Here is a 281,029-nt window from a genome sequence, read left to right on the forward strand (position 1 = left end):
TCGTGGGGCAGCGTGAAGATGCGATGAGAAGGTCTCCTTGTGCCACTCACCTGGGGTGGGAAAGCGGTGGGACTTGGAGCACGTCGGGGCGGTGTGACGGTGCGGGAGCTCTCCTCTGGGATCCTGGGGAAGGCGCTGGAGCAAATGGCCCGAGCTTCTCTGCTGCTGTCCTGTCCCGTTGTAGGAATGAGAACTTCTTCATGCGGCAGGGTGGGGACAGAGCATCCTTCGGGTGGCACCACACCAGCCCCAGCCATGCCGAGAGCACCACAGCTGGTGCGTGGTGGAGCCCCGTGCGCCCTCCCCAGCCCCATGCCGTGCGCGCGTCTCGCGGTGCTCCTCCACCTCCTCCTCCAGGCGTGACCCCAGGAGCTCTGCTGGACTGGAAAGCAGCTCCTTTGGAAGGGTTTGCTGCAGTTCTCTCCAGACCCACTCAACGAGCTCAATAACAACCAACTCCCTTTCTATTTATAAATGAGAACAGCAGCGAGGAGCGAGGCTCAGGCGGCTGGGGCCACCACAGCCGCTGCGCTCCTGCCCCGTGCCACCGGGCTGTCCTGCTGGGGACCCGGCCGCCCTGCCCTTGTGCATGGGAAAAGGCACTTCCCTGGGTTGTTTCCTTTGGATAAACACACTTTTTTTTTTTTTTTTTTTTTTTTTTTTTTTTTTTTTTTTTGCTTCAGCCACTGGCAAAGCAGTGAGGGTGTGGGCACGCGTTTGGGAGGGTGGGATTTAAGGAAAATGACAGAAGCACCTTTGTCCCCCAGGTGTGTGCCTCTGGCTGCAAATATTGGACCCTCAGGACCACCATGGCCCCTGGCATCGCAGCAGCTGGCAGGGATCAAAGGGGAGGCAGAAGAGCCCTCCTCCTTCCCTCTGCTGGCAGGGGGGGGGGTCTCAGGCTCCATCTGCGCCCCCCCCCCCCCCCCCATCAGGGCTGGCACTGCTGGCGAGGTCTGGGCAGGTACTGAGCAAACAAAACCCCTGGGGGAGGTTTGCCGTGCCGAAGAAGTGAACATCCCTGCTGGTGGTGGCTGCTGAAGCTCTGGGGGCACTGGCCGTGTCCACAGCTTCTCTGGTCCAGCACTTGGAGCTCCCCCTTCCCACCTGCAGAGCCTCGCATCCACCAAAAGGCACTGGTGGGGAGCAGAGCAGCGCAGCGCAGAGCAGAGCAGCGCGGCCCGCACTGCTCGCTCCTAGGAGAGGCAGCGGTGCCACCTTCAGCACTTCAGCTGAGTGATGCAGCGTTACCGACGGGTTGTCCTCAGACGCAGCCCAGTCCTTGCAATCCTTTTCACCTCTCCTCCTGCCCCTGCAGCCTGTGGAGCTGAGCGCTCCCCCCATGCTGATGCTCGCAGCCACAAGGCGAGGGTATCGCCGGCATCCTGGGAGATGCTCCTGGCTGAGAAATTAGGGTAGGAGGTGGTTGTGTGCCACTCCTAAATCTCTTGCAGACTGTGCATGAATCAGTCCTTCATTGCCTTCATTTCTCATTAGTGCTGCCTCCCTAACACAGCTGATCTGTGGCGGGTGTCACACTCCGTTAGGGTCTGGGTGACAAAGCGATCCCAAAGCGAGCAGGCTGGGGTGGTTCCCTGGGGCAGCACACTGCAGCAGGTCACTGGAGCACATCCTGACGGTGAGGACAGGGAGAGCCGTCCCTAGGGGATCCACTCACACTGCGTGCCCAAGCAGATGAGTCCCAAGCACCCACCTGCCACACCTGTGCGAGCGAGCAGTCGCCAGAACTCCACGTGTAGCGGTGCCGCACGCACACGGAGGGACCCTCACATTTCTTGCCAGAAGATGGCAGAACAGCCCTTTTTCCTGCCCCAAGTCCCAGACCTTACCCCAAATCATCTCTTTTGCAGTGTGCACGGCGCACATTTAACCCAGCACCGCTCCCCGGGCTCCATCCCCCTGCTGCCGCTTGAGCACCTCGCCCCTGCCCGTGGCTGCGGGACGGGGGCGGCCGCTGCACCCTGCGGCCGGGGGCTCGGCCACGGGGGCCCGGGGCTCCAGGGGACACGGGGCGGGTTGGGAGCAGGGCCGGGGCGGCGGGGATGGCTCCGAAGGGGCTCGGGACGGCTCCGCAGCCCTGCACCGCCGCCGTGTCCCCAGGAGGTGGCACAGCGCGAATGGAGATGCTGGGAGCAGCCCGGGGCCGCTGCACCCCCGGGTCGCAGCCAAGTGATTCACGGGGGCAGTTCCAGGAAAGGGAAGAAAAGGCCCGCATCTCGTTTCTCGGAACCCCATTGTGCAAAATTCTTCTACATGGAAAAAAAGAAAAAAAAAAAAAAAAAGAACAAAACCTGTTTTATTTTGAGAGCAGTGAAAAACTGAGCGCATTTCGCCCCGCTGCAAGCACGCAGCTGTCCGGACATCCACTGCCGTGGGTCCCAGGAGCCTTTCCCCCGTGAGCAGAGCCTCTGCTGACCCCTGCTCCTGTTCCTCTCATCTGCTGCCCTCGTTCCCTGCTCCCACAGCCCACCTGGCATTGTGCCCCTTTGGCTTTTACCAGCCCGCCGTTAATAAACCACACGGTGCAGGACCAGGGGTGTCGGGGCTGAGCGAGGACAGCGCCTGGCCTCAGAGCCTCCCACCTCTGCGTCTGCTCACTCCCAGGCCGGACCAAACATCTTTCCCCTATGTTGTGCTCATCTTCACTTATGGGAGCACTTTTTAGGCACCTGCAGCGGAGGAGATGCAGCTGGAAATGGCAAGGCGCTGTTTTTGTCTAACCATTGGCACTGTTCCCTTTCTAGGAAAGGCAGAACAGTGGAGGTGCGATCAGGAGATCAGTCATTTGGAGACCAGAAGAAAGATTTGTTTTCAGCCAAACACTGGCTGCTGAGCTTCTGCTGCAAACATTGCATTTCTAGTAAATTATTGACCATGTTTTACTCGGATGGATGATTTTGAAAGGCATTGATATCGTTGGCACACCGTACACTGTGCCACTGTGCCACTTAGCCCAAGCCCAGTTTGTAACCAAAAAAGGGCGATTTCTTCCCAGAAATTCATTCTTTCCTGATTTTCCCTTCTTGTGTTTTCACGTTAAAAATTAATGAAACACTCGGTCAACAGCAGCTTAAAGGGGTCCCAAGAGACCAGGGACCTCCCTCTGTCCCCTCGTTGGGTCCTCTGAGGGCAGGAGCACAAGGACAGGGCAGGCACCGGCTGCTCCCCGGCACCTAGGCTCAGGGGTGCCCTGGCCAGAGGAGCTTTAGCAGCTCCCCTGGGTGCCTTTGCCTTGAATTATTTTGGCCAGGCACCTTTTTAATGCCAGCTAAATGTCTAGCTTTCTCAGCACCCTTGGGGCTGCAGGTAACTTCATGTCCTGCCCTCCAGCCTCAGACTGGAGGGGTCAGAGCAGGACACCCTCATGGATGGCACAAGGGGGTGACATGGAGCCGTTGCCCCTGTCCTTCCCACTCGGGGTCCCCAGCTGTGTGCCCTGTAAGCGCTCCAGCTCATCTTCCAAAATCTTCCAGGAACACCCCAGCACAGCGTGTGGCTGTGCTGTGAGTGCCAGATGTCCGATCGTGGACTCAGAGGATCACAGAGTCATAAAATCAGGGAACATCCCAGGATGGGGGGCGTGGGGGGGCACAAGGATCATTGAGTCCAGCTCCCGGCTCCACACCTACAATTAATTTACTTTTAGGTTCAATTTAGGGAGGAATTTGAGGACCTTCTTCCTTCGGGAGGAAGCTGCAGGCCGCCCTGCTGGGTGCAACCATTCGCTCGTGGGAGCCCATTTCTTGCTTTTCGGTCTCTTATGACCAGCGAATACAAATCCTGGTGTGAGATGCAGAGGGATGAGATGGGTTCCTCAGCTAGGGGTAGCATGGCTGTGCTGCAAAATGCTGCCAAGAGTCTTCCGTCCTACCCTGAGAGGAGAAGAATGCGGTGGTTTCAAGGCCAGTTATTTTTCAGATTAAAGCATTAAAAAAAAAATAAAAAAAAATTCTTGCTTCTTTGTGTTCTTCTTTCTAAATTCCTACTTAGCATCCTGAAAGCCCTTCAGAGGATTTGCATTTAGAACATGAAATGAATTTCTCACAATGAGGCCAAAGAAAAGCGAGGCGCGTGGGTGGAAGGAGCTGTGGTCCCTGCCAGCAGCCAGCGCCAGCAAGTGGATGTCCTCAGCCGCCTCAGGTGAGGTCAAACCCAGCAGAGCTCTGCCTCGAGTCCTCCTCATGTCCCACAGCCCTTGCTTTGAGGTTAAAAAATAGATTTAAATAAATAACCATTTAAATAAATGGATGTTGGGACTGGTAACATAGGGGCAATTTCCAACAGCCCAGTGCAGACCTTGCCTCTCAGCCCATCTGTGGACACAGGACTTACTTAAATAGCTGAAGAAACTTAAAAAGACCCTTTTAACTCTGTCCTTATGGCACCATCCTCCCTTCTTGGGTGAAGAACCGAGAGGAAGGACCTGCTCCTGCGCGCCCCAAGCCCATGGGAAGGCTTTGCCTTTGGTGTCTGTGCCTCCAGCTCCCACTGAAATCCATCTGACCGTCCTCATCCGATCCCAGGCTTGCCCAGGGACACATTGCTTGCAGGTCTAGATGACTTTGGATAGTTTCAAATAGCCAAAATTAATTTGGAAAAGCAGAAGGGCCTGCGGGAGGGACGTATCCAATCCCCGTGACCGCAGACACGCAGGTGCTCAGCTCCTGCCCAGCCCCATTCCCTCCTCACCCATCCACAAACCACTGCCCGATTTCTGTGTCAGGACACGGAGAGGCACACGGACAGACAGACACTTCCATTCTGCCTGGAACACAAGTTCGTGAACTCCTGTTATCATTAAAGCATGATTTAATTAAAACATCATGCCTTACACAATCCTCTCCCTCTCCGCTCTTTTTTAAAAAAACGTTTCCTGCGTTTTCCAGCTGGACAAGCTATCCCTCTGCCTGCTTTGAAGTAAATATTTTGTTGGGCTTGGCTGCTGTCACAGCCACACATAGCCTTCTGCCTGATATTTTATCCATCTGGTGCTGAAGGGCTGCAGGGCAGCTTCAGCCTGAAGCCTCGGAAGGGTGCAGAGATGCTGCGGGGAGTTAAGGAGCACCAAGGCAAGGGAAGGAATGGTCTTCTCGGCTTTCACGTGCACGCTAATTCATGCCTTAAAAATGAAATACTCTCAGCGGTGCTGGTTTGGACATCCTGGCACTCGCTGGGGAGCGCACCCCAGGCCGGCTGAGCCGAGGACCCGCTGCAGCCCGTTCAGGGGGCAGCAATCCAAGCCCCATTTCCTCTTTTGTCTCCGGTGAATGGAAAAAGCGGCTTGGCCTCCGCGCTGCGGGGGCTGCCAGCATCTGCCTTGCCTCATTCCCCCTGCTGCAGGAACATCTGGCCCTGCGCGGGGCGGCCAGCTGCGGGCAGCTGTGCTGCACGGGAGGGGGCTGTGCTCACTGGGACAAAGCCTCCTGGGGGCTTCAGGGGCTTTTTATTTTATTTTATTTTATTTATTTTATTTTATTTTATTTTATTTTATTCATTTCATTTCATTTCATTTCATTTCATTTCAATCTTACTTTGCTTTACTTCATCTATATTTAGTTTTATTTTATCCATATTCTGTTTTCTTTATACTTCATTTTACTTTTACCAGGGATGCTCTGAAAACAGGATGTTCGATGCTCAGGCGAGCCATGAGGTCTGGAGATGTCCTGCAGGACACCAGCCCTTTGCGTAGCATCTCTCAGCCTTACTCTCCTCCGTAGAAGTTTGGCTCATTGATATTTTGAAGCTTTCATTGCTGTTTTTCCTGAAGTTCCTTGAAATTTGAAAATTACCGGCCAGCACCACGTTTCTCACCTAACCCGAAGACGTGGGCTGCTCCTCGATGTCACTCGGGGGTGCTGCGGTGGCAGCGGCAGGGTGAGCTTTGAGGTTTGTCCCCAAGCCCCTCAGCTCAGGGCAGGGGAGGGAGCGAGGCGGGGGTGACCTCTGAAGGGAATGTTCTAGAAGCCTGCTCGCTTCTAGGAAATCGCACTCTTGTCCTTTTTTTTTTTTTTTTTTTTTTTTCCCCGATGAAAATGCTAAGTGCTCATGAACTTTTCGAGCACTTTTGTTCGTTCCCCGCTGCCAGTTGAGCCCGGCTTTGTGCTGGGGACAGACCCCTTTTCTCCAAGCGCTGGCCGCGGCCCAGCTCCCGGAAATCTCGACGTGGTGCTGGCGATGACACCGGCCCCGTCCCCCTTCCCTGGGGGCCCACACGAAGCCCCAGCCCCGACCAGCTCCCCGCGGGGGGCTCTGTGGGTCTCTGCCCTTCTCCTCATTGCGCAGGAGAGGATGGAGCCAGCCCCAGCTGCTTGGCCTTCCCCTGCCACGGGAAGCACCAAAGAGCACCCAGAGCAACCCGCCAGCCCTGTGCTACCAGGCAGGTTGGGGGCAGTTACTTAAAAAAAACCCAACTGTGCAAGTGCTTTTGGAAGGAACAGCCACGGCTGGAGGTGCTCCAAGGAAAGGAAAAGCCCAGTCCAGCCTCAGCAGTGCGATTGCCCCAGGGAGATGTCACGCCTCGGTCCTTCCCTCTGCTTCCCTGGCTCCCCGTGCACCCAGCTTCCCCTCGCCATCCCCAGGGGATGCTCTGGGACAGGACTTGGGGCAGTTCGCTGGGATTTTGTTACTGTTTGCATCATTCAAAGGCCTCCAAACGGACCCTGTCTCCTGGCTGTGATAGAAAAGAGATTTCCTGGTTAAAGGAGTGAGGTCTGCATGTAGGGACAGTGATACGGAGGGGAACAGCAAAGTATGATATAAAATGCTGTGATATGGAGAGGGTCACTGCTTGCAGAGCCCTGAGCTCCCCACAGCCACAGAGATCCCCAGGGCAGTAAACGAAACCCTTCCCCTTTCACTGAGTTTGCATTTTCTGGAGCTGAGTGCAGGAGCAGGTGACCGAAATGCTTGGGGATTTGGCATACCCCATTTCCCAGGGGCGGGGAGTAAAAGTGGAGTGGTTGTGCAAGTGGGTGGGAACAAGGATCCCTCTGAGCGAGCGCCCCGAGCACCAGGCATGGTTTGGGGCTGGGTGTGCAACCTACACAGGTGGCGATTGCGACACAGCCACCAGATTATGTAAAGAAATTTGGATTCATATCTTCTACGAGGTTTTTAGCTCTAGCAAACGAGCTGAGTGCAGGCATAATGTGTGCCCAATTTTTTTTTCAGGAGGAAAGTCCTCTCATTTGTCTTTACACCAGAGGAAATGAATCCTTCCAAAGAGCTGACTCATGGAATTGCTGATATGAAGAGCAGGAAGGGTTTGTTGGATCAGGCACGGGGATGTTGCACGTAAGAATTATATGTGATATATATTCAAACTCTTCTCAGGGCTGCCGTAGAGCACCACATCATTTCCCATGTCACGCCACTGAGACACTTCCCATTGCATGAGAAGAGCACTTTCAAGTTTAGGGGCCTGCACTTTGCTTGCCCACAACAAACCAGATCTGCTGGGTTTCGGAGGACAACTTGGGTGCTCCCAGGGTCGGCACCACTGCTCCTGCAAGGTCTGCCTGGCTCCTGACCTTGGCCATACACCATTGCCCTCCTGGGACATCTGGAAACACCCAGGGAAAGCCACTCCAGCCAAGCCCCTGGCAGTGCTGGGGTGCTGGTGGACCTGCATCGGTTTTGATTTGTGACATATTTATTGGCCATTACAGCAAAAAGCTAAAGCCATTAGCAGGTATGAGGTTAATTTTCAAGTGCAGAGCAGCTCTAGAAGGAAGTTCTATAGAGAACTGGCAGCATCTTTGCTTTCCAGAAAGATTAACAGCAGCTCCCATCCCTTCCCTTTCCAGAAACTCTGCAAATGTACCAGGACTTCCACTTTTCACGGAAAATAGTTCTGTGCTGCTGCCGTAACTCTCAGTGGGTTGCGAGCCTTAAATGCTTTCCTGCCAGAGGCTGTGCCAGAGGAGCACGTCCCCCGTTAACGCTCTGGTTTTCACACGCTGCTCCTGCCCTGCCCTCTGAAGGCTTTGCAGCTGGCAGCTCTTCAGCTTCCCCTCGGCTAGCACAAACTCACAGCGCGGGCTGTAACAAGCTGCTGACAAGAGGCTGCTGCTCCGGGGGCGCGAGGAATGCTCCGACCTCGATTGCAAAGCAGCCAAGGCGAGCGGTGACCCTGGGGGCAGCTGCTCGCAGGCTCAGGACCCCTGCCCAAGTGACGACAGCCCGTCGGGGGGATCCGGCCGCTGGCTGGGTGTGTGATGGTGCCTCGTGAGCAGCAGGGCAGATTTAGCAGATATTTCCCCTTCGCTCTCTTACTGCCCACCCGTTTGCTGATCCGGGACTTTCTGGCTGGAGGTCATTTCCATGAAGCACTCGGTGAAAACCCAGCTCCACTGCCGTGAGCTGACCCCAAGTTCTGGCAGTCCTGAGCCCTGCCCAGGCCCACCAGCAGCTCCTGCAGCACGCAGCTTCTCCATCCCCTGCCCTGCCAAAGCCCCTCAGCCCCACTGCAGCCACCTCCGTCCCCAGGGGGAGGAGGTCGAGTGTGCTTAGCTGCTGCCGGGGGTCCACAGCAGTAATGACATATGAGGGTGTAGCTGCAGTTTCTATAGAGACATTTATTGGAAGGATATAAAAATACAGTGTAAATTTTAATAAGATGTATTTAAACGTGTCTCAGGCACAGTCCCACGTGTTGGTGGGAGACGAGCCCAGGAGATTGGCAGCGTGTCCGGACTCCCTGCTGCACCCAGATCCACCGAGCAAAGCAAAGCCTTGGTCCCCAGAGATGGGCCAGGACCCTTCTCTCTGCAAACCCTTCTGGCCCCTCTGCTCCCTCAGCCTCTGCTCTGAGCTGCTCCCTTCGACAAGAGCTCTCACAGAGGGCAGCGTTTCATCAACCAGCCGTCAGAAATTCAGCCTGGGGCAGGGCTCGGTGCAGGCACCCGCAGAGTCCAGGTGAAACACTGTAAGAAATGCCCTTGGCAGAGCTCCTCCTCCTCCTGGTACACCAATAATGACAGTAAATACGTGCAATATCACACCACTTAGGTTAATACGGAGTAATGTGTAAATGAGCATCGTGGATCTCTAACTGTCCTCCTGCTGCAGCTGTTTCCATTCAAAAGTCCCGTCCAAAGCTAGATCAAAATTATCCTTCTCTTGCTCTCGGGAGAGTTCCAAAAACACCTGAAATAGCCAATATAAAGTTCGGATTACTTCTCAGGCCTTCCCTAACCCTGTGATGCACTTTTGCAGGAGGTGCAGCTCCTGCAGGTTCTTGCCTCCTGCCTCAGCACTGGCCCAGACCTGGCTTTTGTTCTTGCTCACGCCTTTGCAGCACGTCCGTCACCTACCTGAGCCAAAGTGTTCAAAGAGAAGCTGTACTCCTCAAGGCTGAAGTTCTGCTTGGCTGTGGAGAAGTGGAAACAGAGCTGAAAATTACCAGTCGGTGCTCCACCTTTTCAAAAAGCCATCATGCCTTGCTCTTACCTTCCTCTAGCTTGGAGAAAGACTGGGACAGGGGCAGTGCGTCTTCCATTGGGACCTTGTAGACGAGCAAAGAGGGGAACCTGGGAGAAAAAGAAGAGGTGATTCCTGCTCTGTATTGACCATTATCAATACATTTTTTTTTTTTAAACCATGAAAAATGCCTTTTTTCATGTCACACTATGAGCTGGACCAGTGGGTGTTTTGTTGTGGGGATGGCAGCAGGGCTGGACTTGGTGACATTGTTGGACCAGATCCACACAGAGGGACTCTGACCCCTCTGCCTCTCTTCACCTGAAATCCTACATTTGGACACCGCACTGGGCATAGTTTTGGGGAGGAGGCAATCCTGGAGCCTCTGTTCATCCCGTATTTATACTTACCGCTCCTGACGGGCTGCACTCGGGAAAATCCTCAAAATCTCAGCGTGGAGGAGATCCGTGCTCTCTGGGTCCTTGACTTTAATTTCCAGCAGGTAGCCTTTGCCAAACTTGCTCTTCAGGTACTGAACGGAGCCAATGCACCTGCAGGGAAGGGACGAAGCATGATATAAGTGTGAAACCGTTGATGTCCTTCCCAAATTGTCCTGCAGTAGGGAGCACTTTGTAACGCCCATGGTGGTGGGCTCAGAAGGCCGAGGCTGGAGGGGAAGCCCCTGTTGGACCCGGGGGGGCTGAGAAATGTTTCTTGTCCCAGCCGTGCCACTGCCCACCGTAGCTGTCCAGCCACCAGGATGGCCACGCGGTCGCACACTGCCTCCGCCTCCTCCATGTAGTGCGTGGTCAGAACGGCCCCCGTCTCCTTGGTTTTCAGGGCAGCACGGATCGTTTTCCTGAGGACACAGAAAAAAAAACACATAAAAGAAAACCCAACACTCCCTAGAAATGCCAGACATTTTTTCTTAAACCTTTTTGCCCCTCCAAATGCACCTACCCCTAAAACTAACATAAAAGGACATAAAAACTTTAGACTGATGGTACTTTGAAATAATGAGAACATTTTTTATTTTTGACTCAGTTACAATTATGGATTCTCCTAAACCCATTTACAACCGTCCTAAAATCTACAACAAGGTTAAATTCAAAAGCAACAGGGCTTCTCTTTCCTTGCTCATGCTGTAATTGGGGAGAACCAGGAAAAGAGAGATTCTGCTAAAACCACTGGCCCGAGACGAGCAGCACTAACCACAGATGAGGTAAAATGCCCTTTACCTAACCCTACACATCTACTTCTACCCACCAGACGCAGCGCTGCCCCTTGGGGTCCATGCCGGTCGATGGCTCGTCCAGGAGCAGCACCGTGGGGTTGCCCAGCGCACACATGGCGAAGCACAGCTGCAGAAGGGAAAGGGGTTGGGGTCAGGTCTGCTGAAGTCCCCAGCACCCTGTCTGCAAAGAGCTGCGGGCAACATCGCGTTGCTTATGGGCACCGAGCCGCTGGTTTGTAGGAGACACAAACTTAGAAGATGCTGGGCAACTTCAGCCCACCATGGGATGCAATGCGATGCTCTCCCGGGGGCTGGGAGCACACACAGGTCCCACTGCTCACAGAGGGCATTTTGCAGTGCTCAGCATAGGAACAAAAAATGCACCTTTCTGGTTATCCCGGCAGATAATTTTCTGGCTGTTTTTTTTAAATAGTCTTGAAGCTCCAGAGCATTCACTATTCTGTGGGGAAAGGGAACAAAGGAAAAAAAAAAAACAACACATCAAAACCGATGTTTTTGTTATTCCCAATTGAATACTCTAATCAGAGGTTTCCAAAACAATAAGAAAACAGAACTTTCTTCCCCTGGTTCTTGGCTCCTGTTTGTTTTCATAAAACATTTATTGTGTTGTAAAAATGTGAATGAATATTTGAAGCAGAGTGCACTGAATAAGCCACAAGCTCTTTTCTAAGAACAATCATTCGTGTCAACAGCATTATAAATCCACTCCACCTTGCCGGTGTCAGCTCAGCAGGCAGTACTTAAGCACCCTTCTTGTAGTGCCAAACAATAAAACCCGAGATTTTAGAAATGCTTCCCGCAGATAACGTACTTAAAAGGGACGTCAGTGGTAAATCTATCCCCACCAAACACACACAGGCAAATTGGAGATTTTCTCAGCCCGCTCACTTAATCGCAGCATTTAGCACAAAATCGCTTTTGCGGACTCATTTCCCGAGTTCCTTTCAAGGTTTCCCCTGGCTCACAGAGGTCTTAGACCTTCTGGTCCCCTCCCTGTGCCTTAGGATGGGGGTTAAAACCTTGACCAAGACCTGGAACCACCCTTCCCCGTACCGGTTGACAGCAGCAGCCGTATCCTCCTTGCGCACTCCTTTCACGGCCGCATAGACCTGGAGGTGCTGGTGCACGGTGAGGTCCGGCCAGAGCGGGTCCTCCTGCGGGCAGTGCCCCAGGTGGTCCTGCAGGCAGCACGTCGCTCCTTCTCGCCTCCGCAGCAGCACCTGCGCAACCGCGCCGCTCGTTTCACCTCGCCCAGCCTTGCCCAGACCCAGGTGTAGGGCTCGGAGGAAGGCTAGGGGGCTGCAGCGGGACTCAGTGGGGAGAGAAACCCAAGGAGCAACGGGCTGATTTTGCAGCCCTCGGCTACATGGCTCCTAAATATAGTCACGGTGAATTCGGGGAGATGCAAGTGGTTGTTAAAGCTAAAAGTGTTACACAATAATTTTTATTAATACATTATTTAATTTAATGGCACAAAGGAATTGCTTAAAACCTTGATCCCTCATACTGCTTTGAAGAAAATCATTCAATAGCTAGCTGCAAGCTTTGCACTTGCACTTTTTGCGCACATCTATCCCTTCTCTCCAGACTCCAGGTGCCTCCTACCTGCCCAGCAGTCGGTGTCGTCTCTCCAGCAATCATCTTGATAGCTGTGCTTTTACCAGCTCCGTTTGGCCCCAAAAGTCCTAATACTTCCCCTGAAGTCAGGACAAAACATTTCTTAGTAATACTCACCATTTAACAAAAGTATCAGGCACAGTTTCATTAAAGGAAAAGAAAAAAAAAAGCTTAGAAGAGAGTATAGGAATAGCAAAAAATCAAATAAAATTAAACAGCTGTATAAATGTATGCTCTGAGAGTCCATAAATTACATTTCAACTCTATAGCCAATGTGAGTCTGAACACTGCTCCCAGGTCACCCAGAAATTGCAGTGACTGCTGTAGAGGGGTTATGGCCTTTTAAATCAAAGGTAACTAATTGGATGCATCCATGTTGTTTGTTACTGCATCAGACACAGTGCAGGTGTGCCTTAACCATGGAGCAAACAGATTCTGCCTTTATGTTGTGGCTCAGATAACTGAGACTCTGCAGAGGATTATCTCTTTGGGTATGATCAGCATCCAAAACACGGCGAGTAAAACAGTTCCAGTTCTCACCTTTATTAACACAAAAGGAGATATTTTTGGTGGCCATTTTCTTCTTCTTCTTAAAAACTGAACCTGCTTTCTTTGTTTTATATTCCTTGCACAGATTGCTGACAATAATAACTGATTTCTGAAAGCAAGCAGGAGGAAGAAAGATTAGTCTATTATATTGGGGAGCATTAATCCTTCAGTAATATTTTTCCATTTTAAAAAAGCAAAACAACTTATAAAGATCTTTGAATTTGATTTGTAGTTCTCTGAGAATCTGAGGAATGCTCTTAAAAGCTTTTTTCTCTATCCTGATGAGACCCACTCTGTCCCTTTGAGGGATGGATTTTCCCAGTGAGGAGTAATACAGCCAGAACATTGACATGCCCTTATTAATCTTGTTATTTATTTATTTATTTTAATCAGAAGTCCTATTACTGATATCAAATAAAGAGGGAAGGACCACACTCGGTCTTACCTCCTCCTGACTAGGAGCTACCATGGCATTTCTCACTGCTGCTCTTTCAGCTTTAACATCTTCATCCTCCTCTTCTTGCTCCTCAAGATGCTGGTGGCTGCTCTCATTTCTCGGGGAAATTCTACAAACCCAACAGGTTCATCTTAGCATTTTAGTCTTTACCCTTGTTTTCCACCAACACGTTTTGGATGGGCCAAGACTGGTTCAAGGTTTCTTTTTTTTTTTTTTTTTTTTTCCTTCGTTATTTTCTGCAGGGCTTTCTGTGTTGTATGGAGAAGCAGGCTGGTACCTCCTCACAGCACAGGCAGCACCAAGTGGAGACACTAAAAAGCTTGAGGGCTGTTTTATGCTATCATAACATTGTAGGATTTAAGAAGCAATTTTATTTATAAAAAAGTCACCAGTAGTAAAAAAAGAAAATAGAAACAGGGACATGAAAATCCTGACAGTTGATCTAAATGTCTTCAAGGAAAAGCAGTGTGCCAAGAGATTAGATCTCGCATGTGCCTGGGGTGCATGTGTGTTTATACAAACCTAAATACTGGGTCCTTTCTCAGAACTGTTCTTCCATATTTTATCTCCAAATATCGAAGAAGAAAAATGAAACCCACAGAATGGATATAAGGCTGAAAAATAGAGGTTGGCACATTAACAGCCTTGCCTTCCTTTCTACTGCGGCTGAAGCTGAAAAGATGGAGGCAGTGTTATAAAATAGGTGAGGGGAAAGCAGTGTGTGGAAAAGCCCATTACCATCTAACTCGGGGTAATCCTGAAGGCTGTGAACTCTGCTATCATTTATCAATGCACGAAACATCAATGGCAGAAGCATTAAGTGGGCTAGGCTTATTTCATTTTCCCTTACCTGTTTCAAAGGAGCAAAGTTATTTTTGCACAGGTGGGCAATCTGTCATCCAGACCCCCTGAGATCCACCTTTTACATGAAATGAGCTTCCTCTTAGCTGAGAACATAGTTTGGGAGACACACATTCCTAAATAAAATTAATCTTAAATGTTTTCTTACTGCAAAGACAGCTATTAGCACGTCGTTCCTTGGACTAGCAGCAATTAAGTCAGCGTCCTCTACAAAAATCTGCAAGAATAAAATATATATATATATATATATATATATGTAGTGAAGACCTGCAGTTTTTTAATATAAAGCTGGCTAGTGTTGGAAGGCTTAAATACAAACAGAAAATACAACAACAATGTATAAAAGTTTCTGATTTACCCAGAATGTTCACCATACAGATCCTTGAACTTGGGCACTCCGGTGCCGTTCCAGAAAATGACACAGCACTCAGGAGATGCATCAGACTCTTTTTGGGGGGTAATGGTCTATCAGGGGAAAACATCTGGTCTCCTCCTCCTCAGGGGCCCAACAGGGGGGGACAGGACAGAGCAGGACTCTCTTCTGTTTGGACTTCTCTCCTAAGTCACTTATATCACATCAAAAGTCTTGCACGTAGCTGGAGGGTTTTGTTAAATTCTGAGCTGCCTTTCCACGATCACCCCCAGCTGACATGAAGTAAAGTGCCTTGTGGGTTTTCATAATGCTCACACGCTTTCCATGCAAAGTCAGATGTATAACCTCAAATTTTCTTTTATGGTTGTTCAGGCCAAGTTATTTGGCTTTGCATGGAAAGAATTAAGATTGCTTACCTAATCTACAGGCATGGCTCAACTGCACGAGAAGTAGCCCCTAGCAGTAATGAGCAGCTGGATAAATTACATCTGATCTGACATGGTTATCCAAGGATGCAGTCTGATGGTTTGGAAAATCCTACCCACACGAAGAAACTAATGAGTCTTCCCAGGACGCAGCATGCGATCAGCACCAGACTTTGCTTGCCAGAGCAAATGCTTTTGTTGTACAGCATTTGTATAGAGCTGTGAGTCTCTCGCCACCCAGTGCCACTGCCTACCTGCTCGCTGTTGATCATAACGCCCAGCAGTGGGTACAGGGGAATCAAGAGAGACATGAGGTAGAGGGAGACACTCATATCAAGTGTGTAATCCATGACTCGGCTGATAATGAAAGACACGAGGCATACCTAAAAATGAAACAAGAGAGCTACTCAGCTGATACAAAGGGTTACACTCCTCACTGGTCATCACAGATGAACTTTTTCAATTCCCTGTTGAATTTCTCAAAACGGACAAGAAACATAAAGAGAAAAAAGGGTGAGGGTGCAGGAGGCCCTCAGATATCTCTGCCTAAGGGAAGGCAGCTGGCTTGGGCCAGCTGGGGAAAGCCCTCCCCAGACACAGGGCTGCTTTGGGCAGAATAAAACAGTATGGCATCCCGTCCTGTTCCCATCCCAGTCCGTGCCAAATAGCCCACCTGAGCTGCCCAGAATAAGGGAACAGAATGCAAGTTCCCCGTTGGTTTGCTTTTGAACCTTGAGCAAGACCTTTGGGCAGGAGAGCAAGATTTGCAGTGTTTGTAACAAATGGCCCAAACTGTGAAATGAGTCCTTATTTCCAGAAATGTGAGAACAAAGAGCTGGGGGAAAAGGGAGGGACCGGCACTGAGAAGAACATGGTGATGCTAATTTACATAGAATTGCCTGCTATAAAACAAATGTCTTTATCTATGTCTTGGATCTATACTTGGTATTTTGACCTCTAGTTCATCTTTAAGAGCTCAAAACACATTTCTGAAAACCCTACATCACGTTATCTAGACATATGCTTACCACTATCAGGATAAAAGACCAAAAATCACAGTTCCATCCTTTGCGAAAGAGGAAGGAGATTAAATAGATGAAGAGAACAATGGAAACTCCGTAGCCCAAAGCACCCATGACCTGCAGAGAAAAGTGCTTTCATTAGAGAAAATGGAGCGATGTCAACAACCAGAAACCTGTATGCAGCAGCATGGTTCGGTTTACATAGTCATAAATTAAGATCAGGGCATTCAGAAATTACCACAATTTGATTGCAAAGCGTGAAGGGATGTATTAAGACAAGCTATATTGCCTTTCATTTCCAGCTGGGGAAATCCTCGTAGGAGGTGAAATGAGGAGAAGGGCAGTAAGGATTTGGGAATCTGTAGGTGTGCCAGCATCGGCTATACCCATGCATTTTACTCCTGCCTGCTGAAAATGAACTGCTAAAGTCCTGCCATGGTCCCGCATGCTTTTATGGGGATTTCCTGAAAAATGCTGCCTCCCTAGATGTGGTTGCTGTCTCAGCTACCCTTACTTTTTCTCAAAACATTACCCAAATCCCTCACTAGTGAACCAACGACCACCAGGACAGGACGTACCAGCAAGAAGATGTTGCCGATGCCCCCGGAAATCCTGTTGCTCATGGCGAACTGAAGCCCGAACATGGAGAAGAGAAGGAGCCAGCAGAGCGGGACATCCACCAGCGCCTGGCCACACCAGTATGCCGAGGGGAAGAGCCCCGAGACCCGTAGCTGGGCGCGAGCTCCTGTCTGGGAAGGCACACGTTGGCCAGCTGCACCCGCGGAAATAAGCTTATAAAGCTAATAAAAAGCTGTTCCCATTGCAATACTGGGGTTAAATGCCGAATTTATTTACTTATTTATTGTCTTTTAGCATTCTGTGCTGGCTCATAGCCACATAGAGAAAAAAAATCCCCCGAGATGCTCATCATATTCAAATGTCCTTGTGGCAATACAGTTGTGATCCCTCTGCCCAACCCAAATCTGCTCCATTTCCATGAATTTACCTTGTAATCCTGCAAGTAGCCCATCGCAAAGTGAGGAGGAAAACCAGGGAACAGCAACAGCATATAAATGAGGTAGAAAGAAACAAAGTAATCCCAGAATCGTGGATTATCTATCTGAAAAGAGAAGAACAAAACATTTGTAGAGAACATGTGCGGCATAGTGGCTGGATGCCACAATTCATTTTGCTGCATTTCTTGTGGAATACAAGACAATGAGAACAAGGCGGGTCTTTAGCCAAATTTTGGCAGGAGGAAGGTTTTCCCCACAACCACAGCAAAGTGCTTTCACTGGTGAGGAGAGGCGGGTGGTGCAGGTGGGAACAGGGAATAAGGAGGCTCACAAAGAAACCCTCCCAGGCACACTCTCTGCTCAGCAGCCTTTGAGATCCACGAAGGAAAAAATAAACTTCAGTTTTCCCAAAACCAGCAGTTCTGGCTCCACAGCCCCCACTGAGGAAGGTGGCTCTGTGGGTGCAGACAGCCCCATGCACCTCCCTGCTGCAATCTGGTGGCTCGCTGAGACCTGAAGCCTTTTTAAGAACTGTTCTTTGACACCCGGCTATCAGACCCTGACACTTACAGAGAAAAAAGGGTGACTCCAGATCCTAATGTGCGCGGTGGAATTGAGAGCTCTCAGCAGAGCATTGCTGATGATGTTCACAAGCACTGGGAAGCAGTTGACGGCCTCCATGTGGCACAAGATGGTGAACCTGTAGCTCTTCAAAGAGCAAGAAACCAAGATGGAAACTCTTGGCCAAGAGAACCCAGGCCTGAAATAATTAATTCTGCTTATGCCTTGCGTGTAAATTGCTTAATTCTTAAATTGCTAGGAAGAAATGTTAGGGCGAGAGGAAGAATCCTCACCTGGCCTTCACGAGACACTTTTATAGCCCCATTGTGTTTCAGCTCCTCTGTGATATTTTCCTGGCTTGTGATTTCCACTGAGAGATCTTGGCTCTCGAGAGTGTGGATAAAGTCTTCAATGCCTGAGCCTGATGTGAAAGCCAAAAGCAGAGGAATCATAATACTGAGCAACAAAAGAGGCTTTGATGGTTTCCTTTTTGAATCCATGACCACCGAACAAAACCAGACAAAATCTAATGACCAGGGAAGCCAGACAGCACGTCGTGTTTGTGAAGTTAATGGATTACACACTCACTGACTGAATTTTTGCCTTTTTTTTTTTTTTTTTAAATAACATTCACTAAAAGGAATGTCAAAGGTAAAACTCTGGAAGTAGGCTGATTGAGGGTTAGTGTGCCCTTGCTGGAGCGTGGTGCCCAGTAAGGCACACACGCTGAAAAAGCAGAATTTGGGGCAGGAAAAGAACAGGGTCCCTTCCAATCCCATCTGCTGGGATGTCCCTTTTCATGTCGTTGCATCAGGACCTCATCAGCTGCTGAAGTAAAAGTAGGCTTCATTCACAACCCACTAAAATGATGATTTCCGTGCTCTTCTCTCACTAAAACTTTCACCGCCCTTTACACACCCTTCGTCCTACAACCATCGGCCCTTTCCCTTCTTTTCCTTCACGGGAGAGAACAGCCCCGAACAGGACAGGATGACAAGGAGCCTCCCTGCCCCTTCCCCTCACCCGTGCTGTTGTGGACCAACAGGCTGGTGGTCTCCGCCGGAGCCCTCTTCCCCAGGGGCATGAAGTACCGCGCCGAGGAGAGCTCCCAGGCGCTCATGCTCTGCCAGGCAGCAACCAGGGCCAGTTGCAAAACCAGAGGAAGCAGAAAAACCACATAGAGCAGCAAACTACATTAAGAGAGAGGTGAATAAACACTCGGAAAGCGGGTATTTTTCAGACTGTGTGTGTATTGGGAAATATATGCTACCCCAACATCTCCCTTGTCTTTCTCGTGCCCCATCTGGAAATGCCAGTATGCCAGACTGAAGACTGATGGGGCTAAATGAGCTCAGACACTGACAACATGAGAGAAGTTTTAAAAAATATTCAATTAAAAAGGAAGTCTGAAAGCAATATTTTCCTTTCTCTGTCTGTACACATTTATTTTAAAATTTCCTTCCCTACCTGAAATAAAACTGTTCCTAAATTATTATTTTATTCAGAGAGAAAATTGGTTTCCCTTGCATAAATCACTCAGTGTAGGAAAGAAACTGCACAAAAGATACCAAGTATCAAAACTTTAAAGAAAAGAGAGGGAAAGAGAGAGATGGGAGAGGTACGTGTGTGTTTGAGGCAGGTTTTATATTACTGGCACTGGAAAGGAAACTGCTTTCCTCATCTCTAAGTGCAGATTGCCAAGCTCATCCATAGCCAAGACGTGACATCAATTACTCCAGATGCTCATCAAAACACGGGTGTGAAAATCATCCCCCCTGCTGTGACCGCATCCAGCTCCAGCTCTGCGTGAGAGCATCCCTTTGGTACTTACATGGACCGGAGGTTTTTCACTGAACCCTTGAGCTTTAGGAAGTGCACCCAGGCCATGGCAGAGACCTGCTGCCTCCAGAGCGCCGCGCCGCTCACCGTTGCCTTGCCGGTGCCCGAGAGCAGCAGGGAGCCCGGCTCCGTCTCGTCGGGGCACCGCGGTCCTGCTTCTGCCCACTCCTCCCCAGGGACGTGCTCATCTGCGGAGCACACGCAGTTATGTCTGAAACCAGCTTCTACATTGCGATGTGGGAAAAAGTACGAGCCCCCTGGTGATCGGCTGCTGGGGTTGTTGTAAAGCAGCCGGGTTCTTTGGCTGGGGGCTGTGTGTTCGCAGCCGCAGTTGTACCTTCTTGTCCCAATGTGGCTTCTTCTTCCAGCCTCATGAAAACGTCCTCCAGGGTTGTCATGCTAACTCCATAATTGATAATTCCCCGTTCGGAACAGCTGTCGAGGCCACGGAACAGATCTGTGTGACACAGAGACCGTCAGTGCCTTCAGGTTTCTTGCACGAGCACCTCTGGAGGGACCAGACTTTGGTGCAGCTGAAGTCAGCAGGGAAAGGGGTAAAGCGTTAACTGCCAGGATGCAAAGCGTTTGGAGGGAACCCAAAGCTGCCATACACATAACTCATGTTTCAGACTATGCCTCCGGGGCAGCAGCAGGGTCATGGGGCTGCCAGACTGAGCGTGGCACACGTGGGTGAGTGAGCGTCTGCCTGCTGCTGCTGCAGGTACGGAGTGGTACCAGTAACGTGGAGTTTTCTCTTGTCACTATTATTTCTTTTACCATCAAGAAAAAATAACCCACAGTAACACTTGCGGGCCAGGTTAGCCTGTCACAGGTTTCATTACAAGCAGCAGAGGAGCATTCATTGCACTATTTGATCTTAACCATATGGATGCCCAAACTGTAGGGAGAAAAAGAAATGCAACAGTTCTAAAGTCCTCATGTGACCCCTGCTGAAGGTCTCCCTCTTGATTTCTCTTTCCTCACATACATTTCTGATTACTTTTTCCCTATGGACAACTCTCAATTATTTTCATATACATTACCTGGGAATTTATTCACGTTTTCTAACGGCAGTTTATATCTCAGCTCATATTGACCGTGTCCCGAGAATATGACATTGGGGATGTGCTGCTTAACCAGAGATGTCACGCTCTCTGTGTTACAGGACTCACTGACATGGATCCTGTTTGGTTGAAAAAAAAAAAAAAACACAAAAAAACCACAACACAAGACAGATGGTTAATTTTTATAAAAACAGAACAAAAATGACAAAACACTGTATTTGCTAGCATGGATAAAATCAAAATTCCAGCAAACTTCCTTCATTCTCTGGAGCAAAGTACTGCTTCAGTTAATTTAACTGAGTATGAATTGAGCTCATTTTGCTGCTTTGATGGTTTCCTTGTTACAGTCCTTCTGGTGGATTCCTGTACACGCATATTCCCGGACACCATTTGGCTCTAGGGCCGAAGTAGATACCTTAAATGATAGCCGATCCCCCATTTTTTCTTCAAGAACAGGGAAGAGCCGACACACTTCAGCCTCCCATGTGAGATAAAAGCCTTGCGGTCTAAAGAAACAAAATGTCAAAGGAATTTAAAATGTATAGCAGTGTTTTGTGTATATATATATAGATATATGTATGTATATATATATATATATAATTTTTTTTTTTCACCAAGGGCAGATCAATGATGTTCTGCACTTTTCTGGGGACAGATCCCTTTGACCCAGGTTTTCATCGCAGTCAGTTTGGCCTGGGGAAGGCATTCCTGCGCCAGGGATGTTGTTCAGAGAGGCTGAGCCTGTGCTCACCAGCGAGGATGTCGGCCTCATCCATGAACTGGGTGCTGAACAGGATCACCCGCCCGGCTCTGTGCTCCTTCAGCAGGCTCCACACCTGGTGCCGGGAAAGAGGATCCAGCCCAGCCGTCGGCTCGTCCAGCAGCAGCACCTGCACAAGGGATGCAGTCAGGCACTTCGCTGCAGGAACACTTGCCCACTTTGTGGATTTGGTGGTCCCTGAGAGGCCAGGTCCTGGTGGCAGGAGAGCCAGGCCACCTGGTTTGCAGGAGCAACCATTCTGGGAGCTGTGCAGAGCTCAGGCAGCTCTCTGCTCTAAACTAGATCAGCAAAATTAAGATACAAATTTGTCATCTTTCTGGCATAACCACGACCACCTTAAAATGACCAAATGGACCTGAATGCTCCCTACATTACAGAGCCATAGGCAATATACCTGGTAATTTAAAATTAAATTTTAATTAAAAAAAAATGAAGCTGTAGGTAATTTACCTGGGGGCTCCCAAGCATGGCTATCCCAATGGATAACTTCCGTTTTTGCCCACCACTGAGTTTCTCAGCTTGAGTGTCCTGAACGTTACTGATGTCCAGCAGCTCCAAAATGGTTTGCACCTAGAAAAGCACAAGAAAGTCCGCTCCCAGCACCAGCTGTCCTTCTGTCCTTTGGGAGCCACAAAGGAGATCCGGCTGGGGCTGGAGGAGCAGCTCCCAAGGGTGCTTCCCGGCGCCTGGCCCCTGCCTGCCCCCCAGGGACACCCCCTGCCCTCCTCGAGGCAAACAGTTGAGTTGTTTTGGTTGCACCGAGCCCCAAGCCTGCCTGGCAGAAGCTCAACACCAGCTTCAATTTTCAGGAGAAGCAGGCAGCCCTCTGAACTTTGCACTGCCCAGCAAATCTTCGCTGAAACGTGGGGCTTGCCGACAGCCTGCCCCTGCCAGGCAGTGATGTCCTTCAGGGGAACACCCCCTTACCTCTCGTTCTACCTCTTTGGACTTGATGCCCTTGATCTCTGCAAAAGTTCGCAAGTTTTCTTTCACCGTCAGGACTTCGAACTGTACGTTGAATTGTGGGCAAATGCCGATCATCTCTCTGATCTCTTCCCTGTCTCCTATTTCAGAGAGCTTGTAGTCATAGATGGTTGCCGAGCCTGTTTATACAAATAAACACGATGTATGGGAATGAATTGGTCACTACAGCTTCTGAATCAAGCCGCCCCCATCCCACCCTACCGTTTGCAGTCCTACCTTCAGAAGGCAGAGTCAGTCCGCTGAGCACATTTAGCAGCGTTGTCTTTCCAGCCCCGCTGTGACCGAGTAAGGCAGTGATCTGCCCCTCGTAAATGTTTAAAGACAAACCTAGAATGCAAGCAACACCAAGTTTGGGAAAAAAAAAAAGTAATGAAGTTTTACTTGCCTCTACTCTTTGTCAAAGGCAAGACAAGTCCAGGAATTTAAGAACTAAGTAGTAATATTCAGTCAGAAGTGCATTAAGCAAACTGAGGAAATGTTCTGCAAACCTAGAACAGCTTCTTCTGTCTTTAGCTTGTAATTAACAGAAGAGACAGAAATATGACAACTGAAAAAAGCTTTCTTCTTCTCTTTACTTTTTCTGGGAATGCAAAATCAGTCAGGAAAAACTGAATAAAATCGTAATCGGTTGCGTCTATATTTTAGATAATTTTTCAAGCAATACAAATATTGTTTTATTTGTTTGGCCATCTGAAATATTTGCACAACTGTTTTTCTTTACCTGTAACAGGAATTAATATCACAATTTTCGTACCTCTTAGGGCTTCTGTTTTCTTGTCTTTCTTTTTGTATGCTTTTTTAATATTGTTGAGTCTAAAAAGAAGGTAAGGCAGATATTATTTCAGGATTCCCATAAACACACTTCCCTGTTGCCCTTTCTCATTCTTATGGGTCTTAATTTAAAATGACAGCAATGGATTGAGGAGCATGAGGTCGTGGCAAAGTGACATTGAGGTGCAGCAGGGTTGGGCACGCTCCGTCTGCAGATGCGGATGTCGCAACCTGGCATGCACTGACAGCACCAAGCCTTGCAAAGACAAGGTCAGGCCCACTGCCAGGGATGGCTTTTTACAACAGGCTGCCCTCCAGGTTCCCCTTGCTGTTTATAATGGATGTTTAACCAAGTGTATTGTGAAACAAAACAGAACAAAATGAAAACAAACCCAGCAGTTTACCTGAATTTCACCACTAGTGACCAGCCTGAATGACCTATTTAACTATAACATATTTAACCATTTTCACCCTAATTTTTCTACGTGAATCAGGTTTGCAAAACTTTTATGAACATGGAAACTGCCTGGATGAATGGAAACAGAGCCGATGACAGGAGTGGTGGAGTAGTGGGAGCATTGCCCCGAGCTACCAAGTAAAGGGAACAATTAGCAGTGCCTCCTCTCTCGACCTGATGGCCTCCTTCCCCACGAATGCGGTGGGCACTGGCTCCGCTTCATCTCCTGGGGGCTCCTCGGGGCTCCCTGCGCTGTAGGGTCCCTCCCCGGGGCAGCCCCTCCTGCTCCGCATCCAGTACGAGGGTTTCAGGCAGAAAAAAGGCGGGTCTGGGATGCCGTATTTGCCTGAGAAGCACAGAAAATGACCTGTGGTTAACCAAAGGTATATTCAAAGTGTCATCCCACTGCAAGCATTCTGGAGTTTCTGAAAAATACCTGTCTGCCCCCAAATTGGTGCTTTGTCCTGTTAAGAAAAGGTTGGGGATTTTCATGAGTGTGCACAGGAGCTGGGTTAAGCAGGACAAGAAGGGTGGTTTCAGGGCTATTTCTAATGAATTCCATTGTTTTTATAACGAATTAAAATATTGTCCAAAACATAGTAAGACTATTTTCTCATAAACAGTTCAACAGCAGTACAAGTATAAATAGTAATAAAAACAATAACCCTGAATACTTTGTTGTCTTTGATTTGGGAATTACCAGAATATGGTAGAGGTGAAGAATCCCTCAGCAGTGTGAGTCCCTCAGCACCCTTTTTTCACCCCAAATCCTATTTTGTTTGACTTAGACAATGGAGCAGCCCATCAGTTCCTTGAGGAGCTATTACACACAGTCCATATAAATCAAAACTATAAAAGAGGAAAGTATGGTCGTAAGTATAAATCGCTCTTACCCGGCAGAACTTTGTCGAAGTACATGGCTAACAACATGTACAAGACTGAGTCGAAGATCAGCATAATGTAAGTTGAAAATAAAAAGTATGATTCCTCCATAAGGTTAGAAAAAGAGAAACCTATTCCATATTTTTCCAAATGGAAAACCTGAAATAAAGGACAAAATTGAAGAGAGGGGTTTTGGGATTTTTTCCCAAAATTGCAGAGAGGGGATCTGGGATTTTTTCCCAAAATTGCTCTGAGAGGGCCCAGGGCAGCAAGTAGCTGGGATGGTTCATTGGCAGAGATAATGCTCCATACCTTGGCAATGCCAGCATTAAATGCAAATGGACAAAAGAGACCGAGAAACCACTTCAAAGGTTCTGGAAGATTTTCTATCAGCACTGCGAGGCTCAGGCAGCCAAAGAGAAAGGTGATGAGGAACCCCATGGAGCCAGCGAGTTTGGATGTCCGTAAGAGGGAGCAGAGCATGAAAACCATGTGGATCTGTAAGAACAGAGGCTTCCTTCAGGCTCTGAAGGAGGGAAATATCCTTAACCAGTGGCATTCCCACTTGCCAGGCAAAGAGATCTCGGGGTGGGGGGGGGGTTGGGTCTGTAATAAAATATGCTAATATGCTAATGTCCTTTCTCAGTGGGTAGATCTGAGTTTCAGATCAGGCCCTTCTGGGCCACATCCAGCCTGTCAGACTGTGAGTCAAATCCCCGCACTGAGCCAGAGAACCCACTCATTTATTTCACTTAGTGTGACCAAGTAAAATTTGCAGTCCTGGCCACGGTGTGCGTGGCTCTGGAGCAATGTTTGGGCTCATCAAAACCTTAATAAACCGCACAGTGAGGAAATTTGGTTCTCAAACCCAACTTACACATGCGAGGCCATAGAGGAAAAACAGTAGCAGGACGGCGGGGAAGCTGCTGACGTAGAAAGCCTCCTGCACCACGAGGGCTGTCAGCAGGCAGGACAGGACCAGCACGTAAACGGCATACAGCAGGCTCCAGGAGAGCCTGGAGATAGAAGCCTGCCATTACCTTGCTGTTTAATGAGGAACTGTTGTTACAATTTCATGACAGGACCATTTTAAATTAAAACATTAAGAATTTTCTGTGGTGAACCCATTCATATCTTATGCAAAGCAGACAGCATAGCCCACCTTAGGAAATTCCCAGAGGAAAATAATACCCAGCTGCCATACTCAACCCTTCTGGCTTGTCCTTAGAGTACTGGAGAAAACTTAGAAAACCATTTAACTAATTAACATACTGTGCAAGTGCCCAAAGTATATTGATTTTTGGCAAACAGACATTTCAGTTAAAATGGAACTCACCAAAATGCAATGTCTTGCAGCCCCATCGTCTTCATGAGTACTTTGAGCTTTTTCCTTTCCCTTACAACATTCATTGATAAGAAGTACATGAATGAAGAGAAACACATCACAATAGTAATCATGAAATAACTGTACTCTAATGTAATCGAGTAGATGACACTCCGGGACTTCATACGGACACCGGCAATTGACTTCATTTCTTCCCAAACAGAATGATTTGCCACCACCTAAAGGAGTTCAAGGTCAAAATCTTAACATTTAATTTATTTTCTACAGTGAGATGTAACTGTATAATGAACCTCCTTATTCATCAGCCCTAGATTATTTATTTATTTATTTTATTTTGTTTTGTTTTGTTTTATTTTGTTTTATTTTATTTTATTTATTTATTTTTAATGCAGATTTGTAAACAACATCAGGAAGCAATACAATAAATCCCAATAGCAAGGGGCTACTCACTTGCATGGCTGCACCTCAGCTGGCCTCCCTCCCTTCTTTATGGAGAGAAGAATCCTTCCCTCACCCAGTGCCAAGGATCTAGATCCACCAGTGCCTTACACCCCCCAGGGCCCTGGCTCTCCCCCAGGGGACGAGAGCAGCCTGGACAGCTGGGGGTGCACAGCCAGGTGCAAGGGTCGCTACCTTGGTCTATTTTTGAAGGACGATTTGGGAAGGAGGAGAAATGGCAGACATGTCTACTTGGAAACTAAATCATCCAGCAGCTGTTTGTGCCACCCCGCTCTCCTGAAAGAATTGCCTTTTCCTTGACATCTGGGAAATCTCTAGACCAAATCGTGGCGTTACGCTTGGTTCCCAGCCTTCGGGACTGCTTGCAATTTTGAAGATAAACAAAAGTTAGCACAAATCTTTGCAATGAAATCGAAAGCAGTCATCTTCTGCAGGAAACTGCTGATTCCATCCAAGTTTCCACTGTCGCTGTCAATAACACTCCAGCAGCTGAGTATTTTACTATATTTTTTTTTTCCTGGGGAGTTTTCTGACAAACTTGTCCCTTGCTATTGTCCCAGAACACTTTGTCTTTCCTAGAGAGAGATTAAAATACAAGGAGACCTACTGCAGTTCATAAATCTGATTTACCTCTATGATAGCAGCATCGATGCTGGACTGCAGGGACAGGAAGCCTTTGTACCAATACTTGGGGCTGTCACAGTATCGTGCTGAGAAATTATAACAGGTATCTGTGAGGATGGGAGGAAAAGGGCATCACTCATACACAACTGTTGATTTAATAGAAGAGGAAAACTGAAGATTCAGATCCTCTACAGGAATCAATAACTTAAAAAAATGACAGTTTAATAAAAGCATCAAAGAGCATGAAAAAACAGCTGGGTACCTACCTATGTATCCAAGGTTGTCATTTGGAATAGCCACATTCCCAGTAGGAAACCGGAGGTAATAGGAGAAATTGTTTTTAAATACAACCCCTATAATTTCATTATTCAAAATCCAGGCTTCCTCCAGGGCTCTCTCACTGTCCATTGCCTCTAGCTTTATACCTGTGGTTTGTAAAAAGAAATACCGCAATGAGTTTCTGCAGTTGTGGAAATGAGAGCACAGGCTTTGGGGATAGATCCTGCTTTTGTCAGGGTTGCATCTCCCCTTCTCCAGTTTGGCTCACTTTACAAAGTGGCAAAGCTTTTTAGGCAAAGCTTTACAGTGCAGAAACACACCCCAACCTCCCTAGTCACTTAAATGACCAGAATTAGTTTTGAAGAATATTTGTGGAGAAATATTTGTGAGAACAGGGGATTTGGGATGGATTTTCTCCACTGACCAAAGATACTTGAAAACGACTAACACAAAACATAATAGATTAAATAAAGACAAAGCTAAATATTTAAAAGACAGAATTATACCTGTCATTACAGACTTCAAGGCCACTGCATTCATTATTTGCCTTGTGGTTGGGGTGATAGGTGTAAAGGCGATGGTGACGCCAGCAGCATCATAGGCAGGGTCATCTAGCTGCCCGAGGTAGCTGTGTGGCACCTCGGGGTAGGGGATGTGCAGCATGAAGTTGCCCACAATGAACATCAACGGCAGGAAGAGCAGAGACAGCATCCACTCCTAGGTAAGGGGCGAGTGGAGAAGGGAGGTTAATAGCATGGCAGTAATAGGAGCATCTTCTCTGCAGGATTGAAATACAAAAAAGAGGCACTCAGTCAGACCGATTTCTTATACATCAATTAACTAACAAGGACTTTGTCTTATGCATGTCACCTCGCTCAGGGAACCCATCCATGCTCTTCTATGTATCACAAAAGACAGATATTACCAGTTAAAAAGGTGTAACCTCATAAGGCATTCGTTACCAGCAAGGGCTTCTGAAGTGTAATTGAGCTGTTAACATCACAAAAAGAAATTGAGGTATAAGGGAAGGCAGGGATTAGACAATCTTTAGTGGTCACTTTATTATTATTATTTTCCTTTTTTTTTTTTTTTTAATGAAATAAAACTACCTGAAAGCTCTGCATTTTCATCCTCCATTTGATAAGTACATTTTTCCACAAGAGAATTTTGGTTTGCTGGAATACACTCAGGTTTCTCTGAAGTCTCCTCATCTTTGAGCCTACAAAATAAAAAAATAAAAAAATAAAAAAATAAAATTGCTTTCGGATAAAACCAAAGCTGGAACTGCAGCAACTGCTTTGCCTCTGCGTGTGTGCCAGGGCACAGTAACTCTTTCTTGTAACTCTGCATGTGTGCCAGGGCACCCTGCTATGCAGATCCCACCGCCATGGGCCCTCATCACCCTCAGTGTGTTCCCCATGCAGCTTGGAATTAAGACACCCATTGTAACCCAATTTCCATGCATCCATGCTTTAGCAGGGTAAGGCTGAGAGGAGTTAACTGAAGTTGAAATCAGAGTGCATGACATAATTGGCTTGGTTGGCCTTAATATCCAAGAAATGACAACTACACAAAGTAAAATCGCCAAACTCTAGTTGCATGTAATTTTCATGTGCTATAGGCTCAACACCAAGAAGTGTTGAGCAATGCCTGGCCATGGTACAAGCTGAGCTCATACAGAAACTGGAGTCAATTGTAGGCAACTGGGAGCTACGAGAGAACAAATTCTTGGAAGTGCATTCAGAGAGCTGCCATTGTCGGGGCTTTTCACGAGAAACGAGGGAGAAACAAACAGCCACGAGTGTGCATTGGTGGGTTGTGCCGAAAGAGCTGGCAGCATCCTTACGATCTGCGGTCAAAGGAAAACAGGGATTCGTTGCCTGGATAGTGACTAATGCTGGCACGGAGGCAAAAAGCGAGCTGGAGTAATGCTGTGGATGAAGTGTGTCTATGCTAACCATCAGGAAAATAGTCATGAGTAACTTTAATGACTGAAAGGACAAAGTACCAAATGCAAAAGAACTACGCTCACATAAACAAACTGTTTATCTTCTTCAAGTGTTTATATTAACATTTTTCCCCTCCCTTATTACTCTCCATGCCATCCACTTGAATATTCAACATTAGCTGATTTCAGGGACACCAGGGCTGTATTTTCAGTTTCTCCTCCATGCAATAAGTGTGCACCCCATGCAACACCTGGAGCTGCTCTGGCTTTCAACAGGGTCTGGGCCACAGCAGCAGGGTTGCCTTAGGTGTGAACGAACATTAATCCCGAGCTCGTGGCCCCACTGGCAGCCAGAGCATCAGCACAAGTGCCTGAGGAACGGCCAGGCTCTGCCGGAGCGACGTGGTGGGCATCAAGCACTCCACAAACTGCTGCAAAAAGTGGTGTTACCCTGTGGGACACACTGGGAGGAGAGGGACGAGGATGTTGGCTCAGTGACAAGAATCCGCTATTTCGCCATCACGCTCCAAATGTGTTCTTCTCTTACAGATGCCCTCGTCCAGGCACATAAAAATTTGAATTCAGCCTTTGGTAACCACTTCCAGACTTCCCCAAAATTGTGGAGTTGACCTGAACTCGGACAAGCTGACACACGGCTGGATTTAAGCTTCACACCCAGGAAATCCCGTGTGGGACAGAGCTGGCCACCAGGTCCCATTGTGGATGTCCCACGTGTCCCCTCCCATCACTCCCACCTCTGCCTGACCCCACCTGGTCCCAGTGGGAATTTTTAGCAGTGAAAGACAGAAGATTTTTTTTAGATTCCACCTTTAGCTTAATCTGCATGTAGGACGGAAATCTGCTCCTCTGTGTGCTGGACGACCAAAAATACTGAACTCAGCTGAAGTGCGCCATATCCTCCCAGCACCAAGAACTGCCAGAAATACACCTCTGCTTCAAACCAAGCTCCATTTTAGTGTTATGTCATATCAAAGCAAGGCTGAAAAGTCTCTGCCACATTTAAAAGTGACAACAAGCCTAATCACAAGCCTAACTCAGCCTGTTTGAAAGACACCCAGTGACCCACCTATGCATTTGTGTCTCTCCCAGCATTATTTATGCTGTTCCTAATTACTGAATGTTTCCATCTCTCTTAAAGACTGATTTTTGCTTGCTTTCAGAAGAATGCTTAAGCCTTACCTTAGTGGGAAGGTCTGAAAGGAATCCAAAGATGGTTCTTTGCAACGTGCCCGTGGACACGGGGATGCTGAGGCTCCCTGGGAGACGCTGGCCGGTTGCTGCAGTGGTGCTCGGAGTTCCTCTGCTCACGCACTCGTTTCTTCATTTGGTCATTTCTGCCAAAAGGCATTCCTCACATGGACCCACGCTTCTCCTCAGCTTCCCCCCCGCCTTCCTCCTTGGCAGATTTTCAGATTTATTTATGTTATAAAAAGCAAACTGAGCATATTGTTGCGGAGTTGCCGAAGCCGATTCTCTGAAAAAGTTACTCAGGAAATTCTTGAGCCTTGGCCAAGAGAGAAAAAATAAGCCCAACAATAAGCCATACAAAAATCCTTCATCTGGCAAACTCTTACGCTTTTCAGCGCAGCAATGGAGCCTGAAGTCAGCAGCAGTGTTTCGGCACACTGCTGGAGGTGGAGGAGCGAACGCTGCCTGTTGCTTATCTCTGCTGACACCGGTTTTGTTTGCAAACTCAGCACGACGAGCCCTGCTGTGGGAAGAGCAGTGAAGTGCTGCCACCTGGATGGGAACAACCCTTCGGACTACAAAGCCTCTCGCAAACATCAAAATAAACTTCTTTTGACTTACAGCCTGCTTCTAAAGGGCACGTATTTGATTTTGTGCCCGGGCTGGGGATGCGGCTGCAGAGCTTGGGGGCCCTTGGAGGAGCGGGGTGTGAGGGAGAGGCTGGGCGCGAGGAGGGGCTGGAGCTGCTGCCCTCGCTCTGCCCTGCAGAACCCTCTGACATTTAAGTGCCTTTTGGATGCTTTAGAGCCAGATCCAGGCAGATTGAGAGGTGGAGTAAGGCAGGACACAGAGCATCCCAGCGCATCTGCTGGGTGTGCACACCCTTTGAGCCTTCCTTGCAAATGGGGGTGGTGGAATTAAGCAGAGAGTTGATATGCCAGGTCCTGCTCAGTGACTCTCAGCCAGAGTTGCATCCTTGCCCATCTCCTTGATAGAGGCACTGGTGTTGGAGCTCCATACGGAAAGCAGCACGCCGGGATGTGGGGCAGCAGTGCTGGGGACTTTCCCTAGGGGGAGCAGCCCATTGCTGAGCCAGGGCAGCCACCTCCTGGTACCTGCTGCCTGCATCCCTGCCCCCATCCCCTGAATGTGCATCTGAGGCTGCAGAATCCACCAGCATCATCCATACCTGCCTCATCCATACCTGCATCACCGCTCTGCATCCATGCCTGCAGCGTCGCTCTTGTACCCACTCCTGCAGCATCCACCTGGCCCTGGGAGCTTGTGGCGTGGGTGGGGGTCTTGCAGCCAAGAGAGCCAGCACAAAAAGAAGCTCCTGGCTGTCTGAATGGAGGGGCAGTTTCTGTCATGCTTATTTTCTCATTTATTATTTAGAGCCAATTCAGCCTAAGCACCAGGAGCATGCAGAAGCAGCCAGGCCCTGACATCCTTTTCTCATTCTTCTCTCCTAGTCCCCAGTGGTGTGGACCAGAGGTGAGTCGAGGTGGCTGGAACACACTTTTTGGGTCAAAACCCAGCCCCATGCACCTTCTCGGAAAGCACCGCCCTTCTTGGCCGCACAACACCAGCCAGGAGGATGCTGCTTGGGCTTGAGCAAGGCAAAGCTTTGGTGTCCTTGTGCCATGGGTGAATGCAGGTTTAAGAATGGAGGTTTAAGAGCCCTCTCCAAGTTTGCAGATGAATTCCTCCGAGGATGAGCGCCTGCACAGCCCCCGGGGGCTCTCCTGGGACCAGAAACATCCCGGCAGGGTTATCCCTCAGCACATCAGGGAGTCAGTCTGAGCATATGGACAGACTGCAGGCATCAATTGTCAAAGGATAAAGGCTTTATTTATTAAAATATATTTTTTTTTTCTTTTCTTTGCAGAGCACCTGCTAAGCTCTAAGTGACATGATGCAGGTAACCAAGTCCCAGGGCTGTATCCGACCCAACACCCCCGTAGCACTGGCTGAGCAGGCTGACAGCTTTCCTTTGCGGCTGCAAGGGCTCAGGGCTGGAGCAGCCTCCTCTCCGCAGCCCCCTCAGACGCTGCCTCCAGGTCGGGCTCCTCCAGGTCGCTGGTGAGGTCCAGGAATACCTGCAAGGCACCGCAGTGGAAACAGCCCGGTTATGGCTAAGGACTAATGGTAGCAATGTTCCTTGTGGCTTGGTTTTGTTTTTTATACATGGAGTTTCTGATCTTGCCTATATTATATCATTTATCATATCTTATATGAAATATGTTTCCTATATGTTCAGCTTTCTCATATAGAAAGATTTGAATCAACACTGTTAAGGGCTGATTTTTTTTATTTATTTTTTTCCTCTGAAAGATCAGTACCGATTTGTTATTTCTGGAACTTATTTAGAAATCAACAAACTTGATTATTTATTTATTTATTTTTGGATAGCTTTCCAGCCATTTAGTATCATCTCTCAGGAGCATTCCTGACATTTTCATTCTAAATCAACATACCTGTTGCAAAGTGTGCAAAGACAAGCTGTACTCCTCAAGCCTGAAATTCTGTTTAGCTGCAGAGGGATGGAGAAGGCATCTTTAAAAACCAAATCCACATGAGCATTTTGAAAACTATCTTCATACTGAATTGTTTGTTTCCTTATACCTGCTTCTAGCTTGGAGAAAGACTGGGACAGAGGTAGCACATCTTCCATCGGTATCTTGTAGCTGAGCAAAGAAGAAATCCTGAAAAAGAAAAAAAAAAAAAAAAAAAAGAACCCATCACTGGGTAACTCAGCACCAAGTTTTAGGGGCACTTATAGGGTTCCTGTACTCTTGGGTAAATGACTGAGCAGGGTCAGTAGGAGCAACAAAGCATCCCAGCACGTGTCCAGGCTGGTGTGCAGCCTGTCGGGTAGCCACCTTTCTTGCCGAGCTGCGTGGGGGAAGAGGCGCAGAATTTCGGCATGGAGAGCATCGCTTTGCCCCGCGTCCTTCAGTTTGACTTCCAGGTGGTAACTTGTGCCAAACTTCCTTCTCAGTTCCTCAAGGGAACCGATGTACCTGCAGAGGAGGGAAAACAGTGTTTAAACCATCTTAAGCAACAAATCAAGCAACCACTGTATATAAGCAGGATACATACTTCCTCTAATTCATCAGCTAAATATATGTGTATATATATAATATATATATATTTATATTATATATTTATTATTTATTATATTCATTTATATTTATTATTTATATATTATATACATTTATATTTGTTTGTGCTGCCCAAACGGTCTGTCTCTTTACAAAATTATGTTCATTACATACCTGGGACAAACGAAACTAACATTTTCTATCAAATTAAATAATAATAAAAAAATAATAAAACAGATTATAGACTAGAAAGAAGGCTATGCTGGTACCCACCGAAGCTGCCCCGCCACCAGCACGGCCACCCGGTCGCACAGCGCCGCCTCCTCCAGGGAGCGCGTGGTGAGGATGGCTGCCCGTGCTTTGCTTCTCACAGCGGTCTGCATCGCTTTCCTGGGAACAGAGGGATCACATTTACCTCCCAGAACAGCCAGGAAGAACAGCATTATTTAAAAGGTTTCAGTTATCCTGCTTGAAGATGACACATGGCTACCAGTGCTACATGGCGCTTTGTCATGCATCCCTCCAAATTTTGCAGTTTCAGATAAATCTGTTGTTGAAGAATGACAGCAAGCACTAAGGCTGTATGATGGAGAGTAAGAACAACCTATAATTTTTTCTCATGCTCTGAAGAAACAGGGATTTTTGTCTTTTCTACCAAATGCATTGTTCCATCTGGAGCCTACTCAGGTTTTTTTGCTGCGCTACCATTAAGATTAAATCCGATGGTTGGCAAAGGCTTGCTGCCTGCTGAGCAAGGAGTCCAGTAAGTGCTACCCAACCCCCTGTGCATCAGGGGGAAAAAGGGAACATGTGGCTCTCCTCAGCCACTGAGGCACAGCCCTGTGCCTGCCCCCAGTGGTCCCTGAACCACGAGGGTCAGACCCAAGCTGCTCCGTCCCCCATCCCAGTCCTGCTGCAGGGGGGCTGCTCACCACAGACAGCGCTGCCCTTTCACATCCATGCCCACGGACGGCTCGTCCCACAGCATTACGGTCGGGTTCCCCAGGATGCTCACTGCAAAAGACAGCTGGAATGGAAAAGACGTGAGGTCAGGCCGGTGCTTAGTCTGTCTGCACAAATGCACTGAAACTGTGGAGCTGCCTGGGATGTCTTAATCCCTGTAAAGCTCTTAGAAGCTGAAGCTTTTGATTGCAAAAAGCAAGAGGAACTATGAAGTAAACCCTCCTCAGGTGTTCTTGGTTAACATTTTAACATCTCCCCAAAACAGCTTTCCCCAAACACCCAAGCATGCCGATGATCTGAAAGTGGTTTTCCATCCCATTTGCAGGCAGACGCACACCACAGGGCGTGAGGAGGAGATTACCTTGTAAATCCAATTTGTGCTAGCATTTATTAAATACACAATGTTGGGAGAGGGGGAAGTGAAAGATCCTGCCAGGCTGGATTCAAAAGCTACTGACAAAACCAAACCATGCCAGGAAGCCCCTTGCTGTGTGCGCTTCTGGCTTAGAGGGAAGCGACTGCCTTCAAAAAGCCTAAGGATCTTCCACCAGCACATCAAGTTTACAGAAATTTTAAATCAACACTGAATTTTAGCCTTCAATCCAAGATGAAAAACTTTTACAACACCAAGGAGCATATTCTGTTCTCCCTGACAACCATGTCACGAACCCAGCGTGTCCCTGAGCCACGACGAAAGCTTTCTGCTTGCCACGCTCAAGGAAGACAAGGCAGGCTTTGCTCCAGTAAGAAAGCCCAATCTAGCACATACCTTTCTGGCTTCTCCAGCAGGCAACCTCCTAGCTGGGGTGTTTAGATGCTTCTGGAGATCCAGGTCCTTTGCCATGCTGTGGGGGTGGAAAGGGAAAATGCCAAAACTCAAGACTGTGAGTACAGCTAATGGGATAAGCCAGTTACTAATGCAACTGGACCAGCGCAGAAGCAAGTTGAATTGTTTTCTGAAGTTTTTCTAGACAAACTAGGGTGAAAGTCTCCACAGACAAAGGACTGAGAATAGTACAAAGCAGCAGGTCTCAGCAGAAAGAGACCCCATCTCCCCAAGGCAAAGAGGCACTGAAGGTACTGCCTCTCGTTCACGCTAGCCAAATCTGTCAGCAGAAAACCCTTTTCCTGTCTTATATCTCCGGAGAGAGGAAGGACGGTGAACTGGAATCATCTGGCTGTGTACCGGCTGATGAGAACAGCTGCATCCTTTTTCCTCATCCCTCTCACGGCAGCGTGGGCCTCCAGATGCTGGCGCACGGAGAGCTCCGGCCAGAGCGCGTCCTCCTGCGGGCAGTGCCCCAGCCCGCCCTGCCCCGGGGGGGCAGCGGCCTCGCAGCCCTGCAGCAGCACCTGCACGAGACACACACCTCTACAGTCATGGGGTGTTGTTTTGGGGTGAATAACGAGCCCTTTGGAAAGGGGGTAATGTTTTCTCCTGCTCCATGGGGAACCAACGTGGTCCTGATGGAGAAGGAAGCCCAGCATCACTCAAAATCATCTCCAGCTACCACAGCTTCTGCTCATCTGAATCCAGGATGGTGTTTGTGCAAAACCAAATGGTGTTTACTGCCATCACACCGTGGGTGAGAGTACCAGCGTGAGACTCTCATCTCCCAATAATGCTTTTCTATTTCAAACATTCGGTCCCAAATCTGTAATAGCAATGGTATTTCCCCCCCCCACCCCCACCCCAGCACATGTCATTAATCATCGTGCTCATAATTAAGTGATGGATGGTTACTGGCCCAACCCTGTTCACATTCGTTTTCAATTTCCTGGTTTTGCAAGGCTTTTTATAGAGTGTTATTTCTTTTAAAGATGTGAACATTTCTTACAGTGCTTGTGAAATATCAAGGGTTTCAAATCCAGACTCAAGATTTTGTGTAGCTCCAATCCATTAGTCTCTAACACTGATGAAAACTAGAATATGCTTTATGTGTATCGACACTTTCTTCTTTCTTCTGTCCATATGCAGGGTTGTGTGCACATAAATCCCCTGATTTAAGGGCTGTGTTACCAGCTTCGCTTACAACACCCTTCATTTATGAAGGCATCAAGGTTACCCCAGCTGCTCCAAAGGAACCACCTACCTCCCCAGCGGTCACTGCTGTGTCTCCAGAAATCATGTGCATAACGGTGCTCTTTCCAGATCCATTGGGTCCTAACAGACCTAATAGTTCTCCTGGAACAAATATGCAAGAACTGTTAATGGTGATAAATATTCCTAAGACCTTGTCTCCCGTGTGCCAAGCAATGCCTAAAAGTTCAATAGGAGAAAGGGGTATTCATTAACTTATCCCAGCAAAATGAAGCCCTGAGCAGGGGAGCCCAGATGCAGAAGATGCTGCTTGCACTGGGTCTGGTTGCACACAAGGAAGATCTAATAAAAATAATGTCTCCAAACGTGACTTCACACCAGATAGACATTGGTGGGGGGCAAGGGGAAGGAGAGGGGGGCAGCAATGTACTTGAACCTTTTTTAACACTGAAAGAGAGATTTCTGACAGCAACTTTCTTCTTTTTCTTAAACATGGAACAGGCCTTCTTGTCTTCATACTCCTTGCGCAGACTGTTGACAACGATAACCGCCTCCTGCAAAGAGATAGAGTGGGAATAAAAGCTCTCCTCCTCCTGTCCCGTGAGACAGCTCATCTGTTCTTGCCATCAAGCATGGCTCTTTAAAATCTCTAAATTATAAATCCAAGAAACAAGGCAACAAAATAAAAATAAAAATAAAAAATAAAAAAATAAATAAATAAAATAAAATAAAATAGCAAAAGCAAAAGCAGAATGTGAATAAAAGCTTTGTGCCAGTCATTCCTGCACTGATTTCTCTCTGCCACCAAGAATCGATGGTCTGGATGGCAAGGAGCACTCCAGGATGCGGGCAGTCCGTGGAGGTGTGTGAGCTCGGAGCAGGCAGGCACAAAGCTGGGGAGCAGGAGGACCATGAGGGCTGCTCTCAGCTCACCTGGGGCTGCAGGGAGCCCATGGCGCTCCTCACCCTCTCCCTCTCCTCCTGCACTTCGGGGGCCTCCTGCCCTGGCGGGTCCCTGTTCTGCTGGGCGAGGGATCGCTGCCGCCGAATCCTGCGGGAGGGGATGGGGGGGGGGTCCAAAACCACTCGGGGTTAGCGGGTGGCTTTACAGATTTGTTCCCTGGGCAGCGTCGGTGCAGTGCCCAGCACATCTTTGAGTCCACACGATGGTGGTTGCTCAAATATTCATTCATGATGTGTGTCGGGGAGATGACTGTGGTATGCGTGAGAAAATAAAGGCCAACTTCAGCTTGTTTTACATCACTACTATTGACTAGTCCCCTGCTCAACACGCGCCAATGACCTGGTCATATAAATGTACACCAGAGAGCTGTTTCGGCATCTGACTGCTAGCTGAGTCCTGCCTGTTAATGTTTGACAGCTGAATACTTCTACAAATACATTTTATGTTGGTCATACACTGCTGGTGGCAGAGGAGCAGAGAGGTTAGCAGATGACCCCATTCTGGTGGAGCTTCAGGAAAACTCTGTCCTGCGGAGAGCAATACTTGGTGCATTTGGAAAAGAGGCAAAATGTTGGATTTCAACTTGTACCTATTAATTTTGCCAGCTACAGTGAAATGTCCTGAAATTTCAGCAACAGAGCATAATTTAAAAAGCTCAGGTCACATTTACTATTTTCACTAGGACATTGCAGTTTAACTGACCTTCTGTTGCAACACACTGGGTGGGACTGTGCCCGCAGACACACTCAGGGAAACTCCAACAAATTCAATCTGAAACTGCAATGACCCAAAGGAATAAAACAACTCCTCCCTCCTTTCTCAATTTCCTCCTCTCCGGATAAACTGGTTAGAACTGAAAGGGTGGGCTGTGCTCACACTTCGCAAAATACTTTTGAGCTCACTTGTCTTCTCCCACTGCCATCAGGGGTAACTGGGGGTGGGGGGGGGGCAACAGGGATGCCCACTGCTCCAAGGCACCCAGGACGCACCTGAAGATGGGATCGTGTCCTGTAACTGTGTCTCCGTATCTCATCTCCAAATGGCGCAAGAGAAACACAAAGATCAGACAGTGGATGTAAGGCTGAAAAACAATAACGAAATAACGAATTAGGTTTGCATGGAGAAAGGTAACAACGCACTCAATTAATTTTAATTAATTTTACCTATAAATTAATTTTACCACCGACATGTAAGGTGAAATTTTCACCACAAAACCCGTGCTTTATCTATGGGAAGACTTATGCCAGCCCAGAGTAAGTCCATCACATTAGAACAGGCATCTGTTCCAAAATAGTTATCATCAAATTGCTCCTTACTGCAAAGACAGCTATGAAGATGTTATTCCACGAATCAGGAAGATTAATATTGTGAAACAATATGATGTGCTACAAGGAAAAAAAAAAAGAGAATTAAATCAGTCAATTACAAAAACTCCTTAGCACAGTGTGCCACAGCGCAGGACTGGAGCAGGTGTGGGATGTAGGGGTGCATGGCTTTTCTGCTGGTTGGGAGAAAGGAGCTTGGATTTCTATTTATTTTTCTGGCTTCATACTCCCTCAAAGAGCTGCGACTTCCATTGCTACAGCTAATTCAGAGGTGCCTCAAACCAGCTAGTTTAGACTGACCTTTTCCATCATTTTCTCTCTCTTCTCAGCAACCTCCATCCCTCCAGGTCTCCCATTCCACTGCCTTCCCCTCCCATACTACCCTGGCTGCCAAAAGGCAGTCATTGACACAGCTTTTTGTATCTAAACAAACAAAAAAACCCACTCAAGTGAAGAATCAACAAATCCCTTCCTTCCTTCCCCAGCCTGGACCTTTTCTTCTCCCATTGTCTTTTCTCACTCTTTGTCTTTTTGGCAGTTGTTGCTTTGGGAGAGGAAATTTGGAAAGCACCTCATGGACGTGAGGATCCCAGCACACCGTTCTGGTTTACACCACGAGGATCATTATTGAATCAAGTAGGACATGTGCCCTTACCGAGTAGCTCAGCAAGCCCAGCAATGGAAACAAAGGAATCAAAGTGGAGAAGGTGATGTAGTAAACTTCGTGCGAGTCACTGATCATGTAGAGAATGAAGTTCACCTGGAATAAAGTCAAAAAAGTATTTCCAGTATTCAAGTATTTCTAAAAACTAGGCTATTTTGCCACTGATTATTCTGGGGTTATTCCGCTGAATATCAGTATGTTTGAAGTGAAACCTCAAGAGGCAAGGTGTGGAAATCAAACATTTCGGAGTGCAGATTCACTTCACTTACCAGAATGAAGATGAAAGACCAAAGGTAGCGATTGCTCCGACCCTTGCGAAACTTAAAGGCGATTAAATAGATGAGGAGGATGAGAGAAAATCCATAACCGGCTGTGCAAATGATCTAGAGAGAGAGGCTGATGTCACCAACAAGGAGATGGATGTGGATGCATAAAATCCTGCTTACAGCAGCCCATTTTGGTTAAAATACTGAATGCAGCTGGATCCCCGGGTTCCACCGTGCTGGTGGTGGATGCCCTCTGTGAGAGGAGGGAGGGGGATTTGTGGGTGCCCACCCGGCAAGAGCTCACCATGGGCAGGATGGTGCTGGCCTGCAAGGGGCAGGTGTGGTTGAAGAGCAGCACAATGCCGAACATAATGCAGAGCAGGGCCCAGAAGAGCAGGACGTCCACCAGTGCCTGCCCGCACCAGTACGCTGAAGGGAAGAGCCCCGCGAGCCGCAGCTGGGCGCGAGCCTTTACCTGCGATGGCAAAGGGGAGAAAGGAGGGAGCTCGGCAGGGCCCTGGACACCGTTCCTGCTCCTCCTCCTCCTCCTCCATCACCCTCACTCGTCCCTGCCCCAGCTGAGCCTCCCTCTCCCTTCCAGGCACTTTCTATTCTTAGCTCAACTGCTGTTAAAAAGCACATCGCTCTTAATAAGAAATAAAAAAAAAATTCTCCTGCCTCCAAAATCTTTGTTAATTAACACTCAAGTTGTTCTGAGCCCACGCTGGCTCCCAGAGATGCAGGCTAACACATTTTGGTACAACGCTATGTCTGTGTAGCTGTGTTTCTTCCAGTACCCTCCCTAGAAGTCAGCACACGAGCTGCTGTCCAGAGACGTCACATTTGCATTCCCTTCTCCTTGTGCAAGACTGCTTTCAGGACATGCTTTTTACCTTGTAATCCTCCATGCTGCTCACTGCGAAGTGAGGAGGCAAACCAGACGCCAAAATCAGCATGTGGCTGAGACAGATGAAAAAAACATCACGCTTCACTTCTGGGCTTTGTGTCTACGGAAAAAAAAAAATCCAAAATCATCAATGATCAACAGCTGTCCAGGGAAAGCCTAGCTAGCTCAACGCTCATAGCATGTGAGCAAGGGTACTTAACGGTAATTCATTTGTGCTTAAGAACACGAAACAATAAACAAAAGCATTTAGCATCTTAAAATTTGCAAGAAATATTGGGATTACAGTAAATTGTTGAGAATAGGCACTGTCTTTTTGATGCTGATGCTTGTCATATGGATGCAGAAGCAAGGGGGAACCTGCAAATATTGCTGCTGTATGCCTCCCTTATTGCCACATAGCACAAGCTCGAGTGTCTTGTGGCACTTAAACCCTGTTAAAAAAACACTGCGGAAGAAATTCTCATTAAATAGTCCTGGTATTGACTGCTGAGACATGCCCACAGTGACTGGCCAGCAGCTAGACAGGCTTCCACCCGCCCAGCCCTCATCACTCCAGCTTGGCTATTTTGAGTCATTTTCAGCAAAAAAAGGCAAGGACGCTCACGCTAGAGAAGGGGTTGCTCCAGATGCGGATGCGTGCAGTGGAGTTGAAGAGCCTCAGGAAGGTGTTGCTGAGGATGTTCACGAGCACGGGGAAGCAGTTGATGGGCTCTGCGCCACACATGAGCGTGTATCGGTAGCTCTGAAAGCACAAGAGGAAAGGATGTCACCTTCCTGCCCGTGAGAGGTGCGAGGAGGCACGGATAATACTGAGGATTTTAGAGAAAAGTGATGGCAAATGCAGTCAGTTTTACTGAAGAGTGGGAACTCGGAGACCTGACTGTCTGCTAATAGGTATTGCAAGCAAAGTGAATTTAAAAAGCAATGATTTCTGGAGAAAAGAAGGATGACTTGCATTAATACTTTTCTCTAAAGATCACTATAATCCTGAATTCCCATTAACAGGATTACTGACAGTATTTAATGTGTCAAATAAATATTCTCCCTTTTGTTGGTCTGTGTATTTCCCTGTACCCCACTTAGACATATTTGAGACACTCCTGTTGATGTATGGGATGAAAGAAGAAAAAGTATCATTCACCTTGCCTTCCAGGGATATTTTTATAGCTCCATTATGTAGTTGCAGGCTTGTGATATTTTTCTCAAGAGCTATTTCTGGCATTATGCTTTGAAACTTCAAAGCAGCAATGAAATCCTCAATTTCTGATCCTGAAATCAAGTCAAGAACAGAAATTAGAATAATTAGATTTTTAATACAGTCTCTTATAAACAAGCTCCCACTTGCAAAGCAGATGTATGTTTAAAAAATCATTTAAAATCTGAGCCAACTTATATTTCCTTTTTTTTTCCCCTGTATGAACGAAACTTTTTAAAGACAGTAAAAGTTTCTATAGTTAAATGATTTTTATTTTATTTTATTTAAATTGGTTCATTATTTTTTTAAATATAAGCTACTCAGTTATCACCACTAAAACTGGATTTGTTTTTGCTCACAAGAAAACACCTCCCAAAACCACAGATGCATAAAGGAACGTACAGAAAGAGGAAGACAAGGTTGGTCTATCAGCTCTAAGGGGACTCAGAGTGGTGCAGAAAGCGAACCAACATCACATGTCCTTCTTCACCTGTATCATTGAAGATGAGAAGATTTGTCGACTTGCTTTGAATTTTGCCTTCAGTGGGAAGAAAATAGAAGCTGGCGGTCAGTTCTGAGATTCTGGAGCTGTCCCATAATTGAAATCCAATGACAAGCATAAGCATTGGAAGGATAAATACTCCAAACATCAGCAATCTAGATGGAAAAACAGTCCATGAGTGGGTCCAGGGGAACTCCACCTTTAACCAACAGAGTGACTCACGTGGCAAAGGACAAGGAGAAATTTAAAACTGGGGAAAACTTAAGCAATTCAGAGCTCTACCAGAAGCTCTAACTGTCCTTATTACTGCAACATTCAAGCAATTGCCACCTAACTCTTAGCTTCCAAATACTTTTCCCTCAGTCACCCCAGGGAAGAATCAAATCCTTTGGGAAGCCCCAGGCCAGCACGAGGGGTGCAGGCTGGGCCCTGTACTTACAAGGCCCTCAGAAGCTTTCCTTCGTGCTTTAGTTTTAGGAAGCGAATTCTCATCATGGCGCGGACTTGCTGCCTCCAGAGTGCCATGCCGCTCGCGGCGGGGCTCGCTGCTTCGGGACGCACCTCGAGGCTCTGGTCCCTCTCCTCCAGGTCTCCGTCCGCTGCGTGTTCAGCACGAGAAACAACGTTATCCAAAAAGAGCTTTCAAAGGACAAATTGAAAGCGCAAACAATCAGCAAGGGTCTTCTGCTCTGAATAGAGGAATGCTTTTGTCTTAGAAAAGAAACAATGGCAGAGAAAAATGGCCATAATTTACCCAGAACGGATTTATATCGGTGAATTGAAAGTGGTTGGACCTGGACTCATGTGTCTACACATGCAACGTCTTCAGTGGCCTTGGGAACTGCCTTCTGACTAGTTTCTCTCTTCCCACCTCCTGGTCTGGGCAGTATACCCTTCAAATCCTTTACAACATCACTCTTCTATTCTTGTGTTTAAAAGGCTGTGGTAAGTTGAGACTGAATCATCTAGACTTCTCTGGGAAGATAATTATCACTAAAGGAAATCTGAAATTTTATACAACTGCAATTCTTGACCTGTCAAAAACTATGAAAAATCACATTCAACAGAAACTTACATATATTTTTTTTAAACTGAATACACTGTACAGAACCTTAATCATGCCAAACTTGCAAAGTGGAATCAATGTTTTACCTTCATGATCAATGGCTTCCTCACCCTCCAGCTTCAGGAAAACATCAGCCAGCGTTGTCCTGCTGACCTCGTAATTCACAACCCCCTGCAAGAAACTGCTGTCGAGATGGCTGAACAGATCTGCACAACAGAGAGAGCCAGGCTCAGCCCAGCGGCCAAGGCTTCTTTAGCAGAAACTCAGACCAGCATGATTAGCATGATTAACACTTTCTAGCATTCATATCGTCAAGCTCCATAATGTAAAAGGCATTGCAAAACAATTATACTCTTTAGAGGTAGGTAGTACAAAATTCAGAGTTCTAGATTACCACCAGCCTTCGTGGTGGGAGAAACCTCATCCTGAAACCAGACAAGACTCGGTAGTTTTTAGTCTGTGGATTAGTTGGTGGATTTTCTTTTGTTCACCTGCAGAGTTAATATTAGCATGTTCATTAGAGGCTTTCTTTAAGGCTGATGCTCATGCAGCTCTGGGCTCCCTAATCCTACGCAGCACAGACAAGAGAACATAATTATGACCTTCACAGCAATTTTGCATTCTGCTTCTCCCACCACTTCATTTCCCATTACAACCCTCATGCAATGGCAGGCTTTTGTTACCTGGGAAGCTGTCAGTGTTTTCCAGAGGTAGCAAGCAACACAGCTCATCCTTGTTCCGTCCTTTGAACACAGCATCGGGGATGTACTGCCTGACCAGGGAGGATGCAAGCTCAGGGTCGCACGCATCATTTATGCGCATCCTGTTTGTATTAAAAAGCAATTACTATAATATTAAATAAGAAAAACAATGCTTGCTTCATCCCTTTAAAAGACAAAGCCAGCAGTCATTCTTCAAGCCATAGGGAAACCTCCAAAACTAGGCAGTGTTTCAGTGGGAATTTTTTAATAGACGTCTGCAGTGCCCCTGGTTTTACCATGCAAGCAAGAAATAGTTGAGGTTAAGAATAATGATCCTGGCCAGCACTGCGAAACCAAGAACACAGAAATTAAAATCCAGAGAAAAGCAACTTTACATTAATGCCGCTGTACGTCACTCTGGCACCACAGAGTATGTGGAAACTGCAGTTCTTCTTACTCTGGTCCCCTTTTGGCTGCAAGGGAGGTTGCAAAGTCATGTTAGCTACATGCTCCGTGCTTTCAGGATTGGGTCCAAAGAAAAGCAGCTTGCTATCCAAAGCAAGATATTTTTGGCAGCCTCAAAAGTCTCCTAAAATGAATTGTCAAGATTTCTATTACTCTATATAGAAACTCCTTGGAGACACAGCCTCTATGAGAAAATACACACATTGCCTAGAAGCTTTTCATAAAAAGAGTGACGACCAAAAAGAAAAGGATTTACCTTAAGTGATAGCCAATTCCCCATTTTCTCTTCACGTACAGAGATGAGCCAACACACTGTAATCTCCCATTTGAGAGAAAAGCCTTCCGATCTAAGGAGGTATTAATACAAAAGATTTAGGGGGGATTTACAGCAGCGCAGTAGATTGACCTTACTCTGCTCTTTCTGAACTCAACAGATATTTTTATAATGAAGTCAGGAGCAGTAAAGTCAGGCCAGGGCTGAAAGTTTTTTTTTTTTTTTTTTAAATAAAAACAAAACACCCAAACTGTTGCCTTCCACCTAAGCACCAAGGCTAGTCTTTTACTTACGTATTCTTACAGGCTTATAGAAAATTCCCCAGGCAGCCCAAGATAAATAAAGACATAGGAAAGATATTAATTGGAACAACATCCCCAATTGCTGTGTGTGCTGCTCGTGGTAGGCCCTGACTTAATGGAGCTGGGCACAGGCTGGGTCTCTGAAGCACACCTCGCTCTCAGACAAGATGCACCCAGCAAGCCCAGACCCCACAAGGGGCTGGTGGGGACCCCCCCAGTCCCACACCGCAGCCGCTCTCAGGGTGGACGCCTGGGCTCACCGGCGTGCGTGTCGGCCTCGTCCATGGACTGGGTGGTGAAGAGGATGATGCGGCCGGCCTGCCGCTCCTTCAGGAGGCTCCACACGTGGTGCCGGGAGCACGGGTCCAACCCGGCCGTCGGCTCATCCAAGAGCAACACCTGTAAAGGGGAGTGAGATCAGGCTTCTGTGTGTCCATACTGCCATTTCCATTGTCACATAGCTTTGTTTCATGCTTTTTGTGGTCTTGCTCAAAGAATAATATGCATCCTCAATGGCAGCCATTTTTACTGCTTTTTTCTATATCAGTATTATCACCTTTTTCATTTAAAAGGTTCTCATTGACCTAGATTCCTTGATCCTTCTGGCAGCCAAGTGAGTCAGTAGGTCAGCAGGCTCTCTGAGTGCCAAGGGCAAAGTACAAATGTCTGTCTTCCGAACCAAAATGCAAAGCTATGTGCTAAAACAATATCCATTGTGTGTGTGCAAGTATGACTGGTGCTTACCTGGGGATTCCCTAAAATTGCAATTGCAAGAGACAGTTTTCTTTTTTGTCTCCCACTCAGAGCATCAGCGTGCATGTCCTGAAGGCCAATGAGGTCCAACTGCACCAAGACTTTCTGCACCTTGAGAACGTATGAAAACAAAACACACAACACTGGTCATATTTTGATTCATACATGGCTACACACAATACAGAAGAACACGACTTCAGGATTTAAAACTTCCCTGCTTTAAGTGGATTTGCTGTGAGGTAAGTTCTGCAAACCTGAGTTCTGACTCTTATCACATAAGGATAAGAAAATTAAAAAATACTTCTCCCCTAAATCAGTGCTGCTCTCATTTCTGCAGAACAAGATACTGGTGGTAATCTAGAATATAGCTTAACAAACTGTCCAAATGCTGCAGGACAGACGTCAGTGACCAAGAAGCACATACCAACCTCTTGCTCTGCTTCCTTCCACTGAATCCCTTTGATGTGAGCAAAAAGTTTCAAGTTTTCCTTCACTGTTAAGGCTTCAAAATGCAAATTAAATTGTGGGCAAATCCCAACCATTGCCTGAATTCCTTCCATATCCTGTACTTCAGATACCTCGTAGTTGTATATCGTTGCAGAACCTGCACACAGGAATAAATGAAACAAATTTCATACTGCACGGTCCTTCCCGGTTGTAAGGGGAAAGCACACTGTGTTCACACCTTTGCTATTAATTCCAGCATTGAGGGTGTTTCTCACAAAAAGTAATGCTGTTCAGAAATATGTCAAGTCTCTCCCTTAGGAACTAAATTATATTTGCTATTGATTAGCAGCTCATGGAAAACATCAGGCTATCCAGATGGAGACATAACCATCTGCATATGCTTGCACACACGAGGGATGTGCTAGTGCTGAAGCTGATGCTGAAGGAGCACTGACAATGAGCCAGATGGAGTGACTGAGATAAAACTTGGCTTTTTGCTTCTTTACCCCCTTAAGCTTGAAAACCAGACAGCTTCTCCTCTTCTGCATTCAGGTCCTACCTGCTGAAGGCTTGGAAAATCCACTGAGCACGTTTAAGAGAGCCGTTTTTCCAGATCCGCTGTGCCCAAGTAACGCAGTGATCTGGCCTTCATAAATGCTTAAGGACAAACCTAGAAGAGACATATGGCAATATTAGGATGGAAGTTTGTGAGGCCAGCAGACTTGTACACGTAGCTTGTTGCCAAGTCTGACAGAGGAACATTTTATCTTTTGACACAGATCTGGAAATATGTGTTACGTGTTAATATTTAAACTCAAAACATTGATTTTATTTTCTACAGGGTTCATAACCTTTTATTTTGGCATGACTCAAAAGACAGCCCCACAAAAAGAAGAGCCAATAGCCTTTCCAAAATATGAGCGTTCATGAATTATTTTAAAGCAGCATATACAGAGTTTGCTATCCCCTTTCCTCTAAAAAAAAAAAAAGACTCATTTTGGATTTTTTTTTCCCACTCTATATAAACCTTTGGGACCACACTGATATTTTCACTGTCACATCAAGTTCTTGTTAAACAAAGGCATTTAACAAGCCTCTTAGGGCTGTATTATGACGATGCCAACCACCTGCATACGTGTGGCTTGCAAATGAGCAAATGCTTAGAGAGCAGGGCTCAGCCCATGACAACAGACATGGTTCCAGCCAGGGACCCAAAGCCAGTTTTTTTTTGCCCAAATGAATTTACATTTTGTGAGGGAGGGCTGAGAGGTGATTTTTCACAGTGGCTCCTGGCTGTAAAACTCACGGCTTTTAAAGAGGCTTCTGCTATTACAGAAGTAATAATCAATAATTTTCCTGGAGTGAAAAGGCAAAGATGATAACCTTACAGAAATTTGCCAGTAATTTACCCCGGCAGAAATAACTATTGCATAATTCTGCCTCCAGCATTGTTAAAATGCATTAAGTACATCCAGTGCGTTTCAAAACAGCTTGGGTTCATATCTAGTGAAAAATGAAATTAAAGCAATTGCAAAACCTCTCTTACCTCTTAAAGCTTCGGTTTTCTTGTCCTTCCTCTTGTATATTTTTTTTATATTGTTTAGTCTAAAGGAAAGTTAAGCAAGCTGTTACTACTGAATCCCACAATTTTGGCACGCTTCCTCTGCCTCAAAATAAACTTTGAAAACTAGGTGAAAAAAACATTTCTCAGCCTCCTCCCCGGGCCGGTCCTTCTCATCACCGTCGGGGGTAGGGTAATTCCATCGGAAGGGATCACTTGGTATAATTCACTTGGGAAGCTAGGAGACGTTCCCCTTATCTGCACTGCTCAGCCAGCTCAGCCCACCCTTCACCAGGCAACCCGGCTGTGCTCTCCAGCCAAACCCAGCGGGCAGCAGCTGCTTTTTGTGCCTGCAGAGCGTTACCTGATGGCATCCTTCCCCTCGAAGCCTGGTGGCATCGGCTCGGTGTCACAGCCGAGGACAGGCTGGTGGCCACCCTCACCGCCAGCTCGTGGCCCCGCGCCCCGGCTCCCACGCTGCAGCCAGTATGACGGCCTCAGGAAGAAGGCAGGAGGGTACGGCACCCCGTACTTGCCTAAATCGGAAGCAAACAAGGTAAAATAGAAGGCCCAAACTGCTGTGTGGCAGCTCAGCTTTGTCCATCTACAGCCGCAGAACAGAGCCCTTGGGCGGTGTGGAGGGATGGGTGATTTCTGCAATTTCTGCTCACTCATCCCTGTCTACAATGCAGGCAACAGTCACAGCAAAGACCTCAGTGGTCACCTCGGGCCCAAAATGCATACAAAAATTAGAATATCCTTCTAAGCCCAGTGGTTAGGGCTGCTGGAGTAGACATAGATGATCTCAGTGCCTTGCTGAAGGATTTAAGGTTCCTTTTGAAGCCTGCTTTTGAGGCCAAACTGGGTAGCTACATGCAGCCAGCTGCTGGGAAACAGGATCCTTCCCAAACTTTTTTTTCACGAGCAATACAGCAAATCCAGTTTGCAGCCCCTCACACAACGAGGCACAGCCACGGTGCTGAGATGCCATCCGGCAAGCTCAGCAGCTCGCTGTGCGGAGCCTTTTTGGCTGCTCCGTGTAGATGACAGTTTGCTCTGCCCTATCCCACTGCTGCTTTGGCACCTCTTCCCCATGAGGTTACTGGGGTTATAGACGAAAAATAGAAGGAATTTAATTTTTTTCCCTTACGTTTCTACTTACCAGGCAAAACCTTATCAAAATAGATGGCCAGCAGCAAATACAAAACACTGTCAAGGGTCAGTACGATGCATGGGTTAAGGAGAGGGTACAATTCTGGTGTAAATTCCGGTCCATATTTTTCTAATTTTATAATCTAGGGGGGAAAAAAAAAAAAAAGCACAAATCAGATGCAACACTCTCTTTAGCCAGAGATACTGCACGCAAGCTACAGCTATGTCACTGCAGCCTTTTCTTCACAAGAAAACCATGCCCAATTGTGATCGGGTCACTGTCCCAAGCTGGAAACTTATATATATATATATATATATATATATATATATATATATACACAGAGCTGGCAAAGCTCCTCGTGCAGTTCAGGTTCTAACTACATTTGTTAGGAATTAGCATGCACTTTTTAGAGACAAATTTTGGTTGTACTAAATATTTAGGGAGGAGGGGCAATTGTGTCTCTATGGCAAATTACGTATGGCAGCTACTCCTCCAGCTGGCAGAAGCCTGCAGCAGGTTTGCTGTGGGCTGAGCTCCCCTGATGTGCTGGCTTTATCTTGAGCATACCTTTGAGATGCCAGCTATAAAGGTGAAAGGACTGAAGAGGTTAAAAATCCACTCCAAAGATGGGGGCACTTTTTCAAATATTGTCATAAAGCCCAGTAATCCAAAGATGACGTGAAGGACAAATCCCACGAAACTGGCAATATTAGGCTGCTTTAGCAAGGAGCTGAGCATGAAACAGAAGTGAATCTGCAGCAGAGAAAACCAAGAATTAGCAGGATGCATTTCTGCTCGTGATTAAGGAAAAAAAAAGAAAAAAGAAACAGCAAATAAAAATCCAATAAGCAACACTGAGAGACCCAGCTGGGTTCCAGTTGTCACCTAGAGATGCACACAGCGTCTCACAAGGATTATTTCATTTAGCAGTCAGCTTGGATATTCAGGGCAGGTCTATAGGGACGGGCAGACCAGACCAGACCCAGCTCTGCCTCCCTGGGAGGCAGCCCCAGCCCCACACAGCCCCAGCCTTCCCATGCCCACTCGTGTTACCACCGCTTCTTGCTCTGATTTTAAGTCTGGGTCTCCCAAAATCAAAGAACAGGAGTGATATATTAGCCTACAAACTGTAATTAGAAAGCGTGGTAATGGAGAAGTTTTTGTTTCTTTCTCCCAGCCAGGAAGTACTCTGCACTCTGTTTTAGATGCTTCAATTAGGAAATGGAAAAATTCACACATCATTAAAAAAAAAAAAGGAAAAAAGAAAAAGGAAAAAAAAAGGAAAAAAAAAAAGGCAGACTTACAGATGCTATGCCATAAAAGAAATAAAAGGAATACATTTCCAAAAAGCTGCGATCGAGGGTGACTCCTTTAATCGTGATCAGAGTCAGCAGACTGGCCATGATTGAAATATAAATGGTGTACAAGAGGCTCCAGGACAACCTGCAAAGGAAGGCACAGCTACTGTTGCCTCTGCAAATGTCAGCAGCTGCCAAGACACAGCAAGGTGCTCCCTTCTAAATTCGGACGCAAAGTAATTCCCAAGGACGCCTCCACCTGCAGCTGCCCCAGCAGAAAGGAGGCAAGGAGCCCTCTTCACGGGAGGAGGCGCTTTGTGGTCCCCCCACTGCTGAGGAGGGGAGCGAGGAGGTGCCTCACACCCACCCAAGCCTCTGCAGATGCAGCAACACCAGCAAAATGCTGAGCTCTGCAGCCAACATTTCTCATCCCGGTGCTTCCCCAACAACTGGAAATACCCATGCTCAGAAGGCTTCAGAAGTAGAGCCTTCCTGTTTTGGTAGACCCTACACCCCCACATCCCTCATCGTTTTTCTCCAAAATTTCTTCACTTTTTGTTGTTGTTGCTCTCTGCATGTATCAGCCTGTTCCTGGAGGCGTGCAACACCTGGACACCAAGAGCTTTGCTACACCAAGAGTGCTCTTTCACTGCTTTTTTTTTTTTTTTTTTTTTCCTACTTTGGAGAGCTCAGTACAACAAACAACCAAATCCTACACCAGAGCTACGTGCTTGGAATCTGGGCTCCTCCAGCTGACAATAAAAGCAGCAAAGGTTTGGCTTCAACGACATACAGAAGCCCCCTGCCCACTCGGTTGTTCCCCCACCTTCTCCCAACAGGCTTACCAGAAGGCGAGGTCTTGTAAACCCATGGCTTTCATCAACACCTTCAGCTTCTTTTTCTCCCTGATAACTTTCACCGAGAGAAAGTACATATACGGGGAGAAACACAACACGGCGTAAATGATGAACCAAATATAATCCAACTTGTAGACAGGCTTGATCGAGGGGGATCGCAGACGCACGCCGCTAATTGATTTCATCTCTTCCCAGACAGAACGGTTGGTTTTCATCTGAAGGACAGAAGTGAGCCATTAATTTTATTTTCTTTATTTTCTAAACAGCCAAATTTGGAAAAAATAGCCTTTCATAGGCATTAAAGTTACCAGTTTTTCAAGAGCAATGTTAAGTTTAATAGGGGCAAATTAGCCTCAAAATTTAATATTTTTTTGTACTGCTATGTAATAAACACTAAAGTTGCCTTTGAGCTATAAGAGCAAGCGTTGCCTACCAAACAGACGGAACAGAAATATAACAGAAGTAGTGAAGCAATTATAGTATAGCTAAAGGGCAGGAGCTTTACTGCTCTGTAAATACTGTATTTGGAGTTGATTAATTTTTCATGACGGAAGAATTTATCACTGAAAAATACAGTTTGGTCCACACTGAACATTTCACATTTCTTTTTAAAAATGGATCAATCTGATAAAAATAAAACCTGAAAGATAAAAATTCCAGCAATAGTGTTTCCGTTCGTTTTACTTTGAATTTTCCTATAAACCTGAAAATAATAAAAAAAGAACAAAGAAAAGAAAAAAGAAAAAAAAGAGAAGTTTGGCCACAAAATAAGTTCCATGCCTTTTAACTCCACAAATGGACTGTCACCCTCTAAATCAGCATCAGCCCAGTAATTCCATGGGTGGCTTAATTTTCAACATAACTCAGGAAATCTCTTGCACCCAGAAGAAATACACAACTTGCCACAATGATCCATCATTCTTTTCACTTTTGAATGACACTAGGTATTTAAGAAGTTAACAGTCATGGGAGTTTTTTATTTTTATATTTTATTTTATTTTTTTTCTAGTAAAGTTTCTGGATAGCTCTAGAAAGAAAGAATATTTTCTATCACGATCATGCTTACTTCTATGACTGCTGCATCAATGCTGGACTGCACCGATAGGAAGCCCACATACCAGTACGAAGGAACCTTGCAGAAGTTTAATGAAAAATTGCTGCAAGTATCTGTGGGAAAGAAAGAAAATGAAGCATTTTATCTACATATTTTCATATATATGGGTACATATACATATACATACATAATATATATACACACGGATATGTATGTTGAAAATGTATTTGACCCAAGAGTCAGGAAATCAAGATTTAGTACTACTGAGCCTGGAGCAGCCTTTTTTCTCCCAGAATAATGTGACATGGGGAGTTAAAGGCTGTGGCTCCCTGGTTTCCTTCTAAGTGAACAAAACCTCAAAGTCTAATTAAAATCTTTCTAGAAGCATTTAGCACATACAGCCTTGATACCTTCTGAGTGGCATGGCAGCACAGAGATCCATCTATCCATTTTCTAGTGTAAAATCAAGTTCTCTGGTTTCATTTATTTTTCTTACCAATGTGTTCAAAGGCTTCGTTTGGAGACACCACACTGTAACTCTGAAATCTGAGATGGTAGGAGAAGTCATCCTTAAAAACAACACCAATAATGTCATCGTCAAAATTTTCTCTTGTTTCCAGGATTTTCTCGTTTTCCACCTCTTCTATTAATATACCTGAGAACAAACACCACCGCAGCAGAAACTCTGATTAGCGATGAACCAACACGAAGCAGCAGCCACATCATGTGCTCTTCTGAATTGGGATTTGGTACGTCCAAGCCATTTTACCTAGTTACCTGTCATCACGGAGTCTGAAGCCACTTTGCTCATTATCTGCCTGGTGGTGTTTGTTACAGGTGTATACGCCAGGGTCACTCCCGTTGCGTTAAAGGCAGGATCGTCTAATCGCCCAAGGAATTGATAAGGGATTTCTTGCCGCGGGGAGTGGTCTATCATAATTGATGATGTTTGTATTATTAAGAGAAAAACCGCACATGTAATCCATTCCTAGGAGATGGGAAGGAAATAAAGGTGAGTGGCAGCACAGTGGTTTGGAAATTGGGTGCTGTGGGAGAGGCTGGTGCTGCTTCAAGGGCTGATCTGCCTGCATGGTCATCCAGACACGAATGCTTTCTTCCTGAAAACGAGCTATTTCACAGGTGGAGTAATTTTAAAGTATGAGGACTGCTCCGAGTGAAAACCATGTTTTTTTAGTATGGGAGCCAACAGGTGGACATCGTCAGTTGGACATTGTGTTCTTCCGGGCAGCGCAAAGGTGGGATCAACAACACACAGCAACACGCTGGCTTTGTCTCAACCCTTATTATGCTAAAATATTGTAGTGTCACGGGAAGAACCGCAACTGTGGACATTTTCCAGAGAGCCACATTACCAGCTGAGGCTTCTCATGTATCACCTAGTATAAAAACAATGCAGTGCAAAAGCAGTTGGTAGTGGAAATCCTAACTTCCCTTTGGAAGAACAGACACTTGCCTGGAAACTTTCTGTTTTCTTCCTCCACACCAGCAGAATGTTTTTCCACAAAAGAGCCCAGGTTTGCTGGTTCATTTTTGAGGCTCTCTTGAATATTCTCTGCATTTTCCCAGCTAGGATGAAACAGAAAAAAATATCATTTAGGTCATCAAAAGTTAACATATTTACTTGGCTAAACTCCTCTTTAGAGAAATCCAATAACATGTCAAAGGTCCAGAACTTTTCCATATGTTACAGTTCAGACACCAAGGAGAAGTTCAAAGGAAATGGTGCGGGATCACACACATGAACACAGAGCTGGGTCAGCCCCAGCTGCCTCGTGCTCATTTCCAGATTCAGCCTGCGTCTTCCTCAAGAGGTTTTGTAGGAAGAGGCTTTTAACTGGCTGTAGTTTGATTCTTCACCTATGCGAAGTTAACAGAGAAAAGCCAATGTCAAAGGATTGAGTGGCTAATGGAAGAAAGAAGATATACATATATATATTTATTGCTTTCTTTTAATGCGATTTTTCCAAATGTTTAAAACATTCTGGATCTGCTACAACAGCACGAAGGCCAGCTGCTGAGGGCAGCAGTTCTGGCACACGCTGCACATGCAGCTGAGCCTCTGATCATGCATTTCTTGCAGGGAATTTGTGCCATGCCTTAGCCATGCATTGGTAAGCCACCGCTCATCTGCTCTAGATGTCATAACCAGACAGTGAAACACCCGCTGCATACAGATACACACACATACTGCTGCCCACATCGGCTATATGGGAAGGCAGCTGCCACCCAGGAAGCCAGGTCAGAAACACCGCTTAGACACCAGAAATAGCCCAAAAGAGATGCTGCCGCCATCTCTTTTAAGTGGGCTGCTAAGAGGCTGATTTTTTTTTATTTTTTTTTTTTTTTTTTTACCCCACCTCTCTTTTACTCTCTCAAAAATAATTCCTGTTTTTATCCAAATGCTATGTTAAAAATTATAAGTCTGATATAGCTGGAGGAGGGCATCGTTAAGAAAATACCAGTCTGTTTCTTTATCTCCTCCTGAATACTGAGCAGGGAAGTACTGGAGTTGGGGAATACTTATCCCAGCTCTAGCTTCAACCACACAGCCCAGCAGCCAACATCCTGTGCAGGAACAGCGGCAGCTTCGTGCTGACTGCCTGCACGACCTTCCCAGACCGAGAGCTGGGCAGGGAACCTCAAAACATGTTTTTGTATTTTAGTCCTTTAGAAGGGATGAAACCAAAATCAAAGCAACCTCAAAAGCATTGTGCTCTGTTCCCCTCGGACATCGCTTCCTGGTTTCATGGATCGGGCAGCTGGAGTTAATAAATGATTCCACTACTCCGTTCCCCTCATTGTTTGTTTTCGGAAGGACTAAATATTTGTGTACTCCAGGGGCGATGGATCCCTGTTTACCCTCTGACTATTAGCACAAAGATATTTCCCTGCTGTTTGCCCTGCCTGAAGCTTTCTCTCGCGCTTCCACATCGCAGGCTAACGGCAACTGGGAGATGGTTTTGAGGAAGTGCTACTTGCTTTCGGCCAAGCCTGGATTTCACTCGTTGTGAACCGAAAGCAGCAGCTCAGCCGAGCCTGGGACAGTAAGCAGAGGTCCACGTGGGGGCATTCGGATAACAAGGAAAATACAACGGTCTCGTAAAAACTATGCTGAATCTCTACAGATGTAACAAACCGTTACAAAAAGGGAGCAAACGTGAAACTAGAAAAAATAAATATCCAATTAAATTTCTACTGGTTTTAATTTTGTTTTTGCTTCTGGAACAAGAAACAAATTCCCCCTGGAAGCTGAAACATGAAGCTAGAACGTCAGGCAAACGGTGATGTCTACAAATGGTGCATGAACTTCATCAGGAACAACTTCAGTTTAAAGCAGATACCCAAAGACACAAAATGTAAGCAGGAGAGGTGCTTCTGAAGGATCTGAGATTCAAAGCTTCAGATTCAGAAGACAGAAACCAACCACCAGAAATGTTTTAGGGACAGCAATATTGAGAAGCCTTAAACCAGTAAGAGCATCACTTGTAAAACTGGATATCTCTGGAAACTTTTCATTTTTGAGGGCTCAGTAAATGCACCCAAACTTCTTGTTCTCCAGGAACAGGCTTCCTAGGCATGGCAAAAACTTCTGCTGTGATTCTGTGTCTTGCTATGCCAGAGGTAGTCCCAGGAAGGCACGTCCCGTACAAACACCTCATTCCTTCACTTACCATCTCAGGGATTTCCTACTTGGAACATCCTCAGATTTTTTTCCCTCTAATGTAAAACGAACAGAGCATATCGCAACTGACTCCTAAAAGCAAGCTGCTCCTCAGCATTACTGACAGGAAACCCTCGATGCTGGCTGGGGAGGAATAAATGTGCGCTGCATCCCGTGCTTCCACGAGGAGCTGCCGACTCGCCGCGCGCCAAAGCTGAATCCCCACGTGGGGAACGTGCTCCCTCGGTGCCCTCCTGTTTGCGAGTGTCTGCAAACAAAAACCTGCAGCTGGCCCCTGCACAGCCTTGTATTTACTACCTGATAAATACGGGGCAGGTTTGCACGGATTCCGCTCTAACACTGTTCTTCAAAGAAGTTTTTTCCCCAACTTTGAACTCCAGAAAAACAGTGCTAAGCCCGTCCCATATCAAAGTTCAACTCTTTAATTTCCCCAGAGAAATGAACTTTGAGGATTCCCATCTTTCAAAGCCTTCAGTGCCAATGCAGGGCCACAGGAGGGGAGGGAAGAGAGCCAGGGTCGCTGGGAGCACCCGGTGGGTGCTCAACGGGCGGTGCTCAGGGCGTCCGTGGCAAGAATCGAAATCCATGAGCACCCAGAAAAGCCTCTTAAACTTTTTTTGATGTAAAACTCAGTGTTTGTCAGAGAACAGAGCTGGAAAGTAGAGCTTTATGTTTTTAGCATAACACTATTAAAATAATCAGGAAAAAAAAAAACCCTCCATAAAAACACCCTAGGTATAGTTTTTCACTTACAGAACAGAAATAGGAAACCCCTTACCTGGTAATGTGTTTTCCATTAGAAGTGTGTCTCCCGCAGCTCAGAGATGTCTGGGCTCGTCGTCTCTTTGCGGTCCTGGAGAGGGTTCAATGCTGAGAGGCAGCCGGTGGCCATGCCCCTCTCCAGCCTGACGTCAGAGTCCGGTCCTGGCGGTGTCGACGCTCCCAGCGCTGCGGGGAGGAGGCGATGACCCCGGTGAGCGATGCCTGAAGGCAGCTGGCCTGGGCTCGGAGCTATGAACCTTGCATTTTGCACTACGTCGCATTAACAGGATGCATGCATAGCGTGTAAGATATAATAGCATGTTTCCACCAGGCTTTCCACATGTGCACTCATCAGGCAATATCAGGGAGAAAAAAACCTAAATCAGAACATAAACTGAATATCCACTGGCATGAAAGTCATTTTTAAATTTTAAGGAAGATATTTTAAAAAGTTCACTTGATTTTGCTGCATTAACAACAAAATGACACTTTCCACCAAAGCAGCTCCGACGGAAGACTCCTGACCAGTTCAGCATTTGCTCATGCATTTACCTTTCCCTGGGGTTTCCCACGTGCTGCTGCAGGTGCCAGGGAGAGATGCAGAGCTGTGCGGACTGGGATGGGTGAGCTCAAGATCCCAGTCATGTGGCAAAGAAACCTCGACCCTGCCAAGCTCCTCTGCAGGGAAAGCTTCACTGCCTGTTCCCCATCGCGCCCAGAGCCTGAGTCAGCAAGAACTCCTTCCTCTGTCAGGGCAAACCTTCCATCCTAGCACCAATGGGGCTTTTATTTCGTGTTTTCAATCTCCCTTTTGTTTTTAATAATTTTTTTATTTTTTACTTTTTTTTTTTTTTTTAAAGTTTCCACTCCTTTTAATTGCTTTCCCAGCAGCTGCCATGCAGCTGGAATCAAGATGGGGATTTATCTTTATTTTTATTTTTAAAAATAGATTTCCAATGGATTTGCATTCCAAACAGGGAGGTGAGGAAGCCAGATAAGCCAGGAAATCCAAATGAGTTGGAAGGGTGTATAGCCATGCGACCACTCAAGTAGTTAAGAGAAAGTAATTTGACTGTCCTAGAACTTCAGCAGCTCGAGGAGACTGCATCTGCTTTTTTCTGTGTGAAAACACAGAAACAGCCTGGTTGCTGCTTAACGAGAGGCTGTAGCTCTTCTGTGGCTGCCGATTTATTTATTTTCGTAGAATGAGCCCACTTAGGAGAGGAGCATTGCGTTTTCCTGCACCGCTTCCCATCAGACAACAAACTGGGGCTGCGGAAGGCACAGCAGAGATGCACAGCTCATTTTTAGTAAATTCACCAATAAATAAAATAAATAAATAAATAAATGATTATAAGCACATCCCCCATGCTATAGTGCACTTGTACCCAGCACAAAGCAGACCTCCCAGCATGCTTGCAGGTTATGTACAGAGAACGCATTTTAATACAGAGGGGACACCTGCTGTGAGCACGCCTTTGGGTTTCCCATCCCACATGGGTGCTGCTGCTGGCCTCCAGCTCAAGGCAGCCCTTCGGGGTGCCACCGGAGAGGAACAAGAGAGCCCAAAGCACCTCAAAGTGCTGCTCATGAGGTCTCCAAGCACTCACTGCACACGATTCCTGAGGGGGATCTCAGGGCCAGGCTGGCATCAGCCTGCCTGTGTCTACCAGGGCAGGCGAGATGCTGGGGACAGGCGCTGAAAAGAGGATGCTTGAAGCAACTCGTTTAGGGGAAAAAAAAAAAAAAAAAGAGAACTGAAAGCTCCAAGAAACTCTCACTAAGGAGAAAAATCAACATACTGAATTAGGGACTTTCTGAAGATCTTTTAAGGAAACATTACAGGGAAATTAATTCATTTTTCAGCTTTAAAAAGAAGCTTAAAAAACAAAAAAAAAAAAGAAAAAAGTCATGCTGCCCTTAGGACACCATTAAATACAAACTAGTATGAAAACCTGGGAACTTTGACTAAACTGAGATTATATTTCTTCGGGGTTGTTCTCCTCCCTGCCACAAGCACAACCCCCTTTCATTTCATTATGTCCTTAACTGACCTGCAGGACTGGAGGTGGATGACCTTCCCCTTCTTCTCCTCCTCCTCCTCCTCCCCCCAACCCATCACCCTCAGCCTTTCGCTGCTCCTCGCCTGCAGCAAGCACCCATCCAGCCACCCAGTGAGCCTGTCTTGGGCACGGATCCAGCCAGAAAAATGAATTACTTTTATTGGTGGGGTGAATTTTCAAGTGGATGAAGATGATTCATCGCCGCAGATGCGCAGCTCCACATGCCAGCAGCATGCAGCTGCTGCAGGGTCACTTTTAGCAACAGCCCGGATCGGGGCTGAATTGATCTGGCTGTGAAACACGACATCCTCACGCTGTTGAATCCCAAGTGTTGCAACACCACAATTCCCTGAATTCAATTAAAAATATGATCTTAAGGCCTGCATTAAAATAACCCTGAAGGCTCCAGCCGTGCTGAATGCCGCGCACTCACCTGCACGGTGCGCTGCGCTCCGGGAAGGGGCCAGGCTTTTGAGACAGTGCCCCTACTTCTAGGGCAGCAAAACACATGCATAATAGACGAGCATTTAACAATCCAATCCATCTTTATTTTGGTAGTACTTTCTGCTGGAAAATGGAAAACCTCAACTTTACAAATACAGCAGAATGGTAAAATAGGACAAAAAAAAAAGTATTAAACTGCAAATGATTCAAAGTGCCTGACTGTGACATCAGGAGTGTTACAAACATGTTTAGACCCACAACCTGCTGTTTCCTGCTACCAGAACACTGGATGTCAGCTACATTACGGTTCACTCACTGCTCAGGTGTTTTTAAATACGGGTTTTCTTGGTAACATGAACAAAATCAGACACATTAGATTCATTCGTATAAAAATACATCCTTATAATAAGACCACAAAGTAAAGTCATCTTCAAAGTTCTGGATACACTGGCTAATTATTCATCACAACATCCCTCCAAAGCAGCTAAGGATTATTATGCCTGGAAAAGGCAGCATGAAGGAAACTGGTTTGCCCCAATACCCGCAGCAAGCCCAAACCCCATGCTGCATCCTCTTCCAGGCATTGTACCTCCTACAGCACGAACTGGGGCTCTGGTAGTATGGCCAGGATTTGGTACGTCGCTGACAACAGCTGAACAAAAGGACTTAATCTGCAGGAATAAAACCTTAGACTTCTTGGGGGTATTCTAGTTTAATTTTGCATATTTTTTCCCTGTTCTGGCAGTTACAGACATCATCTGACACTTTGGAAGACTTTTTCTATAGTATACTGTAATTCCAGAGATGTCTTGGGGTGGCACCTTATGCTACATTGAAACCCAAAGCCACACCACCAAAAAGATCCCACCCACGTACACAGTTAACTCAACGTGCCAGATCCTCTGTAGGGGTAGCTGCACGACTACAGCGCCACATCACCTGGGTTACACCGGGGTGAGGAACAGGAGAACCAAGCTGAGGAACTCCAGGTGCTAACAAAGTTTTCGTAGGGTCTGTTTGAAATGTTAGACGATAAGCTACGTGAAATAGGATGATGTTACCCAGACAGAAATATCATTGTACAGAATTACCTTACAGCCTATTAAGTGAAAGGGACTAAAATTACAAAAGGGCAGCAATGGGGCTGCATGTGCAGAAGGGATGAATTCAGGTCATGGTCCTGGTGCTACCACAGCTCTTGGGCTCACAGCTTCACCGCAAAACAAAATCTGTACCCTCAGTGGCAGCCTGAGGGTACGGAGGAGGAAGTGAGAGTTGTACATCTCCCCATGCTGGAGTGAGAAACGTTTCCATGATGACAAAGGAAAACAGGTTTGGGCTCTCAACGTGATGAAAAAACAGTATTACACAGACTATGTACAAACGGTTGGGCCCCAGAAGTCGTCATTAACCCTCGGTTTCTGAATTTCCTCAAGAAAAGCAAAAGGTATTTTCTAACTTTAACGTGAAGACACACAATTGATATGACTTATGAAGCCAATGTTTTGATAAAAATGCATCACTAAATTTGCTCATTGCAGAACACAATGAACAGTTAACAATCTTTAATTTCACATATAAAACTAAAAAAGTGATGATAGCTTTGTGTAGAAAATAATATATTTTAAACATACATCTGTTGGATCTTAGGATAAAGAACTATGTATTCTTTTCTTCGTAGTGCTTCTATGCAAAGTAAAGGCACTATTCCTACATGTGAGGTTGTGAATGTGATCTTATTCTTTTGGGTTTATGAAGGCGAATGAAAAACTGCCACGCTGGGACGAAGCACGCTATGCTGAGCACACTACGGCATTACTTACTGCGATCACTACATGGAAGGATTAGGAAATCGTGTTGCGTGTGCTTATGGATTCACCGCCAAGAATGGAAACAGCTAAAGGGACCGTCTCCAGCCCAGCCGGCAGGATACATGCCGTCGCACCCCACAACAGAATTGGACTGTTTCTGACACAGACTAGAAACACATTTCTGCAAATCCCATAACTACACAGCTATGTCTTTGTACTTTCACTGAGCTGGGGGGGGGGAGGGAAGCATCCACTTCTGTGTACCTTGTTTAACCCTACAGTGCATGCATTACACACAGCAGTGCCACCACGCCTGGCAGCACGAGCTAGCCACACTTGCCAGTCTGCAGCAGAAAGGACCACGAGTGCTGACAAGTGCTGGGTCGTAGCTGTAAGTGAGCAGTTCCAGGCTGGCTGGACACCAAGCTAAGCCCGCGGGGTACTTCAGGACCCTGCCTGCAGTGAATACGGTTACACCGGAGCAATTTTTCCCCCTCTCCAAAGCAGGTGCATCTTCTAAGTGTGAGCAGGGACGGATTAGCCACAGGAATAGGACCCTGTGGGGACACGCACGGAGCCTCGCTGGGCAGACAGCGATGCCTGCAGGGGAAGGATGCTCCAGGGGAGCTGGCGTTGCCCAAATGCCCGGCTTGCAGCAAGGGCAGCCCAACCTCAGCACTGGCAGAGCACGGCGAGCAGCGGTACCGCTGGGGCAGGCACCAACTCCAGGAGATGCCCAAGCGTCCTGGCAGCGTCTGCTCACTCCATGCGAACCAGGAACCAAGCAGCAGAGGAGGAATGTCACAACAGGCAAAATAACGGTGGGGATCCTCACTGCTTCCACCACTACTGCAGCGGCATCGCTCAGGCCAGGATGCTCAGCGTTCCCAAATGCCGTTCTCCTTCCCTGCCCCAGCGCTGACGCTTTCCACGCTCACCCCTGGCAGCTTGGCTCCCCCAGCACGACATGGTGCAGGGGATCATCACTTGCACAAAGCACCAGCAGCTTGGCGAGCCGTCGGGATGGCGAGGGGCTCAGAAAATGACCCTGTCCTCCTGCGTCCTCTCCCACCACAGCGTGCTGTTCAGGGTGCCGAAGCTGCTGTCTTCCTCCTCCTGCTCCCTAGCAAGCTCCACAAAGACCTTGAAGGGACATAAAGGAGACGAATGTGCCAGGTTCCCTGGAGGAACTCGCTCAGTCACAACACAATTTATGGTAAAAGCCTTACAAATACAGAACGTATTGCTGCAGATCCGAGTCGGAAGTTTTTAGTGTTTTGGATTTTTTCCTCTTTGCTCCTACCCTCCCACCTCAAAACAATGGGAAGGAAGCTGAACCAAATACGAGCTGAAAGCATTTGTCATCAGCAGTAACTAATCCAGATTAAGCAATAATAACCTTCAGTTTTATCCCCTTTTCATAAAAAAATAGCAATGCCTATCTTTCTAAGAAATCACAGTGATAGTTCCACTAATGTCACAATTATTTTTTTCTTTGTTCTAGCCAGCATAGCTGGCCTGACTTATTTTAAAATGAAAGGGGAAAACGGGAATAAGGGGAACTGAAAGTCCCAATTCATGTTCTGGGGAAGTGCAGTCCCACTTTCCCAATACCAGAGAAGTCACCAGCGGAGTGGCCTCGGGCCCTCGGAGCTGGGCACCGAGCTCCAGCTGTGGGCACAGGGATGCCTGCAGGGATGCACGGCTCAGGGGCAGCAGACACGAAGCGAATCTGCCCCAGACCGCTGTAGAAACACCACCCTGAAAACTTTAATGCCTTAGCCTGGCATGATTTACTTCCATGGAATAATATTTGCTTCAACATACCTGTTCCAGTGTTGCCTGAGAAAAGCTGTACTCCTCGATGTTAAACGTGTGTTTTACTGTTAAAAGAATTCAAGGGAAAGCATATTTAAGAATACTTCACTATCTGAGACAACTGGATTTAAAGCATTTAAGCTGGTACGTGTGCTTACTGTTGACTTCACAAGAAACAGGGATGGCAACAGCAATAGAAAAAAGGAAATTAAGTGGATTTTAAACAGAAATGCAAAAGTGCCTCTGCACATGGAATGAAGGGAAATGCATCAGCTGTGGAGACAGAAAGATTTCCGAACATGATGGGTGGCAAGTGCTTAGTTACCTTCTTCCAGCTTGGAAAAACAATGTGAAAGCGACTGTACATCTTCTCTAGGAATTTTATACGCCAAGATAGAAGCAAAACTGAAACAATCAAACCAAAAAAAAAATAGCTTCAGGTAAAAAGCAAAAATACAAATATCCAAGTGAACAAATTAAATCATTTACTAAAGACTACTCCAGGCATTTTGACGAGTTGTCCACACACAAGAAAAGAGGGATGATCCAGCTCCAGGAGAGCAGAGGGGTTATAACCAGTCTGAGAGCACCCTGGTCGGAATGCTTCAGCTGAAAGTCACCTGGGACTGCTCAGTGCTTTTTATGCCCTTCAGCTGAGAGTCAAGCATTTATATTCTACCTATAAAGTGACACAAAAACTCCTGCCAGGGCTTAAATGATGAAGTTTTGCCTTTCACAGCAGCTCTGACAGAGGTCACACTGCACCCAGCACTCCAGAAGAGGGACCTGCTTTACCCTGCACATGGGCTTGTGAAAAACAAACTCTCCTCCAAATCTCCCCCGTGGGAGGGATGTGTCTTATGCAATGCCTGCAGTGCTCTTTCCGACATCCTCACCAGCAGTCACCAGGAAGTCAAAGCTGCTGGGGGAAAGCCAACCAACCCACCCTCAAACCCAAGGTCCCCACAGTTCAACCAAGTGTTTCCAGCTAAGGGCAGGGATTCAGTGCCTCAGAATTTACCCCGTTTCCAGGATGACAGAAGGAAGCCAGCACGCAACAGTTATGCAGAAATCTGTTTTTGTTCCTGCTGTGCCACTTTTGCACACGATTCAGATGCTTGGCCCTGGTCAGTGGCACGAGCACTTCGGGTTTGCTGACTTGCAAAACTTTTTTTTTTTTTAAGCTGTATGGGAATTTTTTTGTCAATGTTAGCATTATGGCATTCCTTACTCATTACCAATGAGCTGCTGAGAAATCAGAGACTTGTATTAATCTCAACGTTTTCTGTTTATTTGTTAAATATTACCTTTCCTGACGATTTGCGTTTGGGAAGATGTGCAGAATCTGCCTCTGCAGATACTCCAGCTGCTGTACGTCAGGTGTTTCCTTTAATTTCATTTCCAAGAAGTATCCTCTGCCAAATTTACTCTTCAGGTGTTGAACAGTGCCTATACACCTGCCAATTGCAGAGAGAGAAACGGCGGTACACACTTTACTCCACACTCAAAAAGCAGACTAACATCTAACAGCCCCTTTCCATACACTTAATTTTGCTCCAGGTTGAGACAATTGTTGCCTACATTTTTAGAGCAACGCTCCGTGGCCAGCAGGTGCCCCCCAGCCCCCCGCCAGCAGTACCTGAGCTGCCCAGCCACCAGGATGGCCACGCGGTCGCACACAGCATCCGCCTCCTCCATGTAGTGCGTGGTCAGAATAGCCGCTCGCTCCTTGTTTTTAAAGGCTGCTCGAATTGCCCGCCTACAAAACAGGAAAAAATGAATCCCCAGCCAGAACACTACTGAAGCAACAGCAGAAAAAAAAACTGGGCATAAAATGTTAGGAAGATACTGGGAGGGGAATCAATAAATAACGCTTCTGTGAAAGAAAAGCGAATTCAGTCTTCGTTTCCTTTTGTTAACTGAGGTTTTACAACTGTGTAGGTTAAAGACAGCTGAATGTCAGTATTTTGCGGAGAGCTGCACAGGCAGACTGTCCCGACACCAAGTGACCATGCGTTGCACGTTACATTTCTTCTCTCCCGTTAGGTGTGTAGTGACTCCCAGCAGCCCGGGGCTTGTTTGTGGACTAACAGCAGAGCAAGGTGCCCTACCGAGCTCCCTTGGGTTTGGCACAGAACAGTAACCTTGGGTTAGCAGGAAAAGAGCACTGTGATGCTCAAACCCCTTTTATTTTGTGGATCAATACTCTCCTCGCAGCAACAACAGTTTTTTTTTTTTTTTTTTTTTTTTTTTTTTTTTTTTTTAGAAAGATGACTCAAATCTCATACTCCTTGCGTTCCTTTACTTTGAAGATTTCTTTCTCCCAGCTTCCACGTTCTTCACCCTGTCCAGGAGAGGACGCAGTGGGCGTGCATCCTGCCCCCAGCTGGTAGCTCCAGCAGCGATGGGGCTGCTCCCCAGACAGGACCAATTCCCCAGTAGAGAGGAGCCCCCTGCCAGCACGGCACTCACCACATGTGCTGCTTGGCTTTGGGGTCCATGCCAGTGGAGGGCTCGTCCAGCAGCGTCACCTGCGGGCTGCCCAGCATGCTCAGGGCGAAGCAGAGCTGAAAGGAGGGCAAAGGAGCTGGGTAACGACACGATGCCTCCCGCAAGCAGCTGCCACGGCAGCTTTAGGAGCTCGTCCATACCTTGCGTTTCAGCCCGACTCCCAGCTTCTTTGTTGTCTTCTGCAGGTGGTCTTTTAAATCCAGGGCACTTGAGATGCTGTGGAAAGAGAACTGCAGGTGAAAAGCCCAGGTAATGCAGAGTGCGATGGTTCAGCTTTCCTCTCATCATACCAGAAGCAACCAGTCCCATTTAAGGAACTCAATTACAAATATTTGTACAGAAAAAGCAAAGCAATTGGCAGCATCAGAGCTGGGCACTTCTGTCCGTCACAGGCCCCGTGTCCCCCAGTGGAGCCTGCGATGACAACCCAGACATGCCTCCAAGCCCTGGCCTCCCCACCCTCGCAACCCCTGCCAAGGTTGTCACTGGCATTTCACAGTTTTTAAAAAATAATAAAATACAAAAAACAATTGAATTTTGTGTGGTTGAATCTTTATCTCCTAAGCTACAAACTAAAACTTGACAAACTTGCTAAAATGATCTGATCATAAACTTGAATGAAAAAAATACCGTGTTAGAAAAAGTGAGAAAAAAAAAGCAGTTAAAACCTCAAATGTTTCTATAATAAACTACTTACCGTTTTACAACTTCCTTAACATCAGTCTGACTCATTCCTTTGATAGCACCATAAATTTCAAAATGTTCCTGCAGTGTAATATCTGGCCACAGTGGATTAGTTTGAGGACAGTACCCCACAAATTTAACCGAGTCATCGTCGCTGTTCACTCCGGAAGAATAATCTCCCATCAGAACCTGCAGGAGAAGTGTAACAGCTTCAGTCGATAATATTGTCAGTTTTAGAACTGGTTTTGTTAAAGAGCTAGCAAAAGACAGTCAGGAAGGGCAGCAGTAATGACAAATGTTAAACAGGGATTCACTTTCTATTTGGTTTGTAGGAAGGATATACCTGCCCGCTGGTCGGCTCAACCTCTCCAACAAGCATGTTAATTAACGTGCTCTTCCCAGCTCCGTTGGGTCCTAATAATCCCAGTATTTCTCCTAAGGGCAGGACAACACACAAAACACTGCCTGTGAGGTCAGACAAATTAATTCACAAAACCAAGAGTCATTTTTGTAACCAAAGCAGCTCAACAGCAAACGATCCAACTCGAACCTTTCCTCACGCAGAGAGAGACGTGTTTTGTTGCCACTTTCTTTATTCTCCTCCCCAGACGGAACTCCTTCCTCTCGTCGTACTCCTTGTGCAGGCTGCTGACCACGATCGCTGGCATCTAAGAAAGGAGAGAGGTAGGAGCAGCGATGCTCTGGCACGCTCTGCACGGGAACCATGTCCCCAGGACCCGTGGTGGCTGCAGCCCCCAGCAGCTCCAGCAGCCACTGAATTTGGGGTTTGGGACTGCAGCGTTACCTCCTCAGCATTGGGGTTGCTCAGCGCTTCCTTCACCCGCAGCCTCTCCGCCTTCACATCTTCATCCTCGTTCTCGTCGCGTGGGGCATCCGGCAGCTTCCACGTTTTGACTTTTGTGAAGCATTTTCTAAGGGGGAGAAAACAGCACGAGGCCTGCGCTCAGCATTCCGGTGGAGCAAAGCTTCCTGAGAAATCAATCCAGATTTGCTCTCCGAGTTGATACAGAAAGCTTTTGCGCTTGCCAAACCTTGGAGTAATGTGTTTATGCTGCGCATCTGAGAAGCCCCAAAAGAGTTGAAGGAGCTGTCAATGTTTGCAATTATGCCATTTTTAACGCTGAGCTCTTTGTTAGAGCATACATCTCTGATCATGCGGTGGGAAGGGAAGTTTACAGCTGCATAGCAAGCAGCAGCTCTGCTTCGCTGGGGGCAAGTCAGTGCTGCCCCTGCAGTGCTGCTCGCCCTCCCGCTGGTGGGCACTCACAGCTGTGCTCCCAGTCATGCATTATCAGAAGAGACATCAAAATCCCCATATTAACCTTATTTTTATATAGATTGTCCTCAAATTTTTTTTATTCTGAACAAAGATAACTTAAAAGTAAGCTAAAGCTGTATTTCTGCACTTATTGAATTTCAGGTAACTGAAATTAAGAGAACAAATTCTTTAGACACTTGGGAGGAGATATAACACAGCTATTTTATTTTCTGCAGTATCCCCCATAACTGTATGCTACATATTCCAGTTCAACCACCTGCATGATTTTTAAGAACTGCTTCCTTGGACTTACTCATTTTAAAAATTCTGCTTAACAGAGAAACACACCTGAAAAATGGATCCTCTCGAATTGTCCTCCCTCCATTCTTCACCTCAAAACATCGCAGCAGGAAGAGCCACACGACACACTGCAAATAGGGCTAAAACCAAACAGAAATTGTTTGTCAGAGCACCGCTAGCCCTCCGGGGATGGAGATCCTACAGGTGACCCTATAGGCAGCCCCACCGGCGTGACGAGAAGCACCAGTTCTTCACCACCACAGAAATGCTGATGGCTCTGAGAAGATGAAATATATCCTTAAGTCCCTGCTTTAGCCACAAAGTGCTGGCAGTGAAGAGAAAAGTCTGCTTTGATTTAATGGCAATTGCTTGGCTTCTAGGAGAGAGGCAGACTGTCCCCTGCTCTGGAGTTCGTCCTCCATCGGTATGGACTCCCATAATAATCAGGATTAATAACAGCACTGTTAATTACACTAGTGAAGCAGGAGATATTGAGTTGGTAGGCACAACAAGTTTTACTGATGCTGTTCTGCTGCAATAGCCTGCAAAGCAGCAGACCCTACAGATGCTGAGCATGAGATCAATTTTTTACTAATGCAGATGCCCAAAAAGAAGGGGTGTCCCAGCAGGAGTTAGCAGTTTTCTATGGCAAATAACGATGCTTACAGCTATAACTGCCACCAGGAGCCTGTCCCATGGGTCGTGGTATTCTCCGTTCTTCTGTTTGTCTGTCCATGAGACCTAACAATGCAAAAAAAAACCTGTTTAAGGAAATAATTACCTACCAGAGACTGCATATTCTGCATTGCACTTTACCCTGTGAGCTCTGTGCAGATCCCGATCAATGTGCCAAACTAGCCCAGCCCCACAGGCCGAGCAACATGGTTTTCCTTTCAATATTTAATGGCAGTCTTGTTTCTTTCCTCATGTTAAACCTGTAACACTCTGCTTGCAGGAAAAAGGTGACTTTTCGCCAGCAGCTGCCCTTCATGCATTAACTGGCTACTGACAGCACTACGGAGATCCCAGTCACATCTTTAAAGGTGCCCACCCAATTCCAGCCATTTGCAAGCACTCTGGAGAGCATCTCCTTTGTGCCCTTACCTTTATAAAACAGATCAGACAGCCAATAAGGGAATAGATGGGAATGAAGATAGAGAAGACATAATGCAGGGTGGTGGTCACTGTGTAAAAATCCAGAAAAAAGGCCACTTCGGTGACAACCGTACACAGCAAAGCTGCCTATACAAAAGAAAGAAAGAAAAAAAAAAGCATTTTCATTTGAGGCACATTTCTAAAGCTTTTGTCATTTAGCATATGTCAGTAATAAAGAAACATTGGTAAATGTTTGATTTCTTGTGCATTAAGGACACAGTGAAATGACCAGGTTGGAAAAGCCAGCGTGGCTTTGGAGAGAACCAGTCCTCCCAGTTAACCAAAGCTGAGGGAAAGTTACTCACCACTGAGAATATAAATGACCAAAATTCTTTTGTATTTTGGACTTTTTTAAATGTGAAGGAGACCACATAAGTGAACAGCACAACTGATGGGACGTAGCCAATCAGGCAAAAAAGCTGCAAAGACAAGAAAGGATTCTCAGGAAGCGTACAGCATGAACCCAGGCTTGAATTTTTTTTTTGTATGTGTATCAGCTGTGATTATCCTAGGGTGGTACATGACTCTGGATATGTCATTAAACATGACATATCTCATGACATGACTCAGCATATGTCATTAAATACAAAAATAAATGCACAGATAGGAACCCCCTTAAATGAAGCTCCATGATTACTATATTTCCTCTTGCTTTTATTTAAAAGAAAAAAAAAAACACACACAAAAATACAGGCTCCCATAAATAATATCTACCTGAATATTTTATCAAATATATTAGGAATTCCACCATCAACCTTAGCATTTTTGCAACAATTAGAACAAAGGATGGATGCGCCAGTAACAGATCAGCCCTGCAGCACAATGGTCACCACCCCAAACCTGATTAGCACACAACTACCAATTCTGGGAAAGAAACTGGGAAAATCCGATTCTTCTCAATTACAGCCGAGATCTCAGAAAAGCCAGCTCCGACTATAAAAGATATGACGACTTGTAGCCTCCTCAATTTATTCATATGCTGCAATTCATTGCAGAGCTGGTCTGTGTTCAAAGTCACCACAACCTTGTCATTAGCAGAGTGCCGATGCAAGCGGCGCAATTATCAAATGGCAGCAACAGCACAGAGCAAATTGAGCAAAGAATGACACTGCACTTCCTTGGAAGGTTCTGGTAATTTAAAGCTCTTTTTTATTCTGGTTCTCAGTTAAACCCTAAATACACATTTTTTATTTTTTTTTTTTTCCAGGGGAAGAAGCAGTTTTGCCTTTGGTGCATTCAGGCTGGTGACTTTGTACAAGGAACCCTGATCAGGCATTTTCTGTATATATTGTTTTGGAGAACTCTGCTGAACCATTTAATAAAAATAAATGCCTGTGGAAAATAACAGAACCAAACCCTCACACCCCTGTGTGCCCTCAGGTCCCCACCACACTCACCACAGCCATGAACTTGCCGACGTAGAAATAGATGCCATAGTGGAAGGCAAAGAGGCTGCCTATCATCAGGACGAGGATGGAGAAGAACAGCGGGAGGTCAACAACAGCTTGGCCCACCCAGTAAGCGGACGGATAAAGCCCCGCTATCTTCAGCTGTGTGTATGCTTTGATCTGCAATGGGAAAAGAAAATGCCCATGATGGTCATCTGCAGTGGTACACGGGTGGGCTCCCATTTCTTGCTACAACTCACCACTTTTACACAGACGGAGCACATTGCCCACATTTTATCGGAGCACATTGCCCACTTGTTGCTGATCCTACCTGCCAAAGTAGGTAACATTTCCACGGAAAGCAAAAGGGCTTTTCTGAAACCTGCTCTACCCGATGCCACCAACACTGGAGTCACACCTGCTTTGCTCTGGCTGCCCTGTGCCTCGCAAGGCAAAGGATACTACTTAAAACACCTGTGAAGATCTTTCCAAAAAATCCCAAGGTTTTCAAGATCTCCTGTGTCTACGAATCCACGCCCAGAAGTTTACCTTATGGTTTTCTGCATTCTCCATGGCAAAATAGGGTGGCATGCCTGTGACAATGATTCCCAGTAGCACAGCTTCGAAATAGATCTCGAGTTTGAAAACAGTGTCTGGAAGATCCTGAAATACACATCAGATTTCTTCAATACCAGAACACGTAAGGGAAAAAAATGCATTTATATGATTGGAACATAACTGCAAGTGCAAAAGCATGAGTTCTTGAGCCCGCCCTAGCACCAGCTCTGCTGTCTGCCACGAGCTCTCCCCAGCCCTGCTCACCTGGATGAAGGGGTTGCTCCAGATCTGAATGCTCTCGCTTACGTTCAGAGTGCGCAGCAGTAGGTTGCTGACAATATTCATCAAAACTGGCACGGAATGCACCATGGTACTGTTGAATACGATTGTGAAAACATAGTTCTGGAAAGAAAAGTATTTGTTACATTAATTAGTCTGCCTGAAGGGTAACGCCCTGAAAGGGCTCTCCTGTGGGCTTAATTAAACCTGAACAATGGTAAAAAAATCTCTGCACGACAGAGGATGCTTTGCAGGAAGCTCTGTGCTGCCCAGAGTGGTTAGAACACAAAACCTAATTCAATAATACAGTCATGCTCATAGAGAACAAATTATTTGGAATAAATCCTCAAAATGTTTTATGCAACTGTTACACTGTGACAAATGATGCTCCAGCCAATTACAGCCTGAAAAACAATACACAAGGAGCTGCACTCATAAGTTCTTGCTAATGCATTTTAAAAACAGACAAAAATTTACGTTAGCTAAGGACTGCACTGTCACACCACTATTAGCAGTTGCAACAAATAAAAAAGAGAACAAGAGAGAGAGCTGGCATACTGCAAAGCATTTCCTTTGTTGGAAATTAAATACAACCCCGATATTCAAATCACCCTGACACTCCTTCAGTGACCATTGTGAAATGAATACTTCCAGTCCAAGATACTCATTTTTCTTTACACATGAGAGCACCATGGAATTATACTTCTGTCAAATTGCGTAATTCAGCCAGTGCAAGTAAGAAATAGGTTCATATGCCAGGTCTCTTGTGAAGTAAAATATTTCTCTTGGCTTTTTGTGTGTTTGTGAGGAAAGAAGAGGAATGGAAGTTTTATTAACCTACCATAATTATCATTATGAAAGAATGAATTTATTTTGAGCATATTTCCATTCTGTTAATACAAGTCCTCTTTGCAGACCTCTTGCATAAGCAATATTATATGACATTATTTGATTATATAATTCAATACTTTAGACATTTAAAAATTTGATCTCCTTATTGAAAACAACCCAGAGCCTCAATACACAGAGTGGTCCCCAAATGTTCACACAAACAGCAGAGATGAAATTTCAACCCTATCACCTCAAATGAACGATCAGCATCAACCTCATCAGGCTCACCCTGAGCATGCCTTTCAGGACAGAGCAACAAAACCAGCCCCTGGCCAGCTGCTCTGGGATATGACCGAACAGGTCGGTCGGTCTGTCTGTCTCACCTGTCTGGATTCAAGGTCGAACACATTTAAACCTGCACTGTGAGGGGCAGCTGAAACGTAGTCGCTGTCATTGAACATCTCCACCAGTACGTTCATGCTCCCAAGAGAGTGGACAATATCATCAATATCTGAGTCTGGTGAGAGAGAGAAAAAAAGACATCACCAGCTTCCAGTATTTTACATAAAATTATTGATGCGTTTTCAACTCAGCAGTGGTGCAGTTTTCTCCCTGATGTGACCCTACAATAGCAACCACCCTTTCATTACACGTGCCCGCTAAAGAGAGTCCTCTGCTGTTCTGAGCACCGCAGATGTTTTTGTCTCTGCTTCCCCCACCACAGCCTCCCCAGAGCTCAGGAAACACTCGGTTATTTTATACAATTTAGTCGCACAGGCCAAATGCAACAGTTGGAAGCAGAGGTGCCAAGGAGCATCATCAGGTTACCCAGCGTTTCAGCTGCACGGAGCATTAGCTAACAGATAGAAATCGGAGGCACTTTGATGCAGTATCTGGAGGACTGAAGGCGTATTATGTACAAATTCCCGAGAGCTCAAAAAGATGTTTATTTCTACTGCCCAGATCGCTGCTGCTAGCCACTCTTAAAACATCTCCAGTTGAAAAAGAAAGTAATTTTACAAAGCGCTTTGTAGCAGGATTTTAACGTTGATGTATCCAAGTGTCTCTGTGACTAGCTCCTTCACACGGATCGTCTTTGTGTAGGGAGCACAGCACCACTACACACGGGAGGAGAAGGGAGATCTCTGAAGTGAACCCTACAACATGGAAGATTATCACTCTCTACCGTGTCTGGCCACTTAGAAATGCTTGATTTGGATTCACTTCAAGGAAAGTCGCTCCGAACCCAAAAAGTTGCACCCGCCACCTTCCCCCCCATCCTGCACCTTCCTCTCCCTGCCCCAGGGGATGCAGTAGCCAGCAGCCAGCCCTGCAGAGCTCCTTCCCTCTCCTACCTGTGGAGTTCTGCAGCAGCAGCCGACTCCTGTACTTGTGATATTCCTCCCCGGGCTTCAGCAAGTACAAATCCGGGGAGAGTCTGACAGGAGCTATTGAATTTTTGATGTAGTGGTGCGTGAGAAACAACAAAATCTGAACTACAAGGAAAATCAGAAAAAGCAACAACCTGAAAGAAAGAAAAGGTTTGGTTTTATTAAAATTCAGCAAACGCAGGCCCAGTTTATGTGCACGTCAGTTAAAACATCTCCCTCACCCCAAAAATGCAGCTATTCAACAGCAATGAATAGCCTCACACTTGGTTATGTTTAAATGTAACTACAAACAATAATTAAATTTCATCCTGCCACTTCTCTGGCGTCATTCAAACAGGTTTTGAGATTTTTGTATACAGACCAGAAAGCCTCAATACTTACATCACTCTGACACATTTATTTTCTCGCCTGAGACTAAGGAAGTGAACTTTTGCTATGGTGGAAACCTGCTTCTTCCACAGGGCTGCGTGGCTCATCGGGGGCGACCTGGTCTCCGAGAGCATCAGGAGGCTCTGCTCCATGTCGTCGAGTGACTTTGTGTCTGCCTCCTCCTGCACTTGCTGGGAACTAAACACGCTGTAATCTGGAACAGAAGAGAGTAAAAGGGTATGGATTGGACTGCTCTGACAGAGCTATGTGGTTTCAGATCGTAGGCCTGGAGGAAGCTCGGCTGCAGTCCATTCTTGGCCCCTGCTATTGAGAAACCACCTCGTCCCACCCCAGCTCTCAATTTAGCCCCAAGTTCAATGATACTAATGTACCCCAAAGCACACAGATCAGACACTGAAGGCAGATGACACAAATTTCTTCCCTGGGGAGAACAAAACTGATAGCCTACAAGCACTCAGACGGTGCAGCCTTGCTCCAGCTCCACTACATCAGCCCAGGCACATACCTGCATTACTCAGCATAAGCACACTCAGCTGTTAAACCCCCTTACGCCCACTCAAAAATTTTGCAGCATGGATAGTTTACTACTCTGCATTGCAAAAAAGCTGTAAAAAGATAAAGGCAGCTTCAACCCTTCACAGCTGACATCAGAAGATCTGATCAGCTCTGGAGTAACAGTCAGCGGTCCCAGCTTTCCATCTGGCTGAAATTTAAAGGAAGGGAAGAAAGACAAGCTCAGCTTCAGCCTTAGGTGCAGGCTACTAATATTACTGCTCACCTAGAAGGCTGGAAATAAATTTTATATCATGAATTTCTTGAAAGTAAGCTCCATGAGGTAAATGGAGCACATTATAATAAGATAGACATAAGAAGTGCAGCTGTGAAGTGAAGAAGTGAGATGTAAGTACACTGTATGAAAATTAAATTGCTGCAGAGACAGCCAGAAAAAACCTTTTCTCTTGATCCTCCCAGAATTTCTCCCCACCCAGCTCACAGCTTGTGTGTGTTTTTCCTGATAAATATTTCAAAAACCTAGGATAACGTGAGGCCTGTGGAGCCCTGTGCTGCCAGATACAGCGCTCCGTGAGGCGTTTTTAATTCTTACCTCCACAGCAAGCCTCCTAGCAGTGACGTGGCACAGCCACATCTACACTACCTCATACTAAACCAAATATGAGGGAGAACAGGAAACACCATGGGCTGGCCCACCTGCTTGATCGATTTCTGCCTCAACTTCCAGCTTCAGGTAGACATCCTCCAGAGTCGTCATGGAAACACCGTAAGTAATAACGCCCAAATGGGAATGGGTGTCGAGATCAGAAAACAAGCCTGCAGACAGAAGTGAAGCACACTGGTTGCTCTGGGACAGGATCACATCGTCCTCCTGAGAGATCTTCAAGCAAGCCAGATGCACTCTGCTTCCCTAAGGCCTTCAGACCATAGTGTGTAAATGTGGCTACCTCATCTTGAAGACACAGGTTATGGCACAAGAACCAAGGTGGGGACAGGCTCATTTTAGCACAGCACTTTTCATCCTATGTGGTTAGGCAGGGAAAACGTGGTGTGTGGTGCAAGAAATCAGCATCCTCTTGAGCTCAGCACTGCCTCCTGGCTGGCTCCAAGAGCCCCTCTCCTGGGCACAGCACCGCAGGACAGCTCATCCCACCTAGATCTGTGCCCAGGTACAAAGAGATTTTACCAAAAAAAAAAAAAATAATAATTGCACATTTAAAAAAAAAAAAAAAAAAAGTCACCCAGATCTGTAAAGCCAGCTTATATAGGCAGGGGATTGTGGATGACATGTGCAGCTTGGTGACCAGAATTAGGTTCAGAGAGAGAGTGCTTATTAGTGCCTCAGGGTAAAAACCACTACCAGGCTCTTGCCAGTCCTACGAAGCGAAGCACTTGACAAAACGAGTAACTTCAGAGCCAATGCCACACTGAAGGGAAACACAAACTCATAAAATGGGAAGAGCTGCTGGACACCCAACAACGCTCGCCAGGTCTCCCCAGTTGCTCCTGCTTGCGTTGCAGAGGCACATCCTAACCTCAGCTTCTCCTTAAAACAGGTTGGGGGAATTGAATCAATCTTGCATAAAGATGCTTCTTTTTCAAAAGTATGCACAGTGACTGCTAAAGGTAAAGCTAATAAATTATTAACTGGTTAAGTGTAACGGGAAAAGGGCATTTATGAAATATGAGCTGCAATCACATCCATATTGATTCCCCCTTAGCCTTTCCAATAGTGAAAAGGACACACTGTTTCTTCCATTTTCTGCTGGGAAACAAACAAGGAGCGCTGTGTACAATTAAAATCAGATAATTGCTGCCATCTAGTGAAACTAACACATTTGTTCCACACTCTCTTTCTCTCAACAGTGAATTTCAATGCAGGGCCACAATGCTCTTTGTGGCTCACAACAAGGGGGATTATTGTAGGACTTTTCAGCTTCCTGCTGGAGGCCAGCCCTGGTCACTGAAATGTTCTGCAGTAAGAAGATGCTTGTGCCAGACAACGGGACTCTTGGACAACAGGGTCTTTTCACGTTTCTGCCACAGGCATCTCCTCAGCATCTGCACCACAGCCCCTTGAGGAACACAGCAAGGTCCTCACTCGCCTGAGAAACCGGTGAGAGCTAAATCAAAGACCTCGCTGACTGATCTTGAGCCAAACCACAGCCCAACAAGGAGCATGTATAAACGCACAAAGGCAGAAATGACCATTTGACAAGTACTGCAGGCTACAGCCATGCTTGATGGATTTCCCTTCGATGGCCATCCCACCCTGCACCAATACCTGCAAACTTGTCCATGTCCTTGAGTGGCAGGGTGTACACGAGCTGCTGGTCGGTCTCTTGGAGCAGGCTGGCTGTGGGTACGTGCTGTCTGATCAGCGAGGTTGTAGCTTCTGTGTTGCAATAGGCATCGATGTGCATGCTATGAAAAGAAACACACAAGAAACTGGTTTTAAAAAGGCAGCTTTTGTCCTGATGCCCGGATCAGAAATATTAGCCTGCAGAGCACCACGCATTCAGAATATGATAAAAGGGTCCTTCTTGGGGCGGGGGTGCTGTCTTACTGATTTGCACAGAAAACAAAGACAGATGAAGTCACACAAAAAGAATACCTCAAGCGGTAGCCAATTCCCCATTTGGTTTTCAGAAAGAGAGAAGATCCAAGGCATTTTAACATCCCTTGAGAAATCACAGCTTTACGATCTAGAAACAGGAATCAAGAAGGCCCTTTGAGTAAGAGGACTGCCAAGGGGCCCCAGAACCCAGCTAAGCCCTTCACGTAACGGTGCCTCCCTGGCTGCAGGAGCACCACCGTGGCTCGGTAACACAACCGTCGCTCGCGGACAGGGCCGCAGCAGGGCTCACCAGCAAGGATATCTGCCTCGTCCATGAAGTGAGTGCTGAAAACTGTCACGCGATTCGCTTTTCTGTTTTTCAGGAGGTTCCAGACGATGTGCCGCGAACACGGATCCATGCCTGCAGTCGGCTCATCCAGCAGCAAAACCTTCGTGCAAAAGGAGAAGCGTTTGCAAAGCAATATCCGTGTGCAAGGTGCAGCCTCAGAAATCCTATCTAAATGACAGACACAGGTTTTTGGTTTGAAGCCTGCTAGTTATTTGCTCAAAATACACAGGAGACATCATATCGTCCCTTTGTTTTGAATAAACATATCTCCTGTTGTGACAAATGGAAAAATCATTCAGTAAGTTAATGAAATAATCTGTTTTATTCTATTTCAAGTGCAATTACATTTAGCTATGCATTGACTCTGTCTATTAAGGAATGCTCAAATATATGCTTTTAAAATCCCAGTGAACTGTCAGATGTATCCTTTTTTAATACCCATCTAAAAGCAGCCCCAGTTCCTATAGGGCAGAAATAATAGATCTGTAACACAAGAGAGCTCTGTGGCTCTGCTCCCAAGCCAAGGGCTCGCGCTGCTTGCAGGAGAGTCTTGCTCAGATTCACTGTTAGGGGCTAAATATTACCTGCCAGGAACAATATAAAGCTTCTCAGTTCTTTATTTCATAAAGAGATCAAATCCACAGCTACTACCAAGCTAATACTAAGGCATTAACACCTTCAAGCATGGAGGTTGGACTACTGAACCAAAATTACTTGGATTGTTTAAAACTAAAAATAAGGGGGAAAAAAGTAACAGTTGCTCACAGTATCAACTTATGCATCTTACACGCTAAATGCATTAGTTGGTTTTGAGAAGAAACATCATCACTTAGGTGTGTTAGTAACACAAAGCTGGGAGCACTTCTGTCACCCTCACCTTTGGGTTCCCAAGGACAGCAACTCCAACCGAGAGCCGCCTTTTCTGTCCCCCACTTAACTTCTTAGCTTGATTGTCTTTGATAGGCTGCATATCCAGATCCAGCAACACCTTCTGCACCTTTAAATGTGAGAAACAGATTTATTACTTAAATAAAAGGCTATTTTTAAACTAGATTGCAATTTTTAGCATTCAAATTAATGCTAAGATTTATATATTTCGTATGCATTTTAGTTTCCTACAAAAAAACGAACAGTTTATCCTTGTGAAAATGTCTGTCTGTACTCTGCCTCCATCTGCTGTACTGTAAAGTAATATTCCCCTCCAAACCTGCCTTCAGGAAGCATCTGGGCAATGTAGGGTTAGTCCTGTATAGGTTAAAAATGAACACATAAGACTGCATGTATAAGGCTGTCCAAGCGACTTACCTCTTGTATCAAGTCATTCTGAGGTATTCCCTTAATCGCAGCAAACAGGGAGAGATTCTCCTCCACGGTTAGTATGTCAAAGTGGATATCAGACTGGGGGCACACGCCTGCTATTCGCCGCACTTCAAGCATTTCATCAATTTCAGAGACTCGGTGCCCATAGACAGAGACAAACCCTGAAAAAAGCCCAAAACAATCAACTTTTTTTTTTTTTTCTTTTTTTACAGGCAGCCAGAAAGCAGGCTGGCCTGGGTAGTTAAAGAGGGGCATGAATTTCAAGTAGACTCTTTCAGACGTTATCTGGAGAAAAAGTTGGTGCATCTTGAGATAATCAGAAGAGACAATGGTTTTCAAAAGCAGGGTGGCCAAAGCTCCTGGCAGCGGGAAGCCTCACCATCTGTTGGCGGACACAGCCCACAGAGGATGTTCATCAGCGTCGTCTTCCCGGTCCCGCTGTGCCCAAGCAGAGCCGTGATCTGGCCTTCGTAGATGTCAAAGGACAAGTCTAGCCAACGAGGTGGACAGGAGAGAGAGGAGAGGTTGGTGATGAGCTCGTGGCACCCCAAGTGAGTTTGTGCCAGAGAGATGAAATCAAAAACTGACACATGGAGTAAGCCTTGCGCTCTGCTGGGAGGAACGCCCGGCCTCTGCGCTGTGCTGCGGCCTACCAGCAGGGTGGCCGCGGCCATGAGCGGCATGGGGCTTCATGCCACGGGGCAAGGAGAGGGCTGGGGAGATGGGGCAGGCAGGTTGTGCTGCCTGACGACAGGGGAGGAGGAGAAGTGACAGAGACAGTGTCACCAGGCTTTCTTTAGTGAGGGAAGGGCTCCTCTACGGGGGCACCAGTTTATAGATCACTGCCAAAATGGTGAGAAAAGGCGCACACAAGCACATCTGGCATTCACGCTCCAAGTCCCCCCCCCCAGTAAAAGAAACCAAAAAGCCCAAACCGAAACACAAAAAGATCACTCAACAATCCAGCTATTGCTCCTCTGCATCTGATAAGCAGCTTAAAAGCTAAAATGTTCTTACTTCTGAGAGCCTCCACAGTTTCCCCTTTTTTCCTGAATGTTTTCTGAACACAGCTGATTCTGAAAGAAGACATGTCATTTTATAAGCTATTTTAGGATCTTTATATGTCATTTTGAATGTTCAACACGCTGCAACAGTCACAGCAAGACGACTGTGCTAGAGTGGCACAAAACACATCTACGAGCCATAGAGGCAATGCAAGAGACAGGACATCCTGTCACAGAACTTAATCATCTCCACCCTGGTATCAGAAAACTTTTCCTTGTTGCCTTCTTAGGCATTTCCTATGATGACAGACCGAATTATTTCACGTCTGTGTTTCTTTCACACAGTAGAATAATGCACTAGAAGCTTCCCAAGTTAGAGAAGGGCACGGCTACTCCCCAGTAAATTCACAATCTGACAGAAGATTCAATAGACACAATGTGGAAAAGAGGTATTAGTATAACAAGACTCCGAAGACATGATTACTGGCAGTTCTCCACCAAAATTAAGCAAAAGAAAACAGGTATTTCCTCTCTGGGAGGTAAAAGCCTTCCTTCCAGCCCTACTGCATTTCAAAACAAAAAACCAACATCACCAAAACCAAACACCAGTTTACCTGAAGGCACAACGTAAAGGATGGATTTTGGAAGCCTGACCACCTTGTAAATGAGGTCGGGAATGAAATTATAAGTATGAAGAATGGGATGAGGAACAGGGTACAAAAGACAACAAAACCTGTATGTGCAAAGACAATGGGAGAATGATGGGGAGCTGGTGGAGAGACACTATGGAAAGAGTCCAGGAAAGATGAATAAGGCAAAAAAATGACCACAGCATCCTCATGTGAACATTTCCATTAAAACTTCAACCTATGGCAGACACCCAAAGAGACACGGAGAGCACGGACAGCACAACACTCATTCTGGTCACTAAGCTCAAAAGCTCATTTGAGACTAGTGGAGCCATAAAAGAGGAGTGAAAACAGAGTTTCTCAGCTCACGTGAGGCTATGCATTTGGACAGTGATGAAAACAAAAACTAAAGGAAAGATTCTCAAAATAATATCTGAGAAACACTAAAAACACAAGACAGTCCGGGTGCAAGACAACAGGCAACGCAAAATGAAGAGTGAATGATGAGACTAAGCACATCTATTTTGCAGTTTTGTTTTACCCTCTTGCCTATGACTGCTTGGTAAAACCACCATGAAGTTCCCCTCTTGTCTATGGAGAACATAACAGCCTTCGCAGAAACCTAGAATTCAGCTCTCTCTCCTCAAATGTGCATTACCAGAAAATAAACTCTCCCAGCAGAGTAGGCGTTTCAGCATCTGCAATCACTTACGCCTCTCGCGGCCTCAGTGAGACTGAAGGAATGGAAAACCGGCCGTTTTTGAGAGGACTCCAGCTGAAGGAATACAATACACAAACAAACCCTTTCTTTAAGGCCAGTGATTTACCCTTGGAGAGCATCCATGTAGCTGATGGTGGGGCTTCACTGAATATGGAAACTAGCTGTGCTGCGTGTGTGGAGAACTCTCCGCAATGCATACCATATGCTATTTGAATCAGCAGATTAGAGAAACAGAAGTAGTTTTGAAATTACAAATTAAACATTGGAGACTCAGGTGATCTGCTAAACTGCACGTGGGGCAGGAATCATACCTGATGGCTTCCTTTCCCTGAAATTCGGAAGGCACAGGTTCAACCATCTCACTGCAACTTAAATTGCCATTGATGCTGCTCTCATACAGTTCCTTGTAATTTTTTCTGTGCTTTGACCAGAACGAGGGCTTCATAAAGAAAAATGATGATCGGCGTAGTCCAAACTCCCCTAGGTAATACAGGAAAAAAGAAAACTTCTTAACTACAACTGTAAATATTCCTCAGCTTTTGGGATTTGGCTATAAAAGCTATGAGCTATCTTGCTAAAAGTTCAGGAGCCAGCCCACATCCAAATTCTGGAGGGACTACACCAGCCAAGTCCACATTATCTGTATTTAAACCACGGTTTCCATCAGTGCTGCTAGCAGGTCCTGGATTTGTTAAATATTTAAATAGATGTGCAAATCTCTTTTTATCTGAGAAAAATCTCCAGTGCTGAAGGAACGGTAACTTAACTACATGCACTAGAAAGCCATGGAGATCACAGGCAAAGGCAGCAGAAGGGCTTAACCCAGGCGTTTGTCACACAAGGAACAATTTCATTCTACGTTTCATGTTCAATTACTGCTGTCACAAGGAAAGGTTTGGAACAGGCAAAGTAGTCTTTATTATTTTTATCCCATACGAACAAATTGCAAAGACTACGACCCAAGCTAGCCTAGTAAGGAAGCCTTTTAGAAAGATGGAGACAAGGTTTAGCTGCTACACCTAAAGACCATCAATTCTAAACATGCTAATACTTCCTCCTCCCGTCTCGCAGTTTCACAGAATATAAATTATTTCAGCTAAAAGTATCCCGAGTCACAGTTTAAACTTTACTTGCAAAGAACAGCACCATCTCCTTTCTCCACAGCTAGAATCAAACCAAACATTGCATGCCAACACTGCGGGAAGGAGGAAAGGACCCAGGAGTTCAGAAATACCACCCAGCTCCACCAGAGATTTCAACCAAAGGGCTCGGTATTTTGGAAATTCATGACATTAGCACAGTTCAGTTCAATTTCTCTCATGAACATACCTGGAATAACCTGATCAAGGTAGACAGCTACAAGCAGATAAAATATGCTATCCAGCACCAGTAAAATAAGTGAGATAAAGAGTGGGTAAGGACCATGACTTAGATTTGAGAATGTTGCACCATCTTCATAATCTTCCAGATGCATGACCTGCCAACAAACATGCATGGACCGAGATGTTACACACCCATATTGTATCAGCTTGGCAAGGCATGACAAGAAGGGTGCAGAACGTAGCAACAGAAAAAATTGAAAAGTGACCAAGATCACAGCAACAACATAAAGAATAAAGTTGCTTGATGGTGCGCTGTATTTTACTTGATATTAAAATTGCCAGGGGAAGCTACTAAGGCATGCATTTTTCCCCACCATCTGCTTATTAAATAAATAAATAAATAAAACTTTTAAAGAATATCTCTATGACTACCTATCAAAAATGATGCAAGACAAATGACCACTACGAAGCTGCAGTCCAAGCAGAAGGTTCTTTACCTGTGCGACACCAATCAAGAAGCTGCACTGGCACAGGGGGCTGAGAACCCACACGAAAGACTTGGGGAAGTCTTCCAGCAGGACGATATTCAGGCCCACAAATCCAAAAGCCAGCGTGGCCAAGAACTCAACTATACCCACGTGCTTTGACTTTTTAAATAGAGGTGTCAACATAAGTGCAAAGAATACCTAAGAACAGAGTAAGAAAGAAAGAGTAAGTAAGAAAGAGTAAGAAAGAAATAAAAATATGTTAAAAAATATATTAATACAAGGTATAGAAAATTAAATTAGAAAGACCACAGCTTCATTTTGCCTCTGCTAATCAAACAATTTTCCTGGTACAGCCACTACACCATTTACCCAAGTTCCTTCAAAAACAGACAATCATGAGCAACAGATTTCCCAAAGATGCCAGGTGATGGCACAGAAAAGAAACTGAAACCAGAGAAATAGGGAGCCATGCTGCTGAGTGTGTGTGTACATTCCAGTTAGTAACCCCCCCTTTTTTTTTTTTAAAGTGACAGATCATAAGCAACCAATGTAAAAATATTTGTTTATGAACTCAGACATGCAATTTGTTGTATAAATCAATTCTCTATTAATTAGGGCTTTAACATTACACTTGCCCTAAGAAAGCGACGTTTGTTCCAGACTGTTTAGTAGAGAGAACAAGATCAGAGGGGATAAAACCTGTGGATGGGATGGCCGAATTCAGCAGGACCAGGTGTACTTACTGAAGAGATGCCATACAAGAAAAAAAGGAGAAATATCACAAAGGCGCTGCTCTGGGGAAAGAGCGAGGAGGCCGTCGCAATCACCGCCATGAGAATGGACATGACGAAGATCAGACTCGTGTACAGAAGCACCCAGGAAAGCCTATGAGCAAAAGTGGAAAAAAGGAACAGAAAGCAGTGAATGAATTTGCAGCCAGAACTACTCACATGCAAAACCAGCTAAAACTACAATTCTTTCACATTCCGGGCAGCTGCACCACAGGCCAGGCTTGCAACAAAACAAGCGCCCCTAAATGAAAAGGGCTCTTGTAAACGTCCCTGAGACTGTTCTGAGCATCAGGGCACAGACATCAGCACCCGCTGCTTCCAGAAGATGAACAATTGGACGATTCATGATTTTTAGCTTTTTTTTTTTTTTTTTTGAACTTACATGATTAATTTCCTAGTTTAACCAACTGAGCAGTAGGTTTCAATAATTAAAGAATTTCTATTTAAAATTTAACACACTAGTCATTCCAGTAGCTGCGCCAGGTAATAAAATCCTTCCCTTTTTGACAGCGGTGTTGCAAGCCTGTGAGCAACTCTGACCTCAGCAAACAGATGCAGTTTGTACGCAGGTAGTAAAAATAACGCATTTCCTCCCAAACATGTTTCTGATTTTTTTTTCCAGTGGCCTACAGAAGCTGCATTACCAGATCACACCCATTTCACCCGGGGAGTCCCTGAAGCAGAAAGGTAAAACACTTTTCTCAACATCCGCAATGCTCAAGAGCGACACGTGCAGCCTGCTACCGCGGTCGACCAGCACGGCCACAAAGGATCCAACCCGTGGGAAATGAGGTTTGTCACCAAGGAGGCACCGCAGAAAAACAGAACCGAACGTCAGGAAAGGGCTTTGGTACAGAAACACAACAAAAACAACCAGGAGGAAAAAAAAGACAGCTGCAGCTGGCTGTTATGGTGCAGTGGGGCACGATGCTAAACTGCTGTAGGCAACTGCTGGGAAGCAGAAAGCGAACCCCTTTTTATCACTACAATTATCAATGTTTTTGAATTAGTATGTCCTCTTATTTGCAAAAAAACACACAAAGCCAACTGCTTTGTGCTACGTAGGACAATTTTCCTCACAGTAAGAAAGCAAATTAAAACTTGTTGTTTAGACTGCTCTTCGTGGCACGTTAAAATTATAGAGTTAGATTGCCTTAATTATGTGTTGGGGAAATGCTGCTGATAGGCTCTGAAGAAAGACTGCATGTTACCTGTTGATCCTCCAGGAAAGGAGTTATTGAGCCAAAGTGCTGACAACGATAAAAGCAAACTATGTAAAAACACCATGCTGCAACTCCTTTAATGCCTCCAAATCTGGCGCTACTTGGTATGGATAAACGCAGCAGCATTACTCTGGTAGTTATTTACTGAAACATTCCTATTTTTATGATACCACATCTCTATGTTAGACTTTGCAGAGCACCTCACCTTTAAGCTGCTGCAATATTAATTTGATTAAGTGAATACAATTGGTAAACTGAGGGTAGGATAGCACTTTTACTAGAAAGTGTTATTTTTTGTATTTCTTCTTTAAAGAATGGGCTATACCAAATACTCACGTACCAAAAGGCAGTATCATGAAGTCCCAATATTTTTAAGAATTCCTTTAACTTCCTCTCCTTTTCTGCCACTATATGAATTGCCAAATAATATCCAAATGGTGAGAAAGCAATTACTAGGTAAATTAAAATGATGGCGCGAGGAAAGTTGTCGATTTCCACCACTGCTGCCTCTCCCATAACCGTTGCTCTTGTCAGTTCGAGCTGCTCCCAAACAGACTGATTGGTCCTCAACTGCGAGGAAAAGGAAGAGCTGTTTTAATGCTGTGGCTGGTTTCACAGCCCTGCTCCGAGCAGCAGCACAGGTGCCTGCCACCGAGCCCGGCAGTTAATGCCCGCTCTGATGCATTGGGCTCATCTGGACACAAGGACGGAGGTTGGTGTTATTCAGCAGGCCAAGAACATTTCTGTATAAAATATGGCAAAACACGTGAAGCAGTCCGCCAGCTCGTCAGACTCAAGCTGATTTTTGGTACGGCATTGTACAGTTAATATACAACATCGCAAAAAACTCAGAACTGAGGCAGCTCATTGAGCCAAACCCCAGTGGTTTTGTTGCGTTATCTGTTCGGACTGACCTGTATAATTGCCGCATCGATGCAGGCTTGCAGAGCTGTAAATCCTGAGCTCCAGTACGTCACCGATTCACAACCCTTCCGCAGGTTGGAGCAACTGGCTGCAGAGTAAGTAAGGTGTTTTGAAGAGCAAGCAGCTGGACTTGCAGCTGCCCCAGCCCCAACATAAAGATGGTGCAGCTTGAGGCCGCACCTTCTAAGAGGTGGAAACGACTTCCAAAAAATGACACACACAAACTATCAAACCAACAGAGAAAAAGAGGGTCTGATTTTCCAGTTCATCCCCTTACGGAGTATGTATAAGCGAGGCATAGTTTACCTCTTGATTCTGTGTACACAGAAGTCATAGCCACCGTATCGGGAAACCTCAGCTGGTAGGACATGGCATCGTTGAACACGACGCCCACAAAGTTCGAGGGTTTGAAAGCACTGGCCTCTTGCAGCTCCTCTTCGCTTAAATATTCCTCCGTGATGATGCCTGTGAGATGGAAGAGATTATCATGTTGACTTAGGTAACGGTGCAACAGGAAGAAAAACTGTGCAATGCTGTTTATTTGAAAAAAAAAAAAAGCCATGCTAATCATTAATGATTTACTTGGTTTGGGATATATATAGAACTGTATTTTTGTCCTAGTAAAGGAAGAATTTTCCTGAACAGGAACCTGTAAGACTGAAGCTCAGTACTGGGGTGGGCAATATAAAGGGAAATGTGAATTCCCCTTCTGAAGGCCCTTGAGTTTTCCCCCCAATCCTTTTTCCCCACCCCTCATGCTCCAGCAACTTCCCTGCCCCACATCTCCACCACCTGCCCAACATTTTGTCCTTGGGTACCACCGTGTTTCAAGAAGGGCAGATTAACTGGGACAGAGGGCTACGTGCAAGACAAGAGGGTGTTCTGCCACTGACTTCAGCAGAGGACCGCAGCTCTCTGCATGCCAAGAGAAGCTGCAGTTTTTAAGGGAGATGGACTGCGAAGGCAGAAAGCAGACGAGGATACCCGTAATGAAACGCAGGCATCAGGCTGTGCTGCTTCTCAGCGGTACCTTTGAAGTGCGAATAACACCAGGAAGAGATTGAAAGATACCAAACTAAAAATACGTCAGAATGGTTTGGGATATATCAGTTCCGACTAGATGTGTCAGCTGTGCACAGCACTTTAAATATATATATGTATGTACTTTTCAAAAGAAAAGGTGAGAGTGTTAATTGGAATCATCATTAAAAAAAAGTTTTGATAGCAGCTATGGGATAGAAAACTCAACCTAAAATATCTGCAGAACAGCATCAACTCCTGAATTTGCACTGGGATGTCATGGACAGGTGTATCCAGCCCTAGGGTGGTTCAGGGGCCTTTTGCGCTCTGCATTTGGGCCCTCTGAAACCCTTTTTTTGTAGCCATAAAACACTCATTGTCTGCAACAGGAGGATGGGAACCACTTGCAGGAGGCAGTGCCAGAACATTTGCCAACCAAGCAAAAACTGCTTTCACAGTCTGTTCTCTATCTGTGATGGAAAAGCAACACTTTTTATCTTATCATTAGCAGCAAGAGCGAGCTCCCTCTCTAAACATCAGCCACAGAGTGAGATATATTCAGAAAAAACAACTGCTTAGTTCCGAGTACCGTCTTCGAAGTTATCGAAAGCCACCTTCTTCATGATTTCTCGTGCCATTCTGGTGGGCGGCGTGTATCCGATGACAAAATTCACCAGCATGGAGGTGTCCAGAGTACCGAGGTTGGTGTCGGAGATCTCGCCGTACTTCCTGTGCGGATGCATCATGCTCATTAGAATGAGCCAAAACAAGAAGAAGAGTGGGAAAAGGATCTCCTGCACAAAGAAGGAAGAGACGAATTAAAACTTCCAAGAGCAGCTGTAGAAATAAGAATTACGAATAATTTGTCTGAGTTATACAAAGCTTAGACAAGAGACTGTGGGCTTAATTACTTGATTGTAAAGTTCCCTGAACGTTCTCGAAAAGTTCCCTGAATGTCCTCAGTGTAACAGTGATTTCAATGCCAAATCCTTCTCTGGCACTGAAGCAGGATTTTAATCGCATGCATTGGTAACTTGAGAAGCCATTTTATGATACAAAGGGATAATTCTGCATGCTTCGAATATCAGCAAGCTTATGCTCTTTGGAAAGAAACAAAACAACCCACAATCCATTAAACAATTAGTCAAGCATTGTACTGACTCTTGTTCACCTCAAAACTCATTGTACACATCACCTGTGCAATGGCTAAACAGTTATAATAGAAAAATCTTCTGGAGAGGTCTAGTCCTGCTATCCTGGACAGTTCTGACCTCTAGGAGGGGTGCAAATGTTTTTGAAAATGCAGTGAGATTGCATTATTAATACAAGGATATATTCTGCATAATGCCTTATATTCTTGGGAAAATTTTCCAGCCAAAGGATCATGAAATTCTTTATGAAAAGGCTATTTCAAACCAAAACTCAGAGCAGACCACGAAGCTTCAGAAATATTGTAATAAAACTGAGCATTGCCATCAACTCAGGAACCACTTCAGTGCTGAATAACCGCAGACAGGCAGCCAGCAGCCAGCCAGCACTCCGCTCACCTGAACGCTGCTTTTTTTTGTCCTACATTTAACAAGCCAGTTCTTGAACAAGAGAGCTCTGGTTTGCCTCCATACTCCTGCTTCTCTCGGAGCATCTGGTGCCATTTTTCAAGTCTTAAGAAAAAAAAACCAAAACAACAACAAACTAACATGAAGTAACAAGATAATTTAAAAAGCAAAAGCCAGGCAGCTGCATCGTTTAGTATCTCTAAAAATGTCCACTAGTGTGTATGTTAGATGCCTGCTACATCAAGAGATTGATAGTACTCATTTCCAACAAGAGAGCTGGGCACATTGGCTGGGGGAGACCTCGGGATACCATCTGAGCGATCCCCACCCAAAGGCAGGGTCAGCTCTACGCAAGCTCATGGGATCCAAGCCAAACCGGGCTTATTTTCGTTTTATGACATACAAATTAAAAACAAAAGTACTTATCTCAGAACATAATTCTTGTGTCCAAGATGGGAGCTGAGGGCAGCCAGCCAGACCAACGCATCAAAAAACAAGAGACACCTCACCCCAGGCTAACTGTTCATTTTACCACGAGCAACCCCTTTTACTCCTGGAGCGGATCCAGCACTACTTATTCTCCTAATTTACCTTTTCATTAGGCCAGCTGCACGCTGCACTGGTGCTGAACGGGAGCTTTTGGAAAAACTGAAGACAATTGAAGTTGCTCTTCCCGTTCCACCAAGATGTAGCTGGTGAGCAGCTGCCTTTACCCCCAGCAGGCTGCTGTCAGCGGCTCGGGGTCACGGTTCCGTGCACATCCCTCTCCATCTCCTCACCTGCAGGTGGAAATACAATCGTGAGCTGCTCAGCACCGACAGCAGAACGGGTGCAGGGTTCCACCGGGCCTGATGACTGAGCTGCTCCAAGCAGCTGTCACCACCACTTCCAGCTCCATGTGTCCCACCTGCTGCAACGCCTACAAGCCACAGGTGAGCGACTGCATCTTTTCTCAACATTTCACCCAAAACACAGTCTTAAATGTTAAGAATTTATCTGCATTCCAGGCTTTTTCGTTACCGACACTTCTCCAACAAGCAGACTCCTGCGTTTGGTGACTGCACACTGGGAGCAGCTCTGTAGCAGGACATGCTTTCTCTGTTATCTATCAGACAACACATGGTTTAAGCTTCCTCCCTCAGCAGCATATTAATATGGAAAACTATTTTTGGAGTGCTGGCCTCATCTAACTGAAGAAACACGTGAGGTTGCTCAGATGTCAGCACCGCTGCCATCAGCTCAGCTTGAAACACTCCGAGCAAACTGCTCATACGCGGACAGCAGCATCGGAGCACGCGTATTCGATAAGAAAAGAGGGGTAAAGCCAGCTCCTGCCACCAAACCTACTGCGTGCCCCTTCCTCAAGCTCAGTGCAGGTGGACTGCAGCAGTGGGGTTGGGGTCCTGCATAGGGCCGTGGCTGTAGCAGGCACCAGAGGCTCAAGGACCTGCAAGAGAGCCGCCAGCACAGCGCTGAAACCGATGCCTTGGAAGGGAGCCCGCCTACCACCTTGAGTGCTTCCAGTAAAAGCCCAGGGAACCTACTTTAAAAATTAATGTTTCTTTGATTAAAAAAAAAAAAAAAAAAAAAAAAACGCTTAAATACCAACTTATGCTAGTAACTAATTCTTGTGGGAGATTGCATACAGCATCTCTAGATACCCTCAACCAAAAAATGATGCAAAATGGCGGCAGAGGCATGTAGAAATCCAGAAGAGCAGCTGTTGCATATAGGTCATAAAAACCAAAGTGCTTCTTCCCTCTGCTCGCAACACTCTTTGTTAAGTGCCTGGACTTCCACTGTTTGCTCTCAGAAGCAGATTTTAAGAGCACTTACAAGAGGAGAAGCTCCACTGAGGTCCTTACTGAATGCTACGCGGCTGCATTAAAGCAGCGAACCCTTCCCTCGGTCCCACTTCACTATTTTAATGAAATACAGAAAACTGACAGAACTGATTTAATCACATTCAACCACTGAGGCCATTTGCTGCTTCTTTAATTATTTTCTACCCATCAATAAAAAAAAGAGAACCCAAACCAAAAAAAAAAAAAACCACCAACAATAGCAATTCCACATCTTCATTGGAACGCTTCCATCCTTCAATTTACATCGCTTAGGTTAGAGGGAGAGTCATTTTAAAAATGCTAATTCATTTCTTGGTACTACATCTGCCATCTCCAAAGAAGCCGGTGAGGCTACGTAACACGCTACTGAGAGCGCCGAGGAACTAGCACTTGAATGGTGAAGAACCACAGCTGGGTGAAAAAGCCTCCCCAAAAAGTCCAGGCCAGGAAAATGAACACTTAGGCTGAATAGGAAAAGAGAAAGGCTGCCAAGGCATTTATTTGAGTAAGTGCAATAGACAAAATGAAAAGATTCTTAACCTGCAAATGTCCCCATCAATTTAGCCACTTCCCTGTGGCCTTGCGCTGATAGGAGAAGCGGCTGAAACACAACTGCTCGTGGGCATCTCAAGGAAATTACTGCATTCATACTTTAATTCCACACTGCAGATGCTTGTGCTTCTTACAGGGGGAAAAGGACGATCAGCTAATAGGAAGGCTTCCCTCTCTTTCCTGGACATCAACCTCACAATTCTCTTTAAGGGTCAACCTCTATGCTCGACAGCTGCATGTCACATTTGGTTTTTATTTTTTAGATAAAAAAGGGGGAGCCTCAGCCAACTGAGCTGTGGCTCCAGGAAAACAAAGTCTATCAGTGAACAACAATACCTGCAGAAAGGCAAGAGCACAAGATCTTGTTGAAAGAAGACAATAGCTTAACCGATACTTAAGAAAAACTCCAGATGTGCTCTTTACTGGTCTTACATTATTTCAGCTAAATGCTAAATTTATGCTTATTAAAAAAAATAAAGATAAAAAACGGGCTGAATTTCCTTCCTCACCCGAAGCCCAAGGGAAGCAGCTGTTTCTCGGGCTGGCGACCCCAAACGCCCCCCCCCAGCCTACACCGCAGCGCACGGCCCCGCTCGGGGGGCGCTGCCTGCGGGGGTCCGGCCCCCCCCGGCCCCTTCCAGAGCGGGTCCCTCGCGTCACGAACAAATGCAGAACGCGATACACGGTGCACAATGAAATAAGCAATGCATAATGAAGGAATGCATAACGAAATAAGCACGCCACAGCATTTACTAGGCAGCGATGACGCGCACAGGTGCAGCAAAACTCCTCCTCTTCCTTCCTTTTTTTTTTTCCTTTTTTATTTTTTTCCCTTTTTCCCCCTTTTTCCCTTTTTCCTTTTTTCTTCCTTTTTTTTTTTTGTTTTCCTTTTTCTTTTTCCTTTTTTCCCTCCTCCCTCCCCACCCTTGTTATACCCCCTCCCCACCTCGGGGGTCGACACCCCCCCCCCCCGGTGCAGCCACCGCCGCCCCCCACCTCCACCCGCAGCGGGGATGCCCGCTCCCCCCGGCACTCACCGGCTCGGCCCGGCTCGGCTCGGCTCGGCTCGGCTCGGCTCGGCTCGGCCCGGGAACGTCGCGTTTCCAGCGGGGCCGCAGCTCGGGGCCGTTCCGTGCCGTAGCCACCGCCCCGGGGCGGAGCGGGGCGGAGCGGAGCCGCCCGACCGCGCACCCCCGGGGGGTCCCGGGGGAGCCCCTCCTGGAGCCTCCCCGCCGCTTGGAAGGCGGGGAGAGCCAAAAAATGGGGTGCTGGGGGATGCCGGGGTGTCCTCAGCACGCCCCGGGGGTTTAGGGGCGAGAGGGAGCCGCCGTGATTGATCCCGCGCATTCCTACCTGCATGGGGAGAGCTCCGCTGCTTGCTCGCGTTATCAAAAATGGAATTAAAGCGTTGGCAGCGCTGCCCTGGATGCAAACGCCCGAGTTCTGGCTGGGTGTCGTCGCCCGTCGCGGCTCGCTGGCGCGTGATGGCTCCCACCGAGTCCTCCCCTCTGCGGCGAGCGCTCTCGTCATCCTCGGGCCAGGCCTTCGCCTTAGCCCATGCCCGGCCGTGTGCTGCCCAACGGGATGCTCGGAGATCCAAAACGCCGAGGTCTGAACGGTCCCAGCACGGCGAGAGCGATCTGCCTCCCAGTTCCTGGGGACGGCCGAGCTGCAAAGGGAAGGCAGGGGTGTCGCGGAGGGCTGCAGCAGGGATGCTGTGTGCGTCTGCAGCTCCCGGTGCTCCAGCAAGCACCGGCTGCGGGCAGCAACCTCTCCTCCGGGCGAGGACGGCGTTGGGTGGGTGATGTTTGTAGCCAGCGCCTGGAAGCCTCTGCCAGAGATGGGTTTGTGCACCTGAGGAGCTGCACGAGCATCGTGTACGCCTGCACTGAAGTGCAGCAGTGTAATGACAGCTTGGGCTCAACACTTCTACTTGGAAAACTGAGATCAGGAGTCTGCATCCATGTCGGAAGAAGAAAAAAGATCTCAAAGCACCATATTTAAGCAGAAAGCTCGGTTTACAGGTGTGGCTAGCATGGCCATGCAGAAGCCTTTGCATTCATACTTTCACCTGCACCGACTGAAAATAGCCACAACTCATCATGTACCTTCTGCAGATTTTGCTCCCTGTCGCGTTCCCCCTGGACCCCTGGCACCTCTCCCCACCTCCCCTCCGCTCCCCGCTGCCGCCAGCACCAGAGCAGCAGAAATCCCATGGGCTGGGATGGACAGGTTTTGGGGAGCTGCTTTTGGGGGGAGGAAGAAGCTGCTTCCACCAGGTGTCCTCTGAGAGCAGTGTGGCTCTGGGCCGGGCAGCACAGGGGCCAGGCTTTTCGGGATACCTCACACACACAAAATGATCAAATTCCACCTGATCTCTATGCTAGCAATCCCTTAGGGGAAAAAAAAAAAAAAAAAAAAAAAGCAACAACCATCAGAAAGGCTTGTTTTAACTGGAAACATTTTTTCTTCTTGTTTCCACCTTAACAAAGAGCAGTAGATACAAGCAATCTAATTTAAAAAATGCCCTTTCGTTTTGCTTAATGAATATTGAGTAAATACACTGGCATAACTCGAGCTTCAATAAAAAAAAAATAAAAACAAAAGCAAACTTCTTATCGTCGTCCAACTAGCATTAAATAGCAGAGAAGCCCGGCTGGGGCTGAATTCTTCTGGTCACTTTGATGTTTGTTGTGGTCTCTTTTTATGCTTGAAGAGTTTTAACTACTCATATTTATGTTCTAGCTGCAGAGTTTGGAGCTCCTGGGCTCTGCCACGTGGGAAGATAACCCCCCACAATATATTTTGTGTTCAGAGAGGGGACACCTCTCGCACCGGGTGCTGCTGCAGCCAGACAGCCCCAGAGCCCCACGCGGCACCGACCGTGCCAGGGAGTCAAACCGCAGCGGGGACAGAGCCTGCGGAGAGCAGTTACCACCTAATGTAGGGCAATGCTTTTCATCTTCAAAGCACATTAAAACCATTACCGAATTAATTTTTCCTACAGCCCTGTACATTCGAATGCCCCAAACACGATCTCCATTTATAGGTGCAGAAAGGCAGGGGTGATGTAATTTGTTCGAAACCAAAAGGAGCCCGCATCTGAGGCGGGGATGGGCACCGCTCAGTGCAAACAGTGCTCACCAGCAACCTCTCCAGCTTTTACTTCTTGGCAAAAGATCTTTGAAGACAAAAGAAAGCAATTCCATCTGTTTGACTGGGGTGAAGATCTAAGCAGCCAAACCCAGGTAGTGGCACCGTGCAACAAAACCATGCGAATGGCTGGGCGAAGGCTTGGCAGTATAGATTCTGTTTTCTTTTAGGGAAATTAGTTTCTGCTTACTTCAAACGGTGAGGCTCTCCCTCTGCAGCAGACTCTCTCCATCAGTACAAAACAGTCCGTGACAAACAAGAGGTGAGTTCACACCTGGAGACACGAGCGTTAGGGAGCAGAGACATTTACGCATTTGTTTCAGACTTTGGGACGTTTCTTCCTGCTGCTCAGTGCAAACACGCTGCAGTTGAAAGAGTTGTTGCTTCCACTGAGTTACGTGAGTTTGGTGACAACAAATAATTCAGACGTGAGCCTGAGCTGAGCTTCTTGAAAAGGCAGGGAGATGAGCAGGGGCGCACCAAGACCATGCTTGGGGTGCAGTTTGCTGCCATCCTTGGCTTTTGCGCAGCCCCACCGTGTGTCTTTGCACTCCTGGCCTGTCTGTCCTCAGCCTCTGGTATCTGTCCCCAGGGAAGCAGAAGTTTCAGAGGGGACAGGCTGAGCGGGGTGCTGCAGAAAGAAGCCACTACTTGGGGCCGGCACAGCCCCGCCGAGGCTAACGGCAGCGTGATTGCTGGCACTCAGCTCCTTCTGTGCTGGTTCTGCACAGCGTAAGTGGAGTTTGGATTTGGAATGCAGAATTCCAATCTTTAAATGCATCTTGACCACCTGAACTCAGTATTTTGCCTGTGTTTACGCTATCCCCCCTTTGTTTTTTGCACACAAATGCCTGCTGGCTTGTGCTGAAGCAGTGGGAATTTTTTCCCATCCTCGTGGCTCCCGTGTGCGGGGAGCTCTGAGGCTGCCGCAGCGCGTGCCAAACAGCACCGTGCCCCACCAGGCACAGATGACACCTCTTCCGCTTTCTTTTTGAAGGATCTTGTGATTTGCAGAAAGCCGTGCACGGCCACTGGGCCCTCGCTCAGGGAATTCAGTGCACGGGATGTTACGGAAACGGCCGCTCAGTGCTCTGCAGTCCTAATGCACACAATGCGTTTCGGAAAGGAAGCACGAAGTAACCGAATTTCCTTTCTTGGAGTAGGCAGTGCCTCAGCCTGTAATTGAAAAAGAAAAGAAAAGAAAAAAAAAAAAAAAGAGTTAAAATTGCAAAGGGCCATTTGTAAATACTCGGGTCGTGTCCCTGCTCAGCCTGCTGGCGGAAGGGCTGCACGGTGCCTGCTGCACCTGGCCGTGGAGCAGGGCTGGAGGCAGATGCCCACATCAGAGCAGGTTTTATTGCTGGCAATCAACGGGGAGTTGTACCCAGCCCTTCCTGCGCTGCTTTCAGAGAAAAGAACGAGGTCAGCATCTGAGACAAATGGCCCGAGCTGGAAGCTTATTCTCGTTTCAGTGTGGTGGACGTGTCCCTTCTGTCCCCGGTGGCATTTATGTCACGGCTGGAGGGAGCACGCCTGCCCCGAGTGCTCCGCACAGCCAGCAGAGAGTTTGCAAAAAAGAACCTGGAATGCTCAAATGATTTTGTCCAGCGATGCAGAACCGTCAGGTGAGCAGCTGCTCCCTCACTGCTTCTCTTTTTATCAAAGCTTTGCAGAGCCCTTTGAGAGGCAGAGGCCTACCACAGAAACTGCTCAGATTCAAACCCGGATAAACCCGAGCTCTGGTTTGCATTTTCCTTTGGACTCACCACCTGCTCGTGAGCTGACTCGAGTCCTGCTCCTTGCCCACTGCCTGTTAATGTTTAGGCCTATTTTCTCGTGCGCAGAGCTGGCTCGTGCACTGGTTGTGCTTGTGCCTGTCCCCTGCGGCAGGGACTTGGGGACTGGGACCTCGGCTGCCGGGAGGCCTTGCTGTGCCATCACTCTGCTGAGAGTACCTTCACCTTCCAGAAAGCACTAGTACAAAAAAAAAAAAAAAAGGATTTATACTGTAGATCATGGATGGTTTTCTCATGCAATAAGAAGGCACGGATGTACTCAACCAATAAAAGTCTCCTCCTGCATCCAAAGCTGGAAGAACTGCTCTTCTAATTCCTCGAAGGATTGCTGCTACAGACTGTGCCAGCTAGAACCAAATTACGTGCAAAACTCGAGTTCCCCATCGTGTCCCACTTCTGTTTGGAGCCAGCGCGTCCCGTGTGCCCGGTGCTGCTGGGGAGGACAAAGCCTCTGTGCTCCACGCATGGTTTTTGGGGACTGCAGGACAGCGTGCAGAAACTGTGTCTGCCTCCCAGCTCTGCTCACTGCTGTAGCTTCATCCGGATAGAAACAAAGCAAAGCTGTTAAAAAAGCAGGCTGGCTGGAATTCTGGGTGTTTAATTAATCAGACAAGTTGCTGTAAACGGCTAAACTCAGAGCGCATCCTCAGCTATCGGGTAGTTTTGTCTATAAACTGTTGTTCCATCCCCCAGAGCAGAGGCAATGGCTTGTAAGACAGAAAATACACTCCATACTTACTGGAAATGATGTGCTTGCATCAATAAGCCTGCATATAAGCATAAAGATGATGCAAATGCATCATCTAGTGCTAGAGCCCAGATTGTCTGCCTGGGAAGCCCTTCAGCAGTAAATCAGAGCACCTAATTTAGTGGCCTGCCTCGTTCTGTGAGCTATAAGGAGACTAAAATTGAACTGTGCAAACACCGACCTCCGTCAGCACTCCCTGTTACATGTCTGCAGCTGCTGTACCTGCAGACTCTGTACCTGGGTGCTCTGCCACTGCCAAAGCCACCAGCTCTTGGCCACCAAAGCCCTTCCTGATATGCACCAGCAGGGCAAGGTTGTGAAGCACAGGCCAAAACCAGCAGCAGTTCGTCCCCATGAAAAGAAAAGGGTTAAAATGCTGTTGAGAATGGCAGCATTTTGCAGCTCGCTAAATGGCTGTGACTCTTTTTGAGTCAGTTTTGCTTATGACACGCAAGACATGCGAGACAAGGCGAAAAACCCCACAAATTCCAAGGGCTAAGCCAGCAAGCTGGGCACCAGCGAGGCAGGTGACACGCGGGGACGGCCACCACCGGGCCAAAAGTTGCAGCCACATCTGTAGGCAGCGACACAGCCACTGCCACGAGCTCCTGCTGGCTCTGCCTGGGATGGACGGAGCCAGCCGGGGGCAAATGCCAGCCCCGGGGGCTCGTTTGGGGCAGCTCAGGGCACCCTGGTCTTGCAGCAACCTTTCCAATGTTCCCTCCTTGCTCTGGGTGCAGGGAGTGCGGTGCTGGCCTAAACCTTACCAAAAGGGTTGGATATTCATGCCCGGGCAGAATTTAGGAAAGTCTGGATTTGCTTCTTGCTCCTGTCCAACCCGCACTGCCAGGTCTCCAAATGATGCCTGCAAAATCTTACCACCGCTGAGCCTGAAGGTGCTGTGCATGACCCCAAAAGACATTTAAATGCCCCTGGCACGGCTGGCAGTGCCCAACATGCCCACAGGAGCAGCGCCAGCCCTGCAAATCCAGCAAGGCATGGGCTGCAGGCTGCCCTGAGTGCTCCTGAGGTGCCCGAAGGATGCGTTTTGGTCCATTGCTTCACCAAAGTAATCAGAGAAGCTATTTTACATACATATATATGTATATTTTACATAGATATAAATTGTATACATGTAAAATATGCATACAAATGGAGTGCAGAAAGGAGGGAGTCCAAACAGGAAACAAACAAGCAATATTCGCAGCATCCAAACCCCACACCAGCATGCAAAGGAAACACAGCTCCCAGGTGAGTGATTTCCAGTGGTATGAGGCTGCTTAATTTGTCATCAGCCTCACGTTTTTCAAAAATAATGATACAACATCCTACCTGGCTTACGTGGCATGGCTCTTAGCAGTCTGAGATAGAGCACCTTCATCTCTACCCCTCTTCTTTAGCCTAAAAGAGACCAGCACCGCCTTTGTTTTGCCTGGAAAAGCGTGCTAGCCCATGCTCTTATCCAGCTGGGGTTGTAGCTCTAACACTTTATTATTTCTTCAGTTCCTAAGCCGTAAGCAGGTTTTGTATATCGGCCTCCACCACGTTTAAGAGCTGTGAAGCCCTCAGCCTCTGGTCAACGCCCCTCCGGTCAGTGTCCCCCCCGAGCTCCCCACCTGCCCGGGGGCAGCGCGCTGCTGGCTGCGGTGTCCCCCTGCACTTCTACCCATCCGAGGTGGGACAACACGTGGCATGCAAGCGGCTGCAAGGGAAAATGCCGGGGAAAAAAGTGGCAGAGGCAACGCAGAACAAAAGCCACGGTGGAGCTGAACCCTCAGGAACTCTGCTGGGCTTTCACAGCGCTCCCAGCCTGCAATCCCCTTTAAATTGGGGAACAAAAGAACGAGGGCGATCGCCCAGCACCATTCAGGACGAGAAGCAGATGGTCTCTGCTCCCAGAAGCAACCGTGCTTAGGACGGCTCATTGTTTCTCACCTCCTCGCTCGTAAAGCATTTTTCTCCTCCTCAGCATCTGCACCCGCTGTTCCTGTTGGCTTTTCCTCGAGCTCCATCCCCAGCCGTCCCCGCGGAGCCCCCCTCTGCCCGGCTGGTCCCTCTCATCCTGGAGAAACTCCTGGGGCAAATTCACCTGCTGGAGCTGAGCCCAGCCCCATCTGCCTGCCCCACGGCCAGCAGAGCACTCGTCCTGCTCAGCACCGACACTTTTCATGCTCTGGAGGAGAGGTGAGGTGTGCGTGCTGCGCCCCAGCAGCAGGAGGGAACCAGCTGGTGTCCACCCGTCCTCGTGCAATCACCTCCGCTGGGGCTGACCTCAGCTAAAAAATGATGACAAATTCCTCAAGATCCTGCCCAGGGGATAGGATTGCCTTGGACAGGATAGCTCGACGTCTCCCCGCCGTGGTTGCTGCCCGGCCACGCTCCTTCTGCCTGAATCCTTCATGCACAAAGTGTATTGGTTTTGGAAGATCCCGCTTCCCAGGCACCGTGACTGCTGTCCTGCCATGCACAGGGTCACCACCCAAAATACACACCGGTTTTAGGGTAACAGTGGCAGTGCCTCTGCACCCCGGGGTGCTGGGCAGAGCGTGATTTGGAGCCCAAAAGCCCCGGCACAAGGAGCTCAGCGGGGCTGCGGGCACCACGTCGCTTCTCTCCATTCTGCACTGTCCGCGCCTCGGTGGTTACAAAGCACACACAGCACCGGGATCTGCACCTGCTAAACTCAGTGCAGCAACCTGCAGTGAAGGATTGTGGCACAGGGAGGAACACATCCCGAACACCCAGGTGGCTGAGATGGAAACACAGCGATAAAGAAATCCCGGTGATGGTCATGGAGGAGCAAAGCAGGCGGGCTCCAAGAAGCGGCGCTCCTCGAGCCTGCACAGTTTGTGGACGCAGCGCCGGGATTGATTTTTGGCCTGTAGATTATTTACAAGAAATCATTGGTGCAAACACCAAAAGCAAAGCCTCTAACTGTATTTTTACAGGACAAAACCGCCCCATGGCACGGCGTGCCTTCCAAGCGCCCTGATCAAAGCGCGGGCTGGGAAGTGCCGAGCCTAAAACGAATCCGTACCTCAGTGCAAAGCAGCTCTTTACAAATGCACAGATGAGATTTTTCAGTTGCGTCCTGAAACCATGGCATGTTTATCTTTTTTTTTTTTTTCTTTTTCTGCAGCAAATTCATCTCTTAGCAATGAGGGAGCAAGCTGAGGGGAGGAATAAACAAACCATAAACATGCATAAAATTGAAAGGACGACGTAGAGACAGTCGGTGCTGGAGGAAAAGTTACGGCCAGGCTTGGAAATCAGATCTCTTCGTGCAGCCTCGTGGCTCCATCATACAACGAACTTTCTTCCCTGAGAGCTGATCTGTCTCCAGGAGCTTCGATTTCGTGGCTTTTTGTTACCACTGCTTCGATGCATGAGCATCCCAGGGAGGACCCGGACCGACTCCTGCAAGCGCTGGAGGTGCACAGGCACACCGGGCATCGCAGGGAGCACGGAGGGGAGACAGCAGCGGGTGCTGCAGGGGCTCCGTCACCCTGATAAATGCAACTACCCACCTCCTGTACGCGTCCTGCAGCCCAGCTGGCGAGCTGCTCTCCAAAAAGTCACTGCCCAGGTATGCAGGCGGCAGGACACCGCTTATTGCCACAACAGGACGATTAAAGCGATGCTCCTGGGGAAGGTAATGAGGTGTATTGGGAGGCACAGCCTTGCACAAGGCTTCTCCGGCCGCCTCCCCGCAGCTCCCAGGTCTGCAGCCGCTGGAGAACAGATTGCTCCGCTCTGCTTCGGCGTCTGCTCCGACGAACTAATTGCTACGCGGCAAATCGAGGCGTCTTGCTGTAAACAAAACCTGCAGCCAGCAGCTCCCGCGGTGTTTAAAAAATTACTTAACAAGTCCTCAGAAGGCAAAAGGCCTTCTTTCCTTCCCCCAGCTCGGAAGCGCCGCACGCCGGAGGAGGAGAGGGTGTGAACAGAAGGGCTGGGGGCCTGAGCCTGTTGCTGGGGAGGAGCAGGGTGAATCCTGCCTGGAACAGGGGGAAGTCGGGCACAGCCTGCAGGATTTAGAGCTTAAAAAGCTCTACAGAGCTCTACGACCATTCCCATTGCCCAGACCAAGGGAAACCCACCGGAGAAGGGGCAGCGCTGCTTCCCACCTCGGGTGCCCCTCCGGCAGCCTCTGCGCAGGATTTCGCACCTCTGGCACCTGCATTTCGCTGGGTATAAACGAGCATCTTTGCCACCAATTCAGCTGGAAATATTTTTAAAGCACACGTTTCTTATCGCTTAGGTGTTGTTTGTTGTTGTTGTTGTTCCAGTGTTCCCATAATGAAATATTTATTGTAAAGGGCTGCTTTAGGAAGGCCAAGAGCTTTTATTTCCCTAGGGACTCTCCAAGCGGCCCACGTGGCTCAGGGCCCTGCAAAAAACCCGCCGCAGGCTTGGGACACGCTCGCTGCATCTGCTCTGCCCGCAAGGGGAGAAGACAAAAAGGCTACAAATCCTTAATGCTATCTGATGTGCCTAAGAGCAGCCGCGAGGCCGCTGCCGTGCTGCGCACGACGGCGCGGTGCCCCCGGCACCGTACGAACACAAGGACGAGAGGGTTGTCTCCGGTGGTGCCTTAAAATCTAAAAGCAGTGGGGACAAAATGGCATGCATATTTTTTGCTCTTTCCAGCACATTTTCACACCCCCATTTCTCACGTTCTCTGCAGAGAGCAGGACACCACGATAGGCTTCCCCGTCCTGCAGGGGGTCAGCAGCACCTGCCTGACCCCACCACGTGGAGGGGGCAATGGGGCTGCCTACAAGGGCCCTGCTGGTGCCACCTCTTCACCCCCCCATTGCCTGCATCCTGGCCATGCCATCCCACTGCGTTCACCTCCACCCGCAGCCAACCCCCTGATCATTTCCCCAGTCCCACAGCAGCCCCAGAATCCACCCGGGAAGTGCCCACGCTAAGCAGCCACCGCCTTCTCCCCGCACCCGGTAACTTCCACAGCAGAATTGTGCCAGCAGCAACTGCGTCCTGCCGCCAGCACCGGGCTGGGAGCACCGAATAATGGCAGGGCACGCAGGCAGGGTGCAGGCCGGGATCCAGGCAGGGGTGCAGGCAGGGAGGCAAGCAGGGGTGAAGGCAAGTGTGCATGCAGGGATGCATGCAGGGTGCAGGCAGGGGTACAGGCAGGCATGAAGACCAGGAATGCATGCAGGGATGCAATCAGGGATGCACGTGGGGGTGAAGGTAAGTGTGCACGCAGGGATGCATGCAGGGTGCAGACAGGGATGAAAGCAGGGGTGCATGCAAGGGGTGAAGGCAGGGCAGCATGCAAGGGGCAAGCAGGGATGCAAGCAGGAATGCAATCAGGGACGCATGCGGGGAGGAGGCAAGCGTGCACACATGGATACAGGCAGGGATGCACGCAGGGACGCACACAGGGATGAAAGCAGGGATTTAGTCAGGGATGCAGAAAGGTGCAGAGAGATGCAAGCAGGGATGAGAGCAGGGATGCATGCAGAGATGCGTGCATGGATGCAGACAGGTGCAGATAGGGATGCACGCAGGGGTGCAGGCAGGGATGCACACAGGGATGAGAGCAGGGATGCAGGCAGGCGCAGGCAGGGTTGCACGCAAGGGGGGCACGCAGGGATGTATGCAGGGATGCACGCAGGGATGCAGACAGGTGCAGACGGATGCAGGAAGGGATGCAAGCAGGGATGCACGCAGGGGTGCAGGCAGGGGTGCAGGCAAAGGGTGCTTGCAGAGATGCACGCGGGGATGCAGACAGGCGCAGACAGGGATGCAGGGAAGGCTGCATAAAGGCGCATGCAGGTACGCCCGCAGGGCTGCACGCGGGCAAGCACACACAACCCCCTCCCCACTCCCACCGCAATTTGGGTAAAACCCACCCCCAGCACAGCCCTGCCAGCGCAGGCACCACACCGCGCTACCCCCGTGCACCTCCCCCAACCCCCCCCCTTCCCCCCCCCCCCCCAGCAGCACATCCCCCCTCCTCCCCTCCCCTTTCCCCCTCCCCTCCCCGCGCGGCCTCCGCGGGCGCGCGGCAGCGCCGCGCCGCCCCCTGCAGGCGGCGCGGCGCCGCGAGGGAGGGAGGGGGGGGGCACAAGAACTACAACTCCCATCAGGCCGCGCGGCGGCCGCCGGCGGCGCGCGTGCGCAGTGCGGCCCACCCCCCCCCCCCAGCTCCCAAGTTTGGAGCTGCGAGCTGCCAGCCCTGGCCCATCATGTAGGTGCAGCGCAGCCTGCCCTCGCCGTGCAAGCAAGGGGGGGAGGCCGCCCCCCCCGCCCCCAAAGCTGCCCTGCAAAGCGTGCAATTGCACGGCCCCCCCCCGAGCTGCAAGGAGAGCTGCTGCTGCTGCTGCTGCTGCTGCTGCAGCAGCAGGCGGGCGGGAGAAGTCCGTTCCCCCCCCCCCCCCCCCCCCCCCGTTGCACGAAGATTTTTTTTAATTTTTATTTTTATTTATTTATTTTTATTTTATTTTTTTTTTGGCCGCTTGCAGTCCGCATCTTTGTTGCAAAACTAGCTCCAGAGGAGAGGCAAGGCAAAGTCTTTTGTGCTTCCCCTCCCCCCCAGCAAAGCAAAGGGGAAAATGTCTCAGGCGAGAGGTAAGGCTCCTGCTTCCGTTTCGTTGCAAAACGTGCAAGAAGGCGTGCATGCATTTCGCAGTGCATGCATGCATTTTGTCGGGATGCAATTGCATTTTGAAGTTTGAGGCTTTTTCAGTGGCTCTCAGTTGCATTTCCTGTTTAGCGTGTGCCTTTTTGCAGCCACACACGCACTCACACACACAGTTCCTGTAAGGCAGGGCTCGCAGTTCAGCTGTGCATTGACGTTATTTGAATTCTTCTGCGGGGATTGCTGAGCCCTTTTTTTTTTGCCTTTTGCACAGTCAGGACAGATAAAGGGTGTTGAAGAGCAGCTGCGTTTGCTGCTGGATGTGTGCATGCAAAATGGGCACGGTGCATGAGAATTAGAGCTAATTGCAAGTGCAAAATTAAATGAAACTTTTAAAGGAGTCCGTGGACGAGATGAAAGGTGAAACTTGAGTGGAGTTACCAGGAATTAAATATATACCTATGTTTCCATGGGAAAGTATTGTTCTTGTGCCAGGACTGAGATCATTTTCCAGCGATCTCCCCCCCCCCCCTCACCCCCCCCTTAATATTTTGTAACTTTTGGTCGGAGGCAGCAGTGTGCTTTGCAGCACCGGATCGCTGAGAGCGTGCAGGGGGGGCTTTATTTGGCATTTCGGAGCAGGGGCTCGGTGCTTGGGATGCAGCGGGAGGGGCAGGGCTGGGTAGGGGACAGCAGTGATTTTTGCCAGCAGCGTGGGAAAGGCTTGAGCTTGCTTTTTAACTCGGTGGTTATTCCGGACTCGCTCTGCCTTGTGTCCTGCAAGGGCTTGCGTGTCGGGGGGGGGGGGGGGTGGGAGCTGGGGAATTGAATATTGCAAAAAATGCTGTGGGAATGCAACAGTCCCTGCAGGAGCAGGCGGAGATGTTTCAGGAGTTGCTGCTCCGGCCATTCATTGTGAAAATAGCTGCACATATGTCAGCGCCCGGCCACACAGATGCAGCTTTCTGAGCTCCTCTGAACGCGTGGATTTGCTCTTGCAGCTGCCTGCTCTTGCATTTTGCAGCCGTCACGCGGAGTGGGGAGCGGGGGGGCGAGGCAATGCACGCCCCGGGGGGACAGCAGCCCCCAGCCTGGGACTGGGGCTGGCTTTGGGCTTGTTTTGCGTTGTTTTCCTGAGACGTCTGCGAAGTCGGTGGCCATCCACTGCGAGCCTTGCTGGGAGGACATAGGAAGGAGGTGCTTTCGCAGCTCTTGCCACACAGTTTTCCTTTGTAAGAAAAATGTAAAGTTGTTGTATAATTTATTCCTAATTTGGGTTTGCTGCAGTCATCTTTTCCAGCCAAGCAGAGAATTGTAAAAGTTTCCAATAGGAAGAGCCAAGGAAGTTTGATAATGCAAAATTTGAACGAAATGATACCTGGAGCTCGCTGCTGCTCGCAGGAGGGTCCCTGCAGGACCCCCGGGGGCAGGAGCTGCGTGGGGAGCAGCCGCTTGCTGGGGGTCCCTGCAAAGCCTGGGGTGGGAGAGCGTGGCCTTGGGGAGCCAGGGACGGGCAGGGACCCGTGGGTGTCCTCACAGCCCACCCCCGGGGCACCACGCAGCCCCCACGCACGCCGGCGCTGGCCTTGTCCATCCTCAGTACCAGGAAAATGGGAAAACGCGAGTAGCCAACCCACAAAACATGATCCCAATGAATGGCATCATTCTTGAATCCGTTTTCCGTCCATCTCCTGCTCTGCAACGCGAGCGCCGAAGCCGGAATTCCTGGCGCAGATAACTCACCGAGCTCAGCTGTCCGGGCTCAGGTCCTGCTTGGGAAGGGGCTGCAGCTCAGGGGCTCGCACCCGAGGTATCGCTCTCCGGGATGAATTAAATGAGCCACAATCTGCATTTCGGGATCAGCTTTCACGTGTTGCAGGGGAGGTTGCTCGGCAGCTTTCTAAAATACTGCGCAGGGCTCCAGCCAGCTGCCGAGCTGCGGAGCCCTCTCCCTGCTTTGAACTGGTTCCAAAGTTGTTCTGAGAATTTGGCAGAGATTAATTTTTTTAGTGCTGCCTGTCAGGGGGGACGGTAATCGAGAGGGCCGCTCTCTGATAAGACTTCTTCCCTGCAAAGAGCCTCGCCTGGCTGAGCGCAGCCCCGCTCCGCAGCCGCTACCTGCGCCGCGCGGAGATCGGCTTCTGCACGGCCACGGCGCTGCTGGAGGAGACAAAACTCTGCCTGGAGCGTGGAAACTGCACTTCCCTTCGGCCCTGGCCGCAGCAGAAAGCAGAAGATGCTTTCAGCATCGTGCTTGCAATATTCAGCCGTGCCACCTGCGCTCTGATGGACTTCAAGGCTTTGTGGGCAACAAAATATGGATCAGATCTGCAGGACGCAACCGGGTGCAGGCTCCTGCGTTTTGCTGCCGGCTCTTTTCCACTTCCAGTCCTCTTCTCAGTTGCAAAATGGTGTTTTTAGTTGGATGGAATAGCCCATGGAAAACAAGGCTTCCCCGAGCACCGAGGGTCCCTCAGCCCGCTCCGGAGCATGGGGCTGGGCTGTGGCGGTGGCTCGGGGGCTGAATCCTCACCCAAACGTGGAGCATTTGGCTGTCATGACTAACAGGATATTATTCTGGAAGAAAAAAAAAAAATGCGGAAGTCCATATTAATTACAAGCTAAACGCAGTTTGAGGCTATAAATCTGAACTCTCGTGACAGCAGATACGTTCGGGAGCCTTCCAAATTTGTCGTAATGGGGGAATTATTCACCTGCGAAGCCCACATCAGAGGAGCAACCTGCAAATATGCAAACTTCTCCGCTAAAGTAAGAGAAAGGAAGGGGAAACAGTTGCCATTAGAGCAGTAATTCATAAATAGTTCATGGAAATGAGGTACGTGTAACTACTGAGTGTTTCTGCTCATTGATCTCATTCCTAATTCTCACAATTTGTTGCTTCAAACGCAATTTTTTGCGCTCTGGCTGCAAAGGGATCCTGCACTCATGAGAACCACATCCCACGTGATGCTGGCTGAGCGTGTACCCTATGGACTTTGACCAAAGGCCCTGCACCTATGCAGAATTACACATTTCGTGCAAAATGCTCTTTTTTTTTTTTTTTTTTTTTTTCCAGCTAGAAATTGCCATGGAACAAACGCAAATCCAAAATGGTAGCTTTTTAAAAAAAAACAACCACCACCATTGCTGCCATCCCGGGTAGGTGGCAGGTCTTTGCTGGTATAAAATTAACCCATGAGCGCTGCGAGGCTGCTGGAGGTTGTGCAACGTGCCTCGTCAGCACCAGCTCAGCGCCTCGCCATTACCGCGCTGAGCGGCGCTTGGCAAGGGGAGGCTCCGCCGCGGCACGGCCAGGGAGGTGCCAGCTTAGCAAGGCTTGGCCTAGCAGCAAATGCAACCCATTTCAGTGCAAATTGTATGCTTTTTAAATTTTTATTATTTTTTTTAAAAGAGACCCTGCTGAGTCGCTCTCTCACCCTGTTGCACGTCCTGTCTGCTTCGGTGGTGGAGTCTGCCCGTGTTCGGAGCGGGCAGATGCACACAAAGGAGTTTAAAAGTCTCGTGCAATGCAGTGCTGGGGGAATTGAGTAGCATGGGGTGAAAGCAAAGCAGATGGCCGGGGTGGAAAGTACTAGGCTAGAAACGAGGTCTGACACGAGCCAAATTGCTGCACGGTGCAGCTGAGCGAGGGGGAACCGAGGCACCCAGCTGAGCGCCTCCAGTCGCTGTCTTGCTTCCTGCTCCCTGCATTGCACCGGGGAAGGATTTGCTTGCAGTGCTGCTGGAGGTGCTGGCAACCCTCTGCTGCAGGCAGCAGTGCTGGGGTGCCGAAACCAAATGTATTTTGGGGTGCCCTGTCCTGTGTCCTGGCACGGAGGTGGCCCAAGAGCCAGCAACGTGGTCAGGGCAGAAGCTCCCCGGAGCTGAGCACGCTGCTCAGCAGGGGCAGGAAAATATAAGCATTTAAAAGCTCAAGCTATAGAAGTAATTATAGCAATAAAAGTGATAAGTCGCAGAGGAAAAGGAGTAAAGACGTGCTTTCTCCTCCCAGCTGAAAAAAGTTTGGATTTCTCACCACCACACTACGTGGTGTGCTCGTTTGTTTCGTTTAGTCGCCAAAAAAAAAAAAATGGATCTTCCTCTGGGGTGAATTCCCTCCCGTGACACATACGCAAGCTGCTAAGGTGAAGCAAATGATACTCAATTAAAACCACAGGTGTAATTTAGAGGGATGAGACACTTCATTCTTCCAGGAGCATTGGCATTAATGGAACACAATTACCTTGCAAGTCACAAGGCAGACTTGTCAGTTGTGTGCTGTGGTTGCGAATACATAAGATGACTACAGAGTTGTTTTTGTTTGCTTGTTTAGCTGCTTTTTTTTTTTTTTTAACACATGCATTTGGGGTCACTCGTCTATTTTCTCTTGCTGAAAAGAACAGTAACATCATCTGTAGAAGGCTCTTGGAGAGGGATCACATCTAAAGCGAGCTCCCGTTGCTTTTTAAAGGTGGAAAATGAGGAATAGTGTAAACAGCGCAGGAGCACGCCTGCAGACCTCTGTGGGTGCGCTTGGAGGACAGGACCTGTTACCCCAAAGGCTGGGCACAGTGCTCCCAAACCCTTTCCAGGGCTACCTGCTGTCACCCCACGAGCCTGCAGGCCAGCGCTCGTCCTGCTGCTGGCTGTGGGCTGCTCCGTGTCCCTGCTCCCAGCCTGGGGAGCCGCAGGGGACACGGCAGCACCGGCGGGTGCCGTGGGACATGGTGCGACCGTGTGGGGTCACTGGTGGCTGGAGAACCCCCAGCACCGCTCTTTTCATTTTAGCCACAGCCAGAGCTATAAATAATAGAAGTTTAATTACCTGTAGGGTTGCTTAGCTCCCTTCCTTAGGGCCCGACTGGGGCTAGTGTAAGAAATTACCATTATCAGCTGGAGCAATGCTAGCGCTAAAGCAGGTCGAGGACCCGGAGCTGCGCCACGCCAGGTATTATGGTCTGTGGGGGCAGAGCAGTGAAGGCCATTCGCTACGATTTCCAGACCTGCTCATTGTGCAAAAAGGTTGTTTTTTTGTTTGTTTGTTTGTTTTTGTCTTCCAAATCCATGTTATTTTGCATGTTGACAAGTACAAATGGAAAAGCGTCCTTGCACAGTAACCCTGGCTCAGTAAAAAGCCCTTTGGAGGGGGGAAGCGCGACACTCTTGTTTGTAGGGCTTTTTTTTTTTTGCCTCAAAGCCAAAATTAAGGCTATCCTTCCCTTCAAGCAGGAAATCCCAAACACTTGGTTGACGTTTCAGAGAGTTCATCCCATCATTAAAGTCTCTGGGGCGCTAAAGCACTTCTGAGTCATCTTGACTTTGGAGATGTTGCAAACAGATGCTCAACATCCTTCGTCAAAGCTCCAGGCAGCTGCTCGCACATCTCGGTCTGCTGGTGCTGGCAAAGCCTTGGCTCAGCGCCGCTCAGGATCTGCACCCTGTAGCCACACAAAGGCTGAGCACGGCGAGAGCAGCATCCGACCACATCGGGAGAGCAGCTTGGGGTGGGAGCTGCTCGGGCTGCTCTTGCTCCCCATTAATCACCCCAGGAGCGATGGCCATTGCTTATTAGGCTGCTGCAAAAAGCCGAGTGCAGCGAAGCCCAAGGAGCATTGTGCAAGCAGCTGGAGGGAGCAGCCTCTACGGCTGAGGCCGTTTCATATTTGTAAGAAAGATTTCAGAGAAAAAGCATTTTTTTCCCCCCCCGTTCAAGCAGGAAAACTCCACTGAGCAGAGCTGATCCAGTTTCTTGCTGTTGCTGTTTTGTTAGCCTACTTAGCTTGCAATTTTATAATCACGGCTAGATTTTCCTAGCCTGCACCGAGCAGATCAAAAATCATTAGCAGAATTGAAGCCCAAAAAACATCCACTTTTACTGCACTCTGATGAAACCAGTGGAAAAAAACAGTAAAAGTTGCAGATGAGATGCCAAAGATAAGGCAGCAATAGAAAATAAGTACAGGAGTCAACACTTGACTGTGTCTGCAGCGAGAGGCTTTTTATGAAGGCTGAATAAGCAAAGGCTTCGTAGCTGCTTTTGAAGGAGAATCTTTTTCTAAACAAAAATATGTAATTGCACTCAATAAAACAGTGCTCGCTGGTGCCAAATGGCCTCGGAGCATCGTGTGCCGGCTCTGCCACGGACGTCTCAAGCAACATGTTTTTGTGCTTATTTTCCTCCTGCGGTGGGGTCCGAGCCTGACACTTCTCATTCACATGGATGTCACCGGGGCTCGTCTGACACTCGAGCAGCAAGTTGCTTTATGAAAATCACAGCTTCGCTCCGCGTTATCCTTCCTCTTACGGACATTTATTGCTTCTCCAGTAGTTCAAGGTCAGATGGAGAATGACTCAAAAAAAAAAAAAAAAAAAAAAAGTCATTACTTTGGAGCTATCGGAGCAACAAAAAGTCCCCATCCGGCACGGACAGCCCTGCCCAGAGCACCAGCACCGAGCAGAAAGGGTGAGAAGGGTTTGATCAGCATCGATGGCTGCCTCTCCCCAGCCTCGATCCCTCCCAGGCTCCCAGCAGATCCCATCCCGTTTCTTCCCAAGGAGCACGGGAGCCCCACGAGCAGCCCTGCGTGCCCACGCAGGTACCTGCGTGCAGGAGACGAAGCCTTCCCTGCAGAAGGGTGCACGGGATGAGAAGGTCCTGCTGGCAGCGGCTCCGGGCAGGGTCTGTGCAGCACCTAGCGCTGCCCTTGGCACCGGCCCCTTGCTCCCCAGGCACTTTTCCAGTGCCCGCAACTGGAAGCCATTTCGAGGCACGCTTTCCAGCTTTGATTTCAACACAGCCCTTTCTTTCTAGTGCTGCTTTAATTGTCTACAATTAGGGTCTCCGGCGCTGCAGAAACACCGAGAAATGAAGCCAAGTTTGGCTTCGTGAGGACTGGAATTGATTTCTCCTTTCAGGCAGCTGATGCTGTGGCCTCTTGTAAAGGAGGTGCCAGGCTGTGATCGTAGCACTCCTGCACGCTACTGCCCACGGATTGAAGCAGATGCACGACATTTGTTGTGGCTTTATTCAAGGAGCTGAACACCTGTAGGACCTGAGAGCAGCTGTCCCCCTTCTTCCAGCTGGGTGCACCGTGAAGGAAAAAAGCAGGGACTTGATGTGCTGTCATCAGGATGCCAAAAGCCCTTTGGGCAAAACTACGTCTTGGGTCGATTTGTTTGAGCAGGGAGCCCCAGCACTTGGCAGGAATGCCTCTGAAGGAGCACAGGGCTTTGGGTAGCCCTGATGGGTCCCTGGAGGAGCGACGGGGGCACCCAGCTCCTGCACAAGCAGGATCTGAGCTGGATTTCCAAACCCCATGCGGATTTTGGAGCTAGCAGCAGGACAGGGACACCGCAACAGCTCTCATCGTAAGCTGGACTGCCACTAAAATTTTGGGGATGGACACAGACCTGACCTGCGGCCCCTCCTGCAGGTTTGTGCCTCTGCTCAGCGATGTGCTGATGGTTAACGCAGAAGCTGGCTCCCAGGAGGACCTCGGTACTTAACCGTACTAATTAAATGTTTTCAAAAACCACAAGATTGACCTTCACTGCATGCCCACAGATTTTTCTCTTATTTAACAAGCATGGGGTTGACAGAGTGACCTATTAAAGGAGAAGAAAGGCAGTGCTCTAGATACTGTTGTTTTCCAACCCCTTCTGAAGTGTTTTTTTTTGCTTTTTCGGCTCTGGGTTGGAAGCCATAATCCTCTAATAACATACCAGGAGAAACCAGGCTGGAGACGACGAGTGCTTAGCTCAGAGCACAAAGCCTGATAAAGCAGTTAGCACACCTAAACCCGAAGTTTCCTCGCATTACCTGTGCAAGACGCCCCAGCAGCCATTATCTGTATGGGCACTTACGTAACCAGAGAGCTCCTCTGTGTGGCGTGGAGCTGTCCTTTGGGAGATACCCTCTAGAAAAAAAACAATAAAGGCAATTAACAGACTGACTTCCTTACCTTTCCCAAGGACGCCAGTAATTTGCTCAATGCTAATAAAACCTGGAACGTCTCTACGGAAGACTTGAGCTCCTGCCAAGGAATCGGTTTTACAAATTAACTCAACGAGCAGCTTGGGGCCGTGCCCGGCACGGGGGGACATCGCACAGCAGCCCCTGGCACCAGTATCTGAGCTGCAGGAAGAGCCCAAAATAACCCCCTGGCAGCTGGGGAGGACGACACAGATGCTGCGTTCAAAGATTGTTGGTAGTAAATCACTCGCTGAAGATAAGAGCACCTAAATTCACAGCGGGCCCCTTCTCGGCAGCCAGCAGGACCCGTGGGCTCGCAGGATGCAGTAGCACGGGCACCTGGGCAAGCGCTTCCACCTAGCCCGGCTTCAGCTTCATTCATGCCATCAGGCAGCTTCCTTTAGAGCTAACCATGTGATTTTTTTTTTGATTTTTTTTTTCCCCCTCAAAAACATTTGGTACTTCCCCCGCATGAAATCAGAAGCTTTCTGTCAGATAAGAGGCTGGAACAGCTTCCTGCAATTGGCGAGCATTCCTCCTCTCACTCTTCCTGTGCGTCCCTCAGAACAATGCCAGCGCTCCCAGCACCAGCGAGCATTCACTTCGCCTCCCAGCACGGCATTTCGGGCCCATCCTGTGCAAGCATCTCCCCAGGCAGCACCTCCTTTTGCTTTCAAAAGGCCTCGCTGCAGCTGAACGCAGGCAGCGGTCTGGGAGGTTGGATGGGAGACGGGTCTGGAGATTTTTTTTTTTCCCCTTACAATAGAAGCTGATATTTTTTAAATTTATTTTTTTTTCTCATATTCTGATCTTGAAACTCCTTATGCATGTGTTAAACTTGGAGCGGATGAGCCTATTTTTTTGCAGGAGTCAGTGGGACTGGGTGTGCTTGCAGTTGAGCACACGCGTAAGGATTTACAAGGCTGGGGGTGTATTCTGACCTGTTGCCAAGTGGGGTGGACATCAGGGATCTGCCTGGATGATTTACACCACCCTCCTCTCCCTTGGTTCCTTTTTTTCCCTTTCTGCTTGTCTGTTCTTGCAAGTTAGAAAGCGGTAGCAGATTCGAGAGCGTTTATGTATACAAGTGAAACTGCAGCCTGGAACCTCGCACAGGGACTTGTGTAGAGGCTTTGACAGAAGGGCTTATAAAGGGAGGTTTGTACTTACAGCTCCTGATTTAGAAGGCTGGGTGGAGAGATGTAGCCTAACAGGGTTTGATCCACGTGGACGTATGTGGGTAGAGAAAAATCTGCCCGGTTGTGTCAGGGACGCTTGACTGGAAAAAAAAAAAAGGGCAAGAAGTGCCATCTTCTGCCACGGTGCTGCTCCATCAGGAGGTTCGTAATGCTTTCCGAACTGAAATAAAACTGCACGATAAGAGCTGAGGAAAGGCTTTTGTTCTTCGCATACCCCTCGGTTTACTTTATTACGTGAGGTGCGAGCACGTGTGTGCTCTCAGCAGGTGGCTGGAGGACGAGCTACAGGTTCGTGCCCTCTGACTTCTGGCACAAACCCCTCCGAGGCTCCGAGCTCCCCTGGGAGCTGCTCTGCATCCTGCACACCTCCGCCTGCACTGCTCGGAGCTTCCTGAGGCTTCTTGCACACTCAGACACATCGCTGAAGGACAGCAAGGCCGAGACTTCATGGTCATGGTTGCACGGAGCTGCTCCGGTGCTGGGCAGCACCCAAAGGTGCTGCAGGGTTTGCCTGCGGTCGCCCCTCGCGGGTGCCCACGTGTTTGCAGGCAGTCGGAGGAAGCATTGGGTGCCTGGAGGCATTGCCAGCAGAGGGAGCATGAGTGAGGTCCTGCCAGCTGCGCTGTCCAGAGCTGTCGAGCATCACCGTCGATTATTTTGGTACAGAATAAGCAAACAAGCTCGTAAGTGAAAAAAGAAGAGAATAGCAAAAGAGGGCTGCCTAGTGGGGGAGCACAAAGGCAGGTTGTTGACAATCCTGACTGCGTCGACAACTGCGTTTGTCTGAACCCTCACAAAAATCTCCCGCCACTAAAGGTTGCTCGGGGAGGGGAGGCTCTGGGCACGGGGCACAGTGGGTGCCCCCTGTCCCCGCAGGACAGCCCCCGAGCCATGCTGCCACCCAGGCTGTGGGCAGCTCACCTGCTCGGTAATTCAGATTACCGAATTATTAAGCACACCTGAAAAAGACCTCGCAGGACCCGCCGGGAGAGAAACCCAGCTGTGCCAGGGTGTTAAAAAGCCTGAAAACTAAAACTGGAACTGGAGTGAGACCTGAGGCAAAGTGGTGTTCATGGGCTGATGGGGAGCGGACCCGTGCCGGACTTAAGGAAATTGTTTTCTGGGGGACTGTGCAGAGTAATGGGGAAAGTTTTGTTCCTCTGCTGAGTTTTCCAGGGTTAGGAAGAGCAGAGGTGTTTGTGGCTGGGCTGGGGCTGGTGGTTTAATGCATCCTGCTCCCACCCTGGCCGTGAGGACACCCGCTCTTATGCTGTGTGTAAGAGGCTTGCTGCTAAATGATGGGGAGGGGGTCAGAGCCCGGGGCTGCGCGTGGTCACATGTGGTGGGGTTTTGGGGTGAAACCTTAGTAAATTAGGGGAAATGCAGGAGTGCGGCCAAGGGTTTGCAGGCGTGGGTGAGGTCACCCAGCACCCGTATGCGATTGCATGCCACGATGCGTTTTTGGAGAGCACTTTGCTGCACGCAGCGCTCTGCCCTGCTGCTGGCCGCAGCGGGAGGCGTCTGTCCACGTGTCCGTGTGTCCCCGGCGTGCGCTGCAGCCCGTGCCCCCTGCTCTGCCGGCAGGTGCTCCCTGGCAGGGAGAAAAGAGAAGCGAAGGTAGCAGCACTGAAAGCAGCCGCGTCCTCCAGACCCTCCTGCACAAAAGGCCTTTTGTTCCGCGGGTGGATTCCAAGAGCTTTTCTCCAGTTTTGATTCCAGCAAACTCCCACTGGAAGCAGGCAGCCGAGGTTTTGAAAACAAAGCAGCAACTAAACCAAAAGTCCCTCGGCAAAATCCCCGCGAGGGCTGGAGGCTCTTGACAAACAGCCTCCCCGGCCGGCAGTTCCTGTGGATTTCCTAACTGGAGATAAGCAGCAGAGCACACGGGCTCTGCGATGGGAAGGCAGCGAAGCCAGCGGCCCTTGGCAGGGGGAAGATACCGGTGTGATTTACGGCGTATCGGTGACTCGAGGGAGTGACTCCCTCTGCTGCTCGGCTCCCTGGAGCTCCACGCTGTGATTTCTTGTGATAACCGGGTGAGAGGAGAGGCCCCGAGGCTCCCAGGCGGGCTCCTGATGGCCTCTGCTCTCCCTGGGCTCTCCACCCCCACCGCATCCTTCCCAGGGCAATACAAGGATGCAGCGGGGACGCGGGAAGCAAAATCCCCTTGGCCACCACTTGGGCACTAATAAGGTTTCTCCAAGCTGTTAACACTTGTGCAGCACGGGGGGCTTGGTGCCCACCCAGGGCCAAGCTGGTGCTGGGGCAGCCGCAAGTGATTTGTGGGGTTTGAGGCCATTTGGGGTGGGAGCAGGCTGGTGGCAGAGGATTTCTGCTGCGCGTGGGCTGCGTGCGGAGCCGGAGCACTGCATCAGCACCTGCGCAGCCACCAAAGCAAATCAAATCGGTGGGTAAAAAAATAGTTAGGCGAAACAAGGTGAGAAGAGGCTTTGGCCCCTGTGGGATTTCCATGAGACTGCTGGAGATGGGGTGTGTGCAGGCACGCCGTCAAATTTTGCATTTTGGGCTTTTTACGCAGCGATTTTCTGCAGGAGCTTCCCCAGCCCTTGCAGGTTGGCTCAGGCTGGTGCTCACCGGCACCAGGGGGAACGGGCCTGCCGCGTGCGCCCCTGCTGCCTTGTGCCCCTGTGCCACGCGGGCAGCCTCCTCCGCCGGCTGCCAGCCTCCTGGTCCCGGAGGTGACTCAGAGCCCCGAGCACCCGGCGTGTTTTCGCCTCCGTTCGTTATTGCGGCACAGCCGAGCGCCAGGCGGGGAGGCACACGCACACAAACAAGGCTTGTGCAACCTGCCCACGGCCACGGACGGGGTCATCGGGGACGCAACCGGAGCGTGCACATCGCGGTGCCGGGTCCCTGCTGCCCACCACCTCCTCTCCTCTTTCCGTGGTGGGTCAGGAGGCTGCTGGAGGGCATCGTTGGAGCACCTCGTGCTTCCTCCTTGCACCCCCCTGGGCCATCTCTGCTCCGAGGAGAGCTGGGCAGGGGCAAGGCTCGTGCTGGGGGCACCTCTGGGCAGTCAGGGTGGAATTGCCCACCAGGAGATGTGCCCAGCTGTGCTCCCGGCGTGTCTCTCTCCTGCTCGGTGACGTTGCCACCGCCTGCACAGAGGTTGCAAGGAGCCGTGCCCTTTCCCCCAGGCCACCGAAGTTCATGCAGCTGGATGCACACGTGGGATGGGTTCAGCCAAAGTGTTGTAACCGCTTTTTTTTTTTTTTTAATATATATTAAAGCCTCTTGTGCCCTACGCTGAAAGCCGTAGGCAAGCAAAACTCTCCTATCTCCCATCTCCTACTTGCACTAGCACCTAAAGTATGATGAATTTCGGTCTGGTTTGCATCGCATCTGTTTTCTAAAGAAAAGCAGGACGTCAGGGGAGGACTCTGTCTTGCCTCATCATGTCTGCAGGTCCCAGCCCAGCTCTGGCAGCAGCTCAGCAGGAAGGTTGGGGTGGCCCCGCGCTGTGCCCGGCGCTGCCTGCAGCTCCCTCGCTGCGGCTGGTACAGCTGGCAGAGCTGTCTGTTGTCACCACCCGATTTCCTCTGAATTGTCAGCCTCAGCAAAGAGCACGTGGCTGCTCTCTGACGGTCTGCGAGCGTGACAGCAGGTGCTGCAGGTCTCCTTTCCTCCCACGGGGGTATTCTTGCAAGCAGACGCTGCAGCAAGGTGCAAGGAACACGTCGAGGCAGAGACAGGTTGGGAAGGGAAGCCCAAGGTCCCGGCAATGGAGAGTCCAGGATGGTGCTGAAGCCCATAAAACAGCTCAGCGAGGTTGCAGCACCTGTGCTGGGGCAGAAAAGACCATCCTAAAGCATCGCAGCCTCTCCCGTGCGGCCTGGTCCCGATCAAAGTGTCCCTTCCCCGCCGCACTCAGAAGGTCTGAACGCCTCTAAAATGCAGAGGTGCTCTTATCGGAGGGACCAACAGCCTCTCGTAACCAAAATATGCTGGCAGATAAGGAGAAATTGCACCCCTCTGGTTTCTACATCAGCCCAGATAAACGCAGCAGACTGCAGCCCGTTTGCAGGATGCATTAAGAGAAAAATGAGCAGAGCAGGGGAGATCAGCCTGAGTCAGGAAATTACCCTCAAAATTGAATTACCAAAACGCAGAGCTTATTGAATGGCAAGCAAATGGGTTCTGATATTGGCACAGCTGGGCGACATTTCTGTATGTTTCTGCGCTGCAGGACACGCAGATTACCCTGCTGGAGCCCTCATTGCCAGCCTTTCTGCTTCGCCTTCTTCCAGCGCTTTGCTCCCGCCGCTGCTCACCGCAAACCGTCCCCTGCTGGAGGCAGGCTCAGAGGGCTGACCCGGCGGTGAATTCACCTCGCAGCAGAAGCGAAGATCTTTGTCTCCATTGCTCGGCAGAGCTGACGTCCGTCGGCGGCTGCAAATTGGGAACGCAGCTCTTTTGCAGCGGGGACGGGCCCCGAGCCAGAGCTAACCCCGGCGCGAGCAGGGCACGGCCTTGCGCAACCTCCGCCGCCCGGTTCACGCGGTGCACCTCCTTGCAACAGCCCTGCTATTTTGGTTTGGGGCCTCTCCTGCGCTGGGTTCATTGCAGGTTGCGGGGCTGAGTCACGGGAGCGAGCGGAGCCTTGCGACAAGGCGGCCCCGGGGCTGGGCGCAGCGGGACGGGATGGGACGGGACGGGGCGGCTGCTGCGCTCCGGTCCCAGCGGCGCCTTGCAGTGCTAACAGTGTCCTGGCACGGGGTTGGGGGGACGGCTGTGCCCAACCCATGGCATGGTGTGTCCTTCTTGGCTTTGGAAGCCTCAGGAATTAACCCAGGAGGTGACTGCAGCATCCTCTGCTCGCTTCCAGGTTTCCAGGTGTTGCTTTTCCCCATGGGGACGCAGGGTGCAGGGCTCTCTGTCTCTGTATTTTTACTGCTCGGGCTGACTTTGGGAAGAGGGAATTAACCACTTCTAGGCTGCGGTTCTGAGGTTATCTCCTCGCCAAGGGGAATTTGGGTGATGGGCTGGCTGCGGCTGGGTGCCCAGGGTGTCTGTAGGAGCCGGACACCCCGCTCAGTCAGAGCCAGAAAGGAGAGGAAAAGAGCAAGGGAAAAGGGCTCGAGCACTCCCTTCAGCCTGCTGGCATTTCCAGCTTCGCTATTAGACAAGACTAATTGATTGATTGATTTTGTTTTGGAGGAAAGCACAAGAGGAAAAGCAGAGGGCTGGGAGGTCAGAGGAAGCCGGGGCTGTCCCGTGGTATCTCTGCGCTGTGTTTCGGGCATATCCTGGTGCCGGATCTTGCCATATCCATGACAGCTGTAAAAGCGCCCCTGCTTTTCCTGCTTCCTGTCCCAAAATGCAGTTTGTGGGGAAAAAAACACAAAACAAAACAAGAAAGAAAAAGAAGAATGCTTCAGTGGTGGGGCTGGCAGCGGTGATGGTGTGTCCAGTCCTGGATGTGCTGATGGCCACCAAAGGAGCTGGAAGCTCCACGGCACCAAATGCAAGGAAGAGGATGGAGCTGGGACCTGGGATCTGGGACCTGGGATCTGGGATCCGTGAGCCAGGAGCTGCTGCAGCCCCATGAGCTCGGCCCCTTCCCCCAGCAGCCCCGTGCCGAGTTGTTAAGGAAACGGATCCCAAGTTTGCCGTTTCCAAGGCGTCATTGCAAGTGGCCGTGAGGGAAGATGCTGATGGGAGAGGTGCAGGAGCCATCCCCGCCGGGCACGGAGCAGCACCACGCTCCCCATCGCGCCGTCTGGCTGCCTCCGGCCCGTCCAGGTGCTGATGGAGCGATGGGGGAGCAGCCAGTGGCACTTGGCCGAGCCTGTTTATTGCCAGGGCTAAGGAGAGAGAAGCTGAATTATGTTTCGAGGAGGCAAAGAAAGCACAGCATCCACTTCAGCCCTTCCCTTGGCTTTTGATTGAAACTTTAACAGCCTTTGAGAGCCTCTTGCATGCTAAATTCCTTTTTTGTGGCTCAATGAGGGGTTGGAAAACAGATTTCCAGGCCACTTCCATGTCACCAGTGCTTACATGAACACCTAGCTTTTGTTTTTCTCCAGAAACCGGGGCTTGGCTAAAGCCATGCACCTACAAATCGGGGGTGGGCGCTCCTCAGCCACTTGCCCACCCTGCCCCTGGCTCCCTGCTCCCAGCATCTCACCGTGGCTTTGTTCAGCTCCCCAGGGGTGAGCAGGGGTGTGCAGCCCACCAGCAGCCTCCCTGCCACCTGCGGAGCTGTGCCAAAACCCCTGAACCCAAAAGGCACGCCCGGAGCCCTACATCCCCTGTTTTGGTATCCCGCGTGCCGTAGTTCCGAGGCTCTCCTGCAGCCCACGGAGGGCCGTGGCGATGCAGGAGCTCGTGGTTGGGGCTGTGGATGGGCTCCCATGGCCGGTGGGAAGGCTGCTTTGGGGGCTACTGGCAGGTGCCCCCCCTGGGAAGAACCGTTCCTGCCAATAACCCTCCGGTGCGCTCCTGTGTGTGAAGCTCGTGTCAGCTCTGACCACTGAATAATTGACCTTGAGTAATTTGCAGGCATAAATAATCGACCTGTGAGATGATCTTTAATCATTGTTAAAAAAAATAAATCAGACTTGGTTCCCTTCTCTGGTCGTCTCATGGGAGACTGGTGTTAAACACGAGGTTGGGACATTGGCTGCAGCAGGAGCTGCATCGCTCCCGGTGCCATCAGCAGCTCTGAGACACCTTCGTGTTTATGTGTCTGAGTCCCGGTGTGCTGATGGGCAAAGTCCTCAGAATTTGGGTATTTTCACTCCTGGCCTGCAAGGCTGGAAATTCTCCTTCACGGCGCTGACCCTGTCATTTTTTGGCTTGCACTGGGGTACAAATAAGAGATGCCCGTTGCAGCTGAACACCAGGTCTCTGCAGGAGGCGCATTTGCAGCACATCTGGGACAAAAACCAGTAAAAATCTTCACTTCTGGGTTTTGCAAGACCCGTCTCAGTTTGAGGTTTTGCACCAAGCCATGGCCAGGGGTCCTTGCCCACCGAGTGCAGTGTCAGGCGAGACGGGGTCGTGCAGCCACGGGGTACCGGGTGCTCCTTTTTGGCTTTTTTGGCTTTCAAAAACTTTCGGGAACATCAGACCCCAAATCCTTAAGAAAGTCAGGAATAGTAATGAGCCACTTTTATCTCTCAGAAAAGGGGCAGAAAGAGGCATTTCCCTCCTGTGAAATTTTACCAGCAGACTGCATGCTAAGGAGTGTTATTTGAAAGAAAGTGTTGCTGCATGGCTATTAAACACGGCTTTAATAATAAATTGTGGTGAAGACAGAACTGGTTAATATCCTTTCAAGGAAATAGGAGCTTTTTGTGGCAAGGAACCATTTACTTTGGATTATACCATAAAAAGTTTTTGACTGCAATGAGAAGACTGGAGACTGGGGAATGGGATTTTCCTTCAGAAGAGAAGGTTTGTTTTCTGTTACAGCGTATGTGGGCAGTGAATTCCTCTGTCTTCCCTTTCTTTGTCGTTTTCTGTTATGTTTCCTACCCTTCTGCCGTGAAACTTTGAGGTCTCACTTTCCGATATTGCTATTTAACATCGCTCTAATTGGAAGGGGCCAGCGACACTAATTCTGCGTGCTCGGGCAGCGGCGGTGGGAAGAGGTTAACAGGCCTCCTGGAAGCTGTATTTTCCTCCCCTCCCTCAGGAACTGGGTTTAAGACCTTCACAGGGAAGTATTTAATGTGTTTTCATTAAGTCACTTTTTCTTTTTCCTGCTGCAGGTTTGCTCTCGGACCTCGCTCCCGTGGGTGTGGGGTGGGTGCTGGGGCAGGGGGCTCGCTCTGCGCCCCCGGGGGCAGCGCCGAGGGCTCCCAAAGGGGGCGAGGGCAGCATTTAGCAAGTGCTTTGCTAAAGAAGGTGGATGTAAGTTTGTGCTTAGCATCGCTGAGACCCCAGATGTTTCACTGAATCAGAACTTGGGGCTGGGAGGTCTCCGTGCCCTGCTCAAAACCAGTCTATTTATTTATTTATTTTTTTCACATTTATTCTTAAAACCTGGCTTTTGAGTCAAGTGTTTGTGAAAGTCTCCGCGTGGAAAATTGCAGGGAAGAGCTTTCAAATGAGCTTTAGCATGCAGGCTCCGAGACCAGCAAGCCACCCGGGGCTGTTTACACGGCACACGACTCCCGATTTCTGGGTGCTGGGGGGCAGACGTGTGATCCCATCTGCCCGTCAGCTGAGACCGTGAACCTTCTGCACAAGGAGCCACGTTTAGGCTTCGTGCTTTGTACGATGCGTCGCTGGGGCTTTCCACACTGCAGATCCCAGGGAGAGGCAGCAAAACTCCCGCACCCATGCTCAGGAACAGCTGGTTTGTGCCCGGGGCTGAGCCTTGTGCCAATATTTTGGGGCCTGAGGCACCTGGGCTGCAGCTGGGTGGCTGGTGTCCCCACGGGCTTTGGTGCTTCAGCCTTCCTCTGAGTTGGGGACTTGCTCAGTCACCTGCTTCTACCAGATTTGCAGTCTCCAAGAGCTCAGTTTCTCTGTTAGACACAGCTGAAGTCAGCCAGTGGATTTACACTTAACCACGAGGGACACAGTTGGATATATACACGTGCGGTGATTTTCTTCAGGAAACAAAGCTAAAAATAATAATGATTCACAAAAATGCTATGAAAAACACCGTCCTTCTAGTGGATGGAGCAGGTAACATCCAATTATGTGTGCTGTTAAGCTGCCTCCACGTTCTGAGCTCCTGCACAGATGACTTTTCGCAGACTGCAGTTCCGCACAGCGTCGTCTTTCGAAAGCGACGTCTGCTGTGGTGGAGGCTGTTATTTTGACAGCGAGATGCTTGCTTGGCAGCTGTTGTTGCAGAGTACTGATCTTGGAACTAACATTTTTTATTTTTTTTTTTTAAAAAAAAGAGCCCTCCGAGCGTCAGTGCCTGCCTCTGGGGACAAACTCCCCCAAGCAAGTGTGACCTGGATGCTGCCCCTGGCACGGGCGCTGGAGCCGCGTGGCCGCGGGTGCGCTGGGTACCCAGTGCTGCCCCCCTTCCCTGGGTCCCTTGCTGTGATTTTCCCACGTATCGTTCGTTTGGGAGCAGGTCTTGCCGAGGCCACGCTGCTTGCTTGCACCCTCCCCGCTGTGCGTGCTCAGAGGGATCGGGGTTAGTTTAAATAGGCTTTTTTTCTTTTCTTTTGCAAACCCGCACGCAAGGAGCGGCTTGGGCACCGGGTGTTTTATTCTTATCCCTGCTGCTCACCTGCCGGGGTCCCTCCCTGTCTTTGCAGGACATTTTATTTAGTAGGGCTTGTGTCTTGGAGCAGCTGCAGAGCCTCAGCTGAGATCCCCCATGCAGCTGGGAGCTGGGAAGGGGGGAGCCCGCTTCGTGCTCGGGGTGGCTGATGCTTTGTGGCCAGGGTGGCTCACTCTTCATGGTCAGGATGGCTACTGCTTTGTGGCCAGGATGGCTAATACTTAATGCTCAAATGCTCAGGATGGCTAACGCTTCATGCTCAGGATGGCTAATGCTACCTGGCTTTGTGGCCAGGATGGCTGATGCTACCTGCGAGGCACTTTCAGCCCCCAACCCCAGGAGGCTTGGAGGGACGAGCAGTTTGCACCCGTCAAAACAAAAGGAGCCGAGACCCTTTGATCTGGTGGAGAGGCATGAAAACTTGTGCTTGCAGCCCGAGACATTCATTACACGAGCAGCAGGGGGGTAGCAGTGCGGAGGTGACCCGTCACACCCTGGCATGGGGAGCGGGTCTGCAGGAGGTGCGGGTGCTGCGGGCGCATCCCCCCCGTGGTGATTCCCACTCGCGGTCCTTCCCCGTGCTCTCCCGAGCCGTGTGCGCCCCGTGCCGCTGCTGTTGCTTTCTTCTGTCTTGAAAAGAAAACCCCAAAGAACGTTAAACTGCATCTGTGTCTTGGCAGCTCGAATATGCGAGCAGATTGTGCTTCAGAAAAATGGCAAAGTTTCAAAATATTGTATTCTGCGAAGAAGAGACAAGGAAAATAAACTCCCCAAAGTGCAGATTTTATTTCACCAGGAGGCGGAAGGCTTTTAATATTTATTTGGGTTTGGCGTTTTGCTACCTAGTTCTTCTGCTGACACCACTTGTGAACCACGGGAAGATTAAATGCTTCATAATCTATCCTGGTTCATGTTCAAGGCAGGGTCATTTCCAGTTGGTTCCTTTACACCCTCACAGAGCTACCTGAGAGCAGGTTCCTGAGGTCCAGGTACAGCACCTGGAACTGTGCAAGCAAATCCACAAAGGAAAAAAAATAGAATGGAAAAAAAAAGAGAGTAAACATCCACTTGTTTCCCTTTTATTTTGGTGGTTGCGTGCGTATCATTGCAGCAGTGTGGCTGGCTGGGTGCTCAATGTGCAGAAGTAGCAGTATGCCAAGGGATGGCTGGTGAGTGTTAGTAGGAAAAGTTCAGCTCTGGAGTTAAAGAGGCAGGTTCTGTCTCCGTGGGCAGTTCAGCGAATTTCTGTCTTCATTCCCATGTGCAAAATAAGGATGAAAATGCAGATTTTTCACATGCCCGTGATTGCCTTGTTTGCTTAAACTGCGAGAGGATGCAGACAGGTTTTTGGAGGCAGAGAGGCCACGGGGATGGCAGACTTAGAGGCTGCCAGGGAAACAGGGGGTTGTTTGCTCGCGCTGCAGGACCTGTGTTTTGGAGATTCTTTTTTTAGCTAAAAGATGACAACATCGAGAACACCGCTACCGATTTAGCATCCTGTTGGATACAAAATGCATTTGAGGCAGTTTGGGCAAGAAATGGTACAGCAGGGGCTGCTTCTCAGCTGGGCCTTCTGGAGACCTCTGTGTGCAAGAAAAGTAGCAAAAGGGTCAAAGAACAGCTCCGCTAGCTGTAGAAATTCCTGCACTTGTTTTTACAATTATTTGTACTTCCTTACAGACCAGCTTCTACCTCTTGGAAAATCTGAGAGCTGTTCCTCATGCTTCTGAGTGGCCCCACATCTTTTATTTTGTCTCTTCTGAGTTAGACTGGAAGCTCTTTGGAGCAGAGAACTTTTTGTTTTGTTTTGTTTTTGTTTTTTTGCTTTGTAAGTTTGCAGCTCTGCAGATTTCTAATGACAATAGCGAGCGTGCACAGTGGTTTCCAGTAAATGCTTTTCCCACGAGGTGTCATCAGCTGGGTTGTAGCAGCCTGTCCCATCCTGGAATTGCTCTTTGCCAAATGGAGCGAGCACGATCTTGTCTTTTGGAGCAAATGTTATAAAAAAAAAAAAAAAAAAAAAAAAGGGTTGGCAATCTGAATTGACTAATTGCTTCAAAAAGGTCATTTTCAGTTCTGGGTGCTTGCGCTTTGATCTAGCACCCCTCCGGCACTGGGATGCGCAGACATCTATCGACCTGGGTTTGTGTCAAGGGGAAGAACAAACTCAAACATGTATAGGTGAAGTTTGAAGGAGAACATTGGGAATAAAGAGTAGAGCTCAGGCTTAAAAGAAAGACAGTAATTGATATAAATTGTTAGGCTGAAAATGTTTAAAGCCTAAATTAGCTGCCTGTGCCTTTTTTGGGGGACCAGGGATTCTATTACACGCTCAACCAGCCAGATGTTTACCTTGGGGTTTTGGTGACGTGACTTATGTTTTCAGGTTATTTTATCCATGAATCCAAAACCCCGTGCTGAAATGTGGCTGTATATGTTTAGTCATAAAAAGGTTCTTGTATTTCTCTAGTCTGCCTGGCTCTTATGTCTGCCGGCTTGGACCCCCTTTACAGGAGAGCCTGCATTTGAACTGCTTCAGCGCTTGAGCTGCATCCAGCTCAGCAAGGCTTGGCTGGTCAGTGTGAACAGAAACAAATGGCTTTGAAGCCTGCAGACTTCATTCTGCTGTATTTTTTGCTGGGTTTGCACAACTTTAATGGCCAGGAGGTGAAACGTCAGTTTAAACAGAATCAGAATCTAGTTCGGGACTTTCGGATTCAATCTGAAAAGGATTTTTAATCCTGCCAGGGTTTGCAGTAATATATCTGGAATGGTTAAAATCTGTCTAAGAAACATTTTAAGGGATCTTACATGGGTAGGGCTGACGAAGGAGAAATACCTTTCTTTTTGCATTTCACATGGCCTTTTCGCATGCTAGGACTCTTGCCTGTTTTCTGTACCAAGTTGGCAGCCAGACCTTGCAGGTCTAAATGAAGCGTTCCTGAACAAAGGCACTTTATGTTTTGAACTCTGTGCCCTGAGTCTACACCACCAGCCTGGCCTGGCATTTATGTTAAGTAAGGTCAACAAATATAGACAAGCTGTATTTTGCAAATTAAAACCAAAAAAAAAAAAAAAAAAAAAAAGGCCTTTCTTTAATTCTGCCTCTTTCTTGTTTCGCAGGCAAGAAGAGAAACCCTGGGCTGAAAATTCCTAAAGAAGCATTTGAGCAACCACAGACAAGCTCCACGTAAGTCGCCAAACACTGAGGGAGAATAAAAAGAAAACCACGAGCCCCGGCTGCCTTCCAGTGCCTGCGCTGCTGGGGCCGGGCCGGTCACAGCCAGCACCCGGGGCTCGTCCTTGCAGGGCTGGGATAACGGGAACCCTTCGCGAGGAAAATGCCTAGGTTCATTGTGGCACCATTGGGGAGGATCAGAATCAACAGCCCTTGTATTTCTTCCCCAGCTGCACCTCAGGGGTCTGTGTCTGTCACGCTCTACCCTTGGTCCATGTCTTTGCTGCTTTGTGATGTGCCGAGGAAAAGGAAAAAAAAAACAGGGTGGGCACCCGGTTTTAACCCACGTGGCACTTCTGCCACCCAGATCGAGTCAGAGAAGCAGCTGGTCAAGGCAAAAAAAGGAACCCCTTCCCTACATATTCAGCCCTGCAAAAGAAAACCTTGTGTTTTTAGGGCAATTTTTTCAACTGTGAAGTCTGCAGGTATCAGAGCTCACCTCCATGAAGAAGCTCTGTAGCTGTGCACCTTCCACCTGCCCTCACATGGGAATAATTTCAGGCCGATCACCCCATTCCAGAAATAAAATAGCAAACCCCCAGGTGTTCTCCTCCCTCCCTCCTGCCCCCCACAGCCCCTGCCCCATCCCGCTGCCCCTGGGTGCTTCGGAGCAGCAGCTGTTGGGTGCACACTGTGCTGATGCCCAAGCCTCCCTTTTGGGGTTTAATGGGGCAGGTCAGCGACCCCATGCCTGGTGTCCAGCAGAGGAGCGTGGTACGGGCAATGTTTTTGGTAAAAACAACCAATTCTGCAGTGCTGGAAATGAGGGGCTCCCTGAGAGCCCCATCCCTGGGCAGCCCTGAGCTGACATCTTCCCTGCCCCGGGGAGAAGGGGGAGGATGTGGCGAGAGGCTTGAGCCCTCCCCATCTTGTCTTAGCTATTTCTGGAAAGGATTAACGGAAACCAGGTTTTGCTTTTGACCTTTATGCCCACTTAGTCCATATTTCATACAGGCTGACAGAGATTTGGTGCTTGTCACCTCGCTTGCCTTGCCCAAGGCCAGGCTGCTGAAGGAACAGATCTCTGGGTTCCTGCACAGGGGATTGGATGTGGGAAATGCCAGCTCCAGCAGCTGCCTTCCTGACCCCTTTTTGGGGTGACTTTGTGGATCTTGGTTGTATTTATTAATCCTGCAAAGTTAGGAGACCATTAGGCTGCAAGGGCTGCCAGCTTGCACCAGCAAGGGGATGGACAGGGGTCTTTCGGGGTTGTAAATACTTGTCGAGGGAAAAATTCACCTTTTAAGGAACATTTCACATCTCTTCCCTCTTCTCTCCTGCAGGCCACCCAGGGATCTAGACTCCAAAGCCTGCATCTCTATTGGTGAGGAGGTAAGACTGGGAGTGACGATGAGAAGAAGACCTTTGGGGACAGGCGCCTGTCCTGGGCTGGCTGCTTCTCCACGCAGGCTGCTCTTGGGCTTGCTTCCTTCTTAACTGCAGCCAAAACTGGGGAGGTTGACAAACACCAGCTATTTACAAAATGTGGCCCATTTTGCATGAAGCGGGGGGTAGATGCTGGATGCATGGAAGCTGAGAAGAGCCAGGCTGGGATTTTGCTCCTCTTGGTTTTTGTGAGCCCCGCGAGCCACCTCCAGCCCTGGAGAGCCAACTGCTGGCTGCTGGTGGTGCTCCCGCAGCAAGGGCTGTCCCCAGAGCACCGGTGGGCAGCTGGCTGTGACCTGCTGCTTGTCCCCACCCTCTCCAATGTGCCCCCATGGGCTTGCCCTTTGCTTTCCATCATACGGGGGACTCCTTCAAGTGTTCCACTTCGGAGATCCCTGCCCTGCCTGAGGTGCAACTAATCCCCTGGAAATATCCGTTACAAAGCGAGGGGATTACTAGCATGAGATCTTACTCTCCTTTGCAGTTGCTCTGCTGATTTAAAGCCTTCGTCCAAAGTATTTCCCTTCGCTAATACCGAAGGCCTTCTCAAGAGCCTGACTCAGGGTAGATCTTCCTGTCCTGGAAGCAAATCCTTCTGACAGCATGGAAACCGGTCCACCTGATGCTATAAAAACATAGCAGGAAAAAAAACAAAACCGAGGGCAGCTATTTTGATAGGAGAAAACGGCACAGCAGCATTCATAAAAAACACTTTAAAGCCGGGTAATAAATTTATTAGGTGCAAAAGATAGACCTCGGTGTCAGCAAGTTAATTTATGAAGTGAAATACTAATGCAGTGGCGTTTTATGCTGTCTATCTTTGGATGCTTTTCTTTCATTTTGGACTTTGTATTTTCCCTGGCATGGAGCAGGGGCTGGAAGGTGGAAAGAGTGCGAGATGCCTCTGGAGCAAAATGGTGCAGCACCAAGGCAGAGCAACTGCCTGCTGCTAGAGCAAATCCAAGAAAATCATTTCTCCCCTGCAGTCCCAGGGGCGAGGAAAGTCCAGGTGCTCCAAAACGGCTCCGGGCATGGAGGCAGAGAGCCCGTGTTGGACGGTGCGGAGAGGCACTCTTGTAAAACACAGAGCTTGGTCTTTTTTATGGATGTGGCTATCTCGGAGAGACTGATGTGTCAGGGTTTGAATGTCGTGTGGGCTCATTGCTTACTTGTCTATCCAAGATCCTTTACGATGCGCTCCCCTCTTCCACCAGCCTTCCTCCACTCGCCCCAATCCCTGGAGAACGCCACTTTCCCCTTCTCCCTTTAAGCTTTGCTGCTAATTTTATGGGTTGCCCTGAGAGAGTCGAAGTGCCTTCTTGGAGAGGGTCCCGTGGAACAGTAGCAGCAGTGTCAGAGATGCTCAAATCAAGCAGAAGATGTTCGTGAGGGCTCCTTTAGCAGGCAGCGGAGCCTGAGCGCACAGTAACGCAGTGTATGGGCCCCGTGCGCTGTAGCCCCCCCGGCCGGCACGGGCCAGGCTGCAGAATTTTTCTGCTGTGCAGGCAAAAAAAACGGTGTGGGATTATGCGCCGTGAATCAGTTCATTATAAGCTGCTTCTTTCTGGAGGATGATTGACTGATGTGGTTGCGCGTTCAGCAAACAGAATGGCCGGTTTTAGTAGCAAAGGCATGTTTTAAAGATCCAAAAATAATAATAAGCAAAAAATAGAGCTGCTGCACAATATCGCGGCATGAAGGGAGAAGGGGCAGGTTAAAATGCAGGGCTGCAAACAAAGTAATCCTTTGTGTAAGGCCAGGAGAAAGAGATCTCCAGGGCTAGATGAAATAAATCCTTCATGGCTTAAAAATGGGGCGCACTCAGTATTTGGCCGATCTGCAGGGATGCAGAAATAAGATTTTACGGGCCTTAAGAAAAATTGGAGATACTTCCATGGTTGTTTGGGGGAGGAGAAGGATGGAAGGAAACAAACAAAAAAAAAAGAGAAAGAAGGGAAACTGAAGGTGATTCCCAGGGGAGAGGCTGCCGGGGCGCTCTCCATCCCATCTCATGGTGAGGCTGAGGGGCGGCTGGGTGCGGGTGGCTGCAGCACCCTGCCGAGGAGCACCCTCCCTGCACTCATCCTGCTCAGGGTGCGGTCCATGCAGGCTCCCCGCTCATGCACCAGGCCTTTTCAGAGCTCTGCTAATTATTTCAGAGTAGTTAATCCTCCCGTCAGCTCCTGAGGGCCATGGGTTTGTTTCCAGCCTCGTTGAGCAGGCAGGGAGGGGGATGCAGGGGGATGAATTCACGTGCTCAGCGGGGTTGGATTTGGGTTAGATTTGGGGTGTGTTTTGCTCCTTGCATCTGCCTCCTTGCTGACGGGTTCCTCCCTGCAGAACTTTGAGGTGAAAGCCGATGACCTGGAGCCCATCTCCGAGCTGGGACGAGGTGCGTACGGGGTGGTGGAGAAGATGCGGCACATGCCTAGCGGGCAGATCATGGCAGTGAAGGTAGAGTGAGCCTCCCGAGCTGCTTTCTGTGTGTTCGTTGTGTGTGGACGCCCTCTGCACCCTCGTCCCTGCGCATCTCTAATCTTGCTTGTTCTGACGCATGCCTTTACTGGGATCCACTTCTTTCCAAGTGGAATCCTCTTTCTACACAGGGGGAAGGAATGCCGAGGTGGATTTGGGCCCTGCTGACCAAAGAAAAGGGATGTGTCCAAAAAGTGGGATGCTCAGTGTGCTTCCTGCACTGTGGTGTATACAAACATATTGTTCTTCTATGTCTGCATATACCTGATTTTGCCAGGATTTTAGAGGCTATATGCCATCATTTTTTAATCATGCATATTTTTTCTAGCATGGATATATCCTCAATTCAGGGCTCTGCACAATAACTGTAATTGTAAAGAGGACTGTACTGTAAATTCAATTGCATAAGATCATTTTCTTCAGCTGGGACTTTTTTAATCTCCTTGGAACACAGAATTATTTTTTTTTTCACATTTTGTCTGCTGCAGTGGGGTCTTGATTCATGACAGGTTTGTAGATGCGATTGTGAAAAGTTTTCATAACAGCAGCTTTGACTCATAAGCTTGCAGCTTAAGGAAATAGTCATGGGAAAATTTGTACCTTGGGAAAGGCCAGTTTTTACAGGGCTGAATTTTAGCTCAAATTTCCTTTCAGAATAAGAAAAAGGCAAAAAAAAGATGCAGAGCTGGAAGCCAAGAGCAAACTGAAGGGAAATTCTTAGCTCCTCTGTTATGGCTGGACCTTGCTGTGGATGGTGGGATGTGTCTCAGGGCCTCCATGTTCCGCATTTTGTCTTCTTGTTCGCCAAACTGCAAAAAACCTCTCTGAGTATGATGTGAAGGGGGTGCGGCAGGCACATTCGGGCTTTTACTTGCATCTGCAATGCTGAACGGTGTAACTCCATCACTTACCGACCTCGAGTGTGTTTGGCCAAAGAGCCTGGATATGTGTGTGCCCCATATTGAGTTGTGCTGTGCCTGTTTGTTGTGCTTCCCAGCTGAGGGGCTGCAGGTTTGTCACATAAATGACATCTCTTCCCCAGGAGACTGGGAAACATCCACTTTCCAAAGCCATGAGGCACACATGGTGTTGGGCTGCAGGGATGGAGCCTTCTCTCCTGACCAAAGCTGCTGATGTACATAGATGGATGCTGCAGCTTCAGGAGCCGTGGGTTCCCACCAGCCTAGAATTTGATTCCCTACTCCTTTCTGCTCAACCAAGCCCCAGCGACTTTTGGCTGTTGTAAAAAAAAGTGGCATTTGCCAAGCAAAATCCCCTGCAGTTTGGGCTGAGGTCAAAAGACCTCTTCATCCACCGTGGCCTTGTGTGGCACCGGGGTGCCTGTGGTTGGGATGCGCCCATGACAAATAGGGATGATAAAGGGTAACTCAGGAGGTGTGAAAAAAGACAAAGGCACGATGTCAGGACATGCTGGGCAGCACGGCACCGCTGCAGTGGGTCCCTGCAGCAGCAGCGTGCTGACAGCCGTGCTGACAGCCAACGCTAACCTGCTTTGTGTTCCAGCGCATCCGAGCCACAGTGAACAGCCAGGAGCAGAAGAGGTTACTGATGGACCTGGATATCTCCATGAGGACGGTAGATTGCCCCTTCACTGTCACCTTTTACGGGGCACTTTTCCGAGAGGTATGGCATTCCGGAGACCGGCTGCGCTACCCTGGGGGGCTGGATCCCCTCCCGGGCTCTGAATTCCCCTGCCTTCCTCTGAATCCAAGGGTTTGATCTAGATATGAGACACGGTAGAATTTGAATTTGCTCAATCCTGGCCTAAGGGCTGTCGTGTGCAGTTATTTCGTGGTGAGCGAGGAGTGGCACGCTGCCATGTGAGGAAGAGCTGAGAGCATCCGAGCCCCTGTGCTCAGTGAGCACAGGGTGGTGATGGGGGTGGCTGGGTGCCGAGGACACCAACTCACAGCCTGGTCCGTTTGTGTTAATATTGTCCTGACTTGCGATGAGAAAGCCACATGGAGGAAAAATGTGGAAAGCTCTGGAGAGCAAGATTTATTGAAGAGGTTTAAGCCCAGCCCTGCAGAGCTGAACTTTTCCTGGCTGAGCGTTTGCTGAGGGACCTGAGCACGTAGGAACCTCAGTCCTGATAACTTTCAGGACTCCTAAATCACCAGGACTCTGCTTTGGGATGAGACAGCAGAAAATGCACTCTAAGTGGTAGGGAAGGTGGACAGCACTTAATTCCAGCTGGGGAGGAGGGAAAGAGAAAGCCCAGTAGAGTTTTGCTGAATAACTTTTACAAGACAGGGAAGAAGCAAACAGGCCAGCAAAGGGCAAGTGCCAAAGCAGACGTTTGTACATGAAAGGCAAGGATGGTCCGTTCCAGTGGGCAGATGTTTGCTTTCTTTATCCTCCAGGGAGACGTGTGGATCTGCATGGAGCTGATGGATACCTCACTGGACAAGTTCTACAAACACGTCATTGACAAAGGCCTGACGATTCCTGAGGACATCTTAGGGAAAATAGCTGTCTCTGTGAGTATTAGCGGGGCGAGGGGGGAAGAAAAAGGGTGTTTCTTTTCTAAGCCAGGTCCTGCATGACCCAGCCTCCCAGCAGTATTTGTGCTAGGAGGAGCATGGTCCACAGGCCAGCCCACGTGGACATTCCTAGGTGGCTTCTAGTTTTTGGTTTGGGGTGATGCTATTTATAAGCCATAAATACCCCCAAATGTGCCTGTACACCCTGTAATTGAGAGGCGGCACTGTGTGAGATGTGGGGAGGTCCCTGCAGCTCCTTTGCCTTCTCAGTCGGGTCCTGGTGCCCTTGGAGATCCCTGGGGACCCGCTGTCACCTCGGGGTGCAGGATGCATGTAGTTCCTTCCCTCCGAGCAGGTCCATGAGGATGGGGGGTGAAGCCAGAGAGCGTTCCCTCCCCGTTGTGGTGCTGCCAGCTGTGATTCACTCTAGGTTTGTTCTTTCAGATCGTAAAAGCACTAGAACATCTACACAGTAAGCTCTCCGTCATCCACAGAGGTAAGAGCCAGGCACGCAGCCGTGGCCGTGCCGGTGTCTGTCCGTCCCATGCTCCGTGGTGTCAGTCTCACAAGGGCTGACCTTGCAGCCAGGCACAGGGCTCCCATATAAAATCAGCCCATATAAAATCAGCCTTGGACAGCAAAAATATTCCCCAGTGTCTCACGACCAGCAAAAGCCATGGCAGAAGGCTGCTGACTCCATGCTGGAGCTGGAGTGGAGGAGAAGTGGGCTCCAGCCTGATGGTGTTGGCAGAAAAGGGCAGTTTCCCTTGCATTACATTTCCCTAATCCATGGTCTAAATCCATGGTGTGCTTCAACACCTCTGCAAAATTAAAACAGACTTTTCCTTCTGACTTTGGTGCGCTCAGGCTTTGTGCAGGCTTCTCCTGGAGCTCAGCAGCTCCATGCTGGTGTGCAGTGGGAGGCATTTCCTTGCTGGCAGGGATCTAACCATCCCCAGCCCCTTCTGTGGGCTTCCCCAAACGCCGGCAGGGCAGAATGGTTCAATACCGAAAATAGCTTCAAATGTACTCTTGAATACCCTCCTTAAACTCTTCCGGCATTTTTCCCATTTTGGATCTCAAATACGCCATGAACACACTCAGAAAAACACATTGCAGTGTTGCTGCTTGGTACCTTTATTTCTAAAGGATCGTTTTCAATTTGTTACGAGGAGGAAAAAGCCCTCTCCAGAGTGTGGCTGTGGGGGGAAGGAGTGTCCGAAGTGAAGAGAGTTCAGCTCCAACAGGCTGTCATGTGCTGTAGGTCCTGCACGTGGCTGGGGACTGAGTTCCTGCCTTCTGTGTCATTTGCAGTGGGTGGAAAATGCTGCTCAGCTTCTGAATTTCTGTTTGCTTCTTTGACTTCCACTGAAAATTGTCTTATTTCAAGATAATAACAGATGGGTGAGGATCTCAGATACCTGAAGCACTTGATTGCAAAGCGCTGATTAAAGAGTAGATGTTAATGAACTGTAAACCACCCAGTGCTAAAGAGCAGGACTCAAAAACAGCTTCTGGTCTCCCTCAGATGGTGTTTCAGCGCTTACAATTAATCCTTTATCACATGTAGGTAGATGGCCTTCTTGCAGAAGTGGCCTCTTATTTCTGGGTGTCAACAGGGGAAGGATTGCTCCCTTTTGAGGCTCATTCCTCAGATGAGAGAAGGGTAGCCTGTGTCGGGCATTTAAATAGCTCAGCAAATGGGCTTTGTGCTGACATTTCATCTGGGAGTAGCCTAGCCAGGAAGCCCCTGTATGCTCTGGCAGATATCACTTTTGACTTCTTTCTGTACCTTAATTTCCCTTGCTGATGGTGATTATAACCGCCTTCATGAGAATGATGCAAATGCGAATGCACCAGGGATTATAAGGCTGTGATGGGAAGCAGATAAATCTGGCAGTAATAAATAGATGAGACACTGGACTGATTTCCATAAGGTGTGGAGCACCCACACGCCTGCTGCTGTTCTCATTGCCTTCAAGCTTGGTATCCTTAAAATTAGAGGCCACTTCTGAAATCTTGATCCTTGTCTCAGTTTCCTGCTCCCTTCTTCCACTGCAATCCTCACGGCTCTTCACCCTTTCCTGCCCATCTTTTATCCTTTTCCCCATGTTTTTTTTTCCTTGTGCTGGCAAGAGAGCAGCTTCAGCTGGGGACTCAGTGGTGCTTCAGGCTTTCAGATGTCCCCTGGAGATGGCCCCAGCTCTGCCAAGCTGTTCCCTGTGAGCACTCTGATGGCCATGGCCATCTCCAGCTCGCTAGGACATGGTGGCTACCTGCAGGGTTACCTCCCACCCCCCAAATCAACGAGGGGAACCTGCAAGCGAAGGGACACTTGCAGGACATACGACAAGCCCACGAGGCAGTCACCTGACCTTGCAATAGCCACAACCAGCTGAGTTTCTGTCCTATATGGAGCACTGGGGTTTACATGGGCACCTTTGGTGCCCTCTGCTGATAGGAAGCTCTTTGGCTTTTTTTGGCTTGGCGCAACTGCCCATGCATGACAGTGACTGTGGTATGTGTTCCTTCTTGCAGATGTAAAGCCCTCTAACGTGTTGATCAATACACAGGGGCAGGTGAAAATGTGCGATTTTGGAATTAGCGGTTACCTCGTTGACTCGGTTGCTAAAACCATGGATGCGGGATGCAAACCCTACATGGCTGTAAGTTGAGCCGCGGAGAAGCCGCTTGTGAAAGCTGCTGCAGGGCAGCCAGAGGAACATGAGCCTGGGTGTCGGGTCATCCTAAAGGGGGAAGGATCAGCCACCAGCATGTCCCGGGGCCTCATTTTGTAAGACGTGTCCCTGAAGTTACTTGTAAAGGGGTAGAGGGAGGAGAAGAATCTCACGGGTCAAATCAGGTCTCCTGGGCGTGGCTTTCTGCTGCCTTATCTCCTCCCCGTGACCTTGGGAAAGGCTTTGTAATTACTCCGTGTTGAACTTTTGCTGTTTGCCCTGTGGGGACAACAGGGCTTTCTTTCTGGGAGAAAAACACTCCTTTGGACTTGCTCTCTGTGAAGTAGTCGCACGGGGTGAACATGGTCCTGGAGAGTCAAGGCTTGTCACCTCCTTCGTGCCTGATGTGCTGGGTCAGCTGCACCACCACAAACCCGGTGTAGGTGCCATCTCCTTCTGGTGACCCATTTCACTGTCTGCCCTTACTGGCACGGATGTAGGCTTGATCTGATGCCAAGATGGCCAAGGGAAGGAGCTGGCAGCATGGGCTAAGCGGCCCTGGCCTGACACCCATGAAAGACACCTCTGCGGTTGGTGAGCCCTGGGTGCAGGCATCACACTGGGTCCATCCCTGGTCCTTAACTGCCCTTGTGTCTCTTCACAGCCTGAAAGAATTAACCCTGAGCTGAACCAGAAGGGGTACAGCGTCAAATCTGATATCTGGAGCCTGGGGATCACAATGGTAGGGCAGTCTGGGGGCTGGCAGTGTTGTTGGGGTGTTGGGTGTGGTTTGTGGATTGGTTTTCCTCCCCGTAGCACCCTGGCACTGGTGGTGCTGGTTCCCTGGGAAGGTGTCAGGGTTGGAAGGGGCACACAGCTCTGCAGCTACCAGCGAGCTTATTGCGGGGTTGAGGGGAAGGCGGACGGAGCTGCCTTGCTGGCTTTGATGTGTCGGCGTGGCAGGACTGGTCTCCAAGGGTGTCCCACCCTTGGGACACCCCCGAGGCTCTGTCTGCGGCTGTCCCTGGGGCTGCCACCCTGCTGGCGACAGCCCTGCTGTGGTGGCCACAGGCTGCCGGGAGATGGCAGCATGGGCTAAGGCGAGGGCATCCGGCACTGCATGTCTGTCTGTGGAGCAGGTTGGATTTCAAACCTGAAAAAACATCCCAACAAGTCGCACTTAGCACAGTCCCTGTCAGAGGAGGGGGCATCGGTGGCATCTCCTACACACCGGTAGAAGCAGTGTTTAGGGGGAATCCATCTGCTTGCCATTTTATAGCACAGTGACCCTTTGCAATATGTATTTTTTAAACTTTTAACCTCTCCCCAGTGATATCCAACAGGAGGGCAGCAGGGACGATTGGACATGGAGGCTGCTGGGCGTCCTCAGGCCTGCCCTGTTTGCTGGGGGAGGTTAAACACAAGAGGTTTCTTGTAAGACACTATGGCCTAGCGGGGTGAGGAAACGCCACGTGTTTGTGCAGGGCCCAAAAAACCACACACGTGGGTGGGTAAACAGGCTGCCAAAATCCCGTGGAGTGGCAGGGCGAGCCCTGGGGTGTCTGTCCCCTGGGACTGAAGCATGGGTGCTGTCTCCCCAGATCGAGCTGGCCATCCTGCGCTTTCCCTACGACTCCTGGGGGACACCCTTCCAGCAGCTCAAGCAGGTGGTGGAGGAGCCGTCGCCGCAGCTCCCGGCAGACAAGTTTTCGTCGGAGTTCGTCGATTTTACCTCGCAATGGTAAACCTCCCCCATCCCTGCTGCCCTGGCCCTGCTGGACCTGGCCCTTCTGGCCCTGGCCATCTGATGATGAGGAGGGCAGGTGCCGGTGGCCTCCCACAACAATGTCCCTATCCCCACAGTTGTCCCCCACAGTAGTTGGGACAGCCTGATATTTGTGAAGTAACTACCCCTCAGGGCAATGGCTGGGCCTTCGTGTGGTGGCCAGCGATGGCTGGCCTTCTCTCTGCTTGAGGCCCAGACTCGGTGATTTGGGAGACGTACAGGAAGAAGGGATTAAGAAGGATATCTCAGCCAGTCACCCCCCTATGAATATCACGGGCTGTTTGTGGCAGGGTGGGGAAGCTGAACAAGGCTCAGGAATGGCCACATCCTCCAGCACCCGGGCCCTGAGCAGCCCCTTGTGCCACCCCGCTCCTGGGGGACGCAGCTCTGAGGGCAGGCCTGGTGCAGAGCTCGCACCGCGATGGCCCCGACCGTGGCTGTCCCGCTGCCGGGCCCTCCGGCTGCTGCTCTGCTCTCTCTGGGACTCGGAGCTGGAAGCAGCGGGAGAATTTGGCCGCGTCGTAGGAAAAGGGTTGGAGCAGATGCGCGCTGTCTGGAGGCTGGGAGTGCTGCATGAAAGCGCAGGCTCTCCCAGCACCCGAGGAGACTCGCAGCTGCCCTCATCATATGGTTCAAAGAGAGCTGGCAGTGGCCCCGCGGCTCCTGACTGCTTCTCCCTCCAGCTTCCCTGGAAACCGCCTGGGAGGCGTTTTTATTTTCCAGGCGCTGCAGTGCCATCTGCGGCTTGCCAAGTTGGCAGGTGGATGGTGGTTTGCAGGGTAGCCAAGAAAGGACGGCAGATCGACAAATACAGAAATGTGAGACTGTTCCCGAGCTGCCAGTGTCAGGGCCTGGAGTCCGGCCGGCTCTGCTGTGACCCAGGAAGGGGATTATCAGCCACTCCTGCCCAGGGACTTTAAGTACCGACGCTCAGATTCTTTGGAGTCTTGTCCAAACATGTTTTTGAGGTCCCTGGATTTAGCTGCACGCCTCTCTACCGCTTCGTGCTGGGGAATACCTGCACATGCCCACGCTGCTCTGTGTCTGTCAGAGGTGGGAGCTGGCTTGGAAAAACCATCTCACATAATGCCCACCATTTTTGCAAGGCCCACACTGAGATTTTGGACCAGCTGCCTTTCTCCTGTGCTGCTGGCTCACTGCTTGTTATTGCAGACTTGCCTGTTTGTGCCAGGCACTCTGTTGTTCCCCACTGAACAGAGGCATAGTTTGCTTTTGCAGACACAGTGTCTTGCAGCTATTGCCTTGGGCTGATTTAGGATTAAGATAGCCACAGCTGTTCATGGTGGTTGCAGTGAGAAGCATGACCCTACTGAGCAGCACTTGTATCTTGAAAACTCATGCTTTGGAGGGTACATGGCAGATTCTCTCTGTGCAAACTCTGTCATCTAGGATTACTGAAGACCCCTAAATACCAATGGAGTTGCATGGAATCAGAGGAGCGAGCTTTGGCTGCATGTTGCACTAGTTTTGTGGTGTCAGAGTCTGAGAATTTCTTCTGACACCAAACCAGGTCACGTCAAGTCAGTGTATCAAGGCTAGCTGCAATTCAAGAGGTCGCAGGGTGAACACACCATCTGCTGTCTGGGGCAGTGAAGCTGCAGTGACCTGTCTGAGCTAGCATCAGATCTAATATGGCGCTTTGTTCCGGAAAATTTACATGAATTTCAGTAATTTGTCACCAAATTTCCTGGTATTAATAACCTCGGAAAAAAAGGTTTTGTTTGTAGAGGTTCTAAATTAAGAGGATTATATCCAAATCCTGCTTCTGGACATGCCCAAGCTTGAAATTCACCTTAGCACCTCAGCTTGGGCTACTTTTGAGCTCAGAGGATGTGACACATCCCGTACCTCCAGTTCGGCAATATTGGCACGTATCGTTACTAGGTTCCTCTGTTCATTCACAACATGACACTAAACACGAGCCCGCTACACACAGCAAGCAGGAAATATCTATTCAGTGTGTGTCCTCCGCTTCCTCTGGGCTCCGGCAAATCCCAGCAGAGGAGCGACTTATCATCAGCAAGGTTCTCACTTTTGTTTTGCTCAGTGTGACACCTTTTCCCCGCCACCGACGTGTACGTGTGTGAAGATCTTTTCAAGTTGCTCCAAGTGTCTTTCCCCTAAATACACTGTCAGGAAGTGAGTAGAGATTACGTCCTGTCTTTTAAAAACTATTTTCTGCTGGAGGGAAACCAAAATAACTTCCAGCTACAACCCTCCAGAGCCATCTGTTGTAGGAGAGGAGAAAAAAAGGATGTCCCATGAAACCGTCCCCACTGATAACAGCATGGTGATAAACAAACCGTTGTACACATGCTTCGGAGCCGGTTGGTCAACTCTCCCAGTCAGAAACTGGAGTCTGTATCCATTCCTTTAGTCACTGACCTACCAGATGGTACCCAAAAGACCGATTGTGCCTGGTCCCCAGCAATAGGCAATGGTATATAGGGTATATACACTGGTATATAGGGTGTCCCTGGATCTGTGGCCTTGTGCTCACTGCACTGGTGTACCCAGCGCTGTGTGTCAGCTGGGGCCTGTGTGCAGGCTGTGGTGGCTGGGGGTGTCCTCAGGACCTAAGCTGTTTGCTTAACGTGGATGAGTAATTTAACTCACTCTACAAGGTCTTGAAACCTTGCTTTTATCAGGGTATAACTTTATGGCCATGCTTAAATTTTATAAAGAATGTAACTTTTTTTTTTTTTTCATTAAAGCTTGAAGAAGAATTCCAAAGAACGGCCAACATACCCAGAGCTTATGGTGAGTGTGCCTGGATTAAACAATGTTTTAATGTGTTGGTTCAGAACATGAGATGCTGAAGACAGGGTTTCCAATAGGGAGTGGTGATTTGGGATACTCAGCATCTGAATTCTCATAACAGATATGAGAATCCTGGCACTTCAGTGTCTTGGGAAGGTGCTGCAAAACAGAAATGCTCTTGGAGATCAAGTCAATCAAATGCTATTCCAGTCAGATCAAGGGAAAAGAAACTGTAAAAACAGTGAACATATTTGCTAAGGGATAAGAATGAGGCTGCAGAGAATCACTTAGCAAGGGTAAAATCCTCCTCTGGAGTTTGTGTGATGGCTTCAAACACTGAAGCCAAATGCTTGCAGCACGGATGCTCCACATGGGCTGCAGGAGCTGAGTGGTCTGCTAAGCTTCATTGCCATGGAGGAGACTTTTTGGACAGGGTGATTCCTGGATGTTAGGGACAGAGACAAGTCTGTGACTAATAATTCCGGTTATTGAATTTTGTCTGCTGCTTAGAGACTGTTTGCTGTGAGCACGCCTAGGACAGAGGAATAACTGAGGAAGAAAATGCTGATAAAGACTCATGACTGGGGAAATGCAAAGTACTGCAGGGGGTCGAGGTCAGATGCACTTAACTGCTGATGAACTTCCAGCAGTGCAGACACTGGCATAAACTCAGGCACAGCTCTAGGCTGGAGCTGGCACGAAGACGTCTAAGATGAGATTTTTCTGCCAGATATCCACAGCTTCGTGGCTAGTCTCCTGACTTTCTGGTGTTGATCCTGATGCTCCTAACAGCTGGTGCTCCTAACAATCTGGTCCCTTTTTTACTGTCATCTGGTTGACAGCTTGCTAAAGGGAGTCTTCTGGTTAAGGGGCGGAAGCTGCTCCAGAATATCCTCAGACATCGGTGTCTTCTGCCCCATAATTGTAGGATGTGTGTGATGCCATCCATGGGGTCAGCTTCATCACTGCCTCAGTCTGTGTGCTTGGAGGTGTTGGGATCTCTGTGGTGTGAAAGCACCAGGCTTTAAGGTGTTCTCTGGCTGCAAGACATGCTAGAAATCCACACACTTTTCAAAAGTGAGTTGTAAGCAATAAATGATTCCTGTGGCATTTCTTGCTGGGCCCTGTAATACAATTAGTCTATATATAGATCTGATTTACACACAGTTTGCCCAAATACTGGTTTCAGACAAAGGGAGGCCCGAGGTTTATGGCTTTTTTTTTTTCCTTTTTTTTTATTATTGAATAAATACGTATATATTTTAAGCATATTTCTGAAGTTTGCCAAATGGCCTTTTATCAAAAAGGTTCACCGGAGCAGCTCCGTCTGTTGCAGCATTAATACCCATTGGCAAGCGAGTGCATTTCTATTGAATTAGGTTCTTGGATCACCTCTCCAGAGTATCTCAATGCTGTGGTATTTTATGGCTGACATGAATGTTGTGAGGTCCTGTGGTTGAGGGTTGCTGTTTTGTTGTGTTTTTTTTTTTTTTTTTCTCCTCCTCTCTCTCTTATGGCATTAAGTTGCGGTACTGGATTGGACTTGTCATTTAGACCAAGGCTGCTCCCTTGCTTTCCTGTGGAATTGAGGTTTCTCATGGAAAATATGACGCTATGCTATCTTGAGCATCAGGAAAACTGATACCGGTGCTTAATTTCATTAAAAAACCCACTTCCCCAGGTGAAGTGGAGCATGAAACTACTGCAGGGCTTCTCTCCGGTGGTCTGCACGTTGCAGGAGCAAGCAGTGCCCACCCAGCATGGGGCATTTTGTGCCATAACCAGCCTCAGCCATTGCGAAGGGGTTGGGTTCACTGAGAGGCAGGGCTGGAGGCCACCACTGCCACTCATGTCATGCTTGTGGGTGCATCCAGGCTGTGGTAGCTCTGCTTTGGGTGTGAATTCGCTGGGTGTGAAGGCGGTGGCATCTCGCTAGGGTAATGATACAGCAGGCCGCTTGGGCCGTTTCTCTGAGATTTATTCAGGACACTCCAATTCCCGTGACTGTTTGACCCAGGGAGACCTTAAATTATGTCTGGATCCTTGCCTCAACCCATTTCAACTCTATTTCCCACATGATTGTGCTTCCTTTTCCTTGCTGCTGTGTCTTTGGGTTGCTTCCCGGCTGCTCAGAGCTGCCTCTCTCTTCACTGGATAACTTTCCACTCAAACCCACCTTGGAAAGTCTCTTTTCTTTGCCCCTCTCCTCCCTCCATGTGGCCATTGCTATAAATGACCTTTGAGATAGCCAACCCTCAGCGACGGGGGGTGGCAGCTGTGAAAAACCCTGTAAACTACAACATATCTTTAAAAATCTGGCTTGAATTGAGAGGGTCAGGAACCAAACTGAGCTCCCCCGACCCGCATACGGGAAGTACAACAGCATTTTACACACAGCAGAGCTTTGCCTGTGAGCCCCACAGAGCCCCAGCTGCCATTTGGCCCTTTCTGACACCCTCAGTACAAATAAATGTAATTAACTTCCAAAACAGTGTGTGGGAAAGTGTGTTTTGGTGATTTCAGGTGGAAGCTGGCTGATCTCAGCTGATATGTTGCAGCCCCCGGGAGCAAATGGAGCCACCGGTGCCGGCAGAGAGGAGTTTTTTGGGGGGGGCATTCGGCTGTGGGCTTTTTTCTCCTTCCACATATTTTTCCATTTGCGCTGAAATGTAGGCAAGATTTTCTGGCAGGATGTCTTCCCATGTTGGTCACGATTAAGTAGTTAAACATACAGCTGCGGATGGCTTTCCAGCCGGGATGGCTTTCCTCTCTGCGGCGGTTAGGGGTAAAGTAGCCATCTCCTGCTGCGAGCATGAGCAATTGCAGGGAAGAAATGAGACTCAGAAGTCACCAGAGGGTAAATACACAGATAAAGCAGGAAGCTGAGGGAAAACCCACTGCAGTCAGCCTTCCTGCAAGGTTTTTTCCCTTGCTCCTGATGGAGCTGGTGTGTGGTGGGGTGGGTAACCGCCATCTCAGGAGCCACGCTTCTCGTCCCAGGGTACCGCAATGCTGCGAGCCAGCTTGGGCTGAAGGGCATGACATAGCAGAGAAAGATGCAGTGTTTTTAATACCTTCTGTTGCTTCAAGAGCAGCCCAGGTCAGCCCTCACAGCCGGGGCAGGGTTTAGAGGGAATCCACAGCCTCCATGAAGTGGCCCCTTGGGCTTCCTAGACTCCCTGCAGCTGCAAAACATGGAAAGCCCAATATTATGATGCTAGCGACAAAGTGTTTTTTACTGTCTGGAAGACTGGCTGAAAAGGGGTTAGGTTTGGTCCTCAGTGTTGTGAATAATAAACTTTTTTTTTTCTTTCTCTCTTCTCTTCTTTCCTAGCAACATCCTTTCTTCACCCTGCACGAATCCAAAGAGACAGACGTCGCCTCTTTTGTCAAACTCATCCTGGGAGACTGAGAACTGGACTTGTATATGAATTGCCCTTCTGTGGACTGGTGGGTGCAGGGGAGGGGCGCGTGGCAGGACTTGTCATGAAAGCACCAACAGAAAGTCGCCGTGTTTTGTTTTGTTTTGTTTTTATTCTGAGAAACCCCCGCCTCGCCGAAGTTTTTAAAAGGGTTCTTTGGTATCCATAGTGACATAGAACGAGCTGGTTAGTGAAATGAATTTTAATAAGGTTGGTAACCTTAAAACAAAAACAAAACAACAAAAAAAATTTAAAGAGTGATTTACATATTTAATGACAGTCAAAATCCCTCTTCCTAACTTTCTCCTTATTCCCCGTCCCTTCCTCCCGAACCAGAATTTGCTTTGTCATGGTAATAGGTGCTATGGTAGTCATGAAGTTGTATGTAGATTTATATTTTGTCCCTTCCATTATTTTAATATTTATGTTAAGTGCTTGATGGAATAGATTTCTGTTTTATATGAGGATGAATGTGTGGTGACGATGATGATGCTAAATGAGGCCACAGCAAGCGATAGTTCTAGGGCTTTGCTGGGGTAAAGGTGTCAAAGGAGAAGAGAAAGACGAGAAGTGTCTGTGTCGTGGAAAATATTTAACATGCATCTTAAAAAGAATTTATAAACAAGGATCTCAGCTCAGCTACTCGAGCTGCCTTCACGGGGTGCGAGGCAGCGTCACTGTAAGGCAGGGAGGCCCCGGCGTCCCGCGAGGTCTCCTCTCCTCCGGAGACCATGCTCCGAGCCCGGGCAGCACGGCCTGGCCAGCCTGGTGCCTGCGGTGTTCTGCCAGCCTCCTGCCCGGGGAAAGCCCCTGCCCTGTGTCCCAGCCACTTATTCTGCTATAGCAGGCAGGTGATGAGGTCCGGGGTGGGAAGATACTGTGGGAGACTGGCTGGGATCGAAGCCCCAGGGGGAAAAGGCTTGTCCAGTAAGTTGCACAGAGATCAGGAGGAGGCTGCGGCGGCTGGTCCCCACCTGCCCTTGTGCCCAGCGGCGTTGCAGTGTCTGGGGTCACCTGGGCTGGGGATGTGCTGCTTTGGGTCTAAAAGGGTGTTCCTCTCTCCTTCTCCAGTTGGGAAAGGCCAACAGTCTGCATAGCAGGGATATCTCGGCGCGAGTTTCCAGGGCTCTCAGCGCTGCCTCGGCAGCAATCCCTCTGTACTTGCCCGTAGACTTTGGGAGTGCTAGCAAGCTCCCCTGGAGCCTGTGCCGGTGTGCGGTTTGGGCCGTGTCCAGCGCTGGTCGGGATGCTGAAGGCAGCCGGGAGTGCTGGGCTCCGGCACAGGCTGCAGGTGTCCCCCGTGAGAGCAGCAGCCGGGAAAACCACGCAGGGAAACCACAGCCCACCCGTACCAGGAGCTTGTTGCTGTTGGCCAGGTCCTCGGAGAAAAGCTGCGAGCCAAGGGCAGGAGCACGGGGGCTGTCTGGGTGGTTGGGGAAGACAGCGTATCACGCTGCTTTTAGGTAAGGCGGTTACTTTCTAGAAGAGGGGGGAACTGTGCGCTGCAAGACATTGCCGTGAGTCTGGAGCAAGGCCACTTGCTCCAGATTGATGCTGGTTTGACTGAGCCAAACCTGCACAGCTGCCTTGCTCGGCTTTGAGGCCTTTGCCTTTGCCTGTGGCTCCTTCCCACAGCCCTGCAAAGGAGAGTGCCTGTATGTGGCTGAGCTGCAGCGTGCGTGCGTGCCTTGTGCCCCTTTGCGTGCTTCCCTTCCCCACCCATCACTTCTGCACAGGCTCTTGGAGCCAAATCCCAACTGGAAGCATGCCTTGCCCTGCAACATTTCAGTTGCACGGGGTGTAATTCAGCCTGGGATCCTGCCCTTTCTCTCCCAGTTTAGTGGCTTTGGTCTCCGTTGGAGTAGGTTGGGCTTCTGGACTAGCCTGAACACCCACCTGGGAAGCGACCCCTTGGAAAGGCCAACGAGGAGGGCAGTGTTTGGAGCAGGGATCCCCGAGCGGCAGTACCACTAGCACCAGGGCCATGCCGACCACTTCAAAGAGGTGCAGACACCGCCAGTGCCTGGGCTGCCGCTGTCACCGCCACGGCCGTGGCTGGTGGTGCCCACAGAGGTGGCTGCGAACCCTAAACCCGTGCTGCTCTGCCCTGGGGCCAGCATCAAAGAGGACAGGGCTGCATCGCTCCCGAGGATTCATTGATCCTTGTGCCCCTCCGCTGCGGAGCGGGGTGGATTGAGGCGGGCTCGCAGGGGTCAAGGTGCAGGAGTTTCCTTGCTGCAAAGAGCTCACGGGTCGTGCAGGCTTTGGGGTGGAGGTTCCCCTTCCTCAGCCGGTGCTTCATGAGCCTGCCCGAGGCTCAGTAACGATGAGCTCCGTATTCCACTTCGTGTCGAGGAGAACCTTTCAGGTCACATTTCGTTGCGGGTGAAACACAAAAGATGTTTTACTTCACAGTGTAATTTTAAAAGGCCTCGCATGGCTCATAATCTGCCCTCTCATATTCCATGGTGTGTGTGTGTGTTTTCTCTCTCTCACTTTCTCAGAGTCACAGAGCTGTTTTGATTGATTGTCCTCAGCTGCAGCTGAAAGTCCGGCCAGCCAGTTTATAGAGTTGGTTCCAGCATCAATTCTCGCTTTGAAAAACATGACATTTAAAACCACCCTTTGGTTTTCCTACATATGGATCTGATGCTTTTGTTAAAGATTGTTTTTGCTGCTTTTCTCCTGGAATATAAGTCTCGTTTGGACACCGCATCTCCTTGACCTCACAGCACCTTTATTTCAGTGCCATTGTAATTGACAGGTTGAATTTATGAGATACTGTCAAAGTTCAGTATTAATAGCAGATATTAATGTCACCAGCGTTTTCCAATAGAAAATTAATGTCAGTGTTGTCTGCAGCTAGTAACCCTCTAAAACGATTCCTGCATGCCTCAACACTACATGCTGAGTGCTTTCTTTTATGCTTTTTGCTCTTGCAGTGCTTGGGCCGTCTAATCCCTTTGTTTTAATGACATTACAATAGAACATGCAACAAATCACTTCACTTCCCTCTTGATTCTCCATGACTTTGTTCCTTTAAAAGTCATTTACGTCAGCCCAGAGCAAGTGTGAATCCTTATGACCAGTGTGAGTAAAAGCAGCGATCCGCGTGATCACCGCTGCGGAAGGTACTCACGGCAGGAGAGCCACGCGGAGGCTCTGCCTCTGCATCTCTTGTAGCATGTGTGGACACAAAGCTTGGCCTGATCCAGGATTTTCTTAGAGAGAAGCCTGAGCTGGTGGCCTCAGTGCAGGGAGGAGAGCCAGGGACTCCTGCGTGCTTAAAAGCTGAAAACATGCTGGGTTGCAAGACAAAAATCAGGCTCTTTTCTCTTTCCTTTGATTGTGAGCTCTGTAAAGATGAAAAGGCTTTGGTCAATACTCAAAATCTTGTTAGACTTTAACATGAGCACAGGTTGGCCTGTGGCAGGCATGAATTGTGGGACATCAAGCCCTTCCTAACCACCATGCCCCCCGACCAGTCCTGGTGCTGAGCTGAAGCTGTTTTCCAAAAGGCTTTTTTGTTTCCGACAGCACTGTGGGCAGCACGCAGGGTGTTAGATTGTCCTGAGTCAGGATATTTAAAGTGTGAAAGAAGCAGGTCTTATGCCATGGACCTGAAACAAACCAAAACACACCAGGGAGCAAAGAGGAGAGGAAAGCTGCCCGGAGCTCAGCACCAAGCCGTGGCCTGGACCAGCAGTGGGAATTAATTCCAGCACAGCGAGGCGTTTGCAGAGCAGCGAGGGCCTCTCTGCTCCTCTCTGCTCCTCTCTGCTCCTCTCTGCTCTGCCACAGCAGCAGCTGAGGGGCTGCAGGAGACATGCACAGCCCATCCTCATGGCAGGAAGAGGGAGACCACAGGGGCATGATGTTCCGCTTTTTTCCTCTGACACGCAAATTCCTTACAGCTCCTGATGTGCCTGGAGCCTCCTGCATGTTTGAGGCCTTGCCTTGAACTGTGGCAAGCCTGAAAGCTACTTTTTTAGGGACCCTGCTGGTCCCTGAACTTGATGGAGGTATCGGAGGGCATTTGCTGGTTACTGTTTTTAAATGCCAGGTTCCTGCTGCTGCGGTGGGTAGAAGGCCCATCCTCTCTGGAGATTTTCCGGGTGTACAAAACTACACAGATATCCACGTACTGTATTTCTGCATTTTTCCTGCCGTTTGTTGGGCTTATTGGCAAGGAAGGAGGCATCTCTGACTTGTTGCGGAGGTGGGACCATCAGTTCTGGAGGCAGCTGGCCTCCCCTGTGCAGCGGGGAAGGCAGTTGATGGGTCAGAAGTGGATCTTAAAAAATAAAGTTGAGCTCCCACTTCTTTAGCAGCTGTGGAGGGAGGTGGTTGTGTGCCTGCTGGGTCAGCGTTAGGTGCACCTTGTGGCAGTGCCGTGCCCGGTTCCAAGGGCAGGAACACCAGCACTCCCAGCCTTAGCCAGGACTTCTCTGTGTTTGCAGGAAGCTAAGTATGTACCTGCACGTTTCCCTTCTTTCCTAGACATTTTGGAAGAGGAAATCCTGCTCGGCCAATGCAGCATTGCTTTAGTGGCTGGTCTGATGTAGTTCAGACAAGGTTCCCACCAGCTCCCTTGTTTAATAGACCTCTTTTTTATTAAAAACAAAACCCAAACTCCTCTCTCAGAAAAGCCAGCCAAGATGCTCTTTTTTTTTCTCTCTTCCATCTTGTTCCTCTTAGAGGAACTCTGGGAGCCTGTCTTGGTGCTTTCACTCTTTCACATGCCAAAGATTGCTACATCCCTCTTAGTTATGCTCCTGCCAAACCAGATCTTATAGTCTTGCCTCAAAAATCATCCACTTCCCTGCTCCTTGGGGTTCCTTTTGTTGCTGTTGCTTTTTCATTGAATTTCCTCATGTTTATTGACATGTCTATTGTTGAGCTTCCTGGACTCATGCGGCTCTCTTTTTCAGATACAGAGAAAGACAAATAGTTGCCTTCACTGGTCTGCTCCCGCTGTTGGGGAAATACTGCTAGCGATATGATTCCTGCAGATGGGGATGGGTCTCATTTAGAGCTAGGGTCATGGAGGGTGTAAACTGGCATTGCTCCATTGGCTTTGCTGGAAAAAGGCCAGTTTTGTCCAGCTGAGAATCTGTCCTTACTGTCTAAACAGTTATTACACACTAATAAAGATTAATGATTGTAAATCCCCGCGGATTATACATAAAATGGCAAGTTTTACTCATTAATCTTTATTGCCATATTATAGCTGTTTATGTTAGAGGAGTCATCTCTCTCTGTTCTGAACATGCACTTAGGAGGAGGGGGCTGAGCTTGGGGCAGACGAAGGGTGGACATAACAGACCAGATGTCCATGTGTTTGACAGTCTGTGTCCTCTCCCCCAAGTTGGTTGTTTCCTTGAAAGCCTTTAACCAGCAGCAAAGGATGTATCACAGAGCTTTGTCTGTTTCTCTGGCCTCTGGCTGAGCTATAAAATCCAGATTGTTTCTGGTGAGACGGGATCAGATCTCCTAATTAATATTTCAGCTCGGCCTTTACTGGAGCAGATGGATACTATGAAATTTGACGTGTGCTCTGGCAGGCCAGAGCTCTGCAGCAGACTGACATTGACTCTGGACCGTGGCTGGAGGAGATGCATTCTGTGCTGTATGCAGCTCTGTTGCAGGTTGAAAGAATGCAGCTCCTTCATGTAACCCCACGCCACAAAAGCAGTTGATTTTGTTTTTAAGGAGGGCAAGAAAAAAAGCTCATTTTAATCTCAGCCTTTATGTATTTGTAGGTGAGCATAGGCACAGCTAGGAGGTGGTGGCGCCAGTGGTCTGGACACAAAGGTTTGTGTGCTGTAGAAATGAAGAGGACTCTAAAGAGAGTGTAGTAAACTGCAAGGGTGGTTTTAATGGCATAGGGACAAAATAAGTCCTCTGCTAGGCAGCTGGTCTCAGTCCCCTCTGCCAAGGAAGGTCTGGAGGTGGTGGAGAAGAGTGAAGCAGACAGAGAGGAATGGATTTAGGGCATGCGTTTTGTCACCTGTCCCAGATTGCCACTGTGTCCCCACCTCTTGCAAGAGAAACAAAATTTAAAACTCAAAAGAAAATGGCTGGGAAAAACTGCAAGTGAACCAGTGCTTGTTGCCTGCTGCACGGCCTCGTGCACCGCTGCTTCCCCTGCCAAGCTCGTCAGTGAGGTTCCTTGGACATAGGTGATGGGAAAAGCTTGGGAAATGCCTCTGTAGCTGAGAAAGAAGAGGGTAAACATCTTAAGGTGGCTTATAACTAGCTGAAAAATGGGAATATCTAATTTATTGACCACAGGGGCAAGTGAATTCTGCAGGGAGCTATGCTGCGGGCAGCGCTGTTCCCAGGAATGACTGGCTCGTGACATGTATTACACGGCCTCCTTTAGTGCACTCCTGGGTTGCTAGAAAGCTCTTAGCTTCCGTCGACCCCTTACATCTCGCTCACTGTTACATTTTGCATTTTAGTGTCTGGGATTTTACTAGCAGCCTTTTTTCTAGGCGGTTGGGCAGAGTGAAGGCAAGGGAAAGGGGCCTCCGGCCAGCTCTCGGCGGAGCGCTTTGGGAGAGGACGGCGCTGCCTGCATCTTATCCAGTGCCTGCCTGTGGGAAGCCGCAGCCAGGGCCTCGCTACCCTGCGGGTATCCAGCCCAAGCGAGAGCTTCCCCGGGCTGTCGGATTGCTCTCTGACACGCTCTCATGCTTCGCTGCCATCCCATTAAAAATCCCTTCCTGGAAGCAGAGCAGCTCCGGGGTTGCAGCAGCCTCGCGGCATGGCGGCTCACCCTTGCCGGCAGCCAGGCTGCGGGCCGGGCAGCGTTTTCTTCCTCGAAAGGCTCTTGGGTTTCTCTAAACGATGGGGCACGACTCCAGTGGCTGCGAAGTGCCGCGAGGATAAGCTGGGAAATGCTTGGAAGCGTCTTAAGTGCGCTGGAAATAGAGATGGAAATCTCAAAAGATCAGACGGCTTTCGGCAATTTCCAAAGCTGTGTGGTTTTAGCCAGACCTGAAAACCCTTCCTAGAAGTTTATTTCAGGGTATTTTGGTATGTTACTTTCGCTTTTGGGCCCAGCTAAATCCAGGAAGCTCAGAATAGTGTAATTTTAAAATAAAGGATAAACACACCCGCCCCAAGTATTGCTGAACCGATCAGGAAGGTTCGTGTTTGGTTTTTCATACAGGGCGAATTCAGGCCAGCTCAGGGTTTATCCTAATTCATTTTCATTTTGCCTCAGATTTTTATTCTTTTTGAGAAAACAGGAGATCAGTCTGTGGTGTTTCTGAAACGCCTTGACCCATCACGCAAGGGTGCGAACCACGTTGTGCCAGAACGCGGATGGAGATAAGTGCTACGGCAAGAGGTGGCCAACTCTGAGAGATGGAAAGCAGTCTGGCAGCAAGCGTGCCCACAGCCTCCAAAAATGTAGGGAGATCGATTTTCCCCACGGTTGCGTGTGATGGAGGTATTGGGGTCTGCCACGTCTCCTTTTGCTGTCTGTTTGTTTCTCTAGTTAAGAGCTTTCAGCCGTCTCGAGGTGTCCAGGAACAATAGCTGAAAGTCTTCAGTATTTCTCAGCCCAGTTGTATGCTGTTTTTGTTTTTTTTTTTTTTTTTTTTTTTTTTCAGGAAGGGTATGGTGTGAAGAGTCAGAAAGGACCAGGTGTCCTTGATTTAGGCAGCCAGAGGGAAGAGATGTAGATTAAGTGCCTTGTAAGAGCCAAAAAGGTGTGTTTAAAGATAAATTACAGCCTGCACTGTAGCTGTTAAGTCAGGATCGAATTTTCACGTCTACAGGTGCAGCTGCAGAGCTCCCCATCCACATTTTGCCCAGAGTTAGTCATGAGTCTTCCATAAATATCTGATAACACAGCCCATGCTGTGCGGTGGTCTTAACTGAAATCGGGGCTCTACAGGCAGAAAAAAGCCCGGTACAAAGTACAGCATCACCAAACCCAGGATGTAGCTCTGAAATTCCCCATAAGTCTAGGTATGTAGTGCATTTCCAGAGCTCTGCCACCGTTTCTCTTTCTCCATAATGGTGAATCAAGTGACTTGTGTTTGGTGACGGCTGTCACCGTGCCAGCGGGGCTGCTGGAAATCGTCACAACATGCAAAACGGTGGGAATTTGGCATTTGTTTTTCAATAGCAATACACTGGGGGGAAGCTGCTACATGTAGCGTCTTGCAAACTGGGGATATGCTGGAGTAAAACTTGTCATTTCTCACAGAAAAAAAAATAGCTGCCTAAAAATGTCCAAAATCTTCAATTTAAGGACTGACAGTTTTATTCGTGAAGATCCATGTTTGGCATCAAAATATATGAAATTTCTAGAGTTTCTGTCTCTCTGCGTGTGAAATGTGCTTTCTTGCAATGGTGGGAAATATGTAACAAGGATATTTCTATGTACTTTCACTAAAAAAATAAAAAATAACTGAGCTGAATGGAAAAGCAACCACTTCCCAGTGGTCTGCTGGTGTTGAAGAGGACAAAGGCAAAGCAGCTGTGCTTTGAACACATTAAAAAGAGAAAACTTCCAACCTACTGTAGTGCAAGTCTATTTTGTTTTGTTTTATTTTATTTTATTTTATTTTATTTATTTTATTTTATTTTATTTTATTTATTTTATTTTATTTTATTTTTATTTTTATTTTTATTTTATTATTTTTGGGGTGTTTCTTTTTCTTCTTCTTTTTTTTTTTTTTTTTTTTTTTTCTGTACCATCCTTTATTTCATAACTGTGAAAGTCTCTGCTTTTCCTTACATCTGGAAAGCTGATTATTCTTTCTCATGTTCTTATTATTTATTATTTATCCATTCCTGGTACTACCCAAGATGTGCTGAAGGTATCTCCCAGCCTGCCCTCGAGCTATATTGAATCGCTCTCGTATCTCCTGACAGCTGGGATAGTAAGTGTCAGTAGATGGCTAATTATTATTTTAAATTATATATAGAGCAGTTCAGATTTTCTTTTAGTGACCCAGTTTGCTCTGGAATTGGAGATGGAGATAAGCAAGCTTTTTTTTTTTTTAAAAAAATATTTTTTCCACTTATTCTTTAAATGTCTTGGGGTATTCTGAATAAGCCTACTCACTTTTTTGGTGTTGTTTTTAATAAGAAAAACACCGGTCGGGTTGTAGTTGTTCCTTCAGGAGGGCATTGACTAGCATCAGGGTCAGTTTAGCTGCCATGAATGCTCAGTGCCGCGGCTTCGTTAACCAGCAGCGCACTGGAATTCCAAGAAAAGGATCGTTTTCTACCTGAGGAATAACACCTGGCTTGTGATGGCCTGGGTTTGTCCGAGTCTCATCAGAAAAAAGCCTGGAGTTTTGTGTTAGCCCTCGAGGCAGTGAGGCGCTGAGGCCTGCCTCTGGCCAAACACCTGCCCTTGTGAGGAGGCCGCGAGTCCTGCCCATGAGAGGCTGTGCTTGCTCTGTAGGAGACAAAATCCTGTATGTATGCCCTGCGTGAGTCTGTAAAGACTGGCATCTCACAAATACGTGCTTTTTGTTCTTTTCCTCCCGTCCCCCCTCTTCGCAAAGGTGCCTTGCTGCTCTGCTGCTTCCAAAGCCTCCCCGGCCTTGCTGTGGTGCATCTGTTTTCTAACAGCTTGCATTGGTTTTCTGGTTTGTTTTTTCTTCCCCCTATGTATAAGAAACGTTGGGTAGCAGAATGTGGAATTCATTAGAAGTTCATAAAGCAGGGACCTCAGAAGGATGTGGGTATAAATGCTTTTCAGGCATCTGAGGTGAACTTTAAATGGAGCTTTGGCCCTCATTTGCTTTCTGCTTTTCAAATACCATTTATGAGAAAGTGGAGCTGTCAAAGCCACGCATGAACTTTGCCTTCTTGCGAATAACTTGTCTCAAAGTAAATTGTCAAAATGCACCAGGAACTCGTCTCAAAGTAAATCCGGTAGCTCTCCAAGGCTGGAAGCGTGCGTGCGTTGGGGGTGTGTGTGTGTGCAGGGGTGGGTGCCGCGAGCAGCTGCCATTTTGGAGATTTAAAAAACACAATGCGAGTGTTTTCAAAAAGGGCAATGTAAAATATTTATTTCTTGGCAAAAGCACATCAGACCACATCTCCCATCCTTCTTTTAATTGCTTCATGTTTGTTTTTGTTGTCTAAGTCTTTGCTGGCCTGCTTCCTCCGCAGTGCTCGCTGCTGCTCGGCAGCCCGTCACCTCACACAACCCCTCTGGCTGCGAGGGAGTGCGTGGCACGGGGCAGCTCGCCGGAGCTCATGAGAATCAAAAGTGTCCCCATCCGAATGCCAGACCCTAAATCATAGCTTTGGGTGAGGGTGGGTGGGGATAGGAAGCTTTGAGTCCCCACACTTCTCGCCCTGGCTTGGCCAGCACTGGTGAACACATGCTGGGGGTTTACTGAGCAGAAAGCAGGTGCTGTCGTCTTTGTGAGATCACACCTGGGTTCTCCCCAGTGCCGAATGAGGTTTGCAGTCAGGCAAAACTGCACGTTGGAGGCAGGCAAAACTTCCCATGGGAGGCAGGCAGGCACTGCAGAGCCCCCGGGTGCCCCCATGCTCCAGAGCGCATCGGTGGTCCCCCGGCTGCTGGCCCCTACAGCTTCACGTCCGTGCTCTCTGAAGCACTTCTCCTAACCTGTGTTGTCTTCATTCATCTCAAAGCTGTTCCTCGTACTATGAAGATGATAAATAGTAGGAAACTGACAGTAGGACCATGTGCGTAACATTAGATAGGCTTTTATTTAATGTTGTTGTTTTAATAAGATGCTTTTAGGATCCGTGTTGTACTGGATTAAGAACATTGGTGGAACAATTGAACTGGTATTCTTTAACCCTGGCTGCCCCAGGACCTTTCCCTCTGCCCTCTTCATTTGGAAAAAAAAAAAAGTAAAGATTGGGAGAATATATTTAACTTGAAAAAAAAAGTACCCTGCTGGTGAAATAAGTTAATCTTCTTTACTGCGCTTCAATTTTATTTCTCAGGATATCCAAAGGTTTATCACTGCTGCTGAGAGAAGGGGACAGTACACCTTTTGAAACTTCAACCACTGTAACCGTTTTCCAGATGTGTGTGTGTGCGCGTGTGTGTTAAACTCAGCACTGTGTGTGCGTGTGTTCTGCTGAATATTGTGTGCATCTAAGAAGTGCTTCAAACAACTGCCTGGAAGTCAAAACCAACCACCTCTTTCCAGTCATATGTTTGCCGTGACTTTTCATAACCACACTTGAACTAGTGGTCTTGGATTAAATATTCAAAGAGCAGGGCATCTTTATAGCAATGCTATGTCAGTCAAATTAAGAAAAATGTACACAAAAATAAATAAATGAAATTTAAAAATAACATGCTGTCAGTCTACCTGCATTTACCCCATGGAAGCACAACCCGGGACTGTGAAATAGTTGCTGGGAACACATTTTGTACAGCTTTTGCTATTCATATGGAAGATTTTTAAGGATCTTGTAACAGCTTATCGTACATTATTGAGAACTGAGGAATGCTCAAGCTGCTGTACAGAAAGAATCGCCTTTCTGCCGTCGGTTTTTCTTTCTGCGCTTCGGCTAGCGTGGCTGGCGCGAGCAGACGCATCCACATCCTGTCCAGCCCACATCAAAGGCGTGAGCCCCGGCCCCCGACGCGGCTCTGGCAGGGCGCTGGTGGGACCAGAGGAGCCGGCTTCCTGCCCCCCCAAAAAGAATCTTTCCAGCCTGGACTGGGGGTGCAGTGGGTTCTGAGCGGACACGGCCTCTGCGGGTGCAGGTCTCGGGGCTGGGCTGACACCAGCGTGAGCCGCTGGGGCTGGGGACCTGGGGGCTTGCTCATGCCCGTGGGCAGCGCCTTGCACCAGTGCTGGAGTGGGCGGGGGGCTCAGCAAAATCAGCCCTGGTGCTTTGCTCTGTCTTCACCAAGTCTTGCATCCAGCCCTGTTATCTGCAATTAAGCCTCTTGTTTCTTTAAAGGTTAACTATGCATTTGTCATGATGCAGAGCCAATTTTCACCCTTAATTTATTAGTCAAAGTCAAATAGCATTTTGCTTGAGTAAAGCATGCTGGTCTGGATCGTACTGAAATATGAACAGCTATTTTCCTCTTTTTCATGTAAATAAAATGATGCTTCCATTTATATAAGAATTGCTGAAAACAATATATCAGCTCCCTCTGCTGATCCTGCAGTCCCAGTTAAGGCAAAAGCACTGGTTGCAGAGCTGGTGCGCTAAGGAACGAACTAAATAAAAATAGCCTACTTAATATGATCACCCTTAAGGGCACAGGAAAGGGATCGATGTTTATTGCATAGCAGAAAGCACAGTGTCCTGGGTTGAACATGTTCAGATTGCAGGGGAACGTTACCCAGCATCGGGGATGAGAATGCCAGTGACATGGAGATTGCCATAAAAACGTCTGAAGAGAAGAGCTACAAGAGGCACATAACCATTTCTGGGAATCCTAAGTAAAACAGCTGCTGAAGTTTCATCCATGCTGTGGTATGTGTGTGTGGATGCGTGTTCCATTTAAAAGAAATTAAGAGCCCTACTTCTATTTTATCAAATCAAATTACCCTTGTATGTTCAGAATATTTATGCATCAGTACTTTTTTTTTTTTTTATTAGAACTTTATCTCACTGTAATCAATTCCAAATACAAAACTATTTTTATCGCTGAAATGCAGTGGTAATTTATAAGATGTAGACGGAACGCACACGAGATGCCAAAAGCAATTTTATGGAGCCTCTTTTGTTGTCATCTACAATGCATCAGCTCTTGCCTTCAGCCTCCCATCAATTTTAAAAGCCCCAAGATGAAAAAATAAAAAAATAAAAAAGAGTAAGTGTACTGAAGCAGCTGCCAGCCCCTAAAATAGTCTGGAGATACGTGTGCACCTTTGGGATAGCGTTTGATTGAGCACGGCACAGTAATGTAAGCTGGACTGAGCTTTGTAATACAATTATTTTAGTCAGCAAAATGGCATATCTTGTTCCCTCTGTGTCCCTTTCTACTACACAGTATCTCATGCATGTTCAGAAAAAGAAATTGTGAAGTAAGGTCCTGCATTGTCACAGCTAATGTCACACTGAAATGAGGAGGAGTGAAAGCTGAGGGTCCACAGCTGAACAGGAGCTCCAGCACTGGACAAGACAGTACGTAATCGTGTGTCTATGCTGAAACATGCGTTGAAATGGTCCCTCTTTGGTCTGCTTTCCTGAAGGGAGGAATCTGAGTTGCTCACACTGTACATGACTGGTGGGTTAATTGTGAGCCCTTGTATGGATGGCACTGGGTTCTCAGCAGTTGCTGGCAAATATCTGTACAGTTTTGTGGATACATTTCTCTTCATGTGGTACAAGAGTGATCAATCATCTGGCACAGCAAGTGGCACTTGGGGAGACACATCCCTGTCCCTGCAGAAAGTACCTCGGCCCCTGGATGCTCCCTCATTTTGGTTGTACTCGGTGCTTGATGGAAGTGGACAGAGACGATAAGGAAAAAACAAATGTTGAGGTATAAACAGTTTGTAGTCATGAGAGATGGCAAAATTGAAGAGACATTTCACAACTCCGCTTGCTAAAGATAGCCTTGAGTATCTAGAATCCAATTGTGAATCCTGACTTTTGCTGGGAAACACTTTGGCCTGACAAATGGCATCTCCTTAACATTCCTCCACAGTGACCATCATGCAGGACTGTGGACCAAAGATCAGGAGAACCCGCGGGATTTTTTCTGTACACGGTGCTCTTCAAACACAGGTCTTGCTCTGCAGGTTGGCTCCTCTGCCACTCCATTTCCTTGGGGCTGTGACAAGGCATGGGAAATTTGGCATTTGGGTTTAATAAAAGGGGCATGGAAAAAAGAGTATTTGAGGTGACACACACTTGTTCTTGGCATGAGCTGCTCTGCCATCTTCTCTGTATCATGAAAAACGTGCTCATAGCTGGCACAGGCAGAGCAGCGCAGTGTTCCTGCCTCCTCCGTCTTCTTTTCTCCCCACATTTGGGATCCCTTCTGGGCATGCAGCAGTATTTACTTCCAAAATGCAAATATAATGAATGAAGCCCTTTGCTTCGAGCCCCCGAGGAGCACCCGCAGCAGCAGCAGTGTCCGTTCTTGGCCATGAGCTGTCTCTGAGCTGGCTGATGCAGCCATCGGTTCTGCTCTCTGGAACTGCCCTGGCGTTCCCTGCTATAAAGCCAGTATTTTACCACTCCAGCACACTTCTGGTTACAGGTCTGGTGCTCAGGCTCTCTGGTGCTGGAGTGTGTGTGGGATGATGCTGAAAACAAAGTATGGCAGAGTTTCATGAGAGTATCTTGCATCTAGAGGTGGTGCTGCTTACTGATGTTAAAGATATGGACATAGCAGTCCAGGTTTGATCTGCTTGCCAAATCCTAGTAATGTTATGAGGGGAATAGACAAATTGGAAGTATTTCTAGTCATAAAAAGCATGCCATTTTAATACCCAATGATTGGGTATTATATATTTATAATATAATATATTCATGTTAGTACATCTATTTCAATATACTCCTAATAGCTATAGATGTTAAAAATGAATGTAAGAACATTACAGAGTGCTTACAAATTACTAACAGCAAACCTTACTAAGGCACCTTTCTTGTTTGCATACCACTTTCACATTAGAGTGCTTTTGGGAAATAGTAATAATAATAATGATAATAATAATAAATCCCTCTTGAAGGTATCGTTACTAAAGCAGTTTGCATGCAGATCACTTCAGGCTTCAGCACTGGGACTCTGCTAGGTTAGGAAATGAAGGCCAAGATTTGTTGATTGAGATCAGATGGCTGGTGGCGAGAAGGAATCTAGATGACTTAACTGGAGGGATTAAACTCGAGTCTTTTGGCTTCCATTTGGCTGTTTTATAAACTCCACCGCTGGGCCAGCTAGCTGGGCCGCGTTCCCCTCGTCGCGTATGTGTGATGTTAGCGCGGCGGTTTGGAGCATCAGCCAGTCAATCGGTGTCAGCAGTCCAGACGTCCTGGGTGAGAAAGGGAAAGGCAGGACAACGGAAAGCTAAAATTAGTCCCTGAAGCGCCCGTCCATGCACCTCCAGCCTGCCCTCCCACTGCTGCTGGCTGCAGGGAGCGGGGCCAGCGCTCGCCAGGCCAGGAGGTGGTGGCTGCCAGGGGCACCCCCGCTGCCAGGGCTTCTCCGTGCCGAGGGCCGAGGGCTGAGGGCCCTGTGCTGCGGGCTGAGGGCTATGGGCCATGGGCTGAGGGCCCTGGGCTGTGGGCCGAGGGCTGTGGGCTGAGGCCTGAGGGCTGTGGGCCATGGGCTGGGTGAGCACAGCCCCTGGGGAGCCTCCCTCATGAGGCACAGCCCCGCGGGGGCAGACACCGCTCGCTTTCTCCATTCCTTCTGGGCCCTAACCTTTCACTTTACAATGCTGATTGAAACCAAGAGTGGAAAGAAAAAGTCAGCCCCGCTCTCTGTTTTCCTTCCCCTCCCTTCCATTATCTTCTTGCTTTTCTATCCATCCTCATTTCACATGCCTCTCAGATTGCATCCCCCTGGTTTTCCAGTTATTTATTGACCCAGACCTAATTCCTTATTTCCAGAAATGTGTCATGAAGCCTGCCTTTGAGTCATTTGCTTTTTGCTTTCCAGGCTCACCTCTTTGACCACGTTTTCCTGTAAGAGATAAGGATATGGGGTTTGTGGAGTAATCGCAGCAGGATGCCTGGGTTTCATTCATAGATCTGTTGCCACCGGCCCGTTATGGAAAATTAGGAGAGTTATTTCACCTTTCAGTGCCTCACCTCGGTGTCACCATCTGTAAAACAAGGCTAATAATTGTTATCTCTTCCTTGCAGGAGAACTGGGGAGCTTCGCTAATGACCATCTGCTAAATGTTCTCAGAGCCTCACATGAACATTTCTACTGAAGTGCAAATTATTATTAGAAACCAGGGATTGTTACTGGATTGATATCAAATCATTGTCGACAGCTTCTCTGCAGGGAAAACTTAGGCGCAGCCAACAAGAACAAGCTGCATGTTTTGAAGTTGTGCAGTTGATTATATTGGCTTTCATCTTCTGGTAAGAGGATCCTCTGCCATCTGAACTCTCTGATCTCTGGGAACACAATTCATCCAATCAAGCTGGAGGAAAATAAACCTCCTCAGACAAAAAATAAAGTATCCACCTGAGATCATATGAAGATGGAAGATGTCAATTAATTCCCAGCCCCCCCCTCCTTAACTCTTGTAAACCCAGGATTCTTCTGGCCCACCAGGCAATGCTTAAGAGAACGATCTAATGCATCCATTGTACAGGCTCAGCATTGTGAAGAGCCTCGCGGGTCTGCCTGGCCTACACTGTAATTGAAAACATGCAAATATTTTATAGTGAAATTGGTGCCACTGAAGGCTTGTATGGACTGTCGAAGGGATGCTTGTTGGTCTCAGGGTAGCACACAGAGACCTGAGGTGCCAGGACAGTTTTTAGCCATGGTTCCTTCCTGGGGGGAGCTAGCCAGGCTGATCCAATGCAATTCCTCCCCAGGTCAACCTCAAGCTGCCCCCCAACACTGAGACCTGGTGGATTTGGCTGCAGACTGAACCTTGTTTAGTACCACACATATAGACAGAAGCCACCACTGGGCCATCGGTGGTGTGTGTCCCCTGCGCCCAGGACCTGAGCAAGTGCCACTGATGCCCTCACAGAGAACCACAGCCTTGCCTCCCCTCCTTTTCAAGTATGGGCTTATCTGTTGTATTTCCCCTAAGCTGGAAAATGAGAGGGAGGATTGCTGGAGGCTGCAACCCATTACTGGGTATTCAATAGCAGCACTGTCAATAGGGACAAACAGTGGAGATGGAGCTGAAAATGGGGATAATTACTAAGGCTGTGTTGTGAAGTCCAGAGAGCTCAGACCTCCTACGGCACTAAAACCAATAATATTTAACAGGTGAGGTGTAGCAAGGCCTGAGACTTTCCCCTCTGATACCGTCACATGCCATTATTGTCACTGTCTTAGTTTGCTGGGCTTAAGTAAAACAAAAGTGTTTTAGTGATGCAGTTACTATACAACATCAGCAGTTCTGTATGCACAAAACTTTTCCGAAAGGATGCTGTGAGGGCTTGCGGTGAAGAAAGTCAGCAAGACGGAGCTTTTGGGAGCTGCAAGGTGACAATAAATAGCATTGGTGCCAATATCTGTAGTGCATGGAGGACTCTGGGGACAAGACACGCCTCTCCTGCGCACTGCTGAGGTGCAGCACAGAGCATGTTAAAAATGGAAAAATACCACAGTAATTTTTTAATTAAAAAGGGATAACCATCTTGTGTTAAACTTTTAAAAAGCAATCCTCTACAGTTAAAAATATACCTGTAAAATAATATGTGCCTTTTGGCTATTTCCTATAATGCGTAACTTTGGTCACATGGCTCTCATTAAGACACCAGAAAATGTCATAAACTAGCATTTATAAGCTCAACGTAGGAAATTTCTGTATTTTTATTTTGAATTTATAATCCCAGTCCAAGATTTGCTGAAAGATATGAAACTTTATTTGAGGTTTTGGAAATGGAATGAATTCTGAGCAAAACAGTCTTCGTAAAAACTCCCATCTGCTCGAATTTTGACATTTTCTTCAAGCAAATATAATTTATTTATTTTTTTTATTCCTACAAAAATGCAAATATTAAAAAAAAAAAAATCTGGCTGAGAGCTCAGTCGCTAATACATAAAAAATGCAATGTTATGAAATATTAACAGTTTAAGATAAAAACGACTTCAGCCGCCTGGTAGCAGAAACTCGTGCTCTCTGCCTGGCTCTGCAGAGCAGAGTTCCCCTGGCTTTCACACTGCTGTGTGTGAGAAGAGAGGAAGTTTCACTCTGAAAATTGACAAGAAAATTAGGGAAGACGTTAACCACATCTTTTTAACACCGAGGTCTGAACAACAGTGCCCACGGAAGTTAATAATTCATCCTGCCCAAGCAGACGGGAGCTCCCCTGTTTCCTCTGAGAGCTCCCATCTCTTTCCAGCTCTCGGCAGGACGATGGTCGAGCTCGAAAATTCGAAAACAAGTGGACTAATTATACAGTGATGAGGCCAGACAAGCTGATGCCCTTCACTCTGAGACATCTGGGTGACCTGAGGCAAGCACAGAAGCGAGCTCTGGGGCTCGGTGCCGAGCGCGGCTCTTTCCCAAGCCGGCTGCAGGTGGCAATGCACGGATGTGTGAGCCCCGGAGCTCGGCCACAGCTCGGAGTGGAGGCTGTCGCTCTCGAAGAAGAAATACATCAGGAGGGAAATACGATAAGCATAATTGCAGGGAAGGGTTTAGAAGATCAGACAGGTTTCCTTTCGGTGGGAAGGGCTCATTTCTGAAGGCGGCTGCTGCGAGCTTTTTGCTTCCCCCCCAGCCCGTGCGCAGCTGCTCTTCATGGTGCAGCATCCCCCGAGGTGGGCGAAGCTCAGCGGCACGTCAGGGAACATCATAGGGGTAGAAAGGATGAAATGAGGCGTCTGCAACTCTCCTTCCCTGGACGCGTTGTTGTGCCATTCTCCCGGGAGCAAGAACGCAGACTTGCGGCTCTCCTTTCTTCCTTAAGGAAGATTAATTTCTGATTTATAGCATCCCTAAGTGCATTCCAGTGCCCTAGAAGAGTCACTGTAGGGAGTCACTGTGGAGTCCCTACAGTGTCCATCTACCAGTTCCCTTCTCTAGGTGTTGTAGCCAGGTTTGATCATAACTAAAAGCATTTTAAAGTTTCTCTTCTGTGTGGGTATTTAATTTTTTTGCAGTGCATTTAATACAAGGAGATGAATGGTCACTGGAAGAGGCAGCCTGGCAGAACAGATATCATTGCTGGGACGGTGGCAGGGAGCTTGCTGCCCTGAGCCGCAGAGACTTGGGTTCACATCTCCAGGCTCAGGACCATGGGCTGCCCTCCCCGTCAGCACCAGCCCTGCTGTGGGGTGCAGGATTCGTGCGTTCTGGGCAGGAATCTTCGATCCCTGTTAAGTTCCTCTTCTGGAAAATGGCCCTTATTTGCTATGCTGCGTGAACAGGACTATTATGAAACGGTCACAGAGAGTGACTGCTGTAAAGCAATATTGCAGAGTGCTCGCTGTGCTCCTCTCAGCTCTGGTGAGAGCAGGGACATCAGCCCTGAGTGATGCCACCGCTAACCCACTGAACGGAGCACATGCGAGAGCCAACCTGGCAAGGCACCTCCCGGCAGGAAAGAAATCCCTGTTTTAATGAAAAAGCATTGGTGTTTTGATCCAACCACCCTTGACAAAGCTTTACCTGAATCAAAGGAGCTGCGCTGGGGCTGTTTGTGTCCCAGGCTGTCTGGAGGTGCTATGGCACTGTGATTACCGTGCCATGTACGTGGTTGCTTGTGTTACCTCCCCGTCTCCTGCCCCATCCTGTCCCATCCATCCTGTCCCATCCCCTTCCATCCCCTCCTGTCCCGTCCCAGCCAGCGGCTCTGCCACGAGCAGGGCAAAAGGGCAAATGCAGCAATACCTTTGGCTTATCAGTGACAGGACAAATTGATACCAGACTTTTAGGAGGGTGGGGAAACGTCTCTCCATAAAAAGAATCTAAATTTACCATCGTGTTAACAATTCTGTAAGACTTTTTGGCAACTCCTAATGGAAATTTCAGGAGCAGATGGAAATATTTGGAAACATATAGAACACATGAGCCTGCAACATCCATTTTTATTTTCTCATTGGGAGTGTGGAATGGTTTCATGTTGCCTTTAAATTTTTTTTTTTCTTTCTGTCTTCTGGATACTAAGAAAAGCAAGACGGGAGGAAGGCAATGGCTAAAGGCAGGAGGGGTTTTGGGGTATTGCTCACTTGATTCCCCTGTGTGGTCTGTGAGGGGATTCAGGAGAAAGAGGCACCGGTGTGAGGTTCCTGGCTCCCAGATATTTTGGAAGCTGGCAGGGATGGGAGGGCACCTGCCGGCCTGCCCAGTGAGCTCCAGTGGGTCAGTTTACCTTTTTCTGTGTAAATTAAAGTGGGTAACCTGTATCTATCTCCGTGTGAGGTTTAATAAATGAGTGGGGTTTCTTTGGTGGAAGATAATGTCAAACGGTGCAAAATGGCTTCTGGTCCTCCCAATGGCAAATGCCCAGCTCACAGCCTCCCCGAGAGGCGAAGGCAGGCTCCGTAGTAAGGCGCTGGCTGTGTGACACAGAAGAGATGCTCAGATCCACAGAGGACACTGAAAAGGTGGGTTGGACATTTCCAACCCCCATTGTCCCCAGAACAAGGAAAGTTTTTGCGTTTTAGGTCCTGTAAACTATTATAGAACGTGAAACTGTGCAGGAGGGCAGGAATCAAGAGCAGTAATAGACACTCATACACAAAAGCTGGGATAAAAATAATAGCTATCAGTTACCAAGTTTCTGGACCACTGCTGATCAGTAATGATCAGGAATGAGTGAATACGCTGTATTTTTCCATCTCCCTGATGGCTTAGCACGGCGAGGGCCAACGTGGGGGCTTTGCTGCTCTGCTCCGGGAGAGCAGAGGCTGCGTGTTTTCATGTGGAGAGCTCATCTGGAAACTGAGGCATTCTCCAAGGTGTTTACGTTGTCCCGCTTCCACCGGATCTCAGCAGCTCTTGGAATATCCATACCCAAAGCCTTTAATTAGAAGGGAGACTTCAGGGCCTGGTGGTTGCAATATTTATTGTGCTTGGAAGGGGTCTGCCCTTCTATTATAGCAGCAGCGAGGCAACGCGGAGCCAGCAGCAGTTATGACAGTTATCACATCCATGGCTAGATGTGCTTCGCGACGGGAGGAGCGCGTGCTTTGGAAAAGGAGCACACATTCCCTCGGGGCACAGGGACATGACCTGGGTGACGACAGAGTGACTTCTCTTGCAACCACCCGAGCAGCTAGCAGAGAAAAACGGGTCCCGAATCCTTCACCGACTCCATCAGTTGTCAGCAGCATTTACAGCATCTTCATTGGCGCTGTGCTGGATCAAGCTACGGCCGTTTTAGGAACTGCTGCCCTTTCTGATGGGCGCTGCCGTCATCTCCTGAACACCAGGGAGGGGGGAACCTGACGTTTAATGCAGGGACTGAGCATGGCAGTGCTTCATCTTCCAGCAGAAGAACAATGGGGAGCAATCTTTCTCCATAGTGGGATTCATGCAAGGGGAGTTGGGAGTTGCCCAGACCTGCAGAAGTCGCTCAGCTCCTAAATCCTCTTTGCTGTGTCTCTTGGTTGTGATTCCCATGGCAAGGTGAGCTTGGCTGGATTGCTTTGCAGACCCCTGCCCAGGAGGCATTGCTGGCACAGCACAGGTTTGCTCCGGGCACCTTCCCTTTGCTGCAGCATCACCTCCCCGTAAATGCTCCCTCCTGTGCCTTGTAGAATATGAAGAAAGCAATTCCAGTGATTAACTGTGGGCTCTTCCTTCTTAATTGCAGTGTGATCCCATGTGTGACATGGAAGCTGTTACGATAATTCCTTTTTTATTGACTAGTAGTGAATAATTATATTATAATCCCTCTGTCCATGATAAATATGCAAAACACACTCACAACTACTCCGAGGCAGGTTTAAACCACATGCGCACACAGCTTTCCAGATGCTGGGTACTTCCAGTCATCCTGAATCACAAGAACAAACAAACAAACAAAAAAATCCAACAAAGTAGGCTTTATTTAAAGCAAACAGCAAATATCAAAACTCAGCAACTGAAAATAAAAAGATTCTATGGTTTTAAAAATATACAAAAAATCTCTGTTTTGCCTGCAGCCCACTGCTCATCTCCAAAACGCTTGAAATGAAACCACCTGAAGATACATCTGAAAACAAGCCAGATTTATTTTGTTCACAATACAGGCACCCAGGTAGAGCATTAATAATGAGAAGCAGTTGGGCTTTTAAAAGTTAATCAGTTTCAGTCAGCTGAGGAAGGAGTGTTATTCCTAACAGAGACAAACGCCTTTGCCTGTACCTGTGGTTCATGTGCTGACGATGACACCTCCCTTCCAGCTGCCCTTCCTCTCATCTACTCACCTTTTTCTCTATATTTTCCCATAATGCATTTTATAAACCAAGACTATTCGCATTCAACGCAGTGAATATGAAGTGAGGGCTGTGCACGGCCAGAGCATGTTCTCCCCTTTGCTCAGACACTGGAAGTGATGCTGGTGTAGAAGAACAGCCCTGTCTTAAGAGGGAGCCCCATAAGCTGAGCCGGAGTGGCTGCAGGGAGGGACAGACAGACCATCACAGCATGATGGACAGATGGACCCTTCCAGGAGCCCTTTCTGCAGCTCTGCAGAAGACCCCAGAGCAATTCAAATAAAACAAATCACACCTTTTGGTTTGGCGCAACTCTATCAAACTGGAGCAGCCCATCCCCATTCCTGCCAAAACCCAGTGGTTTAAGTTTTCCCAGATTTCCATTTTTTTTTAAAGAAAGCGCCAAAGAGCACCAAGAGCAGCAATGGATGATAAAATCTCGGAGTCCTCCCAAGCTGCCCAGAAAATGGCATGAAAATGAATGACTGTGTTATCCATCCCTGCAGAAGGAAGGTCGCAGCTCCCTTTCCAGCAACTTCCAGCAGGAATGGCCGTGCTGGCAGAGAACAAAACCTTTTTGCCCAGCTGCTGGTCACAGGTGGTGTTGGGAGGATGCTTCTGAGATGCTCCTGGGCCGCCAGTGCCATCGCCTGCCTGGCTGCTCGCAGTGATGGGAGGGAGCAGTGCTCTCGGCAGTCCTGACCACGACTCGCGAGGACCCCGCGCCAGATTTCCCCAGCTGTTAAAAATTAGCACACCGACATCAAGGGCGCTCTGCCGACTCACCCCAGTCACTGACCTGGCCCCAGCAGCCTGCTTTTTCGTTTGTGGAAAATCTGTGAGTGGATTAAAATTTCCCTAAATTTCTCGGCTTGTTCCGTAAACCCCCTTCACTGATGGATTTATCTCTGTTTATCCAGGGATGGGCTGAATCTGCTCCAGTCTCAGGGCTGCTGCCCACCCGTGACCGGTCCCAGGCAACCCGGGGATTTTTCTTTTCTTTGGTCTGGTGGATGCTTGAGTGCTTTTCTCGCAAACACCAACTGGTGCAAAGGGAAAGTCCGGCTTCGCCTGCCCTCTCTGGTGCGAGGACTCTGGAGAGGGATGATTACGGCTACTGCTAATTCGTGTAAAGATCTACATGAATAACTGTGGAAAATATTTTGCGTTGCTCAGCCCCAGCTATAACATGATTAAATACGTCTTAGTCTAAAATTATAGGCCCTTAAATACCTTGCATACCGCTCACAGCTGGTATATCTAAATTTAGGGATTTCAGCCGCTGTGAGCAGTGTCCCAGCAGCATGCACTATTGTCTGAGGGGACGCGGCCGTGGCGAGGGCACTCAGGTCAACCTGTTGCAGGGGCGGATGGCATTGACTCTCCAAAGCGACTTCAGGAATGTTCCTGGCCGCTTGTACGCTCCCTCGCAGAGTGGGTGTCACACTGCTGGGTGTGTGCTGGGTGCAGGGATGCTGTAGGGACGTGATGGTGCAGGGATGTGATGCTTGGGGTTGGGATGCATGGGGACGTGATGCACGGGGATGCAATCTGCGGGGATGCAATTTGTGAGGCTGTAGCTCCCTCCCGCCCTACCCTGGAACCCCGGGCAAGGAAAGGGCTCTTTTCAACTTATTTCCCAGTTGGACTTTATTTTTCTTTCCACCACCTCTTGACCCTGGACGTGGAAATAAGGGACTGGCATCCACAGAGCTGAGAAAGTTCTCAGCATCTTCTTTCCTTCCTGCAGACATCAAAAGGGGATTGTAGCCTCGATCATGTTTTGCATCACGGCAGTTTTTTGATCCTTTAAGCACAGCAGACATAAATCTTCTTCCTCTTTCTTTCTCTGTTTGGGTGTCAATCCCTTCCTGTGTTCGGAAGTTTCTCAGGAGAAAACGTAAGCGGGTTTATTGGCTGATTTTCTGTCTACAGCCTTGCGCCCAGGTGATCTGTATCACTAGTTATCTTTGTGGCATTTGGAAAGGACTGGAATTATTTGGTTCAGGAAACCCACCCCAAGACATCCCCTCCGTGGGCATCCCTGGGGTGGGTGGGGGGCTTTTCTGTGGCCTGGGAGCAGGACCAGGGGGGACCATGGGGTATAAAGGACTGAGATCTCCAGCCTGTACCTGGGCTGGGGACTCCCATCCCAAAGGGTTTACTCAGTCCCCTACGTGGCCCAGGTGTCTCGTTCGGAGCTGCCTTCACCATGGAGGCAGGAGGAAGCAGGGGGAGGCTGGAAGTTGATGGAAAGGTGAAGTACAAAGAAAGGAGCGAGCAGAGTTGGATCTGAAAATATCAGAGTGCTTCCTAGCACTGAGCCATCGTGTGCAGAAATCAGCATCTTGTTCATCACCCTGCTGCTCACCCTCAGCATCCCACAACTCATCAGGTCCTCAACGTCCGCACAGCCTGCAGGGATGCTCGCCCTCAACATCCCCGCTAGCTACACGAGGCAGGTATCGATGGGTTTGGCTGCAGAAGGCCATGGAAAAATAAATCAATTACACAGAGGATTTTTCTTTCCTCCCAAGTGCCTGCTGCCTGAGAACTGCTGACTACCTCGAGCTGGTAATGGCCACCATCTCCATCCTCAGCATGACCTGAGCGCGGCCGTGCTGTGTGAGTGTGCCGGCAGTGCGAGGAGGGGGCTTGGTGGCTGCAGCCATCCCACCAGCACCACCAGCACCACCAGCACCACCAGAACCCTGCCCCAGCTGAATTCGGCCCCCAGCACAACGCCCGCTGGGCAGTTTGTAATAAAGCACGGTCAGTTGAATGCAGAAATGTCGGTGACTTACTACCAGGACTGTGAAAAAGGAAAAAAAATAAATAAAAAAATGTGGGACTGGGGGAGGGGGGGGGAAGGTCATTCCAGTTTCTTCCTGCTTACACCCCTGCAGCTTTCGGATACAGGATATCGCTGAATGGCAACCTCCACGCTGCATTTATTTTTAAGCCACTGATAGCTTTCGAAGTGACCTCGCGGTACATGACCAACATCAGCCAAGAAGCTGTTTTTTTCCGGCCCTTCGACGTCAGATTGCTTCCTTTGACACCTCTGAGAGCCAAAAAATGGGAAGCATTCTCTTCCCAAGGTGACTTTATTTTTTTCCCCTGTGATAGGGCGGCTGGGTCTCTCTCAGGCTCGGGGACATGCATGGCGCTGCCCTGGGGACACGGCCCCGAGATGACAGCTGCAGGTCGCTGCTTTAGGGCAAAGGTGCCCGAATTATCCCCAACCTGGGAAAAAACAAATATTGCCCTGGCTGGAGCCGGAGTTAGGGCAACCTCACCTCGATTTAAAGCCCTCTGGCATGCACTTGTGACTTTTTTTTTTTTAATATTATTATTATTATTTTTCCTTTTCAGGGCAGCTGAGGTTTTCCAGGATATCCCAGCTCACATCCCCACAACTTGTTTACTGTAATCTTTGAATTAGCGTGAGCTTCTCAGGTTCATTCACAGCCAGATGCACGGAACTTCAGGCTGCTTTAGCACGGAGGCGCTGGGACACTGGGAAAACTCCAGCGTGGTCCCTGCTGCGGGGACTGGGGACACTCGTGCACCGTGGCTTGTGTCAGCACTTACACGAGAGTGTGGCAAGCGAGGACACCCTGACAGCCACTTTGGGAAAGCACAGGTGGTTTTAAGCACCCTCATGTGAAAATAATTATAAAGGCTCCTGGCATCTGTGGAGCTGGGGGCTGGTTGAGGAGGCTGCTTGCTTGGTGCCTCAGTTTACCTGTTTGTAAATCAATTTGCCCCGACCTAGTGGCTGCAGCTCCTGCCCTGCTGAGCATCGGGGTGAGCCCATCCTCTGCCTCCTGGGCAGGATAGGGGAGCACAGCACCGGTGTGAGCAGGGTTCCTCTCCTGATCTGCAAGTGCGAGCTGCAAAGGGGGTGTTTAATCAGCAAAGCAGAACCCACAGCCGTGCTCGGCACAGCTCTCTGGGGATGTTACAATGCTGGAACATTTGGAAAGCACCAGGCTGTGCCATGGTGGGCTCCCATCCCTGGCTCTGCACGGTCCCTGCCCTGCATCCAACACTTCAGACAACCAGGCACAAAAATCTGGCCGAGAGGTATCCTTCAAAGCCTCTTCTTCCTGCGTCACTCGTCAAGGAGAGGGCACTGGGCTCTGATACGGGTTTCTGAGCTTGAAAATGTCAGAAGGAAGTGATGGACTCGGAGGAAATTCTTGCGACGGTCTAGGAGGAAATGGGAGATGTGAAAATACACGATGTATTTTCCTCCCACAAGCTGCGCGCTCTGTTTTTATTATCATAAACCCGGGCCCAGAGGATGTCAGCTTGTTTATTTATTTGTTTAAATGAGGTTTCGCTCCTTGTTCAAACATTCCCATGTTGGCAGCTGCTGCGCCCCGGCCCATGTCCCGGTTCCCGTCCCCCTTCCCCAGGCGAGGGGACGTGTCAGCCCAGGCAGCGTCCTCGCTGGGGGATGCTGAAGGGGCAGGGTGGGAGTTGGGTGTCCCCAAAGGTCCCCCCCCGGCTTCACCAGCTGGAGAAAGAGCCCCTTGGGCTGGTGGCTCTGCAACGCCTTCATGTGTGGGATGGCTGTGTCATCCCTGCAGCCTCCCCAGGCTTATGGTTGCTCTCCTTTGGGCTAAAATTTAAAAATATCAATAATTTTGGCCCGTTCCCCCTGACTCAGTGTCCCCACAGGTGTCTCTGTGTCCTTGCCATGTCCACCCATGGAGTTTCTCATGGTGCTGGCATCTTCCCATCTATCCAGGGACATCTTCCCTTCTGCTGACGTTTGCGTTTGCTACCCTATAGGTCCCAGGTGAGGCCACAGGATGCCAGGAGCACCCGCAGCAGCATCACACGCCTGCATCCACCCGAAGCACCCACCCAAGGGGGAGCAGCCTGCATCGTGCTTAACCCGGGTCTTGCCTTCACCCCACGGGCATGGGGTGGGGATGATGAGGTTGTTTCTCATGCTGCAGCTTGCCCTGGGTCTCCCTCTTGACATGGCTGCCCCATAAAGGTGTTTCTGGGTGCGAGGCTGGGAGAGGATCCTGCCGTGGGCAGGATGCTGCATGGCCCCGCGTGGCGGGGAGCTGCGGGAGATGCACCTGGGAGGAGAGGCACTTTGCTTGAGGAAGAAAACAGGATCTAACGTATAAACAACATCCTCAATGGCTCAGCAAGTGAGTCGCTCTTTCCAGAGCCCGTTTTTGAGCCATTGTTGCAGCCCCATCCAGCCCCCACCCGCCACAAAATGCAATTAAAACAAGGTATAGGAGCCCTCCGAGCCCGAGCGATGGGGCTGCCCTGCTCCTTGCAGCCCTGCACGCACCAGCAGGGGCAGGTACTGCAGCAGCAGGGTAAGGCTATTTCCCTGCTCTGTTCCAGGCTGTATCTTGTGTCAAAGTGGCCGAAATGCAGGGGAAGGAGGCAATATTCTGCCCCTCCCCAGGCCCTGAGTATTTAGTCCAAAGCTTATTAGGGGCTGGAAGGCAGCAGGGGACAGAGCCCTAGGGACAAATGGAAAGCTTCCCCGAGGAGTCGCTCATGCTTCTTCCAGAGAGGCTCCTCCCTGGGGGTTCTCTGGAAAATGAAGATGGGTTTTCTGGCTACTGGACTTCTATTTTGCATCCAGGTGGGAAAGCCTCTGCATATTTCTGGCTCAGACCCTCCCGTATTCTAGCCTCTGTGGCCATGGAATTAAGCAGCACACTCTGCATAGACCCTGATTATTAATTTTTTTTTCCAACTGAAAATGATTTTAATTTTGTTTTCAAATTCGAATAAAATACTTGTTAATGTGCTTTTCATTGTTTATTCCTTCCTTTCCTCCCCTAAAGCACAGATAACCGAGCAGAGCATGATATGACCTGTTCCCACATTTATTTTGCAGTTGTTTGGATGAGAACTGTGCTTTATTAACCTGGGGAACTTTTGCACGTGGTGGGGCAGAGTCCCACCAGCCCGGGCTCTCCTGGTGCACTGTGGTGGTGGACGTCCTCCCATGTGGTACCCGTTAGCTACCAACAGAGTTTTTCCTGCCTGGATTTGTAGCCTTTCTTCTGCCCAGTCATGGATGGTACCATATGCAGCCCCGCATTACATGGCTTAACTGAGGTCCCTGTGCAGAAGCCTCTCACCATCACCCTGCATCCCACAGGTCCTTCCTCCGTCTCTCCCCTCCTGCCTCATCCATGTCCCCACCACAACCACTTCCCTCCGGACAAAATGTCAACGTGAACCATCCCCGCAGGCTCGGACCTGCCCACCTCCCTCCATCCCCAGCTGAGACCTCACTTGTTTTCCACCTGGAAACATCACCCAAAGAAACCATTCCCTGGTTTCTTCCAATTTTCCCCTTTCCTTCCACATCCTTTCCCTTGCCCAAATCTCCCCACCATGGCCCCACCACCCTCCATCCCTCCTTGCCCTGGTGCTGGTCCCCACTGCAGCCTCCCCCTGGCCCCACCAGCTCCCGGGGTGCCCGTGCTCGCCCCTTGGCCATGGGGGTGCAGGGCATGGGATGTCCCTGGGGGGTCACAGCCCCAGCAGGTCCCCAGCACAGGAAGCCGTGCTCCCGGGGAGGAAGCATGCAGCTTATTGTGGGAGAAAAGGTAAGCGAAGCGTTAACACGATTGCTGCGAGCAGAGGTCATCGGCGTATCCTGCTGCAAACTTCCTGAGTAACCTCAGCCCAGAAAACAACAACCCCGGGTGCGGGACGGGACGTGGCGGGTTTGTTTTTAACTCCGGTTACCTTGGACCTACTTCTCCTGGTGCTCGTGGCCGCCCACAAACGCTGGCACCCTCTCCCCCGCGCTGCTGCGGAGGCTTTTGTGGGGTTTTAATGTTTCTCTTGCGTGACTGATGGTGTTTTTATGCCTGAGCATCCTGGGCTGGGCCGGAGCAGGGGGAGGAGAGGAGGGAAGTGAAATGCAGGTTTCAGCTGTGGAGGGGTTTTGGGGAGGCACCGCAGATGCTCTGGTCCCTTGGGGCAGGGCGATGCAGCCGGTGGCAGAGCTCTGGGAAAATCCACCGGCATCTCCCAAAGCATCATTTTAGCCTCTGGCTCTGGGGAGGCGGAGCAGAGAGGACCGGGGGATGCTGCTGGGAGAGCAGGCTGGTGCTTGGGAAAGGCTCAGGGGTCTCCGAGTGGGAGCAGGATGCTTCATCACCTTCCCCTCCTGCAACAGGCAGCAGAAGTGTCCCTGCTGCTTCTGCCATCCCGTGACTGCATGAGAAGTGAGGGTTTACAGTAGCTGTTCTTCCTGAACACTAAAAAAAAAAAAACACCACCACCTTTAAAGGTAGAAAATGCCAGAGGTACTATGCCAAAAATGACGTTTTAGACAGAAATGACTCAGAAGTTTAAAAACTGAAGTGTGATGCAACTGGTTTTATTTACACACAAGGGCAGTGGCAGGTCACAACCAGCACACGAAGTTTTTTCATTCAGTCCAGAACTGGCACAGGGTTCCCAGCAAATATTTGGTGGAAAGAAGGGAGTGACAGAAGAGGGCCATGGCGCACTTTCGCTAGGCTCGTGGGCACAACCAGGATGAGCTGCAGCTTTGAAGCAAGATGCTCAGGAGCGGTCCCATTCCCAGGTCCCGAGGCAATGCCAGGAGCTGTGCTGAGAGCACGGCTCCGGCAGCACCCAGAGCTTGCAGCTCGCCCTGCTGCCAGCCAGCCAGAGCAAGGGCTGATGTTTTAAAACACCCGTGTTTTTGAAAAGAGGGATTCAACACCGGAAAAGGAGCAGCTCAGCGCTCATTTTGGGATGTCTGCTCACTGCAGTGCTCGAGAAGCATCATCGGTGAGCTTGGCCTGGCCACTGGGATGTTGTCATGTGCAGAACCTCAGAAAGAGCAGGTGAAGATGCTGCCAGGGTGTCCTCCTGTCCACCACACGGCCTCCTCTGTTCGTGGATTTGACCTTCTTTATATGTGCCTTTACCTAAGATGTAAAGTCCAAAGGTCCTGGGCCTGTGAACCCATAAAGAACATTAAAGACATTTTCGGGCTTCCCGTCAGCTACCGACACACCGGTGGCCAGCTCAGCGCACCGGGCTGAAGTTCAATTCCTTTTTCCTTTTCTCGGGACTCTGCCGAGCGACCCGCTTCGTGGCCAGCACCGCTGGGCTTCCTGCAGCCAGCATTCCTCTTGCTTTGATGGGTTTGACGAGAAGAGAAAACGCATCCAGGGACGTGATCTGGAGGCGTGGGGCAGCAGCGCAGCCGTCCGCGCTCCCAGTAATGCCTGGCTCCAGGGGAATGCGATCGATGCCGTGATTAGCTATGCTAAATTGAAATCTTATGATCTTCGGGGTGGTTACATAAAATGACAATTAGTATGTGGTCTACATTGTTTCATATAAATGTTTTTCATTATATTTTGCTGTCAGCAAATGCTGGTGTGAAACCAGTTTTCATCCCTCATATGGCCACCATGAGGAGGTTGGGAAACGCATTAGCACGCCCGGAGAAGTCCTTGAGAGAGAAGTTATCTCCTTCACCCGGCACCGGCAGGGCATATTCTGCCTGGGCAGTGGGATGGGAAATTTCGTGTTGGGAAGGACCAGCCCCGAGGGTCAGGGTTCCTGTGGCACTGACCTGAGGAGCAAACCCAGCACCTCCCACCTGCTGCAACTGCTGCTCGCTGCCAATTTAAGCCTTATTTTTCATATCTTTGCTGTGCCGATAAAGTGCTGAGTCACACGATCCAAGAAATATTGTGCAAAATAGCCGCAAGGGACTCCTATTTGTTAAGATGTCTGGGATGCTTCCTATTAAATAATAGCAAAATGCTGTAATAATAACTTGGCAGCTCTCTGCCTCCGTCAGCCTGATGCTCAGCGCGGGTTTGCTTTCCTAAAATTCCTTCAAGCATCTCGGCAAGTTGCATGAAAGGAAGGAAGGCCACTTCACGTTTGACATTTGCCTGAATAAGTCCTTGTAATGAGCGACTATCTTGAAGAGATGGAAAGGATGAGAAATAGATCTCTGTTTGTGTTAATTAATAGCTTGCATTATTGCACAATATATTTCCTGATAAAGCAGAGACCTGTTATGAATTTCACAGAGCTGTGATTTTGGCAGATTTCATCAGATGCGGGGCTATGGGTCAGTTGTGGCTTGCATCACCTCTGGGGGTAGTATTACAAAACCAACTATGTTTAAAAATAAAAAGCAAAAAGCAGACAATCTACCGCTGGCACGTTTTCTGTCTACTTTGCAGCCCTATTTCATGGTCCAAGTTAAAAATCTTTGGCAAAGAGAAGTTTTAATTCATATATGGTGTCAAAGCCACAAATAACTTTGCAGAGATAGATCTATGGATGTTATTTTCTTCTCAATATTTATTCAAAAATTTGTCTGCTGACTGCTAGGTCCACCAGAGCAGCCTAGGTGGCACCAGCTGTCCCTGCTAGGGATAGCTGTATGCCAGGTGATGCTCTTCAAAAAGCTGCGGTGCTGGGAAGTCTTTCCAAAGAACTACATTTTTTTCCCCTGAATTCAGGATGATGGAAGCTGAACCAGCTGAAAGATCAAATACATTGTGCTGACTCCAATATGTGGGGATTTTGGATGAGAAACTCCATGCAAAGTGTTTCTTAAAATGTTTTGCATCAGCTACTATTTGACTTTGTAAACCCTCTGAATGACCCGCTCCTGAGCTGTAGTTGCAGTCTCCTGGTGTTTCAGACAGTTTTTTCTCTCTCTGAGGGTACCTGCATTTTTGTTGGTGGCCACAATGAGGCCATGCTTCCCTGCTCCTTATCAGGGAGCAGCAGGGAAAGCTGGCGATGTCCCCGTGGGCCACCAGGTCCCTGTCCTCCCTCTGCAGCTGCCTCCCAGGGAAAAGATCCTGCTGCTGGGGCTGCTGTTGTGGTCTTCTTAGCCTCTCTGCAGTGTAAGGCATCCTGTTTTTCTGTGCGTGAAAATAACACAATAAATCTGTAATAAACCGGAGGAATCTCCAGGAAGCCTACTGCAGGAGTACGTGTAAAGCAGAGGTGAGAGCTGTGTTACAACACCCAAACAAACCCTTTTCCTGTTCTGATAAACAAAGACCTCAAGAGACCCGGATTTCATGCCTATGCATCTGAAACGCTGTATAAAATGAACATCCCTGCAATGCTGTCTTCTCCCCCTATTAAAAGCCCTGTCCCATTTGCAGCTCTCTGTATCTGAGCTGCCATCCTTGCCGGCGGCAGATGCGCATTTTGCTGTCGAGGTAGCAGCAGGCAGCACAAGATGCAGCGTGTGCGTCATTGCAGGCTAGGTTTTTCCTTCCCTCTTGTTAAGATTTGAATAATGACAGTGTGAAGCACCTCAAGCAAGCCCAACACAGTGTGTGACATTGCTTTCTGCATTCAGAGGTTTCCAGTGTGAATCTGATAACCAACTGAGACACGTATGAGAACAGCAGGACACCTCACCGAGAGCTTAGCATCTCCTGCTGCAAATTCTGAGAGCATCATTCTCAAACTGTGTACTACAGTCTTAGAAAACAGATTCTTTTGGAGTGACCTTGTGCAGGCTCCTGTTGCACAGGAAGATGCTGGGGGCTGTTGTGCTGGCTTTGTAAGCTGGTGCAGGAGCAAGATAAGGTGCAAGCAGAGAAAAACCACACACGTAAGGTTAAGAAGCAATTTCATCTGCTAGAAACCATAGAAAAGGAGATGAAATATTACAGTTTTATGGCATGAGTCTGTGACATGATGCACTGATGAAAAGAGCAAATGCAATTCTTGTTGTGTCCATCCAGCTATTTCCAAGAGAGATAAAGGATCACTCCTGTCACTGCACAAAGTCTAGATAAAGACATTTCTAAAAACTGTGCAGTTCTGACAACTCTGTTGAAGAGTAATTAATTTAAATGAGAATGGATTCAGAGAAGCTCTAATAGGTGGCTCTATCAGGTGCAAACGCAAGGAGCAGACAAATGCAGTGCCACATGCATGCCTGGCATTGCAGCTCACACAGAAATGTTCCTACAATCAAATGCAGTAATTCCCCCTGTCCTAAACCAGCAATGAAGTCTGGGCTGCCATACGGTGAAGCGGAATTTACCACTGATTTAATATTATTAGGATTTTTTTCCCCCAAGAGTTTGTGTCTGTCTCTTCGTATTATCTGACGGTCTGTGCGGAGTCCTGAGTCAGGAAAACAGCTAACTTAAATTCATCCCTGCGCACAGCAGAAGCCTTTGGTTTGACTTCAGAGTGATCCACGCATGTGCTTAACATTAAGGCTGTGCTTACAGGCTGTCCTGAATAATATGCTATAGTGTATTTCGAGAACTCATTTCTACTTTTTATTACAATAATAACTTCTACAGTAACATGGATTCCGACACGAAGTACCAAGAAATAACACAGCCTTCCAAATGGTTTTCCCCTTTGCAGTATTATTAGAATACATACTAGGAGAGCAGCATATTGTAAGGCAAAGCACTTTCCAGAAGGCGTATTTTTCTCAACCTTACTACAGCCCAGCAGGTATGTCACTGTGAAAGATTAACTGCATTACAGAGTCTGCTTCTGTAAATTGTAGTCAAATGGATCATTAAAAAAGAAGGATAACAGTGATAGCTGCTAGCATGGTGCTTCTGAAGGGCCCAACTAATTGAGGTGCTGAGTTCCTGGAGCTTAGATCGGCATTTCTGTACCCGTTTCCTTGTTTTCCCTTCCTTTTCTTGCTGGCTTTCCAGAAAATGTGTTTGAAAAGCATCCTGCTGCAATTCTGACAGTATATTGCATTTCTCCGAGAGCTGAGCTAGCGCAGGTAATAAACCTAGGATGACGATGAATGACCAGTCATGTGGGATAAGGAGATGTCTAACAATTCCTTTTGCTCTTATTGGGAATTACTGCCCAAGCTCTAAAGAGCAATACCAGACACAATACAAATCATGCCCACAGTCCTTGACAGTGGCGCGGGCAGGAGGCTGGGGACCCCGTGGCTGGGGAGGCTCCTTCTGCATCACTCAGGCTCAGCACCCTCACTTTCCTGTTACAGGCAATTATGCTCGAATCATGCCACCTTGTACATCAAATTCACTTTAAGCATGATGAAAAAGGTAGGTTTCTTTGCGAATAAGCCAGGAGGAAAAGTCAAACATTTACTTTCTGGCTGGTGTTTTATCTGAGTTCCCAGCACTCTGACAACCTGGGGCACATCTCCGTGAAAGGAGGAGATCACTGCTGGCTTACTCACACTCCTCTCTGCTCCACGTCTTCAGGGGAGGGGAATGATGACAAGGTTTCCACTTAAAATTAAGCTGCAAAAGGCAAAACAAAACTCAAGCTCAGCTAATTTTATCTGTGGTTTAAAAAAGAAACCAAAAAAAAAAAAAAAAGAAAAAAAACAACCCCACAAAAAAAATAACAATGGGAGAAATGAGCAATATTTGCCAAATAAAATCATTCACTAACTCCTCATATTAGTCAGGAGAGAAACAAACTTTTAGAAGGCCACACAGTAAAACAAATCCATGAGTATAGTTAGAAAACAGTGAGTCAAGCTCCTTGCTGGAGCTCCTCAAACTGCTCTGTATTTTCTTGGGAATCGGCATGTTGCTGCAGAGCAGCATCCATGCCCCCGAGGTCCGGAAACAGGCACGGTTATTTAGCCCCTTTAAGTTAATGGGAACTGCAGAAGGGATGGGGTAATTGAGCCAATTTGGTGCGTGGGCGTGCGGTTGTTTTTGTCAAAGCTCTGTGCTGCGGTGGGGCTTGGAAACCCACCGTGACTCACCTCCGCACGTGGCGGTGGCGGAGGAGCAGGAGCGAACCTAGCAGGAAGGCTGAGGAACACGTGGTGGTTACCGAAAGACAGCCGGTGCCCTGCCTGCCAACCTTTGGTTAGTTTTCTAATACCAGGCAAATTTCTGGGCTGGAAAGAGCAGGATTTGTGATGATCTGAGGAGCATCCTCAGCCACTACATCGCTGGAGAGGAGAGCATCCCCGCAGTGCATCCCCCACCTCCTCCAGCACCCCAAGTATCCTGCAGAGACCCTAAGAGCATCAGGACCACGTCACCACCATTTCCAGCCCTGTGGCCAGTGTCAGACCACCTCCACAGCAGGCCGTGGCCAGGCACCTTCCAGATGGCTGCTCCCTGGACAAGGCCCTGGGCAATCTGATCCAGCGGGTGACATTCCCTGCCCAAGGCAGGGGGCTCAGCCCTAGGTGGTCTGCAAGGTCCCTCCCAGCCCAAGCCTTTTTGTGCTGATTCTATGAAGATGATTCACGGCACACACTGCCCCACCTCTGGTTCGTTTATTCCCGTCTCAAATACCCCATCTTTGGAAGAGCAGAGATCTTCATGGCCTTCTTCTTGTTGCTTTATAAGATTTATACGATTCTATGGTTCTTTATGCTTTGGCACCTACCTGCTGGCTTTACAATAGAGAAGCTGTTTAAGCCTCTGCAGATATATTCTGTAGGTGCAGCTCAAGCTGAACTTTTGAAGTGGTGGGCTGAGTGGCCACCTGAGGAATACCAGTGTTTTTTACCACAAGTTGGGCAAGCCCTACTCCAGTTCTCCAAAAATAACCCCTCTGAAGTCAGGAGAAGCACTCACGGTCACAAGGGGAAGCACTTGGTAGTAGAACATAAAGGTAAATTTCACACCGTGACCTTTATCCTTTTCTTTTATTTTCCTTTTTATTTTTATTTTTTAAATTATTGCCTTGAGGTAGGTTTTCTTCCCTTCTTTCTTCCTGCCCCTGAATTCGACAGCGAAGTTGGTCAAATGAAAAGTCAGACACTCAACAAGCAATGGAAAGCTTGCTGATAGAGTTCGAAGGGCTGGGGAATGTAATTACTTTACTGAGCGGTAAATATAACGGAGTTTTTGCCACTGCATCCTTCAGGCTATATGCAAGGTGCTGAAAACACATAACAAACAGCTTTGTTTTCTGTGACAAAATTAAACAGATACTGAGAAATACAAGGAATAGAGAAAAATCCTCGGGAAAGTTGGCAAAACCTTTGTAAAGACGGTAACAGATGCCCCCAAAGAGGAAATTACAACATGTGGCAGCTGTGTTTTTTTGGTTAAGCAACTTTTTGTAAAAGTTCAAAGCATCTGGGGAAAGTAACTAGGAACAGGGTGAGACAGATTTATGGAGTCCACACATGGCAATATTTTTGAATAAAATTAGTAAAAAAAACGTCCTATCCCTAGACAAAGAGATTAATTCATACAAGTTTGCATTCTTTGAAAAGCAATCGTATTTTGACTTAGTAAACTGGAAGAACTGAGTAATTTCTTGGATTAACTGATCACAAGAGTTGTAATCTGTAAAAAATAAATAATAATCATCCACACAAGGCTTCCAGGCTTTGTTTCTCAGAGGATTAGGGTAACGAGTCGATTTGGCATTAGCAGAAGTCATCCCAGACTGCAGCCCCGTTACCTGGGTTCAGAAAGACAGGCACTTAATCAAAGTCTTTGACATATTTTTTTGATAAGGAGGGTTGTTATTGTTTATGTAAGTGGCTGGTCTGATGCATTTGGGAGAAAAGGTTTGCTAAAATCTACAGAGCATTGTGTGGGCACTGCATGGATTGAGCTATCCAGCTATTTATGTGTGATGTAAGTACGCACGTGTATGTATATACATTTACGTGTAGAAATCTAGCTCTCTAGCCATGACAAGGACAGTCTGCAACACCCCGCACTGCATGTTTGGTTTTATTCTCTCTTTTTACGGTACCCTCTCATTATTTTCCTTAGACAGAGAGCCCTTTGCCATCCTCTATTAGAGTCACTATGTGACAGAGAAAGGAGAAAGGCTCAGGTTTGTAAACGCTTTGTTTAGAGCTAATAAAGCCCTAAATTAAATTTCTAACTAAATTGCTAATGTTACTGGAGCTTGGGGATCCCTCACTGTTTCCCTCCCCATCCCGCAGCTCCAGCTCCTCTAGTGCTGGCACGTTCTGCGAGCCAGATCAGGGAAATGATGCTCCTTAAAATTAAACCAAATGTTATTTTGCTGTAGTTATTTTGGATTATTTTAAAGCCAGATCAATTCCCGGTCGGGTCTGTGCAGCCAGCTGTGCTGGCACAGGGCAGAGCCTTGCGCGGGGTGGCGGGAGGGTGGGAGGATGCAGCCACAGGGAGGAGAGGACCCAAAATCTTCCCCGGCCACTTTGCAGCTGGTGGCACCTCGTTGGATTTGCTCTTTACCATTTCTCACCTTATCCCAAGTCTGTTCCGAGAACATGGATGTGACACTGTAATAACAATGGATGAAATTGTTTGAAGTGAGCCTGGATCCTTTTGTGGTAGGTCCGGTGGGGATGTCACCGCAGGGACCAGCCTGTTAATCATATATTTTATTTCAGATCTGTGAGGCTTTGCATCCCTGTTCTGAGCTCTGATGATTCAGGACACAGCTCCAGCAGGTTCCTCGGCAGGACGAGGGGCACTGACTGGACCTTCCCACCACCTCCATCCCCATCTCCGCCACCCCATCCCACCGGGACCCTGCTGGGAGTCCCCGTGCCACAGTGCCCTGATAGCTGGGGACGTCCCAGTCCTCTGCCTGTGCACACACAGGTGCTCCCGCACTGGGACCGGTTTCCAGGAGGCGAGAAGAGGCCAGAGGAAGCCGCAGTCACGCGAGCCGCATGTGGTTTCAGGAGCAAGTGCCAACATCTCTCACTCTCACTGTCCCAGCCTTGCTCCGAGGGCAACCTGATCTGCCTTTAATCTACTCCGACCACAGGACAAATGGTTTAAATAAAATCCTGCATGACTGAGTCACTCCGTTTCTGGCTTTTGTACGGCATACTGAGGAGCGATGGTTTACTTTGCCTGAGTAACAGAATTAATATAAGAGAAACATTTTTGTTATGTGGTAACCAGGAAAAAAAAAAAAAAGACAGAGAAAAATGTAGAGAAACTGGGGTGGGATGTTTATGCTTGATAAAAGGAAAATCAAGGAAAATAAAGTAGCTGCTTTTTTTTTGGAGCATCAGGTAAATGCAACAACAGATCGACAGCTATTGCAGGGGGGCTGAGGGGCTCAGCTTCCCCGCTGGGTTATTTTGTGAGGGTGCAGCCCCAAGCCCTGCTGCCCCAGCCCAGCATCCCTCAAGCTTTTGCTAGCCAGGTGTCCGGCTAACTTGTCCAGGCACCGAGAGGCATGGGCTGGTGGGGGACCTCCTCCCTCTGTCCCCAGCATCTGTGGTGGCACCAAACCCCCTCAGAGCTGCACGCGTATCCTGGGAATGCGGGAATAGGAGCTCCAAGAAAGGCTGTTAAATGGGAATGTTTAAATCCCAGCAGCATGGGTTTGTCGTGCCGCAAGCCTATAACACCCATAGGAAAAGATTTGCCTTTTTCATTCCTGTCATTGTAACGAGAAAGCTTCGGATGGTTTTTGGTAAGCTTTAGGTCAGGTGAGGTAGTACCCTGGTCTCAGTGGGAATAACAAGAAATTCCCACTGACTTTCTGGGGTGCAGAACAGTTTTCCCATCAAATAATACTCTGTCAGGGAAGGATTTGCCATAGCAAAGCAGAGCGTTGCTGCATGCAGATGCCTGGCTTCATGCTTCTGCCAAGCACCAGCACTGCGAGGAGGTGAGCTTCAAACCCTCTCCTTGTCACACAGGTCTGGGCGTCCTTCCCCACACCCTGCAAAAGAGATCAGGGCTCGCAAATCGAGACCTGATCAGCTTTGTCTCTCCATGTGGTTACACGGTGTTTTTAGGATCACTTCTCTGTTGTCTTTCATCAAAACTCTGGTACGTCGTGTTCAGGACGTGTTCCCAATGTGCTCCACTGCAGCACGGCAAAGCCACTTTGAAGTGGGAGTTTTGGTGCTTTTACAGCAAGCAGTGCAAGAAGAAGAATGTTTCCCTTTGATGTTTATTAGTTGTGAGCATTGCTGGCCCCATTTGGAGCTGATTTCGTGCATGGTCCCCTTTAAGAATCGGAAATACATTTTACCAACATTTCAAATGTTATGAAATGCAGCATTTGGTGGGAAAGAAAAAGACAAATGAGAAAAATATGGTACTTTTTCGTTCTCTGAAAGAAGTTATAGCTAGAAAAAATCCCCTGTATGTGCAAAGTCAAAGCGATTAGCCATCACACTGCGAGGTTCGCAGCTCTCTGTGCCAGGCAACAGGGGCTGGAGATGATTTTTCAGTTCTTACTCAGCACCACAGCCCATACTTTGCAGACGTAGGGGACACTTATGGATATTTCTTTTAGAGTGTTTTGGGGTCATAAACAAAACAAAGTCAGCAAAGACCATGAGATCCCTATGTACTTCCCTTTATTGTCTTTGTATTATGTTTTTGAAGGTGAGTCAGTGTTTATCGATATAAAAATATAAGAAACAATGCACCATCAGAGTCGTATATTTTCCCATGTGTTCATTGTCCCTTCACTTGCTGCAAAATCCATGCGATAAGGAATTAATGAGCGGACACCTGTTTTCTTTGCAGAACCTGTGCTTTATTTTTTAATTTTAAGTGGTCGCTGCAAGTGCTTGCAACGGCAAAAAAAAAAAAAAAAAAAAAAAAAAGGAGAATAAACTTTGCCCTCACAAACGAAAGGCGAGATGTTTGCTGAGCAAAGGGTAGCTCTGGTGTTGTACAGCCTGGATGGACCATTCGGAAAATTCAGGCTGGCCACAGGGCAGGACTACATTTGCTCTGGACTGACCGGCTTCTTGGAGGCTTGTCTGGGTTCTTCTTGTTCAGCAGCAACCCAAGCGTGTGAATTTGGGATACAGCTCCCTGATATGCTGGTACAAGAGGAGTACTAATGTTTAATTTACCTGCAAGACGGGAAGCGTAATAGCAGGATGCTAAATGCAGTAGTTAAGTTTTCCATAAAGCACCGATTTGTTTTGCAAGGCGTATTCTCTCCATCCATTATTTATTTCCTCACTCATTAACTGCTCCAGTAGCCAGAGACACTTCAGTCTTGCAGCCAGACTTCTTACTGGAGAAACTCTTTGTTTTTAATGTAAGATCTCTCATCAGACACACTCTGAGCAACTCTCCTTTTCTCTGCTATTCCTCAGCCCTCCTGGAAGCACACACTCTGTTTTGCAAGACTGTGTTTACACTCGGCAAATACATAGGGAAACAGTCTCCTGCAAGGCAGCCCTGGCCAGAATCAGTAACAGCAACACCCGTGAAGCCAAAAATAGCTGCAGAAGGGAGCAAAAGGGAAAGAGAAGTGGTGGAGCCTTTTGAAATTCCTTCAATATTGTTCTGTCAGGCTGTGATGCCCCCTGGGAGATGGCCCTACCTCCAAGCCCTTTGAGTGAGCTTGAGGAGAAGGGAGGCTCTATACTCTGAACCGTACAGAGAGTTGAGTTTGTGCCCATAGTGAGCCCTTCTGAAGCTTGCAGTTTGTCAACTAGTGGAAAAAAAAGCAACTCTCTGCCTACGCCTTGCTTTGTCCCTACCTCTGATGTCTGGCAGACAGTCGGATAAACCAACTTAAAAGAGAGAATTTCCAAGAAAATTGCTAAGCTAAAAGGTGACATTAATACTATGTTGGAGCAATTTTGTATCATGTGTAGCCTGGAAACAAGATCAGCGTGCTAGAAGTGAATAATCCATCAGGAGAGAAAAGACAAAAGGCTGTGACGCAGCAACTGCCAGCCTTTGGTAAATGAAAGGTTCATCATTTACTTCTGAATTAAGTTCTGGACCAGGGACCCTGGAGTGATCACACGACTTCTTTGGGGGTGGCTTGGTTTTTGTTTTGGCAGGCAACGGAGCCATGAAGCCCGAACACAGGCAGCACATAAAGCAAAATTCCCCATGCTACAGGCAAATGGATTTAACAGCCCTCCTCTTCTTCACGTGCGAGTGTTTATATGGAAGGGATCCAACTTTATGACAAATTTCACTAGTTTCTAGCCAAACAGGGATCCTCTCTGCAGACACGAAATTTTGGGGTGGACAAATTTCATCAGATTTGCATGGCAGACCTGGAGTCAGAGGCATAAATGACAAATTGCTGGTATCAGAAAGGCTTCTTGAGAGACCCAACGAGGATCTCCAACCCCAGTACCCACTGGGGCCCACAAGGTCCAGCAGAGGTCTGCGTGAGCCAAGAGGGTCTTCTGCTGCTGGTGACCGGGATCATGGTGAGGAGCAGGCTGGCCCACACTCTGTGGAAACCCATGGGATTTTGGGGTTCTTAGTACTTTGCAGGATCAGAGCCTCTGCTGGAGTCACAGACTTGATCTGGAAGGAAAACAAGGAGCACTGGTGTGAGGGAAATACGGGAAATACTCTCCTTGCTCTAGATTAATTTCCATTTATGAAGGTATATGAAAAATAGCTGACGTAATTTTAGCATGATGGGTGCATGGTGTTTTCAGAGATGTGTTTTCCTCTCCTGGAAACAGTTTGCCTTGCTTTCTTGCGCATGAAGATGCCCTGAGTGCAGAAATAACCACAGTCAAGCTGCTTGTGCATACACTGGGAGCAGCGTGGAAACAAGTGCATGGCAAGTGCACAGAGAAACATTTGCATCTGAGAAAGTTCACTGGGAAATCTGACCAGTGAAAAACTGCCCTCTAAATGCATGTTCTTGGGACTTTCTAGGAGAAAACATTTTTTTTTTGCTTGATGTTTATTTGCTTCTTCCCTTTGGGTATGTGCGCATGTGTGCATACTCAAGGGTTCATTTATTTGCTGCACTGAATTTCAGATTTCATTTGCTACAGCTGTTTGTTTCCCACCCGAGATCACATCTCTATGACTTTGTCATCAGAGCTGTTGCTGTAGATAGTGTTATGACATAATACAGCAACGTGACAACTTCAGCTGGGATGTATACGGAAGCAGCAGAGCTCATCCCCAGCAATAATGAGCTTATTTTTGTCGGTTTACCTCTAACCTTAAGAAAAAGCAGAAAATAAGCAACATACCAGCAAAATAACCTCAAAACAGAATGTTCTCAAAGTTTCCATCAAGTGTCAGCTGCTCCTTAATTAGTAACCAGAGGGACGTCGAAGAAAGTTGCTAATTATGAGCACACCATAAAAATGTAAACACTGTGTTCCAGATTTAGCATGGCAACACCTTTGTCTCCTGTAGATGCACAAGTGAGCCTGGGTTGGCTAATGAATGGAAAATCATGGGATTTTTCTTGAACAGCTCACGAAGAAGCATCTGCAGTTATAAAATCAACTATTTCCTCTGGAAAAGGAATGAAAATATCTGACAAAAATACCTTCAAGTTTTTTATTCTTTTTTAAAATATATCCTAGGAATAATCAAGATCTGCAGTTCTTTAAAAAGAAATCGTAAATCAAGATGGCTTTATTGAAAACCATCGGTGCTTTCAGCATTTTATGATGCCTGAAATCTTGTCCATTCCAACTTCTTTTGTTTGTTGTTTCTGCCTTTTGAAGCTGTCCTGGAAGCCAATCACGAAGTGAGCAAGATCTACTTGCTGCAGTGAAAAAACCTGACGAAAAGCAGCTATTTGCGGAGATATTTGTTAGGCAATCTGAGTTTAGTCCAATAGTTCTCTTAGCCGGAGGTTACTTTGTTTCTTGCTTTATTATGAAGTCTCTGAGATTCACACTCTCCTGCATCCCTCTCCTGCCTGAGATCCTGGGGCTGGCTCATCCCGCAGGCGCAGCCAGCACCAGAGGATGCTCGGTGTGATTGCCCCCTTCTGCTCCAGCCCCGCTCAGCTTTTGTACTGGAAACACCTTATGGATGACCGTGAGCTCCAACCTAACCAGTGCTCAGGGCAAGCAGAGGAGGTGGCTGGGCAAGGAGCTGAGGACAGAGCTCAAGGCCACCAGGCTGTGGTGCCTGACATGTATCTTCCCTTTTGGAAATCTGGACTGAACTCTCTCAGGCCTGATTGTCAGAAATGTTTGACAGTGCTTGAATTCCTTGCAAGCTGAAGGTACTCCTAAAAACAGACCCAAATTTGTCTTGTTGGGCACAAAATTCAAGTTTTAATTCCCTCTGTCTTTTTTTACTGCCCTGAATGAACTCGTAATCTAATTTTGTGCACTGATAATCTTATTTTGTGTCATAAAGTATTGTTAGCTACTGCTTTTTTTTTTCTTTCTTTCCTTTTTTTTTTTTTTGACATAATTGATAATGAAGAAAAAAGTGTTGTTGGAAAATGTTTCTCCTTTACTTCTAAAGCACATAAGGGGGTGGGCACATAAGGGGGGATTGCCTGGTGGGCAGCATCACTCTGAGCTGGGTCTTGGTGTTTGTAACCAGTGTCCATTAACACTCACGTGCCTCATCATGACAGCTGAATAAAGCAGCCAGAAATAACCATTCCCAAATATTTTGCTCACAGATTTCAGTCCCATCACGGTAGCACAGTGACGGACAGAAAACTCTGGCTACAGCCAGGCTGAAACCGAGGAGTTAACCAGAAAGCGCAGAGACTGCTGTGAAGGCAAAACACAACCACGAGCTAATTCAGAAGAAAAGGCTGTCCCCAGGGGTCAGGAGATGACTTTGAACAGGTTGAGTGTTTAAATGGATGCAGGGTTGATGGATGAACCTGCATCCCTTGCTGCAGCTACATGACTGCATTACGTTGGAAGTGTGGGTTGCAGTTGATCAGCTTGAGTACGACAGTCTGCCAAAAAACTGAAGGAAGTTCATAAATTACCCCAGAGTTATGGAAACAGATCCTTTTTGTGGAGGGACCAGGGGAGCAGCAGCGTCCCTGGGTAGCCCATCTGTATCCCATAAAGCAGCGGATACCTGTAATTAGTGCCATGACTTATCACAAATGCGCGCGGTGCTCGTACGTCTCCATCTGCGCGGACAGCGCTCTGCGAGTGGGAGCGTTTAATATGGAAATAACCAAGACAGCTGAAAGCACAGCTTCACTGGAAGGCTTCCAGTCAAGACGTTTGAGGCAAAAGCTCGCAGTTGCCAGTATGGGAGAAATCTAAGATTCAGAGCTGATTGCATTTCCAAGAAGCAAAACAGGGAAACTTGGCCACGGCGGTGCCGTAGGTGCACTGGAGTTCACACCGAGCCACCTCGCGGCCGGCCGTGTTTACGGCGTCTAGGTGCTCTAGCGAGGTGCCAAAGTGCCATTCGGAAATCAGATAGCTTGAGAAAACAGCATTTTGTTTGTATTCCTCAAAGCCGCAAGGCTGAATGGGGGAATCTGGGATCCATTTTCCCTCCCCGTGCTCCCCGGCCTCGCTCATACTGAGGCTGAAACAAAAGGGCAAGGAGGCCACTGCAGAGTAAATGAGGCCCTTAATTTACCATAAAAAGAAGACGACTGGCTGTTAAGGTTTTATCGGATTACAATAAAGGCTCTTTGCACTCAGGAGACTGTGGTTTGATTCCCGGCACTGCTGGCAGGGCTGGAAATCGTAACCACAGATTATAGCAAGGAGCTTCCAAATTTCCATGCTCCGGCCAAGGGTGCTGCTCCCCGCATGGTTGCTCCCTGCTCAGCCCTGGGCACGGCCAGCCCCCACCGGGACCCCACGGGGAAGGGTTCTTGGAGCCCTGCAGGGCTCCTGGGGCATCAGCCTGGGGCTGCTGAGACCTCTTCTGCTGTGAGGTGGGAGCCAGGGCACAGTCATGCTGTGCTTGCTCTTCAATACCTTAAAAATGAGCTACCACCTCCTGCAGGCCTTTATGCTGTAACTTTTTGGAGGGGAAGCCTCCCTGCGACCTTCCAGATGCTTTACAAAGTGAAGTAAGAGCAGCAGATGATAACAAATGAAATTCCCTCTCTGTGAACCAACCCTGTTTTTCCTTTTTTCTTCTCCCCACCCCCTCCACCCCCCAAAAAGTGATTAGGAAAATAATTTTATTAATGCAGTAGATCTTTTTTTTTTTTTTTTTTTTTTTTTTTTGGTACAGAGAGTGCTGGTATTTTGTAGTCCGGTAGCAGAGGGAGTCCCAGGAAGTCCTGCACTGTGAGGAACATGCAAGGAAGGAGTTTAACCAATCTGCATTTGCTTTCTGGAAGGCATGCCTGCATTTCAACCTGCAAAAGAGAAATGTCTGTACACCTTTTTTCTTCCTTTAAAGGCTCATTAAAAATAAAAGCTCCTGTTTGTGTAGAGTAAATGTGCAACTCATTTGGGCTTACAGCACGCAGTTCACCATCCATTTGTCCTTTAATTTCATTCCTGCTAACTCCTTAGAGAATGAACATTGACAGGGCTCTGTCACTGAAGTCCTGGGCCTTCAAATCTGCATGTCCAAAACAGGCACTGAACTCTTAAAATAATGAGCAACAAGAAGCCAAGAGAAAAGAGGATTAAGCTTAGTCTCCTCGGAGGGTTGTTCTGCTTGCAACCAGCCTGCTCGGCTGGATGCACAGAGCTTGGGTGCAGCCTTTGAAGGGAAATACCTCCTGGGGCCATGCCACAGCCATCAGAATAACGGGGTGGTAAAATGTCACATCCATACCGGGGTGTAGAATGGTCCACAGACTTCCTTTATTTCATCGTTTATTCAACTCCTCATTTGGCAGTGCTACCGATAAGGCTGGAGGCATCTGCTGGTGAGTGGCAGGGAAGCAAAGGGCAGCCAGGATGAGGTTCACATGCACCAGTCTGCCTTGATTTACCCTTCATAAAAACAGCGCCCGGTGTTTTTAAACCAGACTGGATGTACACTAGGAAAGGTAACGTATGTCTGCTAGGTCCTACCACGGGATTAAGAAAAGTGTTGTGGCTGTTCCTCACTGCATCCCTCAAGGCCAAGGCAGTGTTTAGTCCTTTGTTACCATCCAGAGACTGTGCAAAGCTCCCAAGTAAAATTTTCCAAAGAAGGAATCCAGAAAATGTTTTCTGTAGATAAAAATAATTATTTTCATTTTAGCTTTCTAACTTTTATTTCTATAATATAATATATTTAATATATAAAAATATTAGAAAAGATATAACAAAACCAAAAAAATCCAAAACAAAAGCCATTGCAAAAAGGAAACTCTAAACATTTTGTTCTGAAATAGTCAAAACAGAATATTTTGACATTGTCAGAATTTTTTTCCTCAGGTTCTCTTCCAAAACAAAATTCCAGAGGAAAAAAAATCATTTTTTTTTTGTGTGTATTTCTATTTAACTTCCACTTCAGCCTTGCAGAATCCAAAGGAATATGTTTTTTTTTGTAGCAACTTTTGCAGTCAGCACTTCTGTACACAAACACGCATCATGTACAGAACAAATGGCCATATATTTTGACCTGACAGATGCTTTTATGATTTTGTACGTAAATAAATCAGATAGTAATTAATTAGATTAGAAACCTTGGTAGAGTCAATTTGTAATTGATAATGAACTTTTTTTAAAAAAAAAAAAACCACACAAACTTGTCTGATGTTGAAGCAGGACTAATAGATTCAGTGGATGATCAGATTAATATTAATGAGCATAATTATCTCTCTGTTTCTGAAGTATGGCATCTTGGTAATGCTAATATTCCAGTTTGCTGATGAAGGTCATGGAACAGATTTACACCTCACTGGGAACACAATAGAATTTAAGAAAAACAAAATTAATTGATAGTGTTAACTTTCAACACGTATTTATATATGTATATGTATTTTCTTCAGTGGGGTTTCTTCCTTGGTATATAGGTCAATAGCCTGAAGATAGCCCTTAGAGGACTTGCATGATCCACAAAACTTTTCCAGGAATGGCTCCATAAGCTGTCTCCTATTATTGCACACATTAGGGTTGAAAACAGAGCTTTGCCAGAGGCAGGCTCACAATATTAAAAAAAAAATCCACCCAATGAGTGGCAGGCTATAAGAAAAACAATATTGATGTATTTTCCTCTATTTGTGGTTTCTTTTGTCCACAGAGTGTTTTTTGTCTCTCAGTGACGTCAAAGCAAAATTCTCTTGCAAAATGACAACTGGAAAATAACCCTAAGAATATATTGGATTTCCTAACTAGTAATTAACTAACTTGAGCTTAATGGAATGTATTATATATTTTACCAAGTCTACAGAAGATTAGTGAAGCAAAAGTAATATTTTCTTTTGAAAGAAAGCTTGAGGCGAAAGCAGATTAATACTTCACAAGTAAGTATTTTGCATTTGTAAAGTATCTGTGTGCTCAGAGATGTCACAGCATCCTCGCTGGAGGTGACAACTGCACTGTGTGGCACACACTCAGCCATTGCCCTTGGGATACTCCGGGACATGGACAATGATGATGCTGGCCGTTAGGTTATCTGCATCTTACTCTTCAAAGGAGCAATTCATCCTCTTCTAGAAGAAACAGCCCTAATTTCCTGTTTCTCTCCATGGCTTGCAGAGAGACCCTTGGCTAGATACTGGTGTCTGAGATTTTCAAAACCAGGTAAGGGGAAAAGTGCTCCCAGAGACTGATGGGAACAGTTGGGGGCCTTTGAAAAGCCCTCTTTTCCCATTTATGTATGGAGCTGTTGTAGTCACCAGAACTCGGTGACTGATTCAGATCACTTATTCTTTTCTTCTCCTTGGTCTTCATTTCTGTAAAATGGGCACATTGTCAAGGACAGCATTTTATTACATGTTGCCGTTTATGGCTTTCTAAAGGGAAAAAGTTTTCTATTTCATTTATTTATTGTTATTATTATTATTTTTTACAGAACTTACTGTATCTTTAAAGCAGCTTCACAGAAAGAAAAATATAAATTTAAGAATATGTTCCATTGTGTAATATCGGAAGGAGCAGGTTTTATTGAGATTGTCTAGGACAAATCCAAACAACAATGGGCATTTTTCCTTCCTCTATAAAATAGTTTATTGATGACTTCACACTGTTAGGTGCCATGCAGAAATGGATAAGAATTAAGTCTCAGACCCCAAATCTAAAAGCTTTGTCAAGGCTCTTTTTTTGTGGTTTCAGTCTGCTGTTACTGAGCACGTTCTGCCTCATATAATATGCACCCATCTAGCAGTGTAATCACATTACATCACTGCTGATTAAGCTCACATGCAATAGACACTTGGCATGGCCTCCTTCCAGCCCATTGCATAAAGAGTGAGTAAAGAAACCCATTAGGGAGGTCAATGCCTTTAAAACTTTATTAATTGCAGAGGAACTTAAATGCCAGTCATTTGTTGCTTCAGCCGGATTGCTTGCTTCTAATTAGAGGTTGACAGCCATGGCTGAAGCTGTTTCTTCTCTTGGCCTCTCTGACGACATGTTTCAGGGATCAGAAGGAACACTCTTCTGCATTATTTATACCATGCTAAGCTCAGGGTATAAGTTATGGGAAAGCCATATGTGTGTGAGGAGGAGCCCAAAGGTCATGCCAAAGACCAGAGCAATCATTTACCACTAGGAAACTCCAGAGCCCATCTTGGGAAACACCCACCTGCAGTTATGGGGCACAGGGTCAACATGGACTGGGTGGCCCAGAAGGCCTTTGTGGTCCTAATTTGGATATGAATTACTTCTTCTTTTTCCTTCCAACTGCCCATGTGGGCCCGCAATCACTATGAAGAAAATTAAATTTCCATTTCTTGTGCATCTTCCCAGAATAGGGGAAATATCTTTTCACCTATATCCTGCAAAAACAGACTTTGCCACCATTTGCTCTGGGCTCCTCAAAACAGACTTTCAGTTTCATGGGAAAGATTTAGTTTTCCAAGGAGATGTTTTTTTGTGGTTTTAGTGAAGCACCAATGTACTTTAATAAAATTCAATTAAGTGGATATATGTCAGGGGAGATTTAACGTTGATACTGGTGATGTGCTTTGGAGATTCAATTACCCTTGGTTGAAAAAGACATGAACATTACTTAGCACATGAGTGAAAAGAGAATGTTCAAAAACAAAAAACCCAGCTTTGTCCTGCCAAAGCAGAAGCCAAGTGAAGAAACAAGGCTATATTTTAGCCACAGGAGAGACTGTACCTATGTGCTCTGCCTTCCTGTCTAAAAGACAGCGGTGTTTGGAGATCTGTGAAACAAGTGTTCTCTTGCTGATACATCAGGAAAAGCAGATGTTCAACCTGTCAAAAACAGTGGAGCCGGCACTGCAGCTGTGGAGGAGCTGGCTGTAGGAATCAGCTGGGTTCCTTCTGATATAAAGTTTGGGACTGGAAGGACGCGGTCCAAGGTGATGTACAGGCACCGGCATTTCACCCTGCTGCTTTCCCCAACAGGGGGCTGTGCTCACAGACCCCACCAGCACCTCCTAAAACCTGTGATGAAAAGCAGTGTAATTAGTAAACGGCCCCTGAGATAGCTTCTTCTGCTCTGGGTGAGTTTCAGCCCAGGGGAATGTTATTTGGCATTGCTCAGTGGTCACTTCTCACTTCTTACGTTTGACTTGGATCATGGGAATTTGGTCAAAATTCCTGTGCTTTGTGGCAAATCCAGGCTCTCAGTCAGGTTGTTTGAGAGGTGTCCCTGATCTCAGCCAGTGTATCCATGAAGCTGGTGTCAGCATTACCTTTGTAAGAAGACCAGAAAGTGGGAAAACCATTTGCACATCTCTGCTTAGCTCTGCTCCCTCGGCAGCTGCTGCCACGGGCGGCGAGGAGGTGAGGAGAACTGAGTCCAGAACGAAGGAAACCAAGTTTTACAACCTATTCAGAAGGAGTCATTTATTTAATGGAAAGATTTGTCTACAGTATTTTGTGTGTTATGTTTTATACATCAAGTGCAAAATTATCCTTTCGAAGCTATGGAAGGAGGTTCAGTTTGAGAACTGTGCACTAAAAAAAAAGAAAAAAAAAAGAAAAAAAAAGTGATTGTTTCCAGGGCAGGGAAAAAGGGACTTTGCTAAGCTCTGTCCCCTGTCTGCCACTGCTCCGTGCTCACTGAGTGCAAGGAGAGAAGCCCACTGTGCTTTCCTCGCTGTATAAGCAAAGGTGATTTGCTCTGCAGAAATCATACCTTAGCAAACCACAGCCTCTGTCTGTGTCTGGTTCAGAGTAATTCATGGGTTCCCCGAAACTCAGGGCTCACTCACTCCTGAGGATGGCAGGCAAAGCCAGGGCCACTTTACCTTTCTTTACCTAGCAAGGCAAGTGAGCATACAATGAAATCAGAACAAAGTCCTTATTCTAAAGGGCCCCACGGAGAGAGAAATGATCGAAAGCTATGTGACTGAAACATGGGTCAGAACCATGCCAGCCTGCCTGGTTAGCCTCACTTTTCAGGTAGTCCAGAGATGGAAACATTTAGTACCGTGTAAAACAATATTGGTGAGCGCCGCATGCTGCCTCTGTGTAAGTGCATCTGGAAAAGGGAGGTCTCCTGTCCTCAAGTGTTGAGTGACATCTTACAACCTGCTTCTTTCCAATCGACCTGGAAAATGTACACTCGGATTTCAAGGGAGAGGACATATAAAGCATTTTCTCATCAAACTCAGCATTATCTATTTCGCAGGCAGGCCTCTCCCACTGTACAGTATTTTTCCATTGTGTCAAATCAAACTTTATCTTCAGCTCTGCTTCCCCATTCTAATAATAACGACGTGGCATCCAACGTGTGGCTCCGCAAGTGATTCATTTCCTCAATACTGTTGATTGGAACTGTACATTGCTTCAAAGGTACGCAGCAATTTGGCTTTTTAGCACATTAGAGATAACGTGTCTTTTGCATTGGGATGAACTCATTATGGGCTTTAGGACCAGGACCTGATTATTTGCAGACACACAGCGTTGCTCTTCGGCTGATAGGAGTGGAGAGATGAGGCAAAGTAATAGATTGGGTAGGAACTCATTAAAGGCTGAGGCAGAACAATAGGCTTTTACAGCCCTTAACTCCTTAGATTCATCTGGATCTTTCAATCTCAGCATCCTCCAGCCACTGGAGACTAAAACAACAATGGACTGGAGGCAGGAAAAAGCTAGGCAATTATTTCACTTTGGTAAAAAGTTAATGGGATTCATAAAGTCTGAGCAAGATAACAATGCGAGGCTTAAATTGGTGTTGCTGAGGTTCTGACATAAGAAAAAGAGGAAAAGTGGCAAAGTATGAGCTGGTAAGTGCTCCCCTTTTGAGGCTGGCAATGATTTTGATGAGAAGTCTTAATGACAAACACCAAAATTCTTGGGAGAGTCTACCTATTGGCTTTGAACCTACCTATAGATGCTCAGATCAGCTCTTCTGAGAGCTGGGGTGCTTACATTTTAGCACCTAAATGGAGACTTAGGTGCGTGTCTATGCCTTACATTCAGCTGATACATGCTCTTTTAATGTATCTTGGATTGCTTTACATGCTTGACAGGCCGTGTTTCTTTCTGTTGGCTGTATATAGCACTGCAAATGCAAAAAGTCTGACTGCAATAGCCAGCTCTTTCTCTTCTGAGGTTTACATTATCATCTTTGTCTCATTATTCCTGGACGGCTGCCCATCATTTCTTATATGGATTTTTCTTCAAAAGATGAAAGGAGAAGGGTGTGGGAAGGAAAAGGAAGGGAAAGAAATCTTGCTTTTTTTCTTACAAAAAGAGCAAATAATTCATTCAACTGCATGGGTTTTATTATTTATGCAACATACTTTGAGGTACTAACGTGTGAGCTGAGAACATATAGAAGGGACAATAAAGACATCTCTGCTATCAAGGAAGAAAACCTCTCAGCACCCTGTTCTCTCCCCCCTACCTCTGACGTGGTTTACGAAGGAGCAAGACGGATGCCCAGAGGAACAGAGCCCAATTAGCTGAACACAGACTGAAGGGGTGGTAGCTCTAGCTGGGCATCCTGCCACTGCCGAGCGGGTGATGTAAAGGTGGCAGCAGCCGTGGTCCCAGCTCCCAGGGCCGGCGCAGGATGAGACACACAAACAGCACTGCAAACACTGCAGAGAGGAGCTTTGTGATGAAATGACTCAGGGCCAAGGCTGTCTGTCTGTCTGGGCTCCTTCAGCCCTGTGTCCCAGCAGCTCAGCCTTGCACAATGTGAGTCCTGCACTGCGCAAACACCAGCTTTGGGTTTTGAGAGCTTTTCATAGGTGTAACTCTCCAAAGCTCTCTCCTGCAAAACATGATAGGAGCTTTAACAATTAACATTTACCCTGGTACAGAGTTTCAGACACCCTATAATGGAAGAAATAGTCCCATGTTCTCATGTGGACGTTGGGATGCCACGGCCACCATTTCTTCATGGCATAAGCCCATTAGTCCTGGCTACTCTGCACCTCAGCCACCCTTATTTTGACTTGCGTGAAATGGCCCTGGATGAAAATTGCCAGGCAGTGCAACACAGCAGCACTGGAAACATGAGGACCTAAGGAAACCTCCAATTTCTGTCAGCTAAGTCACGGTGCTGACTACATCAAGCTTCCAAAGCTTTGTACAGTCTTGTCTAGGCTGGATCTTTATTATTATTTATTATTATTATTATTATCATTTACTTTTCCCTGTAGTTAAGAGAACCCTTTAAATATTTATTCTCTTCATAACTAAGCTGTGGTCATTTCAGCACAGTGGATGGATAGAAGAGGCCAGCACTACACACTCACACCCCATACTCCTACAGCCCATAGTTACTTTCACCAAGTGCACAGGCTGTTTGGTGGCTCTCAGCTCAGGGACGATAAGATGCAGATGCTGAAGATGTGCACAGGTTTGCACCAAATTCTGGGCTTTGAATAATCAGTGAACAGTTGCAGAGTTGTCTCCTTTATTGGGTATGAAATTCACAGCTGAATCTGGACTGCAGGAACCTTTCCCTTCCCACTGAAGCCTAGGCATGGACTGCAAATAAGGCACGGTTACAGCACAGGATTTTTGGGGGATGGATTTGATGTAGAAATGTCATCCATTGTCCCTGATGCTGCGATTCCCCAGGGTGTCGAGGACAGTCAGTGGTTAGGATGCCCCCAGGACAGCGATGAGGATGCTGCCAAGGCAGCATCCCCGCAGGGACTGCCCCATCCCCAGAGCCCGAGCTGCAGGTTGCATGCATGGACCAGCAAGGCAGGGGGATTTCTTTTTGTTGTTTCTTGCAGGTGAATTCCTAAGCCATCTGCAGAAAATTTTCCCTTCGTGGCCAGGAACACATGGCCTGAGGGCGGTGGGGTGGGTATTTAACTCCCCCGCTCCCTCCCCCAGGCTGAACAAAGCCCTGGATTGAGAGATCGGCTCTGGACTTTGCAAGAAAAGGGAGCTTGGGGCTTTTGTGTGTGTGTGTGTGTGTGTGTATTTTTCTTTTCTTTCCATCATACTAATGAAATTTGCAGACATGGAGAGGAAACTGAGAGTTATTTATAGGAGTGAGAGGAATGTGAGGCCTAATTGTGCTTAGTCTATTGCTAAGTATGTAATCTGTTTGCTATTAAATTTTACAGTCTTGCAGCAATGTAATAGGTTCTATTGTGGGTTTTTCTTTTTTGTTTTAAGGGAACTTATACATCTGATGAAGAAAAAACCCCAGGCTAAGGTGCTTGCAGTGTTAAGAACAAGTGACACAAAGCACCATTTAAAGGACACAAGGTTGGCTTTAGGGTTAACTGGGTTGGGTAATTTTTTACCCTTAACCTCCTTCGGATTTTTTTTTTTTCTAGCAGCCTTTTCGCACCTGCAGGGTTTCTGTGCCCCTACTCATAAGGCACAGGGGCAGCCCCAGCACCTCTCCTGGCAGGGTGTGGGTGCTCAGAGCACCTCAGCCCACAGCAGGGGCTGGTGCAGGGACCTGTGGAAACTGAGGAAGAGCCAGGCCTGCGATCCTGTACAACTGCTAATATCCACCAGGCAAAACTCAGCTCTGGCCTTCGCTGCTTTTTATTGCTTATCGCTGCCCACCCGCTCTGGAATATTCCATCCCTATAATTTCTGAGAGGCCCCAGAGGATCCTGTTGCCTCCCCTGGGTCTGGATTTCTCACTTTTTCAGACAAACACTTTTCCTGGGATATTTTGCAAAACGCCATGGTGACTCACTTTTGTCGTTCCGCTTTGCTGGGATAACAACACTGAAGGGAAAAACAAGTGATATTTACTCCCGGTGTCCAAATTTGGCTTTGCCACTGTGAGCAGAATTTAGAAAGCCAGAAATAGAGGAGTGATTATGGTGTGCACGGCAATTAGGAGGCAGCCATGTAAAAGGGGTTTCAGCCGGGCACGCAGCATCGTGCCAGCCGGCTCTCCTGCCAGCCACCTCGCTGGCACGGGCACTCTGCGAAGCTGCTAGAAGAAGAAAAGCGACTTGATGGATGCAATGGGAGCTGACATTTAGGGCTGAAGCACCGAGCGGTGCCCACTGTACATCTCCATGGGGATTATCTAAGCCTTTCCCAGCTTGCTTGCACATCCCTTTCGGACGCTCTGCATAGCTATCGCATGAATTCACTTTGTTCAGTGGGAGAATGAAGACCTGTGCTGGTTTCTGTGTTTCTGCCAAGCTGCCAGGGAAACGCTGATTTAGCATGTAACGTTTGGTGCATGCAGGAGAAAATGCCAGGCAGGTTATCGGCAGCGAGGCACTCGAGCCCTCCTCCATTGCAAACAAGCCATGGGATGCCAGTTGGCTGCTGGCCAGTCGTTTGGCCACTGACCAACTGGCTGACATTCGTTTCTTCCATGCTCTCCTCGTGGACCTGGTGGGAGGGGTGTTTTACAGCAGCAATTAGTTTATTCCTGGGGTAAACAGTAGAAATTGGAGGGTAATTGCAGCAAGAAGTTTGCTTCCTGTTCCAGCGTGAATAACCCGCGGGCCGCCAACTGGATGTTAGCCCTCAAATCTGCAAGGCCAATTGGCAGCTGGTCTGCATTTGTCCCTCTTAGGATTTGCAGATGTATGTTGGAAAGTGTGGGAATGGGGATCCCATCAGCCTGTCCACCAGCGAGGCGGGCAGCAGCGCATGCAGCAGGGTGAGGGCTGTGTCGGGAGGAGCCTGGTGGCCCAGTCCCATGTCTCTGTCCTCTTTTCTGTCCCAAATACTGGCTGTTTTTCCCTCTCATGGTCCTACTGGAGCCCTCGCTGGTTTGCATCCAGACCATCACCTTGCCTTACACGAGGATCTCTGCATTAGTGTGGGTTTTTGTATGGGATGAGGCTGCTTGCTGGCCTCAGCATCCCTCCCTGTGCCCTGTAACTCTCCTGAGGTTGTTCAGCTCCATGCAGCCTCGTAACTGCCCAGCCAAGGAGGACATCTGTACCTCTGCTGACCTGGCTCCACAAGTCAAACCTGACATGCTTCCTATGCCTTCTGTTTGTTTTTCTACTCCAGCTATCCTCCTCTTTGGCAGCAATCTCCCCTCATCCAGCTGCCAGAATGGAGCATAACATACAAGAAGATCTTCCTCAGGTGAGCTATCAAGCAACCTGCCTCTTCCATCACGTGCCTGATTATCTCACTTTTTTCCTTATTTCCATTGATCAGATGGATCCATAGATCAATTTTCTCTCTTTTTCTTTTCTTTTTTTTTTTTTTTTTCCAAGTTGCGATCTTTGCTTTCAAGGTCCCCTTTCTCCTCTCAAATTTGTCTCTTTACTTGTTTAAATTTCCGAAGGGCTGATGTCTTCAGGCCAAGGTGCACTGCACTGTTTTCCAACGGGGAGGTAACAACAGCATGCAATCCAAAGCGGGGTCTACTTTGCTGGCATTTCATCCCCCCTCTTTTTGGATTCAGTAGCAGCGGTGGCTCAGAGCTGGAGGGCCAGACAACGCTCTGCATTTTGGTGGTGAAAACCCCTCAAATCCATCCAATGATTTAACTGGAGTAAAACCGAGAAAAAAGATCAGCTCAGCATGTCCAAGCCTATTCAAGTTGCTAATATTCCTGACATGAAGAAATTTTTATACACAATCGGACATTTTCCATTTTCTCCTTGAAAATACAACTTGCCTTCCCAGTGACAGGAAACAGGCTTGCCTCACCTCCACCTCTGTTACCTTTGCATGATATTTTTTCAAATGTTTCTCATACAGCATTTACGAAACTTGTGCTGGCAGCCTCTTGCTGATGCTTTTTATCTTTGAGAAAACCTATATTTTTCATAGTGCATTTTCATTTTATTCAGTGCAAACAAGTAGGCAAGATCCTTCACCCTGGTGATCTTCTGTTTTTATTTTAGGGTAATTGTAAAGAAAAGCTGTAATTTCACTTCAAAGGAGATCTTCTTTAACCATTTCAATTTACCAACCTGTATCCCCACTGCTACTTTCCATGACTATACCAGTTGCGTTTCAGCCTAAATTCCATAACTTTTGCCACTGGATGAGTGAAGGTCTGAACTTACAAGGAGCTGCTGCATCCATGGGTGTTGCCTTCTGCATTGTGGCTGTGGTTTTCCTGAGTGGTGGTTGATGGGGTGGAGGAGCCAGTTCTCCAGCACCTTCACTTGTGAGATAGCACGGAGACATACGATGGGGTTGGGAAAGGAGCCTGAAGGAAGGAGAGGAAGGGGAAAAGGCTGGTGAGGGACCATGTAGTGCCTTGTGGGCTGTGCTGAGGGGAATCCCAGCAGAGTGGCCTGCAGCTCGGGCAGGGGGTGTGCAGTGAAGCGAGGTAGGAAGGGCTCCTGGCTTTGTCCTGCCTATGCTGCAGCAGCGACTTCTGCATGGAAAACCAGCCAGAACAGCAGCAGCCAGTGACAGCTGTTGAGCAATGCCCTTGTCATACTGCCAAGGAGAGGGGTGACAAGATTTTCTGGTGTGGAACCTGGCTCCTGAGTCCTGGAGAAGGAAAGAAGGACTGGTCTAAACGCATGGAGCTTCCATCAGGAGCATTCAGGCTCTGATTTCATGCCATATCACAGACTGAAACCAAGGCAAGACAGATAGGCCTGAAACGCCTCATGCGTTTGAACTCTCCAGCCATGGGGCATCAAAAACGTAGCAAGAGGGTGCAGCAAGAACAGAAAATCACTACTATCTAATACTTCTATTGAGCTGCTATGTTATCAGATGATATGTGGTGACGTAGATTATATTCAAGCAGAGTTTGGAATAAATCTCAAACAAGTCCTTTGGCTGAAGCATCCTTGAACCCAAGATAAAGAAATTTCTATCCCTTGGATATGTTCTGTCAACTGAATGCAGCTTTGTGAAATTTATTGTTTTTGCAGAAATCAGGACGACATATTTTAGGATAGTCCAGACATCTCTGGCTGCCTGGATTTCCTCGGTTTAGCTTTGTTAGTTCCTCTTCTCCTTAAAAAAATAAAAAAATAAAAAAATCAAGAACCTTCTTAACCTCTTCATTGGGTACAACTTACAACAAACAAACAAACAAGCGAACAGTCTCCATCTGGAAAAAAAATCTAGCAAAGAAAATATTGTTAGGGAAAAAAAAAGTTTCTCTCACAGATATTAACCATTACTCTGTGAGATGCATTTGTTCTTCAGAAATGAGCAGCTGTGTAAATCATTAGGAGGTTGCTAAGGATTAAGGCTAGCCAAAATATGTTCTTTTACTGTCTTAAATTTCCTCAATGTAAAATAAATGTAAGCTAAACTGCTCTAACTGCGGATGCTGCCACTGCTTACACAGTTTTGATAGGGATGGATTAGGTTCCTTCTTAAATTGATTTGATACCTGCAGGTGTGAACACATGATATGGCACATCTGTAAGGGGAATCGGAGTCACAGGAAAGTGCTCGGAGCCCACGTGCTCCAGCTCACGGCCAAGGCTGGCTTCCCTGCACACTGCGTCGTGGCTGTGGGACCCCAGGATAATCAGCCACAAGGTACGTGTAGCTCCCCATGGTTATTGCACTATGTATTTTTGAAGTTATCAAGAAAATAACCTGCTGAACATTAGCATCTTTGAGTCCGGGATAGGGCTCTGGTTCTGTACCGCAGTCCCGGGTGCACAGACTTCCTGAGCCGCAGGCAGTGCCCTGTGGCTACAATTTCCAACAGTAAGTGATGCTAATGCCTTCTTCTGCCACCCAAGAAGTTTGTTTCATTCTTTTGATACTAAGTGTATGTTTATCCAAAAGGCAAAACCCCCAGTCTCAGTTTTCATAACTTTGTGTCAGCTCTATGCGTCCTTCCATCAAAGCCAGAGATGGTGTTTTGCAAGATCATCCCAAAAGGCAGCAACAAGGTGAGAAATGGCGATTTGAGTGTATTCTGATCAAGCTTCAGCTTGTGCTTTATAGTTGCCTGAGTCCATTTCCTCACCTTCTCTAGCATTTTGTTCATTCAGGTAAGAAGCATTTATTCCTTGACTCTAAATGACTTTCTGGCCCTTGGTAACGTTTTTCTGTCCTTGATGGATTTTGATGCAGACTCCTTGTTATCATCAGCTGTAGATACTGTAAGCTGTGCGTGATTGCTTGATAACAGATCTGAATGAAAAAGGGCAATATTCACCCCTATGAAGAGCTCTTCTGAGTTTCTTGAACCCTTGAAATGCTCCCAGGAATGCACGTGGCTTTAGAGTGGTTGCACTGAAATGGAAGCTGTGCGGGGCAGCAGGGCTACGCAGGGCAGTGGGGAGCAGGGTAGTTGTCACCCTGTGCTTGGTAAGCCTGCTTCCTTCCAGCACATCTCAGAACCAGCTGCTGGGGCATGGACCCCACTGCCTGTTGACTTCCAGTGGGGACTGGGCTGCAAGCAAGCAGGGATGCTTGTTTTATCCATCCAGAAGCTGACCCCCTGTGCCAGACAGGCTGCTGCTGCTGCAGAGTGGCTCTGGGTTGCAAATACCCACAGGGAAGGAGGAAGAGTGGATGGCTGCAAGCAGCAGCCTCGGTTTTGAGGACCTCCTGCTGCCTCCTCCCACTGCTCTCAGCTCCTGATCCCTCCGGATCCTGTACCTACAGGACACAGGGAGCTGCAGCCAGCACAACCCAAAGCTCTGGCTGAAGCAGCACTGGTTGAGCAGAAAAGGCAAATTCCATTCTTGTAGCACATGCTGTTTTGCAATCTCATCATTTCTCTGGACCTTGCTTACAGAAGAAGGCATGGCAGTGAATCAGCAAGTTAAGAAAGTTAACAGTTACTTACAACTGCAGCAGTTTAATTACAGCAACATCTTTACCTTACAGAAATAACAACATTTTAAATTAGATTTCAGTCATACTTGTCAAGAAGACGACAAGTCTAGGGATCAGAAATTCAGACTGTGTCACTTCGGGTGATCTGCTTTGTATCGTGTGCTGGATTGGCTTGGTTAAAAGGAACAGCTGGCAAGAGGCTTTTGTTTTATTTTTATATTTTTTTGGTAATTGATTGTAAATCAAATTCTTTCAGATGTGTTTTGCTGCTAGCAAAGGCTCTCTGCTGCCTGGTTAGTGTGTTTGTGTAATTATTTTAGGTGTTGTTTGGATGTGCATACGATGCCAAACAACATAACTGGCTGACCGAGAGCCCAGGCCAGGTGACAGTGGTTCACAACTCCAGGCATGCAGGTTTTGAAGCTTTAGCTGCAGACTTTTCTAGCATCCTTGCTATTAATTAGCTGTCAGGAATTAATAATTCAATACTCTTTCTGCTACAGCATGACAACAGCGAGCGTAGCTGTTTCACTGTAGATAACAATAACAAAATATTCCTAATTTAATATTCTTATTCTCTCCCAGCACCCCCGCCAGCCCCCCTCCTAGCTGGCAGCTGCTTTAAAGCTCAGCTCTTGCAGAGGCCTGGGCAGCAGCCCCATGGCTCTGGGTGCCCAAATCCAGCTGACAGCTGGTGTGTGCCAGAGGTGTGCCCCCAGGGCTGGCACATGGGTACACGACACTGCCCTCGTGGTTCCTGAAACAGGTGAAGCCACTGATGTCAGTGGGTGTACTGGAATTGGGCAGGTCAGATATGAATTAGGGCAAATGCAAGGCTAGGGTAATTCAGAGGCCACTTCACATTCCTTTTCTTGTGGCAGAGTCTTATGGGGTTGTGTGGTTTTGCTGTGCCACGTTCCCTCCGAAAACAGGAGTTGCACCGTCACACCTGCACCTGGAGGGAAGGGAGACGTGGTAAGTATCTCCAGTTACCACACAAGCAAAAAATGTCCTGTAAATCTGTCAGATGATGGACATCTGGGTGTAGTAGCGCAAACGCTGCATGAGCTGAGAAATGACTGACAGTCACTGTACAGAGCATTTTGCTCCCCTGGAGATCTGCCAGTGGGGTGATTAAATCCCACAGAGTACCAAGAAGACCTCACCCAGGATATCAAAGCAGCCCTGTTGCTTCCATGGAAACTGGAAATGCTGTGTTACGGCATGTGCTTTAGCCTCACCCAGAGAAATGCACAGCCTGTTCCAAGAAGTTCCATTGAAACAGCAACAACAACAACAACAAAAAATGACAGAGCCAACCCAAAACAGAGGTCAGGGGAGTGCAGCTGAGAGGATGCTTTGTTATCCCTCCATCCACTCGCTACAGAAAGACACGAGAGCAGCACTGCAAGCTCCACCAGCTGTGCCAGGTCCTGCCTTGACTCCTGCGCTTGGTCAGAGGGAGAAGTGAAGTTTCCACATCTTACTCTGTCTACACGGGATGCCAACCATTAGTATTCATAATGTATTGGCAACTCATTAAAAAAAAAAAAAAAAAAAGCTTCTTTTTGGTTAGGGAGAATGTAACAAAATAAATAGCATCTCTTTGCTAAAGATGAAATACCTAAATTATAATCAACAAGTTTACTTTCCTTGAGTCAGAAACCATGAATCACCCTGTAAAATCAGATCAAATTCAAGATTAGTTTCTCATGGTATTGCTGAGGAATTTCAGATATTTCCATTGGGAAAAGAGTTATTTCTTTAACCGTCCCAAGGTTAGTTTGTTTAGTATTATTTTTTTCTTGCATAATGAGGGTTGCCCAAAGGTAAGGAATGTCAAGATCTAAATGTGGAGTGAAAAAAAAAAAAAAAGTAAAGAAGTGATCTTAGGACAAGATTAAGAGAACAAAGTTAAGTGGAGACACAAATCAGACTATTCCAGCTAGGCAGAAAGTTCATAAAAGCTTATGACTGTCTTGTTAAATACTGCACAAAAATATATCAAATTTCTGGCTATGGAACACTTTTCCAGCCCATTATGTGTGTTGTAAATAATGCAATGGAGCAAGATATTATCACAAGTTTTTGAAGTTTTCTCTACTAAGTGGCAGTCTTGCAGCTGCCCAACATCTGAGATACACATTGATGCTAAGGCATCAATAAACCTGTGAGACGACTGTGAGTAAAGCACTGCTCTTTGCTACCAGGTTGTATTGCAGGTGGCAGAACCTGAATTGTTCCAAAGCATTTTGCAAATCGGGGGTCATTTCGTGCACTCATCTGGGGAAGGCAGGCTTAAAAACGGGTAACATATTGCCTTCTCTTTATACCTGCTGATACTGGCAGGTCATGCTTCCTACTTGTGTGCTGCCGAGCAGAGCAGCGTCCTGTCCGTGTGTCCGTCTTCGTTGGACCGTTGGCTCACTGACCCCGAACTGGTGGTACTGGTGTGAAATCAGAGGCAGTGAGACGAGATACAGCTTCAGGAAGGCAAGACTTCTCTTTCGGAAAAAATTCTGAGAAATGCTGGTTTTATTTCTGCCTTTGAATTTTTGAGTAGTTTTGTCCTTTCTTTTAAGGTGCCAACATCTGGTAGACGGACCAAGATCACAATGGGTTTTTAAGGAATGTATTTTTCTAGCCCAGCTCTGGAGGACTCCCTGACTGCACAGCAGCCACAGAACTTCCCATTTCTTCACCAGCAAGTGCTGGCCTATTAATGATGCTGGACAGTGCCTACATGCTCACCTTCAGCCTTCTGGAGGCTGCTGCTGGTTTTGTATATCTGAGGCAACAAAATGCTGGCTCTTGACCTGGCCGTACTGTGGCAGATGGAGCATCGGTATGAGCATGGCTGCAAGGACAAGCCTTCCCTACCCTCGATCCAGCCTGCATGCCATCAACAGCCTCAAAGGGGACAGAAATGTGTGCCCAACACTCATCCCACCCCACAGCAGTCATTTCGGAGTGGCACATGGCTGGAGACCATCCTCTGCTCTCTGCCACTGTCAGCAGGCTGTGGCAGGAGCATCCAGAGGGTGATTCATCCACCCATCCTGGACGGGGTGAATCACCCGCTGAAAGCAGCCATCTCCCCCGGGGGACTCGAGAGGAACTTTAGACAGCTGTCTTTAAATAGACGCCTGACTTTAGATCAGTAAACTTAGGGGAAATGAATCCCACCCTATGGGTTTTGCTACCTCAGGTCAGCTAGCAGAGTCCTGTTACTACTATTTTTTTTTTGAATATTCTTCTAGTCATGACATACATAAAGTCAGGCAAAATCTTGTATGCTACAGGGACAATAATGGAAATTTTCTGAAGCGGTTTATTTTTATTTTTATTTTTTTTGTTAAATAAAACCTTTAGCCAATCACACTGAATCAGTGGTGCTGAGCCATAGCAGAACATGAAGCTACAACTACATGGGTAGAATTTTTGATGCAGAGGGTGAATAATATTTTGAAGTGAAAAGTATCGTGCTATTTTCACCTCCTGCTTTTCAAAGGAGTAGGAGAAGAGAGAGAGAAGGTGCTCATTGAAAATCCTGAGTTAGATTTTTAATAATGTCGTTTTTTTCCCCTACTGTTATCCCCCCCTTTTCCTTCACATAGTGAGAAACTTCCCAAGGTTGCCAACGGCACTAAAGCAGTCAGTCCACTTTCAGAATTTCAGTCACCTCTTAAACACTTAGAGGCTGAATTGAGTGAAAACCCGTTTTCAGAAGAGTTTCCAAGGAAGTAGAAAGTTTCCACACCCTGAATCTTGCACTCAAAGAAATGGAAACTGGCTCGTTGCTGCCAACAGCCTGAACTGTTGTATAGCAGGCTGCTGAATGTTATATTCTGTAATAAAAAAATGTGAACATGCTTGGTGCTATATTAAAACACACAAATGCACTTTGAAAAATGTAGCTGAATTATATATGTCTTTTTTTTTTTTCCTTTTTTCCTTGCATTTTCTAGGCGTAGTGTTGTTTTTATCCGCCTGACAACAAATAAATCATGATGGAATCCCACAGCTTGTGTTTTGTGAAAGTTCAAGCTTTATGATCACAATGATCCTGTCAAAAAAAAAGATAGGAAGGGCCGTGTCTGACATCAAAGCCACCTGGCTAAATAAATGTGTTGGCCCAACTGTTCATGAATGGCTAATCGTGGAGTGTAGATGCTCTGTGATCCTTTACCGATCATACTTCTTTGTGCTCTACAATGTAAAGCCTGGACTTCACGTAGGGCTACAAGGAAAAGTAAATGTTCAACAGGACAAGGAGCCTAGAGATCCTATTCTGGAGATCACAGCTATTTGGAGACTCCTTCTTCCTACAAAGGTGAGGCACCTGGGGGCTGAACCCCAGGTCAGCAGGGCGCAGCCCGTGTGTCCAGGATTTTTTATTCCTAGGGTTTTGTGTTCCTTCACGTGGTAGCACCCAACTTGGACACCAGAGGTAACCCACTGGGAGGCTGAAGTTCACAGCTGACCAAGCAGCTCCCCGCCGGACAGGGTTTGTTTCGCCGACTGGGCTGAGCAGCCAGTGATGGCAAACGGCATTTATGGAGGTTCACGACGAAAAGACCACTGAAGAGCTTGGATGGAAAAGTCCTACCAGAAACGGATTCAGCTTTCTGTCATTTCTTAAAGACTTGACCATACCAGAAGAAAATTTATAATAAGTAAAAGTTAGAGTTTAAAAAGCTTTTCCTTTCTCTTCCTCCTTTCTATTTAGTGTAAGAAGATTTGTTGCTTAAAATATTCCATTTAAAGACTACTTTCATGCAAGGATAAGTGCAGCAAAGTAGAAGACAATATTGCATTTTAAAATTCCACCTCATTTAGTGCTTGAAGTCCATGGAAAAGTTGTGCCTGAACTTAGAGTCTTTGGGTCGGACATTATCAAGGTTCCCATTGTTTGACCCTGCTTGCTGATATTGTTTCTACACAGTAACATAGCTGATAATCCATTCAATCATCTTATGCCAGTGGCTCTGTCTGATTTCCAAATCAGAGGAGAGTATAAATAACAAAACCGTGTAGGGTTTGATAATGAAGTTGCTTAGCAGTGCTGGTTGAGGAACCAGAGAAAGCATTCAAGGATGTTTTGGGATTCCTCTGTGCTAAACACTGATGTTTGCTGCCAGTGTCAGGCTTAGTCTTGTTATCATTTTGGTACAGCACAGTAAAGCTGAATTAAATTATTATAATTAAATTGTTGTTATGTAAAAGCTGATTACTTTGCATTGCTTTTCATATTATACAATAGAAAGCAGTTATTATATAAGACAACTAATCAAACAAAACAAAAATCCCTTCCAGAAAATCGTTCTCTTTTAAACTGCGATCAAATACTAAAAGCCTTTGTAATGAGCAAATAAAGTTTGTGAACAAGATTTATTTCTCTACAAACTAACATATTTTCCATTCCAGTCCAAAAAAAGAAATCATCACCTTTTCCTGTTGATAAATTTCAGGATCAAAATGCCAAGTCATGGGTGGGATAGGAAAATCTTGTTTATAATCAAAGGCTTGGCGACCTTCCTACATTTTTTACATTTTAATTATACACTACGTTGGCATCCTGCTTGAAAGACACTGCTTTCTGGAAACTCCCAACTATTTACATGACTAAGACTTAATTGAATCAAGGATTCTTGCTTTTTCTTCCCTCTCCAAAAATAAATAAATAAATGAAGAGCTGACATTATCATTCCATGCAGCAGAAAACATTCCTCCGCTCCCGGTGGATGTTGGTAGCAGACACAAACAAGACTTTTGTCCTCATGCAGCATTTAAGACACGTGGTCAAATGAATCAGGATCTATATCTTTCGAGGAACTGTTAATTACTGCTGCTAAATCAGATTAACAGCTCCCCTACAACTGTGGTAGGTGTCCAGGTTTTGTGGTTTTCCACTGACTGGGAGCATGTAGATATGGCTTTGGTACCTGTTTACAGGAATTAATCCTCACTAATCTGGTGTCTGCACAGGGGCTTAATGCATTTTAAGTAATTCATTGGAAAATGTTAGCTCAGATTACCTTTCCCAAGTATCCATGGGGAAGGAAAAGAAAACGATATAATTTTAGCCCACGAGGGCAGTACTAACGGAGTGAAGACCACAAAGGCAAGCTTTGCTCAAGGGCATCTGAAGAGCACAGCATGCTAGATGTTCATCTCCCTGCTCAGCTGAAGCTCCAGCACCAGCTCTCCAAAAGACGAATGGGCTGCAGGACTCTGCCTTTTTTTTTTTTTTTTTTTTAAGGAGATGAAAGAAGATGAATGTACGAAGCATTAAAAAGGAAGATGACAACACTGGCTTGTTTAACCAAACTGTTGTGAAAATTATATGTCTGCATTAATTAATATTACATGCACCACTATTTTCTCCCCATTATGAGACAAATTCTAAATCTGGTAATTATAGCTGTGTCTTATTTTTTTATCTGTTTCAATAGGTTCAACATGCCACACTTCTAGTTACAGTTTCATGAACTGGGAAACTCAAAAGGTATTGTTGAATTGGAAAATATTATTATTACAGTAATAGTCATAAGGAATTGGATTTGTACAAAACTATAAAGCAAAACACACTGAGATGATTCATTATGCATCACATGGAGAAAGACGTAATGTTGTTAATATGGGAGAACAGATGTGTCTATGTATTTTAAGTATCTCTTTTTCTTTTCTCTGATGAAAAGTTGTTTTTTTCTGAAAAAAGAAAAAAAAAAAAAGAACAACCAACCTGATCTTGATTACTGGTACTATTGAGAAAGTTCACTGGGAAATGAAAGCAGTCACTGCTGTTGCCATTAATCTCATTTTATGTTAGTTTGGCTTTTACTGCAGAAAGTAAAAACTCTTGGGTTTTCTTTCAAACCCGGTGCCATATGTGAGTTAAAGCAAAATTGACAAGCAAGTCCTTGACGTAACCTCACGCATGCTGTGGTTAGAAGCTGTATAAGCAGCAACGGCCCAGATGTGATTTCCTCACTTTATTCAAATTAATTGGGCTTTAATTAAAAACGCAGCACTTTGTTTTGTTTTGCTTTAAAGAGATAGAGTTAAGGGAGATCATTTGTTAGTTATCTGCATTTTTCACGGTAAAGCTGTGTTGGTGTGTGTGAGAAAGAAAGTTCATCGGTTTTCCATGCTGTCATGCCTCAAGCATTTCATGAGGGGCCTGAAAACACGCTCATGAGTTACCGTGGTCTGCAGAACAATGCCCAGTGATTTTAGACCTGAACATGCTCCCACCTTGTGCACAGGAATGGGGACAGTTTGTCACTGTCTAACGGCTTAATGCTCCAGCCTGAGTGGCCGAGTTCCCTCCCCAGTGGCTCCATGCTGCAGACACTACATATTTTAATACCCTTCATTGCACAGACCAGTGGAAGACAGATCTAGAGAATTTATTAGATGATCCTTCTGGGTTTTAAAATTATATGATATGTTTATACAGTGGAGGTGTTCCTTATGAACCCCAGAGGACTTGTCTGACATGCACAGGGCTTTTTCTGTCTGTATTACACCAGGAGCTGCCTCCTCTATTTACTGTGCTGGGAATAAGGGGTACATATCTCCTCTTGACTATCTGCTTTTGGGATCCAAGTAAGTTACAGACAAAATTTCAGTAAGCCCCAGACAATGCAAAGCAGAAAAATGGTGAGAAAGCCATTTGGGTAGAAAGATTCTGGTTCTAGAAATAATTTAGGGGAGCAAAAGCAAATGTAGAGTTTGACCTGCTGAAGGAAATGTTTTGGAAAGCATCCGCTCCCCAAAACCTCTTGTGCTCTGGGAGAGCAGCCATGCCCTGTGCTCTCTGTAGACGTTGGTCCTTGCCTTCAGGGGCTACATGTCAGCACAGAGGATCCTGCTGATTATTTCAGGGGAGGTGGAGGCAGGTGGAGAGCAGCACCAGGACTGTGCATCAGGCTCAGGACCAGGCGCAGAGATCTCCACTTTGCCTGCAAAGAGCAGCAGGGATGCTCAGCCCAGCCCAGGGGGGTGTTGTGCCTCCCACGAGGAGCCCACCCTTGTGGGCCCGATCCTGCACGGCCGAGCCCAGCTTCCCCAGCACGTGGCCGTGCCGACTCCTGCGGAGAAGCCGCACGTGCCACTGCTGAGCAACCCTCCCGATCGCTGTCATTAGTTAGACGCTATTTTATAAGCACCCAAAGACTTGCTAGGTCGTAGCCACTGTTGGAAGTGATGACTTTTTAATGGCAACCAGCACGCTTGAAAAATTCCCTGAGATTGAACAATGTTCTGGAGGCAGACATTTCCCTGGGGAGCCAGCTGCCCTCCCTCTCATTGCTCAAATATTGAGGTTAATTGGGGAAGCGGAGAGCTTTGAATTACCGCTAGAGTATAAAGAAATCTACGTGCTTGTTTTTAATGTTTTGTTTCAGACCCTTGTAAAAATACCAGCGCAAGTTTTTGCTATTACTAATCACATTAAAGTAGTGGACGCATGTTATTATTTGGCAGGCAGTTTGTCCTATGTACTGTAACCGAGCCCGTGACAAGATTCCCACTTCATGTTGTTTGCTTACTTGGTAGTGCAGATAGAAAGAGGATGATGAAAATGAAAGCTTTATTTAGGCCACATAATCTCCTTCATTAAGTATCAGAGATGTTGGATAAGGCTCAGTCGGGGACCTATTAATGGAAACACATCTGCTGCATTCATAATAATAAAAGAATAGCCATAAAGTGATTAATTGCTGTTAACAGAAGCAGGCCCTGCTTTGCAAGACAAATTCGTGGCACATTTGGATGTGTGAAGCACGTAAAGCCAGGAAGGCATAGGGTTGCTTTGGGGTGCTGAAGGCCAGCAAAGCAATGGCCAGGCTGGGCCAGGCTGGGTCGGGCTGGGCCACCTTGCCTCTGGGCAGCAAGCCCCTCTCAGCCAGACTTTCTCAAGGTGAGAGCTAACTGGAAAAGCAGCATCACTGACTCTTTCTGACTCAAATGCATTTTATTAGCAGTATTTGTATTACAGTAGTCACAAGAGACCCTAATCAAACTGGGGCCCTCTTGTGTTAGACACTGTCCAGATGCATAATATAAAACAGCTCTTCCTTTAAGGACTTCAAGGCTTGCAGATAAGCCAGAGCATGGGAAGGGAAAACCAGACATGAAGTGGGGAAGTGCCACGACCTGCCTGAAGCTGTAGAAGACAACTGAGATCTCTTAGGTCTCACTATGGGATTACTGGACCGTGCCTTCTTTATGGCTGGAAAATGATGTATGAGATCCTCAGCAGCAAGAAAGCAGCATTTGGCCTTCAGCAAAGCCTTCTGCCTTGTGCTTGCAGAGGGTCTGGGGGAGCCCTGCCATGGGGGTGGGCAAGCAGCACAGCGAAAAAGAAGCCACTTGTATTGAAAGATTCTCAGGTTGCCTGAACAGAGAGCTCAGAAACATTGCCACCTTACAGTGACTTTATAAGAAGGCATGTCGTACCCTTTCAAAAGGATAGAAAGTACGAGCCAGAATGGCAGGAAAATGCTGCTTATTTCCAGGCAGTACACTAGCACGTTGATTATAGGCCAGATGAAGACAAAAAGGCTAAAGATCCAATGCACAGTGCTGGAACTGTATGTTTCTGTAGAAGATCTAATGTATTCATGCTGTCAGGTCACATACATTAGACCTAGAAAGCTGATGTTTTCTTTCTTCTTTTTTCACCCTTTTTGGAAGCACTTTGAGCAAATAGATTGAATGAGACATTTGCAAGCATGGAGCCCATTAATAACACAAGCCGAATGCAATGCTGCAGTCTCATTCATACTGCTCTTGGGAGCCAAGGAAATTAAAATCCTATACGTTTCTTTTCTGCACAGGGGAAATCAAAGCCAAACCATGGGATGGGGCTGATTAGAGACAGGTGAAATGTCTGTTTGTTTTTAAAGCTTTACAGCTCTCATTTCGATAGTTCCTGGATTTTCCATGTGCATTCTGCAGATATCAGAGGAGAGATGGCTGTAAGAGAAGAAAACAAGTCTGAAGGCCATCTGAGAAGCAGGACCTTTTCAGATGCCAAAGAACAAAAGATGCTACAGTAAAGGCTCCTTGCTGACAGCTGCTGGAGACGCCCATCTTGTACTTATTGTATTCCCCACACCACAGACTTGTAAGAATAGGAACCTGTGGTCTAATTTGTGTTAAAATAGCAATAACAAAAATAAAAACCTTCCATGAGTCTAATGAAACCAGGAAGCAGTGCAGCAGACAATAATTAAGAAATTCTGGATATGAATAGTTTGTGTAGACAAGATTAACTATATATGGATGTATTGTTACTGTACATAGCAGGCAACTTATTCAAGGTGCACAGAGCTATGTCTGTGCAAATATAATTCTCAGCACCGGTCCTTCTCCAGGCAACCACTGTAAATCAGGATGCAGATGCCCATTAGTTGAGTATTAAGTGGACGGTCAGATATCAAAATGACTTTGTCACGAATCTGATGTTCTCATCTAAGTAGACATAAATGGTCTTGTTTTATAACTGCTTCCTCCAAGTCAACCTCCCATGATATCCTAGTCTTGCTAACGTTCTTTTTATTGCAGCCATCTGATTGTATAACTCTCCACTGATAGCAGCTCTTCATATTGCATCGATTATAAAGAGAACAGGAAAATGAACAAAATGTACTCATTCTGTTTATAGTTTGAACTATAATTTTGTGGCCCTCCTTGGACGCCTTAACAGAAGAATCAGAGGCACTTTTCTCCATGTTTGGCAACATGCTCATAATTTGGCTGGGAGCTGTGTCCAAGTTTACTCAGCTCTTGTGCTCGCCTGCTTTCACAGATGACTTTTTTTTTAGGACATGAGAGATGGACAGGGCTCCTAGAGCAATTGCTGGGGCATGGCACGAGCATCTGTTAAATTGAAAATTTCCAAGCAAGAAGGTTTTTTATCAGCCCTTGATAAGGTGGTCTCTTTAGAGCAGTTTTTTCTCTGATGTTGTATTGAGCACACATCCAGCTGGACACTGATGTGTGATTGGGGTACGAAATACCACAAACGGACACGGCCCTGATAAGATATGAAGGGATGGGGATGTACTTGCCAGAGGTTATGTTTACCCTCCTCGTTGCGAGTGCAGGGCTGTTACTGCCCAGCAGTGTGAGAGGGGGCCACAGCCTGCTTGCACTGACAAAACCTTGTGCCTTGCTCCAACTCACGGGCTGCAAGCCTCGACTTTTCTTGCCTCCAAGGGCTGAGACAGCGTGACTCATTTTCAGCTGTGAACAAGGTATCTGCTTGCTTTGCTGCACTTTGGTCAATCCGGTGGTGAATGACTCAAGATTACAGTAGCCTGATTAAATTAGAAATCCAAGGTACAGTGAAGCTGATTTTTTTAGAAGCTGAAGAAGGCAAAAAAAGGAATTTATTTATTTCTCTCTCCTTCCACACTAAGAATTCCTATGTAAATTGAATTAGTTTGTATAAAATTGTTTATTTGCTTTAGGGCCAAGTGGTAGAAATATCTTCTATACAAGAAGCAAAACCCTTCAACCAATGTAATAACTACTTAAAATGTTAGTGCCTGTCTTGCACAACATACCTCAGATAGAGAAAAAAAATAAGTTGGGTGAAACTGTAACACTGAGAGTGCAGCTCTGTGCAAATGGGGCTAGAATATTTTATTTTTTATTAGGCTTAGAGCCACGCCAAAAGATTGCTCATGGTATCCTCCAGATCTCAGAGCGAGAGACCCCCCTGGGTCATCCTCATGCACTGCAGCTGGAACGCGTGCACTGGAGTTTTTGTGGGAAAATGGGTTTTTCCTGTATCACTATCACATTTCTCTGTAGATGGCTATGTAAAAAGGCAAGTTAAAGGAAAGGAAAATCGAACCGCATTTCCTCAGTTTCCACGTTTGCTAAACAGCAACATTCAAAACAGTGACACCAGCATTGTTTGTGTTTGGTTTCCATAGCCTTTGTTGACCAAGGCTCCTCTCAAGGTGATTTCTCGGCGCTTGTTTCCCAGGCCAAGGAATCCCACACTCCTCGCAGTGGTCCGTCAGCTGCTATCAGCCCTGCAATGGGCTCAAACTGCAGGGAGGAAGATAAAGGGAACGTGAAGGGGGAAAAAATCTAACCCAACACCCAAATGTAGCAATAATAAGGGCAGTGAAGGACAAGGGAGCTGTAGGATGTCGCTCATGGATACTCAGAAGGGGGCAGCCCAGCTCCCATCAGGATGAACAAACACGCCTTCGGTCAGCCTATCAGCTATGCAGTCTCTCAGGATTTCATCCAGCCCTATTTTCTAAGGCAGGGTAAAATTTGCCATTGGCAAGATAAAGATGAAATAAAGCATGAGTAATGTGTATGTAGATCTGGAAGATATCTTGGCACTGAGATCAATTTCCTGCTCTGACGGATTTAGAAGTGCTCAGGTTCCTGCTGCGCCTGGAAAGTTGTTTCAGAACATCTTTCCTGTGATGCTCAGAAACCTGCTTCATGTTTCCACCCTCTATTTACTCACAACCAGTTTGATTTCGGGCCAACATTGTCCTTTAGATTAAATAACTATCTCCCTTCCCTGGGGGGTTACCTGCGCTATTTATAGAAAGCAATCCTTTTCCTAGCCTTTCCCTCCTTTTCCTAGCCTAAACAAAGCTATTTTAGTTTCTCTTCCACCACCCTGTTTGTCCCACATCTTCCTCTGCACCTGCTCCTTGGTGGAGTGGGGAGAGCTGGGCCATGGCCAGATCCTGGCTGGTCCTGGCACAAGGCAGGGCCTTTCCTTCTCTCTCCCTAAATCACCCTCTTTTATCTGCCATGATCTCCAGCTCTTGTAAGTCCTGTGGCTCCTTTATCCTGTGATCTTTAATACAGCCACATCTTTCTTTTCCTTTTACATTTGCAATTTTTGAGCTTTGCTTATCACAGACGCCTTTGTTGCTTGTCCCTCATCTCATTTCCATTCTGTCTTTATCAGCAGAAGGAGATATATGGATGGGCTGTGGTACAGAGATGCTATTTGGGGATTTCTATTGCTGTGACAACACAATTCTCTTGCTTTATTATTGCACTCCTACAGATAGGGTGCTGACACCTCAGCCTGATCCGTTACCTGATGGCCCCTCGCAGCCTGTGAGAAGGTGCACGTCGGTCTCAGCAGCACCTGCACAGCTGGCCAGGGTGAAATTGTGGAGGTGTTTTTCTTTGGGGAATGTAAAGGCCAAACATGAGCCCTGGATTCATCATTTAACGTGCAGACACCCTGAAGTCAGATAAGAGGAATGTCACCTTTGTCTGTAAGCATGCACACCAACAAGGCAGTGATGACTCCTTGGTAAGCTGGTTCCAGCTTCTGAGCAGCAGATCAGGAGCCGTCCAGACAGCACACACACACATGTCCTTTCTGAAGATGACATTTTGTCCACTTTGGGCACCTGCATATGAAAAACATGAGAACCTCAAACCACCCCAGCATTATCCTACATCTGCTCTTTCTACAGTGCAGTAGAAGTTTACCGTTGACTACAAGGAGGTGATGTAACGCTCCTGAAAATCCCTCTTATTGTGTCCGAAAAAAATCTGAAGAATTTGAGGTTGGTCACTTTTAGCTTTTCTCTGCACTTGCACCAGATCCACCAAGCACTTGTCAGCACACATCAGTCCTCAGCTGCCACAGACGCCTTCACTCTTCCCTCCGTAAAACCTGTACCTCGGGCGGTCCTCACAAGGTAAGCGAGAGGCACGTAAATCCTCGGGCTGTTTGTTGTGATGGAATCTGGGCAAGGAAAGGGACTTGGAATTCGTGATGGAAAATACTTCTGAAAGAAGTTACTCTGTGGCAGCAACTTTGCTCAACAAGCGCAGGAATTATTTTAGTATATGATAAATCTTTGCAGTTCTGCAGTCTCATTTGTCAGCTTTCCCAACGAGCATCCTCCCCGGGCCAGATCCTGACAGGTTTAGGTTTGGACACCATGCCTAGCTGGGCTGTTATGGATTCACTACATTTCTCTCTTTTCCCCAGTTACTTACATAAGCCTTCCATGCAATGTAAACTGGAAATATGTAAACTGAAAACATTTATTTCTGTTTATAGGGAGGAAGAGACTGCTCTGCATATGCCTGGGAATGGCACCACTGTATGTATTGGGGTGACTTGACAGTGCCTCCATCGGGACACAGCTTGGAAACCTCCTGCCACGGGTGTTCAGCCCTTCCCCTGAATGTCTCCCAGGCAGAAAGCTCCCTGCTCCTGGCAGGGTTATGACATGGGCACAGAAATGACTCAGGAAGAGGAAAAACCAGCAGTTTTAAAGTTTGCTAACAACTGTGACCCCGCTGGTTTCCTCTGGCTGTAGAGGCAGTCTCTAACTTAGTGCCAGCGGTGCATTAAGGACTGCTGAGATGTCTATGGGTAACTTCAGCACGAGTCCACCGGCACATTTCTGTACAGTGAAGACAACACAGAAAGATTTCAGTGTAGATTGTTAGCAGAATGGGAAAAACCTACAGATGCCTCGTAATTAATCTTGTCCCTTGAAATTTGCTTATGCTATTCCTTTCCTTCTTCAGCATTTGTTTAAAATCTCCGGAGGAGGTGGAGAGCTTGGAGGACATTTTACATAAATGTCTCAGTCCTGAATACCTTTCTGAAACAAAAGAAAATAAAAACAGTGTTTTGAGCCTGGCTGCTCATGGGTGTCGCCTTGTTTTCAGACTGTCAGTTAAAAGCAAGTCCAAATGTTTGTGCAGCCAAATACCCAGTTCCTTTAATTTTCTGGTTTTTAAGTTTGTGCTTTTCTTACACCAACACAGCTTGGTCAGCTGCACCTCTTAGAGCTCTGACAAGGAATATTTACAAATCACTATTTTCCTTTGTTGCATAGGATTTTATTTCAAGGGGGGAAACTGTGGGTATGTGTTTTGTTGTTGTTGTTTTAAAAGCAATTATTTGCAGCAAGATGACAGATATTTCTTTGCAGAAACTGCTCTTTTTTTTTTTTTTTTTTTTTTTTTTTTCACGGAAAGCACCAAAAAATTTTAGGAAAAAGTGCCGCATACTTTACTTGGAACCACCACAGCAAATTTTCCCACTCGGCTTTGTCAGGAGTATCTTTAAATAGGAAGTATTTCATTCTATAGATGCCTTGAGTTAATCATTTCCCCTTCCACACACACGGGGGGACACAGTTAGTCAGACTCTGGAGAAGCGGCTTGAGGCGATGGGAATGGAAAGCTACCGGCATCCGAGGCAGGCGGGCTGGAAGCAGGAGCGGAGCCCGCAGTCAGAAACCACAGGGCTGTACATGACCTAGGAAGGAAGCAAAGGGATGTTTCCGAAACCCATAGCATAAAATAATTCACTTTTATGTTCCGTTGTTGTCTTGCCTCTACGGCAGGGAAATAAAACCAAAAAACTTTGATTGAGATTTACTAGAGCAAGCTGCCTCTTGGTTTTCTGGCTGTCAGCTGGAGGAGCAATGTTCTCTGAGCAGCAATTACTGTAGGGACAGAGCGAACTCGACAGCTCTTCACAAGCTGTTCTGGGCCACACAAACCCTTGATTTGCCCTCTGGGAAAGGCTCGGGCATGTTATTTCTATATCTTCAGGTCAGCGTCAGACCATCTGGAGGAGAAGTGGCTATCCTGCTCCCCTTGCCGGTCAATACCCTGAAATGGAAAAATCCCTGCACAAAATCACTTCTGAGCACACAAAGCTATAATAAGACCTCACTTCATGCAGCAGAGGAGAGACCAAGCCATTGCCTGGTTCGTTTGGATAGCTCTGCGAACCAAAGCCTGGAAGCGCAGCCAGTGTTACCCATCCCAAGAACGCGGTTCGCCAAGAGGCAAAAAGCAAATCGCTATTTAAGACATCATCCAGCTCCCATTGGGCCTCATCACGTCCGACAGATTTGTGAGTCAGTAAGAGGAAGTATTTTACTGCTATCCTGTTTGGTCAGCAGGTGGAAGGGAAATAGCTCTCGCAAACCCTGGAAAAAATGAATTTAACAAGACTTAAATTTCAATGCAGCCTTAGTGCTTTCAGCCTCAGTCTCACTGTTTCATGTCATGCCAGCAGATTTCTGGATATTTTACAGATGAAGACAACAAGACAAGATCCTTGGCATAAAGAATTTTTTTTACCCTATAGATTTTTTGTACTACTTCCCAACCTTTCATCCAATAATATCTTCCTGACAAACCCAAAACGCTCTCTTCTCTTGAGAATTTTTCCTCTGGTGTTTCAGAGTTTTTACTTCTGCTCTCCAAGAAATTTTGCTGTGACATGAAAACTATTAGGTTTTCTTAAAAGTAGTAGAGGAATTAAAAAGGACTTGGGTAGTTCCTAAACTTTACAAAAGAGAAATAATTTCCTCTTAAAGAAAAAAAAAAAAAGAAAGAAAAAGAAATTGCAGAATCTCTCTTCTTTTCCTTAATCCCAGGAAAATAGGATAATGAAAATTGCTGAAGAAACCTGATAAAATTATTTCCCAATAGTATTTTAGGAAATAATAATAATTAAAAAAGTTCAATCTCTACGGAGAACATTTCCTAGCTGGAAGTCTCCCCCACCTAAAGTGCTAGTGGAGAAATTACAACGTCCCTCACTTTGTTTGCCTTTTAAGAATATTAACTCTGCTCTAATGTTAATTTGGTTGCCGAATTCACATCCAGGGTGTTGTGCTCCTTTGCAAAAAGACTCGACAGAGATTCAGCAGTGGGAGAGGTGGGGTTTGTGCACAGCAGCCTCAGCCTCACCCCAGCACCCAGGGGACAGTGCAGGCACCAGGGCTGCAGAGCGCCCCGCGGCACATCGCTTGGCGGAGCTTCCCTCCATGGTGGTGAGGAAGACCTCCCTCATGTCTGCACAGAAACTGCTCAAGAGAAGAGGGCTGCATGGTTCTGAGACAGCCCTGTAACAGAGGTCAAGCCTCCAGCATCCATCAAGCAGTCAGAAAGCACCAGTGATATTTGCACTTGGTGTACACGGGTCTCTCGTATTACCCTTGTCAGTCTTCTTTCCTTGTTCGAGTCCTCTGAAAGGTGAGAATAGGATAACCCAGGTCCTTAACCAAGCCTTAATATAAGTGAGCTTTAAAGACCTTTTGGAGCCAATTTTCCTCACTGTTTATACATTTCTGGTTCAGCAGATATCCATCTCAGAACAACAATGAAGAAATGGGTCCATTGTTCAGGAAAGTATATAAAAGCTCTAACGTTTCCTTAAAGATGTTCCAAAGTGATACATGATCTTGGGTGCTCAAATCTGCGACGTATAAGAAACTTTAAAAAGTATTCTTAAATAAATTAAGTCACTGGGTCAGTTCCAGCAAAGCTGATGAGAGAACAATGTATAAAATACAGAACGACCCTCTGACCCTCATCATGTGCTCGTTTCTGTAACTACATCCAAAGAGAGGGGTTTGGAAAGCCCTGCGATGTTTTGACACACACACACATTTCATTTTCAGGTTCCACCTGGGACTTGTAGTAGCTGCACAGCAAGGAGAGCAATTGTTTTTGTGGTTTCTTTCTGGCTCGGACTGCAAGCTGATGCACCAGGAGTCTTACGAGAAATTCTGCTTTGTTGGGATTTCCTGCATGATTCTGCACACAAAAGCAGCCCAAGCGATTCAGCTGACACAGTTATTGGAACCTGCAGATGATTTTCCCAACACAAATTGATCTGGGAACCTCTGCTTTTCACCCACTACTCTTTGTTACATCCTACGTACTTCCTGTATGATATAATTTGGAGATATTTTTTTATGAAACATCACTAAGTGCCATTGTGTTCTCTTCAAGCACTGCCAGCCCAGAGAGAGCTGTATTTCAATTGCCAGGAAGAGATTTCAAGTTACTGAGTTTTAACAAGTTACCATGCATCAGCTGAGCGGTAGGAAATCTCCATAGGTGCCTTTTTTTTTTTTCTTTTTTTTTTCCCCTACATCTGTGACAAATGCAAATCAAGGTATCTAGCTCCAAACCTCTCCAATTGTGTGCTGAGCAAAGCTGCCATGCACTAACCACAGACCTTGCTTACACACATGTATAACTAGCAGATAGTAACTCATTAACCACGGAAACACGAGGCTGAGCATATTATGTTTGGCTTGAGACATATTTTGAAGTCTCAGGAAGAATCAGCACATTGTTTCTCATATTGCATCGATGCTTTATTAGCAGATGCAGTGACTTCTCATCTTCCTTAAACATAATATCCTAAAACACCAGCTTGTACCTCATGATCAGATATGACCCTGTGCCCACCAAGGCCATGTGTAGTGTTTCTAGCCTGACCCCTCACTCTGTTTAAATATTTCTTTATTTATATCAGTGATCAGCAAGTCACCAGAATGCCTATGCTGCTGTTCTACCAAATAGTTAGGAAAGGAAAGAAAAAAAAAAAAGAAGAAAAAATAACCACCACTACACAACAAAACAACCCCAACCAACCTGATTGCTGGACTGGGAGTTTTGCAAAAAAACTCTCTTACTGTTGGATGTGCATGGGGCACTTTCTTGCTGCTACTTAAAATATTGCTACTATATGAGGTCTTTGCTTTCCTCAGCATTATCTGCACCCTTCATTTCTGCTGCCAGAGCAAATCTCTGCCCCAGCCTAGGGGTGGGGGGAAATGAGATGAAGGAAAAATGAACTTGCAAAGCAGAATTAAAACAAATTTGCCAGTAGGAAAATTCAGCTTGCACGAACAGAAAAAAACCTCTTGATTACAAAAGAAAACCAACAGCAAAAACCATAAACACAAAGAGAAGAACTAAAGTACCGTGATTACAGTGAGTAAATGAGAATCATTTTGGGATCAAGAATGCATTAATGTGCTTAGCAAATGAAAAGGAAGGAGATTTCATTCTCTCACCAGCCTCATTTTATTTGCACATTGAAAAGATCAAAGCTGGTGCCTGGTATTCAGAGATCATGCTGAAGGTAGCTTGTGTTTTTCTGTTGAGTGTCCATTTGAGGCTGATGCCTCTCTCCAAAAAGGCCTGGTGGGACAAAAGCTGCAGTGAGCTGGCACCTGTCCCAGCTACATGGGAAGGCTCCTGGGGAGCGAGGAGGTGAGCTCTTGTCTTGGGCAGAGGGAAGGAACAGGTTCCTCCTCAGAGCCTCTTCCAGTCCTTGCTTTTAGACCTTGTGGAGTTTTGATATGGTGATCGGCATTGGCAGAGAATTTCTTTTTTTTTTTTTTTTTTCCAAATAAAGATCTGAAATTGAAAAAGGCCATCTGGCCAAATATTATAGTTTAATTGCAATGAGATATGGAATGGAATGAGTTAAATCTGAATTACTGCTGTATTACTCCTAAAAGGTTTACTGTACGGTGTGAGTCATGGTGTGGTTTGATCTTTTGTCATGCAGAGTTTGCAACTTTTTTATTATTATTATTATTATTTTTGTGTGTGTGTGGAAGCAGAAGATTCATCAAAACAGATGAAACCGATGGCTTTCTTGAGCCCAGAGAGGTGAGCCTGGCAGTCCCACACGCCTATCGATCCCACAGAAGGTGAGAAAGCCCCATGAGAGCACCTCCCCAGCTGGGCAGCAATATCCTTTTGAGGAAAATTCTTTCCTGATCCTTGCCTTAAAGACGTGATTTGAGATTAATGTAAAGACCATTTGTCATTTTGGTTATAAGAAATGCTAATGGCTTTACCAGTCCTTCGCATTTTCTGCAAATTAAGTTTGTATTGTGAACTTTTCTATTAAATACAAAGCAGTAAAGAAATAGCCTGCTGTAAATGGCAGCAACAAAAGTGACTCACTCATCAATTCCCTGCTAATTGTCAGATGTGTTTATCGCAGGGAAGAATTGATAACCTGTAATAAAACGTGATGGATTTAGCCAGCTGTGTTTCTACAATTTCAGGCTGGTGTATGTCCAACACAAACCAACAAAGTTAGACAAGTACAGAAAAAAAGAAAAAAGAAGAAGCACGGTAGTGTTGATTCAGCACTGCTGTATTTTCTTCTCCTGATTATTTTTGTAATAACAAGTGTCTGATAAGTGGGTTAAAGACTGACTGAATGAGATGGGATTGGAAAAGAATTGCCATTATGTTTGTTGATATTCCACCAGTTAATTTGAAATGTAGGCAAGTCGTGGAATAATTTAGGCTGGCAACATATTTCATGAGACTTTCCTTCTCAACTTCTCAAGCTAAAAAAAAAGAGAACACGCTGTCTATGTTAGTAAGCACACAACGTATTTAGATAAGTACACGGAGTCAGAATGAATACTGCCTACATGAGAAATAAAAGGAGACAGAATCCACAGTAGAAAAAGCAACTACTCCTTGCAGACATGGGCATTGCCATGGCACTGGAGCAGCCCAGTGTGAGTCAAGTGCTGCAAGGCTCTGCAGGCAGCTCCCTGTGCTTGTCCCTCTTCTTGTGGGATGCCCTTTGCCCATGGTCTGGGGCTGGAGGTGGTGCATGGCTCTGTGCTTTTGGGACACAGAACCTTCAGGACACGGCCCCTGCCCTGCTGCCAGGGGTCCTGTGCACCAATCTGGCCACGGTGCATGAGCACAGCCCAGAAAATGCATCCAGAAGGGGCCAGCTCAGAAGTTCACCTGCCAAAAGTGGAGAAGCCCCCACAGGGGAGATGTGTCCTGATGTATCAAGTCCCGAGGACAGTGTGGTGGCACTCTCGTCTGGTGGTCTTCTCTTTATTTTTCCTCCTTCATTAACAAATTTCCTCCTACCGAAATGCTGCCAAAAAGAAGTTAACCACCCCAAACAGTGGGAACACTCACATGATATTTGCAGCTGACCACATCCTCCCAAATCTTTCTTCATCTTGGCCTACTCAACGTATGAGCTTGCAGAGAACAATTCACCCCTTGCCCAACGGGGCTTGAGTTCAACCAGAATTCCCAAGGACTCTGGTAAAAATTGGGCATGATCCGTGAAAACCTAGTACGGTCTTAAAAACCAAAGATCTTCTGATGATGCCTGACTAATGAAAGTGTGGTGGCCAAAAGCAGCTAATGAGACATGACCATGTTAGTCCTACAGAAATCACAGCGATTAATCACACAGCCAAATGAGTGTACATAATGATAGAAGCCAACGACGCCCTCACATGAGACTCAAATGTCTTCCTGGCAGATAATTCACTCAGGACGCAAGATTACTGAGCTTTGTGTGCTGAACTTCACGAAGGCCTTTGATCTGTGCCACATGGGGTTAGATTAGAAAAGACATGAAATGTATACAGGCTCTTCAAATTGCAGGGACACTTTTCCTTGATCACAAAAGAAGATATGAATCAAAGAGATTTCCTTCAGGAAAATCTCAAAGTTCAGGGTTTCGGCAGTGCCCCCAGATACAATTAGGATGTGGCGAGCTGTGGTTTGCTCTTGAATTCACCTGTGTGAACTGAAATCAGAAATAGAAACGCTGCAGCAGCTTCCTGCACATTTTGCAGCCCGGATTTTATCAATATCTTCCCAAAACTGGGATTATTTTGCTCATGAGCGGTGTTCAAATCTGTTCAGGCTTTGTTTGGAAGTAGAAAAACACTTCTCATGGAGGCATCCTGCATAACCAAACAGAAGATGATTGTGCTTAACAGCTTATTTATGTATTTAAAAAGAAAAAATAACTATTAACATTTAATACAAAATCATATCCCACTATGGAATTCTATGAGAGTGTTAAAAATAACCCAATAGGAAGCATAAAGGCACTTATTAAATTCTACAAGGATTTACAGCAGTTTCTGCATCGGACTCTATTAAATTTCCTAAGCACATTCAATTCCATTTTTACCAAGTTCTCCAGGATTTTTCCAAAATGGTCAGCTATTTCTTCCCTTTTTGATCAACACAGAAAACAAAGCAGCCTGCTTCTTATCAGAGACCTGATTAGATCAACACTGGTTGCCGCAAAACACAGCACCAGACTTTCAGCTGGCGAAATTCAGCATAAATTTGTTGCTTTCAGTGCTGGGCTCACAGACTCCGGTTCCTCCTCTACCTACCACTCACCCCAGTTCCCTTTAATGAGATTATAAACCCACGTGCCTCCTGCTTTTGGCTCCCGTTCACCAGTTAGTCAACTTGAAAAGCTATTGTTGTGAACTTTGGTATATTTTAGTAGCTGTAAAATTAGCCGTGTTAGTTCAGAGCTGCTGGGAGGGGCTCGTGGGATGTTATTCTCTCTAACATTTTCTGTTGGGGATGGATGGGACGGCCAAGGGCTGAGGTCATTGGGGCTTTGCGTTTAGCAGGAGAGGGGGAATCGGCGGTGCTCGCCAGCAGACCGTCTCCCAGTGACTGTCAGGGTTATGCAACTGGATGTCTCCATGGTGCCCTGGAATGCTGCAGCCCATCTCTGCTAGAGATGCTCTTTCCGAAATAGATTCCGTGTTTCAAAGAATGACACTTTCTGGCTTCCCAGACACAAAGGCACAATCGTTTCCATTACAGAGCTCGTCTCATCACCCCAGGTTGTGCTGGCCCCGAGGAGTTGCTGTCTAGAGACTGTGCAACTGGGCTGCAAGGATGGGTCATGCTCCATACGGTCGGTTGCCAAAAATACTTCTGGGAACAAAGACGCTCCCTGATTTTTCTGCAACTGAAGTAAATCTCAGACAAAAAACCCAGAGGGAGCTGTTGGCACACATCATGCAGCCATCAAACAGGAATCCTGCTCTCAGATCAGCCAGCTCCTTGGCAGGCAGGAGTTTAGAAACCATTTAGCACATGAAAGCTGGTAAATATGTATATATGTATGTATATATGTATATGAGACACTTATGCATAAGGAAACTGGGCTAGGCATATCATTTTCCAAAGCTGAAAATGTGTCACTCAGCCATAATTGCTAAGCTGAGAGTAATCAAAGTGATTGCTTTAAAGATTGTGATGGGGAGTTCAATGACAGCTCTTAGAGGTGCTTACAGCCACAGTTGTGGTTTTGATAAGGTGGTTCTGGCAAGAGGCTGAATAGAGGTAACAGCACGAACCTGGTGCATGACGGTAGAGCCTTTTCAAAGCCTCACTCAGTAACATGCCATCCTTGCAGGTTGCAAACTTCCCAATAGAGGAGGGTGCCTTTTGGGTACTGAAATGTAAACAGATGCTCCTCTGCAATTAAGTCTAAAGGAGCTGCACATTTACATTCATTTCACACTTGCGGGTAGAGTTCCTCTGAATTATTCTCCGTCTGTAACTTCACTGGTCTGGGAGCACAGAGCTGAGGCAGGAAATGTTTTCTGCACTGTTGCTCATTATTTCCCAAGTGTCCTTGGGACAGGCTGCTTGCTCACAGCTACTTCGTGAACCACCAGCATGAGCGATGCCACCTGAGCTCTGCTGAGCAATGGAATAAGCTCCCTAGGTTAAATGCAGCCCGGGGATCAAAGATGTTTCGTGGGTCTGCTGCTCTCATTTGTGCATCTTCAGCATCTGCTCAGCTCCTCCTGGTGCTCGTGGGATGCCAACCTCTGCGAAAGGGCTGGGTGCGCAGGGAATTCCGGCAGGGAGGTTACAACGAAGCTCTGGCACTCGGTGTTGTACTGACTTGCCCATTAAATGCTTGATGGACTTTGGTTTTCTCAGATGAGTTTTCTCCCTGGCGCTTACTCCTACCTCTAAGCTACGCTGTGTGTTATACCGCTTTGCTTGGCTTGCACCCAGCCCTGGCTTCACCGCAAAGTTTTGTATCAACAGGCCAGGTATATAATAAGGTGTGCTCTCCTTGAGTTATTTATGAACTAAGAACACATCCCTTGGCCAGGCAGCGATACCTCGTCTCAGGCACAGCTCTTTAAAAAGCAGCTTCTTTATTTTCCAGATGCAACTTGCGCTTCTCAAAGTTGGATTTCTGCTTCCAAGTAGCTGCTTTGCAGCTCGGGCTGCAGAGGACGCAGGTCGGCATGGGAGAGAAAGACCTCGGCACGCGATTGTGCTCAGCAGGGGTGGCACATCTCTTTGCCCCTCGAGTCACTCCCACAGCCCGCCTCGAACATAGCCCCCTGCATCACTTATGGCTGGGAAAGAGAAGTGGAAGCGCTGTGGATACACTGACATAAATTAGTGCAGAATGCCATTTGCACCTGGGAATGCCAGCAGCACCATGTCCTCCTTATCCTCGTGGAGGAGGGATGCCCTTGTTGCACACAGTGCCTTGGGAGGGACATGTGTCACCTTGGAAGAGGTGGGCTGGGTCTGCCAGGTGAGCTGCAAGGAGGGATAGGACACGGGCGACACAACACTCTGCCAGGGCTCCCCCTCTTTGCTTTTCATGGTGTTTGGAGCAGGCGTGTCACCTCCTCGCAGCACACTCGTGCGTTCTATCTCAGTCTCATCAGCCCCTCTTTCACCATCGTTTTCCTATTCCACACATGCTACAACAAGCTTCAAAACCCTCAGAGGCTGTTCCCTCCCATGCACAGAAAGAGTTGTGTAGCAAATGTGAGTGATAGCTTGTTGTTTGATTTTATACTCCCCATAAAAGTCCATTCCATCTTGGAAGGAGAAGCACAGTGGCGGGGAATCCAACTGTATCCCTTGGAAATCTCCCAGCTGACTCCAGAGGAGGATCAAATCTCTATAATGCAATAAAGCAGACAAATGAAAAAGATTCTGCAATCGAGGTGAAGTCCAAATTTCCTCCATGTCAATGGGAAAGTCACTGGCCTCTAGTCAAAAGCATATTCTTTGCTGACCAAAGAAGTAATGCACAGGATCAGGAGCTGAGCAGATTCGGAAAGATTGCATGATAGGAGAATAAAGGGCTAAACTGATAATCCTATCACGAAAACACAACTTAATCTGGGGCCACGTATGAAAGACTGAATCCAAATTGTAGCAAATTCACCCAATTTGCCTCTTTCTGCTCCTCGTGCTGACAGAGGACCTAGCTGACCACTGCAGTGCACGGCACAGGGTTGTGCCTAATTACCTGCATTACAAGCAAAGTGCACAGTATGTCTTAGGAGACAACATTCAAAAGTTTAATCCTCATAAGAGGATTCCCGTCAGTCAGAAATCAGGCTTTTCCCGTCCCTTTAGCAGAAAAAGACTTTTGCATGCTGGGGCTGTGTGAGAGCTGCTTGCCCAAGGCTCCCCAGGGGACTAAACCAAGCTTGAATCCCATTTAGTGACCTTCCTTTTCTATTTTTTTTTCAATTTTTTTTTAATTTGTATTTTTTTCCCATTCTTTGCTTTTGTTTTTGTTTCTTCTAGAGACTCCTCGTGGCCTGTTCAAGGCACGTGCACGGGAATGAAGCCTTGTGGATGCTGAATTAGGATGTACTCCACCACACAGACTCTGCTGGCACCAGCCTGCCCATGGGGCTCTAGCAGGACAGGCAGGGCTTGGTCTGTGGCACTTCCAAGTGTCCAAATAACAGCGTTATTTGGTTAATAACAGGTTATTTTGGCTATGCCAAGCCCCTGCTGACCGGCGGGGTTCATTAAGCTACTGGCCCTGCTGATGGCAAGTGCCATGGAACACCGAATAAACCTCATCAGTACCTCTGCTGTGAAGTCATCAGGCAGCAAATAATTGGGAGGGAAAGGGCTGGATGAGGTGAATGTGCGGGGCAGGAGGTGGCAATCGAGGAGGTAACACCAGCGGTACCATGCTGATGGCACGGCCGCAGGGTGCCAGTGCTCCAATGGTGCTGATGCTTGCTAACGGGTGGACGGGATCAATTCAGCCCTGTTGGCTCATCTGCCACCGCACCCTGCTTCCTGTTCAGCAGAAAAGGTTCGAAACGACCTGTAGGGGGGAAACTATACGCTTAAAGATGAAGCCTAGCAAAGGATAAGAGCGGGAGAGGCATGCGCAGTGTGATGGTACACGATGTGCTGCGAGCCCTGCTGTCCTGCAGTGTTCAAACTTCGGTGGCACCGGATCTGCCTTCAAAGCTATTTGCAAAGCTTCTGCCGCACTGATGGTGCTGTAAAGATTGAGGAAGGACAAACACAAAACAGGCTCGAGCCACTCCAGGGTTAGAAGCCACTCAGTAAAAATAAGCTGGAGCACCACTCAGCTCTCCGCTGGAGAGAAGCGGTTCTTGGAAATGAATGGAGGAAAATAAAGCACCTGTTCATTTGCATGGTACATAGCAGGGAGGCTTTTCAAGAGGAGAGCATTTAGACCCCAGGCTTTATGACAGCAGCGTTACCGCCTTGCTCCGTACGTCTGTAGGATGTTGCTCGTGGCAATAGTGGGGCCGTGTCCCACTTGACCCTAGGACGGGTGCTGGGTGCAGGGACACGCTGCATGTGGCCACGTGCCACCAGGGCAAAGCATGGTTTCTGGAGATCAGCCAGCTGCTGGAGCCCAAAGCACTGCCTTTGTGCTGGGCTTTCACCAAAATGCACCATAAAATATTTCTTTTTTTTCACATGTGCTCTGTAAAAAGCTCTCCTCAGGAGAAACATCTCATTGGCAATGCTGCAAGGGGCTGGTGGCTTCTTGTCTGGAATGAGACAATGCAGTGAGTACATGGAGCAGAGCAAAGCGAGTCTCTCTTTGCTACCAAGCTGCCCCAAATTGCCCCAACTGCACCCAAATTGCTTGCTTTTAAGGAGGCAGCAGCACAGCACCCAAGCCAGTCCCACACTCAGCACAGGGCAAACCTGACAGCCCTTATAGCAGGTTTTGTAACAGCTGCATCTGCTCAAACAGCCCTTACAATTCCATCACAGGGCTGCCAAACCTCTCCTGTCTCCTGAGCTGATCTGACCTCCTTCAAACCATGCCAAGTCTGCGCGACAACTGGAACAAGCGTGGAAGAAACCTTGTGTTGGAGCCTCGCTCTGTTGTGCCCTGCTTATTCCAGTGCCCATGGTGCTCCAGGACAAGGCGAGGAGCTCTCTGCATGCTAGAACCACGGGGTATCTTGCTTAGCACATATGTAACTTGTTAATGGGGTAATGTAAGCATGATTGACTGCAGATGTCGCAGCAGATTTAAGCATTGCGTCTGCATCAGAATTCCTTTAAGGTTGCTAATATAGTAAACCAATTGATTAATTAGCTTGCAAACCATCTGACTTCCCGCTTTTGTGGCGGTATCTGCTGGAATATCAAGTCACTTGACAGTGAGTAGAGAAAGAAATATGTGAGATGCCATGCATACCGCAGGCAGCAGGTTAATTTTTTGACCGGGAAAATAAACATTTCATGTCTGATCAAAAAATGTCTTGTTTGGAGATTGCTGCAGCATAATTAAATGCAGGGAAAGCCAAAAACACAGCTGCCACCTCCTTGCTCCACCACTCACAACAACAGTTTGAGGGCTGGGGCGGGGCGGGGGGGGAAACGACAAGGAAGGCAGGCCAGGTTTTTGGAAGAATTCAACAGGCTCGAGGTCAAGTGTGTACTACCAGAGACTGGAGCCAGATCCTCAGTCATGCTTAGCCTCCTTCTCTTGCTCACTTATGGGAAAAAAAAAGAAAAAAAAAAAAAAGAAATCAGCCCTCCAAACACTTGTTCAGCACAGGCCTTTTATTAGTGCAGCAGGGAGATCCCCCAGGACCTTTGCTGGTGCTGCTGGGGAGCTCTGCCCACATCCTGCTGCTGCAAATGCCCTTTACTGGGGGGGCTCCTGGCTGCGGGGCAGGGCAGCAGCTTGTTTAAATAAAGATATTTGCTCAGAGGAAGCTTATTAATTCTCACTCAGTGTCAGTAGCAGCAGAGAAACAGCGTGACAGAGAAGTTCAAACGCGGGGGAAATGCAGTCAACCCATAAACAGGAAGTGAAAAAAAAAAAAAAAAGCCCAGCTCCCAAGGCATGTCCTGCCCTTAATCACCACGCGCTCAGCTGCCCCCGTGCTGCTGTGGTTTACCTATCGGAGGCAGTGGAGGTTTTGGTGGCTTGTCCTTGGCTGAGCCTTCGCCCCCTGGTAGCAAGCAGGCTTTCAGGTACCTGCATCTGCAGCAGCATCTTTGCCTGCAAAGCATTTCCAGTTTCCAGCTTGGTGCTGTAGAGAAGTTGGTTTTGTGCCATCACGCTTCAGGTTTGCTCATTGTGGTGGTTGCACATCCCGCTGCGTGTGTGCATGTAGGGAGGTGGGATGCTTAGTGCTCCAACGAGCTGGTGCTTGCTGCCTGTGCCATCTCGGGGGGACGGACCCCTTCCATTTAGTGCCCAAAGAAAGCTTTTTGTTGAGCTCTGGCACTGTGGTGCAAGGCAATGGCTGCTCACACTCTCTTTTGGTTGGACTGCTGGGATTTTGAGAGATTTTGTGCAGTAATCTTTTATAGGAACGAATGCATTGAATTCATCCTTGTGCAAGGGCTGTGATTTTAGAAGTGTTGGGGGCACCATGACAGGAAGATGAAAGCCAGGATAATAAGTTTTCTAGCAGATTTTGCACACATGTTGCTCTTTTTTTTTTTTTTTTTTTTTTTTTCCCAAATATCGCCACCAGTGGCATCATTGGATGGGTTCAAGCAGTGAGCTGGGGAATCAGGTGGGGATGGAGCAAGATGCATTTCACCATGCAGTTACAGACCCTCTTCTTCCCATCCCAGCGGCCTCCCAAGGCTGGCTGGAAGCAAACGGTGGTGTGAAAGGAGCGGGGATGGGGTGGACGAGGCTGAGGGCTGCTGGCGGAGGAGCTGGAGGGCTGAGTCATGGCCCTGCGCCGTGCCAGCACTGCCCGCGCCGCTGACTTCAGCGCCTGAGAGAGTTCTCCGTGTTTCTCCCTCTTCCCTTTCGGCACAGGAATCGTTACTCATTCCGCACACAATGCCAGGTATGTTGTATTGTGGAACGGGCAAGGACAGGGAGCGACTGGGCATGGGAATTTAATTGATTGGAGCTCTGGATTTCCTACATGACTTCAAATTATAACAATCCCAGATATTAAGATTTTGGCACTGGGACCAGTTTGGAGGATAATTATGTGCTATGATCTAATTTTTGGGATCTGCACGTAGTGCCAAATCTCCATGGCTTTCCTGTCTCCCTCGAGAGCAGCTCAACTACAGGTTCCTTAACTCTTCATCCCCCAGCCAGTTCTGGCTTTTTCTCTTTTTATCACCTTTGACTCATTCAGGAAAGGCTCTATCCAAACTGAGAAGTCAGGCTCTTCATCTGAAGTCCTTATCACTGCAGTCCACGAGGAAAAAAAGAAAACAAAGTGGGGTCAGAGTTGGCTTCTTTTGAATTCCAGGCACCATTATGCTGTAAGTTAAATAACTGATGCCAGCATCAGGGTTTTATGGATGTACACACCCAAAAAAAACACCTCCAGCTTTATCATTGGCTGAAGAGCCTTTTTCCTCAGTACTTACTAGAACAAATGTGCAGGTGAGGAGGATTGCCACGTCCCAGGGCTAATGTCCCCTGTGAATGAGGCCCTTGTAAAATGGACATACAAGAAGCGGGGTCCTCCCCGGGTGGAAGGACACCTTGCTGGTCTCCTGCACAGGCAAAAAAAAACTCGACAGGCACAAAGCACGGGCATGAGGATGCAGGGGAATATTTCTCACTGCCATCCCTGCAACGTACAGCAAACCGCTTTCTCTTTCAGCCAGGCTGTGCTCACAGATAGCAACTCGTGCTCTTCCAAGTCTCTCCCAGCTAAAATTGCTCTGGATATTATCTCTGCTGTGATTCACCCCTTCACACCAAACTTAATTTTTCTGAGAGGCTGTTTCACTTTCGATGACTAATTGGAGGCTTTGTGCTTACCCGCACCGGTGAGTCTCAGAGGCAGCTGAGTGACAAGTGGTGGAGGAGCCACTGTTTTCCACTGTGTGTGATATCATTAGGAGCAGTCAGTAACATTGCTGCAGTGCTGAGACACAGAGGATCTGCAAACCCAAGCCCAAAAGAAGAGAAATCAGGGATAGGGAATACAGTGGTTTTCCTCCTGATACTCAGGAAGGGCTGGCATTGCTATAACGCCCTCATGTTCCAGTTTTCAGCCTGTATTGTATAGGATGGCCCCATTATGGCATCACTGAAGCTGATTATTTTATATCGGAATTAATGGCTGTTAATGTCTATGGGAATCAGAAGTGATTTTTAATTTGTTCATGAGCAAAGAGGAGCTGTAACGGCATGGAGATCTCCAGGTGGTCTGCAAGCCCTTTGGGAAAAGTCCAGTTTCAAACACATAGGGCAAGCAGGTCTGCCTTACATCTCCAAAAAGGCAGGTGTATAGGCTGTAAATTTTAAAGTTTGGGCTTTGAATTTGGGCATCTCAGTTTGGGGAGACTTTCCTTCGTGTTTTCCCCCAACACCCAGCTTCTCGGAGCAAAAGCTCCTTTGCAAGTCCCTCCATCCCTGCAGGGTGGAGCAGAGCAGCAGCCTTACCCCAGCCCCGGTCTCAGCCTCTGCTTGGGGCCACTCACAGCAGCATCGTGAGTGCAGCAGCATGGCGACAGCACCTGCCCGCACAGCCCGAGCTTGCTTAGCTAAGTTTATTCTCATTTCCTGATAAAGCAAACCATCCCCCTCAGGCTTGCTGCTAGAAAAAAAAAATCAATCAAATACTAAAAACATGTTAAAATAAACAACACGCACCGAGAATCTGTTTTCCCTTGTTTCCCTTGGTAGGAAGTCAGCAGGGCTTTGATGTGGGGATGCACATTTGATGCCAGCGTTACTGACAGACAGGCCTCGGAAGGCTCCGAGGGAGGGTTTGAGTTCACACAAACACTCCCACGTTCGCATACTTCTCCGCAAGGGCATCCAAGCGCCCGGAATTGCCTGAGTCTGCAAATCCCAGAGCCCGGGGCCTCGTAGGAGCAGGGTCCTGCAGGCACCTGCTCTGAGACACTGCAGCCCCTGTGCAATTCCTCATTTTTTCCCCTCTGGTTCCTGTTCTGGCTGGAGATTAGAGCACACGGCGTCGAGGAGCTAAGCAGAGCCCCTCCCTGAGGCATGGTGGATGCCTGGGGAAAGGCTGGGTTTCCAGGGAATTGACTTGAACCTTTGTAGAAATTCAGGTGAGCAAAAATGCCCAGGAGCATGCAGGGACTTTAACACAGCCTGAGACAGCAGAGGATTTCCAACTTGTGATCTCCTGAGCAGGCTTGCAGCCACTCCCAGGAAATATTGCAGTCATCTACAGTGACGTTCAAAGCTCCGAGAAGAAAGCTCTTGCTTTTGTCTTTACAGGGTGCTCGGGGCTGCTCCAGCTGTGGGGTTTGCTGTCTCTCCATGCTTAGAAACATCCTGGTGGTTAGCAGGGTGCCACAGTCCTCAGTGCTGCTGGAAATCTTGTTCTAACAGTTATTGTTCACCTAAAGCGACTTAAACCAGGAGGACTTTTGACCCTAAGAGCTTCAGGAATCCTGTGCCCATCCCTGTGGTTGCTAGCCTCCAGGGTCTGCAAACAACCAAGTTCTCCAAACTCTCAGAAAGCACAAAAAAGGGTAAAGTCGTCTTAGCATTAGACAAGCAGGGCCCTTCACACGTGGGTGGCACATTTCTTTTTGTGAGGGAAGCTTTTGTGCCTGCTTCAGCAGGGCTGGGCTGGAAGCAGCCCACCTTTTGGTTCTGGGGCGGCTTTTCAAACAACATCCACTCGTACCAATCTGCTGCTTGACCACAGTGATGGTTTCTGTTGACAACAGATGGTTTTCATATAACCTGATATTTTTGTCCTGAAATAATAACTTTGCCAATTGTGAATGAATTAAATTGTCTCAGCCCTCACTTTCCCACCAATTACAGTGAATTATGAACAACTTGAATAAGAGAATCTCCCTTATACTTATTGGTACTAGAAGATATATTTGCCTTGTGGCCAGCTCTATATTATTTGACTGATTTATAGAGCCATAACTTACGGAATTAGAGGTGATCTTTTTTTCAGAGCTTTACCTCAAAGTAGTTTCTTTTTTCTTTGAAATCATGTGGAAAATGAAGATGATAGATTTTCCCTCCATATATTTTCAGCCCTCTCATAACAATTTGAATCTGCCTAGAAGCTTTCTAGTCTGTATTCTTGCCGTACATTAACTCAGGAACTCGCCATTCCAAACACACTTGTAAGCTGAAATGGACTTTAAATTTTCTAAAATATTGATCAACCTTTAACCCTGCAGAGAGCCAGTATGAGTCTTAGCAACCTCTTAATAAATTCAGGCATACGTTAATTTCCTTTCCATGGAAAGCCAACCCCCCAGAATCAGGCTTTATACTAAAAACAGTTTATCACAATTTATCAGCAGAAATCACCTTGTAATGCATTGCTATTACTAAAATATTTCTGGGGAGTCAAACTTCCTCTGGACACAGGAAAAACCTTACAATATTTACCCTTTTTTGAACAGAAATGGCACAATTCTTAAAAGCATTGTGGCATAAATGATGGAAAAATTTAAGACTATTCTTGTGTTGTGATGTTGCTATGGCTGACCAGAAGTGGAAACATGGGTGTCAGAATGCCTCCTCCTCCCGAGGTGCAGGTTTCTCAGTCTGATTGAAGTTTATGGGGTGTCCATGGTTGAGCTGAGTTTGGAGGGTTATTTTAGCAGGATGAAGATGCCAACTCTTCTACACTTATCGGAACCTAAGGCAGCATCTCAGATTTCTCCAGAACAAATCTCTACTTGGAATTGTTGACAACATTAAAAAAGAAAAGCAGCCTTGTACTTCAGAAGTTATTCTAGGATTGAAAAAATCCAAGAGATTTAGAGATTTAAAAAATGTTCTGTAAAGAAAACAGGTCCTTTGGCTTCCTCTTCTAAAGGCTGCTAATCTACCAGAGTAGATGGCCATGTGAAATTTTGCTGCTGTTGGGCTGGAGTTCAGTTAGATTTTTTTTTTTTTGGAAGTTATTTTTTCTGGTAATATCTAATACACTGAAAACCTGACAGTGAAGATACCTCTGCCTGGCCCACCTGCAAATGATGTCATGGAATTTCTCTGTTCCCTAAGCACTGCCCAGCCAAATGTCTCATTAGAAAGGGGGGAGGGAAGTACTTGTTGTGAAATAACGAAAAGAGAATATTTAATAGGTCAGGCTTGCAGAAATGCCTCCAGACAAGCTGGGCCAGTCAGGGTCAGTTCAGTCTCCCAGGGCACGAGGCGTTAGTAATATTTTCCATGGGCTAAGTACAACAGAAAATTTGCTCCGGGTGTTCCTCCAATACCTGTGCTGCCGGCAATGATTTTTTTGAAATCTTGGTATGAAACAGCATTTGCTGTTGGAGCCCTTCAAACTGGGTTATGAAAAATCAGTGGCACTTTGCCACTCTTCAGTTTATTCCATTCTCTGGATCCCATTTTCCTTGACCGAAAAGTTACCTCTCTGCTCAGCCTCCCCTTGCTCTAACTGATGCCCCATCGGGTGATGCTCGTGCATTGCTGGGGGCTTGGGTATGGGCATGTACAACCTTCTTCTTCCACCCAACAAAGGTTTTAAATAGAAGTTTGGCTTCAAAGAGAGAGTAGCCACCCTTTGAGCATTGAGCTCCATTTGCTCAGTCCCACCATCGGCTGGTTCAGGGAGCACTCACACCCTGCAGCATCTCAGGGAGGGACCCCCATGGCCAGGAGAAGCACCGGTGGTACGTAGCTCACCAGGACTTCACAGCCCATCCCTGCCAGCACAGCCACCTCCAGGGCTACCTGTGATGAATAGGGACCCGGAGCCCGTGATGACTTCTGGACAGGTGCCACTCAGGCACTTTACATTTCTCAGGCTCGCATTCTCCTGCCATCTGCAGATGATTATTGCAAAGCTCAGAGTCCACTGGCTCCCGAATAGCATGGTCCAGTTATCCCAGTAGGCTAATTCGATGCGGTGTGTGCTGGGGAGGGCGGGGGAGCACTGGTGTTATTCATCCCATGAACGAAAGGTGCTCGACTCGGGTTTGTTTTAATGGCTCAGTAACCACAGGCTAATATTATTAACTGGTCTTCAGCAGCACGCCAAAAATCCAGCCCTGTTGTGAGAGAATAAAAAGGAATAAAGCACTTGAGAATCCAATATCTTTGGTGCTAATTTTAGGTATGTATGCTGGCACGGGGAGCTTGTTTCATCCACTCAAATCTGGTGCACTGCCACAGAGCCAGATTTACAGACTATTAGTGTCTCAAATAGCACTTCATGTGCAAGAAGTGAGGGGAAAAACACTGGGTCCCTCATCTTCGAGGGGTTTGAGCTGAGCTATGCAAACAAAGATACTTCAGCTATGGAGTTATTTACAGGTTGGCTCGTAAAAACCTTAGTGACAGATTTAAATGAATTAATTTTTCTATGGCTTTCATTTGCTGTCATCCCTTCTTTCCCCTCTAGCTATTACATGTAATTACAGGAAATCTTAGTATATCACATCTTCAAAAAGACACAATGAAAAGCAATAGCAAAGATATTCATTTCTTCCTTCTTTATTATTTTTCTTGGATGGGACGGCCGGGAGTGGCCAAACCTTTCCTCGCAGCACCTCTGAGCGCAGCTCACATCGCCCAGCGCAGACACCCCAAGCACTCCTCGCCTCCCGCTCAGTGCCAACGAGATCTGGCAGCCCTGCAGCAATTACTTAGTGCTCTCTTGGCCTTTGGAACCACTTTAATGATTATGTGAGACACCCACTGTAAGCAGTCTAAGTGTGACTTTTTTTTTTTTTTTTTTTAAGCATTAAGGAAGGAGTGTAAATGTAAGTCTCAGAAAGCTCTGTGTTTGCTTCGACCCGTGGACCAAAACAGTTGTTTCAGTCATGCTTACATCTATGCAGCAAGGCTCAAAAGCACCAGCTTCCTTATGAGCCCATCATTAACTCAGGAGGAAAGATACAGAAATGCCCGCAAACAGCTCCCAAAACAACGTGCTTGAGGCTGCAGCTTCAGTGCACAAAGAAGGGGAAAAAGCCCATGGCTGGGATCTGCCTCGAGCAGCTCACCATGCCGCTGAGCCCACCTTCACCCAGCCAGAGCATCTCTGCTTCCACCCCAAAGGGTGAATCACAGATCCGCTTCCAGGCATCTGCCCCATTTCCATGAGGGTTTCACTCTGCAGCTCGCACCGTAATTTCTGCAGCGAGTTTGGTTTTAACTACATTTTCCAGGAAGTCAGAAGGAATTACTGGTGAGTAGCTAAACATCCTTTGAGACAAAAGAATACTTCTCTTAAAGTACAGCTGATACAGACCTACTGTATTCTCTCCAAAAGCTCCACTATCTGCTTTACATGTATATTAACTGAGTTTTGAAAAAATATATAAAACTAGAGTAAGAGAGAAAGGCAATTAAGTAGTGGAGATGGTGGACATAGCTGAATAAAAAGAGAGAGAGGGAGAAAAAAAACACTGCTAGTTTGGTTGCCTTCAAAGAAAGAAATTTTCTTTTTAAATGGAAAAGAAAAAAAAAAAAAGTTTCCACTGGAACCTGGGCAGAAAGTCAGAATCAAACAGATATAATTCGAGACACAGTCCCAAATGAGGGCTTACATTTCTGATCCTTTTTTTCTAAATGATCCTTCTTTTACATACTGTCAGGAAAACCTCTTGAATAAATAAATACTGCTGGAGGTTAACTTGTTATGAAAAAAAATTCCTTCTTTTTTTTCCTAACAGAGGCAAATCAAATGATAATGGCCTTGTCTATGAAGGAAACACAATAATGTTTACCTGCAAAGAAGGCATTCCCACTTAAACAAAGGCATTGGCATAGAAATGCGGAACAGAAACTTGATTTAAATCAAAATTGGGTCCAAATTCCTCATGTGCATTAAGGACATTGGGGCTGCACACATGTGCACAGGGGATCACTTCTAGATGCAGCTCGGCCAGACCCAACGCCTCCGCTCGTCACAGCCGCCGTGCTGACACCTTCCAGTCAGCTTCCCCTGTTTTTAACACTATATAAATTGCATTGAAACCTATCAATATCACTGTTCCAAAATCCCCTTAATCCTCAAACTAAATACAACCACAATGTTTTAAACACTTTTGTTAATCCCTGCTGGAGAATAATAAATCACTTGTTGGATGAAACTTTATCTTTTAGACATCGACAGACACGTCCCTGACATGAAATGCCCGAAGTGATATTGGATTATGCAGAGGAAGTCAGACGAAAACTTTGACTCCGTTAAATCACAGATTTAGACATTTTTCTGATCTGCAGATGAAGGCTGAGTTATTGGCAAGCAATGGAGGTCCTACTTTGCTGATCGACATGAGTGCAGATGAAACATTTCAGGTAGCCCAGAATGAGTTTATGACCCCGAAGCATTTGGCTAATCCCCAGCAGAGGCTGGTTTGCCAGGCTCTGCTTCCCCACGAAGGTGCCTGGTCATGAACCTTGGCGACACTAACAGGAGCTCTGGAAAATGATCCCCTTCAACTGAGAAAAAGCCTAGGATATCGAAAAAAAGAAGCTCTGTTTAACCCAAACAAAGGGACCAAAAAAGTCCCCAGAAGCCAGCAGCAACCAGAAGACATTGAGCTCAGGCATTTTGTAAGAATATGGTTTGTGCAACCCATATAGTGAGAGCCTGAGGCTGAGCATGGAAAGAGAAAGTACTGAAGGGAAAGGAAGAGGAGATGAGAAGAACCAGAGACACACATCCAGCAGGTGGAGACGGCTGATTCCCACCTATGGTAATGTCTCTCGTTGCCTGCTTGAGGGACATCAACTGCAGGGAGATGGAGAAGGGCGGCAACATGAAGCAAATCCTCTGCACATTGAATTTTTCTTTTCCTCGGTTGTTGCCTGCTGGCTGCCAGATATAACCAGACTTCCCTTGAATTGGGCTCCTATGGTAATAATCCTACATTTATTTAGTGTCATATTCTGGGAGTTTATAATCCATAACAGCAGCACAAACAACAGCACTGATAACAACTCAACCATCTCTCAGATGGGGCCAGTGTGGGAGTGAGATGGGACTGTGCATCACAGAGGGTAATTCAGCATCTTCCATGGGAATTTAGGGGGACAAACAGTAATCACGTGCAGAAGACTCTATCCATGTCACTCTCATGTCCAGCTGATGTAAAAATTTTACATCTCTTGAAAAAAAAAAAGTTATGTCTTAAAAATTTTGCATTTCTTGAGTGTGATTTTCAGCCATATTGCCTTGAAAAATCAGGCTGAAGAGGGCAAGGGAAAACATTGCGCATAGCCCAAGGCCTGTACTGCACTTTTTGGGTACCTGATTTTCCCACAGCACGGTGATGCTGCAGCCTGATGAACCTTACTGTCTTTAATAAGATCACTGGAAATGTATAGATGCTGGTCTGAACCCAACTGGAAATCTTAAATTAGGGAGAGAATATGGCTTAGGTGTTTTGGAAGTGTGGACATGTGTCAGTGAAACACTATGCCTCCGCGGATGCTAAACTTGCTTGGGCTTGTTTGTTCTGCGACACCTTCCGAGCCCTGTATGGTTATAATTTAGCTGGCGTTTTTTTAACCTAAAAAAGGGTAAAGTGAGAAAACAGAGGTGGGGGGGAAAAAAAAGTGATTTTTAAATCAACTGTCATTTCTGGCAAGGCTGAGGATCCCAGCAAGGTATTTGTTTATTATCAGGTATTTCCTCAGGATCAAATCCAGAGGAGAGAAGTCTGGTACTAGTTAAAGTCTGTTTAAAATCCTTCTTGAAAAGAGATTTATGCGAGGAAATTACCTAACCTCAGGACAGAGGCTTAGTCAGAGGCAGTGCGGCTCTGCCATGTGCATTGTTGGTTGCAGCGCTGGTTTTTTTTTTAGTCCCACTGAAGGCACCCAGTGAGAACAGCAGCAGATTTTCGCTCACATAACGGGATCAAAGCTCCCAATTGTTTCGAAGGAAATGACAGCAGGAGGAGCGTGGCGGGCGCTGCCGCTCGCTCCCAGCCTCCACGAGCACGAGGTGGCCACTCCCCGCAGCACCGGGGGGGATGGATTCGGGCGAGGGGCACATGGGTGTCCCACTCTGGTGGCCCCACTGCTCATCCCCTTTGTGAGCAGAATGGGATGCTTTCCCTGGGATGCTCCCTGTGATGCTTTTCTTTCTCTCCGTAGCGGGAAGAGGGGATGCGCGGCTTTGGCATGGTGGCGGGGGGGACAGCAGGAGGGCAGCCCCAGCTGTGGTCACACATCCCAGCAGGTCGCTGGGGGGGTTCCAGATAAATCAGCCGCCTCCAGCGCCCCCAGTGAGTGAAACTGCATGGATAAAGCAATGTATTTAAGATTTAAGGGAAGGGTAATACAACACGACTCAGCAACTGGCAGCAGAGGGTATGTGTAAGGACTGCTACAAGCACTGGATTTGAAGCACAAAGGATGGAAAAGACCTATTAGTTCATCCCTGCCACTTCCCTGCCAACAGCCAGTCGGATGCATTTCATTGTCTCAAGTGATGGGACTTCCACTGTTTCTTTGGGAAAAAAGTTCCCATCCGCAGCTCGCCTCTGGGATGCTTCACCCCATGGTCAGGGCAAGCCGCTGCAGAGCACGTGGCCAGGGTTGGGATGAGGTTTTGGAGGCAAAACACCGACTGAGCAGGTTGATATATTATTTTTTCAAGGTCACCACTAAAATATCTGGCAGGCTTATCCCCCGGCTGGGAAATTTTACTGTTCTTGCAGAAAACAACCAATATTTTTTATTCTGGTGCCCGGCTCTTTGCTGTTTGTGTTGGTTTAACTTCACTGACCCTAAAACGCAGAAGTAGAGTAGCGCGGTGTTGAACCGGATCCAGATATGGATATGAATTATGTGTGTAATACAGTAAATTATTGTGAAACAAACATTCAGCAAATATCCTGTATGGAAACTCTTTCTTCTTTCATCTTCATTGATCATTGACGTATCTGCTGACAGAGCGTGGTTATGCCGGCAGCCTATGATCACTCCGAAATGTCTCAGAAATATGTCTCCATGCAGTTAAGGTTTTCCGCTGTTAAGAAATATCTTAATGCTAAAGGTTTGTTTACAAGGGGTGGCTGTTTCCACTTGATGGAGCATTAAAAAAGTTGTTTTTTCCAACCACTAAGTAGATCTAAACATTAAGTGTTTCTTAAGTTGGGTTTCCAGCTCCTAGACTGCTATAAACATTAACTTTCATTGGTTTAAAACAAAACAAAACACAAAAGTCACTGCTTTCACTTACCCTCCCCTTGTGTTTACAAAAAAAAAGTATTTTAAAAATTATTTTTAAAAGACTCCTTGTGCCACCCCCGCTGCAGCCCACAGGCAGTGAACGCCGGCTCCTGGGCTGCGGGCTCCAGGTGGTGCGGGAGGGATGGATGAGAGCTCTGCTCTGCAGGGTCTGTCCCTAGCTTTTATACCAGTTGTTCTTCCAAGAAAAAGCATTTGCTAAATCAAGCTAGAGGGTAATCTGGGGGCTAAGGTGCTGGAAAACCAAGGAGAGGTTGGTGCAACCTCCCTGACCCCAGTTAGCCACTCCTGCCACGTACCCCAGGTAATATCTAAAGATACCACATATCTAAATATCTAAATACTATCACATTATGCCGGATTGTAAAACTGTCCTCAGGGTGGTGACTGCCAGCATCACCTCGTCCTCAGGGGCAGACAGGTAGGCTCCTGGAAATGGGGGGCTCCTCTGCAGGCTTTTACCATCGTCCGAAAGCAGGCAAGCAGAACTGGTGATTTCTGTCTGGAAGCATAGGCTGCTGTATCATTATACATTTCCAATTAGATCACTGGAAATGAATGATCAATAGTAAAATAATTGCTGTTTTGGAATGGAAAACCCAGTGTCTGGAAAACACTGCTGTAATATAAAAACACAGCTTCCATCGGCTGCAGGCAGTGCCACTAACCGCGCCGGCAGCTGAACACGCCCACTGGTACCACAAAATAGACTCTTATTCATACCCAGGTTTTATTTACTACAATATTTTTCCAATCTCTTTAAAATTAAGGAAGTTTGGGTGTTGGTGGGGATTAATTCATGACTTGAGTGCCCTGAACCTCCGATGAACCCTGCATAGGCTGGAACTCATTGTGGCTGCAATATCTGAATGATTAAATTTGGGCTTCTAAGTGTTCAGAGATGCCTTTCCTCATCCAGGAAACGAGAGCCACTTTCTGAGGGCTTCACGTGGGGCTCGAGTTACAATAAATCTGCTGTGAAAACTCGCAGCAGTAGATCAAAACCCTGCTGAGGCCATGACACTGCGCAGCGCCTGCAACGTCCTCTGTGCTGGCTCCGATTCTGGGCTGGGTCTGTCTGCACCACCGCTGGGTGGGCTGCTGGTGCATGGATGCCACATCAGCAATTCATGAGCTAGATCCTGAAAACTTATATATATTTTTTTTCCTTTCTAGTATATCCTCGCTTTCTTTATGGAAAGTTTGAGAGCTGGAAGCTGTCAATGAATTGATCTGAAGTCATAAAACTCCTTTAAATGAGGAAGAGGACATGTTGGGGGTAACCTGCACATTCATATTCAAATGTCACTTCAAATTTCTTTGCTCTAAGCAGGTTGTTCTTATTCAAAATGGCACATCTCGGAGTATCAGAAAAGTTCTGGGTACTTGGGGATGACTCAGAAGTGCATTTCTTCTGTCTCTGACACAGAGGAGGGAGAGATGGCCATCAGCTGCCGAACCCATGGTGTGGTTGAAATGTCAAAATTAAGAGATTTTCAACAGAAAAATTTGAAAGCAAAAACATGTTTTGCTTCTCAGTTGTTGTTATACTTAAAGGTAATTTTAATGAAAAAATTGCACGGAACTTTTCTTGATTAAAAGGAAAGCTACTTATATCTCCAAAATGCTTCAAGTGGAAATTGTAGATATACTCTCATGTTAGCCAAAAATCTAAAAGCATTTCATTATGATTAAGCAATAAGTATCTGTCATTCTTCTCTGCAGTCACTTCTCTGTTTCCCTTATTATGTTGCTCATTTAAATGCGACCACAACATCCAAGTTTCCTATCATCAGAGTTTATTCTGGTCTTTCTCATTTCCCTCTCTCATCATCAAGCGATCTTCATTTATTTTGTAACTCTTTGACCGCTCAGAGGTGCCGGAGGAAACACCATGCAGCAAAGCATGCAAGTAGGAAGCAGACAGCAAGAAGAATTCAACAGCATCCCCAAATCCTCTTCCTCTAATATTTTTCCTGATAGAAGGGAGTCCAAAGGCAGGAGCACGGTGCTGAAGTCAGCGCGGTTTGGCTGGGTTAATTCCCTGCCCAAGCAGGTGCAGGCAAGGCCACCAGCACGGCTGCTCTGGCTTGTTTTAGCAAAGCACAATGCACGGAAGCTAGCGAAAGTTTATCACCAGCCCCTGAAGCAGGGATGGCCACAAGGAGACAACGCACGTTCCCGCACTGAGCAGAATATAGACTTATAAATGGCACATTTCAGAGATGGGAACAGGATATGTTTTTCCCATGGTTTGGGAACAATGTGAATACTTTCTCACACGCTGTTGGTGAAGTATTTTGGCACACCTGTGCATTTCAAGAGCGCTGTTATCCTCCAAGGTCTCCCAGTCAGCTGTTAAGGACTCTTTTCCTCTCTAAGAACATGGATTGATTACGTGGAAATATGATTTGGTTTTGTATTTGTGCTGGATCACAGATCAGAAGGAAGTTACAGTACATGCTGGCTCCCGAACGCAGCTTTCTGCTCCATGGCTTGGGAGTAAGAGACAAGCAAGGGCACCTCCGAGATGTTTACACAGCTCCCTTTTTTATTCTGGACCATACTGAATAGGGAAAAATTATTTACATGCCACAAAGGATGTTTTACCACTGGTACTTCCTACAGAAACATCCTCAAGCTTCAAGTGCTGGCAGACACACTGCTTCTCACTCCTTTGATGCCTGCCAGAAGAGAGGGCAGAAATTGCTCCTCTGTAGCACCTTCAGACCTGTAATTGGCTCCTCCAGGTCTGAACAAATCATTGGTGCTTCAGGGCATCTGCATCTTAGCATCACAGGTGACAATTTGGGATGGGGCATGCAGCCTTGTGTAGGAGCAGAAGCCTCAGCTCCTGGGCACCTCCAGCCCATGGGCTCCTGGTGGGACCCGTGCAATGCAGCTGACTTTTAGAAAATCAACTCCAATGTGTTTAGAGCCAAGCCTTTAATTTGGTTCAGACCACTTTGTAGGGCCAGTTTGGCAAGGCACTGACATGGGGCCATGGGATGGGGACAGCAGGGATGTGCTGCTGCCCTGCCAAGTGAGTCCTACGTTGCCTCCTGTTTGGAGGGCAAGGACGAAGGGTTCGGTTTTCCTTGTGTCCAGACGATCCGTCAGCCAGCCCTGTTAAAAGGAGTCCCTGACACTACCAATTTAGAGGCCATTGTATTCAAGCATCACCATTCAGGCCAAATTTTCAGGTGTGCTGAGCACCAGCAGCTCCGGTTGTATTAGTGCAGTCATCTTGCCCAGGTATTATAGCAAAGCCCCTGAAAGAGAGCACTTCTGGAGGTGTTTTTCTAAGCTGTAAAACAGGATGGCTGCAGTAAATTGAAAGTTTACAGGTTTCCATCCCCACAAAACAGTTAAGCAGGGCACAAAAGCCAGAGAATTGCAACATTTTTCCCATAAATGTTCTTTAAAAATGTTTTCAGTGATCATTTGGCACAAGGATACAATTTCCATCAAAACCTGTTGAGGGACAGGAATGGTTTCCCTCCTTTCCTTCCACAACCGGGAAGAATAATTAATCCCTGCAAAAACTACAAGAAATTTTCCAGATTACAAACCAAGCTGAAATCAGTACCTGGCCCCACGTGTGCAGGCGGACGCCCGCCCGCGTGCACGCCCGGCTCTCGTGCTGCTGCCCTCACGGGGCGTTGGGAGAAGGCAGATGAAAAAACCACACGAGGCAGCCTCACGCACAGCCGCCCGAGCTACCTGTATTTTATAACATCCACTCTGTTTCCAATTTCATCAGCTTGGCAAACACTCTCCTGGTGGAAATAATTGAGGCCTGAAAGTCAAAAGCAATGGAGGAAATATCTAAGCTATGAAATGTCAGGTCGCTTTCCAAAAGGGTTCCGATCTCCAACCACATCAAGAAGGGTGTCTGAAAAGACAATCAGGCCTTCGGTCAATTAAAACTCTTTTTTACTTTTTCTTTTCCTTGGGAATGCAGTGCCGGAGGAATGCCTGGCCCCGCGGGGCGGTTATCCTCCGCAGCCCCGCAGACCTTGTTTTCCAGCTGCAGGTTCTGTTTTTTCTCCTGAAATCCTTGTATATTATATAAAGCTCTAATCAGACTATTCTAAGCGAGCAATTTAGGATCTTGTTGTTTTCATTTTATTTTTACATTGGGAAGGTGAAACCTTCAACACTTCCAAACTGAAGCCAAGGAAACAAAACACGAGCTAAAAGTAAATACTCCTTCCCCAATTAACTCCTACTGAAAACATTGTGATTGACCCAAGAGTGTAGAGCCTCCTGCACAGGGGGATTAAATTCATATGAATATCAGTCACATCTACGGCCCAGCAAATCTTTAAACACCATGGTTCAGCCTCAAAGAATAGCTACTGAATGCAAACTGGGAGGTGTCGTAGGGAGATGTCTGGATGCCAACCACGCCAACCACTCGCTCTTCCATATGCTGCCGGTTGCTCATGCCTGCAGAGGCAGGGATTCAGCAGGAAGTCTTTCTGGGTGCTATGAAACCTTTTAAGCTTCATGAAAGAGAGGAAAAAAGGATGCATGTATTCTTCAACTTACCCCCACCCCCCCAAAAAAAAAAAAAAAAGAAAAAAAGAAAAAAAAGTCAGCTTTATTTTCCCAGGAGAGTTTAACTATATTAGTTTACGCCCTGTGGTATGAATAAATAAACAATCCCTAACCAATTTCAGACTTGCCGCTGTTTTGGCTGGCAGAGCCCTTGCTTAGCAAGGCTTGACTAAAGCCGTGCTGCTGAGCTCCCATTTTCCCCTTCCACTCGCATCCATGCCCCAGGCCCCCCTTCTGCTCTCCTGCTTTGCCAAATGCAATCCCTTCATGCTCCTGTCTCCTCTGCTGCCTCTCTATTTGGAGACACCATCCTTTCCACATCTGTATTTTCTCACCCTACGCCACATTATCTTTCTCAGTTGCCAAACTGCCTCTTCTCCCATCTGGATAAGGACCACATTTAACACAAGCCCACTGAGCCCTGCAGTATGGCTCCGGGTTCAAGCCCTTTCCATTTCATCTTCCAGTGGCTCTCGTGACCTCTTCCCAGCACATCTCCTTCCTTCTGCTGCTTTGTGCTCAGACCTCCCACCACAGGGGGCTTCCAGCGGAGAGATGCTGGGGTGCTCCTGCCCTGGGTGTGAAGGACTCCTCTGCACCATGTTCCTGTGGTGCTTTAAATGTCTACTGTTCCAAAAAGACAGCAGAAATTGAGGTACTAAACTAACAGACTGCAAGGTGATTAAGGGCTTAAGTATATTTAAGGAACTTTGAATAACAATAGGTGTGTCTTCCAATTTAAGCGGGGCATACTTTCACGCTGAAATCAAACAGGCCCGGGGGAGCGCGGCACATCTCCTTGTGCCAAGGCAGCCTGATCGTATGGTAACAGCTGGAATTATTACATTGTGTTTTTTTTTTTTTCTTTTTTTTCTCAAAATTTCAGATCTGCCAATCTGCCACCTCTTTTCAGCAACATGGAGATATTCACGGGAGGGTTTCTGCGAGCCCTGGCTGTGGGGAAGGCAAAGGGACTTCACACAGCTGCAGACTGGGCCGAGACTTTGGGCATCCCGGCAGAAAGACTGAGTCCCTGCAGCACAGTTGACCTGGGGTCGCACTTACAGAAAGTGTGCTAATTATGTATGATCAGAAAGGAGAAGAATGGTTATTTTATGTGTTGAGAAAGCCTGGGTGTAGCAGGGATAGTGTCACTGCAAGTGCTAGCTGAGCTGTGCTTCGTCTGGCCAAGGTTTCTTATGGCACTTGCATTACACCTGCTCATGCCGGGCTTTTAATTCTCATGCTCTAAGTCACCTCTTGAGGCACCTACTTTGCTGCACAGTTTAGGGAACCTAAGGAGTTGAGGCTCATAACGCATATCTCTAATTTAATATTAATTTTTATGCCCGCTTTAGAACATGCAGTTAGCCCAGCCTGCATGGTGCAACACCAGCCTCTGGTGCAGCACTGGGCAGTGCTCTGAGCATCATCACTTCCTTGGGCTGTGCTCTGCGGGGAAGGGTTGCATGGGGAAGGATTGCATGGGGAAGGATTTCACAGGGAAGGATTGCATGGGGAAGGATTGCATTGGGAAAGATTGCACAGGAAAGGACCGTAGCAGCTGCTTGGATCCTTCCCACCAGCTGAGCAGCTCCAGAGGTGCCTTTAGCCTTGGGTGATGCCCAGGACCTCAGGACAGACTCTATAAACCTCCACAAAACCACACACTCTCCCAGCCTTATCTATGCCTTGACAGGTGTGGAGTGCATTGACACTTGATTTCTTTGCTCAAATAAAGCTAGAGAGGAAGAAAGCCATCCTGGAGACTAAGCTTGGTTGGAAAACGCTGTTTATCCCCTTGAACTCTCTGCAAAGGATACAATAGAACAATAGACTCGCAGAAATCGGAGAGGCGAAGCCCTGAGGTCACCTACACAGCCTCCCAGCTGGTGCAGCATTGTTCCCTTATGGGAATTTCTGCGCGCGGCTCTGCTCGGTGACCATGTGTTTCCTACCACTGTTACCCTGCTTCTCCCTCCCCCCGTCCTTCCGCCTCTTTGTTACTCCCACAGAGGCTGCGGATTATTAATTAAACCTCCACACCAGCCGCTGAGGTAGGTAGGTGGTAGGAGCCATTATCTTACAGATAGGGAAACTGATGCAAAAGGAATGAGAGTGACCTTGTGAAAGCCTCCACGAGAGGCAAAGTCAGCGGCAGCCCATGAATGCAGGATTGCCCAGGGACCTCTTGGCTCAACAGAGACCCAGGGGCAAGGCTGACAAGTGCAGCCCTGGTACCTGTATGTGTGTATCAGCATCCTGGTACAACTGAGCTAGTGAGATGTGCTAAGAGGCACTGGCTTGCTCAAATGACACCAACTCAGCTGTCATCCCTTTGGGACTTGAGCTAGGATGTCTGCAAAGCTAACCGTGCTTCATCAGTGCTTGCTGGGCATCGCTGTGTTACGCTCCATTGGAGAATGTAAAAGCTCCTGATGTATTCTCAGGAGACTGGCAGCTTGATATGTGATGCAGGATATTCTGCTTGAAACATCCGAGCTCCAGTTGATTTTGCACAACACCTTTTGTGAGGGTGCCTAAAGCTGTTGTCATTGCAAATCTAAGAGAAAACGTTTTCTTTTTTCCCCCAAATTGCCTGCAAGGACTGTGCACAGCAGGAAAAACAAACAAACAAGCAAACAACAACAACAAACAGAGCAAAAGACCACATGAAGTAATCTCCAAAACATATTGTGTGGTCCGTGGGGGACTTTGGGGACTCCATTGCCTTCATTAGCACTTGCATGCACAGCTGTAAGTTCTTCCTGTTTCACTCAAGACTGTGTCTGTTTCTTCATTAAGGTGATTTATTTCAGCAAAGAAACCTATCTTTCTGGGTAGGAGCCCAACAGGAGTGAAGTGGCGGCCGGGAGCCATGAGTGTCAGTGAGACAAAGGGGCTGCTGTTATTATGGGGTCAGGTACAGGTGTGACACAGGGGTCTCAGGGAGGAAACTTATCATTTATTAAATATCTGGCACCCCTTGCTTAAAATGTATATATATATATACGTATATATACATATACAATTATATACTATACTATACTACAATATAACATAACATAATATAACATAATATAATGGCTTTTGCAGGATTCAGAGAGTGATGTTGTTCCATTTGTCTGAGCTGGCGGCTTCCAGTTTGTGGCCATATGGTTGGCTGTGAACTTGACTAATAAAAAGGGAGCAAACTTTTTTTCCTCCTTTTTTTTAAATTTTATTTTTGTTCTTCCTGACCCTAGTCAGTGCCATAAATACCTGTATGTAGCAGAGGGTTTATAAATAGCCCGGTAGCATCCACTGACAGCAGGCTGGTGTTAAGTCTGACCGGCAGGAACTGGGCTGCAATAATGCAGAGCTGGAGTGGCTGGGAGGGGAATATACAGCCAATAAAGATTTGTGAGGCTGAAGCCATTCAGGAAGCTCAACACTAGGCAAAACTGGGCAAAAAAATACCAATCTGCCATGGGACGAGGTTCTGAAATGGAAACACCTTCAGCCAATATTGCCCCTCTGAGATAGCACTGAAATTCCTTGTGAATTTATGGTGTCGCTGACAGCGAGCTTGACTAACTCGATGTGTCTGGACGTCTGGCCCAGTCCAATAATAACATGAAAGAGAATTTCGTACATATTCTTTGCTGATCCTGAGACTTTGGACTTGGTTTTTGGAACTTTTTTTGTTGAACAGTTGTCTACAAATTGTCAGATTCTCAAATTAATCTGTTATTCAAAATTGTTCATAAATTTTCTCGGCAGCAGTTCTTGGTATGCAAGACCTTTGCAACTTCAGTGCCACTCATTACTTATTCAGTTCATGTGGTAATATTCTGGTCCCTTACGGGATAGTCTGTGTTACCTTTCTGAAGTTTTCAAAAGGCATGAGTCAATCCCCTAAACTCCCCGTTTGGCTTCAAAACATTATCATTTTTAATAAAAACACATGAAAACTGTTGCTTTTAATTTGCTTTCTTGTTTTTGAGTCTGTAGTGTTCATGTATTCAGTCTGCTGGAAAGCAACCTTCAAAATAAAGCAGGCTGCAGTTCCCATACAACTTCAACACTTTGGAAGTCAGAAATGAAAATTTTACTGGGAAAAGTAGAGCTCTTGAAGCCTGTTTTTTGATGGATTTTTATCTGCCTGGGTTCTTTGATGTCTAATGCAAGCATGAGTGTCAGCTGATGCTTTTCCTGCAGCTGGGACTTCTCCCAATGTTCCCCTTTGGCATTGGCTCTTTGGGTTTTTCAGATGCAGAGCTCACTGCGCAGATCGCCATTTGGCAGAGGCAGCAATAGCATCTCGCCCTGCGCCTGGACTTCGATCTCCAAAATCTCTTGCGAAAACACTCTCTGAGTGGCTTACTAAAAGCTTGTATTTGCAGTAATGGCAGCCATGCACAAATTGCACTGGTTCACTTCAAAATAAACTATTTCCAGGAAAGGGCTTTTGTGTATTTTAAGCTGGGAGGGAAGATAATCTTTATCTCAGCTATGATTCAGTACAGCAGCGTCATCTCAGAGCTGAACCCACGCATGCCAGCCTCCCTCTCTCCATACAGTCAAACTTTTCTTTTCTCTTGAAGAACAGAGGAATTGGAAAATTGAGTAGTTGGGGGTGGGTGGGTGGGGTGCGTGGGGTGTCAAATTTTCCTCTTGAAACATGAGTGGTTCTTACTTGTGAGGGATACTTATGTCCAGAGAGACAGCAAAGGTAGACTCAGCTTCATCGTGAATGTTGCACCGTCATAATGTTGCTCTTTTTTGCTTCAGTAACTTTTGGGACGAGAATTAGTCCTTTTCCCTTCCCTCATTTGTTTTAATCCACTGCAATTCCCCTTAACTACTAGTGCAGTTTTCAGTCTCTGTCCCATGCTGCTGTGCTAACACCAAGCATTTTAAAATATTGGTTCCTCTTTAGGTGAAGTGTTGTCTAGATGAAACTGCAATGCTTTTAGTGACACAGACTTCTGCATCATGTCCCACTGGAAGGCACGATTTTATCTAGGTACATGTAACCCTCCTCATCCTTCATTTTTTCACCTCCAAAGCACCTCCTCTGAATATGACCCTTCTTTTTTCCCCAAACATTTTAATGGAAAAATGTGCATAGATTTTTCAGATAAGATGTCCAAAATCTGTGTTTTATTTCTTTTTTAACTCTTCTCATCCCTCTTTTCCTACATTTCCAACCCTTCTTCCTCTCTCTTTTTTTTTTCCATTCATAGATTCACAGAGAAATGAGAGAACTGAAACGACAATCACAATTTTCACACTCATTGCTCAAATCTCAGATAATTTTATCTTTGCTTTGTAATTTGCTTTTTACAATGTAAAATTTTCTAACTTCTTGTGCAAGTTTTATCTCACAAAAGAAAATGGTTCTGGACTTACACGTAGGCATTCACAAGCTGTACCAGACGCAGTAATATACATCTGAAGAACTGCCTTTTTTTGAGTCTCAAAGCAAATTCCACTTTACTTCACGGATTAAAGCAGACGGGAAATCATTTGAGCCTTCTGTATATGTCAAGTCTCTCCAGTAAGGTAAATGTTTTTCCTACAAATAATGCCTTGCATGTTTGATCAACTTTGTAACCACAATATCTATAAGCGCCTCAAATGTTAAACAAGGCAGCAGCCAAATATATTTACCAGCCAGGAGATTTAAAAGCCATTCTTGACGTCAAGCTGTGAAGATCAAATATTCTAACTTGATGGCTGCCAATACGGTTCCCAACCATTGTCTAGATCCAAAACCCATTGTACTTGTTTTTGTTTTTGTTTTTGGCATCTGAAATCAGTCTTTTACTCAGACCACTTATGTTCTTAAATAAATAAATTTCTAGGTCAACTTGCTGATGGATGGTAGTATGGCTATATTTTAAAGCTAATGGCGATACCAGCTCCTAATAAGGTACAAATATGATTTTAGGGAACCTGTGAGTTGTACAGTACAGCATGAAGTTAGTGACTTTTCCAGAAAGTAACCCTTTTCTCTTCCTAGAACAAAGATCCAAATTCAGAGATTTAGCTTTATTTTCCTTTGTGCTCTCTCTTTCTCTCTCTCTCTCTTTTTTTTTTTTTTTTTTTTCATTTCTTTCCATGGGCCTAATTCTACTGTGATCTGTGCAGATACCTCAAGAGGAAGCATTAACCCACGTAATATTCCTCCCTCTTTCTTCCGTATTTCATATCTCTTCCCTCAAAGAGACGAGAAGACAAAAGCTTCTCTAACTGCATCCCCTCTAGTGTCTGTCCTAATAAAGCGCAAGGAGGAACGTGTCCTGAGACCAGGGAGGCTCTCCAAGGGGGGCTGCAGCTCCGTGACTATCCCAGGCTCCAGTTGCAATAAAACTTACTTGCTCTGGTCACTGTTCAAACACATAGCCAATGACCTGGGCTTCTGAGCAGCTTTTAAACAAGTAGGGTTAGATGTGTACTGAGGATAAGGTATTTTTCTCTACGCAGGCTATAGAATACAGGGCCAGATTCTGATATCATTGTTCAGGCTTAATGATAATAGCATCAATCAGGAGTAAAGGGCTATTAAACCAGAACAAGCGTGCTAGACTGTGCCTCTCCACCCACTGCAGTCAGCAAGTACATAAAAATCTGGCCCTGACACCTCTGGGACACATACCGCAACTCTTACATATACTGATAAGCACTTACAACCCCTGTGGAATTACAGCTGGGAGTAATTATTATTCATAATGTGTATGGATTGCTGAATCGAACCTAGAGATAATCTGAAATGCCAATAGGTTCCTGAAAAGGCAATAAACTTCGTTCGCATTTACATAGCTCTGTCAGAATTTATGGCAAGGGCCTCATCTGAGGATCTTCTGTTTCTTTATTTCTTTCTTTTCGACCCTGTTTAGGAGAAAACTTCACACAGGGGAGACCACATGCCTTCGGCTGGGGAAGGGGGAGATGGGGCTCTGCTCAGCACCGTTACTGGTGCCCTCAGCATCACCCATTGGCCACCAAAGGAGCCCATCGGCTGCCCTGGACTATGTCCCCTCCTGACCTCAGCATCCTGACACCATGATACCATGCCCAGCAATGAACCTAACTGGTTAATAACCCCATATGGAATAATTAAGGCCTGTTCTCAATTGTATTTTAAAAACGAAGAGCGAGGAGAAAGGATAAAAGAATAAAACCTGGCACCCACCATGCTGTTCAGGATGAACAGCAAGAGAAAAAAGTACCTGGCTTAGTCATCCTCTGGGTAATCCAGACACCACAGTGCTCTGAAGCGTCTGCCTTTCCCCAAATTTAGTTACTCAGTCTGATGCCGTTCAGCCTTTACACCCCAGTTCAAGTCTGAGCCGGATGCCCGTGATTTAGTACTTGTTGTGTGTCCAGGAACACAAAATGTGTTGCAAGGTACAGAGGCACAGACTGCAGCTAGCATCCTCTCCTCTAGCCCCCGAAGTACAAATTAGCTAGTCTGGTATTTGATCATGGGCTGTTCTGAAAGCAGTTTTTTATTCTGCACTTTTATTTTCCATGGCTGTTGCCAAGACAGAGTCCTCTCCAGGACCCCCTCCCATCCCATCCCATCTCGTCCAATCCCCTGGTTCTTCATCCTTGCTTTTCACTTTTTATTTTCCAGATCAAACCTTGGCTCCTTCTACCCCTTCTCTTCCACACTGGCTTTTGTGGCCTGCTTGCGAACTTGCTGGTGTATTTCGTGCATGCCCATGAAATCCCGCCTCACTGGCACTGTGTCTTCCTAGTGTTCTCCACAGTTCCTGGTTTGGAGGTTTTATTTTTTATTTTTTAATATAAAGCTGTTCTGCCTTACTCCTCAGCATTGGACTACAATGAGAAAGGCTGTAAATTAATGAAGTATCTATTGCAGCTGACTTCAAATTAGCCTTAAAACAACAACAGCAACAAAAAGCTTAAGTCCTGCTCATTCTGATTAGCTCAGTTACCTGCCAGTACAGGCTTCTTCTTTATATTTCCTAATTCATTGCCCAATCTATTATTAAATGTCTGAAGGAATTGCCTTCCTCTGCTTTCATTGAGGAAATAATTCCAGTGCCTAATAGCTCTCCCTGGCAGGAAACCTCTTCTTAAAATGTTCTTTTTGCACCTCCTCCCTTCACCCGGACTACACTAAACAATTCCCATCTGTCCTTGAGGAATATATGTCTTCACATATTCATAGGTAATTATTATTTTTCCACTTTCCCAAGTGGCTGGCCACAAAGTAATTACTTTTCAAAGATCTCTGTCTCAGATGCTTCGAGAACATTGCCTCATTACCTGCGGAGTAAGCGGCAGAGGTAACACATCCAGCTCCTCATCTCAGCCCTGAAAGCTGGCGCCAAACCCAGCCAAGTGGCACTTTGGGCTCAACTCTCGATGGTATAGGAAGCTTTGGACTGACTGTTTTTGGGAAATGACACCCAATCATGGCAACATTTACTCTTCCCATACAGGGTAGGAGCAATCGGTTACACAGCCTGAGTGTCAGTCCAGCCCAGCAGCACGCCCTCGTTTGGAAATCAGACGCAATTAGGTGCACGTGCTCCTGCAGACACCGCTGCTTGCTGCAGGCACCGCTGCACAGCTGCATTGCTGGGTTTTACGGGGCCTTGGGTTGCCTGGACTGACCCTGCCAGCAAAATGTGCATCACGTAAACAGTTGTATTGCTGAAACTTGCTTTAAGAGAGCAGTAACTACCCTGGTGGTCTCGCATCTCTCCAGCATGACAGCTGCATCTGGTTAATTTTGTCACAAAAATTAAAATGAAATAGAAATGTAACCAGAAGGTGAAGTCTGTGGAAGGGTGAAACAAGGCCCTGCCATCAAAATGGCACAGGTAAACAACTATGCTTAATTTTACTAAAACAGTTCTTTCCACATCCCTTTTTCATAAGCAGATACTGTTCTCGCTACCCATGAGGGTGAAAGCGTTCTCAGGGCTGTGGTACGAAGCAGCACAGAGCTCCCGTCCATCCAGGTGAGCTGAGGAAGACAACCCTGTCTAATGCTGTTGATTCCAAAAATTATTTGTAAAACAGTTTGGGCTCTTCTTCTCCAATCAGTCTTTCAACTGAGCTGATCAGATGCAGGACTCCTTGCTCAGTTATTATTTTATAAAGTGCTTCATAACTGAAATGATTTAAGCTGTTCCTGGGGGCTGGGTGGGATGCCTGAGTGTCCGAGCATGCCAGGCTTCAGAGGGATGGGAATTTAAATAGCTTAGTTCTAAACTCCCTGAAAATAAAATAAAGTCACAAATGCTCTGAGTGGAAATTACCCTCTGCCACCACGGCATCAGCAGAAATGCCAAGCTTATCTATTTATAATGTTATCTGTGTCTAAATACCCATAAATAGCTATGTAAAACACTGCAGTTGTATATGTGTGTGTGTATGCCTTTTCCAGCCACTGAAATGTTAAATCAATTTTATAACAAGTTGCTTTTCCAGCCACTGAGTGGCTGTAAATGTTAAATGTTTTTACAGGCGATTTTTTCCCCAGCTGCTAAGCAGCTTTAAATGTTATCAAAAAAAGTTGCTTTTCCAGCTGTTCAACCACTCTGAGCATTTTTAATGGATTTTTTTTTTAACTTGCTAAAACCTATTTATATTTTACTCACAAAGCAAGTGCAAAATTGTCCTGGCTCTGTCTAGGTCTTGTTTTTATTGTATTTTTTTCTTTTTTGAAACCGTGAATAAAAATTCTTTCTCTGTCTGAGGAATTTTTTTTCTTTTTGAGAAGAGAAGGGGCTCTGGTTTAATGAGTCCAAGATGAACATTATGAGTTCATCTTAGCATTTAGATACCTCAAAAGCACCGTCCTTGTGGTATGTTCAATGGAAACACTGTTCTTGTGGTATGTTCAATGGAAATACTGTACTTGTGGTATTTTCGATGGAAAAAATATTATTGTGGCTTTTCCAATTCAGGAAATGCTGGTCGGTCTTTAAACCAGGGGAAAAAGAGGGAGTGGAGGGTGAGAGAGCTAAATTGAGGTGGCAGAGAAATGGAAGAATTATTTTATTGTAATGAGGTGGGGAGAGATATACGAAGAGTTTAGGGCAGGAAAATGGAAAATTCTTGTGGCCCTTGAGGATTCATAACATTGGGAGAAGGAAAAAGATCTGGGATAGAGTTAAGGAAAGGTGTAGGGTGAAGTTAGGAAGGAAGCAAAGAAGTTGAAGGAAAAATGAAAAACAGAAAGAAACGAGACAACATAGAGTTGGGTTTGAAGAAAGACGAGTAAAGGAGAGAAATCTTTTGCTAAATGCAATGACTAAAAACACATCCCTTTGATGTGAAGCAAGGAGTCCCTTTATCTTTGGGTGCTAGAGCCAAATATTCATGACAGTGGGGATAGAGGAGGGTCACCCCAAACCGCCGGGAAGTGGCCAGGCAACAGGCAAAGTCAGAAAGCAAAGTATTTCTGGGCAAATAGAGGTGGCCGCTGTTCCCTGCACTGGTGACACCCCATCCAGACTGCTGTGTCTGGCTGTTGGCAGCCAAATACATCACTTACAAGTAACCACAAGTAGCCTAGAAATCACATTTCTGGCTCTAAAAGCACTCAGGTTCTTGAAAACTTTAAATAATAATACTAAAATAGCAGGGATTCAAATTAATTCTGATATCACTCAATTCCTTGGGAGAAAGACAAGATTTAGTTTAGACAGGAAACAACCAAGGAGCTCTTTCCAGTCCTGATTGTTGGAATTTTTGTTGATATTCACAGGCGTGAATAGGAGACCAGCTTAGTTCATGTATGCCTGAGGTAGGATTTCTTCTCAACTAATGAGAAGAAATCAGCAGAAAATGTCTAGCAGAAAATACCAAAGACACACGTAATCACAAACAGCGTGTTTTGTCCCTATGTATTAAATATGTATTATATATTTCTGCGTATTTATGTAGCAGTGACATGATCCAAGTTGATCTCCTAACTTCCCAAAACCTGAGGTTTCCATCTGCTCTAACACTAGCTCACAAACTCTGTATCTTCCCAAGTCTTTACAGATGATTCCATTCTCCTGCAGTTTTAACGTGCACTTTAAGTGATATTAGTTTAATTCGAATTTGCAATAAAGTCACTTTGGCCATGTTCACATCTCTTTGTCTCTGCTTTCTAAGAACTTTTGAGTTATCAAGTTCTACTGGCCAAAAACATAGCGGAGAGAAAATTTCAGAATCACACACAGAAGTATTTACAGAAACTGACATTTCGGTTTCTACCAGGAAATATTTGCACCAGATGTGCTTACACATGCATCCACTCAGGACTGGAAACACCACCATGTGATTCATCTGACCAGTCACAGCTAAGCAACTTAGATCAAATTTTGAAGACCCATAATGAGTCCCCAGAGCAAAACAGTTCAAAAATATGGTGTTTATGTAATAAATTTAGACCGCCTGATAAAATCCAAAGACCCAGTAAAGTCAGTCGGCAGATTTCTCATCTCTTCAGGAACTTCAGATCAATACCATCATGAATGGATTTTAAAAAAATTGAATTTGCTTTTAGATAAACCATAAAGAGAAGAGAAGCAAGCAGCAAGTGGATTAATATATGAAACATGACTAATCTTGCTGGGGAATATAATGGTTGTAAATCCTGAAGTTTCTGCCTTGACCCATGTCCTCTGACATTACTATATAGAACAAGTTCACAACTTAGATCATCAGATAGCAAGTTGTCTACACGGACAATGACTTTACTAGCCTGTTACCTAAACACAAGTATATTTAAAACTTAAATTCTCTCCTGAATGTTAGACCATCTCAATTGAGGCACTCAGATTATTTTGCCACAGTAACGTAGCAAATCTGCAATTGTACTCCCAATGCAGTGCTTTGCTCACATCGATGTCAATACTTCTGTTCATCAACAAGTGGCATTTATGGATGTCTTCTCTGTTTTTAACACATCGTGGTTTTTCTTTGTCTTCCTCAGTGCAGATGGCAGGTGGGAGGGACAGAGCTGCTCACACAGGCTGATGAAGAGGTGTAAATAAGCGGTGCATCACGGTGCTGCTGGCTGCTCTTTCTCTCCTGGGCATCACCGCTGGTGGTGAACAAGTCCTTTCAGGACAGATAGCAAGGCTTCGTGCGTAACCTTTCCATTTGGCCTCAGCTGCGTCAAACTGATTTCCATGCTCTTTCTGATGGTCTGAAGACATAACGCATCTTTCCAATTTTATTCACGTTGTCTTCCAGGCCACTCCATGTGGATATGGAAGATGCTGAGCTCCAGGGTACTCTTGGCCCTCTAGACAGGAGAGCAATTCAAATGTATAAATATTTACTTTCCATTTTCCTGGTATTAAATCACTGTATTTCTTGCTGAGATGGGAGGCTGCTGGCAGCTTCTATTTTCTTGCATTGCATAAGCTTCCTTTTCAGCAGGTAACGGTGTCAAAGTCCTTCCAAATGAGTTGAACATGGTAAGTGAATTCATCTTTAGACATAGCCGGCTCACTGATTTTCTCACTCTTTGGGCATGGACTGAATTATGATCGATGAAATCAAAGGAAGTGGCATTGGGAATGTTGGCTTGGCCTTGTCAGCTCACCCCCTTTGCTAGTACGAGATGGTTTAAGATATATTTTTAGTCCTTTGTCCAATCTAATGGCAAACTGCTCCAATAATGGAGCTTCTCCCACATCCTTTGGAAGAATTTTCCACAGTCTAATAAGATTTCAGCACTTGGAAGTTTGTTCTGTTATGCAGCCTAAACTTTCCTTTACTTAACATTATGCTTTCAGTCCTTATACCCCTTTCACCATCCTAAACAATTCATCTTCTTCTCAGTGTTTACAATCCACAAGATTTCCTTCTTCCTTCCAAGAAGAAGTTTCCAATCAGTATTTATAAAATGGAAAAATAAATGACAAACAGAAGGTTCAGTAGAAAAGAACCTCCTGCACTACAGCAGTCAGATGTTTGTGCAACAACTGTGCATATTTCAAAATAGATGTTATTTCTATAGCATGTCAGCATCCAAATATACCACTAAAGGTGCTAGACACATCTTCAGTCCAAACAAGCTTCGGGAATGAGACAGCTGCATACCTTGAACTTCCAAAGTAATGTTTTATTCATTTTTCTAAATAAATAAATAAAGCCAAACAAAACCAGTTTTTTTTTTTCTTATTATTTTGCTATTGTTATTTTTGACTGAGCATGGAATGATTGAGTTTACATGGTCAGGGTTTGTTTGTGAAAGGGAGTTGTGTTATGGTGCTTGGGCATTGTGTCCATATAAACAGTTAACCTCCCAGGATGCAGGATCTTTGTTGTGTCTGATGAAGGCAGACTTTCATTAGGCCTTTTACCACCAGCTCTTGGAACTCTTCCACTTCATGCAAGTAAAAAACCCACAAATATTCCTCTACTTATATCAGTACCAGAAGCTGAAAGCATGGAATGCTTCAGAATGCTTTGAACCCCATAATTGTCTCTTGTAATAATACATTTTTTACATACGAACTCGTGAGTTATCAAGGAGAAAGAACGTAGCAACTTGGTTAAAATAAAGAATTAAATTATGGTCATGGAAAAAAAAAAGCACTTTCCACTGTTCTCAAAAGAAAGTGTCTCTGGGGAACGAATGATTCAGAATGGATCTCTGTCCCTGTCTATAGGACTTTGTATTGTATTTCATGTACCTAGGGATGGACGGTAGGAAGGTCATGATTGGATAGACCTGACATCAAGGTCTTCCATGTTTTGGAAGTATCTTGTACTATAGCACTTTCTGCAAAATAGTTGAATGATGTTATTACATGTGGGTTTAATACACTACATCACGCTGTACAGGAGAACAGGTAAATGATATCCTTATGTGCTATGCCCAACCATGGAGCTGTTCTGCACCTTACCTAAATCACGGTAATTAATGCAGCTCAGGTCCTCAGCTGTGCTCCCTGATGGCCTGCCTCTTCCCAGCCCTGCCTGACCTCAGCTCTGTTCCACGCAGCACCAAAATTCCTTTTTGTCTTGATTTTGCATACTATTTCTGTAGGATCCCGAGATCCAGATTTTTTTTACTCAGCCATACTTTTACGGGAAAATACCCAATGCTATTCAATCTTGTTTGTTTTAATTTTTTGATTGTAGATGTGAACATTGGGCTCAGAATAACTGCTTAGTACTTGACAGAGCCTAAATGAGATGTATCATCATTCCATCAACATGATCTTCCCAAAATATATTGCAGAATTCATCTCGGGAAATCCTTTAATCTTTCTACAAATGTATCTCAGGGAAGAGTTTCACCATGGGAATTTTAATCTTCTCATCACACACTATGACAAAACGTTGCTCTCCTTGGAAAGCTCACAATGAAGAAGTCAGAGAGGACACAGTGCTTGCAAGAAGGAAAAAAAAAAAGACTTATTTTAAAAGCTAGTTCAAGTCATTGCTAGTACCCTCTTATATGTTTGGACTCCAAATCCACAAAATACATAAGAAAATGAAAAACAACAACAAAAAATGAAGCCTAGGAATGCTATGAAAGAATTTACAGATTACCATTTTCTACTAAATTAAAGGCGTATTTACATTTGGAAATATGTACATGGAAACAGAGTCTTTATATTTATCCTAGATTTATTTGATTATGTTTTCTGGGTTAAGACATCAGTGTTTAATTCAAAATGAAAATCTCTGATCCCTTTGGTTATCAAATTAACTGGAGCAGGGAGTGTAATGGGCAGTGTAGGTGGTCAAGAGGATTTGATCTCAAGCTGTCTTTTGGGTGCTGCACAAACACATCTACTTCAAAACTCTGTTTGGAAGAGCTTAGAGCTTCAGACCCCGTGCAGAATAACTCATGGCTTTTGGTACTTTGTGTACACACAACGCCAAGTTATCTCCTGGGGGGCAACAAGGAACTGCCATGACCAAAGCTGCCTAAAGATAAAGCTCTTCCCAAGTCTTGGCTCAGTTCAGGACTTAATTCAAATAAGCTGCAACCAGGGTGAGCAAGAGTTACGTGGATGTGGGAGGGAGCTGAAGGGTAGTAATGAGGGAACACGAGAGAGGTATACCATGACAAGGAGGCTCTTTTCAGCATTTTAATATTTATTTATAATTTTAGGAATTTGATTAAGGAACCTGGGACCTGTTCACGGTTCAATCCCGTTAAACTGGATGAAAACTTTCCTGCCTTTTTTGTTTCATCCTCGACCCACGTGTTGTTCCTCTCTGGTAGAAGAGCGAATTGCCTGACACTTCTCACTGCCGACTAACGCGGAACAAAATCTTTTGTTACCAGGCTGCCTTTGATATCAAGACCTGAGTCAGATACGGGGGAAAAAAGGCCATTTCTGTAACTGTTTTATGTCGAATCTGTCCATTTTGGCTTTGCTGTCTCAGGCGGTAATAAGTCACTGCCACACGTTATCAACCCTAATCCATCTCGGACAGAGCCGCACTGTGGGGCCGCACACAAACACCGAGAGGGAGGAAAGCGTGCCAGGCTTTGTAAGGGGAAGGAGATCAGAAGCCCAGGGAAAACAAAACGCAACAGCCCCCAGATCCAGGGAGAACATAAAAAAGCCCTAGGACATGATTTCACATCCCCCTCAAAATCCCAGGAACCTCCTTTCGCTCGGTGCTTGGCCACGCTAGAGGAGTGTGCCCACACTAAAACCCGTGGGCATCAAAGAAAGCAACTGTCCAGCCGCAGCCGTTCTCTGAGTGAGGATCTTCTCCCTGTGGGAACCTCCAGCACTGGTTCCTGCTAATACATGACTTCAGCGACTATAGATAGTGGAAGTTTTCTGTGCTTTACTGCCTCAACAATGGGCTTGGGAACTCATACAACCTTTCATTTCCGTCCTTTTATTTGTAAATTACTTTCCTTTAAGAATACTGTTATTTAATAGATGGGTTATGATGTCAAACTCTTTAATAAGTGCTGTGCTTTTTCCTCTGCAGTTTTGTTTTTATTCTGAACTAGATTTTTTTTTCCTACACAGATATAATTTTAAGGGAAAAAAAAAGGGCAAACATGACCAGAAAAGACCTTATTTGTTATGGAAAAATTATAACAAAGATTTTCTGTGGTTTTCTTTTCCTTTGCTCTTCCTGTTGTTGGTAATAAAAGAATTTTTATTGTTCTTTGGTGGTAATACTAGCTTTATGTTGAAAATCAGAAAGGATTTTTTCCTTCTTTTTCTCCTCTGTTTCTGGTTTGGTTCTCTGGTTTGTAGCCTGAATGGAAGTAAACCAAGCATTGAAAGAGCTTGCCGCACGCTGTCAGAAATGGCACTTGGGCCGCGCGCTGACTCTGCTCAGCAAAACCTTGGTTCCCGGGCAGTGACTTGGAAGGCACGAGGAGCATCTGTGCATCTGTGCCAAATTCTCATCTGGGTTGTACAGCTGTAAGCCCACAGAAAAATCAGAGTTAGTTTGGAAGATTTAGGCCAGATTCACCACATGCTAAATGGGATACTGAGCACTGATGTGGCTGCAGCAACCTGGCAGATGCCACACGGTATGGGCACTTCGGGTGGCCGAAATTTCTGCACTGACATGTTCTGAAATAGAAATGGTCTTTGTGGAAATTTATTTTAGTGGAATTGGGCTGTATTTTTTTTTTCTTTTTCTTCTCTCTTGGTGGGGTGGTGGCAGTCAACAGACAGCTGGAACATTTGTTTCTGCAAAACTGGAAAATCAGATCTTATTTTTAATACATAAAATACCGGCAGCTGAAACATTATAACTCCAAGACTAATTGAACTGACACATTGACTAAGTAAAACTCTGTGCTAACCACGATAACCTTTGTCTCCCTTCTTCCATATAAGCTGTCCTGCCAATAGTTATTTGAACAGTCAAAGCTTGGACTCTTGCCTCCTTTTCAAACAAACAAACAAATAAATAAATAAATATATATATATATATATTTATATCCTATCCGCCCTTAATTAATAAAACCAAGCTCTGCCACAGCACCCAGATTCCTCTTGCTCACTGCATCCTTGGGAGCTCACAGCATGGACTGAGAGCAGGAAGGAGATGGACCAGAGCACTGGAAAATGCTGTTCCATTTGCCTTCACCCTTTCTTGACAATGCCAAGAAGAAGCACTGATAAATAATGATAAATAATGTCTCTGTTATAACCAGGTCTTCAGCCTTTCAACATGATGGCTCTGGAAAGACTTGGAGAGCCATCCAACAGACTATTAAAGCATACTTAATGATCAGTTTTGAAAGTTAATTCATTTGGAGCCATACTTTTTTGCCAAAAAAAAGGACATTTTTTTTCTGCAAATGATGTTGATTTTTTTCTTTTTTTTCAGACAAGTGGAACAACACAGCAGTCCCAGAAGGTCTCCTGGATGTTATCAACATCTAATTTGCCACTGAAGTCTTCTCGTTCACCCTACAAATGAGCTATGCAAATGTATCCTTTGTGCCAGGAGAAGGGCAGGGCTATATGTGCTGTCTGAGCTCTTCTGAGACAGAGCTGAAGGGCTCAGCGCCTGATGTTTCTCTTCTCCTGTCCCCTTCCCAAGGAGAAACTGACCTTGGAAATCACAGAGGCTTTGCTGACTTTTGCTACCAACAACAGCACTGAAAGTAGTGCAAATAATATTTCCATTGCTCACTATTTTACACTGAGATCATATTTTTCTTGGAGCATGCTTAACCTCTGGGATCTTTTCATGTTCTTTAGCCATTGTGTTTGCTTCTTCCTTGTTTTCTTCCAGGGAAAGCTGAAATGACTTACAATTAAAATCTTTTTTTAACAGCTTTCTCCTGTCGCTCTGGCAAAACAAATTTTGAACAGTTGGAGTGATACAGTGCCATTTACTTCTTTTACAAATGGTTTTCCCCTTCTACCAAGAAATTCTGCTCAATTTGGATCCGATCATTTGCTTGAGTAGAGAGGGTTCGCAACAGGTTTGCAAACAGAGCTGGAGAGATCTGCACCAGCTGAAAAATTTCATTGCTAACTCAAGGGACAATTCTATTTATGCTGGGCCAGATTCTGCCAGCACTGCTTGTTTGTTTGCTTTTTAATTTTGCAGGATCAACTTCTGAGTCATGCTGGCGTGACTGAGAACAGAGTCTGGTCAACTGAGCGAAGGCGCTAATGGCCAGCCAGCCGACGACTGGAGGTGAGCCGGAGCCACAAACTGCTAATGTGATCCATGCAGTAAAACGTGGGAGGATTTGGGACTTAGGAGTCTGGTTTTACCCCTTCTGGAAGCAGAACACAACTGTGACACTCCCATGTGAAGGCAGGAGCGCTCCTCTCTCTTTTCAGCTTGCTGTTGCACGCACGGACCACCTGCATGCTTTGGAGGTTTTCCAGTTCAGAGCTTGGCCTTGTAACGCCCCTTGACTTCCAGCCCCGCTGCAGCACTGGCACCTTTGAAAAGGCAGCTGTAAGGCACCCAGCCCCCAGCAGCACACCTGCCATCACCCCGCTTCCATGGGGTAAGGTGCTTCTTTACATCCCTCAGCAAGCACATTGACTAGGAAGATAGGCACATAAATCCCACTATCTGAAACCTAAACAAGCATATGACAAATTTGGTGTTCTTAAAGGTTAGTTGTTTCTGTTTTGTTTAGTTTTGTTTTTCAAACGAAAGAAAAGCAAGAGGATGGGGTTGGACTTTTATGATGTGCAAAAGAGGTTGTAACCACAGAAAAATCTTCATCCAAAAGCCAAATATTATTCATTTTGGTGGAATGCACTGTTAAAATAGCTCAGCCTTTTAGGAAGAAGTATGCTTATGTAAACCATCTAGTTTACGTTCTTCTGAACAGAGAACCAAAAAAAAAAAAACCTGTGTGTACACGTGGTATCTTCCTCTTACATATGTACATGGAGTTGTACATGTCTACAGGATTACTCACAGTCTTCAATAGACTCCTACAGCACATGTGAGTGACCACAAGAAAGGCAATGCTGTAAGCCACAGCAACTTCCTGATGCCCTTAAAATCAACAAATCCCAGTGCTTTTGCAGGAGCTACTAAACTTTTGCACCTTGCAGGTTCTTCACATTTTTCATGAAATACTAAAAATGGCACAGTAAGAGCTGCGCCATCACCCCCCATCCTCTACCAGACTTTGGAGGCACCTGCCAGGAACGGTGCTCCCATCGGAAAGGATCAAAGTATCCATGCTATGTTTTCAACTCGCAAACATGGTTTCTTTGACTAACTCCTAACTGGCTCAAGTTCCACCCCAAAATCCAACACATCTGACACTGAAGAGCCTAATATTGTGGGTGTTTATATCGAGATTTTCTGCTTCCTGGGCTCTTTAAAGGGATTATAGCTAGCCTTGCATACATTCACCTCAATAACAAATTTATTTTGCATTGTTTCCACCTGCTTTTTTGTTTTTTGCCTTTCCTCTATTCCCTATATTTCTTCAGTACCATCACGCAGTTGACATTGCTTTACACACACCCAAGAACACAAATGCAGATGCTGCTGTAAAGCAGCTCCTGATCCCCTGTGGACATTATGGTGCAGTTTAATTCCCTCCTGCAGACTATTTCCCCTTCCCAGCCTCAGGATCTTCCAAAGTCAATGCACAACCCCTGCTCTTCAATGTCAGCTTGAAGCTGGGTGACGCTTTACTGGGAACTCATCGCAATTTTCCATAATGCTCTTTAATAACTGCCTTGGCTGTAATGGGGAGAAGTGTAAGGAAACCAGTAAGAGGGTAATTGCATTCAGATGATCTTAGTTCTTAACACTGTTGGCATTCATTGGAAACGCCAGTAAAACGGCTCAGTCTCGGAACACAGCATCTTGCTGGAAACAGCCCTGCCTTCGTTGTGTTTGCCTGTGCCTACTGACACCCACGATGATGCTGCACTCAGGGTAAAGGAGATGTGGGGTTAGGGTTAGGGACCAGCCAGGAGGGGTGTGACAGGACACCGAGCCTCACCACAGTCCCTAGAAAGATTGTGGGGCAACTTCTCCTGAAACAGCAAATTACACCTGAAAAACCTGATTGCTTTCTGCTATGAAATGATTAGCTCTGTGGAAAAGGGTGGGAGAGGATATAAGGTATAATACGATACTCCTTCTTGTTATATGGAAACGGGCAATGCTGTTGAAAACCCATTTTCCTTAATGCAATCTTTATGGGAAATATATAAACTTAAAATTGTATTTCTTTCACAGCTTGAATCCTGAAAAATACTTCAGATATCTGGGCATGATATTTCAAGGGGGAATATTTCTTGTCTTTCTTTCACCAAACCTTCCCTCCGTTCTCTCCGTTCTAGATTAAGACCCATTTTCAGGACAGTTCCTCTGCAAAGGCTTAATACATGCATATATCCCAGGTGCAGATTATTAATGTAAAGATTATGAGATTTCCTGGTTAAGGATATTCTCAAGAATGACTTTGGTGCTGCTCTATCCAACAGCCAGGCAGCTCGGAAGCTGCACTTTGAAAAGTCAGCAAGAGTAACATGCAGATTAAACGTTCATGCTTCTAGTTTTCACCCTTTGATTTTAGTCCCATGTAGCTGCAGGGAGAGGGAAAAAAAGGCTGAAAATCTGATGATTTAATTGAATGTTTAATTTGAGAGAGTTCAAAAATATTTAAAATAGAGGACAAACAAGGCATAGTGATTTCTCCATGCTTCACGTCGGTAATTTGCATACTACAGCTTCTCTTCTCCCAGCATTTTCTGTTCCCATCAATTAGATTATTTTTTTTAATCCTGTTTAATTTTTGCTGGGAGTAGATGAAACACTGTGGCTGCTTTTCTTGGCCTAAGGAGAAGTTATATGTGTGTAGTAAAACTACTCCCTGCTATTATCACCCTAGGAGTTATACACATAAAACCAGTTTTTATCCATGAAAGAAAAGAGAATCGGAAATGCTTATAAGTTATAATAATTGGTGAAAAAGATTAAATTCAATAGGTGATTTTCTCTGCTGTTGCAAGTAGTAGAGCCTTTCCACCTCAGAGAACTATGCTGTTTTAATACCACTTAAGGATTTCACTCACAGTAAAAAGGAAAAAGCAAAAAACACTCAATTTTTCCCTTGAAAAAAAAAAAAAAAGAAAAAGATAAGTCCTTCCTGACTCTGGAACTCACTAGGTTTTGAAGGAGAAAGCGTGTGAAGAACATATTTGCTCAAAGGTCTAGGGCTTGAAAAATGACGAAAAGGCAAAAGAGAAAAGAATGGAAATAATCCAACATGGGGACAGAGAAATTTGGTTACCTTTATGATTATACTCATGAACAAACTACCCTGAAGCATACCAAGAGATACACAGAGTTTTCAAGGAATTTTTCAAGACAAAAAAAAACAAACACAAAAACCTGGTTAAACTGACAATATGTGAGGTGCTACATTTAAGGTGATTTAAGGTGATCAAAACTGATTGGAAGAGTGTTTTTCACTGAGTCCCAGGAAGACTTGTGGTTGAAGGAGATGCCCAATATTTCGGTGCAGTCAGTATGAAGGGGCCATTCACTTGGGCAAAGTAGTGACACTAAGCCAGAATGCCTTCTGACCTAGAGGTGTCTGCACCACAGGCGTTCAGGTAGTCGAAATGTGGCTCTTTTCCAGTGTGCTGTGGGATCTATACAACATCTGATCAATTACTGAGATTTCAGGACTGTGTGATCACGAACCTAGCTTCTTCATTTGAAATCACTGCTAGGACCGGACCAAAATCCTCTCGATGTCCCATTTCTGCACTGTTTTCTACGCAGGCGACCCTTCACAAGGGATCAGCTGTGTTTCACATCTTGGCTTGAGCAGCACCCTCTCGTCCAGTAGACAGTGGGACGTTAGCAGTTTGATGACGGGGGAAAAAGGGCTTTGATAAACACAAAACCCCATCATTATCTCATTTTGGTGCACTCTACATTTTTTCCTAAACAAATTCCATGGAAAACCTATGTAGGAAACCATAACTTGTTACAAATCAGAACCCACAGATTCTTTTTCCCTACTTTTCTTAATATGTGAATGCAAGGATAAAATTACTTCATTGAGAAATACATGGCATGAGAAAAAACAGAGGGATAAAAGAAAAAAAAACAACAAATGTACCAATGTCTAAACCATGTTTTTTTGGGGTGGGGGGGAAAAGAATCTCATCTTGAAGCTCTCCTGTGCCATGGTGCCTAGCAAAGGCACTTGAAACAGATGTACTGAAACCACTGCTCATACCAGTGCACTTATCATTACTTTCCACTCTTCTATATGGTCCAGGTAATTACATTTCTTCAAAGTGAAAATATGCATACACAAGTGACTTGGAAAAAATACCCGTATGATAAGCAAAGGAATCATTGAGCTGATCTTTAAAAACCCCAACCAAAACACTTGAACTTCAAATGAAATCAGTATTATTCATAACAAGTTCTACTCAGGAGCTAGAAATGCCTGAAGACCTACATAAAAGCTTTAAATTTCCCGTAATGCTGATGTCAGTATATTTTATAGTGTTACCTGAGAGTGACTCAAGCTTACTCATGTATCACTAAGGTGGTGATGTATCGCTGTTGCTGATGTGCACCGATTCCCTTCTCTGATGAACTGTTCACCTCCAGTATTAGTCAAGCATAATGGCATGGTGTTTGATACTGTGGAAATATGCACAAATTACAACCCATCAACCACGATGCTGGCCATATTTCTGTGGAGGGTAACAAATATAGGTCTCTCTTCTTAAGAAAATCAATGCTTTGTCATTTTTTGGTTTGCTATTGCACAGGATGTCTATCTAGTTGGAAACTGCTCTATGAGAATCATTAGAAGATGCCAATTTTCCATGTTATAATTTCCTGATAGAAATTTCCCTGAAGTATTTCTGAAGTTCATGTTGACAACCATGGGTAGCAAAAAAAAGATATCTAGTCCAAAACTAGCCAGTTACTGGGCCATCTCTTGGCATCCAAAAATGCCACTTTCAGGCTCTTGCTGTGGTCTACCCAATTCCCATCAAGGAATTGGGGTTTCTAGGTAGAACTGGGGTTGTGCTTCTTCTGGAGCTCTCCCATGGTGGGTACTTGCTCTGTGGCTTGATCCTTACTTTTTACATCTCATCAACAGGGATTAAACAAGTATCAGTGAGTTCCCCCTGTTGCAGAAGTACAGAAATGGGATGCTCAGCCTGTTCATTTGGCATCTCGTGGTCCTTTCCATCCTACTGACTCCTGTGGCCTTCTACCAGGTAAAAGCTGCATAAAAAGCAGTCCCATGGAAGTCACAGCGACTGGTCATCTTTACCAGCAGGTAAGCAAGAAAAGCACTTGCAAACACAGGGAAGCAAGAAGGCCATTTTGAAGCTATTAAGAAAGATTACCCCTGCTATCAAACAATAGTGTGGTTTATCAAAGCATTTATTGATCACCACTTACTGGCTGCCCAGCTCCTACCATTTCTTTATGGAGCATGCTTCTTGCCATTCCTTCTCGGGTCAGTACTACTCAAACCACTGCTGTTGACATTTGTTGAGCCTCTACCAAGGTATCCTCAAGGCGACAAGAGTAGTAATAAGCTTCTTTGTGGCTCCTGTCTTCACCTCCCTGATTTAAAACATTCCTACTGTACTTCAGATGTTATTCAGCCCTACCACAAAATGGCAAAGCTTTGGAAATGAAAGTGCATAGTGGCTGCACGCAGAAAGTCAATAGCAAACGGTGCACCTGGATATACAGCTTAGTTTCCTGTGGGCCCACTAATACATGGCATTGTAAGTTGCAAATGACTTCCTCTCCTCACTTTTTATATACATTCTTGATATGATGTCAGAAATAAAACAGCTTTAACCGATTTAATTCTTTGTTGTGGCTAAGGAGTCCCTTCAGGAATGGCAACGAGCAACATCCCACTCCCTAGTGCAAAGTAAATCCCTGTCTGTAAGCAGGATCCTGTAAATTCTGCACACAACTTCCTCACCGAAGCTCATGCCACCATTTGTAAAAATCAGGGCTGATATGCTTGATTTAAAAGCTCAGGTGTTCAACAACCAGAACAGCTCCAGACTTCTTCCCCAATGCCGTTCCCCATGGATCCCAACTGATTTGCCACGCAGAGGACAAAGACTGAACAGGGATTTCCTTGGTTGTAGTCAGACACTGGAATCACGTGGCGTTATTTCTGTTCTAATCATGAATCCTTTTGGCAAGCATTCTCCTTAAACTCTGCCATGTTCATGTAACAGGAAGGCAAACTGAAACATGTTTCATTTAATATTTAATATCCACTTTAAAAAGACTTCTCTGTAGAACTGGTTTGTCTAAGCTCTTTTTGGTGAGCAATCAGGTTTTCTAATTTTTTTTTCTTGTTGATGTAAAAACAAGTGTCTGTCTCTCTGAAAAACTGAGAATTTTTACTGGAGACTTTTTGGGCAAAAAGCAGAAATTTTTTGGCCCAAACCCCAAAACTTTAAGCTTAAAATGGCAAACCTCTCATTTTCAGCCAAACAATGAAAATGTTGGTTTTGGCTGGACATTTTTGGCTCTTCAACAGAAGTGATCTTTTTCTCGGTCAAAAATTTTCCATGAGGTGAGGAATAAACATTACGGGTAAAAGCCTAGCGCAATTGGAAGGAAGGAGCAAAGGGAGATAAGGAACAAAAACGGTTTATCACAACCTTCGTGAAGCCACAGACACCAAGGTCTGTTACCAGCGACTGTATCAATCCAGTAAAGAAACCCTGCAACCTATAGCCTGGTATATTTATAGCATGATTCATGGTCACTGAATGTTCTACAAACAAGTTTATTGAACTGTGTTCCTCTCAGTTGTTTCCTTTTTTAGAGAATTATCACCAGGAAAAGCACTTGCAGACTACTTCTACCTGGACGGAGAGTTCAGAGCTGTCCCGACGATCCCAGCTGCTGCTCAGGCACTAAGCAATAAGCAGTCCTGTGCACTTGTGAGCAACCTGATTAATCCAGGGAAATCAGGAGTCCTGTGCAGGCAGCTGGTGGTAGAAGAGATGCTGTTAGCCCTTTCCCTTCAGCTGCACACAGCCTTCGTCTTGCAGCACAACCTGCACCCACCTCCTTTGCAGCAGACAGCAATCACTGCAAAAGGGGAAAGATGGGAAAGGGGATGGGTGGGAGGATCTGGACCCTCCAGGTTAGCAGAAGCAGAAATAAAGAGATGTTCTGCAGCGAGCTTGCGAGCTTGCAGTGATGCTCTCACTGATCAGGCACGCCTCATCTCTCTTAAATATTTGTTCTGCCCAATACTTGGCTCTAAAGAGCATGTCTCAGCACAGCACAGCAGGAGTGCTAGGCTGCTCCAAAGAGTCATCTGAGCAGCGTCAAGGGAAGAGCGTGCCTCTGAGTTACTGGGACATGTCCTGGTGCTTCCTTTTCTCTTTCCACCTCTCCAGGAAATACTCGGTCACGGAAAGCACCGCTGTCCGCATCTCGCCCAGATCTGGCTACTAGGAAGGATGAAGGTGGATTAAACACAGCGTAAACTGACAGGAACCTTTTCACCCTCTAGTTTTTGGGCAGAATCCACGATCAGAAGCAATTTTTAAATCACTGGCTGTTTTAATGTTTCCCAACCCGTTCATAAAGCGGCTTTTGGGTTGTGACGCAAACCAGCGGTTTAAAGCCATAGATCTTTCTAGTTAATCTAGCAGATTAAGCACCTCACAGCCACTGGGAAGTGCTCCTTGGAAATGCAGTATTATGGCCTGGATAAATCTGGTTTTATAATCCTGCTTAGTCAACACTGATCTGGATAAGCGGAGACCCATCCTTTGAGAACGGAGCTCCAAAAGCACGATTTGGGCAAAGGGAGGGGAAGAGCAGCACATACTTCCACTGGGGCCAGAAAGGTGGCTCGGGATGCGAAATCCCAGTAGGCAGCCACGGTAATCCCCAGCTGCCCTTTGCAATGACGCTTCCTGCAGTCACCTTACCCCCAAATCCTGTCGGGTCGTGCTGGGGGCAGAAGGGGGATGGAAGCTGGCTGGGGGCAAATCTCACCCATGGGGATGGCACGGGGCTGGAAGATGCGTGAACGCCCAAGGGCAGCCAAGGTATTGGCTTCTGAGGGTGCAAATAAATGATACATATCTGCCCTCCTCACCTTGAGGAAAGAGCCAAGAGCAGGAGGAAACTCGCACACAAACCTGGGGATTACCAGGAAGCCCCATTTACTTACTGGCATTGAAACGTGTGTACATTTATTTCTACCAGAGATTACTTGTGGGAACTCAGCTACTAAACCAATGTTCCACCCCTGGTGCACTGATAACAGCCTTTAGCACCCAACAGCAGAGATTTTTTTTTTTTTCCCCAGCAGTATTTGTCCTCCTTTGCTTTGCTGACTTGTCCCTTATTAGCTCTCTAAGCAGGCTGGAGCGAAGCTTGTACTGTTACAGCCATTCTCAGAACAAGGAAACAAAATGAGAAGGCTCCCCGTTGCACCTCAAGGCACGGGGAAAACTTTCCAATACCCATAAAGTACTGGAAAGTATTTATTCCGCTGTGGGGCTGTGGAATGCCAATCACAGCACACATTTGAGAACAGATTTGCCTCCCACCTTCAGAGAGGACTCCGGTGAGGATGAACCGGTTTGGGGTTTCAGGGAACAGCCTGGACAACCTTCAAGTTTCCTTCCACCCCTCTTTACGTGATTTGCATGCCCTGTCAAGCCGTGAAAGCTCCTCTGGTTTTATTACCCAGCTCACATCATCGAGAGCTTTCCTTGAAACTCCTGTTCCTTGCACCAAGCAAACACGTGGTGAACCTCACTTACAATTGCTCACACTGAGGTTGCATCTAAAGAGCTGCAAAGACGAAATATAAAAAAGCAATTTGCAATCACCAGGTCTGCAGTGGAAAGATTCCCTACTTGGAGTGTGAAGGGCAAAAACCCAAAAAGCCTAAGTATGAACAGCCCAGACTGTTACTTATTTAAGTTTGAATGCTAAGGCAATGAATGAAGGCATTTGGGTGTCTGATTTCTATTTTTAAACAGCTGAAATCCCATCACCTCCTTGCAGGCTGTACAGTGGAGGAAAGAGGAGACCCGTCTGTGTAGGCACCATGACATGGTGAGGGGGAAATGGCGCTGCTGAATAGGTAGTGCACTGCACCTGAACGCTGTGAGACCTGGCTTTTTTTTTGGCCAGTAGGCTCGTGGTTTTAACTGAGGCAGTTTTCCCCTTGTTTTTTACTATCGTTTCTGTGGTTAGAGACATGTAATGACAAGCCACCTTGTTTAGAAAGCTCTCTGATGAAAGGCTGAAGTGCTGCCTGTATTCTGCATTTAAAAAAATTAAAAATAAATCACCTTTATTCTACAAATGCTTTACCTTGCTAACAGGTTTTTATATTCAGGTGCAGCCAGCTCAAGTTTAAACGGCATTAGATCATTTGGTTAAATCACCAGCTTATCTACTGGGTTACTACAGCACTGATCAGATGAGTGAAGAGCTGGAAATATTCGGTGCAAGTAAGGACTTTAAGAAAGACTTTTTAGCACATGTACAAGGAACACTTGCCTGTACAAATATTTGTGCATAGCGTGAAGTAAATTACAAATGAATGTATCTTTAGATCCAGGTTCCTTGTACTTCTGAAGATGTGCTGTTAAGGCATAAGTCAGTAACTTAAAACACAAATTACTGGTCAAAATTCACTTGTCTTTATTTTGAAGATGATCAGATCAGCTGGTCACAATGGCTTTGTGTTCTGGAGAAGCTGTGAACAGCAAGCTGGGCTTGGGAGCTGCTTTTTCAAACAAAGATTTTGCAGTTAACCCACAGAAAAATAAATTTGAATTACAGAGCTTTCTAATACAGAGCCTTTGTCTATTGTGAATAGATGCAAAACCTTTGGCAGTGAAGACAGAGAGACTGGAAGTGTTGAATATACAAAAGTTAGCTCCTACTCACCCAAAGTGAAGCATAAAATAAGTGTTCCAGAACCTTTATGGCAGCAAAATTCAGACCTGAGAAAAGGAAGCTTTTAGAAAACAAAGCAATTCACCAAACTCAGTCCTCTGAGACAGGAATTACCATTGCTACTATTATTATCTAGTGCCTATGAGCCGCTGTGATGAATAAGGACACTTATGTCTCATACAAACAAAGGATGAGAGATCATTGTGATCACAAATTGAGTGGATTAAGAAAATGATATGTGCATAATGAGTCTCTTTAAATGTAATAATATAGGCACTTTTTCTTAAGCTAGCGAGAAATCATCATATCATACACAGCTTGAGCTGACCACTAATTCATTTACAATTGAAAAAAAAAATCTCCCTGACACAACTGAAATCTCCCTAACATGACTTCTTCTTTATTATTTATTTATTTATTTATTTATTTATTATTTTAAGAGGCTGGTAGGGTTCTCTTTGAGAAACAGGAATTGTTCTGCAGGAGGAGAACTCCCTGCTGAGCCCTGTGCTACGGTGGGAACTACATTGGGGTACATCAGAAGGTGAGAGAAGAGCAAAGACTGTCAGCTTGTGGGATATCTGTTGGAAGGGAGCATGCTTACAAGAAAATAGTGCTGTTTCTTGTTTTTCTTTTTTTTTTTTCCTTTTTTTCCTTTTTTTTTTTTTTATAAGACTTTCTATAATGAATGTGTCAATTACAAATATAAGCTCATTCTGTCATTTTGAACAACATGAGATTTAAATTAACAAAACACAGATTTTACCGGTAGAGAATTGGCTCCCTCTCCCAAAGGAAGAGGCCATTTTTCCATTTGTGTTTAGCAGAAAACAAAAACCAAAAATCCCAAACCCTTAAAGGCCAGCAGATACTAAACCAGAGTACAAGAACTGACTCCAAGCCAAAGTGAACGTTTGCATCCCATCCTGACTGTGTTTCTGATGCCAGTAACTGCACAGGAGAGCGTCTCCCTTTGCCTTACTCCAGTGAGTAAGATGCTGCCCAGCATGCAAAGGACATTATTTCCATGGCAACACGCTGCTGGGAAGTAGCAGTGCCTTGGTGTTTTTGGCTGACCACCTGGATAACGCAGGTCGCTGAATGCATTGCAATTACCTGAACATTGCATCCTTGTGGCTCACAAATGCTACCATGGGGCCACGATAAGGAAGGAAAGATCCATATCCTAACACGCTTGTCATTAACCAGAAGCTTTGCTGTCATGAGAAACTTGAGAGCCAAATTGTGCACTAAAATCAATAGAGCTAACATTGCAGACAACTTTTGGATGTAATTTTCCTGTCCTTTCCTTCATCAAGAAGTTTGTACCACCTATATAACAAAAAGTGTCAAATCAGCACTGAAAATTCCTTTTCTTTCTGCCCTGATGCTTTTCTCTTTCCATTGCCGTGGAGGAAAACTATGTCTTAGCTAGTGTTAAAGGAGAGGGATCCAACTTAAGCAAAGGTTACACAAGCTAGCGCAATTACTAGAGTCTCCATATTTTCCCAATAACGAATCTTGCTCTAATTCAGAAGATATGCCCTGCCTGGGAAACAATGCGAGGTTGAATGAGGACAGAGCAAAGAATGAGATGTCATAAAAGCCTGACGTTCCTGAGTGCCAGCAGAACCGTCCTCTCCTGATGGGTGCTCTTGGGTTGCTAATTTGAGGCATTTGGAGCATTTGGTATACAGCTGTTCCGCTCAGAGTGCAATGGCAAGCGTTTTCAAGTAAAACCACAAGAATGAACTGATGAGGCCACTTGGAAGCCATGTTCAGAGAATTTACCTCCTCTGACTACGTTGCTGGTTTTTTGGAGCACAACACAGCTTTTTACCCCTCCCTTCCCTGCTGCTTTCCCTCGCAGAGCAGCCGGTACCGGGCAATGCAGGCTGGCTCTGAGGGGAGCAGGGGAGCTTCAGCCACGTTGGGTGCTGCCAGACGGGGGAAAAAGGGGTCTCGTTTTGTGAGCACCTCCTTATTCCTCCTTGGAGAATCTGTTCCTGGAAGCAGTTAAAAAGGACCTTTTTTATTTCTTCCCTAGCTAACACACATGCAGCATGCAACGTGCTTTGTTGGCATGTTACACTGTAGGCACAGGCTTCAGAGAGAATTGTCCAACAGAAGGGGATAAAAATCAGTGAACATCTTCCCATGGTTGATTTTGTTAACTGGTAACCTGTTTACTCCTTCTGACAGTGGATGCAAATCCATCTGAACTTGCACAAATAATGATATTCATTAAACCCCATTAAACTAAAGAAGATCAAGGCCAGTGTAAGCGATGGAAAGAGAGGAGGGGTTTCAGTCAAAGCGTCTACATAGATGAGACTCGAGTCCACTATGAGGTTCCTTGGGATCAGCCTTTGAACTAATCTGATTTAAAAATTTTCATCATTGATCTTGGGCAGGTTAAAAAGTTGGGGTTGAAATGTGGATGTTGGAAGAGGGGAATACCGAAAGGGAAGAACTAAGCAGCTTCAGGGAACTGAGTAATGGGAGTGGGGTGGAAATTTAGTAACACACAACGTAAAAACACAATTGGTCATAGCAAGAACTTTTGCTACGTACTCAGAACATATTGGCTAGAAAAAAAAGAGAGAAGAGGAAGATGTGGTTGCGAACAGAGGAAAATGATGAATCCAGTCCTAAAATATATCAGGGGAGATATTCACAGACAGGAAAGTATTACTCCTACTGTAGTAATATTTTTAACTGGAAGACTATGCCTTTTTTTTTTTTTTGTCTTTTTTTTTTTTTAAACTATAATAATTTTTTGATACTCTGCACATTCCTCTTTACTTGGTTATAGGGAGAATCAAACATGAAATTGGCACTAAAAAAGGGGTGCAGTTAGTTCTTTAACCAGCTACTGAAACCTTTCAAATGCTTCATTGGGAAGTGTAAGAATGCATAACTGACTGCCAAAGAAGAACCAATGTTATTTAATTCTTTTTTTTTTTTTTTTCCTTTCTTTTCTTTCCCTGGTATTTCTAGAATATTTTATGTTTGACTTTTATATCAGCAGGTTGCTGAAACTCATTTGGTATCTTAGCTTTCTTGATTTTTGTCTCCAAATACTTGTGCTGTTTTTCTATAAGAATTCCCTGTAATTAAACTGTTAATTTTAGACGTTTATAAAGTTTGTTCAAAAAATAGCAGGTTTCAAAGACAAAAAGGGAAGAACAATTCACTAGAATGGTCTGATTCTTTTCCAGAACTACTATTCATCTGTTTACTCTCATAAAAACTGCACCTCACATGCTCCCTGATAGCTTTTTCTAGTGTACCTCTTTAGATATCATTCTATAAATTTCTTATTCGCCTACTAAAAAACAAACAAACAAAAAGAAAACACAACAATGGTCTTTGAATGTTGTGCTTGAGCTTCTAAAACACTTTGAAGTCAAACACTTGTGGACAGGAGATCAGAGAACATACACAACAGGACCACTAGCCTTCTTCCTTCATCCCTCCCCACCTAGGCACGCATTCAGTGCTGGTTATTCTGTTTCTTAATTATCTCTGAAAGCTTACTTTATCAGGATTCTTATGTTTCCTTATGCTGTTGATGTTTCCACCCGTTCCTGCATTTGAGAGTAAATCAAAATTAAAGTGATATTTAGCATGTACATGCTGTGCACAGCACACTTGCTTGACTATTCTTCACTTCCTTTTCACATCACTCTTAATGGGCCTTTAAGGACATATCTGTATTCCCGGAGTGTTATTTATGGTTCTGACATCATCCCTCAAGGTGAACAGTACTTTGCTGTAGAGTATTTACTCTTTCATAGTAAATCTCCCTGCTGCTTTCTATAAAAACAGGAAAACAGCTGCAACTTTTATAGGTGAGAACGAATGTTTCTCCCTCCTCTTAACATACATTTCGTCATGGGGAAGTTAAAAGTGATCTTGGGAGGAGAAACAAAGCCTGAGTGTGGTCTTTCATGGTTGAATTTTATCTGTATTCCTTCAGCTGACGTTAAACAAAATGCATAAAGCCACACCAGATGTTTTTATTATCATTCGTTACTTATATGAATGCAATATGGGCAAGCACGGTACAGAAGAAAAAAGTGGCCTTGGACCATGGGACTAGATCTATCTTGACAAACATCTTGTTAAACAGTTAAGTGTATGCACAGTGTCTTTGGATTAATCAGTGTAGAGCAAAACAAAATGTATAAAGAAATGCAGTCCACAAATCACAGGCACTGAGAGAACATTTACTGCAGAGGCAGGGGAGAGCCGGGAGGTTTCACAGCTTCCTACTCGCCACTCCAAGAGCCCGTTTGGTAGAGGGAGCCTGCAAATACCATGTAAAGAGTAGCTCTGGAGAGGTTTCTAGCACATGCATCTAATTAGAAACAAAATAAAGTGTAATTATTTTTAGTTAGCCTTTTTTTCCTTTCTCTTTTGTAACTGTGATTTTAAAAGAAGTTGCTTATATTATTTCCACTTGCATCTGAGCTGAACAAAGTGCGATGATGTAGTACATAACACGTGCTTCAGTCCAACTGCCTCCAGCACTTTGTGGACTTAACACAATGAAGCTTTCCGACAGCTGGAAAGATCTTCTGCAAGGTTGGGGGGTCGAATGGAAATTTCTGCATATTATCACCTCTGGGATATGTTTTTTATATCAGCATTTTAGGTGAGGGATTCTTCTGAATGAAGCCATTCTGCACTGCAGTGGGAGAAGATCACATGCCAATCCACCCTGGTTAGATTGTACACCCGAAGTTTATACACCCAGAACGACACGGAGCAAATCCGGGGCCAAACCAAGAATCTGTTGTGATGCAAAATATCTGCTTGCTCAAAACTTCAGTGCTCTTAAAATAAAGCACTGAAACCAGATTGTCTTGACCCATAGTCAGTGCTGGTGCTTCAGCCTCCTTAAAATTGATGCAAAACCTGACAGTTCTTGTCCCAAATCCACAGTATGGTGTTCGCCACATCACACGAAGTTCTGCATGTTATCTTGGAATATCTGGGCTTTTAGGCCCAAATCTTTCTGAGTCAGATTCCTCTTCTTGACGTAGGCAATCCAAAATATCATAGTTGTAATAAAGCAGTGGTGAATTCCTCCAGGCTTCAATAAAAGCTAGAAGCTTTATTTTGTTGATTGGCTGGTCAACTGTTATTTCTGAATCTTCAGATAGCTTTTCCTCTGAGTGTTCTCCACAAAGCTAATGAGTACATTTGAGCCCAAATGTGTTTAAATAAAGATAATTTATAGTAAACTTTCAGAAGGAAAACGCTGCCTCTCTTGATAGTTTTGCTGATGTGTGCAGACTGGATACTGCCCCTAGATCTTCACAGGAACTTTAGAATTTGCTCCCTCCTTCGTTCCACTGTTAACTGGCCAAATATTTCAAACATTTTCCTTTAAGAAATGTGTCCTTGTGGGTGAAAGTCCATTAGTAACAGTGTACTTGCATCTTGTCAGGACCAGACTTTAATGGCTGTTTGAATTTTAACTATTATTTGCTAGCTGTTCCTGCTCATGCCAACTAAGTCCATAATAAAAGCCATTAAATACCAAGTAACTGGCCTCAGTGTAGCTGCAGGGTACTACACTGTGTATGATCTGAATTTACCCATTGCAAAGCAAAGACTTTGACCCTTAGAGAGCTTCCGGAGATGGAAACCTTTTTTTTTTTTTTTTTTCCTTTTTTTTTTTTTTCCTTTTTTTTTTTTTTTTCCCCAAAGAAGACTGCCTACAAGAATGAAAGTACTCTTCTTTGCCCCAGGGAAGATCAAGCATAATCTGAAGGTACCGTGACAGATCGTAAGCCTTTTTCCTATTTACAGGATGAATGAAGACACTGTAAAATACTTGACACTGATTTGCTGCAAAATATGGGACAATGCAAGCTGGTGTTTGAATTGGTGCCCCACTGAAGAGTGAGGGAGCTGCCAGCACGCCCGGATGAACAGGGAAGGCGAGTCCAAGCCAACTCCATATTCTTCTGTCCTTTGCCTCTGATTGCTACTCCCTGAGCACCAAAAGCCCTGGTGGCACAGAAGGCAGGACTCTGGGAAGCACTGCGCAGAGAAAGAGCAGGGTGTGAAAAGAGGAGCTGCGGACAGAGCAGACAGAAGTGATAGGCACGGCATCGGGCAGATGGAGCCCTGATTGTGTAACATCAAAGAACACACCAGAAAAAGTTTCCAGAACATCTGCCATGGGTCAAAGGAGAGGGCTACAGCCTCTTATCTCAGCTGGGAGAATGCAGACCCTCCTCAAGCACAGCCTTGTCCTGCTGTAACCTGAGTGAGGAGGCTGGATAAGAAGGGGGACGTGCTGTCCGGCTCCTGAGACCGCATCTGAGTGGAAGCATTACATCGCAAAAGAAGGGAAAAAATAACACAGCCCCTCAAGAGATTTACCTTCCGCTTTCTGAATGGGTTTTCTGCAAAGACCTGGGGACCAAAACGAACGCTGGCAGCATTTTCACTTACACAACAAATCTGATTCTGAGCCATTTAAAGTGGTTAGAACTAATAAATCAAAATCTGTAAAAGCTAAAGAGAGAAAAGTTAAAGGCATGATGGTTAATATGAAGAATTTGTATCTTTAAATATAGATGTGAGGTAACAAACGCAAGTAAAGTACTTAGTGCATGAAAGGAGAAAGGTAGGACAAAGGTTATAATAATTAAATTTTCCTGGTTATTTACTTATGGCCCAAAATCAACTGAAGAAAACAGAAAGCCTTAGTGGGCTTTGGAATAGGCTGTTAAGACATTTGCACATCTTAAATGATTGCTGGATGCAACCAGTGCACTGAGACCAGAGTGCAGAATGCAGAATTAAAAATAAGCAACACATTAGCTGAAATGGGAGCATAACAGAGAGCTCACAAAGCAATTTTCCATGCAAAGCCCTAACGCACAAAAAACAACAACGAAAAAAAAAATCCAAAACAAAACTCAGCCCTCACAAGTGATGTTCAAAACAATGCTTGGCTAGAAAGATGAGTTTTACACCATGTACCAAATGTGAGCAAACTCCACAGCTGGAGACACTAATCTGAAAATGTTCACTGCATGAGCTGATCACTGCAGGGGTGAGGAAGAAATTTATTTCCCCAAAGAACAATAACCTATTGGCAAGGTGTACCACAGAAACGCTTCACCTTTTTCCACCAGCGAGTGTTGTTCGTGGCTGGATAGCAGCCTTGACAGACCATTAGGCATCATCTGTTGAGGCAATATCAATACAATATTGAAGGTCGCCCAGGAAAAATGCTGTTTAGCTGAAAGGGCTTTCCATGTGATCCTGTAGGAATAGCTTACTGAGGCTTTGCTAGCAAGCTACCCAAGCTGAGAGTAATTTGCAACACTTAGCTCACTAAAGTAAATCACAATGTATTTTGCATTTAAGATGTTTAATATAAAGCTAGCAGCATATGGGGGAGCAATGTAGGATTGGCCTTCTTTGGATTAGGTTATTTACACCAAATTGGCTCTCTCTTTCACTAAAAAGCATAATGCTGTGTAATTTCATAGGGCTGGAAAGCTTGATTCCACATAGGTTAAGACTTAAACTGCTTGCAGAGTGCCTGGATCATTTATTTCTGTTTGAGTGCGCTGTGCCAGTTGTCACTGAGGCCCAGGAAAGCCCTGAGAAAGCTGCTGCTCACAGCTACCCGGCGGTGGTTTTCACGGAACGATACTAAGTGCTTGAGCTACAAGACTAATTTGCTTCTAAGTACGTTCTTTTTTTTTTTTATTAGAATCAGATCAAGAGTTTGCACGATTTCAGTGATGTTTAATGGGGATTAGTTTGAAGTGAAAACGTGTTTTCCATTTGTCAGAGACAGACACAACAGGGAGCAGAGCCCTGGAGATTACTGAAAGCTCTGGGTGGTTCTGGGAGGCCAAAGGCCAAGTGACTTCAGATTTCAGTGGAGTGTAATGATCCCCTAGAAATGCACGGCCTGGTGTGTCTTATTGTGCAATTATGGCATGGAAATTGTAGGGCTTTTCTGAGCTGTGGATTAGTCACTGCGTGTCATTAACACAGGTATGAGACGACGGTCAGGCAGCACCAGCCGCATCCAGAGCTACCTGCAGAAAAATCTCTCTCATTTTCCCTGCTTCACTAGGATGCAGTACCTCTTCTTCAGTTTAACAACGATTTAAATATAGAGTAGCAAATGATGTAGAGGGTAAGGTGATCCCCTGATTCATGGATAATGAGTTTGTCATTTTGCCTACCTCAGGATATTTATACAGTTCATTAGTGGGACAAAGAATTGTTATTTCACAGCTCAAAGAGGCTACACTGTGCATTGTTTTTCTATTCAGTGGTGTCTGACATATGGTAGACTTAAATCTCTGTACTTATCAAATGACTTGCCAACACAGAACATACTGGCTTGTTTCATAATACTTACTTTATCTATTCACTTATATTCGGTTGCTAAAACAAATATTTTCCTTGGCTGTGTAGCAGTGTTTTCCGTGGGTTGCTGGAGGTAGACAAGCGATGCTTAGCAGGCTGGTGTTTCTCCCTGCATCCATCCTCCGAATGCCAGCTCCAGGCATAGGTGCCCTGAGAGACATCTTGAACATCTTTAATGTCACAGAGACATTACTGCATGAAAGACCTGAATCTTTCTGGAGAACCTTCCCACCATGACTGCTTAACAGCTCATTGTCCCGAGAGAAAGATTTTGTGTCTACTGGGGATACAGCACTCCTGTGATCCTTAATCATCCCTTCAATTTTTCCGTTTGGACAGCCAGAATACTTTAACCACAGTGTGAGTAACACAATATTGCTCCAATTGATTTTTCTTTCATCTCAGCTATTTGCTAGCTGCCTTTCTTGGGACAGATTTGAATGCTGTTAGTGACCTTCTCAAAACACTGTGTTCATTATTAGAACCAGGTCATAAATACCCCTGGGCACAATGAAATGCCTCACCTGCGATTCTTCAAATAGTTTCCACTGCTATTAATTCTTTTAGGTGTATGAGGTCTCCCACATGTCTGTTCACTAAATAGATATCATCTGGAGGTACCTGAATATAACATTTTGGCATCAAATATCTTCTATGTAGAATACATAGAAGTATTACTTGTAGATTTACCAATGTACCAAATTCTTGATTTCCTGGAATAGGTCATTAAGAGGGAGAAAGTTCAACTTCAAATGGGAAACTGAACTTTTCCAAAGTTCATTGGTGTTAGAGGTCAAGCTTTAGTTCAGCTCATTACAGACACAGATGTTAAATTCAGATTAGGAGTTACATTTTGGGAAAGTTTAAGAGGTTTTGGGATCTGTGGTTTTGGCCTAACCCACTCTTTAATCAAAAATGACATCCCTGGGCAAGAAAGTCTTCAGCTCTCTCATACCTCTCTGAAATACGCATTCAGACATACAGAAGCTATTTCAGTCTTGATGA

General features: G+C 46.8%; 4 protein-coding genes across 9 annotated transcripts; 1 reads left to right on the forward strand and 3 right to left on the reverse strand.

Moving 5' to 3' along the window:
• Positions 1-8,580: 8,580 nt before the first annotated feature.
• Positions 8,581-30,728, reverse strand: LOC121057184 (ATP-binding cassette sub-family A member 10-like). The gene is made up of 39 exons (XM_040530967.1): positions 30,214-30,728; positions 28,175-28,284; positions 27,572-27,782; positions 27,053-27,211; positions 26,793-26,893; positions 25,695-25,921; positions 25,236-25,374; positions 24,671-24,856; positions 24,370-24,517; positions 23,651-23,822; positions 23,003-23,061; positions 22,465-22,575; positions 22,192-22,367; positions 21,715-21,834; positions 21,235-21,373; positions 20,899-20,989; positions 20,463-20,602; positions 19,757-19,876; positions 19,412-19,607; positions 18,604-18,770; positions 17,874-18,001; positions 17,590-17,727; positions 17,010-17,123; positions 16,582-16,752; positions 16,010-16,120; positions 15,236-15,364; positions 14,332-14,400; positions 13,845-13,936; positions 13,311-13,431; positions 12,857-12,974; positions 12,305-12,396; positions 11,753-11,919; positions 11,063-11,138; positions 10,711-10,805; positions 10,184-10,303; positions 9,855-9,995; positions 9,475-9,554; positions 9,339-9,394; positions 8,581-9,171 (listed from the first exon to the last, which is right to left on the reverse strand). The coding sequence occupies exons 2-39, from the start codon at positions 28,274-28,276 to the stop codon at positions 9,073-9,075; spliced, it is 4,881 nt and encodes a 1,626-aa protein (XP_040386901.1). The 5' UTR covers positions 28,277-28,284; positions 30,214-30,728; the 3' UTR covers positions 8,581-9,072.
• A 1,323-nt stretch (positions 30,729-32,051) lies between these two features.
• Positions 32,052-57,243, reverse strand: LOC121057185 (ATP-binding cassette sub-family A member 9-like). 2 transcript variants are annotated; one of them, XM_040530968.1, is made up of 40 exons: positions 57,102-57,243; positions 56,566-56,735; positions 53,559-53,671; positions 52,862-53,072; positions 52,581-52,739; positions 52,097-52,197; positions 51,019-51,245; positions 50,180-50,318; positions 49,443-49,628; positions 48,885-49,017; positions 48,087-48,258; positions 47,708-47,766; positions 46,721-46,831; positions 46,143-46,318; positions 45,706-45,825; positions 45,222-45,360; positions 44,642-44,732; positions 43,903-44,042; positions 43,306-43,425; positions 42,593-42,752; positions 42,142-42,308; positions 41,598-41,725; positions 41,061-41,198; positions 40,443-40,556; positions 39,854-40,024; positions 39,553-39,666; positions 39,275-39,379; positions 38,611-38,679; positions 38,284-38,375; positions 37,264-37,381; positions 36,767-36,884; positions 36,383-36,474; positions 35,476-35,642; positions 35,059-35,134; positions 34,259-34,353; positions 33,600-33,716; positions 33,105-33,245; positions 32,848-32,927; positions 32,700-32,755; positions 32,052-32,321 (listed from the first exon to the last, which is right to left on the reverse strand). In XM_040530968.1, the coding sequence occupies exons 2-40, from the start codon at positions 56,582-56,584 to the stop codon at positions 32,232-32,234; spliced, it is 4,824 nt and encodes a 1,607-aa protein (XP_040386902.1). In that variant the 5' UTR covers positions 56,585-56,735; positions 57,102-57,243; the 3' UTR covers positions 32,052-32,231. The 2 variants fall into 2 exon arrangements, with proteins under 2 accessions (XP_040386902.1, XP_040386903.1); XM_040530969.1 differs by lacking the exon at positions 57,102-57,243 and having other exon boundaries at positions 42,593-42,749; positions 56,566-56,948.
• A 1,895-nt stretch (positions 57,244-59,138) lies between these two features.
• Positions 59,139-94,496, reverse strand: ABCA5 (ATP binding cassette subfamily A member 5). Of its 3 annotated transcripts, none has more exons than XM_040530970.1 (40): positions 91,618-94,496; positions 88,460-88,647; positions 87,860-87,973; positions 86,902-87,106; positions 85,599-85,757; positions 85,283-85,380; positions 84,709-84,938; positions 83,098-83,239; positions 82,364-82,552; positions 81,874-82,021; positions 80,856-81,024; positions 79,208-79,266; positions 78,570-78,680; positions 78,176-78,351; positions 77,748-77,867; positions 76,832-76,970; positions 76,579-76,669; positions 76,249-76,388; positions 74,661-74,780; positions 73,443-73,644; positions 73,026-73,195; positions 72,054-72,187; positions 70,825-70,962; positions 70,552-70,665; positions 70,012-70,182; positions 68,920-69,033; positions 68,564-68,701; positions 68,126-68,200; positions 67,508-67,599; positions 66,686-66,812; positions 66,431-66,548; positions 66,224-66,315; positions 65,894-66,069; positions 65,337-65,412; positions 65,158-65,252; positions 64,325-64,444; positions 63,993-64,142; positions 63,011-63,090; positions 62,695-62,750; positions 59,139-62,010 (listed from the first exon to the last, which is right to left on the reverse strand). In XM_040530970.1, exons 3-40 carry the CDS (start codon positions 87,962-87,964, stop codon positions 61,903-61,905), a joined length of 4,947 nt encoding a protein of 1,648 aa, XP_040386904.1. In that variant the 5' UTR covers positions 87,965-87,973; positions 88,460-88,647; positions 91,618-94,496; the 3' UTR covers positions 59,139-61,902. The 3 variants fall into 3 exon arrangements, with proteins under 3 accessions (XP_040386904.1, XP_040386905.1, XP_040386906.1); XM_040530971.1 differs by lacking the exon at positions 91,618-94,496 and adding an exon at positions 91,302-91,419 and having other exon boundaries at positions 87,860-87,974; XM_040530972.1 differs by lacking the exon at positions 91,618-94,496 and adding an exon at positions 91,302-91,419 and having other exon boundaries at positions 86,902-87,973.
• A 7,652-nt stretch (positions 94,497-102,148) lies between these two features.
• Positions 102,149-158,519, forward strand: MAP2K6 (mitogen-activated protein kinase kinase 6). 3 transcript variants are annotated; one of them, XM_040530328.1, is made up of 13 exons: positions 102,150-102,561; positions 124,083-124,149; positions 125,481-125,529; positions 127,924-128,037; positions 129,583-129,702; positions 130,443-130,559; positions 131,007-131,058; positions 133,101-133,228; positions 133,905-133,982; positions 134,842-134,981; positions 137,762-137,807; positions 141,142-141,257; positions 157,037-158,519. In XM_040530328.1, the coding sequence occupies exons 1-12, from the start codon at positions 102,546-102,548 to the stop codon at positions 141,217-141,219; spliced, it is 1,005 nt and encodes a 334-aa protein (XP_040386262.1). In that variant the 5' UTR covers positions 102,150-102,545; the 3' UTR covers positions 141,220-141,257; positions 157,037-158,519. The 3 variants fall into 3 exon arrangements, with proteins under 3 accessions (XP_040386261.1, XP_040386262.1, XP_040386263.1); XM_040530329.1 differs by lacking the exon at positions 157,037-158,519 and adding an exon at positions 152,192-152,771; XM_040530327.1 differs by lacking the exon at positions 157,037-158,519 and having other exon boundaries at positions 102,149-102,561; positions 141,142-152,122.
• The last annotated feature ends 122,510 nt before the right edge of the window (positions 158,520-281,029 follow it).

The sequence above is a fragment of the Cygnus olor genome, chromosome 18 (assembly GCF_009769625.2).
Source record: "Cygnus olor isolate bCygOlo1 chromosome 18, bCygOlo1.pri.v2, whole genome shotgun sequence".
NCBI classification, from domain to species: domain Eukaryota; kingdom Metazoa; phylum Chordata; class Aves; order Anseriformes; family Anatidae; genus Cygnus; species Cygnus olor.

Excerpts from the sequence above, each read along its gene's own strand:
- LOC121057185 (XM_040530968.1), bottom strand. Across the intron at positions 41,726-42,141 it reads TCTCATCTTCAATGATACAG|GATCAGAAATTGAGGATTTC; the intron begins GTGAAGAAGGAC and ends ACTTGATTTCAG. Across the intron at positions 35,135-35,475 it reads GCAGCTGTTCTCATCAGCCG|CATGGCAAAGGACCTGGATC; the intron begins GTACACAGCCAG and ends CCACCCCCACAG.
- MAP2K6 (XM_040530327.1), top strand. Across the intron at positions 129,703-130,442 it reads ACGGGGCACTTTTCCGAGAG|GGAGACGTGTGGATCTGCAT; the intron begins GTATGGCATTCC and ends TTTATCCTCCAG. Across the intron at positions 133,983-134,841 it reads GGAGCCTGGGGATCACAATG|ATCGAGCTGGCCATCCTGCG; the intron begins GTAGGGCAGTCT and ends CTGTCTCCCCAG.
- ABCA5 (XM_040530970.1), bottom strand. The coding sequence starts at position 87,964 with ATGGCACCAGATGCTCCGAGAGAAGCAGGAGTATGGAGGCAAACCAGA. Across the intron at positions 82,553-83,097 it reads TCTTGTATGGCATCTCTTCA|GTATTCTTTGCACTTATGTT; the intron begins GTAAGTACACCT and ends CTCTGTTCTTAG. Across the intron at positions 73,196-73,442 it reads AATAAATGTGTCAGAGTGAT|GTTGTTGCTTTTTCTGATTT; the intron begins GTAAGTATTGAG and ends TCTTTCTTTCAG.
- LOC121057184 (XM_040530967.1), bottom strand. The coding sequence starts at position 28,276 with ATGAGGAGACTTCAGAGAAACCTGAGTGTATTCCAGCAAACCAAAATT. Across the intron at positions 27,212-27,571 it reads CTTGAAGTCTGTAATGACAG|GTATAAAGCTAGAGGCAATG; the intron begins GTATAATTCTGT and ends TACAAACCACAG. Across the intron at positions 11,139-11,752 it reads ACGGCTGCTGCTGTCAACCG|AATAGTGAATGCTCTGGAGC; the intron begins GTACGGGGAAGG and ends CTTTCCCCACAG.